Raw genomic sequence first — 270,499 nt, forward strand, 5'->3', positions numbered from 1 at the left:
TTACACTGATTGAAATGCCAGGAGAGTCCTATCCACCTTTTCCTGGTGTGCCCTGGAGCACGAGCTCTGACAAACTGCACTTTACTACTTAAAACAAATGCTCGTAAGATCAATATAGGAAATGAGCTTTGTGGTACCATAATTTCCATTTTAAAAATGAAAGGTATCTTTTTGGTGTTATACGTCCTTTTATAAACATAAGAAGAATTTGTTTCAAATTCAGACCATATAAAATGCAGTATTGTGGGGAAAAAAGTCAATACTTTAGGATTACAAATGACTGTATCATACCACCAAATTTAATTAGGCTTCTTTCTATTCACTTATATTCTTGGTATTCAAAAAAAAAAAAAAAAAAACTGTTCACTGAGAATTACCAAAAAGGAGCTGTTCTCCATTTGTAGTATTCAGTGTTGCATTAGAAGTTTCCACAGAATATGCACTGACCGCTGGTTCTTACAACTTTTAAAATCTCAAGAACAGATTGACTTGACTTCTGCTGGCCCCCCTGGGAGCTAATAGTGATGGTTTATTCATCCAATTGTTTCTAAACACACAGTATCTCCTAGGATTTATTTCAAGCAACTCTCTATCAGATGGAATCTTTTTGAAATAAAAACACCAATATCTCTTGCTTTTGAGTACTGTTTCTGCAGTGACATTCACCTCTTCTTGTTGTTTGCTTTTGGAGGGATAATTTATAACCACTAAAGTGACACATCCTAAGCATACATAGCTCAATGAATACCGTGTGTGTATTCATGGAACCATGAGTTGTGTCAAGATACAGAACTCTCCCAGCTCCCAGCAGGTCTCATGCCTCCTCCTACGCTGCATTCCCACATTGCTTTTGTTTGCTTGTTTTTATTTTTTTAAAAACATTTTTTGTGGGGGAAGTAGTTAGGTTTACTTATTTTATTTATTTTTAGAGGAGGTACATGGGAATTGAACCCAGGACCTTGTGTATGCTAAGCATGCGCTCTACCACTTGAGCTATACCGCCCCCCACCCCCGTTTGCTTGTTTTTAATTGAAGCATAGTTGATTTACAATATTGTGTTAGTTTCAGGTGTACAGCAAAGTGATTCGGTTGTATATATGTATGTATAGATCTATATAATTTTTCCAATTCTTTTCCATTATAGTTTATTATAAGATATTGAATACAGTTTCTTGTGCTATACAGTAAATCCTTGTTGTTTATCTATTTTATAAGCCACATTGATCTTTAAACTATACCATTCAGCTATGGCTGCTTAATTTTTTTCCTTTCATTGCATTTCCTGTGACATGACTATGTATTTCTCTTTTATCTCTTTTATAATTTATTTAGTGCCTTGCCCAGCCACTTGGGATTAGAAGGGATTACTATTCTTCAGTTTCTATCTTATTTTCTGGACCAAAGTACTAGAAGCTGACGTTTTATCTGGAAGTCTTTTTGTATACTATTTATCCTGTTCCTTTCTTTTGTTATCTAAATTTAGAATGTACATGCCATTCCAAATTTTTACAGCAATACAAGAACAAATTTCCAATACTGAATGTGGTATTTATAAAGAAAGATCTTTACCTACAGTGCTTTCTCCAAATCTACAAACCAGAAATAGTAAAAGTATTTTTAAAAATATGTTCAGGAGCAGGTGCAAATGTCCCTGTGGTAGTCTGTATTTGCCTTTTTATTCTCTTCCAGCTGCAGCAGCAGGAGGAGGAAGGGGGTAGGATCATTTACTCTTTTATTATTTCCTGAAACCTCTCCAAGAGAACCTTTGCAGAATAATTTTGTCCTTTGGGTAAAATAAAATTAATGTCCCAAGAGCCACTACAAAAATGCCTTGTCTCCAGCCTCTCCTTAGGGCTCTGTTCTCTGTCTTGCAGTGGTACCATATTTACTGTGTTCCAGAAAGGTTATTTTTTTATGCCTTTCATTTTTCTTATTTTTATGTTTAAGAAATCTGTTGTTAATTATTATTGACCCTGATATACGGAAGACATTAAAGGAAAATCCCTACGGTTATTAATGAAGCCACGTTTTCCTCCAAGATTGGCCTTGACTTGGCTGCATTTTATTTCTAATGTAAAGTAGGTCTTTTCTTACTAAAAGTCCAGATTGATCACCAGGTACCAATTTATTTTTCAGCGTTATACCGGGAACAAAAGGCGCTCCTCCAAACCTTGGGGGAGAATCTCAGGGCCTCGAGCTTGACGTTGTTCATCAAGCCCTCAAACACAAGAAGGCCCTCAAGGCACGCATACCTTTCCCAGAGTCAAAGTGCTTTTCTCTCTTAGATCTAAAGCCCAGATCATTTTGTCGTTAAAAATCTAGACATTATACCCTGTAGATAAAAGGTTACATTCTTTGTTAGTAGAAGAGCGGGGGAAATGGAACGTTACACAGCAAATCGCAAAGAGCGATGCAAACGCGAGCTGGTAACATTACTCATGAGGGTAACCAAAACATAAAAGGGATTTGAGCGTGAAGAAAGTAAGGACCAGTGATTACAGTAACAGCGAGAGGTGGTGTGAGAAGCAGAAAGAGCTTTGTAAACTGAAGCGCTTTAGTATTAACTATGGGGACGCATCAGAGAGGGGAAGAAGCGGGTGAGAATGATTAGGCTTCGACCTCCTCTTCTCATCCTTAGCTGTCTCGGGCCGGGACCATGGTATTCACCGATGCATGGTCTACTTCGCTGCCTTGGTCTTGTCAACTGAAACTAAGTTCCCAACTCACCTTTCCCCGGTGCCTGGAAGCCCTAGAACTCCCAACTTCAGGAACGACTTCCAGCGCGCAGGCGCGGAACTTAACGCTGCCGCCCTCACCAGAAGCGCTGCGTCCCGCGCAGGCGCAGCCCCTCGGATCCACCCCCAACGCCGCGCCACGCTCCCACTGCGAGAGCAGAGGGAGGCCGTCCTCTCGCGCCGCGTGTTTTGGCAGGCGACCGCGTCGCGCAGTCTGACGCGCCGATTGCGTCACTTCCGCCCCCTCCCGGGAGGCGGTGCTGGGCCGGTGGCAAACCCCCGGAGGGAGCCGCAGTAGTACGACGGAAGATGGCGACGAGCGGCGGCGAAGAGGCGGCGGCTGCGGCGCCGGCGCCCGGGGTCCCGGCAACGGGGTCAGACACGACCCCGGGCTGGGAGGTGGCTGTGCGGCCCCTGCTATCCGCGTCCTATTCCGCCTTCGAGATGAAGGAGTTGCCGCAGCTGGTGGCCTCAGTCATCGAGAGGTACCGGGCGGCGGCCCCGGCCGGGCGGGCGCCGGGAGGGGGAGGGGAGGTCGTGCCAGAGGGTCTGGACCCGCTTTCAGGCTGCCTTCTGCCGCTCTGGAACCCTGGTCCCAGCCACGGCTTCGGGGTTCCCCGGCCCTGGGAGACGAAGGCTTGTCTGGCGTTCCTTCCGCCAACCTGGGTAAATCCCCTGTGCCTCAATTTCCCTCCCGAGCAAAACTTTTGAGGACGCTCTCTCGGGAGGGCGTGGCTGGGCCGGTTTGGGAATGATTTTGAGGTGCATCGCGCTCTTAGAGGAATGTCGCTGGGGCTGCCCCTGTGTTAAGGTCAAAGCACCGATGAGTTTGCATTTCTCGCCCGCACTTACCCCTCTAGCTTGGGCCAGAGCGGAGCACGGGGTTTAAATTCTACCACATAATTTAATAACGGTCTCCGCGGTGCTGTAATCACTGGGGGCACGTGCTAGTCTGTGACTGAAGCCACTGGTTACCATTGATGACTTTTTCAGGTTGCACGTATGGTATATTGCTACTGTAACGGTCTCTGATTAAAAACATTTCAGTGTGTTAGTCTGGGAGATCATTTCCCCACTGAAACAGTGTACTTGGGCTGTCTCCCTCTCAATAAAGTATCTTCAGACTCTTATCAACGAGACTGTTTATTTTTTTGTTGCTACATGGTTTTATCTTTTTATACAGAGATTCTTAGATTGTGAGAATTGTGTTCTTAGAGGCCATGATACCAGAGCCCCTGCCTTTTCCTATCTTACCTTGCGCAGAGCAGTCTTTTATTAGTTTAGTGGTAGGCATGCCTTCGATCTCACTTTCATTTTTCTAGCCAAACCTTACTTCAGCAACTGTCTGAAATTGCTAACTGGGTTATTTTAGCTTCATGCCAACAAGAGTGCATCTTCATGTTATCCAGAAGGTTAGAAATTGCTGTTTATTACTCAAGGGAGACCCGTAGTTTGAAAAGTTTGTTTATTACGGTGTTTATTGTTAGGTTTGTGATGCTTTGGATGTGGTTTTAAAAAATAATTATAATAAAATAATTGTTGGGTTTGGTAACTTCACAGTTAACTTTACAGATGGATTTTTCTATCTAATCTTTTAGCCAAGAATTTTCTGGAGATGTAAACAAATATCAAAGATACTGCTCTCAAATTATGTAGCCTCTTTTTAACTGTTTTAAACATTTGGATTAGTGGCACTTTTCCTGAAATACACTCATCACACTACTTACAATGGATCGCATTCCACTCTTTTTAGAACGTTTGCTTTTATATTTCCATGGACATGAGCTGTGTAGGTTTTAAAGTCATTTGTTAACACTGTCCCAAACATCTGACATTATGGGCCTATGCCTTTTAATTAAAAAATTTTTTTAACTTATTTATTTATTTTATTTTAATGGAGATACTGGGGATTGAACCCAGGACCTCGTGCATGTTAAGTATGTGTTCTACCACTAAGCTAACCCTCCCCACTGGCCCATACCTTTTAAACTATAATACTTAACCAACTCCCTCCAACCTGTGGAAAGAGCCAAAACCAAGTACATCAAAGTATGTTTAAATTTTGCCAGTAAGTGATAGGGGCCTCTTTTACACCCTGTATAGCTAAGATAATCAAGGGTTGCCTTTGCTTGTAGACACTAGTAAGAACTCATTTCATGGTTTAGAAAAGAAGTACAAACTGATGGCTGTTTAGTAACATACTTTTTCTTTTTCTTTTATGTTATAAAATTGAGGTACAGTTGATTTACAATGTTGTGTTGGTTTCAGGTGATTCAGTTACATATATATTCAGTTTTTTTTTCCATTATAGGATATTTTAAGATATTGAATGTAGGTCCCTGTGCTATACAGTAGGTCCTTGTTGTTTATCAGTTTTATATGTAGTAGTGTGTATCTTTTAATCCTAAACTCCTAATTTATCTCTCCCTCTCTTTCCCCTTTGGTAACCATAAATTTGTTTTCTGTGTCAGTGAGTCTGTTTCTCACTGTTTTGTAAATAAGTGTATTTTTATCTTTTTTTTTTTTTTAAGGTTCTACATGTAAGTTATATTGTATAATGTTTGTCTTTCTCTGTCTGACTTACTTCACTTGGTATGATCATCTCTAGATCCATCCAGTGCACTTTTATTGGAAGACAAGATCCTTGAAGTCTGTGTTGTGGTTTTTGCGGCTTAGTCAGCTTTGGAATCCTGTTACATGTCCTCTTCAGGCTCTCTGATAGCAGTATGATCTTATTAAGGTTGCACTTATTGTCTGAGAGATCACTTTCCCCCAGAAACCATATTCCCTTCCTCTCTTTCTCTTCCCTCCGCTCTCCCTCCCTCAATAACATATCTTCACACTCTTACTCATGGGACTGTTTATGGTTTGCTGTGACATGGTTCTGTAATTTCCAGAAGACATTTCGAGAAGAAATACCTGGCTTACAAGATTTTTACAGTTAAAACAGCTAAACATGTCAAGTGTTCAGTTTGGTGTAGAGCAGAAGTTGGAACACTTTTTCTGTAAAGGGTGAGAGAGTAAGTATTTGCGGGCTGTACAGGGTCGTGTGCATGCATCAGCTCAGCCCTTGTAGGGGGAAGCAGCCACATACGCTACTAAATGAATGGGCGTGGCTGTGTTCCAGAATTCTTTTTACGGGCACTGAAATGTGAGTTTACATGTTACAAAATATACTTCTTTTTCTTTTTTTTTTAGCCATAAAAACAAATGTAACAACCATCCTTAAATATGGGCCGTACGAAGATAGATGACTGGCTAGATTTGACCTGCAGCCTGTAGTTTGCCAGCCCCTGGTTTGGAGTGCAGAAATCCATACCCTACTACCAGTATTCTGTTTCTCAGAAATTTTATTTGCCTTTCAAAAAAAAAATGAAATAAGGGTGGCAGAATTGTGGAATTATTTCTTGAACATTAAGTTATGGCCACTGAGTACAGGACCAGGTTAGAGCCAGCACTACGCAGATGCTATAGTTCACTTCGTTTTGTAGTTAATAAAGGTTTAGGTGCCTAGGCTGTTACTTTAACTCTGTGATGGCTGCTCCCATCTCCTGTGGTTCCTGTGTTTCTTTCTGTTGTTATGCTTCTAAGGTTTTTCTTCCTTGCCTCCAGGGACCTATTTTTCTGTTGCAGTCTGCTACCCTCTGCTTCCCTTTTTCATGCCCTGGCTTCATCATGCCAACTCTTACTCCCTATCCAGTGGCCTGCTCGTCCATTGAATTCCTCCCTTTTTGACTTTAGGAGACTATGCCACGTGCCCTCCTCTCTCAGTACTCCACCATTCTAGTCTACTTTCTGTCTGTTTTTTCATACTTTTACACTTGAAATTGACCTTTGGGTTTGAATAAAAAGTAGATAATTCCTAAATCCAGACCCTGTTTGTTAAGTTTGACTTTATAACCAAATTGAAACAAAGGAGGGATAGATTAACATGGGTAAACTGGGAAGCGTACTCTCAAAAGTGTCATTAGATTTTTAAGAGAAGAAGATATCTGAGTTTACTTAAAGGTAACTTCATTTCTACTACCTGTTGCTAGCATGTCTTTTAGTAGTAAAGACTGGAAATCTTTTAAACACCATTATTTTTCTAGACCAGAAATGAAGCTCGAATTAGCTTAATGGAGCACATGCCGTATGTGAGCTTAATTAGTATAATTGCTGAATGTAGCCTTATATACCATCCAATATAGAATTCCTTTTTTAACTGTGCAACATATGTTGGTGAATGTGGTTGTCACTGAACAATTTGACTGAGTCTTTGTAGATTTAAAAAAAAAAAAAAAGTGTGTTTCCCAAGCCAGTCCTTCCCAGTCTGTCCTGGCTTTCTTAATGATAAGCCTCCTTGAGTCTCTGCCTCCCAGCTGTTTGATAAAATTAGGCCTGAGAGACCTGCTTGGGAAGACAGAAGCTGTTGCAACTTCCCCATTAAAAATCGAGTCATTTCCTAAAAACCTTGAAAGGGAAAGAGGGATGTACCAATGCCATGACTGGTTGAGTTTTTTTGCTGTAGGACGTAAGTCTGTGATTGACCTACAGGGAAAAAAAAACAAAAACAAAAAAAAACCCAGCCACCAAATGATGAGTGTAGTTGTGAGATTGGGTAATGTTTCCATGTCTTAGTGTCACATTCCACACAGGTTTGTCAAGACTGTGAGGGATGTATGTGAAAACTCTCAGTTCTTTAGTTAACGTGTATTAAATACCCTGTGACACAGCAGATGTTCAATAAGTATGTATTTTTCAAATGAATATAATGTATTCATTATGCTTACAGGTTTCATGATTGCAAGTGTCTTGAAACAAGTAAGCATGATGGATTCTGTACTCGGGAGTTTATGATTCTGATAAGGGGAAAGGGCTTTGTGGAGTTTCCACAGTTTACAGAAAAGATATGAGTAGTATGTTATCTAAGAGGGAGAAGGGAAGTGAATCCTTCATCTTTTATTTTGCCCTCTCAGATTTCTGCCTCTTCCTAAAAAGCCTAGATATTTCTAGACCCTTGCCAGTTCTTTTTCAGTTACATGTCAAATTGGATTTCTCTGACCTGGCTGCTTAGCTGTTGTTTCCCTTTCTGCTCTGCCTTGCGTTTATTTTGTATGGACTATGAACGCTTCAGATTCCTTGTCTTTTCAGCAGTGTTTCAGGCTCTGTGATCCTTTTGTTGCAGAGTTTGTTAGGATAAGCAGTTATTTGAGGAAAATAGCTTGACTGCCTAGGGGTGAGATTTTTTTTTTTCCTTTAAGTCTCCTTATTTTTCTTCCTCTGTGTTGTATTTGCCGTCAGCTTCTTCATTCTTCCTCTTTTTACCTAACATCTTGCCCTTTGTTCCCTTGTTCCATTTCTTTGCATCCTCTGGTGTCTTGGTGTCTGTCATGTTCTTGGGGAACGAGGGTGGTGTAAGGAAGCAAGGTAGCACACCTTCATCAGGTTACTCATACACACACTTGTTTCTTTAGAATCAAGAGATAGGACATTGTCCTTTGAGCCACATGTCCACCTGTCTACTCTCTCCTACACATCTTTTTAAAACTAATTTCCCCAGGTTTATCCTTCGTTGCCCTAAGCAGATGGTAAGTGGAGCTCAAGACTGCTCCATTTTTTTCTATTACCAATCTCTATCTTTCCCCAAAAGGCGTTCTCCTTGTTTCTTGGTTGGAATAAGGTGGTTAATGTATTTCTAGGATAGGAAGTAGAGTTTGTTAAATCACAGTGTGGCAACATTGAACCAGGCAATTAAATGAGTTTAGTCCTATATTTTACAAATATTTTGTTATCTGGATGGGAATAAGTTCATCTTTTGGATGGGCAGTTTTTCTCTTAGTTTTGGTAAACCTGTTCAGCTGAAAAACATGGGAGTAAGCAGCTCTAAAGTTTTGAAGTAAAGCAGAGAAGGTGAATATGTAGTAAAAATCTATCAAATTACAGAGTAGGGAAACTTTAGAGCAATGAATACTAAAGTGTAAGGGTGGGAATGAAGGAACAACCATGCATACGAGATAGAAGCGGTGGGGCAGGGAGTTCTCTGCTGAATGGATGTGACCCTTACCAATGTGATGGCCCCCGGAAACTTTGAGTACTGCTTGCTCTGTAAGGGTTTTTATTTCCTTCTTCTTGTCCATTTGACAAATAGGGAGAAATGATGATTGGTGGGCAGGAATGTCCTTGCACATAAATAAATAAATACTAAGGTGCTGCCTAAATATTTTTTTTCTTGGTGAGGGAGTTATTCCAAGATAAGGAACTGATCTTTGATAAATACCTGTTTATCCTTGATAAATCCCCAAATAGCAAAGAGTTGGCAATGCCAGGCTTTTAAGTGCTGCTGTTTGAGGTGATTCAGCACTTAACATTGGCACCTTCCAAATGTTGAACTTGTGTTTTTTGGCTCCTGTGTTGATTTGGCAAGTGGACAGAGTCCTGACTGTTTACATTTCCCTTCCTTGGGTGATAGTTCTTGGTGGAGAATTAACTTACTGAGGAAACTATTTAGCTACATTGCTCTCCTCTTTCCATTTAATAAGGTACATTTTAGTGTTTTCTTTGCCTTCTCGTTTCTTGGATTGCTGACTAGCATCTGACTTAATAGAATAATATAAATGTATCCAGCTTTTAAACCTAGTTGGGCTCCAGATTTTCACTGAAGAGGGCATTTCCTTAGCTAAGGATAAGGGATGTGGTTAAAAATCATTTTGCTATGGTCTAGTTGTATCCTGTGGGAGTTGGGAAAGAAATGGAGAACTCTGGTACCTAAATTTTGGTTTCTAGACCCATCAGATGATCTATTCCCTTGAGTTGTTGATTTTTCTAATGTTGTTGCATTATGAACTGGCCTTCTTTGGTTTTCAGAATGGGTTGCTATAGTCTGTGTTCCGCTAACAGTGTTTTGAATGCTCTGCTCTACCTGCTTTTGGCCAGCACGTGGCATAATTAGCTTTTGGTCTTTGCCAATCTGTAATATAGGACAGAGTGGTATCCTGTTGTTTTTTTAACTTGACATTAATTCTAAGTGAGTTTGGTTCTCTTGTTTGTTAACCATTGCCACTTAACTAAGCCTGATACCTTGATCAAGGCACTTACTTTTCATTCTCTAAGCTTCACTTTCTCAGCTTGAATTTAGGGGTGATAGCAGTGCCTACCAAGCAGGATTGCTGCAGGGGTTAAGTAAGGTAATGCCTATTAAGAGGTAGGGTATCTGGCATATAGTAAGCACTAAGTGAATGTTGGCTGAATTATTTTCTTTGCAGTGAATCAGAAATCCTGCACCATGAGAAGCAGTACGAGCCATTCTACTCATCTTTCGTTGCACTTTCCACGCACTATATTACAACAGTTTGTAGCCTTAGTAAGTATTCCTCTCTTGTTACTCGCTTATAAGGGCTTGTGAATGGGGGGATTGTGTATCCTCTTGTTAGGGTGTCTGAACAAGTTGTTAATGAAGTCTGTTTCAGGTTCATCCAAGAGTGGAGACAACTGTCTATCTGATAAGGCGCTTGACGTTCCTTTACCTAGGCCAAGCAGAAAGGATTTAAAAACTGTTTGATTTGGACATCTATTTCATAACCCATTAAGTTAACCTTGCCTTTTAAATCGAAAGCATTTTATTGCCTTCACACACGTGACTACTAGTGTGCTAATTTCAGGGAGTGGGAGTTGGGGGATTAGGTGGATACTGACCTGGGGTTAGCAGCCACTACCCAAGGCTCTATTCTTGATTTGGTTTTGGTGAGAAATTAAATTTTTCTTTCGTGTTCTCTGCTATGTGAAGGAATTTCAACTTCAGTTCCCCATCTTTTAAACTTTTCTGTCCCCAAAGTGACCAAGCCCTTACTTTCCACTATTTCTGAAATTTTGCATTTTCACTTTTTAAAAAACATCCTAACTCATAGTTCTGAAGAATTCTAATTATTTGTTTACTTAAATAGTTTGCTAAGCAAGTGAAGTGAAAGGAAGTTACAGGGTTGCTGAGTAATCTTTCAGTGTCCAGTGCTGTTTGTCATAGTCATTGACTGCTTGTGTAGAATCACTTAGCTTGGGGAAACTTTGAGTAGGAAGCCTGTTGCAAAAAGGGAAAGGAGAGGTTGTATACTCTAGTGGTTAAGAAGAGCATGAACTTCAGAGTCAGGCTTCCTGGATTTGACTCTATAGATATGTGACTTTGGGCAAGTCATTTAAACCCCTCTGTGGTTTAATTTCCTTATCCTTTAAAAAAAGGGAGAGGAATGGGTAACAGTAATACTTACCTCATAGAATTGATTTAAGGGTTAAGGGGGTTAATATATTTGAAGTGCTTGGTACTCACTGTGATGTACTTCATATTATAATTATCTTTAAGTTGATCTATGAGCAATTGATGGCTATCAATGCCAAGATGCCTTTAGTTGCCTGTTGGGTTGTTGGTTCTGGATAATTATTATCATAGAATGCTATTGGGAATGTTGGACTTACGGGGCTCAGTACTGGTTTTTTTTTTTGACTTGTGGACTGTGAGGCTGAAGTGAGTTTAGCAGTGTGGGGTTAAGTAAAGCTTATTACTTTCTCAGTTCCCCGGAACCAACTTCAGTCGGTGGCAGCAGCCTGTAAAGTCCTGATTGAGTTTTCTCTCTTACGTCTGGAGAATCCAGATGAGGCTTGTGCTGTGTCCCAGGTAAGTGTGATGGGCCCCTTTCTGGCCCTTACTTTAAGGTCGGCCTTGTGACTGGCTAGTGGAATGATGGAGAAGGGATGCCATAGGGCAGGGGTTGGTAAACTTTTTCTGTAATAGGCCAGATAGTAAATGATTTGCTGACCGTCCAGCCCCTGTTGCAGCTAGTCTCTGCCTTTTAAACTCTGCTTTGTAGTGTGAAAGCAGCTGCAGACAATACATAAATGGACGAGCATAGCTGTGGTCTAGTCAACTTCATTTACAAAACCAGGCAGTGGGCTGAACTGGGGTGATGGTTTGCCAACCTCTGGTACAGAGGGCTGCAGAGGCCTTTTCAAGGATTGCAGTTATATGCCTGTGGGGGCCAGGCAAGTAACATAAAATGAGTCAATGGTAGCTGAGGCGGGTGCATGACTTAGCTATAAAGGGGCCAGTCACTACTTGGCTCTAGCTGATTGTTGCCACTCAGGAGACTCGAAGTGAGTCTACCTTGTGAATTACTGAGAGAGACAGGAAGTCTGGATTTGTGTGTTAAACCTTCTGTGTTTTAAAAGGTTGGCCATAACTTCAGATTAAGACAACAACAACAAAAAGAACACAGTGAGACCATTAGGACAAATTTGTAAGCAGTATGGTCTGAGGACCAACAGCTTGCAGTCTCTGCTTTAGTGTTTTTTTCCTGATTTGCAGTTCCTGAGTATCAGAAGAGTAGGCTCTTCTAAAAGACTTACTTGAATTTGTTTTCTTTTCAGAAACACTTGATTCTCCTCATCAAGGGCCTTTGCACTGGCTGTAGCCGACTGGACAGAACTGAAATTATCACGTTTACAGCAATGATGAAATCGGCCAAGCTGCCACAGACGGTGAAGACGCTCTCAGATGGTGAGAGTGCCCACTTCCCTGGCCAGCTTTTTCCTTTTTTGCCGTGTAGGGGCACTCCCCTCATCTCTTCTCTTGCTTTTGTTTTTTGTAGTGGAAGATCAGAAAGAGATGGCCTCACCAGTAAGCCCAGAGCTGAGGCAGAAGGAGGTCCAGATGAATTTTGTGAACCAGCTGACATCAGTTTTCAACCCTAGGACTGTAGCATCATCGCCCGTAGGTCCACAGGCTCCAGTGAGTTACTTCAGCCAAATGGCCTCATCCTGTGGAGTTTAAGATGATGATACTAGGAAAAAATAGCTAACATTTTATATTTAAAATATAAAATGATAAACATGCCTGTGGTAAGAAAAAAGTTGAATACAAACCCAAAGTCTGTAACACTCACCCAGTGTCTTCTGTCTAGTCATTAATATTTTGATGATCATTCTTCTATCATTTCTCAATTGCAAATAGGCAGATATACAGAGCATGTGCTCTTGCCTGTTAAAGACATCACTTTATACTAGTTACAGAATATACATATTTTAAAACTATGTATTTTCCCCTCCTCTTGGGAAAATAACTTGTCCTCCCCAACATTAGGGAGGAATTCCACCCTCATTAACTGGGGAGTCTGAAGAGTATCCATGGAGCTGCTGCTGAGTTTGGACCGTTGGTTTGGTTCTGAGCTTGAGGGCATCATTCAAGAGATGATAGTATCTTGGTTGGCCTTTCACATCCTTTGTTTCTCTTCAGGCGGAAGGAGAAAGTGATGAGCAGTCATCCACAGATCAGGCCTCTGCTATCAAAACCAAGAATGTGTTCATAGCTCAGAATGTGGCTAGTCTTCAGGAGCTTGGTGAGACTCTTAATTGTTGTCAGAAGGCTGGTTTCTCTGCTTTGAAAAACCACTTGAGTGGAAAAGAATCAAGCAGCAGACAGAAACCTGTTTGTAAGGTTGAGCCTTTTCATTAATTCAGGTGGCTCCGAGAAGCTACTGCGCGTGTGTTTGAACCTGCCGTATTTCCTCCGCTACATCAATCGGTTTCAAGATGCAGTGTTAGCCAATTCCTTCTTCATCATGCCTGCAACAGTAGCAGATGCCACTGCTGTTCGTAATGGGTAAGGTGCTCCAGGGTGCATATGATTTATATTTTGATGCTGCTCTCAAAAAGAGAGAAGCTAGTTCATTTCTCTGGCATGCTGACTTTCTTTAGCTGTTAGATTATAGAAGCAAGTCATTCAGCGAGACACTTTTGTTAATCTTCTCTTCTGTTGTGTTCCAGTTTTCATTCACTGGTGATCGATGTAACCATGGCATTGGATACCCTTTCTCTACCTGTGCTGGAACCTCTCAATCCTTCTCGTCTGCAGGATGTGACAGTCCTCAGCCTAAGCTGTTTGTATGCAGGTGCGAAATTATTCACATCTGATCTCACTTTCTCAGTCAAGCAGGATTATACTTTCCAGAAACCATGAGGTCCTTCTGAGTACTCTCTCCCCCTTTACTTAGTCCCTTCCCCCAAGGATCATCTTATATCTCGTAGAGGTGAAATGAGGTCTCAGTAGGAATCTTGTAAATTGCCTTATTGTTCAACTGCTGGCATATGTGCATATTTGAGTTTCATAGTATGTGCACGTAGTGTCTACTGTGTAAAAAGCAAAATGCCAAGTGCTCTTGGGATATTGAGATAAGCAGTATGTAATCCCTGCCCTCAAGGAGCCTGTATCTGAGCATTCTAGAATGAGAGGACTGTATTGTATAATGTAAGACAGAAGGTGATAAGGCAGTAAGGGAAGTGTAGAATATGATGGGCACACAAAGAAGGGAGAGGTTGAGTCTTGCTGTGGGAGTAGGTTTGAGGAGGGCTTCATGGAACAGGTGGTATCTGTTTATATTGATAAATACAAAGTCTTTTCTTCCTGCTCCCACAAAATCCCCTCTCTTCCTGTTAATTATGCTGCCATGGAAGTGGGGCCTGACAGCTGGTGTTTACTCTCTTTTAAGTTATTGTTACAATGACTTTTTAACCCAATTACTGATCCTTAGTTTTAAATGCTATAGTCCTGGTATGTCTTGGGAGGTATAACTATTTCCGCTGTTTACTGGGTTTTGTGAGTAGGGATTTGAACAGTCTTGGAAACCGGAACTTTGGAGCACAAAGAAATTGATGAAGTTAATCATTTCTTTGAATAGCTTTATTTTAAACATCTCTGTGCAAATAGGAATATAAAGATAAAGGCACTTTCAATCGGAGAAGGCAGTAGTCACTAAGGAGTTCTGTTGATGTGTCTTGGAGGGTAGATAGCATTTCAGCTTGGCTATCCCTAGGCAGAGGCAAAAGCAGGACCTAAAAAACTCTAGAATTAAAGAATGCTAGAGTTTGGGGGAACATACTGTGTGTGTGTGTGTGTGTGTGTGTGAGAGAGAGAGAGAGAGAGAGAGAGGTTAGTGGGTGTTGTATACCTGGAAAGGAAGGAGGACCCAGCTGCACAGGGCTTGGCAGTCTTAAGTCATTTGGACCATATCCTGTAGCCATAGAGACCATTAAAGACTCTGAAGTGTGATATGATCTGAGAGATACTTTAGGAAGCACATTCAAGCTGTAATATGCAGGGTATTGGTGTGGGGGAATTTGGGAGGCTGGACGACCTGTTAGGAGAAGTTTACAGCCACTCAGGCAAGACATGTGAGGGGCCAGAGCTAGAGCGGCTACAGTGGGAAGGGAGAGCCCAGGACACGTGTGGCAGTGCGTGCTCTCCAAGCCTATTTCTCACATTTATTTCCTAGCTCTCTGTCTTTGATTTTTGAAGTTTTAGATTTGGGATTTATTAATTTCAATTTTCACAGAATTTCTTGAATATCACAAGGCTCTCAGTGTACATAATTGACAAGGATTAAAGATTACTTAAAAATTCTTAGTTGTTCAAAGAGCCCATGCTTGGTTTGTTGTTAAAATCTGATCATTTGTGGGATTTGATTTAAAGAAAGGGATTTAGCTTTGATGTTGCTGAGAAATCCTAATTGGGGGATTTTTTTCCCATCATCTTAAAAATCTTAGTACATATTTTAAAATTAATAGATTCCATTTTTAAAGAAGTTTCAGGTTTACAGGAAAATTAAGCAGATGGTACAGAGTTCCCATATGTTCTCTTCCCTGCACATAGTTTTCCTTATTAACGTATTGCATTAATATGACACGTTTGTTGTAATTGATGAACCGATATTGATAGCATTATTACTAACTGATGTCCATAGTTTACATTAGGGCTCCTTATTTGTGTTGTACAGCTCTGTGGGTTTTGACAAACGCACAGTATCACGTAACCATCACTGTGTCAGACACAATATTTTCACTGCCCCTGAAATCCACAGTGTTCCACATGGTAATCCCTCTCTCCTACCCCCAACCCTAACCCCTGGAAACCACTGATCTTTTACTGTGTCCGTAGTTACCTTTCCCAGAATGTGACTAGTTAGAATCAACTATAAAGTTTGTAGCCTTTTCAGACTGGCTTCTTTTGCTTGGAGACGGGGTTTCAGGATGCCTTGCAGGTATCAAAATCCGTGAATGCTCGAGTCCGTTATGTAAAATGGTGTAGTACAGTCGGCCCTCAGCATCTGCAGGTTCTGCATCCACAGATTTCACCAGTTGGATCAAATCTCCAGATGTGGAGCATGCAGATGTGCAGGGCCAACTGTATACATTTAAGGTTCCTCTGTGTCCTTTTGTGGCTTAGAAGCTCATCTCTTTATTGTTGAATGATAGTCCTTGTATGGATATACTACAATTTGTTTACTGATTCACCTATCAAAGGACATCTTGATTGCTTCCATTTGTTGGCAATTACGAATAAAGCTACAATACTTGTGTGCAGATTTTTGTGTGGATGGAAGTTTTCAGCTCATTTGGGTAAATACCTAGGAGTGTGATGGCTGGATCATATGGTAACACTATATTTTGTCTTGCCCTTATGGAGTTTACTTTCAGTAATCAAATCCTCAAATTGCTTGTGGGTGGGTTGTGTTTTTGTGTTTCAGCTTCTTGGAATGTGTGCATCTTTTTTTTTTCAGGTGTGAGTGTGGCAACTTGCATGGCCATCCTTCATGTGGGTAGTGCCCAGCAAGTGCGGACAGGGTCCACGAGCTCCAAAGAAGAAGACTATGAGAGTGATGCAGCTACGATTGTCCAGAAATGTGTAAGCTACGGCTCTGGGGATGCGGGAGCCTTGGTTATTCGGATGAGGGAATGTGGCCAGTTCCATTTTCTTCCTTGTTAGAGGGAAGGACGTGGAGTGTTCCACATACCCCATACCCTTAGGCAGTAGGTCTCAGAGGTAGGCATTTAGTTTCTTTTTTGGCAGATTGGTTGGCTGCAGAAAGCGCTACAGTTTTGTGGTGGCAATAGACTTTGTGAAAAATGAATCATTAAATCAACAAATACATTTGAGGGCTTACTTTGTGTCAGTGTACTTTTAATGGAGGCATACGATAGTTTCAGTTGGTGATAAGTGGGTAGGATGAACGGATGTGATAGGAAGGGCTCTGATGCGGTCCTGGGTGTGCTGCTTTAGACTGGGTGGGGAGCATCTCTGACAAGGTGGCATGTGAGCTGAATGGAGAGAGAGCGTCATGTGAAGATGAAGGGAAGTCGTATCATTGGAAGTGGCTTCGAGGATACTTAACTCTTCAGGTTAAATTGATTTGGATAGGATTTAGCATTTGTAATGAACTATATCAGCTTGCTCAGATTTTTGTGTGTGTTTGATTTTGGACAGCTTGAAATCTATGACATGATTGGACAAGCAATTAGCAGTTCCCGCCGGGCTGGTGGTGAGGTAAGAAGCTGATCTCTGCTGTGTTCCCGTCTCACATACATATAGTCTCCCTTTGTTTGTTTTTAAATGAATGTACTGTGGATTGAATCGAGGACCTCATGCATGCTAGGCATGTGTGGTACCACTGTGCTCTACTCACACCCCTCCCCAGTTTTAATTAGTTATTTCTTTTAATGGAGGTACTGGGGATTGAACCTAGGACCTCATGCATGCTAGACATGCATTCTGCCAATGAGCTATACCTTCCCCTGATCAGTCTCTAAGATGTGTAGCCTTTAAAATCTGTTTATGTTTATTTCTTGTGCCTTTTTCAACAGCACTATCAGAACTTCCAATTGCTGGGTGCCTGGTGTTTGTTAAATAGCCTTTTCCTCATATTGAACCTCAGTCCTACTGCCTTGGCTGATAAGGGGAAAGAGAAAGATCCGCTGGCCGCACTTCGAGTGAGAGACATCCTTTCTCGTACAAAAGAGGGAGTGGGCTCTCCGAAACTGGGGCCTGGAAAAGGGTATGTGTCTGCTTGATTGCTGCTCATGTTGTGTTTTCCTGCCATTTTATATTGATGGGAGCTCCTTTCATCTCTATGTCAGTTGAAGAATTTGCCTCCAGCTAGTTGAATTTAACAACTAAGATGATGGTCATAGTTTACTATCTCTATGTCATAGCTGTGTGATGTGGGGTAAATCACTCATTGTCTGTGATCTTGTTTCCTTCTCTCTGAGAGGAAGAAAATATCTGTGTAATATGTATTTTAGGACTTCTGTGAGGTTCACATCAGAAAAAATGCTTCTATTTTGTGGAATAGGCTCATTTGACTTGGAGTTGGTTATTCACTTGGGTGTTTAACCTGTAAAGTGAGGATTCTGACAGGTCCTCCTGGCTTACTTCCTGAAACATTCACTACTGTTTCGATGAAGTATGGACAAAAAGCCTTGCTTGCCAGGAAGGAAGTGAGAAAGATGACTTCTGTGTTGTTCAAAGTTTTATTTTCTAGGCCCAGTCATTTCTGGATTTTATTTTACTTTTTTTAGTCCCTACCATGTGCTGCTAGGCTCTGTGCAGGCCTTGAGGGCACAGCACTAATCAAAGCAGTCCCCTCACCTTTATGGAGTTTATTTTCTAGCTAGAGCAATAGTGAACAAATACATTAGTAAATTCATAATAGATTATCGTTTATGAGTGTTGTGAAGGAAAATAAGCCAAACAGGGGTTAGAGAGTGGCGAGGGCTGTTATTTTAGTTAGCATGGTCAGGAAAGGGCTCTGAAGACGAGATACAGAGAACACACATGAAGTGACAGTGAGCTGTGCAGATATTTGGGGTAGATTTGTTTAGGTTTTGAGGTGGAAGTTTGATTGGCATTTTTAAGAATCAGCAAGGTCACTGTGGCTAGAGTAGAGAAATCAAGGAGGGAGAGGGGTCAAAAATTAGGTCAGAGAGGTGGCCAGGGCCCAGATCACCTAGAGCCAACTGTAATCAGTAGCTGTTACAGGGTTTTCAAGAGGCGAGTGATAATAATCTGATTTATTAGTGACGTAAGAACCCAGCTGCTGTGTGGAGAATGGACTGCAAGGTTGTAAGGCAAGAGGGAGAGAGAACAGTTAGGAAGCTAATGAATTACTAGAAATAGGAGATGAAGGGGACTTGGAATAGGGTTGGTGGTGGTAAAGGCAGGGAGAAGAGGTCAAATCAGAATATGTTTTGAAGGTATAGCTGACAGGATTTGCTGATGGCTTGGAGGTTGAGCGTGAAAAACGCGTCAGAATTTTTTGGTGTGAGCACCTGGGTTGTGTAATTTACTGGGATAGGAAACAGCAGTTTAGGAGTAGATTGGGTGGCAGGAAGGGGAAGAAATAAAGAATTTAATCTGGGCCATGCTGAGTTTGAGATGACTGTCAAATCTCTATATGTTGAGTACGCAGTTGGGTATGTGAGTCTGGAGTTCAAAGAGGAAGTCAAATTCTGGACCTTACTCAGCAGATTATTCAGTACCTTCTCTGTCCCAGACTCTGTGTTAGTTCTGGAATGCTTTAATGAATAATAAAGATAGATAACATTCCAGAGACATAAGACATTGATATTCATGCAAATATATGTCAAATTGTATCTAGAGAGTATTACAATAGGGGCGTTTGATCTGGTTAGAGTAATCAAGGCAGGCTTCCCTGAGGAAGTGTTAACTGAACTGAAATCTGAAATAGGCGTTGGGATGGTAGGCAGTAGACAGTAGGCAAAATAAGGAGGTAAGCACGTTCCAGAGAGAACAGTGGTTTGTGAATTTTGAGTGTCTGTCTTCACACTCTGGCATTGCAGAGGGAAATGGGAGAATGCCAAAGGCTATGTCCTTAGGAGTAGTAGTGACATTTTAAAAATGGCTGTAGTTTCTTGAGATTTAAAAGGAATAGATGTACAATTGTGTAGGTTACAAACCATAAGAAAGGCAAAAAATCATCTGAAATTCTACCACCCAAATTGGTAAACATTCTTCCAGACATTTTTCTGTGCACATATGTTAAACAAATATGTTTACAAAAATAGGACCACTGTTACAAAATATTGTAGGCATCTTTACAGTGGCACGATAGTAGATTTGATTTTTAATGTTAAAAATGTTTTTAATGACTGACAGTATTCCACCATGTAAATACACCATAGTTAACTAATTTATTGAACACTTATTTAGGTTACTCCAGATTTCTTGTTTTGATAAACTGTGCTTTGATGAACCTTCTAAAATATAAGTCCTTGTGAACTTGTTCAGTTATCCCCTTAGGGTAAATTTCTAGAAGTATAATTGTTAGGATAAAGGGCACACATTTAAAAACTTGAAATGTTTTGCTAAACTGCTCTGATGTGGATTCCTACCAGTAGTGTGTGCAGGTGCCCATTTCCCCAGGGCCTTTTTGACAGTGGGTATCACTAGTCTTCATGCTTGCTCATCTTGGAGGAGAAAGATGTTTCTGTATTGCTGTTTGTATTTTGTTGATTACTAGTGTGACTGGTCATTTCCACACTGTCTGTATCCTTTGCCTCAGTTTTCTCTTTGGTCTTTGTCCTTTTTTCTTATTGATTTACATGAGTTTGTTGTATGTTAGATTTACTAACCCTTTGTCATGTGGTCATTTGGAAAGAGAAAGTTTTACTCAGATTTAATGTAAACCTTTGTTTTTATTCTCTTTGGTTTGTGCCCAGATATTTTGTAGAAGTTGCTAATTTTTAACCTTTTTCATCTGAAAAGAATGACTTTTAAAAAGTTCAACAAACATTTGTTGGTTTCTTCACATAACCAATAGCTTTGAATTGACAGTTTAAATTCCAAAATTCCATGGATTTAGAAGAGTTCCTTCTAGTCCTGGAGTTCTTAACCTGAAGCCTGTGAATCCTTAAGCATTCTGTAGATGGGCTTCAGGGATATTGTGAGCTTCTGAAATTATATGCAGATTTTGTGTGTTTTTGTGATCGCCACCCCCCACCCCCTGGAAAGGTTCATAGATTCTGAAATGGGTCTAGGACCCTAAAATGGCAAGATCCATGGTTTCCGAGATTGTAATTTGTTGTGAGTTATCTTAAGGTTTATGTTTTCCTTTTCCTTTGTGTAGGCATCAGGGATTTGGGGTGCTCTCAGTAATACTGGCAAACCATGCTGTCAAGCTGTTAACATCTCTCTTTCAAGACCTGCAAGTGGAGGCTCTGCACAAGGTAAGGGATTGTACTCAGGGAGTCAGCACATTGACTGCTGGCTCCATTTCTGGGCAAGCCAGCTTGAGCCATCAGATCAGGTTGTTATTTCCTGCTGAGCTGTAACATTAATTCTCTTTTGATGTCATTACCTTCAGGGTTGGGAGGCAGATGGTCCGCCGGCAGTCCTGAGTATTATGGCTCAGAGCACCTCCATACAGAGGATTCAGCGGCTGATTGACTCTGTCCCACTGACGAACCTGCTGTTGACATTACTCTCAACTTCCTACAGAAAGGTGGGTGGGATCATGCCATTGATAATTTGGAAGATCTTTTTTCTTTTTTTCAAAATTGAAGTCTAGTTTCAGGTGTACAACAAAGTGGTTCAGTTAAATATATATGTGTATATAGGTAAATACATGTGGGAGATCTTATATAACTTTGTCAAAATGAGTAAGACTGTTCACTGTGATCTTTATAAACTCAATATTTGTGGTCAAGGATTTAAAAACGAGAAAAGCTCTGAAATGATTCCAGACATTTGAATTAGTTATTCATTATCAGCATTGTGATACATGCAGCTACTTGGTGATTTGTGACAGTTGGCATGCTGAGGTAGAAACATAGGGGACACTGGAAGCAATCCTTTTTCAGTTCTTGTCCATATTGCTGGTTTTGGAGTGCTTTTGTAAGATAAAACTATGAGAGTCCTGAAGCGAGCTGTTAGGAGAGGTACTTCTTGGATTTAGAAAAAAGAAGAGGACACAGAGAAAACTTTTTATGTGGTAAATGGGAGGAAATGGGATGGCTCCATTCTTGTGATCATCAGTTACAGAAACCTTGCTGTTTTCCCAGGCATGTGTCCTGCAGCGTCAGAGGAAGGGCTCCATGAGCAGCGATGCCAGTGCCTCTACTGACTCAAACACCTACTACGAGGATGATTTCAGCAGCACGGAGGAGGACAGCAGCCAAGGTAGACACCTCTCCTCTCTCTCCCAGAGGACAAGCTGCAGCATGTAGCAGGACGTTTCCCAGGAGATTCCTTTAGCTTTCTAGTCTCCGTGTTCTTTCGCCTGCCCAGCGTGCATCGTGACTTTACGTGCACTTAACGATGACAGGTTTTTCAAGAGTAAATGGAGCTGTTGAAGATTGCCCAGAAGCAAAGCTCAGATTGCTTTTCATTTCTTTCCCTCCCAAATCAAAATACATCTCAGTTGTTGCTGTTTCTTTTTGTGCTGACCCATTTTGAGAACGCTGCTCTGACTTCTCAGCGAAGGTTTGGCTGTTGTCTTAGATTTGTGGCTTGGGGAAGTGTAGAGAAAGAAACACCAGGTTCTGTTGTGGTGACACTAACATTCCTTCCTGCCTTGATTTGGAGAGAGATTGAGAGATTGAATAAGATAAATATCTCAGATTCTTTATAATCAGGTATGTGGGAGCAAGGTCTGATATTGCAAAAGGTACAGTTCTTACCTTGGGGCTTATAATTGGTAGGCAGGTAAAAATTTGCTCCTGAAAATGTTTGGCTTGTTGCCAGTAAAATACTGTGCAGTGGTTTCTCTTCCTTCATTGGGCTCTTTTTTTAAAAAAAATACCAGTTTTATTGAAGTATAATTTACATACAATAAAATACTTCCATTTTACGTATATATTTAGATGCATTTGACAGGTTTATGCAACTGTGTAACTACTAGTATAATCTAGATACCTGATGTTCTTTTTGACTCGGGCACTTTTACAAAGCAGATGTACTAAAAAAATTTTTTAAAGTGTAATTTTTGTTACTTTTCTCTTTCTCTGTTCAGATGATGACAGTGAGCCTATTCTGGGGCAATGGTTTGAAGAGACCATCTCCCCCAGTAAAGAGAAAGTGGCACCTCCGCCTCCTCCCCCACCCCCTCCGCTGGAAAGCTCACCTCGAGTTAAGAGCCCGAGTAAGCAGGCCCCTGGTGAGAAAGGCAACATTCTGGCTAGCCGCAAAGATCCTGAGTTGGTAAGAAGTGGATTTTGGATGTTAAGGAATGGGGAGAAGGGATGTGAGAAGCAGATCATTTGAACAAAAACATTTTGTACATTGGATAGCTAATGTTTAAAGGTATTTTTACTTAGGACTTAAGTGTATTGATTATGTTTGATAAAACACCTCTTGTACTCCTGGTGGTGGTTTTTCTGATTGAGCCTTTGGAGTTGGATGAAAGTGAGGCTGAGTCCTGCTTCTGTGACTCACTGGCTTTACGGCTTTGGGCGAGAATCTGAATTTCTCCAAGCCTCAGTTTTGTCTCCTGTTGGATGGGAGTGATTGTACCTCCTCTGAGAGTGTTGTGGAGAAGTGAAGAGCCCTTAGCTTAGGTCTGGTACGTCATAAATGATGGCGGACTCTTCATTCAGCCAGCACTTACTGACGTGCTGTGTGTCAGCCGCTCCTCAGGAGCTGTATCAGTAAGCAAGCCAGGCAGAGTCTTTGCTCTCATACAGCTTAGTCTAGTCACGTACGTGGATGTAAAACATTCACACAATAATTTAATTTTAATAGAGAAGTAAAGACCTGGAAATTCCAAATGTGTGTAATGATAATTTGGCTTCAGAATTGAATATATCAGTAATATCTGAGAGCTAGACAAATACAGGACCTTAGAGGAGTGAAAGAAATGAGTCTGTCTATTTGGAAGTCCTCTTGGAAGACTTCCTGTTTGGAAGTTTGTCCAGTATTTCTTGAAGTCTGTTGTATTATTAAATAGCATGCCATCTTCTGTAACTGGTAGAATCACATGGGAGAGACTATCATAATTAAACTTAGTTCCACTGTAGCTGATTTAAAATCTAATTCTTTAATTCATTGTGTTTATTACATGAGACCTATGGGTGTGTTTTGCTTTTCTATTTGTATTTAGGATTTGTGGGAGCTCTGGGCTTGTGACCCTGATACGAGCTTTTTTGTCTTCTGTTTAGTTCTTAGGTCTGGCTTCCAACATTTTGAACTTCATCACCTCTTCCATGCTGAACTCTCGAAACAATTTTATCCGAAACTATCTGAGTGTATCTCTTTCAGAGCACCATATGGCCACCCTGGCCAGTATCATTAAGGAGGTGGACAAAGATGGACTGAAGGGTCAGTAGACAGGAAACCCGCCTGGCGGATTTTTCCTGGTGGAGTTTGGCTGTTGCAGGGTGGTGCGACGTGTCAAGTAGATGCTCAATAATTGGTTCTCCCTCTTGTCTTCAAGGTTCATCAGATGAAGAGTTTGCTGCTGCTCTCTATCACTTCAACCACTCTCTGGTGACTTCTGACCTTCAGTCCCCTAACCTGCAGGTTTGTGTGCACTGTGACTGCTTCGGCCAGGAGCTCTCTCCGTCTGCACTCAGTAGGTTGCAGTCATTTCTGCTGCTGAGGAACAGTGTGTCATGGAATCCCCTCACTGGCAAGAGTGTTGAGAGATTTTCTTATAAATCCCTCTGCCTTACTTAGCACCATTTCAAGGAAAAGAAAATGTGTCCTTTATCCCTGAGTCACCTAGTAAGCTTTAAAGAAAAGGAAAAACTACAAGAACAACCACAGACGACTATCCTATTAGAAAAGTAAACAGATAAGAAGGCGTTTTATTAAAAAATATATATATATATATATACATTTATATATATAAATGGCCAACAAAGATAGGAAATGTTCAACGTCAGTAATCTAAGAAATATAAATTAAAATGCGTGGTTTAAAAGAATCAGTCAAATTACAGGAGAGAGGTGCTCTCACATACACTCTTACTTGCTAACCCACCACCATAATAAAGTCTACGATTTTGATTGTAGACTTCTAAACGTTGTGGCTTTCTTCCTCACTGAAGTAGCTGATGCTTTGAATCCTAAATCTTAAATTCCTCGTTTCATTAGTTTCATGTATGTATTTGTTTTTGCATTTAAGGAATACTTCAAATTTTAAAATTATTTGTTTTTAGTAATGACTTCATGCTCTATGCAATTTTTTCAGCTTTTTTTCACTTAATATTATTTAGTACTTTATTGCCATAATTCATCTACATTGTTACATATTTCTGTAGTTTCTGTTTCAATTTCTGTATGATATTCTGTTGTGTTTGTGACTCTATCAGTTTATTCGTCTGCCTTCTCCCAGTGATGGTCATTTGGGTGTCAAGTTTTATTGCTATTCCGGGTGTTGCTGTGATCTTTCTTATACATGTCCCCTGTTACAAGTGAGTCTCTTGGGAATATATATGTAGGCGTAGAATTGACAGGCTTTAGAGTATGTGACCTTAAGCAGATAATGCCAAACTGCTCTCCAAAGTAGTTGCACCAGGTTTTACTTCCACCAGTAGTGTGTCAGGGATATGTGGATCCACATTCTCTCTCAACATTTAGCAGTGTCATATTTTGATAATAACTTTTTTAACATGGTCAGAGTTAGTGGTTCTCATCTTTTGCGTACATAAAGATTCCTGGGGAATTTGTTAAAAATGAAGATTTCTAGTTACTGTGACCACCCCCTGCCCCAGCCCTCAGTAGAATTTAATTTGGTAGCTCTCCAGTAATTTGCCCTAAGAGTGTTTTGAAAATTTTCTTGTCACTCTTAAGATTGTTTCAGTGGATGCTCAGAATCAAAACACAGTTCAAGAGCTTACACTTGCCCCCAAAGGGACAAAAATTCAGCAAACTATTTTAAGAGGTTAAAATTGATTCACATAACCCCACGCTATTTGAGAAATTCTTAAGAATTTTTTTGTTGTTTAAAAGATAATTATAAAATTTATTATACTTACCTAAAGTAGAAAGTTGTTAACCAGTCTAAGGTGAAAAGAAGGAAGTGCTTCAGTAAGTATACTGCCTGCAGCACCTTCTCAGACTACAGGCTCACAGTGTCCTGCCAGTCATCAGCTCCTTGCCCAGATCTGAGTTTATCGAGGGAAGTTCCAAAGTTCATAGATTTGGCCCTTTCTTGTCTAAGCTTGTCCAAGTGATGGGGAAGAATATTTTCCTCTGGAGAATAGGATTCTTAAGAGTCCTGTAATGATGTTGCCCTCTTAGCATTTTCAAAATAAGTTACAGACCTTGTGTGGACATGCAACCTGGCTGTCCGTAACTACTGATTTTATTCAGAAGATATCCTCAAATCTCTTTTTTCATTCTGTTTCCAAACTTGGAATTTTAAATTCTTCCCCCATGTTTCACTGCTATGGTGGCAGAAAGTAAAAGGATGGTCTGTGTAACCTCTCTGCTATCAAGTTCCCCTACCTTGGGTATTGTTTCTTTGGAGTAATATACAGAGCTGCGCTACCCAAGGTGCCTGACTTACAGTGTCTTCTAAGGGAGGTTAATAAAATCTGTTTTTTAACAATTATTATTTAATATTGTGTATTTAACATTGCATATAAAACTATAATAACTTAATAATACTATTACTCTGGTGATCTAGGTTCATTCATAAGTATTCATTGATACTTACTATGTGCCAGGTACTGTTATAGGGACTGAAGAAATAAAGATGACTTAAATTAGTGAGGGATCATGAGAAAGGGGGGAGACGTGGTATGGGTAAAGGACCTATTGTACAGATCATGGGAAATTATTTGAATGGGGTGAAGGTCAAGGAGAGGAGGGAATCTAAGTTACTGCCTAGATTTAAAATCCTTAAAACTCAAATGAAACTAGAAGGCTCCTGTTGTCTTTAATAGAAATAGGGAAGTCAGGGAGGAGAGCTGGGTTGCAGGTAGAAGGAGTGATACTGAGTACTCAGTGGCTCATTCTTCTACCCTGAAGTCACTTCAGAGGTGGTGTTTACTCATGGGTCATCTATTTCACATTTACTCAGAATGATCCTTTGGGTTCTTTGGGTACCTGAGGCACAATTTGCCATTTTTCTCTGTTTTTAAAAACAAACAAGTCAGTGTGATGACTCAGTCCCTTTAGTAGGCCAGCCTTGGGGTCACTGTGTGGTCTAGAAAACTGTATAGCCGAGTGTGAGGCTCTCCTTGAAGGAAGGAGTGAGCTGAAGGCGATTAGCAGAGGCATCATCTATGTGATTGTTGTTTCCTTTGTCAGACTGTTGAATTTTACAGCCCTTTCAATCAAATGAGGAAAACAATTTGTATGTTACCAGTGTTTTTAGTTTAAATAAATAGTCACCATTACTACTACTGAAAAAAACCATTTTAAATATGAAGTTTTGAGGTTCTAGTTGGATGAAAATGTTTAGAAAATAGTTGGAAATGGGAGCCTGAAATTCAGGAGTTAAAAATTAAGATTGATAATATGCTTTGGGAGTTCTCCATTAAGAAGCAGTTGTTGAAGTGATGGGAAACAATTAGATGGATCAGGGATAGCGAGAGAGAGGAAGGCTGAGGCTGAAACCTCAGGAATGCCAGCGTGAAGGAGGAATAGAGAAAAGGTACTCGGAGGTTGGTGAGGAGTGGGCCAGGCCAGGATTTTGCTGTGCTGTGGCTCAGTTTTACTACTTAGAAAGTCAGTTTTTCTTAGAGCTAGTAAAAGTCTGAGTGGTAGCCATAACTAGGTTCCTGAGGAATGTTAGCTCGTTTCTTATGGCTCTGAGGCCTAAAAAACTGAGGCACATAAAACTGACACAAAGCAAAAGCTCACTTAAAAAGTGTTGTATAAATAACATGATAAGGAATATACATTAAGTATCATCTTTCCACCAAATTCATGATTTTAATTTTTCCATGTTTCCTTATAGTCCCTGTCCATATAGTGGCATAGTGTTATGGTTATCACCAGAACATTGATACATCCTTTTTCTGCTTTTTCAGATTTTACTATTGTGTGTATGTATATATAGAATGTGTTTTTATGTTTACCTTGCTGTTCATAGTTGCCAACATTATGGCTGCATGTCCTTTGATTTGATTTTTTCTGATTTTTTTTATTATTACAATAGTGCTACAGCTAGTACTTTTGATATAGCTCAGGCTTTTTTTTTTTTTTTTTTTAATTGTTTCCTTGGGTTTAGGGATTGGGAAGTCAGCTGTGTTGAACATAGTAGTTAAGAATGTAGGTTTTAGAGAGAAACCTGGCTTTCTCACTTGGTAATCTTGTGGCTTTGGTCCTCTTCTTAAACCACTCTGAGCTGTTTCCCTCCTCAGTGAAATGGACCACACCCCACGTGACGTGACAGCTCTGAGGTTTAGTGTGACAGTGAACGTACAGCACTTAGCCTATGGTAACTCCCCAGCACATGGAGCTATCCTTGATATCTGTGACATTTTGAATATTTTCAAGAAATAGGGTCCTCTGGGCTGTTTTATAAGGATATAATTTAATTTGGCAGACTTCAGAATTTATCCTATGTCCTGAGGTAACTGTGATTTGTGTTTTCTGAAGCCAAATGAGGAAGCTGGCTTTTGTCTGGTTTTCCACTGGCATCCTGCTCAGTGGGTGTGTGTGTGTTTGAGAAGGTAAGTTGCAGCTTAGATAATGGGGCTGAAAGGAAAGCTCCTTTGAAGGACAGGCCACAACTGGAGGCAGAGACAACCCTGATTGATTCTAGATGCCTTGACATCTTAGAGGCACAATTTCTCTGTTAATACTATTAATACAAGTTGTTAGACATGTAAGTTGTTGTATCTCCCCCTTTGGATTGTTATTTGTGGGATGTAACTGATTGTGAAAGAAAAATTGTTAGCTCTTATTGTTAGTGAAGAAGTTTATTTTGAAAGGCACAGTATCTGTTTGGAAATTTGTCCTGATTCTGCTGTCTCCATGCACGTCTCCTTTTTTTGGGACCCCATTTCTGACACTGATTAGCTGTAGCTGTTTATGGGGATAGATTAATAATTTTTCCTTTATGTTTTTCTCATGTGTTGAATGAAATGATCTTTTTCCAGACTGCTTCTAAATCAGAATTTCTGTCTCCTCCTTTCTTTGAAGTACTCCTCTGGGTGTTAAAAAGTAACGGAGAGCACTAGTAACTTTTTGGCCTCATTCCTTGCCTTTTTCCCTAATGGTCTCTTGTGTTATCTTTCACGTTAGAACACACTGTTGCAGCAGCTGGGAGTTGCTCCTTTTTCCGAGGGCCCTTGGCCCCTGTACATTCACCCTCAGAGCCTCTCTGTGCTTTCGCGCCTCTTGCTCATCTGGCAACACAAAGCTGGTGCTCAGGGTGACCCGGACGTCCCTGAATGCCTTAAAGTTTGGGACAGGTAAGATAACTTCAGTGGAAGCCCTGTGGAGAAGGTATTTACTTCTTAAAAATTGTTTGACTTATTTGTAGTTAATCTGTGGCTCTGAGATGGTGCTCTGATGATAGTGTTTAAAGTGGCAAGGATGGAGGAGTGTGTTTCTGATGGGATTTGCAGGGGAGTTGTGCTGTTTAGAAGAACAGAAGTACATCAACTATGGTCAGGAAACAGAATCTTTCTTTAGCACATGGGGGATTTGGTTGCAATTATGAGACAGAACCTGAATCCTGAATGTAACCAATTTTATCCTGACCTGTTTTTTTTTTTTTTTTTTTTTTTTCCTGAGAGGGAATAGGAAAGCCAACTCTGTCCTTCATTATTTTGCTTTCAACATGAAACCACTTAGAGTGACTTGCAGTCTTTTTTGGACAACTTTTAAAGAATTTTTTTACTTGGGGGAAGCTCAGATTAATCATCTAAATCCTCTTTAGATGGACCTATATTTGCCATTTTTGTTTACATGGTTAGGACTCTTCAAAGCAGTTTGTTTTCGTAAAAGGCTTTGTTTTTCTCTTCCTCACTCTGTGATCAAATAGCTCTAATACTGGATTTGAGATATTATAAACCCCCTTGAATGCTAAAGACTCACTCTGTTTTTCCTGGTGGAATCTTGCAAAAAGGCTGGGAGGTGGGAGGGGAGGTGGTGTGTGAAACCCTTATTAAAACACAAATCTCTTTCCTAATAGCCAAGGGCAGTGGAAATAGTTGGCTACATCCATTCCTTTCTTACATGAACACTTTTCTCACAAGTTCTCTGAATAGTATAATTTCTTTTTTATTGCTTTTTATTGCATTGAGATATTTTCGACTATTACCATGCAGTGATTTTTAACCTGTAGTATAAACTCTCAAAACGAGAATTAAACTGTAGAATCAAATTGTGGGGAAAAAGTAATTAAATTGTTTCTACCTGCCCAGATTTAATTTTAAAAAGCCACCTGTTGGGGAGCTTGCAGCTCTTTTCATTGTCAGAAATGGCAGGGTGGGGGTTAACACTGCTATGGCCACAGTCAACATTGCTGAAGGCTTCTTAAAAATGTTTTTACGGCTGCATCTGGCTTTTTGTAGCCAAGATTGAGTTTTTATCTTCTTGATATATGTGGCGTCTTGTCTTACTTAATTTGTTATCTTAATGTCTGGGTCTGAGAAGTTTAATTCTTCCAGCACCGTGCCTTGTAAGTCTTGGGGGATGTTCTGACTTTTCCCCACTTTTTCTCTGTGGTAGGTTTTTGTCGACAATGAAGCAGAATGCCCTGCAAGGGGTGGTGCCCAATGAGACAGAAGATTTGAATGTAGAACACCTGCAGCTGCTCCTTCTCATTTTCCACAACTTCAGTGAGAAAGGCCGGCGGGACATATTGACCCTTTTTGTGCAGATCATCCAGGAATTAAGCGCCAACACGGATGCCCAGATGCGCTCTGTGCCTCTCATCCTGGCTCGCCTCCTTTTGATCTTTGATTATCTGCTTCATCAGTACTCAAAAGCCCCTGTGTATCTGTTTGAGCAGGTACAGAACAACACATTCTTTTTTGCAAAAGTTGTTATTGAGAGCGTTATTGTTACTAGGTTTCCATGATCCAAACTAAAATGACCTGCTCACTTTAGGTTTTAGGTGTTCACTGTGGTACGTTTGAGTAGCCTTAGGAAGACCACTGGGACTTAGAGTGTCTGTGCACCCACACTTAATGTTTAGCCAGAAGCAATAAATGTAAATTACTTGATTTGATGCGCTTGTTAAAATTGGATCACAGACTCTGTTCACAGGTGTCCTTCTTTGAACTACCCCATTTTACCTGTGTCTAGCACAGTGCCCTGAGTGTTGGGCCTCAGTTAGTATTTGCTAGTGGTTGAATGATGGTCGAGCAGTAAATTTTATGGATTATTAAATTCCTTTGTGGCAGGAATCCGAAATGAGGATGGGAGGGCCGTTTAAAGATTATGACACTCAGTGTTTCTTAAAACGTTTCATTGAGCACTGTTCCCTTTATGTTCTAGCAAAAAGATGCTTCCCAAAAGGTCACAGAAAAATCTTAAATTTTATTTTGATTTGTAAGGTTCCCAAACTTTGATATCCCAATCTAGTATCATGCTTGTAGTGAGAAGCAGAATGATGACTGTGTATCTTTCTTAATTTGAGTATTTGTGTTTTAAAAGGTGCAGCATAACTTGCTTAGTCCTCCTTTTGGGTGGGCAAGCGGATCTCAGGACAGCGGCAGCCGCCGGGCGACCGCGCCTCTCTATCATGGGTTCAAAGAAGTGGAAGAGAACTGGTCTAAGCATTTTTCATCAGGTCAGAAAGAAGACTGTCAGTAAGAAACTGACTTACTGATTCTCATTGGAGAGGTTGAACTTGGAGCTTAGGGCCTCCTCAGGGATCTTTGATCACCGGTTTAGTCTCCTCCCTGTGGATGGCGGATACCTATGGACTCAAAACACTTGTGGAAACAGAGCTTCCCATATCCCACATTAATTTAAAAACAGAAAGCATTGAGACACGAGAATTAGGAATCCTGGTTTCTGGCCATAGAGAGCAGTGTGTGTGTTCCTGCCACTCCGAGTGATTGAATTTAATTTTCCCTAGGCACGTGGTTCTAACCCACGGGCTCATTTCTTTGGGTCACAGTGATGTACTCTTGAGAAAATAGTGGGAGCCATGACGTTCCCTCTAGCGTTTGTCACACAGCAGTTGTTCATACTTTTGACAAAGTGCTTCTTGTGTTTATTTTAGTGTGTGTTTGCTTTCATCCCGAGGATTATTAGATGTAAAGTGTTTGGTGAAAATTTTCATCAAGCCCTAGTACAAATTTATTATCTTTGGGATTTCTTTGTGGTTACTCCCTTTGATATAGGGGAAACAGAGTTTAAGTTTAAGGCAGTCTAGTGATACAATTTTGTTGATTAACTTGATGATTGTAGAGCGCCTTAGTTATCTCATAGAGCAGAGGTTTTTAACTGGGGATGATTGTGGTCTGCACCCCCAGAGGGGACGTGGAATCATGTCTGGAGACATACTTGGTTGTCACAACTTGGAGGGTACCACTGGCAGTGGTTGGACTGAAGTCAGGGCAGTGCTACACATCCTGTGCTGCATAGGACAGCTTCCCGCAGCAGAGTATTATCCAGCCCCAATTGTCAGTGTATAGTGCCAAGGTGGGAACCCCTGGTCCGGTGTGCTTTCTTAGTTTTTACATTTAATACTTGTTAAACAGAGTTGAGAATGAAACCATTCTTTTAATAAGCACATTGTTTTTCAGATGCTGTCCCACAACCCAGATTCTACTGTGTCCTGTCCCCAGAAGCCTCAGAGGATGATTTGAACCGACTCGATTCTGTGGTACCAGGAATTTAGAATTCCCATTTTACGTCTGTCAGGGGCAAACAGGGAAAGGGAATGACTTACTTTTTGTAATGAGGGAATTTGGTCTTTATTAGAATTTGAGCTTATTCTGAAAGGAATTAAAATTTTTTTTTTTTTTTAGTGGAGGTACTGGGGATTGAGCCCAGGACCTCATGCATGCTAAGCACACACTCTGCCACTGAGCTGTACCCTCCCTCCAGGAAAATATTATTTTGAGATACATTTGCTGGGCTCCACTTTGGCTGTAGGGGACATCCCTCCTGGTAGTTGACACGTCTGACACATATTCTTGAAGACCATGTCTGTTAGCATTTTCGCTTGCAACTTTTCTTGTTTGTATCTCATGCAACTATTTTAATGGACGAAATAGTTGCCTCATTCTAAAGCCTGCATTTGTCTGCTCACAAGAACCTGTAAACTAAGTGAGGTCCCTGAGTGGGTAGGAATCTTGCTGCAGTGAGAGATTAACAACTATAATGGGAACGAGCTGTTTTGTCAATCCTGAGGTGAAGTGGTAGTGTATAGATAGTCGGAAAAAATATTCAAAAAAAAATGATTATCTTTCTTTTTTGATATTAGGCATGTGATGTTCTTTTCTCCAAGCTTGTCAAGTATGATGAGCTCTACACAGCACTGACATCCCTGCTTGCAGCTGGGTCCCAGCTTGATACAGTCAGGAGAAAGGAAAACAAGAATGTAACAGCCCTGGTAAGACCATGGAAGCACGGGCTAATTATGGAGAGTTGAGATGTGTTTAATTACTGGGGAGCAGTCTGCCAGAAATTTCCTCCTGGGATCCAGTCAGTTTTGAGTATCTGTTTGCAAAACTGACGTGATACTTCATTATTTCCACCTAGTTTGGGTGGTTATGTTCACCTTGGAGATAATTTATTATTTTTGCAATTTTTGTTAACATTGAGAGAAATGTTTGTTAACATCTAGAGTTAATGGGCCACCTAAGTCCTATATCTCCGGTGAATACTGGCTGATGAGTGATACTGAAAGCCTCACACTTGAACTTTTTCTGTGGTCCCAGGAATGTGCCTTGTAGAAGCCATAGCAGCAATTAAGGCCACAGAAAGGTAATTGTGGGCCTGCCAAGGAGAATGTTGTACTCTCTTTTGGTTACTTGGTAAATTATTGGAAGCCAGAGTTGTCTGAGAATAGCTTTCTTGGCCTGTGAAATGTGCAGAATATGGAGCAGATTATTTATATGTGTGTTTTACCATTTTCTGCTTTAGGTATATTCTGTCGAAAGACCAGGCAAAACAGACTTGAGAGCCAAATCTCAGTTGAAAATCAGGACTCCACCCAGTTCTGTTAGGGAGACCTTGAGGCAATACCAAAGCTTCTACCTCTGTGACTGCTCTTTTTGCTTCTTCCAGGAGGCCTGTGCCCTTCAATATTACTTCTTGATACTGTGGAGGATCCTAGGGATTTTGCCACCATCAAAGACTTACATGAACCAGCTGGCCATGAACTCGCCAGAGATGAGTGAATGTGACATCCTACACACTCTGCGGTGGTCTTCCCGCCTCCGGATCAGCTCCTACGTCAACTGGATAAAGGTACTACAGTGTAACTAACACAAAGCTTGCTGCTGAGGGGTATTCAAAGCCAACATGCTCTAATTCTGGGAACTTTAAAATTTAAGGCTAATGAAAGCTTTGGATCCTGTCTGTATTGATCTCTTGAACATTTTTTTCTTGCTATAAATAGGACCACCTTATCAAACAGGGAATGAAGGCTGAACATGCTGGTTCTCTCCTAGAACTGGCATCCAGCAAGTGCAGCTCAGTGAAATATGATGTGGAAATTGTAGAGGAATACTTTGCTCGACAGGTATGTTAGTTTTGGATCCGTGGTAGAACTTGGCTTCTCCCATAGCTTTTTGCCACAACTAATTATTATCTTGGATATTTTTGAAGATCTCGTCATTCTGTAACATCGACTGTACCACCATCTTGCAACTCCATGAAATTCCTAGCCTGCAGTCCATCTACACACTTGATGCTGCGATCTCGAAGGTCCAGGTCTCTTTGGATGAGCATTTCTCCAAGATGGCTGCCGAGACTGATCCTCATAAGTCATCTGAGATCACCAAGAACCTGCTCCCAGCCACGCTGCAGCTCATTGACACCTACGCGTCGTTCACTAGGTGTGACGGGCTGCCTGCCCAGAGATGTCGGAAATCGGGAATTTTGGTGCTTAGGTGGTTTACTTTCTTTAGGCGCCTGAAAATTCCTTGGATTGAACTTGGTAGTTTGAGTACTGTTCACTCTGTAGATCCTCAGAATTTTACTTTTTTTCCTTTTTATCAGTTTAGAGGTTTTTAGGGTTTTTTTCTTTTCTTTCTTGGCATAATGTTTTCTTGTCTAATATGAAGGGGTGCCTGATAAAGGAATTTTCAAATAGTTAGGAAGAGTCAAGAGAAAGTTAATTTATATAAATATCTAAGTATCTTCTATCAATTTTTTTGTAGGATACAGAGAAAGATAATGTAATTTTTCCAAACACTGTCATTTCTGTTATTCACTAAGATGAAGCTCTTTAAATTTCACGGTATGTAGGTAGAGAAAAAAATTTCTTAATAAATTAGAGTCTTTGAAACTCAGCCCTTTCTACAATAAACATTGCAAATTTCACACTCTGTAGATGTGCTTAGCATAAGTACTTTAAAATTCATTTTCAGTGTATAAAAATTAGGAATTTATACACAAGTCAAGATTTTTGGCTTTTCTTACATTGGAAGAACTGGCAAAACTGGGCCTGTCTTCCTTCCTTCCCTAACAAACCACAGCTAAGGACTGGCTTCCTCTTGGTCGGTCTCACTGGGCCTTTTAAGCTCATTTACTTTATCTGGTCCCTGTAGAATTTCACTGTTCCGTTCCTGTTCTGTGGGGCGTTGATGCTGAAAGGGACTTGGATTGTTGTAAAACTTAACTAATGTCTTTGAGTGTGAATGCCTTGCAAGACAGGACTATTACTTAAGGCAAAATTTTGGAATAAATGTGAGCAGTAAACATGAATAGCAAATATGAGTGCTTGCTATGTGCCAGGTACTTTTTCTTTTTTCTTTTCTTTTTTTTTTTTTTTGCCACGTCCTCTTCTCTGTGCTACTGGTACAGCACTAGCAGAGCTGAGCACGTGACTGCCTGTGAGAGTGCTGGGCTCTAATCTGGCCTGTGAGGCTGACGCTTTCTAAACTGAGCTGTTAATACACGTTCCTGGGCAAATAAACTTGAAAAAATGCTTTTTGAAAAAAAAAAGTATATGTAATATTTCTCAGAGTCTTTAATAAATACGTTGTCTTTCTTTTGAGGCCTGGGGGAATCAGGCAGTTATAGTAGTCACTGTTCCCCAAGCTCATTTGCTCTGGAATTGCGCTTTATGAGCATTTCAGAGGATAGGATATTCTTTGGGAAACAGTTACCCATTGGATTTCTTAGGAGACCCAAAAGGGGCAGGCACTGTCAGCTACAGTTAAAAATCAGGAAACTGAGATACCCATTTTTCGATTGGTCTAGGGTTAGTTTTTCCTAACCAAAATAGGGGTAGATTCCTTCAGCTTGCACATAGCCGCCCTTTTTTTTTTTTTTTTTTTTTTTTTTTCAGAACCTATTTGCTACAAAACTTTAATGAAGAGGGATCCACTGAAAAACCTTCCCAGGAGAAATTACATGGCTTTGCTGCTGTTTTGGCTATTGGCTCTAGCAGGTGCAAGGCAAACACACTGGGTAAGTGAATGTGCTTTTGAATAAGACTGTTAACACTAATATGACTAGTAATACTGTTTCTCTCCCTTTCTGCCTGTCTACCAGCCCTACCATTTTATTGAAATCTTTCTGTGTGTCAAGCATTGACATAGGTTTATCTGTTTTGATCTTTACAATAACCCTGTGAAGTGAGTTTTATTATCCCCATTTTACTAAACTAAGGCTTAGAGAAGTTATTTGCCCAAAATCCTACATCTTGCAAGTGATGGAGCTGGGATCCAAACCAAAATCAGTTGGTTCTAGAGCGTTAGACTGTTCATCTGTTAGCACAGATCTTTGTTCTTCTTTTCATTTATAGAGATTAGGAAGACTAGCAAGCTACTGCTTCGTGCTTGGGAAAACCTCTTCCTTGTGTTAGGAATGATCTGGTAGAAAATTAGAATTAGGTTAGAATTTAGGTTGGGCAGGATTGGAGTTAAGAGTAATAACTACCCTTTAAAATTTACAGCCATTGATATATTCCTGAATTTCAAGCTTTAAGTACCCTTTTAATATTCAGATATTTTCACTTTTAAAAATTTAATTTCATTACTCCATTAAATAGTGTTCTTAATGTGCATTAATGAGCTCTGCCCTCCAGATTTGTGGTAAGGAGAAAAGATATCAAAGGGATACCTGCTCATAGACGGTCCAGCACATGTTGAATAGTGAGTGACTTATAGTGACCTGCCCTCACTTTGCATCTTTTTTTCAGTAGTCTTCTTTACTTGCAAGATTAGAAAGTGAATATGACGGGAAATGAAAACCTTACAATTGAGATTGTTAGCTGTTAAGCACTTAGCTAGTTCTTGGACGTAGTGCTGCTGTTGAAATAATCCATCTAAGCTGTTTTAGTGATTTTGACTGCCTGGGCTGTGGTGTTTCTCTTTGCATTTGAGCTTGGCTTTTAAATTGTAGTGTGTCATTCTTCCTCTCTTGTGATGATTCCTTGTCTTTTTTGTCACCTCCAGGTCCAACCCTGGTTCAGAATTTACCATCATCGGTACAGGCTGTGTGTGAGTCCTGGAACAACATCAACACCAATGAGTTTCCCAACATTGGATCCTGGGTAAGTGTCTGTTGCAGAAGCAGAAATTCGGAGCGCTCGCCCTTTTGTGTTCTGTTCCTATTCTTCAGGCTTAAACCAGCTGCCAAGAGATCTTAGTACACTGCAATGGTGTTTGTTGTGGCTGAATCCGTAATCAAGGACTTGAGCCACCCAAATGGTGCTCATATGGTTATTTCGTTAAGAATAAGAAATCTGCTACTGGGTTACAGGACAACCACGTTATCACATTGGACCCTTGAACAGTGCAGGTTTGAGCAGCGTGAGTCCACTTATACATGATTTTTTCACTCAGTGTGGACTGCAGTGCTAAATGATCTGTGGTTGTTTGAGCTGCACATACAGAGGGCCAGCTGTAAAGTACACACGGATTTTCAACTGTGTGGACAGTCAGCACCCCTAACCCACATAGTATTTGAGAGTCAACTATAGTTTGAGCCTCCGTTTCATTATCTGTTAAATAATGGGATGTGAAGATTAAGCATGTGAAATGTAAAGTGCCTTGCACATTGTCTGGCACATAAATTCTCAGTAAATATTAACTGTTTCCTTTTCCTTTTTAGGTTATATGTCAAGAACCTACTCTTTTTGTCATAATTTTATGGGGTAGCTTTTAAGTTCTCTAGGCTTTTAGAAGGCTGTTGAGTTGTCTTGTCAGTTTCCTTGATCTTTCTGTGTGCTCTACTCAGATTACCTCTATTAACAGATTATTCCATTATTACAGTTCTTTGGAACAGCCAAGTGTTATAATCTTGTTATCCCTGCTTTGTAATCGTGACCTCTGTTTACATTACCCAGAGCTACAGAGAGAGGATAATTAAGATATTTGTAATGGGGACCCAGATGCATTGTGAAATCCAGATCCTTCTCAATTATCAGAGGCAAACAAACATAGTTTTAATGCCAAGTATAATATATTCTAATTATTTGAAAAGTAGTATTGGATATCTTCGCACTTTGTACTAACTAAATTTTAGCTTAACTCTATCTTTTAAAATTTTAACGCAGCTTTGTTCCAATTAAAATTTGTTAACTGCTTTCTTTACTCCACCCCGCTTTCTATCCCAGGATGAATAAGAGTGTACACTGGGTAGAGCCATCGTCTGTAAACCTCAGTGGGGTCTTAGTTTGTGCCATCATGGTTTATTTTTTCCCATGTAAGAATTTTGTCCTGGGAGATAGATGATTTCTCCATTTATGTCTGTTTTGCCTTGTTTCAGCGTAATGCCTTTGCCAACGACACCATCCCTTCTGAGAGTTACATCAGTGCTGTGCAGGCCGCTCACCTGGGGACTCTTTGTGGCCAGAGCCTGCCCCTGGCGGCCTCCCTGAAGCACACACTCCTGTCGCTGGTCAGGCTGACTGGAGATCTGATTGTGTGAGTACCTGCTGTGTTGCCCTGAGTACTCTCCGTTCCTGTGCTCTGTTAGAGCTAAAGGAAGACAGTGAGGGATTTATAACTGCATAATAATGCTCTTCTTGCATGCCTCTATAGCAGAGAGCCTGTTGCTTTACAGTATGAGTGTTTACCTAGAAGGATTTTTAACTTAGATGTGAAAGGCAGCAGAGAGCCTCCCCCCTTTCTTGTGTAGTGTTTTCCAGAAAAAGCATGCTGGCTTCAAGTCATATTGTGATTTGGAGGTGCATTGGGTTTGAGTTCCAAGGTGATAAGGAGTATTTGAAGTCAGGCTTTTCCAGATTCATTGCAGAAGCTAGATGCTGCCATCGTGGGGACTAGGGCAGGGCCATGGAGGGACTGTTTTATCTTTCTGTGCATAGATCACAGGTGAAGTCCTGTATCTCGTTACCTTAAAAATGATCCAGATTCCTGGCAATTCTTCTAGAAAAGCTGTCTGGGAACTTGCTAGCTTCAGTTTCAGTTAATTTTTTTCTCTGAATACCACAGAATCCATTTTATATGACTAATTTAACATTTTATAAATGGGTTTTTCATATGGAAATAATTTTTGCGTCTGATAAAACAGTGAAAAAAGAAGACTTCATGAAGTTGTGAGATTATACCTATGTGAAAAACAACTATCAAATGAAAAAGACTGGAATAAAAGCCCTTCTCAATGAATGACTGGATTGCCTGATCCTCCCCTTGCAGCTTTTTGGGAGGAATGTATTAACTAACTTGGTTCCTTTTTTTTTTTTTTTTGGCTGAAGTTGGTCCGATGAGATGAACCCGCCACAGGTAATTCGGACCCTGCTCCCCCTTCTTCTGGAGTCGAGCACTGAAAGTGTCGCTGAGATCAGTAGCAACTCCCTGGAGCGCATCCTGGGCCCTGCAGAGTCTGATGAGTTCTTGGCCCGCGTTTACGAGAAGCTCATCACTGGTTGTTACAACATTCTGGCTAATCATGCAGATCCCAATAGGTGAGCCTGAGTGAAGAGAAGAATCGGGTTCCTGTGACCTCCTGCTACCACTGATGAAATGTGCCAACACTAGCTTCCTTATGTTGTTCATTAATACTTTATGATTGTGCCTTTTAACAGAAAGTTCTGTGCTTTTGCATTTTGTGTTCTTGTGGACACGCATGAAAGGTTATTTGGAATCCTCTTTTGTGATGAATTCTTAGGAATAAACACTGTACTAGATGCAACGACGTGTACAAAGGAGCTTAATAAAATTTCCAGTATTTTTGTAACCATGCTTCTGAGATGGGTGTTCTGTGGAGTTAGGTGGTCTCATAACATTGTTTGACTTTGATAGTGTAGGCCGTGTTGATGTAGGCGAGGCACAATGAACAGTTGATTTAAGTTTCATTTTATCCCACTGAGAGCTGTGCAAATAAAGGGTCCACGTATTGGAATTTCCTGCCTTTTTGTTGTGGAGGAATCCAGGTTTTCATCAGGGGCTCCTTTTCTTTCCCTCTTCCTTTCCCCACCGCGCTTCTCTTTTGACTCCCCTTCCCTTTCCAATCTGTCCCTCCCTCCCTTCCTCTTTCTAACAGTTTGAAATAACAGTAGTGCTCCTTTGGACTCTTAGCCATTGACTAATCAGTTATCTCAGATTTTAGGAATTTTTTTTTTGTTTTATTACAGTTTAATTCATCAAATATTTATTGAGCACCTACCGCATGCCAGGGTTTATGCTAAGCTTTGACAAAACAAAAGTGAATATTGCCCTCAAGGTGTAGCCGTAAATAGACTTTGGATTTTTGAAGATCAGTTTTAGGAGGACATTGAAATAGCTGTTGTTTCTGGTAGTTAATTTTTCTTTTGGATTTTCAGTGGACTGGATGAATCCATCTTAGAGGAATGTCTCCAGTATTTGGAAAAACAACTGGAAAGCAGCCAGGCTCGTAAAGCTATGGAGGAATTTTTCTCTGACAGGTGGGCTGTATTTTGTTTTTCTCTGTGAATATTTTTTGAATGCCTCCTGAAAGCGGGGACCTACCTTTGTTGGCTCCCTCTTTCTCAGGGAATCCTGAAAGCCTGCTCGGGTGTTTGTACCTTGGGGAGAACTGCGGTTAACTGCTGACCCCTTGAGGTGATCAGTGGAGGAGGCTGATTTCCTGAACACCTAGCATTGTTGACTCACAAATGACCAGTTCCCCTAGAGGAGAGGAGATTGTGAAGAAATAGAATGGATGCCTTTTATGTGAGACTTAATGTGATTCTTCCATTTGTCCCCCTCCTGCCTTTCAGTGGAGAACTTGTGCAGATCATGATGGCAACAGCCAATGAGAACCTCTCTGCTAAATTCTGTAACCGAGTTTTGAAATTCTTCACCAAACTCTTCCAGCTGAGTGAGTGACAGCTTTTAGTAATCTTCTTAAGGGAACTTTGATGTCCGGCTAATGACTGTGCCTATCTTCTGCCCGAGTATAACCACAGCATGAAAATGCTAACAAGTGGAGAGAATTCCTCAGAGAAAGTTTGGAAGGAAGTCGAAAACTTGCTTGAAGCCTTCCCCCCTTTCCTAGCTCACAATTTGCGCCTTCCTTTTCCCCCCGCTGCCCTCCTCCGCTGACGATCGCCTCTTGGTCTGTCCCTAGCTGAGAAGAGCCCTAACCCGAGCCTTCTGCATCTCTGTGGCTCTCTGGCTCAGCTGGCTTGTGTGGAGCCTGTGCGTCTCCAGGCCTGGCTCACCCGCATGACTGCATCGCCCCCCAAAGATTCTGACCAGCTAGACGTGATCCAGGAGAACAGGCAGCTGCTGCAGTTACTGACTACGTACATTGTCCGGGAAAACAGGTAGAGCAACTGCCTTTATTTCATGTGTTCTAACAACCTCAGAAATAAGGACAGAGCATTTGCAGCCATCTTTCCTTCAGGCATCAGCTGTTAACATTTTCAGTGATTCCATAGCTCCTTCTTGATAGACTCAAGGAATCTAGTCGATCTCCTTGATTTTTCCCCAGGAAAAACTTTTGTAGTGACTTGGCCTGTCAGTTGTAACATGGGTGAATGCTTTGTGCTCTGGTAGCCGAAGTCCACAACTGGGCTTAGTATGTATAGCCATGCGTTTAATGTTTAATTTTAAACTTCTCATAATTAGTCTTAAAATTTAGAAGTATACAGTCAGATTCCTGCTGATTACTTTCCAATTTGCTGTTTCTTCTCTACCAGCCAAGTTGGGGAAGGTGTGTGCGCTGTGCTTTTGGGTACCCTGATCCCCATGGCAACAGAGATGCTGGCCAACGGTGATGGGACTGGTTTCCCTGAACTCATGGTTGTGATGGCTACCCTGGCCAGCGCAGGTCAAGGTGCTGGCCATCTTCAGCTTCATAATGCTGCTGTGGACTGGCTGAGTAGATGGTAAGATGATGAAATTGGAGGAATCCATCTGTAGGTTGGTTCATTTTAACACTGCTCTTAGAAAAAAGAGGGATGATTAATTGTAGGCTATTTCCTTTGTAGTTCAAAGTGAGTATAAAAGGAACCTGAATCTCTGCCTTTTTATTGGGGATCGAGGGAGTAGCCAATACCTGTTCACTTTAGACTTAATCTTCATTATTTTATTAGTAGGGTTTCCTGTTCACTATTCCTAGGAGAAGTCTTGGGGAAAGTGTATCAACTAGTGTCACTGATAGGAACAGAGGCCCCCAAACCTCCGATTACTTATTTCCAAGAATGCCTTTGGTTCACAGGGGCTACAAATTGATGTAAGATATTTGAAGAAATTCCTTTCTTTGGTTCCTTAGATGATTTGTGTCCTCTACCCCCTCCTTTTTTTTTTCCTTTGGGACAGCAAGAAATACCTGTCACAGAAGAATGTGGTTGAAAAGCTGAATGCCAATGTAATGCATGGAAAGGTAAGAAAAGTGAGGAGTGACAGCAGTCAGGGAGTGATGATTTTTTTCTTCGTGGCCAGGTGGAATTCTCTTTCCTGTTGGTTTCTGTCCCTGGGAAGCCTACAGAGGATGAGGCCTATAATCTCAGAGACCTAGAAGTGTAATTGCTAACTGCATGCCCTTGGGCCTCTTCTCTGTGGCAAGAAGTGATAGGAAGGAAATATTCTGGTAAACAAGCATCCAACAGAATCCTTCTTAAAACAATGAATTACTGCTATTTTTAGATATTGGTATACTCTGGAAAATTGTCCCCTGCTCCTGCGTTGGAACTGCTCTGAGTGTTATTTGAGGTTACAGTCTACCTCCTCAGCTCTAGTCCAGATGCTAGAATTGTTACTTTACCTAAAGGTTCCGTCAGTGTGCTGAGAAAAAGAGTTAACAGTGGCAGAACTCTTGCATTCAGGCCTTTTCTCCCCTGACCCAACTCATGAACCTGACCTAGTGGCTAAGAGCAGGTAATAACTGGCCTCTGACTCCCCACAACTCCATTCATCTCTCCCTCCCTTCTTGCTAATCTTTATCCTTTGCACGCTGAGCTGTCAAGAGTGCATAGTGAAGGAACTTAGAAGTCTGAGGCTTTGATGCCAGACTTTTGAGTTTTTTTAGGAAAGCACAAACTATCTGCAATGATTTGCTGGAAAAATTTCCCCTTGCTCTCTGAAACTATTCCTGCTCAACTGTGTTAGTTAAAAAAACTCAGTAATTTAAATGTCTTTCACTAATGGTTTAAAAAAAAAACTATTGGCAGGGAAAAAAAAGCCAATGAGAGCTTGTTCATACTTTTAATATAGTCTTTTTTCCTTGCTTATTGAGGTATAATTGACACAGAACATTAGTTTCAGGTGTACAACATAAAGATTTGATATTTGTATATACTGCAGAATGACTACAGTAAGTCTAGTTAATACCGTCACCGTACCGTTAAAACTGTTTTTTCTTGTGATGAGGACTTTCAAGACTTGCTCTCTTAGCAACTCTCAAATATACAGTACAATATTATTAACTATAGTCAGCATGTTTGACATTACATCCCCATGACTTACTTATTTTATAACTGGAAATTTATACCTTTTGATCCCTTTACCCATTTTGCCCACTCCCCGCCCCCTGCCTCTGGCATCACCAGTTCTGTTTTCTCTATCAGTGTAGTTTTTTCTTGAATGATTTTTGTCTCCATTTTAACTTTACTGTCCTGATTTCAGTAGTAGATTTTTAAAGAGTTATCTTTGTGCTTAAGGAGAAATGAATCACATTAGATCAGTACAGTGTATCGACCAACTGCATGTATCTTAATGCTGAGAGCTGAGGAGGTAGATAATGAAAGCATGCTGTTTTTCTTCTCTGCTTTTATACCATTGCTTGATCTTAAACTTTATTGGAAAAAGCTTGAGAAAACACAGCTTCCGTAATAATCAAATATGGAAAACTGAAGTTTCCTTGGTGTGGTCTTCTCTTGTAGCATGTGGTAGTCCTCGAGTGCACATGCCATATTATGTCTTACTTGGCTGATGTCACCAATGCCCTGAGCCAGAGTAATGGTCAAGGCCCAAGTCACCTCTCGGTGGACGGGGAAGAGCGGGCCATCGAGGTGGACTCAGACTGGGTGGAGGAGTTGGCAGTGGAAGAGGAAGACTCCCAGGCGGAGGATTCAGTAAGTAAAGTAACCTCCAAGGTCATGGCTGACTGGCACTTGGAGAGCTCATGCTCACAAGCCTTTGGTCCTGTTTTCTAGCCCCTGTGAGCTCCCGAGCTTTTCCAGTCCTTGTTGCTTACTAACAGCTTGCATGACTGATGCCAGGCTGATTTTCCAGGCCTGCCGAGCAAGCTGCATGGATCTCATCTCTTAGGGGAAGGACCCTTTAGTAAGCACAGCCCTTCTTCCATGTAGAGTCACTTGTCCTGCAATTCGTCCGTTTTTACATCCAGAGTGGAGTGTCAGAGATGAGTTCTTCATGGGCATGGTGTAGATCTTGTAGAGAAAACTCAAGATTTATTTTTTTCTTGGCCACAAAACCTTAAAGTCTCACCTGAAATTGCAGCACATTTATAGCCTGCACGCTATTTTCAATTGGAGTAGGTTTCTGCTGGTCATTTATGAGTCAGTGATTTTCTTTCCGTAGTGTGTTTTTTTGTGGGTGCCTGTGTGGAAAGATATATTTCTGATTTAAAAGGTTTATTATCTTTGAAGGATGAAGATTCTCTTTGCAATAAGCTCTGCACTTTTACCATCACTCAGAAAGAATTCATGAACCAGCACTGGTAAGAGTAGTTTTTCATTTTAGGAGATGGTGTGCTGGGCCTTGATTGTTGGGACTTCTGGGCTCATTGTCTGGTTCTTACTCTTCCTAGGTACCACTGTCACACCTGCAAAATGGTTGATGGGGTGGGTGTGTGCACAGTATGTGCCAAGGTGTGCCACAAAGATCACGAGATTTCCTATGCCAAGTATGGGTCCTTCTTTTGTGACTGTGGAGCCAAGGAAGACGGCAGCTGTTTGGTGAGACATTGCAACATTCTCTCGGCTATAAAGGATTACTTGTTAGTGACACAGGAATGCTTAAGCCAGACTGAGAAATTCTCATGTCACCTTCATGGTGGCCTGGGTCCAGGAGTACATTTTGGTTCTATCACTGATCAGCTGTACAATCATGGCTTAAGCACTTTACTTAGAATATTAGAACTTGTAGCTTCCTTAGAGATCTTGCAGTTTTTTCTAAGACTCCCCAGAATTTCAGATGTTACAATTAAGACCTATTGCTGTGCGTGGGTGAAATATGAGATATTAGGTAAATACCATGAAGATCAGCATTCAGGCTTTTGGATATCCTTTAAGTGGTTAGCCAATTTCTCCTCCAGGATGCTAGGCAGTATTTCATCTGTTCTTGTGGCAAGAACTTCGAGCCTCTGACATTTTCTGTCCCTAGGCTCTGGTGAAGCGAACTCCCAGCAGTGGCATGAGCTCCACCATGAAGGAGTCGGCATTTCAGAGTGAACCCAGGGTCTCAGAGAGTCTCGTGCGCCACACCAGCGCCTCCCCGGCTGACAAGGCCAAAGTCACCATCAGCGACGGGAAGGTTGCCGATGAAGAGAAGCCCAAGAAGAGCAGCCTGTGCCGCACAGTAGAGGGCTGCCGGGAGGAGCTGCAGAACCAGGTGGGCTCTGGGGACGCCCAGCCCAGCAGGCAGGTGCAGAACCTGGCTGGTTGGTTCACAGGCAGACGGTGCACAAGGCTCTCCTTGCAACTCTGCTAGTGGGATGTGGGGTTGTTTTCTTGTCTCTCTGTGTGCTGATTGCCGCAGTGTGAATATGAATACTGTGTGTTGTCAGTCACTACCTATTTTGGGGAGTTTGTGGGAGGGTAAATTTTAGTTGTGTGGTACTCTAGGGCACCCTTTCTTAGTTCCTCATCTGAAGCACAAAATACAGAAAATGACTTGAGTGATTATTTTCTCAGTTTTCCCAAGAATGGCACATACCTGGAAGCATTCTAGATGAACTGGAGTGAAGTTAGCTAATGGCACGTGGTGGGAGTGTCTGAGCGGTAGGATAGCTGCTAGCTCCATGGGGGCCCTGGTTTAGAAAGGTTGCTCTAGAGTTGGTGGCACAGCAGAATGCTGACTGGAATCCAGTCCAGTGTTATGGGGAGAGTGAGGTGAGGGCTGCAATATGCAATTGAGGTGAGGAAAGTGGATTTTAGATTCTGAAGGTAGTTACTGGCAAGATTATGATGATGAGTATGACCCAGTATTTTCTTGTCTTTTTTTTTTTTTCACTTGTGTGTTTGGATTTTTCTCAGGCCAATTTCTCCTTCGCTCCTCTCGTGTTAGACATGCTCAATTTCCTCATGGATGCCATTCAGACCAACTTTCAGCAGGCTTCAGCTGTGGGGAGCAGCAGCCGGGCTCAGCAAGCCCTCCGTGAGCTGCATACAGTGGATAAGGTGGTTGAGATGACAGACCAGCTGATGGTGAGTGGGTCAGGGCCATGGAGTTAGGTGGGGATAGGAACCAGCGAATTTACTGAGATGCCGAAGTATGCTGAGGAATAGCCTTAGAACATTAACCCTTGGCCGTCCAGAACTAAGAACTTAAGATGCCATGACGTCCTGTATGAAAACCAGCATATGAGGTGTGTCTTTGAGAGAAGGGAATCGCAGAGGTCATTTCGACCAAGCCAGCGAGTAGGCCTCCCTTTCAGTTCATGTAAATATGCGAACCCCCTGGTTGTGAGGAACAACATTTGGGAGCAGTTATAATAGTTAGAAATTCCTCCTGTGTATAAAATAGAAAACTTCCTTATTATATCTTCTCTGAGGTTCATCTTGCTTGCAAAAATAATGCTTGTCCTTTCTGGCTTTTAGCCCTTTAGGTAGTTTTCCTTTAGTTCTTCCTATGGCATGGGTTGTAAGTTGTAAGCCGTTGTTCACTTTAACACCTGCTGCTCAGCACTTAGTACAGGACTCCAGTGTACTCTGCCTGGCCCCTTTAGCAGACAGTAAAGTGCCAGCACTTGCTGAAGGGAAGTGTAAGAATGAATGAGGTGCGTGAATAGATCTCACAAGGTGACGGCTTTAAAGATGAAGCTAAAAAAATATTGGAATGTTGTTGATGATACATAAAGTTGCTAACTTTAAATTTTCCCAGGTTAGATCAGTGGGGAAGAAAACCCCACTATCATCACTATCATTTTATTTTTAAAAAGGGCATTTTAACATTTTTTAAAAGTCAATCCTTTGTATTAATTAAATTTAGTTTTATAGAACCATTCGCTCCATTGTTCTTGGATTGACAATAACTCGATGCATTTACCTAACTGTCCATTGATTAGTGATTGGAATCCATTGCTTTTTCTTTTTTCAAACTGAAGTACAGTCAGTTACAATGTGTCAATTTCTGGTGTGCAGCACAGTGTCCCAGTCATGCATATACATATGTATGTTTGTTTTCATATTTTTTTCATTAAAGGTTATACAAGATATTGAACATAGTTCCCTGTGCTATACAGAAGAACCTTTATTTAAAAACCAGTTTTTATATATAGTGGCCAACACTTGTAAATCTCAAACTCCCAAATTTATCCCTTCCCAGCCCCTTCTCCTGGTAACCATACGATTGTTTACTAAGTCTGCAAGTCTGTTTTTGTTTTGTAGATGAGTTAATAGTTTCCTTGTTTTTTTTTTATTATTAATTTAAAAATTTGTTTTTAGATTCTGCATATGAGTGATATATGGTATTTTTCTCTCTCTTTCTGACCTGGCTTATTTCACTTAGAATGATGATCTCGAGATCCATCCATGTTGCAGCAAATGGCATTATTTTATTCTTTTTTATGGCAGAGTGGAATCCATTGCTTTTGAATGACAAAATTGTGCAGTATTTCAGTCACATGAATAGCGTGTGTATGAGTCCACTTGATCTTTTTTGCCGTATTACTGCCTATTCTCTCCGCTTCCCTCTTTGCCAGGTTCCCACCTTAGGCTCCCAGGAAGGTGCCTTTGAGAATGTTCGGATGAATTACAGCGGAGACCAGGGCCAGACTATTCGACAGCTAATCAGCGCCCACGTGCTCAGGAGGGTGGCTATGTGTGTGCTCTCCTCCCCTCATGGGCGCCGCCAGCATTTGGCTGTCAGCCATGAGAAAGGAAAGGTGGGTCCTTCAGTTCCTTCCCGCTCAGTTGAGGTCGTGTTTATTTTAGGTGCTGAGCAAAGCAGATAGTTGATTACATTCAGATTTGCCTGTTGGGTTCCAGGAAAAATTTAGGGACAGATTATACAAGCTTTTCTACTGGAACCCTGAGCTACTTTATGAGACTTAGAACCAGTATGACTAGAAAACAAAGACTGGTTTCTAATTAGTACATTCCCACTCTGTCCTTTGAGCCTCTAGGCTAAGGTGACAACAGGCACTTACCTAGGACAGTGTGGTTCTCAGTCCTCCTGATTCTGGTCACTCTGGAGGACACAGACTGGAAGGGAAACATCTTCACAGGAAGACTCCGTGGGTCTTGTTCAGTTCTCCCCTGCCCTCCCAGCCCTCCAGGGTCACAGGGCAGTGTATGGGGTTCTGTAGAACCGCTAGAAGTCAGAAGAGAGTATCTTAACTCACCCTTTTCTGTGTTCTGGCTTCTTCATCACCAAGAAAGTTGTTTTAACCTTAAGTGAAAAACAAATGAGAGGTGGAAGTAGCTCTAAAATACTTTAAAAAACCTTTTCATAGAAAATGAGAAAGGACAGTAGTGTATGAGAATTGTTTAAACATTTTATGAACTGATTATACGAAGAGAAGTTAGTTTCATTACTTACTTCTTTTGTCGTCTCTGGAAGGAAGAAATGAAAGGCATTCCATGGCTTTTAGCCTGGAAATACAGAGGCTGATACTGGCCTTGGATTTTCCTAAGAGACTTACCCACAGAAAAAGCCCGTGAATCAGTATCTCTAACGAAGGAGCTTTTGTTAATGCTCTGTGTTCTCTGAGAGGACTAGGGTTAAGAGTAAGCTGATAATTATTCCTTTTCAGATCACTGTTCTGCAGCTCTCGGCACTCCTGAAACAAGCAGATTCTAGCAAAAGAAAGTTGACTCTGACCCGCCTGGCTTCTGCCCCGGTCCCCTTCACTGTACTGAGCCTCACTGGGAATCCATGCAAGGAGGACTACCTTGCTGTTTGTGGGCTGAAGGTAACGATCCAGGTCCAGGTTTGGTTACCTTGAGCTGTAGACCCCCGTCACCTTCTCTCCCCTGTTCTCAGCATCCTTTTCTCTTGCTCATTGTTGAGATTAGAACTTAGAAGCCATTGGGAATGCAAAAGAAATCTTTCTCTGGATTTCTTTCAGATCTTCCAGATTCCTCTGGTATCGGTTATAATCTCTGTGTTCTTGAAACCTGAATATGTTACTAGACAGCCTGCATACTATCTGAAGGCAGGGAATATTAGGGAAAGAAGGGAAACATTAGAACTCTGAAATGAATTAGCCTACTTTCCAGATCACCTTTTAACCATTCTCTTCCTTAAACCGTGTCCAGGACTGCCACGTGCTGACCTTCAGTAGCTCAGGCTCTGTTTCGGATCACTTGGTTTTGCACCCCCAGTTGGCAACAGGGAACTTCATCATCAAAGCAGTGTGGTTACCTGGTTCACAGACCGAGTTAGCGATTGTCACTGCAGACTTTGTCAAGGTACAGTTAGAGTTCTCTGAGGATGTGGTCCCCGGAATGGTTTTGCTTTTAAATCCAGAATGTCTGATCTCCATTGTGTGCTAACTTTCTTTAGAAGTTATGAGTGAGAAATCCTGACATTTTGTTGCCTTTTGTTATGTTGCTGAGCAGGCGCTTTCCGTGTGTAAGTAATACAATAATATGAAATTGATTCTGGCTCAACCCCTGCTGTATCAAGTGCACAGCTGTTACTGCACAGCTGGTACTGGACTTGTTTTAAATTTGTTGATGTATGTCTCTCCCCTGTTCATTCCTTAAGGGAGAGCAGAGAGATGCTTTACGTATGCTCAGTGCCTAGCACTTACAGGTGCTTCCTGAGTGGAGAATGAGTGCTCATTCCTCACCGATTGCAGCTCTTTGGGTTCACCGGGATAATCTGGGCATGGGGCTGAAATAGATCTCCATGCTTAATCTTTCTTCTTTCCATCCTGCAGATTTATGACCTGTCTGTTGATGCCTTGAGTCCAACCTTCTACTTTCTCCTGCCTAGCTCAAAGATAAGAGATGTTACCTTCCTCTTCAATGAAGAGGGAAAGAACATCATTGTTATAATGTCTTCGGCTGGGTACATCTATACTCAGCTCATGGAAGAGGCCAGCAGTGCCCAGCAGGGACCCTTCTATGTCACTAATGTGCTGGAAATCAACCACGAGGACCTGAAGGTTAGAGCAGATGGTGCTGCTTCCTCTGAGTCCAGGTTTAATTAGCTTAGCGAATCCTCTCTCTCTCTTTTTTTTCTTTCTTCTAACTTTTTACTTAATAGCAAAAACTCTAAGCCTTTAGGACTAAACTTGAAGTTCCTTTATTCTCACTGTATTTTTAAGATTTATCACAGGGATCTTATTCTTAAGAGAATAAGAGCCCATAATCGTGGTTTAAAGTGAATGAGCAGCAGAAGCGCAAGGCAGTGCCCAAGGCAACATGAGAAGTTAATGCCGATGTTGTGTCTTTGTCGTGACAGGACAGCAACAGCCAGGTGGCGGGTGGTGGTGTGTCTGTCTACTACTCCCACGTGTTGCAGATGCTCTTCTTCAGCTACTGTCAAGGCAGATCGTTTGCAGCCACCATCAGTAGGACAACTCTGGAGGTGTTGCAGCTCTTCCCCATCAACATCAAAAGGTGGGAATGAGCACTTGATGTTGAACTTCCACAGTGCTCATGTTCAACGGGCAAGCTTCACCTCCTCCCAAGGACTCACCCTTCCCTGCTTGGTGTCTTTAAATCAAGCAGCGTCCAGTGTTGGCAGGTTGGGCAGTCTGCATGGTTTCTCCCCCACCATGGAGACCCCAAGCTGTAAGAGGTAGTTTGGAGGGTCACTGTCACTCAGAAGGAAAAGCTATAGTCAGGGTAGCAAACATGATTTTAATTTGATTACTGAGATTTGAGAAATGAATGTAATTTTCTCCTAGACACTCACCCTGCTGCCAAGGTCCCCTTTAAGTTTCCCTCCTGGGGGATTTATCAGTAAATAGAACATGGTGTCAGTGGAGGGGGCGTGGTTGGAGTTTGGGGAGGTGGAAGCTGCCATTAGTTCTCTAGATGATGGAGGTGTGTGAGGTAGTGTGTGTTTTATTTAAAGAGGAGGCAGAAAAGGTTTAGGGTCTCTTCCCCTCTTTCTTACCTGCCATTGGAAAAGCCATTACAATACTTTCTCTCTGCCTCTATTTTGTGAGTTACCTGGTTTGGAATGAGATAAAATGGATACCATTCATATATAACTTGATGTGCTTAGGGATTCTTTAATAGGACAGTGGGTCATCAGCCTTTGGCAACTCTGTGACCCTATACAGACGACAGCCTCTATGCACTTAGGGCCACCTGTTCCCCACCTGGTGCAAGTCAGTGGTGGAGATCCTAAACCAGGGCTCCTGCTGGGGGCACACACTGGGGTGTATGAGAATATATACGTGGCTCAAAATAAAACTGAGACTTGTGGATAATTGAGTCTCTCGGTAGGTACATTGTTCTGAGAGTACAGTAGTTACTGAGGATGGCCGTTAGATTAAGAAAAGAACTAGTAGGTGGTGATTGACACAAAACTGGGGCCACTCTTGTTGCCTGCAGTTCCAATGGCGGCAGTAAGACGTCTCCTGCCCTTTGCCAGTGGTCTGAGGTGATGAACCACCCTGGCCTGGTGTGTTGTGTCCAGCAGACTACAGGCGTGCCGCTGGTGGTTATGGTGAAACCGGACACTTTTCTCATCCAGGAGATTAAGACTCTTCCTGCTAAGGCGAAGGTCAGTGCCATATTCTCCCATCACTTGAAATGACTGAACCTGCTTTGTTTTATGTTTGTATGTCATGTCACTTTACCAGCTCTTTCATTGGAGGCCTATAGAGGAATTTTCTTCTCGATGCCTTTTCTTTGCCACCTTTCGGCACCCCCTCAATTGACCGTGAAACCAGGTTGCTTCTCTGCCTCTTCCTGTAGGTTCTGATCTATGTTGTGGGAACTAGCACTCTTCTTTGTCCTCTCCTCTCAGATCCAGGATATGGTCGCCATCAGGCACACGGCCTGCAACGAACAGCAGCGGACGACGATGATCTTGCTGTGCGAGGACGGCAGCCTGCGCATTTACATGGCCAACGTGGAGAACACCTCCTACTGGCTGCAGCCGGCCCTGCAGCCCAGCAGCGTCATCAGCATAATGAAGCCTGTTCGAAAGCGCAAAACGGCTACCATCAGTAAGGCCCCTCCTCCGCAGACTGGTAGGGGAAGGGGAACAGAAGGCTTCTTGACGGTGACTCAGCCTAGGCTGCAGTAGATATTCATGAAGAAACGTTTTGTAAAGGTAGAGATACATGCTAGCTAGTTTCTCAGAAGCAGAGTCAGCTTCCTGAGGCCACCAATGTTCTGTGTGACTTGTAGAGACACGTTGTACAAATGGCGAGCACCTGTTGGCTCTCCACTTTAGGTCAGTGGTTCCTAGGTGCCCAGGAATGGATTCTCTCTTCGGCCTGGTTTGAGATATTTTTTCCTAGGTTTAGGGAAAATGGCTTGCCTGATGTGAAGTGTAGGATGGAGATTACTGAGGAGTAGATGCTATCGGTTGGTTAACTTCTCAGTAGTGAAGAACCCATCATGGTGTCTGAGCTGGGAGTCTTGCTCCTGGCTCTTTAGGGTGTAAAAGCTTGAATTTAGGAGTAAGTGACTGGCTAAGCAAAGACCACTTCAGGGGTCATCACATTACCTGAAACTTGTTCTAGAGTCTACGTCTGAGAAAATTGTACAGCTCAGCCTCCTCAGTTTTGTTTTGTTTTGGGGGGAAGGTAATTAGGTTTATTTACTTATTTAATGGAGATGCTGGGGATTGAACCCAGGACCTTATGCTTGCTGAGCACTGCACTCTGTCATTGAGCTATGCCCTCCCTCCTCATCTTCCTTTAAAGAAGTAGTTTTTATTGTTTATTTTAAATAAACCAGCTATGATAGAGCCTATCATTATTAACTGTACCCAATACTGACACCGGATTTCTTTGCCCCGCTAGGTCGTGTTGTGGTTGGGGATGATGACTGTTGAACAGCTAACCGCATGTAGGCATCGTACTGATGCAAACACTATAATCGCGAGTTTGCTTAGAAAGGTCAGGGCGTGCGCATGTGAGCTCAGGCTGGGAGGGGTCTTCATCTGTGGAGTGGGCACAGAGGTGGTAGAGACCTCAGTGACCAATGCTCTCTGGCAATCTGGTGCTGTTCTTCACAGCAACCCGCACGTCTAGCCAGGTGACCTTCCCCATTGACTTCTTTGAACACAACCAGCAGCTGACAGATGTGGAGTTTGGTGGTAATGACCTCCTGCAAGTCTACAACGCACAGCAGATAAAGCACCGGCTGAATTCCACTGGCATGTATGTGGCCAACACCAAGGTGAGGACTGACTGCACTGGGCTACCTAGTCCCTGGGTAGAAGGACTCATGAACAGTATGGTTTGAGGACATACCTTCTCTTAGAAGGCAAGACTCATAGTCACTAACCCTTGATTCTAGTTTAATGGTCCCTAGAATAAATGAATATTCTCACTCCCATGCAGAAGGGCTCTTATTCCAATGTTACCAGCAGGGTTACTGTGGATAGGACAGTAGGAGGTGGTTAATGCTGGGGAGAAAGAAGCCTGCAGTTGAAGGGTCTACTCCCTGCCTCTGTTTTCCTATCCTGGGAAGAAAGGAAGTCATTGCTGGAGAGTTAAAAGGTTAAGGGTCCTGTGTAGGATCGCACGTCATGTCACTGTCATAGAAAGGATTGAAAGTTTGTCCTTAAGAATTTGTATTCATTTTCTGACGTATGTTTCTCCTCCCTCCAGCCTGGTGGCTTCACCATTGAGATTAGTAACAACAACAGTACTATGGTGATGACAGGCATGCGGATCCAGATTGGGACCCAGGCCATTGAACGGGCCCCATCGTACATTGAGATCTTCGGCAGAACTATGCAGCTTAACCTGAGTCGCTCACGCTGGTTTGACTTCCCCTTCACCAGAGAAGAAGCTCTGCAGGCTGACAAGAAGCTGAACCTCTTCAGTGAGTCCCCAGCCCCTGACACAGACCATATCCTTCTCATTAGACTGCTGACCCGGGGGCAGGGCAGGGGGCACTTCGCTGTGGCTCTCCAGTGTTCTGGGAGCCCTCTGCTGATCTCTCTGTGATCTCTGCCATCACGAAACTTGGAGCTTCATTTGCGATATAAAGGCGACAAGGTGACAGCAAAGGGATACTTGAGAATGGCGGGGAGTGAAGATAGGGTAAAACTCTGCTTCAGGGTTCACTTCTGTAGGGCGGGGTAGCCTTGCTGATGGAGCTGCCTGCAGGTTTGGGCAGAGGCAGCAAGATTAGCACGTGAAATCGCAAGGCTTTCTTAAGGCACAGATGAGGGTCTCACAGGGCACACATCGCCGAGAGATGTTAGCAGTGCCTTTAAACCTTCAGAGTCCAAAGCCCTGAGCCTTTCATAAGGCTGGCAACTTTCCTTACCCTTTACTGGCCACCTGTTGGATACTTTTTCTCCCAGAATGGTTGAAACAGCTGCTGTTAGTATGAATGATGATGGTCTGTACTTTGAACAAAGGGAGTGGTTAGAGATCCCGGGGTGGGGGGAGCTGCAGTACCCTGGTAGCACCAGAGGATCCCTACAGTGGCATCTGCGGACTCTTCTTCTGAGCAGGAGACTTCATAACCTTTTGGTTTCTGCATGTATTCAGCACCTATACACAGTTAAATTGCTGCTGAAGCCTCAGGAGACCAGGTTCCTCTGTGCCTGTAAAGTCAGTGTGACTTGGTACTTTGTCTAGGCTAGTGTGGTCTTTGCTTTGGAGGCGGTGGTGTTAGCCCTTCAGGGAATGTGCATCCTGAAGTCTTCTCTTGCTTACTGCAGTTGGGGCCTCGGTGGATCCAGCAGGTGTCACTATGATTGATGCTGTAAAAATTTATGGCAAGACTAAGGAGCAGTTTGGCTGGCCCGATGAGCCCCCGGAAGAATTCCCTTCTGCCTCCGTCAGCAACATCTGTCCTTCAAACCTGAACCAGAGCAATGGCACTGGAGACGGTGACTCAGCTGCCCCTGCCACCACGAGTGGAACTGTCCTGGAGAGGTACTGGCACCGGTGGGGCTGGCTTCAGTTCTCATCATTTCCCACTCTCCCTGCAGAACCAGTGTCTTGAGAAAGTGAACCTCTCATAAGTGTCTCATAGGTTTAGCCTATGATTTTCAAGTTTTCATACAACCCGCCAACACTCACTGTCTCCTTAATGCGCAGACAGAGCCTGGAGGCTTGCTCAGAGCTGTCTGACTGCCTAGTCTTTCCCTGGGGGCTTCCGTCCCTTCCCTTCTCTTAATGCTCAGGTACCCTTTGGAGTAGCCAGAGGCTGCTGACCAGAAGATGCTTAAGCCAGTGTTATAGGTTAGGATCCAGTCTTGCTGAAATTATAGGGGGAAAATCTTCCCTTCGTCCTGATTCCATCATCTTCTCATCTTTCTCTGTAACAGCTACCTAACGTGGTAATAACACTGCTGGCACAGAGTTCAGAGCCTCCTGAGGCTCCCCCCAGTGGCCTTCTTAAGCATTGCGCTTGGCTTCTTTGTGCAAGGGAGCTGCTGGTTTGCCATGGTAGATGCAGTAACTCATGATGTAAGATGTTCAGTTCTTACATTGTAAGTTGTAAGAATAGCCTGGCTTGGAATCACTGTCTCCCACCAGCAGCTTCCCCTCTTCCCTTTTCTCTCTTTCTTTTTCTTCCCCTACCCTATTCTTATGTTGTTTGCTTAAGATGTGTTTCCAGGTTTCTCTGAGCTTCACATTTTTTTCCTTTTTTTTTTCCTTTGCTTCTCCCCCAAGTTCTGAAACTGAGTCCCTAACCAAGCTGGACCGGTTAGTATGCCCTCTTTCTTTTCTCTGCACGAGCGAGTGTGTGTCAGGGAGCCGTGTAACCGATGGCGTGGCTTTGCGTTGATTCTGCGTCTGTGGAAATGTCCTCTGCTTCTTTCTGTTCTGGTCATTGCATGGCTGCAGAGCTGTCCCGTGTCAAAGTGGAGAATGTGAAGGGTTCTACGTGCGCGCTTGGTGTTGGCCGCTTCAGACTTTGGCTTCCTCTTCCTTACCCCGTCCCTCTTTGCTCCCTCCGTACTGTGGATGAGAAACGGGGGTGGGGGTGCCAGGACAATGGAGAAGTTCTACTGTCTGAAAAGCTACCTGAGAGCTTGTTCTGTCTGCCTTTGTTTTAGACCCCAGGTCCCCCTTCCCCAGCTCTTCAGTGCCTTCCTCTGCCCCTTGACCTTTTTCTCTCCAGCTACCTTCTCCATGCTTTTCCCTTTCTGTTCAGAGCTTTAGCCCCCAGGGTGTTGGTCTTTTTTCTGTGCCGCATTAAACCCACAGGAGTGAGCCCTGGGGAGCATGTCACTTGATACCCTTCACCAGTTGGGTTTCCTATCCTTCCCTTAGAGAAAATTGCCCGGTTTTCTAAAGGTGCTTTATAGTACCTTTGAATGTTGCCAATTGGCATGCACCTGAAAATACAGTTTGTCCTCTTCCCCGTTCTTAGGGCCTCATAGGAAGTGCCTTTGTGCATTTTCTTGGAAGTGTAAGTAAAATCTAACCTTAGCTTCCCCAGTATAAGAAGATGGCTTTAACCTTTCCCTTTGTGTATCCCCTTTGCCTACTGATCTCTGGGCACCTGAGATTTGGGTCCCATTGCATCGAGACTGTTAAACCCGTCTCAGTGATCCCTGCCACAGGCAGCAGGAGGAAGCACGTTTATCCTCTTTGAGGAAGACAAGCCCTGTCTTTGAGTTATGGATTATGAACATGGCCTCAGGTTGATCTCCAAGCAGGAGCCAGTTTTCTTCTGGCCTGTAACACAAGGAAACGATATGCATGGTGCCTGTGGCAGGTCTTATTGTGCTTTGATTTTGTATTTGGCATTCATTAGCTGTCCTCAAGGTCCTCACGACTATAGCTTGTGCAGGGCTAAAGCACCAGGCGGAGAGAAGCGTTGTTGATGTACTCAAGCCAGCTTTTCTGTCTCCCTAGGCTGGTTGTGAGTTCTTTAGAAGCCCTGGAAAGCTGCTTTGCTGTTGGGCCAATCATCGAGAAGGCAAGTTTCTTTTTTAAAGCACATGGGTGCTTTCTAAAGAGGCAGGAAGTCAGTGCAGTCATCAGAGGCCCTAAAGCCTTGCAGCTAAAGAATGTTTATAACATAATGGTGATTTGCAAAGATGACACAGAGAAGTCTTCAGCTTCTGTCCTACTTTTTGGGGACCTACCATGAGAGTGCTTCGTAGAACAGGATGAGTGCTGATAAAAGAACACTGTTCTGGGAGTCATGAGCTTAGACTCAATTTCTGTAGCTATGTTTTGGGAGGATTGTAATTCTGAAATTCCTTGTTTTGCTCCTTGCAGTCCATGGAGCATCACCTAATCCTGGTGGCTGAGAAAGGAGGAAGAGGGAGGGCAGAGTATAGATAGTTCATTCTGCATGGATTTGGTGGGGTTAGTGACAACCCTGCTGTCTTCTGCATCAGGAGAGAAACAAGAATGCAGCTCAGGAGCTGGCCACTTTGCTGCTGTCCCTGCCAGCCCCTGCCAGTGTCCAGCAGCAGTCCAAGAGCCTTCTGGCCAGCCTGCACACCAGCCGCTCAGCCTATCACAGTCACAAGGTAATCAGGGATGCCTTCTATGGAAATGGAAGTTGTGATACTGGCAGGGAATCAAGTAAGTTGGCTTTTTGGATGTAAAGCAAGGACATAGCAAAGTATGATTGGGAAAGGATACCATAGAGATTAGACCCACACAGTCTTAAGTTTCTCCTGAGAAATGAATGAATATCACTCAAACTGAGAACAAGCCAATAGTGCACCATTGGTTTGCGTTCATTTTTTTTCTGTCACTTTAATAGGATCAGCAAGAGTTAAGGAAGGGAGGGGAGGGACATTTGAGTGTGGGTGGTTTCTCACTGGAAGAGGGATTAGGGAAGTCACTCAGGAGATCAGATCTGCTGGTGTCTTCACTCCTCCAGCTGTGGACCACCCTAAACAAGGTGGACTTGCTTCTGAGGTATTTGTTGAGTGGTTGTTGGAGAGACTGAGGAAATCTGGGGAGAGAGGGTCTTAGCTATAAAAGTAAGTAGCAACTGAAGGCAGTAAGTTAGACCAGTTTCTATAAATGGAAAATATGACAGACTGTTCAGATCCATGAGGAAGAAGCCACTAGCCCAGATGCGTTGGTTAGCTTTTGTGCCTTCAACCCAGAGAGCTGAGAAATGTGAGTTTAACCTGCTGAACCTCTCAGAGAAAGGCAATTGTGGAAACATGTCTTTGGTGTGAACCTGCAAAGAAATGACTTCGGTAGGAAAGAGATCTGGGTTGTTGCAGTTCTGGAGAATTGGGTGGCTTCCAATTTTCCTATCATACTTTGATACTGATTTCATGGTTTTTGATTCTTTTCTTTTCTTTTTTTTTTTAGTACCTTTAATGTTTTATGTATTAAGGAGTTTAACTGCACTGGGCTGCTTTGAAGTTTTGTTGCAGGTAGTCGGTGGTACTTAACCTGCTTCCCTGAGAGGAGGCAGCCGTCCTGATGACTTGCCAGTGCTCCTCTCCACTTTACTTTAGTGCCCAGCCCTTGCTTTTGGTTCATCCTCTGTGATTCTTTTGTTGTAGGATCAGGCCTTGCTGAGCAAAGCTGTGCAGTGTCTCAACACATCCAGCAAAGAAGGCAAGGATTTGGACCCTGAGGTCTTCCAGAGGCTGGTGATCACAGCTCGCTCCATTGCCATCATGCGCCCTAACAACCTTGTCCATTTTACGGAGTCAAAGCTGCCCCAGATGGAAACAGGTGAACTTGGCCTATATGGCCGTGGTCCTGAAATCTGCTTAATGTACCTTCTTTACCCTCTCTTCTTCTTCTTGTTCACACTGGCCTCGGACTGACTTCAGACTCTTAAGACAGGGATTTTACTCTCTTGTCTTTGTACCTTGTAGGGATTTTGACATTAGGATTGTACTATTCTATGTAAATACTCTTTCCATGCTTACCCCTTGGATTATTCTTGATTTTATTTAGTGCTCTGGACGTCAGCTATAATCTGTCTCTGAAATTACTACCTCTTAAAATCCTCAGGGTAAAGTTAAGCTTGCGTCCTGGTTGCTTTAAAGTAATAGGGTCATATTTTTTGCTTTCAAGCTGTTCTTTCGCCAATATTTTATTAATATGTGTAGTGGCCTTTTGCAGTGCTCGGTTCTGTTTTCTTCTCTCTCCTCATGTTGGCTGGGTACCAAACTGGCTTTCATCAAATAGAGTTTATTGATGCCTTTTACATTTCTCTTGTTTACATGCTCCCACGTGCTGTCATCATCCTGTTCCTCCTCTGGTACTATGATCCAGGAATCATTTCAGGAAATCCCAGATGTTCCCCTAGCTTTTAGAAGTTGAACTGTTGGACCTGAGATCTCTGAATCTGCTGTAAAGATCCTGAATGCTCCCCACTTCTACTTAATTCTAACATACAATGTTTTCTGTGATATTCCTTTCCCAGACTGTTTTTTTCCTAGATGTGCCTGCTGGAGTCTAGGGATAGTTGGCATATTGATTGGGGCCCCACTTGAAACTCCCTCCCCAGGCAAGCTTCCTTGACCTGAGTTAACCTTAAAACAAATTAAATTCCATCTTAGATTTACCATCGTTAATAATTTTTTTTTCTCCTGCTTAGAAGGAGCGGATGAGGGGAGAGAACCTCAGAAGCAGCTGGAAGGAGATTGCTGTAGTTTCATTACCCAGCTGGTGAACCACTTCTGGAAACTCCATGCATCCAAACCCAAGAATGCCTTCTTGGCACCTGCCTGCCTGCCAGGTATCATGTTAAAAGGGTGCTCGAATCTTGATAGATAGTGAGGCCTGATGTGAATTCTTTCTTTGATCAGATTGAACTCTTGATCTTAGCCCTCATCATCCATCTCTTCCAGAACGAACAGCTAGGAAATAGAAGTCTGTGAGATGGATGCATTGTTCTTGATACAGGAACTTAGCAGTGCAGCAGAGAAGTGGGATTTTGTTCTCTCTCTTCATGTTGGGTTGAATATTTCACATAAAGGCATGTGTATATATGTGCATGTGCTTACTGGTGTTTATAATTATTTTTAAAAGTCTTTGAAAGCTTGATTCAAAACCAGTTGAAAAGGCAGAAGTTAGGCATCATCTATGAGAATTATTTTATTTCTCAGCCAGTACTTCCTTTGGTATTTAACTTCTCATGCTATCCAAGGTTTAGGTGGAAGAGTAAGGATCTGAATAGCTATCTAGGAAAATAGAAGGACCCCTGGTGCTCGTTTGTGTTTGGAGGTTGCTGGGGCGGTAAACCCGAAAGGCACGTGGAGGCCGTCTTCATCATCACCTGCCGTCTGGGGATAGTAGGGAACATTTAGAATCTGCTCCCTTCTTCACACTTCTCTGTCCTGTCTTGTGATGTCCATGAAGAGTAGACACTTTTTTCTGTGATGCAGGATATTTGGAAAGGCTTTTGAGGACAGTTTGGGAGATTCAGGAGACTATTAACAAATCACAAATAATGCTGACGACCTATATCTGCATGTGTGTTTTTGTGTGTGCTTGTCATTTTTGTGTTAGCTTGGCCTTTATGTGGGCATAAGGATTTTTGTTTTTATCTTGGACTCTCAAGTAGTTAGTAGTTTTTCATCATATTTTTTTCCCCTTTAGGCCTAACTCATATTGAAGCTACCGTCAATGCTCTGGTGGACATTATCCATGGCTACTGCACCTGTGAGCTGGACTGTATTAATACAGCATCCAAGATCTACATGCAGATGCTGTTGTGTCCTGTACGTACCGTTACAACCCCATATAACCCTGGGAATGTCTGGAAAATTTTTTTTTGTACGTTTGCCAACTACTGAAATAAAACAGTTTTAAAGGACGGTAATGGGAATTAAGGATTGTGGATATTAAAAAAAAGCTTTAAGATCTTACTTATTTCATGGAAAAGAAAGGTTTGGAAAGGGATGTACTTGGTCTGTCTTGTTCAGGTCAGGAAATGGGGTTAACTGCTGGCCTTGGTCAGCAGGGTTGCAGGTGAGAGTAGTGACTGTAAGTGACTGTTCAAGAAAGGAAAGTGTTTTCTAGACAGTTTCATGAGTAACATAAAACCTAAGAAGAAGAATGATGGTTTCCCTTTCAACCTCAGGATCCTGCTGTGAGCTTCTCGTGTAAACAAGCTCTAATTCGAGTCCTAAGGCCCAGGAATAAGCGGAGACACGTGACATTGCCCTCCTCCCCTCGAAGCAACACTCCAATGGGTAATGCGAGGTCTGGGTTTAGGCTTGTGTGTGTGGGGTGGTGTCGGGGGGAGGACGTTAGTGTTAGGGTTTGCTTCTCGTGTTGACCAAGGTCCTGGAGACTTGTTTTACTCTACTTTATTCCACACAGAATTTAAGGTGGTATATAAAAATGCATATAGTAACTAGGATACAAATAAAATCAAAACCAGGGAGAAATACAGCTACAATAGTAGAATCAAGCCAAGGATACAAAGAAATCTGCATCACAAAGTCCTACATGGTGGTTAAGGGAAGCTCTTATATTTGGCCGAAGGCTTCCTAAGAGCCATAGCAAAACTAAAATAAGAACAGTTCAAAAATCATAGTGACTATAAAGAAAAATAATACCACTTTTCAGGAAATGAAAAATTTCCTGGCCTGAAAGCCTTTACATTAAGGCTCCATTTTGTTGCCTGAGGGGTAGTATCCTCAGTGGACTTACCTACAGTAAGATCAACAGCGAATTTCGTAAGAGACTTCCCTCGTGATACACTTGGACACAAGTCAAGGACATAACATTTAACATTTTAGTCAAAGCAGTTCTATGAAGTGCCTAAATACTGCGTTAGTATATTATGTAACTCTGGTTACTTGGTTTGGCTCAGAAGTAAATTTCCAATGAAAGTCACGTGCATAGTTTTCAATTTTCTGTTAGCCATACTATAAGGAGTAAAAAGAAATATGTGAAATTAACTTACTAATAATTAACTTAATCCAGTATTTCAAAAAATATTTCAGAATGTAGTCAACATGAAAAATTATTTGTAAAATGTTTTGCATTCTTTAAAAATATTTTTTGTTCTGTCCTTAAAATCGAGTGGGTACTATATGCTAACATCACACATCTGTTTGGACCAGTGACATTGTAACTAGCAGCGGTGGCTACTGTATGGTACAGTGCAGGTCTAGAGGAGTGCATGTAACTTTGAGACCTTCAGACCTTCTTCCTCGAGTATCATTCATCTTATGTAAGCTTTTGATGAGTCAAGCAACAGTTTGTTTCTCTTTTCTCTGGGGAGAAGCCAGAGTCCAGACAGTTTGTTTTCAATTAAAGCCATATCCACATGCTTTTCTCAGCTCATCAAGTGGAAGGCGAGCCCTCCATCCTCTTCTGATGATTAGGGGTCTCACCTGGACTTGTCCCTTTTTAGAAGGCCTCTCCCCTTCACACACAAGCTGGTCTGGGCAGACCTGTAGTGCTGTCCTCAGCTTCCATTCGATGGTTTTACATTTCAATTCTGATTCTTCTCATAGTGATTGTGTAGTGTGAAAATCTCACTGCCCCAGTTGTTTTGGGAAAGAAACAGTAAAATAACACTTCAAGCTGCCAGTACAGATAACAGATAAACATCTCAATTGTATTGTTTACCCTGTCTTGCCCAAGGTCTCCTGAGGGTTGGTGGGAGCTCATAGGGCCTACTGGTCTTCAGTTTCTCTGCCTTATGGAAATCCCTTTGGAATCCACGTTTTTGTTTTTTGTTTGTTTTTTCCTGTATCAGCTGGAAAAGTCTTTTCCTAAGGGTGGTGGGGGCAGGCTGTCACTGCCAACACCACCTTCCCAGATCCAGTTAGGTCCAGGAAGCAAGAGAGCAGGGCCAGGCATAGCTCCTTGGAGCTCACCTCTGCAGTACAGGGTGCTAGCTGGTAGCTTGTCTTAGTTTTTGTTTGCCGTGTGGCTTATCTTATCCCATGCCAGGGGAGTAGAGAGCAAGCACCTTCAGGTGACTGGGGTTTCTTTGACTCAGGAGACAAGGATGATGATGACGATGATGATGCAGATGAGAAAATGCAGTCATCAGGGATCCCGAATGGTGGTCACATCCGTCAGGAAAGCCAGGAACAGAGTGAGGTGGACCATGGAGATTTTGAGATGGTGGTGAGTCTCTGGCAGCAGGAGAGGGGAGGAGGAGCCTTAGGACTCTTCTCCAACTCTTATTCAGTGGACTTCCAAAAGCTGCCATTTACCATGGGACACTGACAGAGCTTTCTCTCTGCAGTCTGAGTCGATGGTCCTGGAGACAGCTGAAAATGTCAACAATGGCAACCCCTCTCCCCTGGAGGCCCTGCTGGCAGGCGCAGAGGGCTTCCCCCCCATGCTGGACATCCCGCCTGATGCAGATGACGAGACCATGGTTGAACTAGCCATTGCCCTGAGCCTGCAGCAGGACCAGCAAGGTAGAAGGCAACGCCAGGAACACAGCGGCCCGTTGGCCGTGCACAGGAAAGAGGGTTTGGCAGTTACTGATACCCAGCTGACTTAGCTTGTCCCCAGATTTGGGGAGAGGTTGATCTGGGTGAGAGCTGTTCAGAGATACAGGTGGAGAGTGAGAGGGATTGTGTTGGGGTTTTTAGTGGGAGAGCCAACCGCATAGTTTCTGTGTTAGTTTGGTCTTTTGGATTATTTCCTCCCAAATCTGTTAGATTCCTCCAGCCTGTGTCCTGCCTGAGCTGAAGGAAGCCTTCCACCATCTCTGTAACTGAACTTGGTGGGTGGACAGCAATGGCTGTGGAATAACTTCCTCTAGGGCAGAGGGGATCACACGCTGGTGAGTTTAGACCCCGGAGGGCAGCAGGCGGCCAACGCAGCGTTGTGGACGGGGTCTGGAGGGGATGCTGTGCTCACTCTCCACTTGTTTCCCAGGCAGCAGCAGCAGTGCCCTGGGCCTGCAGAGCCTGGGGCTGTCCGGCCAGGCACCCAGCTCTTCCTCTCTGGACGCAGGAACCCTCTCTGACACCACAGCATCAGGTAACTGTCCACAGCAAGGAGCGCGGCTCAGGGCCCCAGGACCCTCAGGCCTCGTTTCCAATGCTGTGAGAGTGTAATGGGCAGCTGCTTTGACAGGCCATTCTGGACTTCCTGCTTCTGCCTTTGCTTTGGAGATTCGGGTGTGGAAGGCATAGCGATGCAGCTTGACAACGGCGCTCATGGCTCCGCTTCCCTACACTTTGCATGCTGCCTGGCTTCAGCTGATTCCCCAAGGAAAGGCCGAGAGAGTGGCTTGCAGGTTGATCAGCTTCAGGTCTTAAATCACAGCTTCTAGGGTTCTTCACCAGAGTTCTAACATTTCAGACAATATTAAAAAGGAGACAAGAAGTAGAGCTCACACCTTTTAACTTTTTTTCTTTCTTTCATCTGCAAATAAAAGTGAAGCTGCCGGAAGCTGAGTTACGCTTCATGTCAGTGTGGGTAACCATCAGGGATCTGAGCTTGGGAGGTAGGGTTTTTATGAACAATTCAAATGCATAGGAAATCTTTAGACCTCATTTTGTCTTTACTTTCCATCTCTTTCTTAATCTGATAAGAAAAAAAAGTTATCCCCTGAATAGTCCATTGGTCCAAATACAGGAGGGCAGAACACCTGAACAGTCTGCTGGAAAATCAACCCCTGAGTGACTTAAGGGTTGATTTAGAGTTTTCAGACTGATGCTTTTTCCCTATATTTGTTTTTCTTTTTTCTTTTTTTTTTTTTTTCTTTCTTTCTTGTTTTGGGCATTTTATCCTGGGTAGATAGAAAGGGAGAAATTGGCTGTCCCCTCTCACCTGCTGCCATGGCTTGTTGCTTTTCTTAGATCTGTTTAGTTGCTGTCATTTCAGGCTTGGAGGTCGCCCTTGTGCTGTGCCAGTTGTGTTCCTCCTGTGCTCTGTGGCTGTCTTGGCTTTCCTCCCCCGTGTATCTCATCCAGCATTTTCCTCCTGTCTCAGCTCAGCCCTGATCCTGGATGCTGTGGCTGTCTCTGGGGAATTTCCTTGCTTCATTATTAGCATCTGATGAGGATGATTAGGAAGTGTGAAATTTCCCAATGAGCTCCCGTCTAGACCACCTGATTAAAAAAAACCAAACAGGGTTGATTCAAGAGCTCATGCTAAGTGATTTCCTAGCATAAGCATAAATTGATTACAAAACACATCTCATTAAAATTCAGAGTTTATGCTTTTGAATGGTAATGGCTAGTTTCCGATCTCAGCAGGTGTCAGTAACACCTAGACTATGGTGACCGGGAAGCATTTTAGCTAGAAAACTGAGCGTCCATGTCACAGATTCTTCTTGAATCTCTGCACTATTTTACTTGCACTGTAATGTAACAGCGAAGGAAATGCCCAGTGAACTGGGTTTTCACTTCTGTCTAAGTACTGTTTGCAATGCACCGTGTATAGTGTTTGTTCCTGTTAGTGATTAACCAGCGAAGCGGATTTTTCCCTTTTTTCTTTGACGACAGGATACATAAACTGCATTGTGTCCTCTGCACTATGTGGTTTGATGCTTTCGCCCCAAGGAGGGGTTTTTACCTGTAACAGCTCTCGTTACTCTCCCAGCTCCAGCCTCGGACGATGAGGGCAGCACAGCAGCGACTGACGGCTCCACCCTTCGGACTTCTCCTGCTGACCACGGTGGGAGCGTGGGCTCGGAGAGCGGGGGAAGTGCAGTGGACTCAGTGGCTGGCGAGCACAGTGGTAATGTGGCTGGGGGTCCTGATCTCCTTGGGTGGAGGGTGGGGACAAAATAGGACTCCCTGTCTGGGTCCTGGGATTGGTTCCAGCTGAGGGAAGTTTAATTATCTGCTAGTAAAGGAAAGAAATGACATGCACAATCCCAGATCACGATTAATCTAAAACAGTTTTGGTATGACTTTTAAATGAGTCAACCTGTGGTTTTTGCTCCTTCTGTTGAGGGAGGAGATTTGGGGCAGTCCTTTTGTTAATGATCTGATGTGTTAATGAAGCAGGCCAGATATGTTAGCAGATGAAGGGTGGGGCTGTGGAATGAGGAAGGATGACAGCACCATTTGGGTTTGGTCTTATAAATCCATCTCTGCTTAGAAGTTGGATGTGAAAAGTGTTTTTGTAGCGGAGATAAAGAGTAGCTGATAATTCCTAACTTCCCAAGTCATTATATGTTTCCTCTGGAATATGAGATGGAAATTTATCAGCAGCTGAGATTAAGATTATTCTTGTGGATGGATCTTGTATTCTAGAGGATGAATGACCACCCAGAGAGTCATTTAGTGCTGTGGGGCCAGTATCACGAATTCAGTCCTTCTTGAGCTTCACATAGAAGAAAAGTTTCTAAAGCTACCAGTTATCATCTAACTATTGCTGACTTCAGAATGCATTGGATTGGACCATGCTTTGGGAGTTGATTTGCACTTTTTAAACTGTTTCTCTTTAGTATCTGGCCGGAGCAGTGCTTATGGTGATGCCACAGCGGAGGGGCATCCGGCTGGACCAGGAAGTGTCAGCTCAAGCACTGGCGCCATCAGCACCACCACCGGACATCAGGAAGGAGATGGCTCCGAGGGAGAAGGAGAAGGGGAAGGAGAAGGAGATGTCCACGCTAGCAACAGGTCAGGACCTGGCCATTTGCAGTCAAGAGGCTTTCCTGTGGGAGGTTTCAGGAATAGGATGGTGGATCAGTTGAGGAGGTAGAGTGTGTCATAACAGTATATTTCTTTTGAAATGCAAAGGTAATAAACTCAGGAAACAGTTTAAAAATCTTGGGAAGTGTTCTAGGTCTGTCTTCTTGGTCCTAATTAGAATTTCATCAGAACAATTGTAGAGATAATAGGAAGCGGTTTTTCTCTTAAGGCCCTTCTCTATATCCCTTAGTACCTGTAAAGTTATTGTCATAAGAACATGTATCCTCCTTACGCCCATCTTTCTGATGTTTCATCATCACCCATAAACTCATTTTGTAGCATTCTCTTTATAAATGGCACTGTTCTAGGCTCAACAGTGATAGTTACTAACTAAATACTGTAAGTAACTCCTTGTTCAGTATGTTGATCAGGTAACAGAGAAGTAAGACAGGAAATGCATGTTTATGTCTAGAAATATCAGTGGTGGGGCATTTGGCAGATGGAAAATAATTCATAAAATCCTAATCCATCCCCCTTAAGAAATTTTGGTGGTATTTGGTACTGGATTGGTGTGGTGAATGTATTCTTAACCAAGAGGTCACTGGAGAAATAGAAAAAACCCAAAGGATATACTTGTGATAGAATGTTTGTTAAATTCATTGAGGCCCACAGTTACCACATTAGTACAGAAATCAGTGTTTTGAACTGAATGATTTCTATCAGAAAAATAGTTCACTGAAGCAGTCGGGTATCAGTCATTTTGAGAGGGCGTCAGAGAGTGTCTCCTGTGTTCCTCGTATCCTGCTGCTTCTGCTCAAGCTTGTGCAGTATCTCTGGTGAAGATGACCTCTGGCTCAGTTAACTGATGATATTTTGATGGGGTTTGTTTTTCAACTGTTTAACTTATAAAGACATTTTCTACTTAATCTTTTTTTTCCCTCTTACTGTGATTTCTAGATTAATTCAGTGTGTTCAGATAATGTGATCTTTGTGATTTCTGGTTCTCTGAAATTTACTTTTAAAAATAATTTTAACCCAGTCTACATTTGCTTTGTTGTTGTTGTTGTTGTTGTTGAAGTACCATCAGTTACAATGTGTCAGTTTCTGATGTACAGCACAATGTCCCAGCCATGCACGTACGTACATGTATTCGTTTTCATATTCTTTTTCATTAAAGGTTATTACAAGATACTGAACATAGTTCCCTGTGCTATTACATTTGCTTTTTAATTGGAACAGTTAAGTTTATTTACAGTGAATGTTAACTACTGATATATTTGAATTTATACCTGCAGTTTATTCTGTGCTTCTTATTTGTTCTGCCTGTTTCTGTGTTTGTTATTATCTTCTTTGTAGCCGTCTTTTGGGTTGATTTGGTTTTTTTTCATTCCTTACCTCCCCCCCTCCCTGCAGCTTTGCAAGTTTGAAGGTTGTTCGCTCTGTTTCCAGTCTTTTAGTAGTTACACTAGTCATTTTAACATGCATATTTAACTTACCCAAAACTAAAGTTAACTAAGAGCTGTAGCTTCTTCCTGAAAACATGAGTACCTTAGACGGCTTTGTTCATTCTTATGAATTTAAACGATTATATTTGTGTGTCTTAATGAAAAAAAGCCTTTTTAAAGCTTTCAGGATACTATTGCTGTTTTATGGAGTTTATGTGGTCATTGTTTGTTTAGATTTGCTCACATGTTTACTACTTTCTATGCCCATCGTTTCTTTGGCATCTCAGACCTTCCATCTAGGGTCATTTTCTTCTTTAAGTCTGTCTGTTAGATTTTCCTTCAGGGGAGGTCCCCTGTGGAAATGTTTTTAGTTTGCTTACATTTTGTGGATTTATTTTATTTTTGATGGGCATACAATTTTGTGTTGACATTTTTTCCCTCCCCAAACTGAGAATGGTATCCACTGTTACTGCCAATGTGATGTCACCTGCTGTTACAGCTATTGCTTCTTTGAAAACAGTGTCTTTACTACTGCTTTTAAGATCTTTATTTTGTCATTGTGTTTTTTGTAGTTTTGCTTGGATAGGTTTAGTATTAAACCAAAAGGGGAAAAAAATGTATAAACTAATTGTATTTCAGCAGCTAATTCTTTTTTTCCTTCTTTTCTCTCAGTGTCAAGATTTGAACCAGCTGATTTTTCTTGTAGGCTCCCAATATGGGAGGAAGTGATATCCTTCTGTTTACTTCTAAACTCAAGGTGTAGCCTTCTGTGATTCTTTCATGAGGCTCTCATAGAAGGCTCTCCCCACTTGGGGCAGATTCTGGATGTTTTTGCCTATTCCAGATGCCTTGTGAGGTCCTAGCAACCAGTTGCTCAAGCTGCCTTCAGAGCATCATGGCCTCAAGTTTTCAGATGCCTTAAAAATCAGTCTCAGGGCTTTGCTTACCCCTCTGGATTTCTATCTTGACTCATTCTCTGAGTGACTTCTTGATAATTTCTCTAATAATTTCTTAATTGCTAGTGAGCTCATTATTGCTTTTATTTTCACCCCTGCATTCAATAATCTTTCTAAATTCACTCAAATTCTAATTAAAGATTTTGATAATTAGATTACTTCTAATTATGGGTTTGATAATTAGATTAATTCTGATTACAGGTTCTGCATGAGCAATCTTGTCTAGTGCAAAAAAAATATAATTTTTTTCTCTCCAGTCTTTAGGCCTTTTAATTGCCTTTTCTTGCCTTATTTCATTGGCTAGGACAGGAGTGGTGATGGTGGAAATCTTATCGCATTCTCAGATACCAGGGAAGAGGTTCAGTATTTTACCATTAAGTATGTTACCTAGAGGATTTTCTATAGATATTCTTTATCAAGTTAAGTTTTGTTCCTGGTTTGCTGGGAGATGGTTTATCTAGAATTGGTTTCTGAAGCTTTCTAGTTGCTTTTGTTACACTTAATTGTTAATGTCTTTATCTTTTGTTCTGTTCAAGGTTGTAAATTACATTAATTGGTTTTTCCATTATTAAACCAGCATTCTGGGGTCACTTGATCATGATGTCTTACCCTTTTTATCACTGGATTTGATTTGCTAATATTTTATTTAGACTTGTAATTTTTCTTCTTTGAAATGTCTTTATCATGTATCAGTATTCATGTTATTCTGGCATCAGAGTAAGCGAGGACATGTTTGTGGATGTATTTTTGATGTCTAGAAGAGTTTGGGTAAGATTGGTATTATTTCATCTATGAATTCTTGAAAAAGTGAAGTCATCTGGGTCTGGACTTTCTTTAAGGGAAGATATTGAATTATAGATTTATTCTTTAAATGACAGAATTATTTCTATTTCTTTGTGTGTCAATTTTGGTATGTTGTGATTTTCAAGGAATTTGATAATTTTATTTAAGTTGTCAACTTTATTGGCATAAAGTTGTTTATAATATATTTTATCATACTTTTAATGTTTTTAGGATCTGTAGTGATACACCTCTTTTCATTTCTAGTATTGGTAACTTAAATTTTTTTTTTTTTTCTAAAAATCAGTCTGGCCAGGAGTTATCAATATTACTTGCAAAGAAACAACTTTGGCTTTGCATTTTCTCTGTTGTATGCCTGCTCTCTGTTTCACTTCCCCTCTTTATTATTTCCTTCCTCTCCTTACCAGCTATTTTGTTTTAGTACTTTATTTTTTGGGAGCTTAATTTTCTGTGTTTTGGTTTTTTTTAGCTTCATAAGATAGAAGTTTAAATTACTGATTTTTAGGTATTTATTTTTAGGTACATATTTGAAGTTACGTGTTTTTCTCTAAAATTCTCTGTAAACTTTGCTTTGGCTGTAGCCCACATATTTTGATATGTTGTATTTTCATTGCTATCCAGTTCAAAATGTTTTCTAAATTCTGTTGTAATTTAGTTTTTGGCTCATGGGATATTTAGAAATATGTTGCTAAATTTCCAGACATTTGAGTATTTTCTAATTATTTTTCTGTTGTTGATTTATAGTGTAATTTACTGTAGTTGGGGAACATAGTATGTGAATTTCAACCCTTTGAAATTTCTTGAGACTCATTATTACTTCTAAAATAATGTTAATATCTTTTTAGAATTTTCAGTTGTTTTTCGGTGGAGGGTCAATTTAGGTAATGTGGTCTTGTTGGTAGTGGAATTCTCTAAAGTTGTGTAAGTTTGCTTTATTTTTCAGTAATTAAATAATTGTTAAGTGACTTATTGTTTTAAATAATATAATAATTGAATTGGTTTTAACTTTAAGCCACAAGAGGAGGGAATTGTGATTTTTGGTACACTGTTTTTTTTGTTGTTGTTGCTTTTCGTTTTTGTTGTTAAGTTTCAAGAGTACTACTATCTTAAAAGTTTGAAAAGTCAGTAATCTGGTATGATCTTGATCCCGGTCAAGACTCCTCGTTTTGTTGACTGTTTCCTTTGTGTGTATAGTCACACATACATTCTCCAAATCTGAGCAATTTTAGTCCATCTCAAAACTTGTTATGTTTTATCCTAAAAGTATTGAGCTGCTGCTGTCATCTCATCCTTCATCACTTGTACACCTCTGTTCTTGGGCATTTTTTATTCATTTGTAGTCCCTACACAGCTGTCCTAATTATTCAAAGATGCATGCGTGGGCTTTTATATGTTATTATATTCTGAAGGTTGTTTAGCTCATTCCTTTGAGTTCTTTTTAGAAAGATTATCATTAATTATTCAAGACTATTTTCATTCAAGATTTATTATTTTGAAAATATTCTGGATACCTGCTAGGGTACTTAATACATGAAAATTACACTTTAAAATATATGTATAACTTATCCCAGCCAAATGACATTCTAGAAAAGGCACAGCTACAGAAACAATAAAAAGATCATGATTTCCAGGGGCTTGGGGAGAGGGAGGGAGGGAGGGAGGAATGAATAGATGGAGCACAAGAAATTTTTAGGGCAATGAAATTATTCTGTGTGATACTATTAGTGGTGGCTACATGTCATTATGCATTTGTCAAAACCCATATTATGTACAACATCAAGAGTGAACCCTAATGTAAACTGTGGACTTTAGTTGATAATAATGTGCCCATGTTGGTTCATCGATTGTACCAAATATGCCACACTGATGAGGGATATTGAGGGTAGGGGAGTATATATGTGTGGGTGGGAAGAGCTTTGTGCAAACTCTCTGTATTTTCTACTCAATTCTGCTGTGAACTTGAAACTGCTCTAAAAAAATAAAGTCTATTAATTAAAAAAAAATATATATATGTATATAAAAATTGTGGTTTCTTATAGTCTGTAAAGTAAAATGAAGCAAAAACAGTTTATTAATTATGAGAGTGAATCCATTAATTGATTCAGCATATGTACTGTTAATCTGTGTAAGATTGTGTTAGGTGAGACTGCCAACCAACTTGTCGACAACACCCTAATTAATTTTCATATTCTTCTTCTTGAATTAGCATATGCACTAGAGATCCAGAGGGACACATTTACTTTGGGAACCCAGCTGTATATCTGCAGGTGAAGAAGGCTAGGTAGTGGCCAGCTGCATATATGGGAGAACTCACGGTTCTAGTATTGTTATTGAAGTTGAATTCTGCAGGTAAAGCAGTGACTGGCCTTCCTAAGGGCTTGGGAAGCAAGAAAAAGAAAGATCTGGGTCACTGTGCAACTGGATAATGTAAAATGTTTAGGTAGAAGTCCAGAAAACAATGCGTGGAGGCAGAATAGGACCATGTGTCAGAAAAAGTCATCAGGCTTACTGTTGACGGTTTGGTGTTAATGCTGAGAACCACTAGGACCGGATTGCTTGAGAGAGATTTTGACTTTCCTGTAGTAAGTTTCAGTACCATCTGTTGTATTTTGGAATAGTTTTGTTCTCCTTTAACAGAGGGAGATTTTTACTTCTTTGTTGCTGGTATACTGAAGATATTTCTTAACATTTTTTAATGCTAGGATTCTTCCTAAGCAGTAGGCTCCTTGTTTACCCTGGTGGCAGGAGGAAAGAACTATATTCAGCTGGCTAGTGTTTGTGTGCTGGCTCATGTTTCATGTATTTTTCTTCACCTTTTAGGCTGCACATGGTTCGTCTGATGCTGTTGGAGAGACTACTGCAAACCTTGCCCCAGTTACGAAATGTTGGAGGTGTCCGGGCCATCCCATACATGCAGGTATCCCTCAGTTCACTTGGGTCTGTCACATCATAGTTGGACCATCCTTAAGCATGCTCACAGTTCTCTCCAGAGGCTTGGTATTGTTTGGCATTAGGTCATAAAATAATGCAATGTAATTTTGAATTGCAAGTTATAGCCCTTCATTTTAGAGATGAGAAGGCTGAGGATCAGAGAATTAAATTAAAAATGTCTGTAGTTATCCAGCAGTTATTGACAGAGCCAGGAGCAAAAGTCTGCTCCAGAGATTCTTAGTATATAGTAGCTCTAGTATTAGTGATAAGGCATGGTCTGATAGCTATTCCTAGGCAAAATTGTTCTTTAATTCTTAGCACAGCACACTGCCACATCTTAAGCCACTTTGGTTGGATATACTGTTAGTCAGTTAGTTAGTTAGTTTTGCAGAACATTTTCTGTGATGCCAAGGGTGGCATATACCACAATTTGACTCTTCTGACTCTGGACACTTCAACTTTGGGTACCTCAAGACTTAGAACCTTTTCATGGGTTATAGTTATGATTGACAGGAAAGTCAGGAAAATTAGAATTTCTTCTGAAACACCTTGTGTTTAGAGTTGTTATTCTTTAGGGAATTGGCTTCCATGTTTTGTCTCTCTGTTGACTTCCAGGTAATTCTGATGCTTACTACAGATCTGGATGGAGAAGATGAAAAAGACAAGGGGGCCCTGGACAACCTGCTCTCCCAGCTAATTGCTGAACTGGGCATGGATAAAAAGGTGAAATTTGAGCATCATACTATGTGAGAAGCAGGGATTAGCTGAGATGAGTCTTCACTTTTTCATTCCTCTCTTAGAGGAACTCCATTCAGCTTCAGGAAGGGATCAGCCACTGAGGGCTCCAGTTCTGTCGATTCATCAGAAAGCCTTTTTAGGGCATACTTTGGCCCGGTCATGCTTTTGGATCTTTTTGGCTGTAAATGAGGAACAAAATCAAGTCCCTGCCCTCATTGACTTTTTGTAACTCCACAAGCTAAAAACAATGAATTGTTTGTGTCTTAGTATGGCCTTCTAGGTGTATCGGGCTCTAGATCATGGGGTACAGACCACAGGTCCATTGGAGCTTGTTTTGTCTCTGATTCCACATGAGGAACGTTTAGCATTGATAGGCGTAAGGGAATCTTGTTGAGAGGATGCCTCAAGGTTAAAGTAAGTGTGGCCTTCTGGGTTCCGCCCCTTCTGCAGGACGTCTCCAAGAAGAACGAGCGCAGTGCCCTGAATGAGGTCCACCTGGTAGTGATGAGGCTCCTGAGTGTCTTCATGTCCAGGACCAAATCCGGGTCCAAGTCTTCCATATGTGAGGTATTTTACTTTGGGCTAGTGGGTGTGGGGAAAGGAAAGAGAATTGTCTGGTTGGTGCTGGGGCAAAGGGCAGAGGCTGTTAGAGTAAGTCCATTGTTGCTCGGGAGGAGTAAGATTCTAAGCTGTCACCTCTTCAGGAGCCAGAGCCTCCACCTTTTTCAGAATCCCTTCCAAGCTCTGATCTTTTCCAACAAACCCGCCAATGGAGGGGTTAAAGGGTTTGGAAATTCCATTATTGAAAAGCAGGAGACTGTTCTGCAAGGTGCAGAGTGACTAAGAGGATTCTCCTGCTGTACGTTGCTATAAGGTATGGTAATAAAGCAGAGAGAAAGCAGCGTGTGCGTGGTGGAAAGGAGATTAACACAAAGCAGAGAAGGTAGAAATGGAGGCTGAACTGCATCTAATCTTAATGAGCTTATGCGCTGTGGGGTTTGCTGGGATTTGCAAGGCTCTTCTAATGGTTTTATTTACAGTAGCTTTTCTCCTACTTTTTTATTCATGTGATCACTTACCCCATCTCCTTTGGAGGCTGGTTCTATGGGAAGAGCCCCTACTAGGAGGGTGGGGTTGCTAAGAAGTGCCTATAGTGGAAAGTTTTCTCTCTTCTTGAAATAAATGGGCTGCTTTTCAAGTTGCCCAAGGAAAAAGAAAACCTGCCCCTCCAGGTGGAAAGGTTATCTAATCCTTGCCTTCTTGGCCTCTGGCCCATATGTGCAGGGAGATTAGAGTTGAGAACTGGCATTTCTTTGTTTTCTCTTAACCATGCTGTTGTTCAAAAGAGTTGGAGAAATTTTTGAGCTAGCCGGGAAACGTGTAACTCAAGAGACTGACTCACTTCATGATAGCTAACTCTAAGGCTGTTGTGAGCGTGTTTCCTATCCCCAGCACCCGGCTGGATTTCACAGTTTTGTAGGCCATTCTTAGCGTCTCCATTTTTTCCCCAGTCATCTTCCCTCATCTCCAGTGCCACGGCGGCAGCCCTGCTGAGCTCTGGGGCTGTGGACTACTGCCTGCACGTGCTCAAGTCCCTGCTGGAGTACTGGAAGAGCCAACAGAATGAGGAGGAGCCCATGGCGACCAGCCAGTTGCTAAAACCACATACTACTTCATCCCCACCCGACATGAGCCCGTTCTTCCTCCGCCAGTATGTGAAGGTGAGGGCCTTCCCCGGGCACAGTGACCACTCTGTCCCTCATCCAGAGCACTGTCCTCCTCACTCTCAGTAGCGCTGAAGGAGCCGAGTTATGTCACACACTCCCCTTGCTGTCACAAGAGGCCCTTAAACACGCTAGTTTAAAAGATGGTCTTTCTGGTCAGGTGAGTCTGGAAACAAGTCCTGGGAACAGGTGTTCCCCCTTAGCAGCCCTGAAGCTTGGGCAAGTTCTAGCTAACCTTGGTAAGCTTCAGTCTGTACACCTGGAAAGTGAGGATACACATCGTATCTGCTTTATAGAGTTGTGAGCATTAAATGACGTGATGTTTGTAACACACAGTGCCTAGAACGTACCCTTGCTCAGTAAATGTTACTATCGCCATTTCTGTCCCATTTGAGCCCATACAGTAGAACACGATGGGCTGGACTAGCTGTGCGTCTTGTTGCACACTCAACTGCTGTGAATAGTATGGGAATATAATGTGAATCTATTCACATTCTCTCTCTCTTTTTATACGCTTTTGGTGATTTTCTCTAACTTTTAGGCCAAAAAGTTCTTTGCGGATTCACCTATGTACTTAACTCTACTTGATCACCTACAGCACCCCTGCATGCAGCCCTGCTTACCTGTGCGTTTCCCCCACTGTGAATGTTGCCTTTGTGCATGCTGTCCTGAAATTCTGAAATTCTCTCCTCTCCTTCTGCATCCCTTCCTTCCCCCATCTAGTTAATTCCTAGTCCTTCCTCAACACCCAGCTCAAGCATTAGATCCTTCCCCAACACGTATTTCCTTGCCATCAAGTCTGATCAAGAGAGCCTTTCCCTGGGTCCCAGTGTGCACCCTGTGCACACTGGTGGAGTCTTCCCCTCCAAACTATCAGTCAAGACCTTATTTTAATCCTCTTAGCACCCCAGTGCTTGCTTGCATAGAACTGATAAGTAACTGGTGATTGAGTTATGAGACATATGCCCCCAAACTCTTGCAAACTCTCCCTGGGGACCACACAGCTTGCAGGATGGCTGTTGTTTGTTGTCTTCACATCTCTCCGTACCCCTGCCTCTCTGTGTGGGCCCAGGATCTCGACTGAGCTTGGTGATGCTGACCCCCTTATATATATAAATATTTGCTGTCTTGGAAAGCTTTGGTTCTAGGGTAATGAAATACATCTCTCATAGAAAGTCCTTCCCTACTACTGTTTTTTCAGTTTGTTCTTGTTCTAACTAATTTTTATGTAAGCAGAGTGAAATCAATCCAGTGTCAAAAACCAGAGTGAAATGCTGGAACTTTTAAGAGCAGTGAGATCTGTGTCCACTGTGACCTTGGCATGAAATTGCCCCCAGGAGCCTGGGGCCTTCCTGGGTTTGTAAACTAAGCTGTCAGTCAGTCATGGTTCCAGCTTTGAAAGGCGCCTTTTACCATCTCCAACAAAGGATATACCTTATGAACAGTAAAACAGCCTTTTTCCTAATTGTGGTCACGGAAAATTGTCAATCACAGATTCTTACACAAGTGTTCTTCTCCCAGGGCCATGCTGCTGATGTGTTTGAGGCCTACACTCAGCTTCTAACAGAGATGGTCCTGAGGCTGCCATACCAAATCAAAAAGATTGCTGACACTAATTCTCGAATCCCGCCTCCTGTCTTTGATCATTCGTGGTTTTACTTTCTCTCAGAGGTAAGTGAAGGTCCCAGGCAGTGTGCCAGTCGAGGAGAGGACACATGGCTGGGACTGCCTTTGTGGCCCCATTGTGTCCTCACCCTCATGCAGTATTTCCCCTTGCAGAGTCCCTCCCACTATTTAGGCCTTGCACCTCCAGAGTGTGCTAATGGTGAGACTGTGGGAGATGTGTATCAAAGCAAGCCATCCACTTTAGGTTCTAATTCTGTACATTTAACTTCCCCCACATGTGGTGATCATGGGCAGGTTTAATTGTTTGGATTCTGGAAAACAGAACATATACTAGTTAAATATAACTGAGAGATCTTAACATACAGAATTGGTTAAATAGTCATTGAAGAACCAAAAAGATAAAAAGGGAGCAACTGAGGTAACAGAGATAGTAACTGAAGAAGCAGCTGCCAGCAGCCCTTCGTATGGAGAGGAGAGGCCTGGTGGATCTGAGGAGGGCGTGCTGCTGCTGATCCCTGAGGAGCTCTGGAGGGATGTGATGTGGCTGATTCTGGAAGTACAGAAGGAAGCTGATGACTGGGACCACCTGAACTTGGTTTGCCCTTGACTACTAAAGGAACGCTGGAGGCTGCTGGGGTGAAGGGCTGGTGCTGGGACAGCAGGCGAACAGGAGGGAGCAAGTCCCTTCTTTGCCTCCTGCCTCTGGTGTCCCTCTAGGGCTCCCTATTGGCAGAACCTAAGAGGGGACCAGCTGGCAAAGAAGCAGTGCAGTTAGCACATAGCTGTGAAGTGGACATCACAGAGCCCGGGGTGGTGGGGTGGTGGGTTTGGAGCCGAGAGAAAACAGCTTAAGAACTTGCCCAGCAAGCGTGAGACTAACTCTAGGAAGAATGATGTTAGCAAACCCCAAGTGACCATTTCAGGTGGTGTGAAGTACAACAACCCAGCTTCTTCCCCACCGCTTTTACCCAGAAGAGAGGTTCTGAATGTTTTTTCCCTTACGGTTTCACTCTGGAGTGGAGACCAGCTTCCCTGTAGACTCCTAAGCACTCCATGAGGTGGAGCAGGAATAGTGCTCTTTTTCTCTTTTTGATGTTCTTATTTCTATGCTTTTTTTTCTCCTGGTCTCTGTAAGGAATATTGAAGTTCACCAGAGGTTGACTTGACTGCAAGGAAGTAGCTTGGTTTGTGTTTCTAACCGGTTTTTAGTAACAGTCTGTGAAAACCCAGGGAGCTGTGGCCAGTACCAGTGCAGTTCCAGAGTCACTGACTCTGTGTTGTTCCTCCCCTCCAGTACCTGATGATCCAGCAAACTCCGTTTGTGCGCCGCCAAGTCCGCAAACTTCTGCTTTTCATCTGTGGGTCAAAGGAGAAATACCGCCAGCTGCGGGATTTGCACACGCTGGACTCCCACGTGCGTGGGATCAAGAAGCTGCTGGAGGAGCAGGGGATATTCCTCCGGGCAAGCGTGGTCACAGCCAGCTCAGGCTCCGCCTTGCAGTATGACACGCTCATCAGCCTGGTACGGCCTGTGCGGGAGGGCGGGAGGGCCGGGAGAAGGCATGTGATGAGGCTCAGCCAAGTAGGTGATAGGATGGAGCAGCACACACAGGGCTTTTCAACAATATGTAGAGGACGTCATGGCCAGGGTGGTGGTCAGGGTAGATCCATGGCACACGTTTGGGTGCTGTACCGTGTGCAGTTGGCCTCAGGGTCTGCGATTCCCCCCACCATGCCCACCTCTACCTGGCAGGGCTTCCGCCATTGTGAGGAGGGGTGGCTTGGGCTTCTTACCAGTGTCATTTGCTCATGTCGTAGACAGGAGCAGCCTGAGATGTGTGCGCCTCTCATCCTTGTCCCTGAAAACTAAAGAAATGGTGTTATTTCCGATCGCCTAAGATAAATTGTTTGACTTTGGGGAGTAAATGGAATATATTGCACAGGAACATCCAGAAAGAACATCTTCAGTATTAAAGACTCCATATCTAATGCTCTTACTATTGTGCTTTTTGCAAGAAAAAAATAAGCTGGGTTGTAGTGTCTTAGGGCACAGCCTGCCTTTGCTGCTGCATTATCAGGTGGTCTGAAGGATCCTTTGCGTGGTGGGCTGTTGGACGTAAGAGGCTCAGTAAGAGCTGCAGTGTGTGGGCCTTCGTCCCATGTTCACGAGGGCACTGAGTCAACCTTGCACAGGGGGCAGGCATTTGCAATCCAGAGCTGAGGTGATGACCTCTCAAGGCAGCGGGCGTGGGCCGCTCGGCAGGGCGACTCATTTCTGGTGATCGGTTTCCATTTCAGATGGAGCACCTGAAAGCCTGTGCAGAGATCGCTGCCCAGCGAACCATCAACTGGCAGAAGTTCTGCATCAAGGACGACTGTAAGCAGTGCCTCTCCTTTTGGTTGCTGTTATTCCTTCATTCCTTCAAGAACCATTCGTCGAGGCCCACTATGCACCAAGCACTAAGCTGCGTGCTAGAGCTGTAGCTGTGAGCAAGGCAGACAGAACTCTGCCTAGCAAAGAAGACAAGTGAAAACGTAAAAGGCTGATAAGGGTCCATAGACAAAATTTGGGGTGCTAGGGGAGCACAGGTAGGAGTATCTGACTTCCAGACTGTGGTGGTAAACTGAAGAGGAGAATCATCTCCAGAGAACTGGGGGCTGAAAGCCAGTCTCTGTGTAGTTGTTGCAAAATGGCCAGGTATTTCCACAGAGGGTGTGAATTCTTCTCGGTAGCATCCAGCAGAGAACGTGGACAAGGATGGTGGTGGGAATAAGGCAGCCCTGGCCGTGTGGAGAAGCTGCGCCGTTCTTGTGTGTGAGTCTCGTAGTTGTCTTGGGGCTGACCCACTGTCTCCTCTGCCTGCAGCCGTCCTGTACTTCCTCCTCCAAGTCAGCTTCCTGGTGGACGAGGGGGTGTCTCCGGTGCTGCTGCAGCTGCTCTCCTGCGCTCTGTGTGGCAGCAAGGTGCTTGCTGCTCTGGCGGCTTCCGCGGGGTCCTCCAGTGCTTCGTCCTCCTCGGCCCCTGTGGCCACCAGTTCTGGACAAGCCACAACACAGTCGAAGTCATCCACAAAGAAGAGCAAGAAAGAAGAAAAGGAAAAGGAGAAAGAGGGTAAGAGTCACCCTTTTGTCTTGGTGTCCAGGGTGATGTGTGTTCTGAGCTCTCTGGGAACACATAGTTCATTCTCTTCTTCTGAAAGGTTTTTCATCCAGATTTACAGGGATCTAAAACTCAAATGCCCTCTAGTGTCTACTTTTGGTGTCATTTTCAGTGATGTTGAAGGTGACACCTTAAAACAGTGTGACTTCCCATACTAAGTGGCTGTAATGGTAAAGGTCAGAGTGCCCTGGACATTTTTTAGTAGGCCAGGTTTCCTTTTCTGTGAAATAACCCTTGCTTCCTGGAGAGGTTGTCAGTGTTAAATGAAACTTTGCTAATAAATATACTTTGTAAACTGGTGAATGCACTACATATGGAAGCTGTAGTCAGCTTTAGCTGACTCCTTGCCATCAGAAAGGCAAAAAAGCTTTTCTCCTTCCCTGCTTTTCATAGTCCTTGGAGGCCTGAGACAGGTGATCAGTGGTGGAGAGCAGTGGAGGGTGGTTCGCATTCTTGCAGTTAATTATTTAGATGCCTCTGTGCAGGTTTGTAGTAATGTTGCCATTTTTTAATAAAGAACTTTATTTTTTAAAACAGTTCTTTTTGTTTGTTTTGTTTTGTTTTGTTTTGTTTTGAGGTAATTAGGTTTATTTATTTACTTATTTTATTGGAAGTCCTGGGGATTGAAGCCAGGACCTCAAGCACTACACTCTACCACTGCGCTACACCCTCCTCTCTTGGGTAGCAGACTTTTGAAAGGAAGTTCTTTCTCCAATGTAACTATGTTTGCTCAGTGTAGACTTATATAGGCACTTTATCTTGTGCTTTTTTGGTAGCATTATTATATTTAGGGCTGACCTTCTGTCTCCTAGTCAACAACTGGAAGTTGTTTTCAGGTGACAGTCATTTCAGTGAAACTTAGACATGAACAGAATCCCCTCCCTCTCCACCCGAGCACTGGCTGTGGGACCCTAGGCCACTTCTGCCTACTCTTCAGCCCTCAGTCCTGCTCTGATCTTGCAGGTGAGAGCTCAGGCAGCCAGGAGGACCAACTGTGCACAGCTCTGGTGAACCAACTGAACAAGTTTGCAGATAAGGAAACCTTGGTCCAGTTTCTGCGTTGCTTCCTCTTAGAGTCCAATTCTTCCTCAGTGCGCTGGCAAGCCCACTGCCTGACACTGCATATCTACAGGTAGGGTCAGGGGCTTAGTTTTAGCAGACTGCCTGGGTCTGGGGCCAGAGTGGGTGATGTAGTTCTGTCCTGGTTTTATGTTACATACTCAGGGTCACAGTATCAATGTTTACAGCAATCTGAATCTTCTTGACTATTGCAGATTTCTTCATCGAGTTAACTTTTTTTTTAGCTATTAAACTGATATCATAAGCAAGAGATGATCTGTTTTCCGCTAAGAAGGCTGTGTTTAGAAGTTTGTAAAGTGACCAGGCTTGACCCTTCAGGCTAACAAAGCTCAGTTTCTGCCACTGAGTAATGTTGGATGGTGGGAATAGACCACCTCCTGAAGACAGGAAAGGATTGTGCTACATCTGTTAGGGTTGATTGTGAAAAGAGCAATAGCGCCCTTCAAACTTAACCCCTGGTAATGGGAAAATAGATACAGGTTCAAAACAGTATCTGGGCCTTGTTGATAAATGAAGGAACCTCAGGGTTTTCTGCTGCTTATAATGTGACCTGTCATTTATCTGCAGAAACTCTAGCAAATCTCAACAGGAGCTCCTGCTAGATCTGATGTGGTCCATATGGCCAGAACTCCCTGCCTACGGTCGTAAGGCTGCCCAGTTTGTGGACCTACTAGGATATTTCTCCTTGAAAACCCCACAAACAGAGAAGAAGGTAACAGATGATTGGTCAGAGAGGTTAACTTGCCGTGTTTAATCCTTCTCTTGAGTTAAGAACATTATGACCAACCCACATAGCGGGTACATGTATGAAATCTCTTTTAAATATGTATTAAGCATTCCTAGTATATATGTACCACCTAGATATTATACACCAGCAAATAAATACAGTCTGAATTTGGCTTAGCCAATAAACAGAAGTAGATAGAGTGGGGAAGAAAATGCAACTCAGTAAAGTTACTTGGGAAAGAATGTGCTCCTCTGGTTTTCCTGGCAGTCCTGACCACAAATCTAGAGGTGTTTCTGCAATTCGAGAACCATTTCATGGCTTCTCCACAATAATAAAGTATATCTTCCTCCACAAGAGTGTAAACAGATGGACTGTCCCTAAGATTATAGAAGCTTCTGAAGCAGATAGAATCCTTTATAAACAATTAGGCATTAGGCCCAGCTTTGTATGATTCTGAGTGAGAACTGGTACTTCTAGGGCCGTACCAGCTAGAAAGCAGAGGAGAAGAGTCTTTTCCAGGAAGACTTTCCCTTGGGCTTTAACTGTGGTCCTGTATTGACTTCTGTTTTCAGTTGAAAGAATATTCACAGAAGGCTGTTGAGATTCTGCGGACTCAAAACCATATTCTTACCAACCATCCCAACTCCAACATTTACAAGTGAGCTTTGTTCTGCTTTCTTCCTATTTGAAGCTCAGTCAACAGTCTGAGTTGCTATTTCCATGCTGATGGGCTCTTACATATGACTCAGTGCGCTCCTGTCTAGTCAGTCTTTGAATGCCTCCCTCGTAGCTGGGGCCTTGTGTGTAGAAGGTGCTCAGAATGCAATTGTTGAGTTAGGGTTTGTTAAGCAGTAATTTAAGAAAGTCTCTGGTTTCAAGGGTCCAAGTCTAAATCACACAAGCCAAGTTTACAGAAAATAACTGCATTAAAGAAAAACTCTGAGAATGTTTATTGAACTGTCAGTTTGTCATTTCTCTGGTTTATTAGTGACTGTTCTTCCCCTCCCCCCCCAAACTTTATTGAGGAGTAATTTATACACAACAGAATTTACCTATTTCAAATATGCAATTCAGTGATTTTTAGTAAGTTTAATTGTGACTATTCTCTGAGTCAAATTTTAACATAACTTTTTAGGATTCCCCTGACCTCACGACAGTCCAGAAATAGGAACATCTATCAGCTGACATTTTCTTCCTGTGACTTGTAAACCCTGCTGGGATTTCTCCCGTTTCCTTGTTCTAACTAGGGTGGGGCTTGCCTTGGGGAGTATTGAGCCCTGGTTTTCTATTTCGTGGCTTCTTTGTGAAGCTCTGTGCCTTCTGTAATGAAAATCTCCTTATGCTGAGACTGTTTTCCTCCTCAGCACCTTGTCTGGCTTAGTGGAATTTGATGGCTATTACCTGGAGAGTGACCCCTGCCTGGTGTGTAATAATCCAGAAGTGCCGTTTTGTGTAAGTGTCATCTTTAATGTGGACGATCTTGGGACTTACAGGGCCAGGGGGTTTCTTGTTTCCAGTTTGTTACTGCACAGGTGTTCCTCTTCTGATAGCTGGTCACCAGTGGTATGAAGCCATGCCTGCCATCCTACTGCAAACAGAAACTTCATCCATGGGTGAAGAGTGGGTTCTACTGATGAGTTTTGAAGAGAGCAGGATGAGCCACTGACCTTGAACTAACACAGTGTTTTCCGTGTACTTTTGTATCTAGTACATCAAGCTGTCTTCCATTAAAGTGGACACGCGGTACACCACCACCCAGCAGGTTGTGAAGCTCATTGGCAGCCACACCATCAGCAAAGTGACGGTGAAAATCGGGGACCTGAAACGGACCAAGATGGTGCGGACTGTCAACCTCTATTACAACAACCGAACTGTGCAGGCCATCGTGGAGCTGAAAAACAAGTACGGGCTTCGTGGGAGTGGGCTGGGCAGCAGGCTCAGGAGGGGCGTGGGCGGGGGCAGCAGGCTCGAGAGGCTTAACACGGCTGTCGGCTCTGGTGGCTGGGGTCCGGTGCTGCGCTGCTTTGGTCCTGGCTGAGGGTCTGAAGTAAATGCCAGTTCTTGAGGATGCTGATGAAGATCACCTTGAAGTTGTGTCCTGTAGCGCCCTTGGGGTCTCAGCTCTCACAGCCTGCCCGTGTTAACTGGAGCAGTCCTAGTTTCTATAAAACATTCCGTGTGGGAGGTAGGCGGTGTCGTCTTGGATTAAGACGCTGTTCTCTTGCTCGCAGAGCAGGTGATATTTCTCAAAAACCTTCTCTAGTGCAGAGTCCTCCCACTTCTGCATGGTGCCTTCCCTCTGTACATGTAGATGCTGGATCTTTCTCGCTCATGTGTTCCACTGTTTGAATGGAGGCCTGTCGTTTATGGGCCAGAGAGGAGACCAGCATGGGTTGTAGCGTTGACTCTTACAGAGACTGAGCTCTTGGTGTTGAAGACTCAGGCATTGCTGTTGGGCAGAGAACACAGACAGATGTTACTTGACCGTTAAGACCTCCAGTGAGAGCGCTGTTCTCTGCGTTTAATAGGAGTGTTGGTGGAATTCTGAGAGGAGGCACAAAGCCAGCATGTACGATGTGAGCAGACGGCCGCCTCAGGCTCTGCTTAAAGGAAGTTTTCTGTTTGTGCTTCGAAAAAGCAGAGTTAACACTGGTGACCTGCAAGCAGAAGCTGCTCATGGGGACGACCCGGTCCCTCTGGAGAAGGTGGATTTGTGTAGAGTCAGCACAGCTGCCGGGAAAGCCCTCAGACTCTGAAATGAGACTGTGGGTTCACATCCCAGTTCGACTCCCTGTCTCTCTGACCTTGGAGAATTTACGTAGCCTCAGTTTCCTTAACTATAAAATGGAGAGAAGTCCATTTTCAGGGTGTTATTTTGAGGATTAAATGTGTTAGTATGTGTGAAGTGCTGAGAACAGAGCCTGGCATATATTAAGTGCTCATCTAAAACTTTAGTTCTAATTGTATTAATGTAGTTACCTCTAAAGTATCACTACATGCCTTTTCTCTTCCTGACTCTACTTGGCACTTGGTCCGGATCCTGGTACGTCCCTCTGCCTCTAAAGCAACCTGAGCTTTATCCTTCTAAGGTAGTTGTCGTGTTGGGAGCTTAAGGCAGTCATTGTCATGGTACCTCTTTGGATTATAGGTTTTATTGTGGCATATTTTTGGAGTAATGTGTTCCCTTGATATGCATTCCCTTGCTATTTTTCTGGAATCTCAAAAAATTTTCGTATAACATCTTAAAGCACCTGTATATCCTTTTTTTTTTTTTAATAGAGAAAGGGTAGAGGAAAAAAAGAATTTTAATTAGGTTACTTTTGTTTGCCAGATTTCCATTTCTTAGAATAACTATTGCCTTAGAAGAATAGGTAGGTAGGGACAGTCCTCTCTTCGTCTCATCAGACCAGTGTTGCTGAGAGTAACACGAGAGGCTCTCAGGCCCTCAGCCCCTCTGTCTGACACTGTCTCTCCTAGGCCGGCTCGCTGGCACAAAGCCAAGAAGGTTCAGCTGACCCCTGGGCAGACGGAGGTGAAAATTGACCTGCCTTTGCCCATTGTGGCCTCCAACCTGATGATTGAGTTTGCAGACTTCTATGAAAACTACCAGGCCTCCACGGAGACCCTGCAGTGCCCACGCTGTAGTGCTTCTGTCCCTGCCAGCCCAGGGGTCTGCGGCAACTGTGGGGAGAACGTCTACCAGTGTCACAAGTGCAGGTGAGTGAGTGGTTGTCGCCCAGGCCACGTACATCCCTTACATTTGTCTGTGAGTCTCACTGTGGGCAATTTCAGTGTCTGGTGCCCTGTCAGTAATTAGAGGATTATGGGTATGTAGAATGTTAAGTTCAAGGGTGGAGAGAGTGGGGAGGGAGGAAGGGGAAGGATGGGAGGGGGGGGGTGTGTGTGCATGCATGCTGGTGCCCATCCTGTGGTGAGTGGTGGTGGGGGGGGTCCCTAAGTTTAGTTCTGGGTCCCCCGTTCTTGTTACCTAGTTGCCTCAGTCATCCTCACCTGTTTGCTGCTGTCCCTCCAGTTGTCCCTGCAGTAGTTTCCAGAGTACGGATGGGGCACAGTCAGTCCCCTCTCTCCACCAAACCTCTGCTGTCCCCCTGACCCAAACGCTGGTTTTTCAGATCCATCAACTATGATGAAAAGGATCCCTTCCTGTGCAACGCCTGCGGCTTCTGTAAATATGCTCGCTTCGACTTCATGCTCTATGCCAAGCCTTGCTGTGCAGTGGATCCCATTGAGAATGAGGAGGACCGGAAGAAGGTGAGGCCACGTCTGTCCTAGACTCAGGACGGTGGCTTTGATCTGAGCTGTGGGCTCAACTGGTATGGGGAGCGTGCTTTTCCTTCTAGCTCAAGCCTTCCTCAACTCAGCACTGTTTTCAAGGCTTGGCTTTTGTGTGGCAATGAACAAGGCATATAGGAACACAGGCTTTGTAGAGGATCTTGGAGACGTGTTGGTAATGAAGCTAGAATATCTATCTCATAGGGCAAATAACCTTAGATTTGGGAAGGCAGATAGAAGTTGGGTTGCTTGCCCTGCATTTATTCCACAGCCTGCTTCAAATTGCAGCTTCTAGCCTTCCCCAGTGTTAACTTGTCCAGGGGCTAGTTCTCAGCCAGCACGATGTGGTGGGTCTGGATGTCAGAGGTCACTGAAAAGGGGGAACTGTTGGGATGGTCACCAGAAGCAGCCTGGGAAAGAAAAAGAACATCTGGCTTTGGAGTCAGAAGGACAGAAGTTCCAGTTCCACCTGTGCTTTTTAATACTGTGCAACCTGGCAAAAGTGACTTCTCTTAGCGTTGCTTGTTTATATGTGTATTGTAGATATTGTATGTTATTACAAAAACAAACAAACAGACATACCCACCCACAGGATTTCTGTGAAGAATAGCAACAGTGTGAAACAGTACCTGACGTATAGGCAATGCTCAGTGATGGCTGGCTGTTCAGGTGACTCAGAGGAGAAGCCTTCATGCACTCCCTGTCTCTTCCCGGCTAGGCGGTTTCCAGCATCAACACGCTTCTGGACAAAGCCGATCGAGTGTATCATCAGCTGATGGGACATCGCCCACAGCTGGAGAGCCTGCTCTGCAAAGTGAACGAGGCAGCGCCTGAAAAGCCTCAGGTAACCCCCAGCTGGAGGGGCATCTGGAGACAGTTCTGGATCCCAATCAGAAGACCGGCCCCTAGGTGAGACTGGCTCGAGGTGGAAGGCTGACAGCTTGCCTCTTGGGTTGCAGGATGACTCGGGAACGGCTGGGGGCATCAGCTCCACCTCAGCGAATGTGAATCGTTACATCCTGCAGTTGGCGCAGGAGTACTGTGGAGACTGCAAGAACTCTTTCGATGAACTCTCCAAAATCATCCAGGTAGAGGAACGCGAGCAGCTGGAGAGAGGGTTTTGTCATGTGGTATCGATAGTGTTGTCAGAGCAGTTCTGTTGTTCTCATCCAGCAGTTCAGCTCTTGGGGTGCCCTCACCTAGTCCAGCCAAAAAGGCAGAGCCTGAGTGGCTCCACACACAGCTTCTCCCTGACTGCAGTTTCAGGTGCTTGGCAGAGAGCTGAGTTCATTCCAGAAAACCAAGAATAATGGAGATTATTCAAATTATTATAGATCTGTTTTTCTTGACCATTCACAACCAATCTTTTAGGAGAGGGGTTAACTGGTTTTAAAAAAAATTCGGTGCCAAGATTCTGTTCCCTCTTTCTCTGCTATACGTGTTTAGGCGAGGAAGGTAGGGCACAACTCCCGGCAGCCCATGTGGGTCATACCGTGGATGGGCTGTAACAAGCCTCATCCGCATGGGGTGGAAGGCTGGCCGTGGACAAGAGCAGCCAGCGTCCTTGCCCCGGCTTGCTGGAGTGCCATCTTTCCTACCTGTGCGTCATTTCGGACTTTGTTGTTTACGAGACAGTGTTACGTGGGAGTTTAAGGGCATGTGCCTGTGATCAGAGGCTGAGTTCTAACTCTGCCATTTACTCTGGTCCAGCGAACCCCTCTAGGCTTATTTCCAACTGTGTAAAACGGGGATGAGGTATCTAACTGGTAGGATTATCGAGAAGGTTAAATTAGATAATGCGTGTAAAGTGTTTGCTCAAACCAAAGCTAATTTCCAGTTAACGTCCTCTTTCTCCTTATTTTAATTGTTAATTTCTCTCCTCTTTGTCTTTTTATTCTGCTTAGAAAGTTTTTGCTTCACGCAAAGAGTTGTTGGAATATGACCTGCAGCAGAGGGAAGCGGCCACTAAATCATCCCGGACCTCCGTGCAGCCCACCTTTACCGCCAGCCAGTACCGCGCCTTATCCGTTCTCGGCTGTGGCCACACATCCTCCACCAAGTGCTACGGCTGCGCCTCGGCCGTCACCGAACACTGCATCACGCTGCTCCGGGCCCTGGCCACCAATCCCGCCCTCAGGCACATCCTTGTCTCCCAGGGCCTCATCCGGGAGCTTTTTGACTATAATCTTCGCAGAGGCTCTGCGGCCATGCGGGAGGAGGTCCGCCAGCTCATGTGCCTCCTGACTCGGTCAGAGCCCACACCCTGGTTACGGGGCTGGTCGTTGCTGCTCATGCTGGCGTTGGGAGCAGCGGCAGTGCTGGGAGCGCTGCAGGCTGCGAGGGGTTGTGCTCGCTGCCAAGTGGGTTGGCTCGCTCATAAGAGAGGGTAACGTGGGAGATATGCCGGTTATAGACGAGCGAACTTGGGGAACATTTGGAGCCCAGGTTTCCTTGTGGGTAGTATATTTGGCTTGCACTTTGTTGGTTCCGGTGAGGTTTCCTGAGGAAACAGTTTCTGAGTTCTGGTGGCGGGGGGGTGACTGGGCACTTGGACTCAAGACTCCCACAAAAGAAGAGACAGTTGGAGCAGGGGGCCTAGTGAGTAAGAGCTTGGACTGGATCTGAAAGACCCAGTATCTGATACCTTGTACTGTGTGCCTTGGACAAATTACGTAACTTCTCTGAGCCTAAGGTTTCCTTATCTGAAAAATACTGATAATAGCAAATGTCTTAAAGGCTTGTGGAGAGGATGGAGTAAAGTAAGTCCCATAAGTAATAACTCACATTTGTGGAGGACTTCTCATGTGCCGACACAGCACCCAGAGCTGGATGTGGGTTATTTACTGAGTATGTGGCATAAGTTCTGGAACATGTTAGGTGGTTGGTGAATATTACTTGCTGTATTATTCACTCACTTAACAAATATTTATTGAGCACCTGCTGAATGCCAGGCACTGTTCTAGACTCTGAGGATACAGTGGTAGATGAAACAAAGTCCCTGCACTCACGTAACCTATGTTCTAGAGAGGAGAATGGCAGGAAACAGATAATTACACAGTCCAGTGTCAGGAGATGAGATGAAGTGACCCTCATAGAGGTCAGGGTGGCTGTGTAGGATATTGTGGTCAAGGACGACCCCTGAGAGGATGATCCTTGAGCAGAGGCCTGCGTGAGGTCAGGGGTCAAGTGCAGATACTGAAGGTGTAAGCTGCATGCAGCGGAAATCGCAAGCAGCAGGCCCAGAGGCGAGGCTGTGCCAGACACATTGAGGGGCTGTGGCCAGATGGAGGCCTGTGTCGTCAGAGTGAAGGACACGAGTGCGAGAACAAAGGGGAGGGGAATTAGTGAAAGGTCACCAGGGGCCAGATCCTGTAGGGTCTTGTAGGCCACTGTAAGGACTTTGTATTTTATTCAAAACATGTCAGGAAGCAAGAAAGTGGTATGACACAATTTATGTTTTTTATTAGTATTAATATACATATTATTACAAAGTGGCATGGATGGACAATGTGGATTCCTTGTGGGAAATGAAGTGGGGGCAGTTGGGGAAAGTGAGGAAAGAGTTGTGACCAAGACTGAGCATAGACAGCTAGATTCTGGAGATGATGACCCATTGGACAGTGTCTGCAGCCTGGGACGTGGACCCGGGAGAAAAGCTCCCATATGTCGCTGCTGCTCTGCCCTCAGTCAGTCTCCTCCTGGGAAGGGCGGCAGTCACATCCCTTTTTATTACACAGCAGGGTTTTGTGGGCCTAATGTGTAGTCTTGTCCCTTGTCCCTGGGAAGGCCAGATAGCCCTCGACATTGATTTCCTTTTCTCTGGGCTCCTTCAAGCAAAGGAGGAACACAGCCAACAGTGAGTAACGGGACTCCTTTCTCTGCTTCTCCAGAGACAATCCAGAAGCCACCCAGCAAATGAATGACCTGATCATTGGCAAAGTCTCCACAGCCTTGAAGGGCCACTGGGCCAATCCTGATCTGGTGAGCAGGCCAGCCGTCCCCTCTGACTCCTTCCTCACTCCCCTTCTTCCCCCTCGGCTTCCTCCCCGCCAGTCTGCTCGTGACGACTGTGGAGGGGAGGGGCAGCACATTGGCAGAGCTTGCGTCCCCGAATGATTTTCCCAGGTCAGGGCCAACCTCAGAGAGAAAGGAGAGATGGGTGATCGGCCGTGTGGAGGGTCTCCATCTCTCCCTTCTCTCTGGTGGTCCACCTGCGACCAGACACTTTAGTTCTTAGTCCCTGGATCAGAGCTGGACATGAGCCCTAGTCCTGGGACTGGCCCTCCAGACCCTCCTCTACTCACATTTCTTCCCCTTGGCCTTCTAGGCAAGTAGCCTTCAGTATGAAATGCTGTTGCTCACGGACTCTATCTCGAAGGAGGACAGCTGCTGGGAACTTCGCTTACGCTGTGGTGAGTTTAGGGGAACATCTGGTTAGCAGCTTTTCAGAGAAAGAGAGGAGGCTCCTGGGTGCAGTCTTAAGCACAGAGTGGGAGAGGGCAGGGGAAGCTACACTTGGACAGGCTGGCTGTCTAGTGGTCGACTCTGCCTTTCTTTCCTGTCCCTAGCGCTCAGCCTCTTCCTTATGGCTGTGAACATCAAGACTCCCGTGGTTGTTGAGAACATTACCCTCATGTGCCTGCGGATCTTGCAGAAGCTGATTAAACCACCTGCTCCAACTAGCAAGAAGAACAAGGTACTGGGCCAAGCGGGACGGCAGGGCAGCAGCCCCCTCAGGCCCCGGCCAGCGCCTGTCCTGCCTCATCAAGGTCTCTGCCCACCCTGATCTCCCCTGATCTGGCGGGGGCGCCAGTGCTTCCCTTGTGACAGGTCAGCGGCGACTAGTTGAGGTTTTTGAGAAGGAAGTTTTCTTGGAGGAAAGTCAAGAGTAAAGACGAAAAAAATACATAGAGCAAAGTACCCCACACATCCACTGAAGGCGAGCGCAAAGCGCTTAGCCATCGAGGGCTGCCTCTTTCTTCAGTAGCGTCAGGTGACTGTCAGCTCCCAGGGGCTCGGTGCTCTTTCCTACCCCTGTGCCTTTGCACGTGGAATTTTGTGCAGTGGTGAAGGCCCTGGGCTCTGGGGCAGATTTCTTGGTTTCAAATCCCAGCTCTTGCATACACTGGCATTGTGACTTGGGCAAGGTACTTAGATTTCTCAGTTACCCCATCTATAAAATGGGAATACAGTTTTCCCCTTGTAGTGCTGGAAAGAATAGATGATTTAATGCAGATTGAGCGCTGAGAGCAGTGTCTGGCCCAGGTTAGTCCTCAATAAATGTTAGCTGTGGCTATGTGGCGTCGTCTCTGCTAGAATGCTCCCGTTCACTTTGTTAGCTGCTCTTCGGATGCCCCATTCCTCTGCTAGGCTGGCTGTGAGCTCTTGGAATCCAGGGACAGTTTCACTAATTGTTTTGTTTGTTTTTGTTTTTGTTTTTTGGACCAGTGCATATCATGGTATCTAGCATATAATAGCCACTCGGTAAATCATTGTTAAGTGAGTAAATAAAGCCATTGTTAATCCTAAAATAATGATAGTCCAGCCACAGATTGACTTGCTTGTACCAGTTTGTAGACTACGCGGGCCGTAGTCCCTTCCCTTGGCCGTGCCTGAGGCTGTCTGCCTCCTATCCACCTCTGTAGTCCTTGGGCCATTCTGATTCCTGCTTCTCCCTGATGGAATCCCTTGGTGAGAAACGGAGTCTTCACTGCAGGATTCTGTGTGGTAAGCATGAGGGAGGAAGCGGGAAGGTGAGCAGTGTACTCCCTTTCCTGGTCTGCCTGGACAGTCCTCAGAAAAAGACACGACTGAGGGATCCTCCTTCCTTCTCTTTGGTGAAAATTTATTTTCCCTCAGAGCTCATTCCCAGCAAATAAAAATTGGTTCTTGATTGCAAAGAGGAACCGCTTCCCCGCATAACTGTCATTTTTTAAACAGTGTGAGGTGAAAGATTTCCCCAGGGTTCTTACCCTCTAAGCACCGAAGCCCAGTGCCTGTATTCACATTTTGCTTAGTTTTAGCCTAGATTGAGCAGCGGTTCTCAAAGTTCAGCTCACAGATCCCTAGGTGTTCCCAAGACGATCAGGGAATCTGTGAGGTCAACGTTATTTTCATAATTTTCCCAAGATTTTTGGCACTCTTGTGGCCTTTGTGCTGAGTGCGGAATCAGTGCGGTAGGGCTGCTGGTGCTGAGCGTGAAGAGGTGGGGGCGCCCTGCTGGGCTCGGGGCCGTGCTCTTCACTGCCGGCAGTTTCATTCAGGAGCATCCTTGATGATGCATTACAAATTAATTTTAGTAAATCTTGGCGCTTGAGTACCAGTCTTCTTAACATTCAGTGTGACAGTGTGGGAGGTACACAGACAGTCTTCTGTGGCATGCTGAGGTGCAGTGGGCATCCTGGGGAAAAGCACTTGTGTGACTGGGGTGCAGGGTGGACCAGCTGCTTATTTCGTGGAACCTCATTTGTGCTCATAGAACGACTGATGGGTGAATTGTGGTTATTCAGAATTGGGTACTTGGCAGACATTTTCTTGAAAAGTGAATGAAGTGAACCTGTCACTTAAAGAGGAATTGACGTAACTCAGTGAACCAGTGTTATGCAAATGACCAGGGCAGGTTACCGAATCATGCATCAGTAGAGGATGAATTTTAGTGGAATGGAATATGAAAGATTTATTGATTGATTTCAGATTCCACATTCCCGCCAACCTTTAAGAACCTATACTTTGTTGAATTTTTGATTTACTATCAAAAATCAAAATTTATTAAAAAACCTATTAAAATACTCTCTTTTCCAACTGTGTATCTGTGTGAGGCTGGATATTTTTTGTATTCCGCAGCTAAAACAATGTATCACAGCAGTTTGAACTCAGAAGCAGGTATAAGGATCCAGCTGTCTTATTAAGGCAGTCATTAAGTGATTTAAAAAATATAAAACATTTTGTGCCACTCCTTTCTCTAGATTATTTTTGTTTTGGAAAATATAAAAAAAGTCATTTAGGTTGACAGGTATGGATTCGTTCTTAAATGAATTAGTAATATTCTAAGAATTACTGAACTTTAATTTTTAATATGATAAATATCAATGGAAAAAAACCACACATACAAGAGCTCTTTGGAAGCCTCAGTAATTTTTAAGAGTATAGTGATGTCCCGTGGCTGAAAAGTTTGAGAACCACTGGTTTGGAGTGCTGTCTGGGGCTCTGCTGTGAGGCTAATTCTGATTAGTAATAGCTCTTTAAATTCTGGAGACTGCTCAGTGACCCCTTGAAGATTTATTTTGGGGAACTACAAATCAGCCTTGGGATAGGAATTACTGTGTGTGGCTATAGGACTGTCTGTAGGAAGCCAGTTACATCTTATCCTGCACTGTCAAAATCAGTGACCGTGAGCTCAGCATGCAGGTGCTGCTGCTAAACTGGATCAAAATGCTTAAACAGGAACACATACGGGGCATGAAAGTTGTGCATGTTGATCCTTCTGACCTTCTGGCCTTTGTGTACGTACCCTTGGGGTACCAGTGCCATTGTGTTGGGGCTGGGGCTCCGGTGTGCCCTGGTGCTCTCTCACCTCGGTCCGCTTTCCTCCTGCAGGATGTTCCGGTCGAGGCCCTCACCACAGTGAAGCCGTACTGCAACGAGATCCATGCCCAGGCACAACTCTGGCTCAAGAGAGACCCCAAAGCCTCCTACGAAGCCTGGAAGAAGTGTCTTCCCATCAGAGGTGTGTCTCTCTCTTCAGGACTTGGAAATCAGCCATTCCTACCCCTGTCCTGACAGCCCCACCGCCCCCCTCTTCTCCCCCTTTCGCTTTTCCTTACCTTTCCCTGCACCCCTTTGCCTGCTAGGGATTGAGGGTAATGGGAAGTCCCCCAGCAAGTCAGAGCTCCGCCATCTCTATCTGACCGAGAAGTACGTGTGGAGGTGGAAGCAGTTTCTGAGTCGTCGGGGGAAGAGGACATCCCCCTTGGATCTCAAACTCGGCCATAACAACTGGCTGCGGCAAGTGAGTGGCCGTCTCCCGCACCCCTCGCCCTACTGTGCTGGCCCCAGATACTGAGCAGAGTGTTTCTGCTCCTCCCTGCCTGTCAGCTCCTCCTGCTCTTCTTTCTCTTTGCTGTTCTTGCTTCCTTTCAGATAGGAAGTAGGTAGAGGATCTTGGTTGCAGGCGCTGGCATAGTGGACTGGCCGAAACAGAGCTCTTCTCCACCCCTTCATCAGGCTCCTACTCTCTCCTCTCCTCCCGGAGCACTTAACTCAGTGCCTCAGTTCACCGTTCCACCTTTCATGTCTTCTGCTGTCCATTCCCTCTTTCCAACTAATGCTTTGAAAGATTAGAGTAACTATATTTTAGAGAATCCATTTGTCCATTAGCGTGTAACATAAATACTTGGTTTATATTAAATGTAAGTATTTAGCATGTAGGTGTCTCCAGAATAGAATTATAGACAATACCTGCTTGTCTTTTTTCCTAGTTTGGTCATCTTGGGTATGTTCTCCAAACTACTTGATGGAGAAAATCTCCATGAGGAAGGTGGCTCTTAAGCAGCCTCTTTCCCAGTCTGCAGTGGTCAGACCTTGTGTTAGCTGGTCATTCTTACCTTTAACCTTTTCCTGGAGAGGTGCTCCGAGGACTCCTTCTGGATGGGTGGCCCCCTGCTGGAGGCCTGGCAAGACAGGCCATCCCCTGAGCCAGGGCTTCTCTCTATACCCTGCAGGTGCTCTTCACTCCAGCAACGCAGGCTGCACGGCAGGCAGCCTGTACCATCGTGGAGGCTCTAGCCACCATTCCCAGCCGCAAGCAGCAGGTCCTCGACCTCCTCACCAGGTACCATTTGAGGGCGGGATGGGCAGCGTGGCTGGACTTCTTCTAGAGCCCCTCCTGCTTTCCCATAGATCCATAGATCAGAGCAGTGGGAGGCACACCTGTGCTCTACCATCTCATTCCTTGTAGAAGACCACAGGAGCAAAAAGTATCAAAAAGCTCAATTAAAAAAAAGTTTTAGAAGTGGTAGTGGTAGTAGTAGTAGTAACAGAGCAGCAGAACCAGCGGCTGGTGTGAGATCTTGTGAGCTGATAAATGAGTGGCATGCATTACTCTTTTAATCCTTACTTGGGCTTGAAGTGGTTAATTAATTTGTCCACTAGAAGATCAGAGTTGAATCCAGTCTAATTCCACAGCCCACGTTATTAGCCATTAAACGCTGTGGGAACTTGCCTTGTGAGTGGCTCAGTCAAAACTGCAGTCTCGCAGCCCAGATAGCCACCATTCGTATTTTGCTGTTTATTCCAAATGTGTGTAGTTTGTGGCATCACATTGCCTGTTGTGTGCTCTTGAGCTCTTCCCAAGTGTGGGGAGTTCCCGAGTGGGGAGTTGGGGTTTTCTCAGGTCCCTGAAGGACAGCAGAGACAGGAAAGGTGGCAGAGCACGGAGGATCTGTTAGGATTGTTGGAGGTATTTGAGCTCTCAGTGCCCTGTCTCTCCGTGGCAGTTACCTGGATGAGTTGAGCATCGCTGGCGAGTGTGCCGCCGAGTACCTGGCTCTCTACCAGAAGCTCATCACTTCAGCTCACTGGAAAGTCTACCTGGCAGCTCGAGGCGTCCTGCCCTATGTGGGCAACCTCATCACCAAGGTAGCCCAGCCCAGGAGAGCCCCTCTCCCTGGCTCTGTTTTCATTGTCCTCTTTCTCTCCGTAAACCTTGCAGTGGTCTTCTATGCTGAGAAGAAATATTTGTTGAAAATGCAGGCATACCTCACTTTATTGCATTTCGCCGATATTGCATAATTTTGGTAAATTGAAAGTCTGTGGCAACCCTGTGTCCAGTGAGACTATTGCTGCCATTTTTCTAACAACATTATTTTAAAATTAAGGTATATATGTTGGTTTTTTAGACATAATGCTGTTGCACACTTACCAGACTACAGTAGAGTGTAGATATAACTTTTATGTGTGCTGAGAAACCAAGAAATTGGTGTGACTCACTTTATTACAATAATTGCCTTAGTGCAGTGGTCTGGAACCAAACCTGCATTATCTCCGAGGTATGCCTGTAGTGTTTTTATGACTTTATTGTATTTATCATAAAGATGTAGCAATCTGTTTAGGGGCATTTAGGCTGTTCCCCCTTTTTAAGCAGTCCCTTAACATCATTGCCACTGTCCTTGGCTTCTTGAGAAGGAGTTCTGCAAAGGTGTAGCCTGAGGGATCATTAGAATAAAATGACAGTGACTATGGAGTGTCTTTGGTTTGTGCTACAAGCTGCCGGACCAGCGGTGGAGTTGACCAGTGTTGTGGGCAGTGCTGTCACACTCACTGTGCTTGTTATCATCCTGTGTAGGAAATAGCCCGCTTGCTGGCCCTGGAGGAGGCCACCCTGAGCACTGATCTGCAGCAGGGCTATGCCCTCAAGAGTCTCACAGGTAGAGAGAGCCCCTTCCTTTAGGGCACCCTGGGTATAATTTGGGAACCGACCCTTAGTTCCTGGGTGCTGAGGTTGACTGTCGTCCCTCCCTGTTGACCATAGTGCATTTTAAGTTCTGCATTTTTCTCCTCATTGATGGGTTTACATTTTTGAACGCCTCTCGGCTATTGCTTAGTTCACGGCGTTGAGCACCTGCTCCATGCTAAGCACCAAGGTAGCTTTTCCCTGCCTTTGAGTTGCTCATAATCTTTTGAAGACATGGACCTTCTTTGCTTATATTTTCAATTGAGCTCTTGCAGTAACTTCTTCCTGTCCCCACAGGCCTTCTTTCCTCCTTTGTCGAGGTGGAATCCATCAAAAGGCACTTTAAAAGTCGCTTGGTGGGTACCGTGCTGAATGGATACCTGTGCTTGCGGAAGCTGGTGGTGCAGAGGACCAAGCTGATCGATGAGACCCAGGACATGCTGCTGGAGATGCTGGAGGACATGACCACAGGTAGCAGCGCCCGGGCCTGCAGCCCAGGACCCCATTGTCCCCTCTGGCTCCACCTAAGTGCACTAGTCAGATTTCCCCAAGTTCCTCGGAGCCAGAGCAGGGGCCGCAAACATCTTTCCTTGAATGTGAGGAGGAGAAGAAATTTCTCTCAAGACTATTGGTTCTTGGGGTTGTGGAATTCCAGAGCTGGGCTCAGTCAGTTTGGGCTTTTCATTTTGAGCTCATAGTTAATGCAGGAAGAGGTCAAGAGTTCTCAAATTGGTGTCTTTTGTTGGTTCTGGAAGATTCTCAGCCGTGATCTCCCCAGTTGCTTTTGCTCCTGTCTCCCTTGTCTTTGTGGAGCTCCACTCTCACTCTGCCGTCTGGGTCTCTTCACCTCCTTTTCATAGTGTTCATCTCGTTGTATCTTTATGCTGATTTTAGGTAATTTCTTCTGTTCTGTGCCATGTCATTCAGTTCATTCATTTTTGCTTCACTCTGTGTTATCTGTTTAGTACACTGATTGAATCCTCACAGTTCTACATAGATTTTATAGTCTTTAGTTTTGTTTTTACTGACATTCACTGTCCCTTTTATACTCTTTTCAGCCTAGCAAACATGTTTCTGTGTCTGGTAACTCTAAAGTTTGAAATGTTTATTGTTCGAATTGTGTTTTGGTTATTCTGGCTCTTGCTTATGGTGCCTTAAAGCTTTTTGCATTTTGTGATTTTTTTTTTTTTTTGACTGCAGGCTTGTGTTTGGTGTGTTTATCTGTGGAAATTCTTCAGGACCTGAATCAAAGATGGGTTTTTCCAGAGAAAATTTGTAATTGCTTCTGTGAGGCATCTCAGGGCACTGCTATCCCAGAGCCACCTTCAACAAAGTTCTGAACTTAGATTTTTCAGACCTCCTAGGTAGTTTAAGCCTCAAACCCCTGTGAGGGCAGCTTGTTATGAGTTCTCAGGTGTTTTCCCTCTTTGCTCAGTGCCGCAGTTTAAGGGAAGACAATTTCCTTTCATTGACTTGCTTGTGGGGAAAGGGAGTTATTTTTAGTTGACCGCTACACCAAGGATGTAGCTCTTCGGGGTACCAGATTTACATCTGTATATGTGGGGTGTGGGGGCTTCTGCCAGACTCTCCACCTTGGTGGATTTGAGGCTTTGTATCCAGCTCTCAAATCTGGGTGTGTTAGGGAAACCAGAGTTCATGGCAAAAATCAGCCTCAGTGTTTTGCTAACCTTCCTGGGTTCCTGATTTTTCTTAGTTTTTGGCTTATAGTCTTTGTTCATGTGGCAGTTCAGTGATACCTTTTTATTTAGTATTTTAAATTATTTTGAAATGGAGAAGTGGAAAGTAGGTCAGGGAACACAGTCTACCGTGTTGCCTGCCACACATGGAGGTCCTCCTGGTGCCATTTTCAGCTCCCATGCTGAGCTGGTTTGTGACCTTGTCAACTGGGCCCTTTTCAAGAGTATATTACTTTTTTGTATGACTTTAAGTTATTTCTTTGGCTTATAGAGGGCAACCTACCTACAGGATGAAGCTGAAAACTATAACTTCCTTTTGACTTGAGTGCAGTGCAGTTAGGATCATTATTTGGCATTTTTGAGTTCCTATTTTGGGCGAGAGGATACAAGGTTATAACTCCAAGAGGGAGCAAGACATGTACACAGCTGCCCGATGCTCTTTGTTGACTTGGTTATTAAGGCTTTCAAATGGAATGTGATCTGAGTATAAAAACCAATCACTTTCAAGTTTCTGATTGAAATATTGATATTGCCACATAGGGCATTTAAAGACTTACTAGGCAGAGAGAATCTGTCAGTGACGGAACTTCACTTAAAGTCTCATCTTCATTTCTGTGTGAGAAGCTCTTTCCTAACTGACTTGGCCACATTGATTTCTGGCAGGTACAGAGTCGGAAACCAAGGCCTTCATGGCCGTGTGCATTGAGACAGCCAAGCGCTACAATCTGGATGACTACCGGACTCCTGTCTTCATCTTTGAGCGGCTCTGCAGCATCATTTATCCCGTAAGCAGTGGTGCTTCCCATGGTTCTAAGGGTGTCGGCGTGAGCCATTTTGCAGGAAGACTTTTGGTGACTCCTTATAGTCATGGGCAATCTTACCAGCTGTGGGGCCATTTAGTCAGTGTTTTAGGAAGCTCCACTGATGTAAAACAGACCAGCCTCACACTTTTCCTGTTCCTGATGATGGGAAATCTAAAGACCTTCCTTAGTCTTATTTCTTAGATTCAAGGTCAAGCCAGTCTTTTTTTTTTTTTTTTTTTTTTAATCCAATATGCTATGAAAGAAGCTGTGTTGAGTTAGAGCATAAGGAAATTTTGACTCCCTTCCTCCCTTCCCCGCCCACATTTTGTGCATACATGTGTATTTGTTTCCCTAGCCTGAACTGTATGTGGAAGCATGTTATCCAGAGATCCCGTTATTGAGGAAGGATGAAAAACACCAGTGTCCTCAGTTAATGATGAGACTGAGAGATCGTCAGGGTTGAGCTTGCCTGAATATTATGCAATATAGAGAAGACCCTTTTCCTGACTTGAGAGTCACCAGCGGCAGAGTCATCTGGCCCCAGATGGGTTAGCGTCGCATGAGACGAGCAGGAGGGGGAAAGCTCCCTCTGCCCTCACTTTAGCAATACAGCTTTCATGAGTTACTCCTTATCTGCTTAATTTGTTAGGCTTTCTCTTCTAACCACCTTGAGTTTCAGAGAAGATGCTTGATATGTAAGGCTGTGTGAATTATATTTGGACTTTTGAAACCACCTCTGGGCTTCCTGTCCTTTATATCTGTCAATGTGTAAGGGGCTGGATGAGTTTGGTGTGCTTCCCTCAGAGTGTCCATGGACAAGGTGGTGTGGCCTAAATCTAAGAGGCCTCTGCCATCCCTTCTGATGCTTCCTTCTCTCTGTCCTTTAGGAGGAGAATGAAGTCACTGAGTTCTTTGTGACCCTGGAGAAGGATCCCCAACAAGAAGACTTCTTACAGGGCAGGATGCCTGGGAACCCATATAGCAGCAATGAGCCAGGCATTGGGCCGCTCATGAGGGATATAAAGAACAAGATTTGCCAGGACTGTGACTTGGTGGCTCTCCTGGAGGACGATAGTGGGATGGAGGTAACAAGCATAGGACGCCGCTGTCGTGATTAAGCACATGGGCTGGAATCAAATCCAGGTTCCTCTCCCTTAGTAGCTGATTAACCTTGGACATCTGTAAATGGGGGCTGGTGATTCCCACCTACCCACCTCACCTGGCGTTCAGGGTAATTGCCTGTAGTAGGCTCTGCCAGTGTCAGGCATGTGGTAAGCGAATGGTTGGTGGCTGTTGCTTGTCATGGCATAGGCTTTTATTCTTGTTGCTCGGGCAGAAGCTTCCCTGTGATTCCAGGTTAATTAAGCTCCCTAAAGACTGGCACTTTAGCCCCTGTGCGGATTTCTGGCCCTGGGTCTGGGGTCTTCTGGCAGACAGCACTAGGTCTGGAGTTATCCTGTACATGGTGAAAAGCATGTTGGGTAAAATAGAGAAAAGTGCTTGTGCTGGTGCGCAGCCTGAAGTGGGCTCAGGCTAGGAGAAGGTTCTCTGCAGGGGTTTTTGACCTCGAGTCCATGGTTTGGGTTAAGGCTGTTGTAACCCCTGAAATTGTGCACAGAATCCTGTGTGTTGTGCACACACGTGCGCTTTTTAGAGAAGGAGAGATGGTAGGCCCCAGATGCACACACATTGCGCCATAAAGTGCCCTTTGATCTTAGAATGTACTTGCCTTACAGTTGTTTGGAATAACAGCCTCGTCTTCTTTTCTGTTCAGCTCCTAGTGAACAATAAAATCATCAGTTTGGACCTTCCTGTGGCCGAGGTTTACAAGAAGGTCTGGTGTACCACGAACGAGGTATGTGCTTATTTTCTTGGGTGTGGTTTTACTTTTTCTGACTTACACAGACTTGTGCTAGGAATGTTGTTAATCGTCCTTTGCCCAGCTTGTAGCAGCATTTAAGGAACTTTCCTTCCCTGTTGGTGTTTAGAGAAAACCAGTCCCCTGTCCTCCTTATGAGGCATCTGCCTGGTGCCAACAGAAGGGCTTTGGGGAGGCCAAGAGTCTCTGGCTGTGTGCATCCAGGCTGGGCAGAGTCTGAGGAAGCTGTGATGGGGATGGCTTGCTGTCTTGTACCCTTTACGTACGGCGTCTCTTAACTGAGGTTAATCCTCAGCTTTTCTGGGCTTGCTCACTTTTCAGAGCATTTTCTGGTGCTGTGTCAAGCAGCATAGTTTCTATTTTACTGGTTGGGCAGTTGAGACTCAAAGGGCAGTAGTTCTTGCGGAAGGAAAAGGGAAATGAAGGAAGTGAGGTACTCTGGTCCTTTTGGATACTTCAGCTGTTTGTCCACTCAGGGAAGTCTTAGATACTCCACTCTCCCCTCCCTACTCTTCTCTTAATCCCTCTCTTTTGTTCCTTCCTTTCCTGTCTTCCAGTCTCCCTTTGTTTCTTTTTCTCCTTCCCTTTCTTTCCATCTCTTTTCTCTACTAGGGGGATTTTTAGTAAATGAATCAACAAATGTTAAGTAATTGAATTATAGTGAACTAGTGTACCAGTGGAACACAGCAAACTTTTTTATATTTAGTCTCAAATATTTTTGTAGAGTTTAAGAAACTAAATTGGTAGTGTACTATTAGTACATTTTGGCCTTTAATTTGTTACATATTTTTGTTTCTCTCCTTTCTCTTCTACTGTGCTGGGAATCCTGGTCAGTGTTTACTGTTGGTCTGCTGCCAGTTGGGTGGATATAGCACCATTGGTAGTGGGACATGCAGAGGTCTGCTCCATCCACTGCATCTTAGTCACTGACATTCTGGCATCAAAACAAAACGATACAGATTTAATCCTCAATGCACATAAAAAATTAAGACCAAGCTTCTGTGGACAGCCTTGTAAATGGTGGCATGGAACCCAAAGAATACACATGGGTGTCTCCTCTTTTGAACATGAAACAGGGTAGAATTTGGGGATCGTTTGTTTTCACATGAATGTGCTTAATCCACCAAAGGGTTCTTCTGGCAAAGTCCAGAGTTTATGGCAGCTTTTTCCTTGGGCCTTCATCAACTTCCCTTCTTACTTTACTCCCTGTTTCCCTGATAAACAGTCCATCTCTTCAGCTACTGGTAAGAGCCTGTTTTCTCTGTCTCTGTCTCCTTCTGTCCATGGTCTATGGCTGTTCCCTCTCTTAGTTCCCTCTGGGCTTCCACAGCTGGAAACGCTCTGGAACTGGCCTGACAGGTTCCCTCCCTTCAGAGTCTCCTCTCCTAAAGCTGAGCGTGGCTTAGAGACAGGCAGGCGGAATTAGTGTGATGCCTGTTCTCTCACTTAATTTCATCTAATGCGACTTCAAGCCCCCGTTTCTTGCCTCCAGAATGAGGATAATGCTCTCTGTGCTAGAATGCCTAGCTCGGTATCCGGTATAGAATGAAGTCTCATTTCCAGTTTAGGAAAGTAGCTGTAATCTTCTAATTTACGAGACTTAATGCTGATCTTTCTATGAGGTTGTAGGTTTTAGCTTGAGGAAACGTGGATGAATCCTCTCCTTGCTATCTGATTATATGAAGAACTCAGGATCTCCATAGGCAAAGCTTGGTATATTCTGAGTTTTTTTTGCTTTTGATTCCTGAGACTGGAATCAGAGCTCTTTGATCAAATTGACTTCCCTCGTCCTAATTCTTTAAGGAGGGTCCCTATTGATTAGAGAGATTTTCTACTCCTGAAGGAGGCTTGGAAATGGAACTGGTCTTATATCTGGGTAACTTTGAAAAAGCTGCTTAGCCTCAAATAAAGGAATAATGTAAAGTGCTTAATTAGGGCTTAGCACAAACAGTAAATAATAGTTGTTACAGTTATTACATAGTTTTAAAGAAATTAAATGAGATAGTGTCTATAAAATGCTTCATACAATTCCTGGCCTGTAATAGACCCTAAATAAAATTAGCTTCCTTTCCCTGAAGTGAATTATAGTGCATTTGGATTCTAGATTTTGTGGTTAAGACCCTGTAGAGAAGTAGAAACTGTCCAGATTGCTGAAGCATTAAGCAAGACCAGGTGTTGAGTCCTTTTGCATTTTCTGGGCTTGTTCACATTTCTCCCCAACCTTCTCTGCTTAGGGAGAGCCCATGAGGATTGTTTATCGAATGCGGGGGCTGCTGGGTGATGCTACCGAGGAGTTTATTGAGTCCCTGGACTCCACCACAGGTATGGCCCTGTTCACAGACACTGCTGCACGTTGGATTTGAGGTTTGGGACCAGTGAGCAATTCACATCCTGGGACTTGGGGGTATTCTGGGCTAATACTCTCTGGTAACTCTGTTCAGAATTGAGGGGTGTTGGAGGGTGGGTATAGCTGAGTGGTAGAGCATATGCTTAGCATGCATGAGATCCTGAGCTCAATCCCCAGTACCTCCATTAAACAAATAAATAAGTAAAATAAGAAAGTTAAAAAAAAATTATAAAAAACAGGATTGAGGGGAGAGTGCTTCTCTGGGGAAAAACAGTTATCTAGGACCTCATTCAGATACCTCTGGGGTTGGAGGGAGACTGCAATTAGCCAACAAACTTGAGTTCAGATATGTTTATTTAGTTTTTTTTTCCCATTGGTAGTTATAATACTTATATTTTCACATTTGAGTGTGTGATTCTAATTGACTTGATTCTTTAAAAACTACAAAAGCTGGTAATTTAATATCTGTTACTGACCCCTTTTATTGACTGCCTTCTCTATTGGAGGTATGGAAAAGAGGAGTAGCTGTCAGCCTGGAAGAGGGCTGTGCTTTATTCCTGTCTTCACCTTCCCCTCCATTTCTGCTTGGCTTCCCTTTTCCCCTAGATGAAGAAGAGGATGAGGAAGAAGTGTATAAGATGGCTGGTGTGATGGCCCAGTGTGGGGGCCTGGAATGCATGCTCAACAGACTGGCAGGGATCAAAGATTTCAAGCAGGGACGCCACCTTCTAACAGTGAGTTGGAGGCTGCAAGGTGGGACCAGCCCTTCTGCTTTGGGAGAAGCCCCTCTGGAAGGCAGCTGGTGGCTACTGTGGCTGTTTAACCCTAGAGGGCAGCACGGCGCTGCGGACCAGGGCCAGCCAGTGAAGGAGCTGGCAGCTTCCTTGGCTCTTGACTCTCAGACTCCATCTCCAGCTGCCTTCTTCCCGGCCCCCTGCCTAACCTCCCAAAAAACAGTGTGATGGCAGCCTTCTGCTGTATTCCTTTAGTCATACTTGGAACCGAGGTTTAATTGTCTTTCCCCCCAAAATGTGCTTGTGTCAATTATTATTATTGCTTTTTAAATAGATTTTATAAGTAACTCATTTCTTATAGGATTTTATTTGAGTGTTCATCCAACTATCTCTCTAGGAAAGAGTAGAGGCTTCCAAAGGCACCACAAATATTACACTGTTATCTTCACCTTCAGGGTATGTGAGAGCATACACTGTGCCTATGTTTTAAATGATCTACATGGTCCTGAGCTCCCACAGGCCATGAGCTTTGGGTAGTTCTGTTTACTATTAACATTATGTTTACTGTTAGTTATATTAGAGTCCGAGTTAGTACTGGAATCTCCCCCAAGACAACAGAGCATCACCTGTTCCATTAGGATTTGGTGTCACTGCCATAGCTTTGGAGGTGGTAGCGATGTACCCAGACCGTGGCAGCTACCACTGGAGAACATTGCTGTTTACAATACCAGTCTACTAGGAGATCCCAGCCACCTTATCATGACCCTTAGGGAACCTTCTCCTGCTGTCCTCTGTATTTTAGGATAGTGTCTGCTTATTGTACATGACCTTCCCGGACATTTCTTTCCTGCTTGTCCCCACATCTTCACTCTCAGGTGGTCTCATGGGTTTTGACTGGCTTTTCTTGTCAGGTGCTGCTGAAATTGTTCAGTTACTGCGTGAAGGTGAAAGTCAACCGGCAGCAGCTGGTCAAGCTGGAAATGAACACTCTGAACGTCATGCTGGGGACTCTTAACTTGGTAAAGAGCATGGGCTGTCAAAGACAAAGAACGCGCCCTCAGATGAAATGGATTTGTGGCCTTTTCAGGCCCTTCATCTGTCTAACTGATGGGCTCAGAGGCTTGAATTATTCACGCTGTCCCTTATCCTCCTGCTGGCTCACCCCATGCTGCTGCCATGACACACACATCATGTTTCTTTCCTGAATTCAGATCAGAGGCAAAAGGACCTTAGTCCCTACAACAGTCCAGACCGCACACAAATGGACAGTTAGTGCCATTCGCCTCAGGGCAACCAGAAAGAAATCTGAAACATCACGTTTTCACTGTCCTCAAAAGCCCACACACTTCACCCCTACCCTTCCACCCCACCCTCCATGCACGTACGCTGTCTCTGGAAAGTAAGGCATGAAAAACATCTTTGAGGAGCAGATCCCATCAGCAATGAATGGTTGTGGTCATACCCCTGGAGTGACTGGGTCTCCCTCTCTGCAGGCCCTCGTTGCTGAGCAAGAAAGCAAGGACAGTGGTGGAGCAGCTGTGGCCGAGCAGGTGCTTAGCATCATGGAGATCATTCTGGATGAGTCCAACGCCGAGCCTCTGAGTGAGGACAAGGTGAGTGCATCTGCAGACTCTGCCTCACTGCCAGCCACTGGCGTGTTTGTGTCCAGCTGTGTCAACCGAGATCTGCTGAACCTGCTCAGCTCATAGGAATGGCAAGGCTCAACTAATGGTGACATCATTGCATTGAAGCCTGAGATCCGGATTCAGAGGCAACAAAGTTGCCAAGGAGATTGTTTCACTCAGAAGCTGCTCCTTAATGAAGTCCTGGCTGTCCCAGCTGATAGACAGAGGCTTAGTGTACAGCCCCTCATTTCACAGTGGAGGGAACTCCAAGTCTAGAGAAATGAACTGAGCCATTTGTTGTCATATATTTGGTTACTGCGTAGTTGGAGGCCTAGAACCCACACCGCCAACTCCCAGTTCAATTTCTCTCTGCTTAACACTGCTGTGCATTCCTTCATTCTTACTGATGTTAAGGCTAGAGATACCACCAAATGAATCTCAGGCAGCCAACATTCTCTTGGGGGAGCAGGAGATTGTGTTGGTATATTTTGACCACCTGGTATTATTAACAGAGCCACCATGGAGACTCAGAAAGTAGTTTACGAGATGGCCTTCACACTGTTGATTGTTCCCCAGGAAGTGCTGAGACACTTTTCCTAGGGATGACTCTGATGGAAGTGGATGACCTTTAGGGGTCTGGTATTGGCTATATATAGCTAAAGCCCCGACCTTATTAATGGGGCTTCCAACTCCCTCCTTATTGCAGGGCAACCTCCTCCTGACGGGTGACAAGGATCAACTCGTGATGCTCCTGGACCAGATCAATAGCACCTTTGTTCGCTCCAACCCTAGCGTGCTCCAGGGCTTGCTTCGCATCATCCCATACCTTTCCTTTGGAGAGGTGGAGAAAATGCAGATCTTGGTGGAGCGGTTCAAACCTTACTGCAGTTTTGATAAGTATGTTGCTTAGACTCCAGACAGCTGAATGAGAATCCCCAGAAAAACCCTGAACTAGTTCTGCGAGAATAAGGAGGAATCACCTGAGTTTCTACTAGATATTTGTCTGCCAGCCTGGCCTTTAAGGGACTCGGTCTAAACTGGGGAGTTAATAATTAAAATACACTGTGTTAAAGTAGCAGTTGGCAAGGCAGAGAAGGTGAAGTGGTTGGTGACATGGGAGGGGGTATGACAAGATGGAGGAGAATGCGAGAGAACGTTGGGAGCTTGGGGGATGTGGCAGGCAAGAGGGAGAGTGGCAGGAGCCAGGTCAGAAGGGTCTCTGTGTTATGCTCAGGAGCTTGGACTTGAACCTAGAGTTCAGGTCTAATCATTGAAGTCAAGTCACTGAGGATTGTTAACCAAGAGAATAACATGATCAGCTTTTATGGTCGTCTTTGCTCTTTCCTCCTAGGTACGATGAGGACCACAGTGGCGATGATAAAGTCTTCCTGGACTGCTTCTGTAAAATAGCAGCCGGCATCAAGAACAACAGCAATGGGCATCAGCTGAAGGATCTGATTCTCCAGAAGGGAATCACCCAGAGTGCACTTGACTACATGAAGAAGCACATTCCCAGTGCCAAGAAGTAAGGAGCCCCTCTGTCAGGCGCTGCTGCCTCCCCTCTTCCTGGTGCCTTTTCTCCTTCATCACCTTGGCATCCTTTTGCCTTCCTTGGGGTCTCCCTCCCCTCCTGGAAACTAGCGAGGTGACCACGCAGCTACTGCAGAGTCCTTTGGGGCTACGGGCAAGGATGGCAGCTTAGCTTGTTGGTTTCTGTTTAGAGTACTCGTTTCTATCTGGTTTCTCAGCTGAGGCGCGTGGTCCTTTGTGATTCTTTATGGTGTGCTTGAAGGGTCACGTCTAAACAAGCCAGAACCCACAGCCAGTTCCTAGGGGGCCTTTGCTTCTCTGGCCTGCTGATAACACCTTTGTTTTGCAGTTTGGATGCTGACATCTGGAAAAAGTTTTTGTCTCGTCCAGCCCTGCCATTTATCTTGAGGCTGCTTCGGGGGCTGGCCATCCAGCACCCTGCCACCCAGGTGAGTAACCGGCATGCACACAGACCTTCTTCCTGAGCAGGACACGTGCACACTCTTCTCATCTCCTGCGACAGCCGCCTTGATTAGCCTTGAAACGTGACTGCCCTAACATAGGACTCCTAGAGTAGAAGGGACTCTCGGAAGCATCTGGTTCATCTCTGTTTGTGGAGAGGATTGAGATCCACTTGTGATTTCCTCATTCATCTCATCCTTATGTGGGGCTTCATTATCTCATGGCTCAGCTGAGCAGCAGTTGCGAGGGTGTGGCTGGCCAGAGCATTAAAACAGTTTTGATTTTTTGGCCACAGTCCCTGGGACACTTGTAATGCCATCACTGCCATTTTCTGCTCTGCCTCCGGCAGCCGAAAACTTGGTGGGTTCTCAGGGAGGCCCACCTGTCCACTGCACCGCCTGTCCCTTATAGTCACTGGGCTGGGGTACTGGTCACCTTCACAAACCCTAACTGGCCCAGACAGGTGGCCAGACTGGATTTGTTTTTTTAACTAAACTTTTTATTTTGAGATAATTTTAGATTCACAAGCAGTCATTAAGAGGTAACACAGAGACATCCTTGGCACCCATTACTAAGTCTCTCTCCCTGGGAACATCTTGCAGAACTGTAGTAAATTATCACAGCCAGGGTACTGACGTCGATGCAGTCGAATTCAGGACAGTTTCATCACCACAGGGACCCCTCTTGTTGCCCTTTTATAGCCACGTCCACCTCCCCCAACCTGGCAACCACCTCTCCATCTCTGTAATTTTGTCATGTTAAGAATGTGATAGACTAAATGGAATCATACAGCACGTAACCTTTGGGGACTGGCTTTTTCACTTGGTGTAAGTTTTTGGTGGTGCGTCCTGGTTGGTGTGCATATCAGTAGTTTGTTCTGTCTTACTGCTGGGCTGTGTCCCCGTTGGGGTAGCACCACTGCCTGTTTAACCATCACCCATTAAAGGGCTTCTGGGTTGTTGCTAGTTTGAGGCTGTTACGAATAAAGCTGCTGTGAATGTGCGTGTACAGGTTTTTGTGTGAATAAGTTCTCACTTTTCTGGGACAAATGCCCAAGGCTGCAGTTGCTGACTTGTGTGGTAGTGCATTAGTTTGCTTTGCAAGGAACTGCCAGATTGTCCTCTGTCTGGAGTGGCTGCACCTCTCTGCCTTCCCACTAGCATGCGTGAGCAATCCGCGTAGTCTGCGTCCTCCGCAGCATTTGGCGGTGGCACTATGTTTTATTTTAGCCTTGCTGATAGATGTGGAGTGACATCTCGTGGTTTTCATTTGCATTTCTCTACAGGCTAACGACGCTGCACACCTTTTAATGTGCTTCATCTGTCTGTCTGCTGTGAAATCTGTCCATATTTTTTGCCCATTTTCTAATAGTATTTTTTTTTTTAAGGTTGAGTTTTCAGAGTCCTCAGGACTGCATTTTTTTTCTGTTTAGAGCAGCCTACCTTGAATATAGTTGCGCGTTCTCACTTGGTAATCTGTTCTGAGAACTCATTCCAACAACGTGGCTAACTGATTACAGTAAAGATTCTTTCATATGTCTTGCTCCGATAACTATTGTTCTCAACTTTTGTTCAATTCAGTGGAGACAGTCATAATTAATACCTCTTTGTGGAGATAATTCTTCCTACGTAAGAGTTTTTTCACTTATTTTTCCCCCAGCTTGGAACATCTTTATTTTGAATGTGGGTAAATCAAGGGACAGAACAGTGATTTGGCAACACAGAGCTGAGAATTCAGGTCAGGGGATTCCAGGCTTATTCTTAGCTACTAAATTGAATTACTTAAAAAATAAGGCTTAATCTCTGACCATTCGCTTCTCTTTCAACACGTATTTATGTAGTGCCTGGCGTGTGCCTGTGCTGGGTTAGGCTGAGGCAGTGTTGGTGAACAAGACAGTCACAGTCTGTGCCTTCTGGGAGCTTCCTGTCTGGTGGAGGATAGAGTTAAATACGTAGTGATAGCTGAGCAGGGGGTAAGTGCAGTGTGGAAGGGGTCAGAGGAAGGAGGATTTCTAATGAGGGAGTATGGCACCTGCAAAGGCTCAGAGGCAGGAGAGCTTAAAGCACTCCAGGAATCGGAAGGCAGTTGCATTGAAGGTGAGGCATGGCAAGAGCTGTCGCTGGAGACATGAGCTTCGGTCCAGATCACATTCTCCAAGGAGAGGAGTGTGGTTTTCTCCTGAGGATAGTGCCCCTGGCCATATTTTAGAAGATGAATCGGAAGGAGGTGAGATGAGAGGTCGAAAGAACAGTTGGCAGGCTTTTACAATAGTCTTGGTGAGAGGCCATGGCAGCGGGACTCTGGTTAGTGCAGTGGACAGTGAATGGATTCGACAGAGTTCTGGGAGGTGGAATAAATGGGATTTGGAGATGGGTTGCATGAGGGGGAGTGAAGAGCTGGATGAATGGAGAACTCTCCTCAGTGCCTGGATTAAGTGACAGGGGAGTGGTGGTGTCATCAGAAGAGATGGAGAGCCTAGGAGGGTTGGGATGAGGTGGAGGAGAGTCCGCTCTGTTAGACTGTTTTTGTAACTAGAATGTAAGCTTCAGGAGGGCAGGAGCTTTGTTTCCCCAACACCTGAAACACTGCTTCACACACACGTGTGTGCATACATGCACAGCAAACACCCGGAGTGTTGAGTGTAGGGTTCCTGTGGAACATTGAGTAAGCAGTTGAACTATGAGCGTTGAGGACCATGAGATGTCAGCTAACCTGAAGTTTTGCTGAGGTACAAATTTGAAGCATACCTGCTGTGAAAAGAGATTTACGAGCTAGTGAGTGACCTGGGTGCTGAGCTCTCACATTGCAAGTTGGCTTTGTTGTTTTGATTTATTGTCAAGTATGAATTGTCAACTCACTAGTGATGGGGTGGTGTGGATTTCTCAGTGAGCTTGCCTGGAGAGCTTTTTCAGACTCTACACTTGCCTTCAGTGTTGTGATGTTTTCCCATCCCCGTCAGTAGTGTGGTGCTGTAGTGTGGTACCAACATTTTTAAGCATAGGGGTTTTTTTGGTTTACTTTTTACTTTTTTTTTTTTTTTTCTCTCATCCCCACTTCCCCATGTAGTTGTACCTCTGGAATCCCTAAGTTGAGAAAACTCCTGTGCTCCTGGGTTTGGTGACCCCATATGAAGAACTTAGCACAGCCCTGGGAATGCCAAGGGCCTACTGTGCCCAGTGTGGTCATGAGTTCACCACTGAGGCCTCGTCAGCTGCTGCTTCTCCAGGGAATCTTACCTGAGCTCCTTGCACTTGGACTGTGCTGAGGGCTTTGCATATGTTATCTGAGTCAGTCATCACAGCAGCCTTGACACTGCCCCCCTCTTACAGAGAGGGATGTTGAGGCTGGAGAGCATGGTGACCAGTCTGGTCAGTGGCAGAGCCTCAACCTCTTCCATTTGTCCAAATCTCTTGAAATGTAAAATCAAAGGATCTGATTGAAACCAAGTAGATGACATGAGATTGTGCACATTCTGTTAATTTTTTTAAACCTTTAAGCCCCTGAGAACACTTGGCTACATAATTGGAGGCCTTCATCTCTCTGGTCCCTTCTTGGCAGGTTCTGATTGGAACTGACTCCATCACAAACCTGCATAAACTGGAGCAGGTGTCCAGCGATGAGGGCATTGGGACCCTGGCAGAGAACCTGCTGGAGGCGCTGCGGGAACACCCTGACGTGAACAAGAAGATTGACGCGGCCCGCAGGGAGACACGGGCTGAGAAGAAGCGCATGGCCATGGCCATGAGGCAGAAGGCTCTGGGCACGCTGGGCATGACGGTACGGCCGCGTGGTCGTGCCTGCCCTGGTGATGAGGTGTCAGTGGCACAGTGTGGACAGAGCCGGGTGGGGATTGGTGAAGGCGAAGGCTGGACGGTGGGGGAGGAGGACGGGGGGGTAGGGAAGGAGGTGTGCTGGGCACTGTGCTAGAGGCTGCACCTTATCTGACTTTCCCAGCAACCCTTAGAGATGGGACTGTCCTTGTTCTGCTCTACAGATGAGACTTGGAGGTTAAATGACTTAACAAGTTCACGAAAACGGGAAAAATGGTGATAACCGTTGTTTATCAAGGATTTACCATATGCCAGCCACTGTGCTTAGGCACCTTACTTGTAAGATTTTATTTAAGCCCTCAAGTGGTTCTGTGAGGTTGGTATTATACCCATTTTCTAGATGAACTAATTGAGGCCGAGAAGTGATGTAAACAGGCCAGGGCACGTAACTAACAGGTGGTTGACAGGCATTTGAACCGGGTCTGTTCAATGTGAAGGGCTCTGTGCTCTTTTCACTGGCCCACCGTGGAGGAAGCAGTAGCCTTTTCCAGACTAACACACTTTTGAGTGTCAGCAGTTTTAAAACTCCCATGGGAACAGTAAGTGACTCATACTGCAACAGCCCTTGGCAGCTGAGACTTGGTACTGCTGGCACAAAGAAAGGGGACTGTTTCGGTGGCAAGTGGCGGCGTGCCAGGGTTCCAGCTGGATGGTTTCCTCTGCTTCAGTGGTTCCTGTAGGAAGAGATGGCAGGAGAATCTGGGTCTTTACCCTCATTAGAAGCCAGCTGAAGAGCTTTCCTTTAAGTCCTTTAGTGTATGTGGACGGTCGGCCCTGTGTCTGCGAGTCCCCAAGCTGTGGTGGGAGGGTGGGTGGATCACCGCCTGACCTGCCGCCTGGTTCCCCCTACAGACGAATGAAAAGGGCCAGGTTGTGACCAAGACGGCGCTCCTGAAGCAGATGGAGGAGCTGATTGAGGAGCCGGGCCTCACGTGCTGCATCTGCAGGGAGGGGTACAAGTTCCAGGTACGGCTGCTGGCCCTGCAGGCAATCGTGAGGGCCTGGGCTTGTGGGCGCAGCCTGGCCCCCTGTCCCGGTGGCCTCCCTCTCCTGTTCTTAGGCTAGAGTCAAGGCTCATGTCTTAGGGCCAGCTGTCCTCTTTAAAGGCAGGAAGAGAAACTGATTTGAACATTAGTCAGATCATTGTCTTCATCAACACTGTCACCATCAACAACCACTCATTGGGTTCCTTCTGTACGCTGGGCCCTGTGCCCGGAGCCTTTGTGTAAACTGGCTAATTTTATCTTTAAAACTGTAAAAAGCCCTAATTTATGGATGAGAAAACAAAATTCACATAGCAGAGCCTGAGTTCTAGCCCAGGCTGTCTGACTCCCGACCTGAGACTTCAAAAGACACCACGCAGCTGCCATTGCAGATAGCTGGGGGAGATCAGGACCCCGGCTTTCTAGGCTTCACCAAACTAGATTTACATCTGAAAGGAGCAGAACAGCAAGGAACCAGTTTGCTCCACTAAAGGCCGTTTTAAAAGGCATCCTCTTCCTCTCCAGCTTAAATTTATGCTTAGCACCCAAGTCCCTTGAAGGGCAAGTACCCTGGGCCACAAGCCCTGCGAGTCCTGCTGCGACACAGGCTCCTTGGAGCCTTTTGGTAAGTTTTGAAAAGCAGGTGACTTACCAAGAAGGCACTTTATTCTTCGTTTTCAGATACATGAAGTAAAAACAAAAGGGCAGTTCAGGCTTACATTTCTGCCCTTCTATCTGCGCAGCATCCTTTATTTTGGTTGCTCCCCACCCGTATTTCCCTGGGGCTGTGCCCAGCCAAGTGCTTAACCAAGAGACTGAGGGGCTCACTGTCACCCCCTCTCCCGAACACATCCCCTCCTCAGAAGGCAGGCACTGGGGTCTCCTCTGCTCTCCTGCACCCCTTCCCGCACCCGCCTTTGAGTTTCTCACCTCTCCTCCTGCCCATGTTGTCTTTGCAGCCCACCAAGGTCCTGGGCATTTACACCTTCACCAAGCGGGTAGCGTTGGAGGAGATGGAGAACAAGCCCCGGAAGCAGCAGGGCTACAGCACCGTGTCCCACTTCAACATCGTGCACTACGACTGCCACCTGGCTGCTGTCAGGTAGGCCTGGCTCTTGCGGAGTGGCTCCTTCACCATGCCTCCCCTCAGTGTGCATAAGCTCTAGACCTGGGTCACTGCGGGGAGTGGGCAGCTTGCTCAGGGCCGGGACGGGGAGTGGGTGGGACCACAGCCCCGAGGCTTCAGTTCTCTTCCTTAGTCTCTGGGAAGTAGGCTGTCCTCCCTTCAACCATGGCAAGAGCCATTCCTGCCATTTGACCAGGAAAGTACACTTGGCTTTTTGCCCAGGGCTGCTAAGAGCAGTCTTGCTGACCTGAAGCAGTGAGGCCGGTGCTGACCATGTCGCAGTACAATGGCTGGTTCTCTCTGTGGTCGGGCACATGAGCTTACTTCCTTGATGTTAACAAGCCCTTCTCTACCTCACTCAGCCAGCTGCCTGGTTGCCGAATTAATTCCAGCAGTCACTTGTCCCTGCTCTCCTCCCAATCTAGGCTGGCTCGGGGCCGGGAAGAGTGGGAGAGTGCCGCCCTTCAGAACGCCAACACTAAGTGCAACGGGCTCCTTCCGGTCTGGGGGCCCCACGTCCCTGAGTCAGCTTTTGCCACCTGCCTGGCAAGGTGAGTGTGGAGCGTTTTGCGTGATGGAAAGAGGATTCTCAGGAGATGGGGGAAGATCAGCTGTCAGTCCAGCCGCCAGGGGCACCATGTCCTGTCAGCTTCAACAGGAACCCACGTGTTTCTCTGCTTGCTGACAGGGGAGCTGTCCAAACGGAGGGGCTCTGCTGGGAGAAACCAGCGGTCTCAGCCTCGCGTCTGGCGCAGCGCGTGCACTCTCCAGCGATCTGCCGCCTTTCCTCCGCTGCTGTTCTAGGACACGAAACACAGGGCCCCTGACTTGGTCCTCGAGGCCAAAGTTTCCCAGAGTTTACTTTTATTTCTCTGAGGTTTAAATAATGAAAATAGCCTAATGGCATGGGGTGTATCTTTCAGAGCCTCCCTGGACCTAAAATCCAGAGTAGAGTAGCTAAACCTTCTTTGAGGTCCTCATCTCTTGCAGATGCCTTGTGGAGTGGTGCCCTACCCCAAGTCCTATTTTAAAGCTCAGGGATGGAAAGGTACTTACCATAGACCAGGTACTTGGCAGTGATAATGATGAAAGTAATGTTGGGCAGTGTATTGAAATGCTTACCATGTGTTATTATTACACACGTTCTATAGATGAAGAAATTGAGGCACAGAATTAATCAGAGACAGAGCCCAGATAGATGATAACATATATTGACATAGAAAAAAAACTTCTATTTGGAGGTTGAGGCGATCAGGAAGATCACCCTGTCAGTCAGAATCAGTACGTCCTACATTGCTTCTTCCAAAATGTACTTCCAGATGTGGTCACAGTATGTCCTATGACATTGGTCCATCAAGAGATGGGCTCTGCAAAACCGCACTTTCTCATCAAAGCTTGGAGAGCATCGCCTTCCATCACAGTGGAAATGAAAGTGGCCCCTGCGCTTGTCTTCCAGCCCAGCTCTTGTCCTTCACTCTCTTTCGTTCTCCGTCCGTATCTGTGTAACCTTCACAGCCAGCGGCCCGATGAGGGGCTCTGCCTTCCCAACAGGGAACTTGATTCCATCTCACTGTCTGTTGTGCTTCTCCCTAGGCACAACACTTACCTCCAGGAGTGCACGGGCCAGCGGGAGCCCACGTACCAGCTCAACATCCACGACATCAAGCTGCTCTTCCTGCGCTTCGCCATGGAGCAGTCGTTCAGCGCGGACACCGGTGGGGGCGGCCGGGAGAGCAACATCCACCTGATCCCGTACATCGTTCACACTGTGCTTTACGTGCTGAACACGTCAGTATCCCGCGTCTCGGGGCCGCCCGGGCTGACCGACCCTGTGTTCCCCTGCCCAGCGAGCTCTCCCAGCTTTCCCACATCTGCTATAGTTAGTTCCAGAACTAACGTCTGGCCCAAGGCAGCCTATACTGAAGTCGGAATGTTCATCTGCGCCTTTTTAGAGTCACACGGGATAAAGCAGGAGGGTGGCTTTTCCAAAACTGTCTCAGCTCCTGCCAGAGGCATCCAAGGGCTGCATCCTTGGACTGACCTTCAGCCCAGAGTGGAACAGGAAGTGGAAGAGGCCAGATCATCAAAGCTTCTGCTTCAGTGTAGCCTCTACTTGCAAGACTCTGTTCCCTTGGATGGGGGAGGCTGTGGGTCCGGGCTGCACACAGTCACTGTCAAGGGCACACAGGTTGTTACAGCTCGTTTCATAGGTAGAGGATGTGGCAGAAGCAAACACCTATTATTTCAGAAATGGAAACTGGACTTGATCCCCCTGTTTCCTCTCCAGTGAGTAATGCTTCTGGCAACTGTCAGGGGAGAGGGGTTGTTGAAGATTATTTGGGAAAGTCAACTGAGAAGGAAGGTAGCCTGGGAAAAAACCCAGATTTATGTCTTTATCTGTATGTACGTGGTGAATCAGGTTGATACATGAAGGTGTTATTTTATTTTATTTTATTTTTTTGTTTGTTTGTTTTTTTGTTTTGAAGGTGTAATTTTAAAGAAATGCTAAGTGGGTAGAGAATAGTCTTTCATTCCACCCTAGATTTAATATACTTTAGCTCTTAGATTTAATTTAAACGGTCTCATCCTTTTCGGCCCCATCTTCCGCAGGAGTCTTACACACCTGTTGGGCAGAGTATTGACAGGTTGTTGAGAGGCTGCGTACAGTCCACCCAAGGCAGCTGCAGTTCAGTTTAGGCAACAGAACAATCTGTCTCTTGTCCTTTCTGGTCTTCCATCAAAGTTATTTTCTCCTTCCCTCCCATTTCCTTATGAGATAAAAGGCTGACCTGGAGACCACAGGCTTCATTGTTAAAAAGAGGCACTGGCGGGTCTCCATCAGTCATTACATCATCTGCTCAAATGTTCAGGCTGTCAGAAGAAGCACCTGCATCGTTGACAATACAAACATTCCCATTATCCAAACTGCTTCAGGCCTGAGCAGTGCTAATTGCCAGTGTCCGTGGGGTCTTTGACAGAGCCCTTGGCTCTTCTTGGCAGCAGTGAGGTAGAGTGGACTTTTCCGTTCTCTGGGGAGAAATGCAGACCCAGGGAGGCAGCATGATTTGCCCAGCAGAACAGAGCTGGTGGCTTCAGGTGTTACTGTGTTTCTCAAATGCCAGACACTTGTAACCCGTGCTCACGTCCCTTAGTTGGGGGGGGATGGTGGGGGGGCTGTGTCCTGGTCATCTTGGTCAGCTAGAGGCTGAGGCAGAAGCTGCCCAGAGAGGCACTGTTTCCCCGCCGCAGCCTGCTTCCCTCGTCCTTTCATGCTGGCGTGGGCTTGGTCACGGGGGGCAGGTTGAGCAGGGATTGCTGCCTTTGGTGGAACGTTTGTGTACGGAGGCAGGTGTGTCACATCATGAGCCAGAGCAGAGCTGAGCAGGTCCTGTGATGGTAAAAATCTTCCGATTCTGGACACTCCACTGGAGTACAGTCATCTGCTGCATCCATGTCCTCTCTTCATGGAGCAGAAGGGAGCGTGGTGTACTTGTGTCACCGCTCCGGCTCTCCCACAGGCCTCTGTCTGGCAGTGCCATCTGCAGACCTGGTAACTGTGCTGCAGGAGTGGCTGCTGCTGCTGTGTTTTTGTTTATTTTCCCCCACAGAATTAGGATAAGGCATCAAACACTCAGAGCCTGAGAGCACCAGCCAGGTCCTAAGGAAAGAGTGTTGTAGCCAGACATTTATGGTAAGGAAGTGACCTCTCAGTGCCGCTCCAGTGGCTGGTGAAGGCTTCGTTGTGCAGGGAAGGTGGGGAGCCCGTGTTGGGTAGGCTTTGGAGCCTGACTGCCTGGATCCAAGTCCAGTTCCTTCCTGCCGCGTGTGTGACTTTGGGCAAAATGTTCACTTTCTCTGTGCTGTGGTTTCCCTTTCTATAACATTGGGATAGTACGGGTCTCATCAGGTCCTTGTGAGGATTTAACGAGACAACGAGAAAGCGCTCAGAACGTGCCTGGAGTTCAAGTTGTTGGTCATGATTGTTACTGCAGTTCAGGCGGGAGCGGGAGCCAGCAGCGGTGCTCTCCTGGAAGGAAGGGTTCTGATGAGGGAGAGAGAGACACACATGAGAGAGCGAACCCAGAGAGAGTGCCCAGGGCAGCGCCGGGTGCGATGCCACGTGGACGGTTAGCCGCACTGAGACTGCGCAGAGTCGGGGAGGGTGCGGGCTGTGGGCTCAGGCAGACTCTGGGTCACTGACTAGCTTACTGACTTTGGGCACATCACTTCACTTCTCAGGCCTTTAGCTACTGTGGTAAAAAGGTGTCGCTGTCACCTTCCAGAGTTGTCAGGACACTTGGATGGTGGAGTGCTCGTGAATTTGCCCGACACACGCACAGTGCAGTTGGAATTGGGTCAGGGCTGGGCTGGGGAAGGGAGAAGACGGGGACGATGCCACCAAGGCCACCTTGGGAGGGAAGGAGCCTTGCTTGGAGAGGAGGTGGGAGGGGTAGTGGAGGATGGGTGGGGGTGTTCAGGGAGCCAGGCGGTCAAGAAACTTGAAAGAGGACAGGAAATTGAGCAAACCCTTTCCCTGCCGGGCTGCTGCCCTGGTTTCATGGTGCCCCTTTTGTTCCAGAACCCGAGCAACTTCCCGAGAGGAGAAGAACTTCCAGGCCTTTCTGGAGCAGCCCAAGGAGAAGTGGGTGGAGAGTGCCTTTGAAGTGGACGGGCCCCACTACTTCACAGTCCTGGCCCTCCACATCCTGCCCCCTGAGAAGTGGAGAGCCACACGCGTGGAAATCCTGCGGAGGCTGCTGGTGACCTCTCAGGCCCGGGCAGTGGCTCCAGGGGGAGCCACCAGGTCAGTTCCCGCTTCGGGAAGTACCTGCTTCAGGAAGCCGTCTCCTGAGCCGTCTGTCCAGACTCTGTGACCCACTGTGTGTGGAAGCCACCCCGCAGTGTGCGTATGCTGAGGGGGGCACGCTCGTTTGACTCAGTAATTGACCCTGGCCCTTCTCGGTCTGTCATGTCAAGAGTCTGGGCTGGATGGCTGGCGGGCACCTGCCACCTCTGGGCCTGGTGTTCGGCCACTGTAAGTGTGGAGCCAGGCTTGCCTCTGGAAAATTCCTCGGAGAGGAAGCCAGCCAGGCACAGGGGGGCTACCGAGGAGAAGAGTTGGGGCCCGCAGGAGGCTGAGGCAGGTGGCCAGGGCTTCCCATCATGCTGATCTGGGCCTGAACTAGCAAAGCTTCGTAAGGCTGCGGTTGGGGATTTTTTTTTTTTTTTTTTTTCTGATCATGAAAAGCTCATCCTGTCCCTTCTTGGTCACATTCCTATCCTGTCTGCCCCACATGCCGGGAGCCTTTTTTCTTCCTCTGCTTTTCGTGTAGACCCTCCCTAAGAAGGAAGGCATTTTGGGAGGAAAGTAGTCAGTGTTTTCATGACTCTGTGCTATGATTTGGGTCAGAAGGGAGGTGTCTGTGAGAGAAAAGAATGGCAAACAGGAAGCCCTCTGTGACGACTGCACAGTGGCCGCCTGCCGAGTGGACTCGGTGCCCCTACTCTAGCCTGTGGAGCCCCGCGCGGCCTTCCCTGGGCTGCAGAGTCGGGCGTGGTCTGTCCGCTTGCGTCTGCCTCTCGAGGGAAAGCTGCTTCACTTCAGGAAGGTCTGTCCTCCTGCTGTGCCTGCTGTCACCAGGATCCGAGGGGACATTTCCAGTGAGGGAGCAGAGGAGGAGCTTCGGGTCTCCTGAGAACGACAGAGCAGGTGGAGACAGCAGTGGGCCTGAATTTGCACACCTGCCGTCTACCTCCTCAGCTAGTCACTAGTCACAGTCACCTCATGCCCCAGGGGGACCAGGTTGGAGCTCTCCTGCTGAATCCGGCCCGTGCCGGCCTTTGTGTAGTCAGAGGGCGCCAGTCTTGTTAGAGTCCGACTTGATCTCTGCCCCTGTTCCCAGCATAGCACTTTCCACTGTTTCCCAAGAGTCTGAAGTGTTAATAGTTAACTAGCTGCTGGAAATCAAACGTTAGATCTGGGCGATGCTGAGTTTTTAAGCCAGGCTCGGCCTGCGTCCATAGCACAGAAAGTGGCTGTTTACTGGGCACAGGCTCTCGGTGACAGGTGTGAAATCTGAACCCACAGGAGCTTTCAATTAGGAAACTACAATTCATCATTGTCCCAGGCAGTTAAGGAAAAGCCGATTTGGTCGCAGCTTAATTAGGAGTCCAGGGTAAACTGCACTCATGAGTCGCCATTTTCTCTGTGGCAGTTTAGTCACCTTACTAATTGGCCTTAAATAATTAAGTTGGGCAGGGCCGCTCGAGATTCCTGCTCCCAAAGCAGAAGAGCCTCGAGAAGGACCCGACCTGGCGTGGTGTGGGCGGTGTAAACAGGGAGCTCCAGAAGCAGGCTGGCAGAGTGCTGGGGCACCTCCGAGGAGGGGCCGTGGCTTGAGGGACCTTTAGAGGGTGACGTCCTGGTGATTGGAGCCGTGTCACTGGCAGCAGGCTTCATTCTAAGCCCATTATAAGGTGGGAGGCAGCAGCAGCTACACAAAAATCTGGGAATTTATTTGCCCAAGAGAAATTGTTCTCTTGTGCAGGTTTTACAAAAAGATTCCTCTGCCAAGGACCATCAAGTATTTAAGCCTGGGACTTTCCTAGGTGCCTGTCAGAGCCCTTCTGTGCCCTTGTCTGCCAGAGCTGCACAGAAACAGATTATTGTCCTCGCCCCCAGGCCCACCTCGCGGCAGTGGTGGGAGGGGAGAGGGTGGGCGCTTTGGAGATACTGGGGTGGAAGGGGAGGGTACAGGATTTTAGCAAACAGAACTGTCAGATTTTTTTTATTATTTGACTCTACTTTTGTTGGTGACTTAAAAATGTAGGTGTGGGTGGCCTGCCCCGTGCTAGGTCGTGCCTTTACTTGAGGCCCAGAGAGTGTAGTTTTAGCTTCTAGATGAGTAACATCTGTCCTTGTTTTATGATTCTAACATACATGAACACATGTGCATGCGCACACACATGCATTTGAATACCAAGTTCTGGTCCCTTCAGTTATGGCTCTGTTTCAAGCCAAAGAATCTCCATGATAAGAGTTTATCTAGCCTTTACTTATTACAGATAGGAAGGCAGTTTGCAGACAAAGCCTTTCCTAGGTCTTGAGCTTTAGAAACCAAATCTGAGCACTGTGTGGCGGGACGTCTGGTCTTTCTCTGTATCTCGCAGTGGCTCTGCCTGGAGTAATCATTCCTCAGACCAGGAGCGTCTGCCGAGAAGCAGTGGACGTCGCACAGGCAGCCCCCCGTATTCCAGGGGCCTGGCTGGTCTCTGACTCTGAACTGAGTCATTGGTCTAAGTAGTGACGATACTGGTTAGAGACGAAGGGGTGTGGTGCGCAGCTCTGGGATTAGCTCGGGATTTAGGAGGTGTCGGGGTGGCTGCAGCTCCCATCCGAGACATCACTGTTGCTCAACACCAGCTTTCCACCAGCTTGCTGTTTTTTAACACAGCACGTGGTTGGCAAGTAACTGTGTGGCTGCTTTACGTCTGCTGGCTGTAAAAATTCTCCTGGTGGAAATGTAAAGAATGAAGTAGAACCTTGTTTTCTACTTCATGTATCAGATCCCATTGAGTCCAAGAGTGTGTGTGGGGGCTAAACACAGGGAGACGGGACTCCTCGGCATCTCTTTACGGTGGCGGCCTTTTGGTTGCCATGTTGCAACTTCTGTCTCCCTCTTTCGCATTTAGCCTGATTTGGCAGAGTCAGTGCTAAAGATGACTCTTCTGTGGGACTTTCTGTGGTAAATAAACCACTGGGTCCCAGGGCTTCTGAAGCTCTTGCCCGCGGTTGCTGTCTTCTGAGAAGAGAGACGAGTGGCTGGAGCGGAGTGATGCTTAGTTACTGTGACTCTTTTGCTGCTCCCAGAATGCTTTGCTCTGTCCTCGGGGGTCTCCCCCCGGGGTCTTCATGGACGTGGGCTCTCATCTTCTTTTCCAGGCTGACAGACAAGGCAGTGAAGGACTACTCTGCTTATCGCTCCTCCCTTCTCTTTTGGGCCCTCGTCGATCTCATTTATAACATGTTTAAGGTAAGGAAGCTGCGGGGAGCGTGGCCGGTTTCAGCAAGGGAGGAAACGCCTGTGCTGGTGGCTCTGACCCTGCCTGCGTGGCCTCCCGAGAAGCCAGCTGCTCCCACCGGGGGAGGGTTCCTCTCCAGCTCAGACCCCTGTGTCTGGGACCGCATTTGTAGCCGCGACTGCTTCTGTGACCTGGTCTCAGGCTGCCGCAGACCCTCTTCTGCAGGCGGATCTCCCCTCCAAGTCACCCTTTGTTTGCTCTCAGTCCCTCTGTTTGGATGAATTCTGTTGCCCTGGGTGAGTGTGACTTGTTCTAGCACAGCTTATGGGGACACTTCTCTCTACTTTGAGAGAATCAGAGGGTTTGGGGGTGGTTCCTTTCATAGTCTGAATGAAATAGCTCAATTAAAGTGACTTAGCAGTCCTTTTTCTTGGAGAAATCTAGATGTGGAAGATGTGGGGAGGGAAGAACACAGTCATCTGTCGAGGCTTGTAGGTTCACCTGACACGTGCTTAATACAGGGGCTGTGAGAGGACTGAGGTGAAATTTTGTTGTTCCTGGAAGCAGAACACATCCTTCAGGGAAAGCTTTGATGTGTATGGGAGGGCTCTCATCTTCCCTGACTGACTTGAGGCGCAGTGACCCAGCCCGGGCCTGTCTCCTGTTGGTTCTTGTAGAAGGTGCCTACCAGCAACACGGAGGGAGGCTGGTCCTGCTCTCTAGCGGAATACATCCGCCACAACGACATGCCCATCCACGAAGCAGCCGACAAGGCCCTGAAGGCCTTCCAGGAGGAGTTCATGCCAGTGGAGACCTTCTCGGAGTTCCTCGACGCTGCCGGTCAGTGTCAAGGCTTTACCTTCCCAGATCTTCTGCAGCAGAGCCCGTGCCTGCCCGAGTGGGGCTGGCGGTTGCTTTCATCTTCACATGCAGGAAAAAACAGGCGGGAGCCAGCCTGTGGGCTGCCACCGAGAGCTCTGGGAGAGAGGGGTACAGGCCAGGTGGCTGGTAACAGGACAGCAGCCACATGTGTGACGGGGCTCACATCCCCCAGGCCTGTGCTGCGCGTGGTGCACACGTCTTCCCAGTCTGCAGGGCAGCCCTGTATGAGGTGGAGCCATGGTTAACCCCATTTTACAGATGGGGTAAGTGTGGCTTTGAAGACTAAACAAGTTCCCAGCAGGACATAGCTGGAGGATCTCTGAGCCTCTTCTTAGATTCCTGGCTTTTTATGACAATGCAGAGAATTAACATGGAGCTTACCTGTCTTCCTCCTGCTTCCTGGGGACTGAGACGCCTTATGGCAAAGTTGCCCCCGGGGGAGATATGGGAGGATTTCAACTCTGATTCTTAAGATAAATAGTAAATACCAAAAGAGAGCAAAGAGCACCTCTGCTGGTGGGAATAGGGCAGCACTTTGAACTGCTGTCAGATGGGGCATCCTCATCCCCCAGCTAGTAAAAGGGAAGTTCATTGTTCTCTCCTGTGTACAGGTTCTTTATACAACAAATTTGTCATCCTAATTGCAGACACATTAAAATTTGTTTGGATTTTATCACCAAGTGTCAGGTGACAGCAGGGGGAGGTGACTTGGGCTGATGCTGGGAAAGCCCGCCCAGGATTAGAAACCCGGTGCCTCTCAGGTTGTGGGCACTGTTGCAGTCCAGCCCCCCATCACTCCCAGAGCCAAAGCAGAGGGAACCACAGCTGCCCGACTCTTTTGTGAACTTGTTTCCTTTTCCCTGATGTTCATTGTGGGAGTTTCGTGAAGTGCAAAGAGCAGGACAGAGTCTCCCCAGATCCCACTGTCAGGAGAAGACCTCCACTAACTGTGCCCTCAGACATCTGGAGTGATGCTCAGTGTGAATTCCTCTCCTTCCCGCTCGGCACCAGCGGGCGGAGTCTCCCCAGGAGCTCTAGGGCTGCCTTCCAGCCTGGCCGTTCATTGCCACGGCTGCAGCGGGAGCTGTGCCGGATGGGCTTTGCTGGTCTGTTGCATCCCCCGTTACCCGGTGGTCGGGTGTCAGTACACTCACCCCAGTTTCTTTGTCAGCTTCACTAGATGCTCCCATGGGCATCTCTCCAGCCTAGACATTGCACCGTGGCTGTACTCCTTGCTTCCTCTAGGAAGTGACCCTGACTGAGAGAGGTAGCCTGTGTGCTTGTGTCCTTAGTGCCCAGCTCCGGGCCTGTCACCCAGGGGTCTGGCGAATGTCTGCAGAGGCTGTCAATACGAGCGCCAAAGTCCGAGTAAGAGGAGGAGGAGGAACGAAAGTAAGAGGGACGAAAGGAGTTCAGCTCGGTTCTGTGCTTGGCTTCAGCCTCGGGGAAGGTGGCAGCACCCGCCTGGAGCGAGGGAGAGTGAGGAGTGAGGGCTGGCCAGGCAGGGAGGGGAGCCGCAGGTGTTTACAGCAGCATGGCTTTATTGCTTTGTCCCAACTGGTAGAGAATTTCAGAACATCAGACACACCCTGTTCCAAGGCAAGGGCGAAAACACCGTCCAAAACCAACAAGAGGTGATGGGAGCCACTCTGTCGCCACTAGCACAGGTGCTGGGAGACAGCTTCGGTCTGAGTGCTGCCGGGCCTTGGGCTGACAGCCCCACTCTGGTCGGATGTGAGCCCTGCTCGGTGAGGGGGCGGGGCCGTGGGCCCTGCTGCTAATGGATGCCTTCTGCACCCTGGGCACTTGGACGTGACGGGCCTCATTTAATCCCCAGGGTGACGTGACAGGCCTTCATCACTGTCCCCGTTTGATGGTGGAAGAAACGGAGCCCCTGAACTCTGGCAGCTTTCTCAAGGCCCTGGACTCAAAGGGCTGGCTAGAGGCTCCGATGAGCCAGGGTCCTGCTACCCCTCCCCGTTCTCCCAGCCCCTGAGGGCAGTGGGGTTCACCTTTCTTTGGCCCCAGGTCCCTCTAAGAGTACGCTGAAGGCAGTGGACACCTTGCAGGGCCGCCCTCCGTTTCATACGCAGTTCCAGTGGACTTGCAGGCCCCCTGCATGGTACACGGACCCGAGCTTAGCACCCCCACTGTAGGGAGGTGGTGAGGCCGCCTCTGCCACTTCAGTGCCTTTAAACAGAGCAGCGTCTCATTACCGCACAGGAGTGTTGCTGGGTGACTGGCTCCCCAGCCATCGCTCATCCCACTGAGCGGCTGCGTCGGAGCTTGTTGGAGCGCAGTGTGGACGCGGCAGCTGAGACTCAGTAGGGCTGGGGGCCGTGCGTGCCCACTGCTAACCGGCCTCTGCCTGTTTTCCAGGTCTCTTATCAGAAATCACTGACCCAGAGAGCTTCCTGAAAGACCTGTTGAACTCAGTCCCCTGACCACCACGTGGAAACTGCGGTCGCCGAAGATGAAAGCTAGCTTGCCTTCCGTCCCTCCGTGCTCCTCCCTCCTGTGCGCTGATTTCCCCGCGGGATGCTGCATCCTTACCCTCCCTCCTCCCCCCTCAGTTTCTCTTGGAATGGCTTGGGGGTTTTAGGCTTCCTGTTTTACCTCCTGTGTGTGGTGCACTAGCTGTGAAGTTGTCTGTGACCCAAGCCATCGAAGGACCTGTACATACCGAGGAGCCATGATTTGTCCTGGCCGAGTTAATACTTGAGTGTGCACATCTTGAGAAATAAAGGAATGACTTAATACACATTGAAAACGAAGGTGTTGCCTGTGCTTACACCCCACCTTAGTGACACTGGCCAAACTTTTCCTTCACTGCACAGCCCTTTCCGGCGTCGGCAGGTTAGGCTGTGTCAGAGTTGCTGTCTCTTGCTGGCACCAGATGGAGCCTGTCTGCTGTCTGCGAGCAAGTTGGGGCACCGTGTTTGATGGCTGTGATCTTTCCTAAAACAAACACTTTGGCTTCTCAATTTTTTGGCCTTAAGAGCTGGAGCCCAGAGACAGGTGGAACCAATGGTTTCTTGGTCCTCGGCTGAAGACAGGCCCAGCGCAGCCGAGCACTAGTCTCCGTGCAGCAAAGGCAGCCGGCCTTCCCCTGCCTGCTTCGAGTCGGCAGTGCTGTGAGGACTGCTTTCCAGGGTGGCCGTTAGGAGAAGGCCTGGGGCAGACTTCCTGAGCACATTCCCCGCCAGGCGCGCGCGCGTGTGTGTCTGTATGTGTATGTCTGTGTCTGTCTTCGTGTGTGTGTGTCTGTGTGTGTGTGTGATTATTTCTGGGCTTTCTAACAGCCCTGCAAGAAAGGGCCTATGAACCTGTGTCACTTGGTCATGGCCACCCAGCGAGTAGCTGTTAGAGCTGAGGTTCGTGCCTCCGAAGCCGTGTCCTGAACCTCTGGCAACTGCCTCTGGGGCCTTGAGACCTGCCTCCTCACATCCGTGGGCAGCAGCCCTCTCAGCGAGGCAGCAAGACTCCTAAGAGCCCCTGTGCAGATTTTAGGGCCAGGTGAGCCCGGCGTGGCCTCGTGGAAGGAGGAGCCTGCTGATGGCCGGCTCCTTTTGTTCCTCATGGACTTTCCTGAGTGACAGCTTCCTTATCTTGATGTCCAGTTCATGTCACTCAGGCCAGACCACTTGGAACAGAAACTGCCTCTGGGTCCCTTTTGAAGACTTCTAGAGCCAGGACTTCATGTCCCTTCCCCAGAGCCCCTGGCTGGGCAGCCACAAGCAGGCGTGAGTGTCGTGCTTGGGGCTTAGCCAGAGACACAGGTGATTTGCAGGAGCCCAGCTGGAGGCCTGGCGGACGAGAACGCGGTGTGCGCGCGGCCCGGCTGCATGGTGGTGTCGGCGGGCCGTGGGGGTCCCCGAGGGACTGAGTGGCTCTAAGGCGGGGAGGGAGCAGCATCGTCTAGGCGGCGTCAGGCACCCACTCCTTTGTTCAAACCCAGCTCCCCTGCCCTTTGTGTCCCCTGTAGAAAGGGAACATGGCTATCTACTGGGAAGGACGGTGGCGAGGCTTATGTGAGATGACCCGCCTGCCGTGTAAGAAGGAAATGGCTGCTCTGCTACCATGAGTTCATTTTCAGTCTGCAAGATTTTGCTTTTTTTTTTTCCCAACAAAGCTGCATGTCTCAGGAGGGTCCAAATATGTCTAGCTTTGACGTGTCCCTTAGTCTCGGGGACACTTGCTTCTCACACTGAGCACAGCAAGTCCATTCCCTCTCGCGTGTCCATCACCTCCCGCTCTCTGGACGTCTCCCCAGAGACATTCCAGGTCCACGGGAGTATGTGTCATTGCTATTATATAATGTCCTAGCAGGGAATAAATTGGAGCAGCTTCGTCTGGGACAGCAAAGCCAGAAGGGAGAGTGGGGGAGGTGCAGGGTGAACAGGCGGGGCCGTCGCTGCACACCAGGCGTCCGGCACCGCCGGAGCCTGAGCTGTGTTCACGGCAGCGCCTTGGGGCATCAGGAGCATTGACTTGGCACCTTCGGAAGGTTAACCTTGGCCTGGTTTCCTGGGCCTGCAGGGCTGGGGTCTCCAAAGCTCATTACAAGGTGTTCATTTTTTTCTCTGCTTTTCATTTTTTGATTTCTTACGAAGTCCTTAGAGAATTTTGGCTCCAGCCCAAATGCATCAAGCCTCTTGCTTTCACGGTCACAGCTTTTCCTGGTGTCTACACAGGGTGCTTCCCAGTGACTGCCACAGTCCCAGACAGATTGCTGACACGGTGGCCGCACGGGTCTGTGACATGCGTAGGCCCCTGGGTGGTGCCCTAGGTAGATCTTGGGCAGGACTGGAAACTGGTCTAGGGACAGAACTCAGCCTCCCCGGGCCCACGTCCCATGACGCACTAGAGGGCATCAGGCAGAAAACCAGGCGCTTCGCCCATCCTGAGCCAGTTTCTGGGCTAATTGCTTCTTGGGGACTTGTCTTTCCCAACAGGCAACCCCAGCTGGGGAATCCAGACAATTCCAGGCTGGTCACACCTAGTGATGGCTGCAGCTTGAGGCCCTGAAGTCTGCGGTCAGCAACAAAGCCAGGGAAGGGCTGTCACTGCCTTCCTTCTAGAACGAATGGCTGAGGCCTCAGGGTCCCTGAGGCAGGTTTGTGGCTTTTCTGGCCCCCAGCTTTCTGAGGTCAGTGCTCTGTTAGGGACTAAACAGGGGACAGGTGCTGACCCCGCCCCAATCATGTTTGCTGAGACACCAGGGGCTCTTTGCATTGAGTTCTCGCATCCCCTCTACGGGTCAGGCGCTGGTTCTCCCACCTTGCAGATGAGGAGGTGGCCCCAGAGGAAGTGGCCCGCCTGCTGGGAGTCAGGCACTGACAGGTGTGGGACCCCGAGGTCGTCTGCACCCCATTTGCACCTGTTCCAGTCTTGGGTGTCTACTTGGCACCAGGTGCCGTGCTGGGTGCTGGGGGCCCCGCGATGGGCCAGTGGACTGACCTGTGGAGCTTAGAGCCGGGGATGGGCGGTGGGCAGTACACCAGCATGGACGGGGCAGGAGAGACAATGGGGTGTGGGGCGCAGGGTGATGGGGTCGGGCACCTCCACCTCTGACCCACCCACTGAGATTCGCCCACTTAGTCGTAATGGACATCCTGCTGGTCACTCAGCAAACCCCAGCAGGCACCTCACCTGCGTTTGGCTCCTGGGTAGTTACTGCTGCTTTGGCCAGGGGGGCTCTGGGGGACCGGGGACCTGCCAGAAAGGGAGACTCGCTCTGCTTTCTGGCTTCAAGGTGGAGCCTGGCTCTGGCCTCTCCCATCACCTCTCACCCTCGTCCTGGGAGCTTCTAAGGCCTCCCTACCTCCTCTGGCCTTGCAGTCAGAGCTCACATTTAAAAATGCCCTTGGACAGTGCCGCCTCCTCACACTCCTTCCAGCCACACATTCACCTCTAGAATGGAGTCCAACCCGTCTCGGGGCTGCCAGCCTCCTCGCCCAGCCCTGGTCCTCCCCTCCGCTCTCCCTCAGCACCTCAGTCATTCCTGGCTACCATTCCATGCAGCAGGCAGCACCCCCTTTTCCAGACAAGTAAACTGAGTTTGAGGAGGTTGATAACCTGCCTAGTTTCATGAAGCTGAGAAGGGTGGGGTCGAGATTAGAACCCAGACCTGGTTGGCCCCCAACTCCCGGGTCAGGGAGAAGGTTGTGGCTTGGGGAGAGCTGGCTGCACTTCATGCTGGAGCGGGTGGCTGGGAGGAGGGTGCAGGTGTAAAGGGTGACTTCGGGGTGTGGCTCAGCTCGCTCCCTTCAGTCCTCTGGCCTGGACACCTCTACTGCGGCCTGTGCCCAAGGATGCAGCTCGGAAGGGCGCGTCTCCCAAAGTGAATGAGCCCATTGCGTGAGGGCTGAGCTTGCCGTGAGGTTCTCCACCAGAGGGTGTGCCGCGTGGACCAGCCAGGGCCCAGCTCTGCTCCAGGCCTCGGGCAAGTTTCCTCGCGGTCTGGAGCGTGAGGACTGAGTGAGCGAATGCAGGTAAAGGTCCCGGCCCGCACAGGCGCCATAGCCCGAGGTCACTGTCAGTGTATCACCGCTGGGAGGGTGGCAGGAAGTCGGGCGAGGAGCCCTGGAGTCACCTCCCAGCGGCAGGCGCACACGCGGCCGTGCACGCGCTGTCCGCACTTGCCGGGCCGTTTGCTTTGGTGATTCGTGCTTGCTCCCGTGGTTATTTCTGTCTCTGGGCTCCACGCTTCCTGCCCGGGGCTACTCCCTTTCCTGCTCATCCTTGTCTGCTGCCTGATCTAGGAGCCTGGCCCAGGCTCGTGTGCTGCCAGCTCGCCCCCTTTGGCTCCCTGACGAGCCTGGAGCAGCCGGGCAGGGCATGTGCTGGGGCAGATGAGTGGGTCCGCAGCCTCCAGAGCATGGGGGCCCAGCCAGGGCGAGGAGGCTGCCCCGAAGACCCCAGCCTCGTGTGTTAGGACTGGCATCCTCCCGCCTCCCCCCTGTGCATCTTTGCGGACTCCGGAGCGTGAAGGTGGTGCTCTGGCCCCCTCACTCTAGGGCTGGGACGGTGGGGCACAGGAGGAAGGACTTGCCTGAGGCCCCTGGCCCACGGGCCAACAGGGACACGCTTCTTCACACACTGGGGGTGACGAACGACTTCCACATCCCGGCTGACACTGATGAGGGCAAAAGGAGAGAAGTGGTGGCTCTGGCCAAGGGGGCACTCTCTTCTGGAAGAGAAGGTGGCAGGTGGAGTGTGGAGCAGCGAGCACACACCCAGCGTCCCCGCCAGCTCAGCCCCGCACGCTGGGCGCTCCCCCCGGACGCAGGTCTCGGCCACTGCCCACGTGCGCCCATGAGCTTCGGCGTCGAGAGCAGGCCCCGTCCTTCTGCCTGAGGGAGGGGTGGCCGGGCCTCTCGGGAGCAGGAGAGGTGGGTTGCTGGGACATCCTGGGCAGGAAAACAGGTGTTGGGGAGGTGACTAGGGCCACCACTGCTAGGGGATGTTGGATGGGGCCGGGGGCACCAGGACAGGACCAGAATTCGCCCCAGGTTTATAGGGGAATCAGTGAGTGGACCCAGAACTCCTGTCCAGGGGATGTGCCGCCCCCGGGGCAGGTGCTCTGGGTGTGGGCAAGGCTGAAGGACACGGGGGTCTCGGCTGCTTTCTCTCTGGGCTGTCTCTCAGGTCCCTTTGCCATCTTTGTCCCATGACCTTGTTAACCCATCTGCTCCAACTGTACCCCCTCTCCCACCACCTGCTCAGTCTCCACAGGGGCCCTGCTGGACCCCTGCCAGGCTGCTCACAGATTTAGATATTTGGGGACCCCACAACATTTACTGAGCACCTGCTCCGGGCCGAGCCCTGGGCCAGGCATGATCTCTAGTCCTTGGTTACTCTTGTTCTTCCTGTTTCACAGATGAGGGACCAGAGTCTCAGAGAGGCAAACTCACTTGCCCAAGGGCGCACAGCCTGTAAGTGGGATGTTGCCGCCATCCAGCTGGCCTGAGCCTCACTCATTCACCTGGTCCTGCTTGCAATATGAGCTGGGCACGGATTTGGTTGGATCAGCCGAGCTCCCAGCAGGGGGCTACAGCTTTGGGAGCCAGGGCGTGGCCAGGTGCCCGCAGGCGGGCAGAGCAAGCACCACCAAAGGTTCTCCAGCCACACTCTGGGAACCATGCGCAAGGTTGGGACAGATGAGATCTGAGGCCCTGGGAACCAGCCACAGGCTGGATGACAGGGCAGATCCGTGGGCCCCAGTGCCCTAATGCCAGGGCAGGTAGGAGGTGACTTTTGTTTAGTGGGGCCTGAGTGCTGGGCTTGGAACTGTAAGTGGCTGTTTGAGCCTCACAGCCACCCCCTGAAGCCGGCACTAGTATCACCCCCATTTCCCAGGTGAGGAGACTGAGGCCTCCCTGTCAGAAGTGGCAGAGCCTGGATTTGAGTCTAAGTCCACCAAAGGCCACAGTCCACAGCCATCATCTTTGCAACCACGTCTCTGCACCCATCCCAGCTGGACGCTCTCTGGAAAACATCTGGACGTGAGGGACCAAGACTGTGGAAGGCAAAGAGAAAAGCTCCTTAGTGTCCCAGAGGTTGACCAGGCTGCACGGGCAGATCAGCCCGAGGAGGGATTCCAGGCATGAGGCCAGTCTGCACAGCCTGAGAGTGAGGACAGTTTCTACGGTTTTAAAGCGTCAGAAGAAAAGCATAGAACATGCGACAGAGATTGTACGTGGCCCCTAAACCTAAAGTATTTCTACCGGATTTTTGTAGAAATTGTGTTGCCGAGTGAGTCCTGGTTCAGACATGGGATCTGCTGTGGGTTACAGAAGAGATGCAGACAGAGGGCCACCCCCATCAGCCACTCGAAGTCCCTAAAATTCTTGGAACCGCTGTTACGCCGCTGTGTGCAGCTTCATGGTGAAACCCTGCAGGCTGTCACCCCAGCTTGTCTGCAGTGCCAGCTGCAGAAGACAGTTCCCAGGGTCCCCAGGTTCCGGCCTGGGGCAGAGGTGAAAGAAATGCTGTGACCAGCGCTGAGGATGCTGGTGTCACCGTGGGACGTGGAGTAGCCAAGAAGCTGGTGGCTGTGAGTGTCAGAGAAAGCCAGCCTGAGCGGTTAAGGGGACCTACTGTCTACCCAACAGCAAACCCAGAGGGGCACCCAGGAGTGGCTGATCCAGGGTCTCAGAGCGAACACACCTGCAGGCTTGTCTGTTGGCTCTGCTCCCAGGATGCTGTCCTGCAAGTCCCACATGGCTGCTGTCCCCAGGGGTCCTGGCATCAATCCCACCGGGCCTGACCATGTCCAAGGGAAGATGGGGCCTGCTGATTCCTGCCTCCGCCTCTCAGGAAACCTCTCCCGGAAGCCCCAAGAGGTGTTCCCCCTCAGGTCTCATGGGCTGAAGCCGGGTCCTCACCCATCTCTGTGCCAGTCCCCGTCAGGAGACATGGGATGGCCCGGCGTGGCTCAGACAAAAGGCCCCCCCCCACCAGGGGCTGGACAGGACAAGCACATGAGTGCCCCTGGGGCTCCCCGAGCAAGGGGCAGGGGCAGAAGTGCTGTGCAGGGGGCAGCGACATTGCCCTAGTCCATCCCCGGGCTTCCCAGCCGCCCTCACTCCCTTTGTCTGGTCCACACGGGCCACTTCATCCAGACACTGGGCGTGTCTGTGCCCCGCGGCCACTGCCACCCCCACCAGCCCTCAAGTAGATCCCATGTTGATCCTGTTTCTTTGCATCCCTGGCTCTGGTTTCAAAGTCTGGGCAGGCTGAGAAAGCCAGGGTCTGGACGGCCTTCGGGGGCAGTGAAGGAGGGGCCCCAAGATGTGCAGGTGGGATTAGATGAATCAGAGGCCAAATGTGAGAACAGCGGTTCACCTCAGCAGACGCCCGTTTTACCCCAGGTGGCGGCCTGGGGGTCAGGGGTCAGGGGTCAGGGAGGGTGAGCTTCAGGGAAGCTTTGGCGGCTGTCCACCTGGCTTCTCGTCCCAACCCCGCCGCTCACCACCTCCTTGGGCAAATTGCTTGCTTGCTCTGGGCCTCAGTTTACTCATCCATAAAAAGGGGATAATCATCCCGATGCAGAATTAAACAAGGTGATGACCGCTAAGCCCTTGGCACAGTGCTGTCACTGACCACCGCACAACCGCTACCAGGAGCCGCCCAGAGCCTGGCACCGGGCAGCGTTAGCAGACGTCCACCAAGCCCTCCCTGCTCGCAAGCTCAGGGCTGAGCCTGGGACGAGGGGAGGGGACTGAGTCCCGGACACTCAGGTACAGGACAGCCGGGATCTTAAGGGAGGGCGAAACCACCTCCGGTTAGGGATGGTGTGCAGTCGTCAGGGGAGGACTTCTCAGAGGAGGTGGCATTTGAGATAGGGGTTCCCAAGTGGAGGGAGTAGACTCTCCAGAGGGGCCGGGACTGTGGGGGAGGGTGTCTGGAGGAAGGCCAGCTCCTGAGGGCCTGGGCATGTCTTGAAGCCAGCGTAGGCACTGCCCTGGGAAAGGCCTGTTGCCAGATGTGCGGGCGGTGGGGGCTGGGACAGGTGGTAGGTGCAGGGTGTGGCTGGCATGGCTGGGAGGTGGGGGAGGAGCAGGACAGGGGAAGGGTGGCCTGGCCGCAGTGGATGGGACCTCTGTGTGACCCAGGGCACATCCCAGGGTCCGTCTCTAACTTGAGAGGATCGCATGAGACTAGACTGTCTCCTGGTGCTCTTGGAAGCCCCCAGAGGCTTCGCCCTCCTTCTTCAAGGACCACCGGAGGAGCTGGACAATGCTGCAGATTCCTGGGCCCACCCCAGCCCTGCCCCCAACATGACAGGGGTGCACGTGAGAACTGTCTGAGGGGGCGTCCCGCTCCATCCGAGTGAGCCTGTCTCTGTCCGGTCCCCCAGTGCGCATGCACTTCTGTGCTACCCCCCAAACCGATCCCCCTTCCCGCCTGCCCCTCAACACTCTGGCTCCAGCTCCAGCTCCAGCCCCCCTCATCTGTCCACCCCCTCTGCCTGCTCTCCTGCAGCCTTATTCGGCCTGATCCCTGTTTCACAGGTGGGAAAACTGAGGCCCGGGTGGGGGATGACAGAGGAACCTTGCAGGGCAGGGCTCAGTGAGTGGTTTCCAGAGATTTCTGATGCCTTTTTCCTTCCTGGTCTTTTTATCCTAGAAGCTCTCTATGCCCACCCTTTCCCCATAGCAATGGCGTTTTGAAGAGCCCAGACCAGTGTCTGGTGGAATGTTCCACCGCGGGATTGGTCTGCTTCGCTGAAGTATCATTTGACTAGTTCCTCTACCTGCGCCTGTCCTGTAACTGGAAGTCAGGTCTAAGGGCTTGATTAGGGTCTCGTTCATTAAAACCTCCCAGTAAGGGCAGGTGAGGCTGGGGACTTGTCAACCCCTCACGTTTGAGCACCCCACTGCTTGTGACGCCGTCTGTCTGACTGATGGCCCCTCAAAACCTTCACTCCCTCGTTTGCCTGATGCCCTCTGACACCTTCTCTGTGCCAGGCCGGGGGGGAGGACAGAGACAGTTATTGGCCACGTCCCTCTTGGTGTCTGCCCTGAAGGAACGCGGGTCGGCCCCGAGCCAAGGAGCGGACGGGAGGATGGAGACCCCGAAGAAGGGGGCATGAGCCAGTAGGACGGGGCGGCTGAACCACAGGGAAGAGTGGGGCCAGGGCGGCTTCCTGGAGGGGATGCCTGGGCTGAGTGCTGAAAACCATAAGACAGACTACAGGGGTGGGGATGGCAGGGGTGGCAGGAGAGGGCTGTTCCCGGCAGGACAGCAGAGGGGAGGGTGTGAGGGCCAGGAGCAGCAAGGAGCCACTGGGGCATCTCAGGTGTGAGAGGGAGCCTCAGGTTCGCCTGCCCCTTGGGAGGGAGGTGCGGCCCAAAGCCGGTGGCCAGGCGCCCTGAGACTTGGGTGTCTGCGGACACTCCCGGCCATCCCTTGCCGAGGTGGGTGTGAGGGCTGCTGAGCTGAGCTGCCAGGTGAGCCACCTTCCGGGGTGGGAACCGCTCCTCCGCTGCCTCCCTCCGCCCCTCCATCCTGTCTCCACTGTGACATCTCTATCTGGAGCGCCTGCCAACCCTGCTGTCGTAAAACATGCTCAGAGAAGCCCTCCTCCTCCTGCCCCTCCTTCCACTCCCAGCTCAGCCCCTCCTCCACCTCGTCCTCCAGGCAGCCTCCCTGGCAAAACCTGAGTGTTTCCAGGCTCCCAGCCTTTTGGCAGATGCGGACTTGGGCCCAGAAATGGCCTCTTGGGTGTGCAGACAGGACTAGAAGTGCGGGCGGGCTGCGAGCTGTGACACGAGCATCTGACACCTCCCACCCTGCCTTCCTCCGGACTCAGGGGGCAGCCCTGCCCCGCCACCAGGACAGGCTGCCCCTTCACTCTCCGCAGAGCTGGTCCCCTGGCCAGAAGGTGGTGATACCATCTCTTCTTGGGCAAGCTCTGTCTGCCAGGGCAGGGCGCCCACCGGCTAGAGGCTGGCACGTGTCTGGGCACCTGAGCCCAGGTAGACCGGCGGGGGACAGGGAGGCCGCCACACAGCCAGGATCCTCAGGGCCCTGCCTCTTGGGATTTTCCCAGCCAGCCCTGGGGCCAGCCATGGGTCCTTCCCTGAGGGCCTGGGGCTTAGTCTCTATGAGGCAGGAATTCTCCTCATCTGTGACGCTGCATCCAACATAGAGTTAAGGGCAGCTGAGTTGCAGGAGATGGAGGAAGCAGAGAATTTGCTATGTGCTTTTTCCTAGGTACCAGGATGGGGCAGGGGAATGGGGCAGGTGTCCGCCGTAAAGGCAGTGCGTCTGCCTGGCCTGTGAGGAGACAGCTGCACCCACACTGGCCTCTGTTCCCTCAACAAGCCAAGCCCTTTCCAACCCCAGGGCTTTGCTCGTGAAAAACACTCTTTCCTCAGATTCTCATAGACTCCCTTCAGGGCACTTGGTTCCATGCCCCTCCTCCAAGGGGCCTTTCTGGGCGTCTGTCCAATATTGGCCCCATTGCTCTCTGTCCTGTTGCCCATTTAATTCGTATCACCTGTCATGCTCTGAGGTTGCTATACGTATCCACTTGGTTGTGTGTTAACAGCTGACCCCCCGACTGGTCATCTCTTGGTCACAGCCCTCTCTGGCGTGGATAAAACCATCTCTATACGCGTCAGACCCCTGGTGCCTGGGATCCCCAAGGGTAGGAGTGCGGTCCTGTTCTCCCTGCACCCCTGGCATTGAACTAGGGAGACCGGAGGGCACTGTCACCAGTCACCTTGCAGTTAGTTTGCCCCTTTAAGGACAAACACCTCAGGGAAACTGAGGCAGCTCTCAACTCACTTCTTTTGTTTTTCTCAGCACTCACAAGTTTATGTATAGGTTTGATAAAGATTCTTCTGTGTTTTCTAAATACACAGGCAAAATAGCTCTGGATGGTTACACTTATACTAGGTAGGTAAATTGCAGTAAAAAATTGGTCTTTGTATAAGACCCACTCCTGTCCCCAGGCCCACCGGCCGAGCCTGGGCATCCTCCTACCTGCTCACCGGTCGCAGGACCAGGTGTTTGCTGTGGCCGAGTTCGCCCCGGGCCTGGCTGGGGCCCTGTGCGCAGTGGGGCTACACAGGCCAGGCGCTGAGTGAGCCTCGCAGGAAAGAGGAGGGAAGGAAGCCAGCAGCGGCTGTGCTGGGGGAGCCGAGGCTCCCCTGGGCCAGCGGTTTTCACACCTTATTATTTTCCAGCCAAACCCTCAATGGGAGCCCGCATCCCCCAACCATCTGCCTCCACCCCATGGATGAAAAGAAGCCCAAGGTCCGGCTCTGGAGATGTTGTCTCAGTGGGGGCTGGAGTCCCACCTGCCTGGCATGCCTGCCCCTCCCCCCACGGAGGCCGCAGCTCCATCGAGAATAGACTGGGGACCGCTGACCAGAAACCATGGTCTCATCTTACAGACGGGGAAGCTGAGGCCTGACAGGGGAGTGACGGGCCCCAGGCAGCATCGTGAGCTGGGGCCAGCCGGCCAGGTCACCCAGAAACCCTTCCAGCTCCGGGGAGGCTCACCTTGCCTTGGTGACGTGTGCCCCCTGCCCGGCAGCAGAAGGCATTTGGCCCCTTCTGCTGGCCCCTCCCTTACCAGGACCACAGAGGGCTCCGATGGCCCCTTGGCTGGCTGTGACTTTCTCCTCCACCCTGGGGGAGCGGGTGAGCCCTCAGAATGCACTGGGGGGGTGAGGGGGTCCCATCAGTTTTCTGGGGTGGGCGGAGGCCTTGAAGCCCCCAGCAGCCCCACCCAGTGGGCATTCATACTTGCCTCAGCAGGGATCACGTAGCCGGGCCTCAGGTCCCCTTCTGTGGAACTGGGGGACGAAGGCTGTTCCCACCGTGGGGAGTGGAGTCCCTGGCAGGCCAGGGAAGAAGTTCTGTGCTGAGCTCAGCTTGGGACTGACGCACGCAGGTGCCTCTCCCAGAGCCCAGCGGAGTCACCGGGATGCAGGAGCCTGGCCTCCCTGGGGCTCCCATGAGGCAGCCCGGCGGCTCAGGGCCCCGGTCACGTGCGGGCTGATGAGTGTGCCGCCTGCCCGCTGGGCTGCCCCGCCTGCGACAGGCTGAGCGGAGCCACGAGTGCCAGTGGGGTTGCCGCCCTCACACGGCCTGGGCCCTGGGCCTGCTGACACCGGGTTTTTGTCCTGTGCCGGGGCTGGGCCCTCCCACGGGATGCACTGGGATAATGAGGTAGAAGGTCTAACCCCGCACAACACAGACCACCCCTTTGTTTGCTGGTCCCAGGGGCCAGGCTTCAGGGAAGAGAGGGTGTAAATCCAAACTGCACCGTTGTTGGCTCCGCCACCACCTGGGATGACTGCCTCAGCCTGGGAGCTCTGACGGGCCAGGGACAGAACTGCCCAGCTCTACCATTTGTGACTGGAGCCACACACCTAGGGGTCCTCAGGAAGGACTCAGGGGTGAGGTGAGCCCTCCTAAGCCAAGCCGTCCCTGGAAGAGAGAAGTAGGGGTGGGGGTACCGGAGGGGGAGGTGCAAAGGATCAGACCAGGTTAGCTGGTCCTGAGTGTGATTCCAGCTCTGACACCCGCTGGCTGTCAGATTCAGGCTTTGGTCAAGTCTCTTCCCCTGTCTGAGCCTCAGCTTCACTGCCTGTAACATGGGTTTAGTGATCCTTACCTTGTAGGGCTGTTATGAAGACTCAGCAAATTTGCTAAGGGCCTTGTAAACTGTAAGATGTTGAAAAAACAGTGAGCTGTTTTTATTATTGGCCACAGGCAAGCAGATCATTCCTAATTCCAGAGTTTACCTCTAGGGAGGACCGAGGGCCCTGCTGAAGCCACAAGCCCGCAGGAGCAAAGAGGCAGGTGTCCAGCCCCACAGAAGGGCTACAGGTGGGGTTGCTGCCTTCCCTCCCCGGGAGAACCAGTCCTGGCTGAGGCTGAGAACGTCCTCAATTCCCTTGGACCGGGAAAATTCACTTGGGACGTAAATTGTGCTCCCTCTCGGCACTGTTTAGAGAACACAGTGTTCAAGAGCTCAGGGTCGGACAGACCTGGTTTGAATCTGGGCTTTGCCACTTACTGACTGGTAAGGAGAGTGTCCACAGGGGTAACAGTGGCCCAGAGGACGGTCAGAGCCTGAGCAAGGGACAAGGCCACCCCACGGAAGGGTGACCTGGTGCGGGTATCAGAGCCCAAATGCCACAAAGCGCATCCCTGTGTGTGTGTAGGGGGGGTGGTGGCAGTAGTGAGTTACATATAAAGGTATTCATCAATTTGGTAAAAACGTATGGATAAAGGAAGTCCAGCTTTTCACATCAGAGAAGGGAGTTATAGATACGGTGCTGGACTGGAATTTGAGGTGTCAGTGTGGATGCATGGCTTCCAATATAATAGAGATACAGAAATAAATATAGATCTAAGTGCGTGTATTATGTGTTTACCATATAGTGTGTGTGTACATATATATATCTGTGTACGTGTGTGTGTGTAAATAAATACATTTCCTGCCCCTGCCCCCTACTCTGTCTACTGAGAGGGCCTGGGATAGCAGCTCCCTAAAAGCAATGAGCACATTCAGCACCCAGATGTTGGCTTCTACATACCACACTCAACCAGGGGAACCAGGGTTCCCTAGAGACCTGGCTGATTCTAGGGCCGAGGCAGGGAAAGTACAAGATGAAGCTGGAATGTCTTGTTGTGCCAGAAATTAAGGAAATACTCAAAGAATAGCGGAGACGTGCCAGAATGTCCCAGGAACCACCTGAAGGGGCAACCACTGGCCAATATGAGCATTAACGTAAACAATGGATTCCAAATTGTTGACGACAATAAGAAACCATGAGTCCATCCTGCTATAAATAAGTAAGTGAATAAACTGGCAGTTTGGTGACGAATGGGCTAGTTACCTAGTCTCAAAGTAGCTCCTCACAAAGTAACTTCTCGGTGACAAAGGGAGAAAGAGTCCTTGCCTGTGGAGACATCTGGCAGACACCACCTTCATCAGGTGACCCCAGATGACATAATGGAACAGATGCAAAGCCAAGTCAGTGCCGCCTGGGAGAGTCCTGCCACAAACGAAGCCAGCCAAACCCGAATTCTACAAGGTAACTGACCCGAAATCTTCAAAAGTGTCAAGGCTGTGAAAGGAAGGATGAGGAGCTGGCCCAGAATGAGAAGATCTGACAACTGAGGACTGTAAACTGTGTGCTTTTGCTGTAAAGGGCATTGCCCGGCCAGGCCAGTTGGCGCAGGAACACGGGGCCTGGGGAGCGGAAGGTAGCAGTGTTTCAGTGCTACCTTCCTGATTTGATGGTTTTGCTGTGGTTGTGTAGGGAAATGTCCTTGTTTGTAGAAAGTAAAGAATTTGAGGTGCTGGGACATCAGGTCAGCAGCTTAGTCTCCAAAGGAACCAGAAAAAAGTTCTCAGCGTACAATATTTTCTACAAGTTTGAAATTGTCTCAGAGCTTAAAAACTATTAGTATAAAAGTGAGTAAAACAAAAACAAGAAAAGAACTCTAAAAATGAGAACATCTGAGTAGAGCACTTAGACAAATCCTGACATAGCATGTGCTCATCTAACGTCCATAATTATGCTGATGACTGTCCAGCGTCTGGCATCTCCTGGTCTTGTCTTCTTTCTGCCCATCCCTGTCACTTCCCTCCTGGCTGAAAAGCCATCTCCTCCAGGAAGTCCACCATGCATATGTCACTTACAATTGCTGGTAGCACAGGAAGTATGGGAGAGGGTTGGACTGGATGACATCCCATCCCCAAGCTCCCCTCCTGTCCTGACTTGCAGCATCCTCTGATCTGAGTGTCTGCTCCTCTCTTCGGAACAGGTGTCTTCCCAGAAACCACTGGCCCAAGATCAGGGCTGTTGTCACTCCTGTCCCAGAATCACAGCGAATCTGGTTCATTGAGTCCATTCCCCTGCCTCTTGGCAGGGCAGCTCTTAAACTGGCTTGGTGAAAGGGGACCTTAACTTCCTTCACCATTTCCAGGGAACGGGGTTTCAAAAGCACACACATCACACAATCCTTGCAGGCTGGGCTGCCTTGCTTGCTCATGTACCCACTCTGTCACACGGTCGCTCATCAGCTGTGCATCCCTGGCCGGACGTGCAGAGCGCTTGCTTTGCGCCAGGCACTGAGCCAGGTGCTGTATCCAGCCTCATTCATCTCATGCTCGCGTGGTGTGAGGTCGCCGTTACAGTCCCACGTCCCTCTCCCAGATGAGGGCACTGAGGCGCTGAGAGGCTGAGCCCCTTCTCAGCTGTGCTTTCTCCCCGGAGAGTCAGCTGTCAGGCTGTGGGCCGGCAGCTCTACCCACATCTGCTCGTCTCATCCTCACGGCCCCCTGTGACGTCCAAATGACTCTATTTTTCAGGGAGCCTGAAGCTTACACAGTTTAGTGGGGATGCTAAGAAAAAGAAGATAAACATATCTTGCTTTTGCAAATCACACAACACACAGGAGCAAATGAACCCATCACTAGGGCCCCTCCCAGGGCCTTGGGGGAGTCTTGAGGCTTAAGCTCCCTCGGCTTCCGGGTCAACAGCCTGTGCTCAGAGAGGTGGGGTGACTTTTCCTGGGTCCCTCAGCTCATGAGGAAGGTTTGACCTGAGTTCCCAGGAAATCTTCCCTCTCTTTGTCCTCTCCCCCGGGTCACTTTCTGAATCTTGCCACATTCTCCAGGTGAGCTGGGCCAGGTGAGGCAGGGCTCCGTCTGGCTTTGGGGTGGGGCAGTTTGAAACCCCAGGCTGAGACTGGCCTTCAGAATCACCTTGGGAGCTTGTCAAGAATACATGTTCCTGGGCCCTCAGTCCCCCAGACACAGCTTTAATGGGCCTGGGGCGGGGACTGGGAAGCTGTATTTTCAATAGGTCCCCAGATGAGGCTGATTTAATCACCCCATTTGGGGACACACTGCTCCTGGGACCACCCACCCCCACCCCTGTCACCTCCGTGCCTGGCTCCCTGCCAGGCTGGGCCTGGCCCTGTGGCTGAGGTCTGTGTTAACACACCGTGGGCTGAGCGGGCCTCATTCCTCAGGTATGCAATTAGCAACCCCAAGAACAATACTCTGTTTTAATCATTACAGCTCCAAGCCCGCATGGTAATTTGCTGCTTCTTTCACTGCTGTAACAAGCTCTGGCTTGGGAACAGGGGGCGGAGCTCTGTCCTTTGGTCCCAGCCTTTCTAAACACCAGCACGGGAGCTGTGGGAGAGCAGGAAAGATACCTACACTGTCTGGGACAATCCAGGAAGCCTTCCTGGGAGAGGGGGCTGTGGGCTGTCCACCGGCAGGACCCAGAAAGGAGCTAGAATTTGGCTCAGTGCTGGGGATGTTGTGGTAGACACAGAGTGGACCCCATTGAAGCCCTTAATGGGGTTCACAGTCTGTTAGAGACAAGAAGGTAGGGAAGCAATTGGATTCAGAGGGGGGCAAATGCGGTTGTGGTCAAAAGGTGCCCCAGTTCAGCTGCGGTGGGGGCAGGGGGCAGAGCCGACTCCCTGGGAGGGGAGGATGTCTCCACTGAGCCGTGAAGGGTGAGTAGAGGTGGGACAGGTGAAGGGGGTGGGATGGGATGGGTGGACAAGTTTTCTGATCAGAAGGAACAGTATATGCAAAGACCAATGAGGCTGGAGATGCAAACGGGGCCCCCTCAGCCCAGCTGAGGGGTTGGACCCCATCTGAAGAGTGCCGTCTGGCAGGTTATTTTTTTTTTCCCAAAGGCGGCCGTAACACTATCTCCCAACTCGTTTACTTTCTTTCAACATGACCTTGACATTCCTCTCATCTAGTGCTGGGGTCTACATCCCCTTGCCTTGAACCCAGGCAGAATTTTCTGTGTATGACACTCTGTGACCTCCAAAGTTAGGTCATAAAAATGCTTTTCCATCTTACTCTCTCGGGATGTTCATTCTTTGAACCCAGCTGTCATGCTGTGAGGAAGCCCAAACTAGTCCATGCAGAGAGACCATGTGCAGGAGGCCAGCCAGCAGCCCTGCTGACATCTCGCTGACAGCCAGCTTCAGCAGCCAGGCCTCGGAGCAGACGTTCCCCAGACGACTCCAGCCCCGCCCACACAGCCACCCCAGCCTTCCAGTTTCTCCCATGAGGCCCCAAATATCACAGAGCAGAGTCAAGCCATCCCCAATGGGCCCTGTCTGCCCTTGACCCACCGACTCTGAGCATAATAAAGGGGTGGTTTTATGCCACCAAGTTTTGTTACCTGGCACTAGTAACTGGTGCAGATGGTGAGCTGCCAAAGGAGGCGACTTGGTGGAGGGAAGCTTTGGAAAGTTCACCGGGTCTGCAGTGTGGAGAGGGGGTTGGGAGGGCGGAGCCTGGAGACAGGTCTGTTAGTGAAATAAACGAAATTTGAAACCTCGGCACCGAGACCACGTTTGCACAACCTCCAGCAGTGTGAGAACCCCGGCCACACTGTGCTGAGTGATACTCAGCCTCTGCCTGCCCACTCAGGCCTCACCAGGCTGCCCTTTCCTTTATCCCTCAGCTCTGAGGGTCACCATGTTCTTTCTGGGGTCCAGTTGACATCTGCATCCCTGAAGCATCCTTGTGCTGGCACTGTTTGGTCCTCAGAACTCCCACGCAATCCTTCTCTCCCACGTGGTCCTTTGAGGATTGGGCAATGGTGACCCTACCATCTATTCTCCTGTTGAATCAGCAGCTCTGGTTGTGTCAATTGCTCCTCACATGGTTTTGAGCTGCAGACCTGGGTTCTAGTGGAGGATCTGCCAGGCCCAGCTGAGTGGCTTGGGCTCACCTCCCTGAGCCTCAGACTTCTCTTCGAGGACGGGAGTAACAATAGCACCCACCTCCTATCACTGCAGTGAGGGTGACAGGAGTTACTAAGGCATTTGGTGCAGGATAGGGGCTCAGTCAACGTCAGCTCATACGGTCCGGCTGTAACCCTCGTCTTGCTGCCTCTCGTGGCTGCTGTGAAAAGCAATTGAGCCAAAGGGCAGGAAAAAGCTTTACATACTGTGAATCGCCAGGATGGGGGTGGGGGGACATGGCTGTCACTCTTCCATTATTCTTTTGAAACAACTTAACATTGACCTAACCTGCTCCTGGGGAGCAAGCAGGGACTCAGGGGGTGAGGGCCATCTTTCAGGGGACACTGGGATGGCATGGTCCTCTGGAGTCAAAGGTGGCTCTGTTCATGGCTGTCATCCTCCCTCCCCCAGCCTGGCTCCCGGCGGAGTCCCCCCAAGTGGTGGAGGCTCTGACTGTGCCATCCCCACGCCCACCAGCTCCTCATCAGTGTGAGGTCACAGTCAGTGGCAAGGGTTTTCTGAAAGGGCTGAGGTGCCGAAGGGCTGAGGCAATGGGGTTCACAAATTCCTAGTCTTTCCTCGGTACACCAAGCCCCTGGGGCTGCCACCTCCCCTTGTCCAGGTCTCCCTGGACACTACCTGGACAGTTCAACCAGCCGGATCGTGTGCCAGGAGCTGTGCTGGGCTCATGTTGACTCAGGTGGCTTGGGCTGCCAGGGATGGAGAGAACAACGGAGCTCTTGGGGCCCCTGCGGGGAAAGGAAGGGACTGGAAGAGGCAGGTCCTGGTCCCTCCCTCTACCATTAACCACATCAGGTCCAATTGGATCTGATTTGTGTATTGGAGTTCCACTCAAGACTTTGAAAAAAAGTTTCTGTTGACACTAAATCAAGGTCTTAAAACATCTGCTTTAGCCCAGTAGAGCCTAGAGGGGGAACGGCTTGCCCAGGTCACATGACCAGGCAGTAGCAGAAATGGAACTAGAGCCTGATGGAGGAGAGGTTCACTCTCCGCCTCCCCAGGCATCCATCTCCCCTTCCCCACTTCCCATTCCAGGTGAGGACCCACGACTGGAACCTGTGATTCAAACTAAGCCAATCAGTGTGTTCCATTTCTCCGGCCACAGGGATTGGCTCGGGGGGAACATGCGACCAAAGCAGGGCCAATCAGAGTGCATCTCAGGACTTGGCGCTGGGAATGTTGGGACTAAGATGTTTTCTCCTTCCTACTGGGGGTGCTGAGGGGGAGCCCTTTTGGGTCAGGACTGAGCCAGCCATGAGAGGAGCCAGCTCTGCAGCAGGCAGGGGAAAGAAGAGACAAAAGTGGGCTCTTGGTGATTTTTAGAGCAGCTGGAGCCAGACTCACCTCCTGTCAGACTTCTGGACCTCTTCATTGTTTGGGCCAGTTTTGAATCAGATCTTTAAGTTCAGCTACACAACATTGTAACTGGAAGCATCTTCCTGTGCAGGTGTCTGTTCCCAGGCCTGGGAAACTGCCATGACCACCGGGAACTTGCAGGTTTATGGCCCTTTGACCTCTGAGCCCCTCCTCCAGGTTGCTTTCATTCCCTCACCCTCTGAAGATGCCAGACAGGCAGGCACTCACACCAGGCTCCCAGCTTGGCCATTGGAACCGGTGGGGCTGCCTTTCTCACCGAAGCCACTGCCTGCAGCCCACCCACCATCCACGAGCCGCAGGCGCTTCAGACCCTGAATCATCCACCTTCAGAGGCCTCCGCACCTGAGCTATGAGGAAGACACCTTCTCAGCTAAATTCCCCTTTAGCTTCTGGCTGGGGGCGGCACAAGGAAAGCTCAGAAGGGGCTGCCTCCTAGCTGGTTGTGACTCAGCTCTGCCCCAGGTGTTTGGAGGTCACCCAGGGGCTCTTCTCCAGTCGAAGGCAGCAACAACCATTTATTACATGCCTACTGTGTTCTGGGTGCTGTGCCAAGCACTTTCAGGGAAGTCCCTTGTTTAATGCTCAGGGCCTCCCCAGGAGGCCAGCAGTGTGGACCTGGGGTTCAGCACTGGGACTCTGGAGCCAGGTGGCCGGATTTGAATCCTAGCTGTATCACCTACTAGCTGTGTGACCTTAGGTAAGTTACTTAACCTCTCTGTGCCTCAGTTCTCCTATAATATTGGGATGCTGCATGATAGACTCTTGAATGAGAAGTTAATATACACAAAGGGCTTAGAACAACAATGCCTTGCCCATGGTAGGTGCTATATAATATTAGCTATTATTATTCCCATTTTATGGATGGCAAAAGTGAGACTCAGAGAGGAAGAATAACTTGCCCAGAGCACACAGCTGACTAAGTCAAGCCTGTGTCATTCCAGAACCAATGGCCTATTTTATTGCCATTTGAAATAAGTCTCTTAATGTGTCACGAGAATGGTTTCCCGCAGCTGGATGCCGGGTTTCAACAGGGGGCAAACGTATAAGGCATTTAGCCCGGCCTTTAATCCAGTCACGTAATTTTAGAGGATACCCTAGAGATTGTCTATATCTGTGCTGTCCAATATGGAAGCCACTAACCATGTGGCTATTGAGCCTGGAGTGTGTAGTTGTTCTAAATGGAGATGTGCTCCGAGTGTGAAATACACAAGGGTTTGTGATTCCTGTACAGGGAAAGAAGTTGTTCTAGAACACTGCTAAAACTTGGCTACCCAGCAGAATCTCTGGGGAATTTAAACACAAGGATGCCTGGATCGCACCCCCATAGATTCTGACTTGATTGGTCTGAAGTGCAGTCTGGGGACATTAATATTTGTAAAAGCTTTTCAGGGGATCCCATGTACAGCCATGCTTGAGAACTAGAACACCAAGTTTCCCTCTAACTCCAGGATGATAAGTACATGCTATAAGTCATTTACACTTTAGTATAAATTTCAGTCAAAGTTATCTTGTAAAAATGTGATACATAGTAAGTGGTTTAATAATGGTTTACATAATGTGATCTCAGAGTTCAGCTGGATTTTCTTTATAAGAAGCAGAAGGTGTTCAGGTGAGTCAGCTAAGCCTTAATGCTGAAGGAGAATGGTCCAGTGGCACCTGTGTAAGTGAGGCAAGAGGATTCACTAAGCACACCCTGGATGCAGAAACTTCTGGGACTACAGAATTAAAACAGGAACCTCAAGTTTGATGGGAGAGGCCTAGCCCCTGACTCAGGGAGTTCCAGGCTGATGGGGGAGGCACAGCCCTTGCCCTCAGGAGACTCCTCGTCTAGGGATAGCCATCCCTGCTCCCAGCTTCATCCAGTGCTTCCCAGTTCACAAAGTGTTTTTCTATTTACCATCCTCAGTAAGTGACTGGTCTAATGAGGGGGAGATGTGGCCCCAGTGCTCAAGGAACCAGCTTGAGGTGGCACTCCTGCCAGTCTCGAGGAACTTTCCATAGAACTCCTCTCCCCAGTATTCCCGGGCAGCTGGAAGACACAACTGCCGAGTGTCCTTAGGGAGTCTTTAGTCTGATGCTTTCCAGGGTCCCCACCTTCTGGTGTCTGGGCAGGGGACAGGGAGGCCTAACGCCTGTTCCCTGGGAACCCCTGCAGGCTCCTGTGGGAGTCGGCGGCTCCGCGGTGCCTTTAGCACGCCCAGTCGTAATCATCTCCTTGGTTGTTTGTCTCTTTGCCTAAGACAAGAGCTCTTAATCAGCAGAGACTTGTCATGAATTATCTCTGGCTCCCCAGATGTTTTGCTGACTGACTGATGGACCAAGTGCATGAATGAATGAATGAATGAATGAATGAGGCAGTGGGGGAGGGGGTGGCACTCAGACCCTCCTCGTGGCAGTGCCCCTTGCTCGTTTGCCGGGGACAGCCTAGAAGCCCTCCTGAGCCCCTCCTGGGAGTCGCTGGGTTTCCAAAGAGGATTGCACACACCTGTGCAGGTGTGGACTCTTCCATCTTATAAGGATATGCCCAGAGACCAGGCGGAGCCCTGAGGCCCGCAGGGGAGGGTCCCAGCTCTGTGGACACGGATGCCAAGCACTTCTCAATGGGATCCTGTGGGACCCAAGAACCCGGTGGGGTGGCCTCTTCCTTCATGGGGGGGCCCCATGCCTCTCTTCTCCCCTGTGCAGAAAACCACACCTAGAAAGACCTGGGAGGAAATGCATCCAAATAAAACAGCAACCGTCTTGGGAAGAGAAGGGGGTGGGGGCTACACGACTGCTTCTCTGCAGTTTCCAAACTTCCCAGGCACGGCCTTGCTAATGAAGCAAACCAGCATAATTTCATGGTCCTGTGCAAAATCTCTCCTGGTTGTGCCCGCACGGCTCTGCCTGTCCCCTTGGGCTTAGTTTAATTTCTTGAAATTCATCGGAAATTATTCCAGGCATTGCCAGCAAGCTGCCCCTGGCTGCCTCGTTCCCTGGTTGGTCTGAGCTCTCCGGGGTTGGGCATAGGGGGTCCAGCCCTCTTCCCGGTTGCTGGCACGGGGTCCAGGCCAGGTATTGGGACCCAAAGAGCCATACCTTCTCACGGATGTCGCTAACTGACTGCTGCTCCAGGGAAGGGCTACAGCCGTTCCAATTTGCTGAGATCTTGGTGAAAGAAAAAGAGGGCAGAAGTGTCCTGCCTGTTCTCACCCTTGCAAGTTCTCTCAGCACCAAAATGGGCTTGGGCTTGTGTCTCCACTGGGCCCCGAGATCTTTCTCTACTTCATCAGTCCATTCATCCTTTTATTGCCCCATACATTCAATGTCTGACCACGCTCCTCAGATCTATGGTGATGGCCTAGGAGGACCATGAGCATCTCTTGTCTGGCCCTCCTCACTGGTTTTTCTCTCTGGCCTCCTTAGACTGTTCTCTCCCAGAAAGGGTCAGCCTATACCTCCTCCTCTGCTCCAGGTCCCACACAAGGCCCAGAAAACAAATGTTAAATCAAAAACTTTGGCCTGAAGGAAAGCGTCATCCTGTCAGGAAGAGAGATGGGTAAATGGATAATCGGGGCAGCATGTGTTGAGTAAAGGAATGGAACAGGAGGGCAGAGGGGGCCTGGGCTGCCGGAGTGTTTACGGGGGCCCAGGAGGGTGGGCTGCGGGAGGGAGGGAAGAAAGACAGTGTGGGCAGGGAGACCCCAGGGCTGGCGGGCTGGCTGGTGGGCAACCACCACTCCCAGGGTCATTCTCCCCTCTTCCCTCTCCATCCTGTCCCTCACCTCCTCCTGGAACCACTGTCCCAGGTCAGCAGGTGGGAGCAAAGTGAGAAGGGGGAATTCTCACCAGCCTATGTGGGTGAAAGTTTGCTGTGTCCTAAAACTTGGAGCTGAAGTCAGATTTGGGAGATTATCTGTGAGCCTCAATTACTCTGGCTTTATTGTAATCTCGCTGTCTCGTCCTGGCTTTGTTGCAGGGGTTAATGTGATTATCCACGATACTGCTCTGGGCAGGGCCTCAGCATCCCAGGGAAACAGCATCCCAGAGAGACAGGCCTCTTTGCCCTTCTCCGTCCCCCTCTCCTCAGGCCACCAGGTGAAGGGAGCTGAGCCAGCTCCTCCCACACTGGGCCTGAGGGACGAAACGCATTAGCTCTCTGCACAAGCTGCTGCTGGAACAACTCCGCCGTGAAGTGACCTGCCTCCCAGGAGGATTTGTTTGTCTTTTAAAGAAGAAATAAATAGAAACTGACTCTTACACCCGATGGTGAGCTGCTGCTGGCAGGCACTGACTGAGCATTCTGTGCAGAATCGTGGTGCTGAGCTCTGGGGAGGGGTCTGGAAATACTGGCTGCTGTGACCTGAGTGAAGACAAAGTCAAAAGAGGTCAAGGTCACAATGCCTTAGGGAGGGGGCTGGGATGGTGGCCAAGTCTGTTGGCTCCTGCCCAGCAAAATCTAGCATTTAGCCTGGTTTGGCTCACAGTTGGAAGGGCTTGGGGTTGGCAAGAGACCCCAGAAGTCCTGATTTAAGGCCAGAATGGGAATATACCATCCTGAGCAGACCTCTGGGGAAACGAGTTGGCAGGGGGCCCAACAGGACCCTACCCTGGGACCCACATCATGCCAGGGCTGGGCTCCACCAAGTTCACAGCCTAGGACTGAGCTGGGCCCTGGCTGCTCGGGAGACACCTGGGCCTATGACGGGGTCTTGCCAGGGAGGTCTGAAAACCCGACCAGCTACATAATTATGGGGGCCCAGTGCAAAGCGGTGGGGGCTTTCAATAACAGACACGGATTGTCTCACAGGCCTGGAGGCTGCACCTGTCCACAGGGTTGGTTCCTTCCGAGGCTGCGAGGGAGACTCTGTTCCAGGCCTGCCCTGGCTTCTGGTGCTTTGCTGGCCACCTGTGGCTTTCCCTGGCTTGGAGAAGCTTCTTCCAGCCTCTGCCTTCACACAGCTGGCCGTCTTCTCCCTGTGTGTCTCCAGATCATCTTTCCTCTGAGTGTGCCAGTTTCTGGGTCCAAATTCCCCCTTTTTAGAAGGCCACCGGTTATGTGGGATTAGGGCCTACTCTCATGACCCCATTTTAACCGGGTTACCTCTGTTAAGACCCTATTTCCAAGGAAAGTCATACTCTGAGATGCTGGGGGTTAGGGCTGCAACACATCTTTTTGGGGGAGACATGGTTCAGCCCACAGCACGGCCCTGCCGGGGGCCCTGTGTGTTTCAGCTCAGCTGGTGGACATGAACCCACGTGTCTGTGCTGGGCTCCCTCCTGGGGCAGGGGAAACTGCCCTGGAGGACCTTCCTGTCCCCACCGAGCCCCCTGGCCAGAGACAGGGTGGACCTTATGACCTAGAGGCCAGCAGGCCTCTGCCCTGCTTTAGGGGACTGGGGTTCCCCAGGGTGACTCCCTTGGGGGCACAGACCCTGTCTACCTCCCAGCTCCGTCGTAACCCAGCCATCACCTGATGGCCGCCCACTCTGTCGCTTGGGTGCCTGCCCAGCCTCAGAGTCCTCACTGCGGGTCCTGGAAGGGGGCTCTGGGGAGCGGCTATGGCTGAGGAGTGACAACTGATGTGTCCCTTTGTTCAAAAGGACAGTGCCCTGCCCAGCCACTCACTAGCCACTAACCTGGAGTCCCCCTCCTCTTCCCCAGCCTGTTTCTTCACCTGAAAATCGGGTCACCAGGACCAGCCTCGTGGTTTTCATGAGTTTCAGAAGCCCCGACAGAGCCCGGGACACTGTGGAACCACAAGAGGCAGCGGCTTGAAGCCCCATCCTAAGGGATCTTGGCGGGAAAAGCCAAAATCTGCTTTGGAGGCTCAGAGGGCTTGCAGCCGCTCCCCACACCCACCTTGGGAAGGGGGCTGAGTGTCTGGGGCAGGACTGGTTGGGAGGGGCGGTGAGGGGATGAAGCTGAAGGTGGGGGCGGTGTCCTTGGCACAGGTGGAGCGGGCTGGGTTCAGGGCCATCTACCTGGCGCACACCTGGGGCTCTTGTTTTTGGCTCAAACCAGGGATGTTGTCATCCATTCTTTCCGAATGATCATTAATTACTTCTGAGAAAAAGTGCCAGCTACAGGCTTTGAGCCTTTTCCCTCCTATTTCTTGTTTCTCTTAATGAGTATGATGGGCAGGGACCTGTGAGAGGGAAGCTGTTCCCTTTTTAGGGCAAGGCATCTCCCCTTCGCTGACTCAACCGCCTAACTCTCTGGCCCCCAAGCGTGCACCTTGCCTCTTAAAACTGTCCCAGGCACCGCCCCTCCTGGTAGGGCGGCCCCCACCTTCATGTTTGCGAGGCTGAGTCAGCAGTGAAGTCACCCCCCTTGGCCTGGTTCTCAGACAAGCGCCTTCTTGCCTGGCCTCTTCTGTTTCCACTGGCACTCAGGCTCCACCCCAGCCGTCATGTGAGCCATGGGCTGGGTCCCTGGGCAGGTGGTCTGTGAGTGGAGCCGGGCCCCAGGCCCAGCTGTCTCCGCCCCTCGCTTTCATCTGGCCCTTAACCCAACCACTGCTGGCCAGGCCCTGATGTGGGCACTGGGGCTTGGGGGATGAAGAAGACCCCGTGCCTGGGGGGCCAGGAGAGGTGGGCACCCTGAGATTTCTACTCTTTGGACTATTTATGCAAGACTTTTTAGGTGCACTGAGGGAGGCAGCATTTGATTGCCCTGGAGATCAGAGAAGGTGTTGCTGGACATGAGTCTTGAAGGATGTACCAGAGGCTTCCAGAAAAGGGGAGAGGGAACATCCATCAGAGGGAATAGCATCAGTCAGTGGGACTAGCATGTGCAAAGGTCCTGAGACACATTTAGGAGCACAAAAGCAGTTTTCGTGATGAACTCAGGAAGAGATGATGGGGAAGGCGACAGGGGCTCGACTGTGGTGGGCTATTTATCAGATCAGTGAGCTCAAACCAGGACACTGGGGGCCATGGAAGGGTTTGAAGCAAGGGATTGACATGACCAGGGTCAGTTTTTGAGCAGTGATGCCAGTAGCAGGGTGGGAAGGATGGACAGAGGGTGGAGACAGGTGGCAAGAAGCCCATTTGAAAGCTGGCAGGATAGTTCAGAGGAGGTGGAAAGAGGCTCTGGACCAGGATGGGGCAGGAGGACAGAGAGGAGGGGATGTGTTCAGTGAGCTCAGGGCCCCTGTCCCTGGGAGCAGCAGGTGCCTTTTGCAGCTGGCATTGCCCTTCATTTCCAGCCTCGCGTCCCTTTCCCATGACATCCTCCCATAGGCAGCCTCAGTCGGCGTGTCACCCCTTACATCACGTGACCAAAAGTACGTTCATGTCCCCCCTCTGGTCTGCACTGAGAAGAGTGTGAGGCTCCCCCGGAGAGACGAGGGCTCCCAGCTCTCCTGCTCCTGAGAGGCGGTGAGCCATACAGCCAGTCTGCACGCTCCTGGACCCCGGCTCTCCCCTTTTGCAGCGGCAACCCCCTCCCCTGGGTACCTTCTGTCTGCACAGCGGGATATAGCCTTCCGAGTCAGACGACACAGGTGCAGGGTTTCTTACTTCCTGACTGTGTGACCTTGGGCCAGTAACTTGACTGCTCTGTGCTTTAGGTCCCTCACCTGTAAAGGGGGAAATCTCATCAGATGGATGGATGTGAGACTGAAATGAGGTCACTCACTTAGCCTGTGTGTGGTCGATACGCGCAATGATGTATTATAACTGTGAACAAAGCCCCTGGCCTCCCCTTGCTGGCTTACAATTATCCGAGCACCCTAGGATGTGCAGATGACTCCCCTCTCCTGACCTCCAGGGCCATGTCTGCCAGGGCATCCAACACCCACCTGGAAAGTGAGGAACCATGTCTCTGGGTATTTCTAAATAGCAGCTGCCCTTGTGCAGGGAAAATGTCTGGTGACTGGCAGAGTCAGTGTCACCTTTCTAAAGTCCCATTAAAATACTCCATGGCTGAGGGCTGCTGTATTGGCTGCACCCAGATCCCATCAAACGGGCTCCCTGATGTGTCTGCTCTTGAGATTAGCCTTGGGGTCGAAGTAGGTGACTGTCTGAGCTTCCGTTTTTCTGCTCCACCAGCCCTCGCTGCAAAGAAGTGGGATAAACAGAACTGCCAGCAAGAAGTGTTTCTTTGTGTCTTCTGTAGGAGGGGAGCCTTGTACCCAGGACATTAAGATTCACCCCTTCAGTAGCCTTTTTCATCTCTTTTAAGAAACTGAGTGAGGATTTGGAGGCAGTAACTCATCTGCCCTCAATAAATACACCAAAGAAATTGTTAGGCTCATATAATGCAGTCCTACATGGCCACAAAAGGGATGTCCTCCATCCATATTCAGCAGCGTGGAATGAGGGCCACACTATTTTCTTAAATGAAGAAGCCAGTTACTAAACTGTATATAGAGTGTAATCCTATTTGGGCAAAATATACCTACTTCACGTGCCCAGAAAGAGTCTAGAGAGAAAAACACACCAAAATGTTGACAGTGGTTATTTCTGGATGGAGGGTTTAAGGAGATTTCTACTTTCTTATCTATATCTTTAAAAAAAAATTACTATTGGAGTATAGTCAGTTACAATGGTCAATTTCTGGTGTACAGCACAATGTCCCAGTCATGCATGTGTATACATATATTCACTATCATATTCTTTTTCATTAAAGGTTATTACAAGATACTGAATATAGTTCCCTGTGCTGTACAGAAGAAATTTGTTTTTTTAATCTATCTTCATATATAGTGATTATCATTTACAAATCTCAAACTCCCAAATTTATCCCTTCCCACCCCGTTGCCCCTGGTAACCGTAAGATTGTTTACTATGTCTGTGAGTCTGTTTCTGTTTTGTAGATGGGTTCCTTGGTGTCCTCTTTTTTCTTTCTCTTTAGATTCCACGTATAAGTGATATCATATGGTATTTTTCTTTCTCTTTCTGGCTTACTTTGCTTAGAATGACGATTCTAGGTCCCTGTTGCTGCAAATGGCATTATTTAATTCTTTTTATTGCTGAGTAGTATTCCATTGTATAAATATACCACTGCTTCTTTATCCAGTCGTCTGTCGATGGACATTTAGGTTGCTTCTGTGTCTTGGCTATTGTAGATAGTGCTGCTATGAACTTTGGGGTGCATGTATCTTTTCAAATTAGAGTTCCCTCCAGACATACACCCAGGAGTGGGATTGCTGGATCATATGGTAGGTCCATTTTTAGTTTTTTGAGGAATCTCCATACTGTTTTCTGTAATGACTGCACCAAACTACACTCCCACTAGCAGTGTAGGAAGGTTCCCTTTTCTCGACACCCTCTCCAGCATTTATCGTTGGTGGACTTTTGAATGATGGCCATTCTGACTGGCGTGAGGTGATACCTCACTGTAGTTTTGATTTGCATTTCTCTGATAATTAGCAGTATTGAGCATTTTTTCATGTGCCTGTTGGCCATTTGTATGTCTTCAGTGGAGAACGGCTTGTTTAGGTCTTCTGCCCATTTTTGGATTGGGTTGCTTGTTTTCTTGTTATTAAGTTGAATGAGCTGTTTATACATTCTGAAAATTAAACCTTTGTCATTCGCATCATTTACAAATATTTTCTCCCATTGTTGTTTTGTTTTGCTTGTGGTCTCCTTTGCTGTGCAAAAGCTTGTGAGTTTAATTAGGTCCCATTTGTTTATTTTTGCTTTTATTTCTATTGCCTGGGTAGACTGCCCTAGGAGAACATGGCTAAGGTTTATGTCAGAGAACGTTTTGCCTATGTTTTCTTCTAGGAGGTTTATAGTGCCTTGTCTTATATTTAAGTCTTTAAGCCATTTTGAGTTTATTTTTGTGAGTGGTATGAAGGTCTTATCTATATCTTTGTGGTTTGTCAAGAACTGGGGTTGCCAAACTGTGACCCACAGACCAAATGCAGCCTGTGGCCTATTTTTCAGCAGCCAGTGAGCTAAGAATGACATCTACATCTGAGAGAGTTAAAAACAAACAAACACCAGAAGAATATGCTATAGAGAGCATATATGAGCCACAAAACCTAAATTATTTAGGGCCCTTTACAGAAAAAGTTAGCCAACCCTTGGTTAGGGGAAAAAAAAAAAAGATTCACTTTACGTGTATTACTGCTATAATAATAAAAGTAGCAAAGGTTTTCCTTTTTGAAAGGTGGTAAATTTTCCCTTAGCCAACATATTTCACCGAGAATCATTTCTTTCTACTTAATAACACATCAATGGGGTGGGCACCGTGCTGGACTCATCCCCCCGTCCTTCCCTCCCTCCATCCTTCCCTCTCTCAACTTTTCCTGAGCACCTTCTATGTGTCAAGAGCCTCACACTCTGGTGGGGAGACAGACCCAGGAACAAGTCACCACAACTGTGGCCTGATTCCACAGTGCACCTGTGGGCCTTCAGGGGCAAGGGGTCACGCGATCGGAGCACTCGCTTTGCCCACAAGCGGGAAGGATGCTCCAAGGAGGACTTAGCTTGGGGTCTCCTATGTTCACCCAGGAGCTGAGACAGGCCCTCAGGAAGGTGATTCAAAACACCAGCCTGCCTGGATCCAGGTGACCAGGGGTGGTTTGGGGACCAAGAAGGGGCTGGTTTGAGGATTTCAAGAGTCGAAGGCCAAGCCATGGAAAATAGAAATGGAATCCTGAAGCGTCACGAGACCCGCCTGGTTAAAGGCCAGATGAGATGGGGCTTAGGCATTTTGGGGGAGCAGAAGGTTGTGAAGTGGGGACCTGGGGGGAGAATCTGGGGAGTGGGGAGCAAATGCCAGGCTGAGAAGCTGGGCTTTGACCTAAGGTGACAGCAAGCTCCTCAGGGGTCTGAGGAGCAAGGACAGATGCTGGCAGCCTCACGTGGGTGGGATGGTAGGAGGCAGGGCAGGAGGCAGGGCAGGAGGCAGGGAGGCCCGGAGGCTGTCGCAATCATGACCACTCCTGCCCAGCCAGCTTCCCCCTGCTGTGTCCTGCAGGCACCTCCCCCCAGCCCTGCCCTCTCTCATCAGCTCCGTCAAACCAGAAAAGGGATTGGGAAACAACCGTGTGGGGCAGGGGTGGGAAGGCCAAGGGACACCCCTTCCTTCCTCTTAGTCACTGATCTAACTTTCAGCACATCGTTCTAGACTTAGTCGCACCCCGGACGACAGTGTCTGTCCTTAGTGCCAGGAGACCTGAGGCAGGGGCCAGGCAGGCTGGGGGCTCTCAACGCAGGTTGCTCACCTGCTGCCGCCTCTCCTGGTTCCGGGATTTAGGGAAGAAGTCGAACGAGCCGGGATTTCTCAACACCTCTTAGCTCTTGGTACAGGCCTAGATGTGGTGTTGGGCTCAGGCAAGGCAGACCGAATCCCAGCTCTGCCTCTCTGTGTGCCTCTGGGCAAATCACTTCTCCGCTCTGGACCTCAGCCTCCTTAGCCTTACACAGGGATGATGAGATTACCTACCATATAAGCGCCAAATGCTGTAATGCCCACAAATTACACAGGAGCCTTGCAATAAACATTCCTTCCCTCCTTCGTAGGCTTATATGGAAACTATGTGGAGCACAGGCTAAGCCCTCGGGGGTAACTACCGGAGCCTTATACACCAGACCTCGGCAGCTCTTCACGGCATTGCTCATGTAGGACTTCTGCTCAGTTCCTTGAACATACCAGGTCCTGCCGCAGGGCCTTTGCACAGGCAGTGCTTGCTACCTGCAATGCTCTTCTTGCTACCTACCCCGCCCCCTGCCCCCTGAGATCAAATCAGCATCCAGGAGGGTGGTCACTACCTCTGCCCTCAGTGTTTAGAACACAGAGGCCTAACCCAGTCTGGGTAACTCTCTAGGCAAGATTCAATTTTAATTCCCTTTAATTGAAAAAGAAATGACAGCCACCTGGCACTTGGGTGGGCAGGAAGGGGAGGGAGAGAGCCAGGAAGTGAAGCCAACAGCCTGGTGTCCCCACTGTCTCAGCTCCAAGGAGGCACCTTGCTACCCAGGGGATGAGGTGAGCTCCCCTGGAGGGGGCTCTCCCCACTCTCCCAGAAAGGGTTGATGGGCTCCCTCCTCTGTGTGCCCTCAGAGCTTGCACCTCTCATGAAAGCTCTCCACATTGCTTTGCAATGATTGGGTCACGTGCCTTTCTGTCCCATCAGACCAGGCGCCGTCTCCATGGCAGCCAATCTTGCCCACGAGGTTGGCGGTTTACAGCACATGGATGTCAAAGCAGACAAGAATATGGGTCAGAGCATTGCTCCTGGTTCCCACAGTTAATTCCACAGCACATTTCTTTTTTTTTTTTTCAAAACACATTTCTTATCCACCCCCTGATTTTTTTTACGGCTTTACTGAGGTATAATTCGCATTCCATAAAATTTATCCATTTTAAGCATACAGCGCCATGAATTTTGGTTAATATATACAGTTGCGCATCCACACACACAATCAAGGTTTAGCGTACTCCCTAGCACTGAAATTCCCTCATATCTCTTTCCAGTGTATCTCCAGCCCCTGATAACCAGTGACGTGGTGATTTCCCTCACTCTAGTTTCGCTTTTTGCAGAATTTCATAGAAATGAAATCAGACAGTCTGTGGTCTTTGGTGTCTGGCTTTCTTGGTTTAGTATAATTTTTTTGAGGTTCATCCACACTGCAGCATATATCAGTGGGTTTTTTTTCTCTTTTAATTATTGAATGGTATTCCATCATACGGTTGGATACATTTTTGTTCAACATCCTCTTGTTGGAGGACATTTGGGTTGGATCAATGTCTTTGGATATTATGAATGATGCTGCTGTGGTCATTGGCATACAAATCTTTGTGTGGACATGTGATTTCAATTTGCCTAGGTAGAATTTTGCATTCCCACCAGAAACGCGTAGAGTACCAATTTCTTTATAGCCTCGCCATCACCCCAGAAGTTCCCTGCATCCCTTTGTACATCCCATCATAGCGTTCATCTCTTGAAATTTGATTTGGGTCTCTTAAAATTGAGGTAAAATTGACATCTAACATTATAGTAGTTTCAGGTGTATAGCGCACCCTGGTATAGGGTTTGTTTTTCATCTTAGCCATTCTAACGGGTGTGTGGTGGTACAATGTTGACTAGAAACAGTGAGAGCAGACATCCTGGTTTTGCTCCTGGCTTTAGGTAGCAAGCACTGTCTTTCACCACTAAACGTGACGTTACCTGTGGCTTTTTCACAGATGCTCTGTGAAAAACTGAGAGTTTTTATTGTGAGTAAATGTTGAATTTTGTCAGATGCTTCCCCTGCATGTAAGGAGGTGATTCTATGATTTTTCTCCTTTTTCTGATAATAGAGTGTAACATATTTATTGATGTTTGGATGTTACCCTAACCTGACATTTCTGAGATGAGCCTCACACGGCTGTGATATATTATCCTTTGTGAATATTGCCAGATTTGATTTGTTAACACTTTAAAAATAGTTTTGTATCCCTGTTTCTGAGGAATATGTATCTATAGGGTTTTTTTTTTTTCCCTTGTGATTTCTTTGTTTGGCTTTGCTATCAGGATAATACTAGACTCATAAAATGAATTGGGAAATGCTTCTTTCTCTTGTATTTTCTGACTTTCTGTAGAGTTGGTAGTATTTCTCCCTTGAGTATTTGATAAGATTCACCAGTGAAGTCATCTGGCCCTGGCCTTTTCTTTGTGAGAAGGTTTTTAGTTACCGATTCATTTTCTTTGCTTGATATGGGTATATTTAGATCTTCTATTTCTTCTTGAGTCAGTTTTGGTCATTTTTATCTTTCAAGAAATTTGCCTATTTTCTTTACATTTTCAAACTTATTGGCGTAAAGTTGTTCATAATATTCTCTTGTCCTTTTTCTTAGTTATATTTATTTCATAACAGATTCACTGAGGCATAATTAACATATAATAAACTACACATTTTAGGGGGTATAATTTTGTGTATTTTGACATATATACACACCAGTGAAACCTTTACCACATCAAGATAAGAACAAATCCATCACCCCCAGAAGTTTCCATTGCCTCTTTGTATATTTCATTATAGTTTTCATCTTTTAAAATTTGACTTGAGTCTTTTGAAATTTTGAGGTATAATTGACATATAACGTTATATTAGTTTATAATGATTCAATATTTATATGTATATTACAAGTTGATCACCACCAGTCTAGTTAATATCTGTCACTATACATAGTTACAACTTTTTTTCTTGTGAAGAGGACTTTTAAAATCTACTCTCTTAACAGTTTTCAAATATCCAGTATGGTATTATTCACTAGAGTCACCCTGCTATACATACATTTTTTTTTTAGATTTTCTAGTTTATACTTACCATGTTCAATGTCTAGGTTTTGAACATATGGAATATAGTTATACCATATGTTTTAAAGCCATTATTTGCTAATTCTAACATCTGGGTCAATTCTGGGTCAGTTTCAATCGATTTTTTTTTCTCCTCATTATGAATGGTATTTTCTTGCTTCTTCGCCTGCCTGGTAATTTTTGATTAATGCCTAACTTGTGAATTTTACCTTGTTGGATGCTGAATATTTTGTATTCCTATAAATATTCTTCAGCTTTTTTTTCTGGGACACAGTTAAGTGACATGGAAACAGTTTGATCTTTTTGGGTCTTGCTTTTAAGGTTTGTAAGATGAGACCAGAGCAGACTTACTGCCAAGCCAAGACTCTTCTGAACACTCTACCCAGAGTCCCGAGAATTATGAGGTTTTCCAGTCTGGCTGATGGGCATGGGCATTGTTCTGAGTCCTGTATGACCTCTGGCTACTGTCCCCCCAAATTCATCAGGGTGGTTCTTTCATGGTCCTGGGTAGTTTTCTCACGTTCAGGCATTGATCAATATTCTGATGCATATTTTATGAGGACTGTCTGCAGAACTCTGGGGTTCTTTCTCTGGGCAGCTCTCTCCTTTTCAGTACTCTGCCCTGAACCGCTAGCCAGTTTAGTCTCCACAGGCTCTCAGTTCTGTTTCCACAACTCAGTGAGTCTGCTGGGCTCCACCTGGGTTCCCCCTCCCTGTGCTGCAGCCTGTAAACTGATTCAAGGCAGTGAGCTGGAGTATTTGCAGGGCTCACCTCATTTGTATCCTGTCTTTCAGGGATCATGATCCTTTGTTGCCTGATAGCCAATGTCTTGAAAACTGTGGTTTCATATCTTTTGTCTAGACGCTCAGTTGCTTCAAGTAGGGGAGTAAATCCAATCTCTGCTATTTCATTTTGGCTGGAAGTGGGAGTCTCCTCATTAACCTTTCAGTGTCTATAGGACCTGTCGTGGTGTCTCATTTAATTCTTGACACTGGCAATTTGTGATTTCTTTCTTGTTTTTCTTGATCAACCTAGCTAAATGTTTATATTGTTGTTGATCTTTACAAAGAATAAGCTATTAGTTTATTGATTTTCTTAATTGTTTCTACTTTGTTAGTTTCCACTCTTTATTATTTCCATTCCTGTACTTACTTTGGGTTTAATTTATTCTCCTTTTTCTAGCTTTTAAGGTGGAAACATAATTTTTTACACTATTTTCTTTTCTAATATAAGCATTTAAAGATAAATTTCCCTCTAAGCACTGCTTTAACTAAACCCTGCATACTTTTGATATATATTTTAAAAAATTTTCCTCCAGGTCCAGATACTTTTCTAATTTCCTTGTGATTTCTTCTTTTGACCATGAGTTATTTAGAAGTATGTTGTTTAATTTCTACATATTTGGTGCATTTCTCATATTTCTTTCTGTATTAATTTCTACCTTAATTTTTCTGTGTTTAAGGAACATACTCTGTATGATTTCAGTCCTTTCAAATGTACTGAGACTTATCTTTGGCCCAGTACTTTGTATATTCTGGTGAAGGCTCCATGAACACTTCAGGGAATGTATATTCTGCTTTTGTTAGGTGGAGTTTTATAAATGTCAATTAGGTAAATTTTCTTGATAGTGTTATTCAAATGTTCTATATCCTTCCTGGTTTTCTGACTACTTTTTCTATTAACTACTGAGAGAAGGGTATTAAAATCTTCATGCATTTTGGAGCATCTTTATCATATGCATATACATTTATAAAAATTGTTATATCTTTATGCCATATTGACCTTTTAATCATTATGTAATGTTCTCTTTGTCTACAGTAATAATCCTTAAAGCCTTTTGTTTTTTATAATTTTGTTTATTATTAATATGGCCAGCCCAGCTCTCTCATGGTTTTGATTGCATGGTTATCCTTTTTTACTTTCTTGTACACAGCATATAGTTGGATCTTGCTTTTTAATCCAGTCTAAGGTATCTCTGCTTTTTGATGAAAGGTTTAATCCATTCACATTTAATGCATTATGGACAAGGTTAGAGTTGGTCTGCAGTTTTGCTATTCCTTATATGCCGCCTTTTTTTGTGCTAAACAATTCTTTTAAAATGATTTAAATTCTTTTTCTGATATTTTTGTAGGTTCTTAGTGATTGCTCTAGGCATTGCAATATGCAATTTTACCTTATCACAATTTAATTCAAATTAATAATGACTTTCATCAAATTTGCACCACCATAGTTCAATTACCCACCTTCCTTTGTGCTGTATTTATCATATGTATTACATCCATATGTGTTATAAACCTAGCTGTATAGTGTTACAATTTTGCTTTACCAGTTTCAGTGTTTTTAAATACAAAGTGCATATTTGCATTACCACAGATATCATCTCCCTTTAGTTAAAAGTTTTTGTTTAGTTTTCCATTAATTTTTATTGTAAAACAGATATTCCAACAACAGATTTGCTCAGTGTTTATTTATTTGTAAATGTCTCTATTTTATTCTTATTTTGAAGGACAGTTTTACTGTATAGCGAATTCTTCATTGACAAGATTTTTCTTTCAGCACTTTGAATATGTCATTCCAATGTTTTCTGGCCTCCATTATTTCTGGTAAGAACTCAGCTGTTTATCATATCATTGTTACTCAATATATGATGTGTCTAATTTTTTCTCTTGCTGCTTTCAAGATTTTGTCTGTCTTTGAGCAGTTTGACCGTGACCTATCTAGGTGTGATTTTCTTTGTGTTTAACCTTCTTGTTGAGTTTCTCGGATCTTTTAGTCAATGTTTTTCACCAAATTTGGGAAGATTTTGGCCATTATAATTCAAATATTTTTTCCCAAACGTATCTCTTTTTTCTCTGGGGACTATATTGAAACATATGTGGAATGCTTGGTATTGTCCTGCAGATTCCTAACACTCTTTTGATATTTCTTCAATCTTTTCCCTCAAACTGTGTTTTTCAGTTTGGAGGATTTCTACTGACTTATCTTCAACTTCATTATTTCTTTCTTCTATTATCTCACATCTGATATTGAGCCCATCTGTTGGATTAAAAATATTTTCAGTTATTGCACTTTTTAGCTCTAGAATTAATATTTGATTTTAAACTAGTTTTTAGTTCTCTTTTGAGAGTCTCTATGTATTCACTCTCTCCTAGTATATTTTTCTTTAATTCTTTGAATACATAGTCCTTCAATTCTTTGAACATATTTATAATAACATTTCTGTGAATTAAAAAAAAATCTATATTCAACATCTGGGCCCACTTAGAGTCAGTTTCTAGTGACTGCTTCCCCCACCCCCTGCTTGATATGAGTCACAGTTTCCTGTTTATTTGCATGTATAGTAATTTTTGGTTGAACACTTATCATTGTACATAACACATTGTGGCAACTCTAGATTATTTTGTTTTTCTCAAGTTGTTGATTTTTCTGTTTTAGTAGGCAATTAACTTGCCTGGACTCAGCCTGCAAACTCTGTCTCTCCCATGGTGTGAAGCTGCTGGTCTTTCTGCTCGTTAAAATTTTTTTTTTTTCCTATTTTAGCTTGGGTCCCTAGGGCTCTCCTTTGTGTCTGAATAGTTCAGATTCAGCCAATGAGTAGGCATAGGTTAAGCACAGACATCTCAAGCCAATAAGGGTTTAATCCTTTGCAACCTGAACTCTAGGTAGGTTGAGGAGTTTCCCATTTTTTAAATCGGGTTGTTTATTTTTTTGATATTGAGTTGTATGAGCTGTTTATATATGTTGGATATTAATCCCTTATCAGTCATGTCATTTGCAAATATTTTCTCCCATTCAGTAAGTTGCCTTTTCATTTGTTGGTAACTCCCTTTGAGAGACTTTTATTTTGATGTAGTCCTGCTTGTTTAATTTTGCTTTTATTGCTTTTGCTTTTGGTGTCAGGTTAAAAAAATCATCACTAAGACCTATGTCAAGGACCTTCCTGGAGAGTTCTTTGTATATTCTGGATATTAATTCCTTATTAGATATATAATTTGCAAATATTACCTCTCATTCTATGTATTGCCTTTTCACTCTGTTAATAGTGTCCTTTGAGGCACAAAAGGTTTTAATTTTGATGAAATCCAGTTTATCTGTTTTTCCTTTCATGGTCTGTGTTTTTGGTGTCATATCCAAGAACTCATTGCCAAATCCAATGTCATGAAGGTTTTTCCCTATATTTTCTTCTAAGAGTCTTACAGTTTTAGTTTACATTTAAGTCTTTGAGCCATTTTTCAGTTGACTTTTGTATATAGTGTAAGGTAAGGGTTCAACTTAATTAATTAGTTAATTAATTAATTTTGCATGTGGATATCCAGTTTTCCCAATGCCATTTGCTGGAAAGACCATAATTTCCCTGTTGGATGGTCTTGGCACCCTTGTTGAAAATTATTTTCCTACATACGCAAGGATTTACTTCTCGTCTCTCTCTTCTATTCCATTGGTCTGTATGTCTCTTTATGCCAGTATCATACTATTTTGATTATTATTAGTAGTTTTGTAGTAAGTTTTGAAATCAGGAAGTGTGAGGCTTCCAACGTTGTACTTCTTTTTCAAGACTGGCTATTCAGAATCCCTTAAGATTTCACGTGAATTTTAAGACAGATTTTTCTGTTTCTGCAAAAAATGTTGTTTAGATTTTGATAGGATTGCATTGAATCTGTAGATTATATACACTGTTTTTAAAGTGTTTTCAGTGAAATATCACAAATATATGAACCCTATATCATGAATATCTTTTATGTTCATAATATACTTCAAGATCATCAATTGTAATGGCTGGATAGTATTCCACTGTGTGGATCTATTGTAATTTATTTAATCGCATCCTATTTTTTCATATTTAGGTTATTTCCCATTTTTGATTTTATGAAAAATACATGATGGCTATCCTTGTATGATTATTTTTTCACACATGGCCTTCTTTTGGCGGGATGGTCATCACTGAGTGTTAACTATAGAGAGAACATTGGCATAAGAAAGAACTTTGAAAACTATTTTCTTCAATCTCTTCCATTTTACAAATGAAAAATCAAAGGCTCCCAAAGCATAAGTAATTTTTGAATGGTCATGCACTGGACTTGAATCCTAGCTCCACCACTAATGAGCTAGATGGGTTTAGGCAATGATCTTAACCTTAACCTCCCTCCGTGGATAATGGGAGTCATAGGGAGGTGGGTATAGCTCAGAGGTAAAGCACATGCCTAGCATGCACAAGGTCCTGGGTTCAATCCCCAGTACCTCCATTAAATAAATAAACAAACTTAATTACCTCCCACCCAAAAATATAATGGGAGTAATAATACTCAGCTTACAGGAAAAATGAGTTAGCTCAGAGCCTAGCACAATTAGACCCTCAATAAATACTTCTCCTTCTCTTTCTTCTTAGCATGCTGGAAATTGGAACCCAGGGTCTTTCTTAATCTAGTCTTTCTACGATTGCAACAGAGGCCTGAGACACTTTCTAATTCCATAGTCTCACTTGAAATGAAGGGAAAAATCCTTTCTCCTCCTATCTAACCACAATTCTTATTACTTTAATTAACTAATGAATATTTATATTAAGTCTGTAACATACTTTATATGCTGTATTTATTTGTGTTAATTTATATCTTACATAGTATAAAATTATAGTTTATATTCATTATTTGCCAGGTACTCTTCTAAGCACTTTATGAATGTTAATTCATTTAACACTTTATAGCTGAGAAAGTCGAAATCAGCTTGGACGTAGAAAGTACAAATCTGGCTGGCCATTTGTCAGTCTGGGATGACAGACATGGATAAAGCCAGGTACACAGTAACCAGGAAACTATTCTTCAGCAGTAGACGCTGCAGTTGTAAAATGTCATAACTCACTTCTGTAAGTGACCTCTGCTGCCTTTCTAGGATGCGGCTCTCTAAATTTTGCTATTTGAGTTTATCAGTACGACTTCTAGAGAAGGATGGAATCTAAGCAGGAAACATCCCATTCCTGCCCTGAGGATCTACGTCACTTTGACACAGAGAGGCAGCCTTGATTTCCAAGCCTAATGCAGGGCTTCAGATAAGGGACTACCTAACACAACATTCCACAGCTATCTTAATTTTGTGGTTTTCAAGGAAACAAACTCTGGGTCAACTGTGCAACCCAGACTTGATGTCAATCCCTTTAAACACAGCCCTGCTTTGCTGGAAGGCTAACAAAACACTGCTTCACTTAAATTCCACCTGAACACCACCCTTCTCCAAAGTTCTATAGTACCTATCTTTTTCTTCGTTTAGTTGCTTTGCTGTGTGTTCTCCCTCACTGCAGTGGGATGGTAAATCTGACCTCATCAGATTACAAGCCTGTTCTTGGTCTTAGCTTGATTGGGCTGGGACCCAACTTTGAAGCTTCAACTCCAAGGCTGCCCTCGAGAAACCTGGGCTGCATATCATCTTGGTCCAGGGCTTCTCAAACTTGAGCTTGCATCAGAATCACCCAGAGAACTTGGTGAAGCCTGGGTTGCTGACCCCTACCTCCCAGGGTCTCTGATTCGGTAGGTCCAGGTGGGAACCCTAGAAGTTGCATTTCTAGCAAATTCCCAGGTGATCCTAATGCTGCTGATTCCAAGGGGTCACACTTTGGCAACAGTGCCCTAACTCACCTGCATCATCCTTACATTATAGCATTTGTAAGAATGAAATGACAAGTGTGTGAAGAACTTGATTCAGGACTCAGCATGTAATACATATAAACTATTACTTTTTTTTTTTTTAATGAACTACTCAGATTCTCAGTCCACTCACCCATCCGTTCTTCTTCTGAGAGCCCACAGTCCAGGGGGCAGATAGACAACCAATTAATTACAACACAAGGCAGAATGAAATAAACTCTTTGCACAGATGTTGAAAGCACAGAGTCCTACTATAAATGTCATTTTGTATATTTCCCCCCACTGAATGTATTTATCATGAGCATTTCACCATGTCATCATTAGAAAATCTCCCGAACTAGAAATATTAACTTCTTCTGTCTCTGCTGAATTTCTGTTTAACCATTCTATTGTTGGACATTTAATGTCTTCCAAGTGTTGCTAATGTAAATAACTCTCCTGTGACGATCTTTGTGGCTAACCTATTTGTCAGAATCACAGATGACTTCTGGAAAGAGGCCTAAAGGCATGAACTTTTGAAAGTCTCCCACTGGCTACTGTCAAATTTCTTTCCATCTTGGATCAGAAAGGTTGCTGGTAAGAGCTTCCAGATGTCAACACCTGGGCTTCTTTCATACGATTTCCATGATTTTAAGACCGGGGGGGTGGGGTGGGGTGGATGGTCCCAGCAACATATTCAGTAAGTGTTCACTGTCAGCCTCTGCCTTTCACTGCTTCTTGCTGAAACTAATGAGCATGTTGGTCCAGATTCTCCAGGAATCATCTACACTTTTCTTCCTTGCTTAGGGGACAGACTTGGGCCAGTGTTTGCAGTGTGTGAGAGCCTGATTTCAACTTCCTTCACTCCATCCCTAATGGTGCATGAATTGTTTTATGGGTTTCCAGTGAAGTGTGAAGGGTTGGGAGGGAAACCATTTCCTGGTGGCCTTTATTTAACCCCATGCTTGGCTGAAATTGGAATAAATTGAGGCAGGCGATAATGGAGCTTGAAGTGGCTAAGTCTATGGTCAGCCCTCATTTAAAGTAAATCGCTCTTCAAAGGGAGAAGCTCCTGCACCCCCCACCAAGGATGGACCAACCTTACCTGTGACTAGAGCATCCCCTGTGGGCGCTGGCTTCACTTGTTCCGTCCTGCCCTTTGCATCTGAGGACTCATGCCAACCCCATGGGAGAAACGTCCCCAGACACCCCCAGCCCACATCTGCTCTCTCCACCCCTAAGAGCTGCCCCAGGAGCTCAGTTCTTTGTAAAACGCATTTCACTCAAGACTCACGCCTATTAGCGGCCCATTTTACAGCCAAGAAGGCTGAAGCACAGAGGGAGCTGGCCCAAATGAGAAAGTAGGAGAGCTGGAGGTGAACGTCAGTCCATGTCTGCCCCATGTCAGTCTCGGAGGGCTGTCTGTGGACCATGTGCCCTGCCCAGAGTCTTTTCCCATTGCCAGTTGTTTGTTTGTTTTTATTGAAGGATCGTTGATTTCCAATGTTGTGTTAGTTTCAGGTGTACACACAGTGATTCAGTTACACACACACACACACACACACACACACACACACAAATATTTATATATATACATGTATTGTTTTTCAGGTTCTTTTCCATGGTAGGTTATTACAAGGTATTGAATATAGTTCCCTGTGCTATACAGTAGGACCTTGTTGTTTATCTATTTTATCGATAGTAGTGTGTATCTGCTAATCCCAAACTCCTAATTTATCCCCCTCTGGTAACCATAAGTTTGTTTTCTATGTCTGTGAGTCTATTTCTGTTTTGTAAATAAGTTCATTTGTGCCATTTTTTTAGATTCTGCATATAAGTGATATCATATGATGTTTCTCTTTGTCTGACTTACTTCACTTCGTATGATCATCTCTATGTCCATCCATGTTGCTGCACATGGCAATATTTCATTCTTTTATGGCTTAGTAATGTTCCATTGTATATATATCACATCTTCTTTATCCATTTATCTGTTGACGGACATTTAGGTTGCTTCCATGTCTTGGCTATTGTAAATAGTGCAATATTTACAATATATTGTAAATATATACATTGGGGTGTATGTATCTTTTTGAATTAGAGTTTTCTCCGGATATACACCCAAGAGTGGGGTTGCTGGATTACATGGTAAATCTATTTTTAGTTTTTTAAGGAACCTCCATATTGTTCTCCATAGTTTCCACTGTTCACATCATGTTTGGAGCCCTGGTCTGAGCATCCATCTTGTTTTATTATTATTATCTCATATCCTGGACTCCTGATGTACTGTTCTCTGGGTAACCCTACCTTAGCACAGGGTGGGCACAGTGTGGGTGCTTGGAAATGCTTGAAAATACCCTCTTTGAACTTCCTTTCCCTTCTTTCCTCCATCCCTCTCTTCCCAGAAGGAATGATTTTGGATGACTACACTTGTTTCAAAAAAATATATCCAGGAGGGGGAGATTTCTTCCTTTGCATCCTTGTAGTTCAATTTTTTTTAAGAGAGAGACCCAAGTTACCTAAATCATCATTCCCCTAAACCAACTTTATGATCTTAAAGAAAGCAATACAAATTCTCACTAGTTCAATATTTAATACTCATGAACACTGACTGAGCAATTTCAGCTCCAATGGGAGACACCAGGAGTTCCATGTAACAAGCCCCATCCCCTCCCTGCCCTCCTTTTTCCCTTCCTTAGATATTTACTGAGTGGCCTCCCTGTGCCCAACGCTGGCTGGGGACACAACATTGAGGTAGACGGCCTTGGCTTTCTTGGCAATCCCCGTGGGTCAGGATGACAGGCGCTAACCTCAAGGACGGCTCAATAGGAGGTCACTGTTTGTCATTTCCTCTTTCCCCAGCTTTATGCAGTTACACTTGACAACTAAAGTTGTGAGATATTTGAAGGGTATATTATGATGACTTAATACATACATACATTGTGAAAGGGTCCTCCATCTAGTTAATTAACACATCTATCACTGTATGTATGTGTGTGTGTGTGTGTGTGTGTGTGTGTATAGCTATATACATATACAGCTTTTTGGTGAGAACACTTTTTTACTCTCTTAGCAAATTTCAGTTATATGATGGTGTTATCAACTACCGTCACCCTGTTTACACATTAGATCCTCAGACCTTATTCATCTTAGAGCTGAAAGTCTGTACCCTTTTACCAACCTCTATTTCCCTCACCTTCCAGCCCCTGACAAACACTTTTCTGTTCTCTGTTTCTATGAGTCTAAGTTCTTTCTTTTTTTTTTTTTTTTTTAAAGATTCCACATATAAGTGATACCGTGTGGTATCTTTCTTTCTCTGGCTTATTTCACTTAGCATAACCCCCTCAGGATCCATCCACGTTGTCACACGTGGCGGGATTTCCTTCTTTCTTATGACCAAATAATATTCCATTGTGTACAAATGCCACATTTTTATCCATTCATGTGTTGATGGACACTTGGGTTGCTTCTGTATCTTGGCTATTGTGAATAATGCTGCTGTGAACATGGGAGTGCAGCTCTCTCTCTGAGATCCTGTTTTCAGTTCCTTTGAATACATACGAATATATACCCAGAAGTGGGATTGCTGGATCATAGGGTAGTTCTGTTTTGAATGTTTTGAGAAACCTCCACACCGTGCTCCACAGTGGCTGCACCAATTTACATTCCCACCAGCAGGGCACGAGGGTTCTCTTTTCTCCACATCCTGGCCAACGCTTGTTATCTCTTGTCTTTTTGATAATAGCCATTCTAACAGGTGTGAGGTGATACCTCACTGTGGTTTTGATTCGCATGTCCCTGATGGTGTCATGCTGAGCACCTTTTTCGGTAAATTTTAGCCATTTGTATGCCTTCTTTGGAAAAATGTCTATTCAGTTCCTCTGCCCATTTTAAAATCAGATTGGCTTTTTTGTCTTTGGCTACTGAGTTGCATGAGTTCTTTATATATTTTAAGTATTAACCCCTTATCAGATATCTGATTTGCAAACATTTCCTTCCATCCCATAGGTGGCCTTTTCATTTTGTTGATGGTTTCCTTTGCTGTGCAGAAACTTTTTGTTTTGATATAGTCCCACTTGCTAATTTTTGCCTTTATGGCCTTTGTTTTTTGGTGTCAAATCCAAAAAAATTATTCCCGAGACCGATGTCAAGGAGCTTACCCCCGCCCCGCCCCCCGTGTGTTCTTTTAAGTGGGATATCCTTTAGATGACAAATATTACCGAAATCTGGGCTCCCATTTTCTTCTACTCTCAGAATGGAACGATGGAAACTATTGCCAGGGTGTGATTTGTCCTTTGGCAGTCACCCAAGGGTCCCATTGCCCCTCCTCAGCTAGCACCTGCTGGCCCTGTGCACACTGTGTCCTGTGGGAGGCTGACGCTGAGTTTAGCTGGGCTCACGCTGGCCTCCTGTGGAAAACCGCTGCTCTGTGCACTGGGTTGTCGTTTTTTATTACTAAAATCAAACCATGGCAGTGCTTCTTCAAATCACAGAAAAATAAAACTAAGGGTAGAATACCTTCATATACCTACTGCCTTTTGTCCATATCATAACTGAGTGAATGGTGGTGTCTGATTTTGCTCCAAATTAAGTTTTTTTTTTAATTTAATTTTGGGGGTAATTGGGTTTATTTATTTACTCTATCTATTTATTTTAATGGAGGTACTGGGGATTGAACTCAGGACCTCATTCATGCTAAGCACACACTCTACCACTGAGCTAAACCCTCCAACCCCCAAATTAAGTTTAATCCATTGATACTTCATAACATCTCTGCAAAGCCACTCAGACACTTTGGGGAACTGGTGGCCTGGCCTATCCGAGCCGGAAGATGCCCTCAGGGGCTGCAGACTCTGTACTGACTCGCATCCTTCCTGAGTTTGTGGCCCCCATCATGTCCCCACTCCCCCTACCCCTTCCCCTATTCTCCAGGCATGCTGACCTTCTGTGCCTGGACAAACCACGGTTCTCTATCTCTGCTGAGGCTCTGCTCCCAGCTTCTCTCTCTGCCTGGGCCAAACCTGGTCACATTTTCCATCATCACTCCTGCTGGAGGTCTCCCCTGTCCTGCTTTGCACATGGAGAAACCGAGGTCCAGAGATGTGACTTGCGTTGGCCAAGTTCCCGCAGCTAGAAAGGATCAGAGCTGGGATTTGAGGCCAGGCCTCTGACTCAGCCCAGTGCCCTCTGCACTACTTTAGCTGCTAGTTTCCCTCGAGGTTTGGTGAGTTAAACAGAAGCAAAAAGTTCAGAGGAAATTGACGGCAAGGCAGAGTGTTTACTAGCGATGACCTCACCTCCATGACAGTGAAAGGCAGAAAAGAGCTGAAAAGAAAATACCTTCCCAGTGACTGAGCTGGCCGGCCAGGCCCTGGCTGACTCACCAAGGAGGTTTCACTTTATAAGGACTTCACGAAGGTCCTCCTGGGCGTGACTTCCGCCCTAAGTCCAGGTCTGGGAAGGGGCAGGTGGAGCAGGAGCAGGTTGCAGGGCTCCCAGCTTGAAGCCCTGGCTCCACCAGCTGTGTTCCCAGGGGCCCTTCCCTCTCCGGCTGGAACCTGTCTCTCCAGCCTGGTGTATCAGCAGGCTCATGTTAACAGCACCCACCCCAATTTCGATGAGTCTGGTTGCCAGCTGCTCCTCGGACATCTGGCCCCTGCAAAATCTTACCTGGTTGGATCTGGGAGTCCGAGGGTACCTCCCGGGTCCCCAGTGCTCACGAAACCTGGCTACATTCACCCCCAGTTTGTTTGTCCTTTCTTTTTTTACCACCCCTCACCCCCTCTATGCCTTTTGTCCTTGAAGTCACTGAAAGGGCCTGGCCACAGTGGCCAGTGCCGTCTGTAGGAATGCGGACATGCATGCCAAGAGCTCTTTTCCAAAGCTCTCACACCTCTGCTTGGTCCACGGTGCTGTGGTTTTTTAGAAAGTGAGTAAAAGCTGCTCTTACCACTCTGCTCACAGCTTGGTCCTGGGAGACAGCACTGCCTGCCCACTGCCCGCCCACTGCCAGGGCACCTCCTCACAGGGGCACACTCCCATTTATCCTCCTCTTCTTCCAAATGATATTTCTCCCTGCGAGTTGCCTATACACATCAATGCCTGTGCACTGCCCACTCTCACCAGCCAACCCAAGAGGCAGTCCTGAGCTGTGTGTTTTTTGTTTTTTGAGTTGAAGTCTAGTCAGTTTCCAATGTTGTGTCAATTTCTGGTATAGTAGTTCATTTGTACATCTAAATACATATATTCGTTTTCGTACTCTTTCTCGTTATAAGTTACTATAAGATATTGAATATAGTTCTCTGTGCTATACGGAAGACACTTATTGTTTATCTGTTTTATACATAGTAGTTAGTATCTGCAAGTCTCAGACTCTGAGCTGTGCTTTGATTCCTGGCAGTGAGGGCTGTGGAGACCCCCAGCCACTTCCACGCACCCTTAATACAGCTCATCATTACCTGGGAGGTTGGACTATCACCCACCCTTTTTAGAGATGGAGAAGCTGAGGCTCAGAACGGTGAGCAATCTGCCAAAATCTCATGATGGGGACGGCTCGGGAATGGGCCTCTAGGGGTCCACCCTCCTGTGTTCAGCAAAAGGGCACGAGGCCATCCCTCTGACCTCAGCCTGCTGCAGAGGCTCTCATCCAGGATCCGTCAGGGAAGGACCTGCAGCCAGAGCCTTAGGGACGCAGGAGAGCAATCTCAGGAATTCCCGGCACCTGCCAGAAATTGATGGAAATAGTTGACGGATGACATCACACATCGGCAGCCGACTGATTGTCAGGATAGGCAGTTGTTTGCACTCCGCTCAGAACCGGCTAAATGATTAAGCCGAAGGCTGAGGGCTAGACAGGGGAAGGAAGTGTGGATTTTGACCCAAGGCAACAAGCTCTCTCAAGTGCAACTGAGGCAGTGAACCAGCAAACCCCCAATAGTCGGTGACCACCGCCTGGCTTCACTGGGCCAGAAACAGGCTGCATGTTGGCGTCAGGTAAACAGAGCCAGGGCCCAGACTGTTTCTGCCATTTCCTAGCTGTGGGCCTCGGGCAAAGTCCCCTCCCCTGCCTGAGTCTTGCCTTCTCATCTGTAAAATGAGACTGTCAACCCTCTACTTCACAAGGGAGTCGGGAAGATCACATGAGATAAACCAAACCAGGTAAAGGGCTTTGCCTGTGGTGGATGCTTGATAAATGTAGATTTCCTGTCTCTTTCCACCACATGGACTATCAGTGCTAATTTCAGCTTTGGGGAGAGATAAACCCTAGGTTTGAATCCTACCTCTACCATTTCCTAGCTGTTCAACCCGGAGAAGGTCATTTTCACTCCCTGCACCTCAGCTTCCTCTGTAGTCATGGGGGTGATGAGAGATACAGAGTAGGGTTTGCAGCAAGGTTCCAGGACTACAGTGTATAATGATATCTAATGTTCAGCAAGCTCTTAGCTGAGTGCCAGGGGTCTGGATTGGGGTCTGAGGTTCTGCATTTCCAACAAGCTCTTGGCGGTACTGATTTTGCTGACCCAGGGACCACACTTTGAGTAGTCAGGTGGCAGATGGAAGCCTGTGGGACTGTGGGGTAGGGGGCAGTGGGTGGAGCAGAGGCACCTGCTGGAAGACTTTTAAGTGGGCTGTTGCCTTCAGGGCGGCCCTGTTTTGAGAACAGCTAAAGATTATCGAGCAATTAAATATATCGTTGCTGGGAGTGGGAGAGCAGTTCTTGCTCCCTGGGAGCCTGAGTGCAGGGAGGAGACCCACAAGTCCCTGTTACAACCCAAACCGTGAGAACAGGGGTTGCCGGAGCACAGGCCCCCAGGGGTTCCGGGACAGGGCCCTCGCCCAGGCTAGGGGTCAGGCAGGCTGACTGCAGGTGAGGGCCCTCAAGCTGGGTGTCCAAGGAGGAGGAGGAGGAGGAGTCAGCCAGGTGGAGGAGGGGGAGGGCAGTGTCCAGGCAGCTATGGTGTGGGAAACAGATGGGCACCCAGGGCATAGCCTATCTCTGTGTCATCATTTTTACAGCCTCGTGCAGAGGAAAGCGCCCAGGCTTGGGAGGCAGGGAGAGCTGGGGTCACGCTGTGACACTGTCATGCTGTGTGACCTCATCAAGGGACGTTCCCTCTCTGGGCCTCAGCTTCCTCTTCTGTAAGGTGGAGGTGACGCTTCCTCTCCAGTGCTTTGGGGAGGGCGAAGGCACACAGAGGCAGCGCCAGGCGGTGTCTGGATTCCAGCAGCTGGTCAGTCAACCAGCGCGAATTCCTTTTCCTGGCAACAGGGAAATCCGGTGTCGGAGCATAGGGGTCCAGGTCTTCCAGGGGACTCCATGGGCGGGGAACCCTTGTCCTTGGGTGCTTGACACAGCTCCCTCGCTCCCCTCCCCCAGCCAGGCTTTCGAGTGAGGACTGGGAGTGTGCCAGGGTCCCAGGGAGCTGGGTCTTGTCAGAGCCTGAGGTCTTACACCCCTCATCACTGCCTGGCAAGAAACCAGAGACCTGGCTGAGATAACAGGGCTGTTATCGTAGTAAACAGACGCCTCCTGGGATAAAGAGGGAAGAATAGAACAGCCTCTGTTTGTCCTCCCCTGGTGTGACACCCGGCAGCACCCGACCTCCCAGCCGGCTTGACTCAGCCCTCAGGGGCCCAGCGCTGACCTGACTTCACGGCAGCCCCTCCAGGCCCACCCCCCTCCCAACTGGCTTGTCTATGTGTTTATTTCTCCCTCTCAGGCTGATCCATTTACCCAGGGGGTAGCGCAGTGTGGTTGACAAGGGCGTGGGAATGGGCGACGGATCTGGGCTTGGATGTCTAGGATCCAGTTCTTTGGATGGGTTGCTTACCCCAGAGGCTACCAGCCGTCCTCGTTTGCCTGGGACTGAGGGGTTCCTGAGACTTGGGGATTTCAGTAAAACAGGGATGGTTCCAGGAAAATTGGGACATTTGGTTGCTCTCTTTACCTCTCTGAGCCTCCATTTGCTCAAACAGCTTGTAAAACGGGGATAATTATCTCTGTTGGGGTGATTAAACGGAATAATGCGAGGAAGTGTCTACAATGATGGTTTCAGTTACTTCTCTACCTGGAGGAAATTGCAGGGCTTGGACCTTGACTTTCTCACCTCCCTTATTCCCATAACCTTTTCAAATAGACACAGGAGCAGATTTAGGATAGTGTCTGCATTTGAGAAATCATTAAACCCATCTTTTGCACTTTTATCCAAAATGCCTTTTGATTGACGAGACTAAAGCAATGAACAGAGTTGGGTTCGTAAAGAGAGACGGGAAACCAAAAGGCTAGGCCCACTTTTGATTCTGCGACTAACTGGCTGTGTGACCTTTCACAAGTCGCTTTGCCTCTCTGGGCCTCAGTTGTCCCATCTACAAAATGGAGGGTTGGACTATGTGGTCTTTAAATGTAGCCTCCAGCTCTAACACTCCATGGTTAGATGCTCATTACCCTGCAGGCCGTAATGGAGGGGATACTGAGGATGAGACAGTTTGAGTGGTGCCAGTAAAAGGGTGGGAAAGAAGGAACCAAGGTTTTGGCACCTTCTTAGGCACCAGCTAAAATTTGGAAAATAATGCAAAACGGAAAGTGACTAAGGCATTGTATAGATAGAGCTGATGTCTGCAAAGAAGGCTGGGCATGGTCTCATGATGCCAGGCTCCTGGTCATTCATTTACTCACTCCTCTATTTAACTGTTCATTCATTTCTTCCTTCATTCCTCCCCTTGTTCATTCATTCTTTCACTGAGTGATTCACGTCGTGATTAACACCACAGATGCTGAAGCTGATTTACCAGGGTCACATCCCAGCTCTGCCAATTCTCATGTGACCTCAGCCGGTCACTTGACTTCTCTGTGCCTGTTTCCTCACCTGTAAAATGGAGACAACAGAAGTACCCGCCTCGCGGGGGGTGGTTTTCATGTTAAACATGTAAATGTATGTGAAGTTCTCAAATCAGTGCCTGGCCTTTTCAAAGTGTGGTACCCATGTTTGCTATTCCTGTTTAATCTTTCACCATTTACTAAGAGATGACGATGAGGCAGGCACTGGACTGGGCAGCCACCAGGGATTCAGAGCTTCAGGGCAATCCCCAACCTTGAGGAGGTCACCAAGGGATGAACTGGCAATTACAGAGTCACCTGATGTGTGTTGTAGTGTTGTGCAGGTAAGCACAGGGTGCTATGGGAACAAAGAGGAGAGGCACCCAGCCTGGGTTGGATGGGCTCCAGAAGGGGTGTGTACCCAGGAAGGCTTCCTGGCAGAGGTGTCACTTGATCTGGGTCTTGAGATACAGGTACATATTAGCTAGGAGGTGAAGGGGTGGGGTGATGGGAACCTCTGGCAGAGGAAACAGCTTGTGCAAAGGCTCAGAGGGGAGAATATGGATGCTTAGGGGACAGATGTGGTTTGCTGGAGCATGCTGGCATATGGGTAGGTGGTAGATGAAACCAGAGAAGCAAAGCCTTAACTATGCTGGACATTCCAGGACTGTTACAAAAATTAATATTTTACCAACTAAGCCAGTATGTCCAACTTTTTGAATCATGCTCCACATAAACAAAAAAGTCTCCATTATCTGGAGGTTTATTTATGAATAAATTATACACATGTAGAGCCACACAAATCTATCATGTACATTATAAGACACACAAAAACAGAAAAAATTTAATTGTTTGGGGTTCTTTTTTGCTATTGAATGAGTTCTTTATGTATTTTGGATATTAGCCCCTTATCAGATAGATGATTTGCAAATATTTTCTCCACTTGTTTGGTTGCCTTTTCATTTTGCGGGTGGTCTCGTTTGCTGTGCAAAAGCTTTTTTGTTTGATGCAGTCCCACTTGTTTATTTTTTTTTGCTGTTTGTGGCCTCTGCTTTTGGTGCCAAATCATCACCAAGACCGATCGATGTCAAGAAGCTTACCACCTATGTTTTCCTCTAGGAGTTGTGTGGTTTCAGGTCTCACGTTCAAGTCTTGGATCTGCTTTGAATCAGTTTTTGTGCAAGACAGTGTCCCTGTTTTATATGTTCGCATGTGGTTGTCCAGTTTCCCCAACAGAAATAAAAAGGATACATACAAAGAGAAATTCTGATACTTTCTCTCCCTCACACCAGTGGCTTTTCTCACGCAGCTCCTACTGTGCACCTCCCTTTCCCCACTCTGAAGCTACTTTATACCCTGGGGTGCATCAAAGGATGGGAAGTGGGAGAGAGTGAATTTTTACTTTTAAAAGACTGTTCTGACATTGATACATCCTGGAATCCTCGCAGTCATTAAAATGAGGGTATAGTTGTATATTACTAACACTGAAAGATGCCACTGTATTAAGCTACTGTCCTGCAGGGTGACAACTGCGGTTTGCCCAGGACTGAGTCCTTTCCCGGGGTGCAGAGTCTTCAGTGCTAAAACCGGAACTGTCTGAGTGAACCGGGTTATCCTCATAGTATTATCTAGAACAATCCAATTTTGTAAAAAATGTAAATGAATGTTTAAAAAAAGAGCTGGAAGGCTGTTCATCCTGAATACTAACAGTGGTTAACACTGGGTGGTGGTGGTGGGCTAATGGGAAGTTACAATTTGCCTCTACTGCTTTTTATTGAATAATGTGTTTTGGGTTTTGCTTACCTGCATTAGATATTTTCTGATGAGAAATATGTATTATTGTGTGATTTGAAAAACATGAAAAACAAGAACGTTGGGACTCCATTAGCAAGCAGGACACAGCACAGAGGGAGGCTGAATGAGACAGTAGGCATGGGGCAAGTTAGAGGCAGTTAGAGAATAAGGTGAGGAGGGAGAAGGGGCTTAGACTGGGCAGTGGTGGTGAGAAAAGATGGGCTCAGGAGATTAGTGACAGAAAAGACTCAAGAGGAGTTTGACTAATCAACCTTGAAAAAGGTTGCAGGTTTCTGAGTGGTGCCATTAACTAAGATGGATAATTCAGGAGAAATAGAAGCTTTCAGAAGGAGGGATAAAGATGGGAGCTCTGGGGGGCTGGGAGCACACTGTTGGGTTGGATTTGGATGTACTGATGTGCCTGTGGGATACCCAGAAGGAGGTGTAGGAATGGAAGCTCAGGGAACTGGCTATTTACAGACCAGTTTCATGACTCAAGTCATTATCACCAGCGCCCTCCCTTTATTTTGTTTTTTTTAAAAACACTTTTATTGTGGTATGATTCCTGTACAGCAAACTGCACATATTTCAGATGTACAATTTGATGAATTTTGATAGATGTATACACCCATGAAACCACCACCACAATCAAGATAGCTAACATTTCCATCACTCCCCAAAGGGTGCAATTTTTGAACTCCCAATTTACCCTTTCCCATCCCCTTTACCCCTGGTAACCATAAGTTTGTTCCCTATGTCTGTGAATCTGTTCCTGTTTTGTAAATAAGTTTATTTGTGTCCTATTTTTTAGATTCCACATACAAGCGATATCATATGATATTTTTCTTTCTCTTTCTGGCTTATTTCACTTAGTATGATAATCTCTAGGTCCATCCATGTTGCTGCAAACGGCATTATTTCATTCTTTTCTATGGCTGAGTAGTATTCAGCCTTCTTTATCCAGTCATCTGTCTATGGACATTTGAGTTGTTTCCATGTCTTGGCTATTGTAAATAGTGCTGCTATGAACATTGGGGTGCATGTGTCTTTTTGAATTATATTTTTCTCCATATATATGTCCAGGACTGGGATTGCTGGATCATGTGGTAAGTCTATTTTTAGTTTTTTAAGGAACCTCCACACTGTCCTCCATTGTGGCCGCTCCAATTTACATTCCCACCAACAGTGTAGGAAGGCCAGCACCTGCCTTTGAAAAGTCATCCAGACCTTCAAAGACATGCTCTCCTGGCCTGAAAGTCCCTTCTGACTCATGGCCTGGTTTGAAAGGAGTTCGGTTTTAAGACACACTGCAGTAATCCACTGCTATCACTCGTAAGCAGCAAAAAAAATGACTCATTTGCATTGTATGAACAGTTTCTCTTTTCTACCTTTGGCTAAAAAAAACCTTGTGTAACCTTTCATCTTTTTTTTTTCACCCTCCAGAATCAGTGTAGTGATTTCATTCCTCTTAAATGTGTTGAGACTTATTTTATGGCTCAGCATTTGGGTATCTCAGTGGGCCCTTGAAAACAGTGTGTACTCCGTTGTTGGGTGGAGTGCTGTTTAAATGTCAATTAGGTCGAGCTGGTTAGCACTGTTGTTTAAGTCTACTATATCCTTGCTGACTTTCTGTCTTCTTGTTTTATCAATTACAGAAGTGTTGAAATTTCCAACTCTAGTGGAGGATTTGTCTATTTCTCCTTCTAGGTGTGTCAGTTTTGTTTCAGGTATTTTGAAGCTCTGTTATTAGGCACATATATATTTCAGAGTGTTATATCTTCTTGATTAATGGATCTATTTCTCATTAATAAATATTCTTCTTAATTTCAGGTAAAATCCCTTGTTCTGAAGGCTTACTGTGAGTTTAGACATTTTACATTTAATGTAATTATCAATATAGTCAAGTTTAAATCTGCTGCCTGCTACTTGCTTTCTATTTGTCCCATCTCTTCTTTGTCCCTTAATTTCCCCCTGCCTGGCTTCTTCTGGATTATATATTTTTAATCGCCCATTTTATTTTCACTCTTTGGTTTATTTTTTAGTGTTTGCATTAGGGTTAATTATGTACATCTTTAACTTTTCACAAAATATTTGCACACTTCACGTATTTATTAGTCAAGGTTTAACCAGAGAAACAGAACCACTGGGAGTGATACATAACAAGGGATTTATTGTAGGAGTTTGACCTTATGCAATTCTATAGAGCTGGCTAAACAGTCTCTAGTAGGCTACGCTCTTTGTGCCTTGTGCTGGCATACTACTAGCAGTGGAGGGAAGGAAATTGGGAAGGGGAGACGGATTTAAAGTGGGGGAAGAGTGGGGTGAGTAGGAACAAACCAGCACCCACACATCATCTCTCACTCCTTCCAAGATGCCAGCCTCAGTGATGTGAACGACCTATGGGAGAAAGTGGGACTTTTCATCCTGAAGCTAAAACACACGTGGGCCAGGGATCAGGAAAACTGCAGGATGATCCAGCAGGGGCTGGAGGGACTGTGGGCCCAGCTGCTGGCTCATGATGACAAGGTGACCCAACAGTTAAGTGCCAGTGTAGGCAAGCTGCACCTGGCGTCGCTGCACCTGGTGTCCCTGCACCAACTTTTTGAGGGACCAAAAAAAAAAAAAAAAAGCAAGTGACCACTGCTTTATTTCACCTTCCAGATGTTGTAATAAAATGTCTCTGTGACCCATGCTAACTTGGAACTATACAAGGAGAGAAATTCTGAGAAAGATGGTTCCAGCTGAGCTGACTTGACACAATGCAAATCCACGACAGAACAGATAGTGTAAGAAGCTTTGTAACAGTAGATTTCCATTGTCCATTTTGTCCTTTTTGTGCTATTATCATACATTTTGCTTTTACATATATGGTAAACCCCCCATACATTGTTATTATTTTTGCTTATTTTTGCAAGAAGTCAACCAATGAGGGGAAAAAGACCTTCATATTACTCACATGTTTATCATCTTTGGCATTCTTTATTCCTCTATTTAGATTCAAGTTTCCATCCAGTATAATTTCCCTTCACCTGAAGGACCTCCTTTACTATTTCTTGTAGTGCAGGTCTGCTGGTGACAAATTCTCTCAGCTTTTGTTTTTCTTTTCTGAAAAAGTTTTTATTTCTTTTTCATTGTTTAAAAGGTATTGTTGCTAGATATAGAATTTTAGGTTGGCATTTTTTTCTTTCAGCGCTTTGGAGAGGTTCCATTGTCTCCTGCTTGCGTAGTTTCCAACGAGAATTCTTTTAATTCTTATCATTGTTCCTCTGTATGTGACATGTCTTTTTTTTCTCTGTTTACTTTTAAGATTATTTTGTTATCACTGTTTTTGTTTTTTGTTTTTTTTTGTTTTAGCAATTTGATTATGCACCTTGGTGTGGGGTTTATATGTTAATCCTGATTGGGGTTTCTTGTGATTCTTGAATCTGTGGGTTTATAGTTTTCATCAAATTTAGTAAATTTCCAGCCATTATTTCTTCAGATATATTTTCTGTTTCCTCCTTTCTTTCTCTCTCCTCTCCTTCTTGGACTTCAATTACACATATGTTAGACCATTTGATGTCATATCACAGATCACTAAGCTCTTTTCATTTTCCCCCCATCCTTTTTTCTCCCTGTGCTTCAATTTAGGTAGATAATATTACTGTATTGACCTTTAGGTTAAGCTATCTTTTCTTCTGCAGTATCTAATCTGCTGTTAATCTCATCCAATAAAATTTTCATTTTAGATAGTATATTTTCATCTCTAGAAATTATATTTGATTCTTTTTTATATCATCATTTCTCTACTCATTATGATTATATTTTTTCTTTAAACATGTGTAGTTATAATAACTATTTAACATCTTTTTATGCTAGTTCCATCATCTCTGTCACTTCTGGGTCCATTTCTATCGATTGATTTCTCCTCTGGTTACGGATCACAGTTTCCTGCTTCTGGGCTTATCTAGTAGTTTCTGACTGGATGCTGGACATTATAGATGTTATGCAGTTGAGCATCTCAGTTGTATTGTCTTCTTTTAAAGAATATTGGGCTTTGTTCTAACATGCAGCTAGGTTCCTTGCAAATCAACTTGATCCCTTTGAAGCTGGTTTTCAAGCTTTGCTATGGCTGGTCTGGACTAGCCTCCCCTCTAGGGATAGCACAGTCTATGGAAAGACATGACTTCTACAGTTTCCACTGGATGTTTGAGGTTTTCACTGAGTTCTCACCACTCGGGCTGGTTGCAGCTCAAACATCTCATGTCCTATGTGTGCTCTGGGAATTGTTCACCTTGCAACTTTCAGTTGTTCCTTGCCCAGCCTCAGGGAACTTCACCCTAGTACTCAGCAACAACTCCAGAAAGTCCATGCAGATTTCTGGAGTTCATTTTCCGCACAGCTTCCTCCTTTCTGGCACTTTGCCACACAACTTCTAGCTGTGCCCCTAAACACCAATCTCCAAATGCTCAGTTCAGCAAGATGACTATATTCTGTGTGGGACTGCTCTCCCTGAACCATGGTCTGGCCTATGACTGCAGGTAGAAACCCAGGACAATCAGGCCACCCCGCCACATTTGCTTCTCTTCTCTTAGGGATCATACACTTGTTTTTCATTGATTGAAAACAGTTGTTTCACATATTTTGTTCAGTTTTCTAGTTGTTTAGGGTGGGAAGGTTATTACTGTTACTTCATCACAGAAGCAGAAGTCAGGAACTGATATAAAGAGAAGCTCTCCAATGGCTCAGTTTAAATGTTACCCCTCTCCCATTAAGCATTTCTTAATTTCTGTCTCTTTTGCGTTTAGCACCATCACACTCTGCCTTGACTTATCATCACATACACATATGACTGTCTCAGTGGACTATAAGGGCCTCAAAGATGGGCACAGTCTTTCTTATCTCAGTACCTTGTCTGAGCCTAGCCTGCGATGTACCCTTGGGAGCTGAGGCAGGATTTCCTTGTGTGGCTTGGCAGTGAACTGAAGTGACCCTGATGAGGCAATGGGCATCCCAGGCTGAAACCCAGGAGGACCGGCTCTCTCTTGAGTGTGATCACCAGTAGGCATACTCCCAGGTAAAATCATGAGCGTGCACAATTCTCCCTTATTAGGCAGGGCACTGAGGGAATGGTTAAAAGAATCTAAGCCTGCCCAGACTTGCCAAACACATCATCCTGACATTAGAGCTCACAAAGCCTCAGATCTTGACACAATGGAAGTGTTTGACCACAGGTGCCCTTACAGCATCAGATGATCCCTCAGAGTGAGGCCAGGCCAGTCCCCAAGGGGAAGGTACCTGGGCTGAGTGTCCAGGAGCTCAAGCTGCTACTGCTCTTGCCCACCTTCCCTGGAAGTGGAGGAGGATGGGGAGTGGCGAGGTCTGGGTCCCAGCCCTAGCTCTGTGACCGTGATCAGCTGACTCAGTTTCCCTACCCTACAAAATGAAGCCTCAGACAGGATGAGCTTTTCCTGCTCTAAAGAGCTGGGTTCTGGCAACTGATGGGTTGATGGTTCCTAGAAGTCTCTGGTTCCCCAAGCTAGTGATTCTAGGCTTCCAATAATTGATGATTCTGGAACATTGGCTTTCTGTGGCTCTGTGATTAGAACAATTTGTGACTCCTGAACCATCCATGATGCTGTGACCCTAGGCTTCTATGGTGATGATTCTATGACACTCTGTTGGGTGGCTGTGTGACCCTGGAGTGTCCACGGCATTGATCTTCACCTGCAGCAATGGCCCCGGTGTGCTAGGATCCTGCTTCCTGTTCCATGTTCATTGTTCCCAGAGTCATTAATTCTGAGTGATTCACTTATGGGAGCCAGAGAGAAGCAGAGGTACAGGGAAAGCCAGCCCAGCTGTCCTCGCCTTAAAGCGCTGAATTGTCTGGCTGCCTGAGAGAGCCTTTGTGCTTGGCTGTCTGGTGAGGGACTAGCTGGGCCGGGCCGGGCAACTCCGCATTGCACCCATACCAGAGAGAGGTTCTGCCCTCCCAGCCCGTCATCTGGCATCCGGCTTCCCCGATGGTGATCCTGTGTTCCAGCAGGAGGGGTGAGCAGGAGAGCAGGCGGGGCCCCTTGCTGATTCTACTCCTGGATTTTACTCTGCCTCATGCTCTGGTGTGACAACTCACACCCCTTCTCTTGGCTGCAGCCTCTTCCACCTGTAAATGGGGGAGTGGTGCCTCCCTCTCGGTGGCTGCGGAGGGGAATCCATGAGAACACGTGTGCTAAGTGATCTGGGGACTAAGGGTTGGTTCTTGTTGTGCAAACAACAGGGTTAATTCTCCAGGATCTCACGTGAGCCCTCTCCTGCACCCCCCACAGAAGGTTCTCCAGGTTCCGGGGAGAATGCTGGGCACCGGGGAGGTGGACGGAGGACCAGTCGATGGCCAGGAGATCACCCCTCCTGCTGTGCTGGCTCCCCGGCCTAGGTCACCCCAGGAGACTCTGGCTCTGAGGAGAAGGCTGCCACTGCGTCCCACGTGGTGCTGGTCACCCCCACCGACAAGGAGAAGGTCACGCTCCCCTCCTCACAGGTTCGCCCTCCCCCGACCCCAACCCCCCGTGGCCACTGCTGTCACAGGAGCCGCTCCAGCTCCAACTCCTCGTGATAAGCAGGGCCACAGGAGCTCTGCCCCTGTCACTTATATCCATCTCAGTTTGTCACTTTTCTAACCAAAGGAGGATCCATAGGAAAGAAATCCCTCACTCAGGGGCCGGTTTCGAAGGTTAGGGCTGCAACTGAGGCGTTTCTTCTGCTGGCAGAGTTCCGGCTGTGGGGATGCTGCTGGTGGGGGCGGGGGGGCGGGGGGAACAGGGTTACCTATAAAGATGCCCTTGTTTTCTGGATGGAAAGTCCCCACGTTTCCGGTTCCTGAGAGTCAGATCATGGCAAAGCCGGCAGGGATAAGCAGGGCCCCATGTGGCAGTGAGGCCCGAGTCTGGGAGCACGTTTTTTTTTTTCCATTCCACAGGTGACTTCAGGCCACCCTGGTGGCCTGGTCATGCCTTCCCTTGTTGGCCCGCAGGGTCCCTCAGGAAAGGGCGTGCGTTTGTGCAGCTACCGTTCCTGCTTGAGTCCACTTTTGACCTTTAGGGTCAAATACCCTCTGTTACTCACCGAAAATGGTTCTCTTTTTACACATATTCACGGGTGTGTGCGCGCACACCCACCCACCCACACACTCACCCAACGTTCTCCTTTCCTTCTCTCTCTGAAATTGACGAGCAGGTTGAAAGCCAGCACTGCAGGGTCATCACAGACCCCGCTACCGCGCTGGAGGGTGGGCTTGCAGGTTACCTTGGCAACCAGGACATTGCTGTTTTGGCTTTTATTGTCTGGTCAGGACTATACATTTTCTGGTTTGAGTTTTGTAACTTTGTGGCATTTTAGACAATGTTGTGTTTGTACTTTGCTGTGTAGAGTAAAAGGATTGTGTTGAATAAACTGAGAATATTTATGAGTGCAAAAATAATAAAATAAAATAAAATAAAACAAAATAGGGAGAAAAAAAATATATATCTAACTGAATGGCTTTGCTGTACACCTGACACTAACATTGTAAATCAACTACACTTAATTAAAGAACAAAATTAATAAAATAAATAATAAAATGGGAAAAGTAGTGGTAATTCCCCTGCCAGAGTTGCCATGAGGCCTGAATGTAATCGGGTGACAGTGACCACCTATGGCCTCTGTCAACTGTGGCTCTGAGGTTGAGGTTAAGGTCACAGGAATCAGATGACCTGTTTAAATCTCAGCTCAGCCACTTGTTGGCTGAGGGGCCTTGGGCAAACCATTTGGCCTTTCTGCCTCAGTTTCCTCTTCTTTCAAATGGGGCTGATAGGGACAGTGTGAGGATTAAATTTTCTAAAAATGTAGATCGTATAGCACAAGGCCAGGTATATGGCTGATAGTCAGTGGAGCCAATAGGACTATTATATACTCCCCGTGATGTCCGAGGACCCAGCCTGCCTGGACTTCATCCATGAACTCAGGGAAACGCAGGTACCTGGGGGGTGTGCAACATGGCCTTGGAGACACACTCTGGCCAAACGGCAAATAGGGCTTTATGTTGGGGCTTGGGGTTTCTTTATATGGAAGGAAGCCGAGTGTCCTGCACCCCTCGCCCTGTTGGTCCCACTGGAATTTCTAGATTCCTAAGTCATTGGTGGAGGAAGCACCTTTCCTCTCCCCTTGAGTCTTCTGGGAAGGGTTTGGTCTCTGTTTTGGTGGCTTGTTGTGGGGTTTCCATGGGGCTGCCTGAGCTTGGCGACTGCATTGATCTTGGCTACAACACCCCTGCTACCAAAGCTGGCTCACCTTCCGGGGGATGAGGAGGAGAGTGACGGAGGATGAAACCAACACTGGGCCAAAGATGGAAAAACCTGTAATGGATCAGCATCGCTGGGCTCAGGCTTCGGAAGACTTTCCCCTCCTGCCTCCGAGGCCAGCTTTCTATTCCCTCTCTGTTCCAGTCTGTTCCAGTTTCGACGTCTAGGGCTCCCAAAGGGTCTGAGAGTAAATATGGGCCTGGTACTCAGGCTCCAAAAGCATGCATTCATTCTCCTACTCATTCATTGAAGATTTTATGGAAATTCACTTATTACATGCCAGGCTCTGCACTGGCATTTGGGGAAACAGCGGTGGACTTGCCCTCAAGCAACCCACAGTCTGGAGGACCAGGTCAAATTATAACATAACTGAAACAGCAGTGTCATTAAAACTTTTTTATGTGTTTGTGACACAGACCCATTTAAGAATAAGATGGCAAAGAGAAGCCTCCTCCCCAGAAAATGTAATAAGCACGTGCACATGAAATTTTGCTTCCAGTTTGAGGATGTTTATGGAGTCCTTGACACCCATTTGAGAACCCAGATCAAGAGTTCCTGAATCGTAATGGGAAAATTGCTGAGGGCCAAGCAGGAGGCTGTAGAAATACAGAGTTAAGGGATGTCTCTTAGTCTAGGAATACAGGAATGACTTCCTGAAGAAAGTCACATTTATTCATCAGCAAGCATTTATTGAATGCCTATAATATGCCATCCATTGGTGATATACCATTGAACAAGAAAAGCAAGGTTCCTACTCTCCTGGAGATTATGGGCTAGTGGAGAGAGATAAAGATGTAAACAAATAAATGGATGAACACGGAATGTCTGGAGGTGATGGGGAGGCTGTTTCAGGGGAAGTGCCAAGGGGAGGGCACAGTTCATGGGAAGGCTCTGGCTTGATGGTGGACATGAAAATGCAGACCTTGAGGAAGACTTTAAAAAAGCCCAATGTGGCTGGAGCTTAGTGAGCAGTGTGAGCTAGAATTAGAGAGATGAGTAAGAGCCAGATGGACCTTGTGGTCCAAGGTAAGAATTAGGATTTTAGTGGTAATAGGAAATCATTTTTCTCATTAAGTTTAAAATTTTAAGTTTGCATAAATGAAAGCAGCATGCACATGTCTTTTTAAAATGAAAGTATAGTTGATTTCCAATGTTCTGTTAATTTCTGGTGTACAGCATAGTGATTCATATATATATATATATATTCCTTTTCCTATTCTTTTTCATTATAGGCTATTACAAAGTATCAAATATAATTCCCTGTGCTATACAGTAAGCCTTTGTTGTTTATCTATTTTATACATAGTATTTGGTATCTACAAATCCCAAACTCCCAGTTTACCCCTCCCACCCCCTTTTCCCCCTGGTAGCCATAAGTTTGTTTTCTAAGTCTATGCGTCTGCCTCTGTTTTGTAAATAAGTTCATTTCTGTCTTTTTTTTTTTTTTTTAGATTCCACATATAAGTGATATCATATGGTATTTTTATTTCTCTTTCTAGCTTACTTCACTTAGTGCACATGTTGTTTTATGGCTGCCTTTTTTCATCCAACAATGCTTGATAAATGTTGAATTAACTCAGTTAATTTGTTTTCAGCACTACACAGAATTATATGGACGCAGGTATATCATACTTTATTTATCCATTTTCATATCGATAGACATTTAGGTTGCATTATGCTTTTTACTATTACAACTGATTTTGAAATAGGGGATTAATGGGTTGATGGGTATGCTCATTTTCAACATTATAAGAAGTTGCCAGATGGCTCTCTAAAGCTGGCACACTAATTTATATTCCCACTAGCGTCTGAGAGTTCCCATTTCTTTTTATCCTTGCCAACAGTTGATATTGTCAGCCTTTTAAAGTTCTGACAATGTTTTGGGTGTAAAATGGTAACTCTCTTTAATTTGAGTTTCTATGATTACTAGTGAGGTGCAACATGTAATTTTGTATTTATTGGCTGTTAGAGTTTCTTGTAAATCGTCTGTTTATATCCCTTGCCCATTTTTCTACAAGGCTGTCTTTTTCTAATTCATTTGTGGGAGTTGTTTATATATTCGAATTACTAATCCATTGTCTTTCGTAAATGTTGCAAATGTCTTCTCCCACGCTGCTTACAGGAGGGTTTTAAGGAGACGAGTGACATGATCTGATTTACATTTTTAAAAGATCACTCTGGCTCTGGTGTGAGGAATAGATGGGGGTGATAAGTACCCCTGGACTCAGGGAAACCAATTAAGAGATCATTATAATAGTGGTCCAGGGATGGATGATGGTGGCTTGGACCAGGGTGGTAGAAGAGGAAATGGAGAAAAGTGGACTGTTTCAGAGTAGGTTTTGGAGGTAGAGCTGACAGAACTTGCTAATAGATTGGATGTGGGGCAAGAAGAAAAGATAGGAATCAGGATGACTCCTAGGTTTTTGGCTGGGCAACTGGGTGGATGATGGTGCCACTGACTGAGATGGAGAATGGCAGGTGGAGAAACAGGTTTAGGCTGAGAGTGGGGGGAATAAATATTTCTGTGTTCAACATGGTAATCCTGAGACAGCCTGTAGCTATACAAGGGGTTTAATCAAGTAGGTAGTGGATCTATGAGTCTGGAGTTCAGGAGAAACAGCCAAGGTTAGGGATAGACATTTGGGAGTCAGCAACACATGGATGGAATCCAACGCCAGGAGACTGGATAAGATAGAAATGATAAAGGGTCTCCAGATGAGCCTCTGCACAGCCAACATTTGGAGATTGAGCAGGAGTGGAGAATCAATAAAGAAGACTTGCCCTAGAATGTAAACTCCATGGGGAAGGGCTTTACTCTGTTGGCTGCCTACCACCTAGCATAGGGCTTAGCAAGTACGCTCTTAGGAAATATCGGTTGAAAGAAAACACGAGAGAATAAAAGAATGAATAAATACATTGAGAATGAGTGGTCAAGGAGGTAGGAGGAAGAGAATAAATTATCATGAAAACCTAGAGAAAGAAGAACGTTCCGGAAAAATGTGTTATAGCTCAGTTGTGACAGCAACCTGGATCCAGGCGAGACCAAGCAGCACACGGAGAGTTGGAGAACTCAGGCTTACTATGCCAGCAGGCCCCCAGAAGTTAAAAATCCAAGCTCTGGACCCCATCTGTAGGTTTACACAGACCTTTATAGGCTGCCTGGTTACACTTTGCAACATCATATGCAAATAAAGTATAACAAAAGTTGACCAACTAGGAACAAGCTTTGTGGAAATAGACCAATCTGGAGTGAGAGAAATAACCAATCAGAAGTGAGCTCCATGCAAATGAAGTACTACAACTGGACCAATCAGAAGTTAGGGAAATGGACCAATCAGGAGTAAGGGAAATAACCAATCAGGAGTGAGCTCAGGGAACCAATAGAATTTTAGGGGTAAGTAAGCAGTTTCAGAGGCAAAAAATGAGATAGAGCTTCCAGGTCAGGGAACCAGATGGTGTTGGCAGGAGAGTAGTCGCCCTGCCTGGGGGTCCTGCTGGTCTTTTTATGGGGCTTCCCGCCTCAGTTTCAAGAAGGAGGGAATGGTCAGTTGTGTGGAATGTTGTAAAGAAGTTATATGAGAGGTAGATGGAGAAGTGACCATTGGATTTGGCAGCACAGAGGTCACTGGTGACCTTGATAAGAGTAGCTGAGGCTTGAAAGATGAGAAGTTAGCCAGGTCCTATGAGGCAGGGGGCAGAGAAGGTGTGGGGAGGGAGAGGGCGGAGCTTTTCCAAGCAGTGGGAAATGCCTGAATGTGAAAATACAGGAAGACAACTGGGGCTTGGTCATGCCACTACGGGTCATCCCAGCTGATGGGAGGGTGAGAGTGGTCACGAGAGGAGGCTGGGAGCATGGGAAGGTAGAGCTCATGAGAGGGTTGGGAGCAGCCCAGCGATTTAGAACATGATCACTTGAGCTGGGGTTACGGGAAATAACCAAGTGTCCATGTGTTATTCAAGATGCTTGGGACAGAATTCTGATCCAAACTGACTTAAGCAAGAAGGAATTATTTTCTTCCCCTCATGTAACTGAAAAGTCCAGGGATAGATCCTGGCTTCAGATACAAGACTTTGTCTTCACTCCTGGTTCTCCCTCTCTCTGTGGCAGCCTCCTTGTCAGGCAAGCTGTTCTCTCGTGGGGACAACATGGCCGCCTGCAGCTCTAGGCATTCATTTTCATCTGAAAAGTTGAGGTGCCAACATAAGAGTGGGGTGAGGAGTATGATGCCAGACAAGCAAACAAATAGAATTCAATAATTATCGAGCATTGAGAGACTATAGATTTGTGGAATATCAGATTATTAAAAAAAAAAAAAAAAAGGAAGCACTTTGGGACATTTCCTAATCCAGTGCTGTCCAATAGAAGGAGAGCAGAAACCACAGATGTAACTAAATTTTCTAGTACCCACATTAAAAACAAAAAAAGGAAGCAGGTGAAATTAATTTTAGTACTATATTTCATTTAACTTATTAAATCCAAAATATTATCACTTCAATATGTAATCATTATAAAAAGTGTTGATGAGATATTTTGCATTCTTTTTTCATAGTAAGTCTATATTTTATACTTATAAAATCTGTCTTTTACACTTATAGCACGTCTTAATCCAAATGTTAAATTTTCTTCAGAAACATTTCATCTGTCTTTAGATCTGATCAAATTTACAATGGAAAAAAGTAGGTTCTGTTTGTTCCAACTGTACCTAAAAATTCTCCAGGGACTGACTGTGTATCAGTTTTAAAATTTATATTAATTAAAACGAAATAAAATTTCACATTCACGTCCTCAGTCTCACTAGCCGCATTTCAAGCAAGTGGCTACCATATTGGATAGCACAGCCCTAATCCAGTAAGTTCACCTGATGGAGGGGGAAGTGAGGTCCAGAGAGGGGAGTGGCCTTGGCCAAGGCCACTGAGCTGAGTGGGACAGAGCCAAGGTCTCCTGACTCTGTCAGGGCCGTTCCACTCTGCTTCACCAAGTACCCTGTTGTGAGCAGGTCGTTGAACACTGACCCAGGAAGCAGCAATCTTGGAAGTGGAATAGGGGAGCAAAGCCTTTCCTTGCTTCCCACTTCTCAGCAGGGAGAGTCCCAGCCTGCAGAAGGCACCGCTTGAGATGGTAAGACTTCAGATCTTGCTGAGGCTCAATTTCTTGCTGTAAACTGTAAACATCTTAGTGTTCCTTTATTTTATGTTAATCTTGTCTGGGTGATCAGTGCCTGTGGAATGAGTGTATAAATGGCATTAGCGTGCATTTGTTGAGCACCTACTGTGTTCTAAGCACTGCAACCAGTCTTCGGGACACTGAGATGATGATGGCCCAGCTCCTGCCCTCAAGGAGCTCACCTTCTGGCCCAGAGAGGACAGAGTGGCAAACACATCATTTAGGCTGCCTGCAGGGTAGTGTGGGCTTGCTTGTGGGAGCGAGCACATGGCATATCTGGAAACACCAGCACACAGCCTGTGGGGCTGGTTGAGTCCTTGGGAAAATTTGGAGGGAGCCCACACCTGGCACCACTGGGTGTTGGGCCTTGGCCTGGGGGTGCGGGGGTGTTTGGGTAACAGCCCAAAGTCTAGGAGGGGTTGTTTGGTTGCTGATGTTTGGCACTGAGAGGGGCTATTGTTAGGTGATGTCTCAGCTTGTCGGTGCGCAGTATTGGCTCGGGACCACAGGGCGGGTATTGCCATCAATTAACATCGCTTCATTAATGAGAACATCTCTCCATCTCTTCATTGGTCACCCATAACAGCATCCTTATCTCTCTCTCTCTCTTTCGCCCCTCCTCTCTCTCTCCCTCTCTCACACACACAACCCAGCTCCATAATTTAATTTGTGGAGCCCAAAGCACACTGAAAATATAGGGTCCCTTGTTCAAAAATTACGAATTTCAAGATGGTGACATTAAAGCAGAGCATTAACCAAGCACAGGGCCCCGTGTGACTGCACAGGCCACAAGGCCAGGAAGCCGACCCTCCCCTCACAAGGTCCCTGCGGTTGTCATTGGACTTGTGCCTTCCCTGCTCCTCACCTGCTGTGAACGAGGTGAAAAGCGTTTCAACCAGTGCCAAGATTTGAGATCTGTTATCTCATGTACTCTGTCGACATCCGGATGTGGACGGTGACTGTCGTGCCCACTTTACATATGAGGAAATGGAGGTGCAGAGGAGGGCCAGGCACTCAGGCTCATTTCCTTGCACCCCCACATCTCCTCCTAAGAGGAATTGGCCATCTCATTCTTAGTGTCCTTTGTCATTTTTTTCTAATATTCTTTTCCGCTGAAGAAAATGGGGAACCTAGTAAAAAAAATGGAATCACCAAAATCCTCTAGTCTTGTGCAGTCACTCTTCCCTCTAAGGTGTCCCCACCTGGCCCGAATCACCAAGGATTCCCAGGGGCGCGTGTTTCTTGGAGTACCCCCTACAGTTGTTCTTGTCTCTCCATCCCCACGTGGACTCAGAACCTGCCCATCTTCCTTTTACTCCTCCAGGGGTCACTCTCCTGAGCAGCACAGGCTTTTACTGACATCACAGAGAGAACTGCATCACAGAACAGCAAACAGTTGGAAGGTGCCATTAGATGCTCATCCTCTTAGCCATGTCCTGGCCTCCCTTGCCTCCTAGGACTCCTTCTTGACCCAGGTTTCCCTTGAGTACCTCCTTACTTCTCTCCCTTTTCTCCCTGGTTCCTAGGCTGCCTCTTTCTTGGCTGTGCATCCATTCACTCATTCATGCACGCGTTCATTCCTCACTGAGCATCTGCTGTGTATCAGGCACTGTGTTTGGTGCTGGAGATACAGGGAAGAAAAGATGGGCAAGTCTCTGTCCTCATGGGCTCCCAGTCTGGTGGTGCTGGACCCAAAATATCTGAAATAGATACATAGGTTAGCTTCTGCATTTCAGTGTTGACGGGTGCCATGAAGGCAAAGGATGGAAGATTAGAACAAGATGGGGAAGACGTGTTTTATTTTTATTTATTTTTTAATTGAAATATAGTTGATTTACAATGTTGTGTTACTTTCAGATGTATAGCAAAGTGGTTTGGTTTTACATATATATATATTCTTTTTCAGATTCTTTTCCATTGTAGGTTATTACAAGGTATTGAATATAGTTTTCTGTGCTATACAGTAGGTCCTTGTGTTTATCTATTTTACAAATAGTAGTATATATCCGTTCATCCCAAACTCCTAATTTAACCCTCACCCTCTTTCCCCTTTGGTATCCATAGGTTTGTTTTCTATGCGAGTCTGTTTCTGTTTGTAAATAAGTTCATTTGTATTATTTTTTTAGATTCCACATATGTGATATCATATATTTGTCTTTCTCTGTCTGACTTAACTTCACTTAGTATGATCATCTCTAGGTCCATCCATGTTGCTGCAAATGGCACTATTTCATTCTTTTTATGGCTGAGTAACATTCATATATATATGCATATATATATACCCCACATCTTCTTTATCCAGTCATCTATCGATGGACATTTAGGTTGCTTCCATGTCTTGGCTATTGTAAATAGTGCTGCTATGAACATTGGAGTGCATGTATCTTCAAATTAGAGTTTTCGGGGAAGACCCATTTTAGATTGCATGGCATTAAGCTAAGACTTGAAAGATAAGCAGAGGCCAGTTTAGGGAAGAGTGTCCCTAACAGAGGGAGGGACCCTGAGCATGGAGGAGCTGGGGGATTTTTGGGGAGTAGAAAGGAACCCAGGGTGTCTGGACAGTAGTGAGCAAGAGAGTGGAGGGGATGAAGTCAGAGGTGGGGGAGATGGTGCAGCCTTGGAAAGGGGCTGGGATGTAATTCTCAGTCCAGCAGAAGCTACAGCAGTCTTTTGAGCACGGGAGTGACGTGATCTGAATTACACTTCAAGGAAGATTTCTCTGGTTGTTGGGTGGAGAATGCATGGGAAAGTGGGGGGCAATTGCAGAGAATTTCGGGGTTTGTGTGATGGATGAGGACAGCTGAGTCTGGAATGGTGGTGATTGAGGCAGAAGATGAGGACAGATTTGACATTTATTTTGGAGGTAGATCCAGTAGTGTGTGCACTGTGTTTGGTGGTGGAAGGTAGTAAGGAAGAAAATAGGGTTATCAAAGGTCATCCTATTTAACCTCCTTATAATTAAAGTAATACACAAAAAATTAAAAAGATTGATGAGGATGTCATGTGTTGGCAAGGAGCAGGTAACTTAAATACCATTTGTGGGAAAATCAACAGGGAAATCTTATTTTTGGAGCATACTTCGGGGTTGTCTACTTAAATGTGAAATGTATATGACCACAGACTTGGTTTCTTAGAATCTTCCCTAGATAAGTGGGTAGGCACCTGCATGCATAGAAACATGGACGAGAATTTTCATTGCATCTGTGTTTGTGCATCAGAAACTGTAAACAACCTTAATATCTATCAGTTATGGATGGGTAGACCAGATCCATGCAGCAGTTAAAATAATTGAGGTAGATCTCCTTATACCAACATGAAAAGATCTCCTAGGTCTATGGGTAATGGAGAAAACCAAGTTACACATCAGTACAGTACATACATTAGAATATCAGATATGTAAAAAAAAAGAAAAAACCGCTAAAGAATGCTGCGTATTTATAAATAGGCACATCTAGGCAAGATGCGTAGGAAAGGGACTCAAAGGCGTGACATTAAACTCATAGCGGTGGTCACCGATGAGAGGGTGGGTACTGGGGTGGGGTGGGGGGCCTTATGTGTTTTGTTTGATAATTTCACCACGAATCTATTTTTGTGCATTCCTGGTGTAATTAAGAAGTGAAAGCTAAACCTAATATATATTTGTTGTAAAGTCTCTGGAAATACAGCTATGCAAAGGAGGGGGAAAGTACCCATATTACATCCCACAGGTAAGTATTCTTAAGACCTTACTACATAAGCTTCTAAATCTGTTCTATATTTTATTACATTTCAAAAATAAAAATATTAACTGTTAAACATACTATTTTATGACTTGCTTTTAAAAAATACTATATTGTGAGTATCTCTCCATGTCATTAAATGTTCTCTCAAGCCAAGTTTTTTTTCTGTTTATTTATTTATTATTTATTTATTTCATTGACGTACAATTGTTTTTTTTTTTAATGGATGCATGTAATGTTCTATGCTGCTTGCATTTACCATCATGCATTTAAATCCCCTGTGGCTGACACACAGCTCTTTTATAGTTTCTCTATATTATCTACGACCTTGTAAGTACATCTTTATATGGCTGTCCAGTTGTTTATTTAGGATAATTTTATTCGGAATCTATCTGGGGTGAAGCTGTTTTAAAGCTTGTGATGCACAGTGCCCCGTCGCCTTCCATAAATGAGAATCCATTGCAGATAGCACAGGGCGGTATGTTCCCGACAGGCCACCTCTGCCTTAAAGCCTTTCGAGAGCAGCTTCTTGTCCAAAGGGAGAAGGGTTTCTAAGAGAATCACTGATGTCTCCCTCATAGGAGACGTTCAGAGACAGAAGAGATGTGTCTAATCTGGGTTGCTCTGCAGAGGCAGAGCTGCCCAGATAACCTGTTGAAGTCCCTTCCAGAACTGATCTGAGGCTCCAATGACAAGAAGACTAACCATGTAGACTGCATCAAGGTTCACGCTGACCTCTGGCTGTGAGCGCTAAGGCCCCTGGGAGGATCTTCAAAGATGCTGTCTTCTGAGAGCCCAGGTCAGGAGTCAGGTAACCTCGAGGCCCATGAAGACAGAGTTCCAGTACGGATTTGCTATACCTTCCAAGGCTAGCCACCTCAGAATGTGTTTATACCTCCCCAAATAAGATCCTGGGTGTTTGTAAGCAGCAAGGAGGAAGTCATGTGATGGGAGGGTTCCATGGTGAGCCCCAAAGGTGACCAGTAAACTCTGAGTTTTCCTAAGGGCTGGAGAAGCTTTGATCTATGAGCTGTGGCGTGTGCTGCTGGCTCCCAGGGCAGGCTCAGGGAAGGATCCTCCAGCAAATCCTTGATTCCCCATCCTTTATAGGACCTCTCCACCTACCTTTCTTCAGGCCAGTGCCCACATCATAGATAGAAATAACCATCCATGTGACCCAAACATCCATGAGGAATAACCATCACCCCTGCAACCCTCAACTGCCTCTCCTCCACCGGTCCCTGCTTGGTTTTCTGCAAATACTAAGTGTCTGAAGACATACAATGAAATCATAGTATCATTATTAACTCTCTTAATGCCTTCCCCCCATTTAATTGCTCTAAGCTACAAAGATCTCTCAAATAGATTCCTTTTCCCTATACCATTTCCCCTACAACCATTGCCCCCTGCCCAACCCTCATCCCTGCAATAAGAGCAAACACTTATGTAGACCTTGTCATGGGCTAGGCATCGTTTTAAGCATTTTAACACTCGTGATTTCATTTAATACTCAGAAGACTCCAGGGAGGCAAAGCCTCGTGGCAGGTCTCCCCTCTCCAGTCTCTCTTTGGTGTCCACACCACCCTCATGGTTGCAAGAGTGTGGATGCTTACATGTGGCAGTTGCATTTCCTTTTTAAAATTAAGAACATCTCATCCATGTAAGACATATAAGCGAAATACCAATACTGCTACTACTAAATTCAAACCCTCACCATCCAACTTAGGAGAGTGGACGTTATAAATTCCTGAAGCCTCCCCTAGTCCCTCCTTGAGCTACTCTGAATTTTGTATTTATCATTTCTTTGCCCTTTTCTTTCCGGTTTTCTCACAGGTGGATGCAGTCCTGAGCAATACATTGTCTAGTTTTGCATGCCTTTGAACTTTGGAGAGAGTTAGACTGTCTGCATTTTCCTACAGCACGTGTGTTTTTGATCGACACTTTGTTTATGCAACTCGCCCATGTTGTTGAGTAGAGTAATACATGCATTTTTGCTGCCACAGTGCAATGCATGAGGAAACCACAGGTCACCAATCCATCCTCCTCTTGATGGACAGAGGGCATCGATATTTATTGCCTCCCCCGATGCACATGTGTAAGAGTTTCCAGGCACACTTAGGATAGAAATGCTGGGTAGGAAGGTATACGCATCTGAACTTGACCAGACAATGCCAAGTTGCTTTCCAAAATGGTTGTATGAATTTACACTCCCACAAGCAGTGTAATAGAGCTCACATTGTTCCACAGCCCCGGCAACTCTCGGTGTTGTCAGACATTCACAATGGTGCCAACCTGGTGGGTGTAAATTGGCACATTATGGAAGTTTTCGGTTTGCATTGCCCTGATTCCTAATGAGACTGAATGTCTTTTCCTATTTATTGGTAATACTTGTTTCCTTGTCTGTGTAATGCTTGGTTATGTTTTTAGTCTTTTTTTTTTTTTTTTTTTTTTTTGCTGTGTTGTCTTTTTTCTTATTGATTCTGTAGAAGATTTAATTTTTTCCAATCCTAATCTTTTGTAAATTATATGCATTTCAAGTATCACTTCCCAATCTGTGGCTTGTCTTTTCACTTTCTAAATGCTGTGTTTTTGTGAGCAGAAATTCTTATTCTTGACATGGTAGAATTTATTGATGTTTTCCCGTGTGGTGTGTGCTTTTTGTGTCTTTTAAAGTAAGTTCTTCCCTCCCCGAGGCCAATAGGGATAGTTTCCTCTGTTTTCTTCTAAAAGTTTTGCCTTGCACATTTAGGTCTTTAGCCACCTGGAATTGATTTTATGTAAATAAGGATCCGGTGTCAGGGTTTTTTTCCATGTGGATAAGCAACTGTCCAACTCCATTTATTGAATAGTTCATCTTCTGCAGTACTTTAAAAAAAACACCTCTTCTCTTGATCACGTTTCCATTATTCTTGAGTCTGTTTCTGGATTCTCCAGTCTGATGCACTGGTCTCTGTGTCTGTCTCTGAGCCAAAACCACACTACTCCGATTAAAATGCTTTAAAACAAGTCTTAATGATCACTTTATATTGTGTGTGTTGATACCCGGTAGGCCAAGCCCTACTTGTAATTCTTCAGGAATGTCTTGGCTCCTTTTGGCCCTTTGCCCTTCCTTAGCACTTACAGAGATGTCATATGCCGTGAACACCTTATTGAGGTTTTATTTGGAACTGTGTTGAACGATGAATTAATTTGTACAGATGTTATACTTTATATAGTTAATATTTGTTTATATTTGCCTGCATGGTTGTCTCTTTTAAAAAATTATTGTTCTATCTTGCACTTTTGACCTACATCTGGGCTCATTTTCTTTCTTCCTGAGGTACATTTTAAAACATTCCCTTGTGGGGAGGGTATAGCTCAGTGGTAGAGTGAATGCTTAGCATGCACGAGGTCCTGGGTTCAATCCCCAGTGCCTCCATTGAAGATAAATAAATAAATAAGCCTAACTGCATCCCCTCAATCAGTCAATCAATCAATCAATCAATTGCCACTTAGACATTCTCTTGACAAAAGTTTATTGGTGGTCAAGACACCCAGTATTGGTTTATTTGAAAATTTTGTCCTTGTTCTTGAAAGATAGTTTTGCTGGGTACATGATTCTAGTGACAATTATTTTCACTACAGGACAATTATTTGGCCCTTTGAAAAAATATTGTTCCCCTGTCTTCTGGCAATAGTTGTTAGGATTGAAAGTTAGCTGTCCATGAATCCTGTTTCTTTGTTGATAATCTGGTGTTTCCCTCTCTGACTGTATTTTCTCTTTGACTTTGCTCTTTTGCAGGTGCATTATGTTATACATAGATGTAGATTTAAACTTTTGCCTTACTTGAGATTTACTGTGCTTCTTGAGTGTGATGATTCTTGTCTTCCATCAATTCTAAACAATTCTTGTCATTATCTTTTCAATTATTGCTTCTCTACCATTGTATTAGTTTCCTAGAGCTGTTGTAACAAATTACCACAAACTTTGAGGCTTGAAACAACAGAAATTTATTCTTTCACAGTTCTGGAGGCCAAAAGTCCTAAGTAAGTATGACTGGGTTGAAATCAAGGTGTCAGCAGGGCCGTGCTGCCTCCGGGGGCCGTACTGCCTCCAGGGGCTGTAGGAGAGAATCTACTCTTTGTCTCTTCCAGGTTTTGGTGGCTGCCAACCCTCCTTGGCTTGCAGCAGCATTGCTCTAGTCTTCACGGGCAGTATCTTCAAATCTATCTCTGTTTTGTCTTCATGTAGAGTCTCCTCTGTGTGGTGTCAGATCTCCCTCTGCCTCCCTCTTATAAGGATACAAATGAATGCACTTAGGGACCCTAGATAATATAGGCTAATCTCCCTTTCTCCTGACTCTTAACTTAATTCACATCTGCAAAGACCCTTTTTGGCCATGTATGAAAGTAGCATTCATGGGTTCCAGGCATTGGGACATGGATATCTTTTGGGGAGCCACTTTTCAGCCTACTTCACTGAACTCCGATGAGATTCATGTTACAGCTTCCCACTCTGTTCTCGATGTCTCTAGTTTCTTTTTCATAATTTATAATTTTATCTTTCTCTGCTACATTCTAGATGGTTTCTTCAAATATATCTTCAATTTCCCAATTATCTATTCAGCCCTATTTAATCCAGCTGTCAATTTTTAAATTTCATGTAATATGTTTTTCATTCCTACTTGGTTCTGTTTGGTTCTTTTTCAAATCTCCACGGTCATTTTTATAATCTCTTGTTCCATATTCAGTTTGATTCTCTTTTTAATTAATTGAGTTCTTTCAATTGAATGTGGCTAGAGAAAAATTCATAACTATTTTGTGAATGGTGCTGTGAAAATGATCAGAGAAATGGGCCAGTTGCTGGAGGTGAGAGAGGGTCCAAAAAAAAAAAATGAAGGTTGAGGAATTACTTTAAGATAAGGTAGAGATCTGTATGGTGATGAGAATGACCCAGCAGACAGGGGCCAGCTGATGGGGCAATGCCCTTGTGTAGGGAAGACAGACAGTTTCAATGCACAGAGGCAGTGATGGGGCTCAGGTACTGACAGCCACAGTGGAAATGCAGAGCAGAGTTGTATAGGTTGGAACGAAGTGATGGATGGGTGTGGGCCATCTCTTCTGGGTGCTTCTTCTCCCTTAATAAATAGGAAGGGAGGTCATTAGCTGAGAAGGAGGATGGGGAAGAGGTGTCTGAGCTGCAAGAGGCAGAAGCTGCGAAATGCTCGTCTAGGAAAGTGAGTGAATGGACTGGGAAGTGGAATGTGATTGTCTGGTGGCCACAGATACCCAGTGGGCTGAATTTGATAAGAAATTGATCACTATGGCTGCATTTTTCTGAAGCACAAATTTGACCATGTCCATCCCCTGCCTAAAACCCTTATTTGCTCCCCTGGCTCTAAACTCCTTTGTATGACAAGGTCCTCCATGACCCCAGCTCTACTAGATCCCAGTTAGGCCCTTTGCACCCCATATCCCAGAGCTGCTTACAGCCCCCAAACAGATTTTGTACCTCTCTGTCATGGCTTTTGCTGTTCCCACTACCTGGAATGCCCTTCCTGTCTCTGCCCTCCAACGATGAGTCTGTCCATGAAGTCTGCTTCCCTCTGCCTCCAGCCCCTCGCCCTACAGTTCCCTGCGCAGGCTTTTCTCATCTATTACAGCTCCTATAAAACTTTACTGGCTGTCAGTTATTTATGGTTCTGCCTCATCTTCCCTATTGAGGGCACAGACTATGACCTCTTCTTTCTGTATCCCTGGTGTCCTGCACTGAGCAGGCACTAAGACAGAGTCTGCTGAGAGGACTGACCGAGGGCTTTTAGAGGAGAGCTGGGTCAGGCCAGCAGGGGTGTTACTCAGAGTGTCACAGTGGAATCACTGGGCTGTAGAGAAAAAACCAGAACAGTAGCCAGGAAGCTGAGCCAAGGCCTGAGGTCAGGAGAAAGCAGGCCATGCTCCCCAATGAAGGGCGGAGAGAGGGATGGATGGAGAGGCTGTGGGAACTGGATGGGTGGGGGAGCTACATGGTCTGTGACACATGTCTTTGAACGCTGAGCACCTGGCAGCGTGATTCTGGGCTGTCACGCGGTCCTTGTGCTCGGGAGGGGCACAGGCTGCTGTGAAGTGCTTTTCTTTCTAGGGATCATAGACTTCTAAAGGTAGGAGAGATGGAGGAGTCTCTAAGCCCCTCACTTCCAAAGAATCAAACATTCGACTCTGGCTGATCTCCAAAAATGCCCATAGGGAATCAGGTCAAAGGATGATATACAGATGGCCTGGAGTCGTGCCAAGGGTGGTGCTTCGGTATCAGGCTCCCTGTCCCCCCACAAGCTGTGGTGCTGTGGGCAAGCTACTCTGCCTCTCTGAGCCTCAGTCCTGTCATCTGTACAAGGAAGGTGATGAAGAAGACACATAACCCCATTAAAAAATGGGCAAAGAATTTGAACAGCTATATATCCAAAGAAGATGGCCAGTAAGCACACGCAAATTTGCTCAACATCCTTAGTCACTAGGGGAATGCAGATCACAACCACAGTGAGATACAACTTACACCCACTGGACAATAACAAGTGTAGACAAGGGTGTGCAGAGTTGAAACCTGCATGCGTTGCTGGTAGGAATGGCAAATGATGCAGTTGCTTTAGAAAAACATCTTCTCAAAATGGTACTCAGAGAATTAGCACATGACCCAGCAGTTCCACCCCTAGGTAGCTACTTAAGAAAAATGAAAATATATATCCACACAAAAACTTGCTCATGAATGTTCATAGCACCGTTATTCATAATAACAACAAAATGGAAACAATTCAAAATGCCCATGAGCTGGTGGATGGAGAAACAAAATGTGGTATTTCCATTCAATAGAATGCTATTGGACAATAAAAAGAGATAGAAATACTGAAACATCTACAGCAGGGGTGAACCTCGAAAACATTATGCTAAATGAAAGAAGCTTGACTCAAACGACCACATGTTATATGATTCTGTTTATATGAAATGTGCGGAAAAGACAAGTCTATAAAGACATAGAATAGATTCGTGAATGTCTACGGCTGGTGGGGGCAGGGTGTTGGTTTGGGGGAATTAAGGAGGGGCTGTGGATGGGCGATGTCCTAACATTAGATTGTGGTGATGGTGGTCCGACTCTGTACATATAATAAAATACACTGAATTGCATGCTTAAAATGGGCGAATTTTGTGGTATGTAAATTATGTCTCAATAAGACATAATTTAAAAAAGAGAAGAGAAATAATGGTGTCTCTTCTGCAAGGTTGTTGGGGGATTGAGTGAGAAATTGTGTGTACGGGACCCAAGAGCATGGAACAGAGTAGGTTCTCATAGCAGATGAAGGGGATGTCCTCATTGGCCCTCCCCCTCATGACTCCACAGCGCACAGGCCCCACTTCAGCTGCTGCCCCTCCAGGATTTACCTGGGGGCTTTCTCAAGCCCAATCTGCATTCATATCCGCATCTGTACCTGCATCCGTAGCAGGTCTGAAGTGTGGGACGTTCACACCCCTCCCCAGCAGGACACACTTAATGATAGATGGGAGTTGGGACACTGGCTCCCAGAATTTCCCCACTGGGACTGAGCCCCAGCTGCTCGCTGCTACCTCCCCTTTTCGAGCTTGCTTCCCCACTCCCCTACTGGCATTTCCTGGGATCACCTCCCCAATAAACTACGAGTTCAGGTATATGAATCTTTGTAATGGATCGGCTTTTAGGGACAACTCACGCAAGGCAGTGCTCCCAAGCACAGGCTGTGCTCATGGTCCCAGTAGGGCTGATCCAGTCTCCTGACACAGCGGGCCCATCTCCATGTGCTCCCTTGCACTGTACAGCCCGGGGCTCTCTACATTGAGGAGGGAGGACTTGCCCTGGAAGGAGCTGAGGCCCAGGGAAGGAAAGAGGGGGACCCGAGGATCCCCCAGGTGATGATAAGAGCTAGGTGGGCTGAAGAGTACTTGGTGCCTGGCACTGCGTGCAGAACACTGCCAGGGTATCACTTCATCCTCACAGCAGCTCCGTGCTTCATTTGACTGAGTTGAAAACTGAGCTCAGAGAGGTGAAGGGACTTTCCCAAGGTCACACAGCAATTAAGTTGTGATGTCTGAATTTGTACCAGGGCCTGAGCTCTTGGACCCTGCACTACCCTGGCTGTCTCAGAGCCCTGCTAAGCAACTGACCCAACTCCTTTTCATGTAGACTTATGAGGAATCTGTCTGGGGGAGGCTTTTATTTGCTCTGCCTGCTACCACACTGGCCCCAAGCCCAGCTATAAGGACAGCATTCAGGTGTGTCTTTGGTTGGGCGGTTTTTACACATCTCTTAGGAGAGAGCTGGGGGGCTGGATGGGGAACAAGGATGCTGGTGTGGCCTTCTTTGAGGTTCCACTGACTCATGGACAAGGCAAGCCTCTTAATCTGTTTCCTGGCCCATAAACCAAGTTTATGTGGTACACTTTTGGATTTGCAAGGGGCTGAAGGGGCTGCTGTGGGGGCAGCTCCTGGTGTGGCCCTGGGGAGCCTGGGCTCCTGGGCCCTGGATTTGGGGTCAGGGACCCCCATGAGAAAGCAGACTTGTACTTGGTCAGGCTGAGTCCCACCGCTGGGGCCAGTTTGCTTTGATCAGCTAGGAGTGGAAGGGGTGGGGTGGAGCTGAGGAGGAGAAAGGCGGAGGGAACTCATTTTTCCTGAGTACCTAACCCAGACCTGCTGCTCCCTCGGGCACTGGGGAGTCACGTAGGCAAGAGCCAGTTCCCTCTCTCGTGGAACCCCCATCACTTGGCGCACAAGGAGACAAAGAAACTGACAATTACAATCACAGTGCTGTACTAACAGCGGACATTTATGGAGCCCTCCTGCTATGTAGGGACCTCACGGGTGTTATCTCATCCAGTCCTCACCCGGACACCAGGTGCAACCGGCTGCCCCCATTTTACAGGTGAAGCAGCTGAGGCAGGGCAAGCCTCTGTCACCTGTTCAGTGACACAGGGCTAGAGCTGAAAAGAGCAAGATTTGAACGCGGGCTGTCTGGCTCCAGAGCTGCTGGCCAAGCCTCCCCTTCTACTGCCTCACCAGGGGCTGGGGGCATGGAGGAGCCCAGGGCAGGGAAGGATCTGCTCTGTTGGGATTAGGGTATACAGCGGTCTCCATACCAATGCCTGGTTGACGCTTTGAAGGATGGGTAGGAGTTGGGTGCAGAAGGTGCAGGGACGGTGTTCTGTTAGAAGGAACAGCCTATGCATGGTAGAGAGGCCTGAGTGAGCTTGATGGGTTTGGGGAGTTACGAGTGGTTCAGTATTGCTGGAGCATAAAACATAGGTAGGGGAGAGGTGAGGTGAGGGCAGAGACCAGGCTCAAGGCACTAAAGGCCTGTCTTGTCCTGCTAAGTCTATAGAATTTTCTATATGATACAGTCCCTACCCTCCAGAGCCTTTTCTGAGCCTGGGAAGATGAGCCACGTTGTCAGGAAATGAAGATGAATTATCTACCACCATGCAGGTACCGCTGTGGGGAGGGCAGAGGAGGGAGGCCTGCCCTGGGTCCAGGAGGGAGGGGCCATGGGGGAGGCTTCCTAGAGGTGGGGCCATCTTGCTGGGGTTAATAATGGGAAGAAGAGGTGTGTGAACAAATGTGCAGAGGTTGGGAAGAAAGTGCCAGGTGTCTTTGGGGGCCATGAGGAGGATGAAGGGATGGGAGTTGTGGGAAGAAAGATGAGCAAAGCATATATGGTGTTTATCCCTGCCCACCAAATGCCCCTTTGGAATCTGACCTGGGTTCAAATTCCGACTTGCTGCTGATGAGCTTTGTGACCTCGGGCTAGTCACTAAACCTCTCTGAGCCCCAGTTTTCTTTTCACCTGGAAAATGACCGGAAACAAATGATGATAACCTCCCACGGTTCTAATTAGGGATTCACTCACTCTGGGACTATCCCCAAGATCTTTGCCACGTCAGCCAAGCACCTCCACCAGCCGTCAGAAATATTTTAGACATTGTGGGCCATTTGGTCTCTGTTGCAACTACTTACCTTTGCCATTGTAGCAGGAGAGTAGCCATAGACAAAAATGTAAATCAATGAGCATTGATGTATACTAATTAAACTTTGTGGACACTGAAATTTGATAATGGATGAAGATGTGAGATCACACACACACACACACACACACACACACACACACACACACACACACGGAATACTACTCAGCCATAAAAAAGAATGAAAAATTTTGCCATTTGCAGCAGCATGAATGGACTTGGAGAGAATTATACTAAGTGAAATAGGTCAGACAGAGAAAGATAAAGACTAGATGATATCACTTATTTATTTTTTAAATTGAAGTATAGTTGATTTACAATGTTGTTAGTTTCTGGTGTATAGCATAGTGATTCAGTTTTACATACATATATTTGTCATATAATTTTTCATTATAGATTATTACAGTATATTGAATGTAGTTCCCTGTGCTATACAGTAGGTCCTTGTTGTTTATCTATTTTATGTATAATAGTTTGTATCTGCTAATCCCAAACTGGTAATTTATCCCTCCCCCCACTTTCTCCTTCAGTAACCAAAAGTTTGTTTTCTGTGTCTGTGAGTCTCTGTAAATAATTACATTTGTGTCATTTTTTTTAGATTCTACATATAAGTGATACATTATGATATTTGTCTTTCTCTGTCTGACTTACTTCACTTAGTATGATGATCTCTAGGTCCATCCATGTTGCTGCAAATGGCATAATTTCATTCTTTTTTATGGCTGAGAATATACCACATCTTTTTTTTTTATGGGAACATACATGTATTTGTTTTCATATTCTTTTTCATCATAAGTTACTACAAGATATTGAATATAGTTCCCTGTGCTATACAGTATAAACTTGTTGTTTATCTATTATATATATATTAGTTAGTATGTGCAAATCTCAAGCTTCCAATTTATCCCTTCCCACACCCTTTCCACCTTGGTAACCATAAGTTTGTTTTCTATGTCTGTGAGTCTATTTCTGTTTTGTAAATAAGTTCATTTGTCTTTTTAAACATTTTTAGATTCCACATATAAGTGACATTTTTCTTTCTCTTTCTGGCTTACTTCACTTAGAATGATGATCTCCAGGTCCATTCATGTTGCTGCAAATGGCATTATTCTTGTTTATGGCTGAGTAGTATTCCATTGTATAAATATACCACAGCTTCTTTCTCCAGTCATCTGTTGATGGACACTGAGGTGGTTTCCATGACTTAGCTATTGTAAATAGTGCTGCTATGAACATTTGGGTGCATGTATCTTTTTGAATTAGAGTTCCCTCTGGATATATGCCCAGGAGTGGGATTGCTGGATCACATAGTAAGTCTGTTTTCAGTTTTTTGAGGAATCTCTATACTGTTTTCCATAATGGCTGCATCAAACTACGTTCCCACCAGCAGTGTAGGAGGGTTCCCTCTCCTCCACACCTTCTCCAGCGTTTATCATTTGTGGACTTTTTAATGATGGCCATTCTGAGTAGTGTAGAGTAATAGTTCATTGTAGTTTTGATTTGCATTTCACTGATAATTAGCGATATTGAGCATCTTTTCATGTACCTATTGGCCACTGTATGATATCACTTACATGTGGAATCTAAAAATTACAAGAAACTATTGACTATAACAAAAAAGGAGACTCACAGGTATAGAGAATAAACTAGTGGTTACCAGGGGGGGAGAAGAACGGGAGGAGGGGGTAATAGCAGTAGGGGAGTAAGAGGTAAAAACTATTAGGCATAAAATAAGCTACAGGGATATCTTGAACAACATGGGGAATACAGCCAATATTTTATAATAACTATAAATGGAGTATAATCTTTAAAAATTGTGAATCACTATTTGTACACCTGTAACATAATATTGTACAGCTTTACTTAAATTTAAAAAATGAAATTTGAATTTCATATGTTTGTCACATAACACAAAATCTTATTATTATTCTTTTGGTCCCCCCCTGCTATTTAAAAATGAAAAAGACAATTTTTAGTTCATGAACGGTACAAAAACAGGCAGTGAGACAGATTTGGTACGTGGGCCACAGCTTGCTGACCCCTGACTCAGACTATCATTTCTTTAATACTTTCTTTAGATCCCACCTTTTACTACTCGAAAAAATTCATTTGAAAAGGGAAACTTTACATCCCATCAGCACCACTTAACATGAATGAGAGGTGACCATAAAAATAGCACGAAAAAGCAAACTGGTATCATTACATTTTCAGCAGGTCCAGCTCAAGGGTTCAAGCCTGGGGCCTGTTCTGGTTAAAAAGACACAAAGAGGTGTCGGGGACAAATAGAACAAGACAGACCTTCTCCTGGTCAAATTAAAAAAATATATATATGGAAAAGGAGTGAATAAGAGGGTATCTCATTATACAGGTCAGTGTTTGATGCTGTATCTTGTATGGCTTCACATCCTCTTGTGGGAGGTGTTACTGATGTAACCTCAAAAGTGCCATCACCCTGCCTGACTGTGGGGCTGGGGACTGCTCGTGGTAGCACGCGGTCCTGAATTCGAATTGAGATCTCTGACTATCGACTATCGGGGGAGGAAAAACGCTGCCTCTGACCTGCCTGCGGGGCATGAGCCAACCTCTGTAAGTGTTTTGAAATCACTTAATGCCAAGTTGATGGCCAGTGCAGGGAATTATTATTGTTAATAAAATACTAATCACAGTAATGGTGGTGAATTCAGGCTGATGAAACATTGGTACCCAAAGGTCTCAGAGCATCTTTTAAAAAGCATTGCTAAAGTAATAATTAAAATTGTAATAAGGGTGAGTCAAGGACACGAAAATAACGTAGGCCTGGTGGAAAAAGGCAACTGAGATAGCCTTGGGACCCTACCTGCCCGCTCCGAGCGGAGGCCTGCAGGAAGATAACAGAGTCAGGCTGTTGGGGATTTTGAGGCCCCAAGTGAGATGATGGCTTTTGAAGTGGGGCCTCGTATTGGAGGTTCCTGGGCCTCGGTAGCCTGATCTGAGAAATGTGGATACAATACTTTATGTGCAGGAAGAAGGGGGCTGGACCAGATGAGCCCCTTAGGTCCTGTTCCAGTGCCGCCAGCTCTTACCTGATGTGAATCTCAAATCCTGGTGCCCTGGTCATCTCAGTAGCCAGGTGCTCCTCAACTGGGAGAAAATATTTAACTCAGGGGTTGCAGACTTGCTATGTGGGGACCAAATCTGGCCCTTCGATAGGTTTTCTCCAACTGGTAAAGTTAAAGTTTAAAAACCAACCTTTGGGATTCATTACATATTATAAAGTAATAGAAATAGAAACACGCACAGGACACAATTAAATAGCTCAGTGAACTGTCACTTAGCAAACAGCTGTGTAACCACCACCCAGGCCAAGAGACAGAGCACAGCTTGGCAGGCCCTCCGGGCCCCCTCGTGTCTCCTCCAACCACCTGACATCATTGAAAACAAATTTTTAGTTTGATCATGTGAGACCATTTTTTTTTTTCCTGACACTATTACCGACCCCAGATTGTGGGTTTTTTTTTTCCCACACCAATTCTGTAATTCTCTGACACCAAATAATGGTCCAAAAGTTCTGACACTATTTGGAGTTAGCACAGATCCCGCAGGTTAAGGGCTCAGTCCCATAAGACTGCCCTCCCACACCCACTTCAGAAGCCAGTGACAAGTCCTGGGGGCCACCTGTACTTCTGTCCAACCGGCAATAAATCCAAATCCCGTGGTCCCCTCCTTAGGTTTGGTAATTCACCAGAACAGCTCACAGAGCTCAGGATAACACTTGACTTACTTTTACTGGTTTGTTTTAAAGGGCACAACACAGGAACAGCCAAATGGGAGAGAAAGATGCTCAGGGAAGGGTATGAACATGGGGTGGTGGGCATGAAACTTCGTTGGCCCCTCAGCGGCACCACCCTCCAGCACCTCAATGTGTTCACCAACTCAGAAGTTCTCTGAACATGCCATTTAGGGGTTTTTACGGAGTTTCATTATTGAGGCATGTTGGATTACGTCACTGGCCATCGGGGACTGAACTCATCCTCCTGCTCCGCTCTCTTCTGAAATCCCAACCCTCTAATCTTTCTGGCCACCAGCCCCCATCCTAAAACTGTCTAGGGCTCCCCCCACCGTGAATCATCTCATTACCGTACAAAAGACAGTAAACTAGAAACAGTTTCAGAAGCTCTGTATCAGAAACCAGGAACTGTGGACAAAGACCAAGTATTTATTTTTTATTATACCACAGAGCATCTTCAAGCAGGGGCAGGAATACTCCACTTTGCCGCAGACCCTCCCACCCCCTGTTGTCTTGCACTGCCCCAGATTTGTGTTGCCTACTCAGTCTCTGTAGGTATTGGAAGTGGTGATTGCTGCTTAATAGATGCTCTTTGTCTTAATAATAATAGAAATAGTAGTTTTCATCCTCATCATAATATAATTATAATAATAATAAATTAGCTGTCAATTGTTGGGTTTTTAGAACATGCTGGAGACTGTACTGAGCACATCAGACACAGTATCTGGTTTAATCTTTACAGAAATCTTTCCAAGTAAACTCTTATACTCTCCATTTTTCCGATACGGCAACCAAGGATCAGAGACTTTGAGTGCATTTCCCAAGGCAGCACAGCAAATATCGTGGAAAGCTGATTGAGCCCAGGCCTTGAAGTGGGATGGGGTGATGTGGGGAGTGGGACCAGCTCTAATCCTCGGGGAGCAGTTTTATGTTGTGGGAGGGGTACAGGTTTGGGGATCCAATAGGCCGGGGTGTTAACCTTCCCGCCACCACCCTGGACAAGTTGCTCAGTCTTCCGGGCCTCAAGTTCCCTCTCTAGAACTTGAGCACAATGAGAGCCACCTCACAGGCTCACTGTCAGGACTGAAAGAGCTCGGTGCTGAATGGAAGCTCCACAAATGATTACTTGCTGCATTCAGCCTAAGCAGAGGGGTTGCTGGAAACCTGGGATCCCCATGGAGTGTCCTGTCTCTGCCTCCTGCAAGACCAAGTTCAAGGTCACCTCCTCCAGGAGGCCTCCCCAGGTTCCCAGCAGCCCCACTGCCCTCGTCTTTACCTTCACATTCCCCAGGACTTTGGTTTATGGGACAAGATCCCGTCCTGTACCTGCTGCCCCTCCCAGCCTGGTGTACACACTTTCTCCTCTGAATGGCTTTGACCTCCCAGAGCAATTTAGACCTTGTCATTCATCACATTTGACCCTCTGTGGGTGTCACTGGTGAGCCTGCTCGTCTCTTTCCTGAGCAGCAGAGGCTCCTGGAGGGCAGGGGTCTGGGGGAGAGAGGACGGTGAGGCCTGGCAGACCCTCTCCCACCCCTTGCCTGCTCCGGGGCTCAGCCGAAGGCACTCCTCTTAGTGAGGGACTTCTGTGGGCCTCCTGTCCTTTCTTGGCAAGGAAATGTGTGGGGATGACATTCCTTTTGCCAGAGAATATACTGGGAGTTACACGCCTCTCACTTAACCACCCCATGAGTTTTTTTCAGATGGTATATTAATTTTTTTATTTCAGTAAAATAGACAAAACATAAAATTTACCATTTTAACCACTTAAAGTGTACAGGTCAAAGTGGCATTTAAGTGCATGCACGATATTGTGCAACCATCACCACTATCCATTTCCAGAACTTTTTCATCATCCCAAGCTGAAACCCCGTGCCCATTAGACGACTCCCCACTCCCCCGTCTCTCCAGCCCCTGGTAACCTCTTTTCCCCTTTCTGACTTTATGACTTTGCCTGCTCTCGACACCTCACATAGGGGAATCGTACCGTGGTTATCTTTTGGGTCTGGCTAATTTCACTTGGGATAACGTCTTCTAGGTTCATCCCTGTCATAGCACGTGTCAGAATTTTTTTTTCTTCTTATGGCTGAATAATCCCCCATTGGACGTCTACACCACATTTTGTTTAGTCATTCACCTGTAGATGGACACTAGGGTTGTTTTCACCTTTTGGCTCTTGTGAATAACGCTGCTCTGAGCATTGGTGCACAGTATGTGTTTTAGTCCCTGCTTTCAATTCTTGGGTATATACCTGGGAGTGGAATTGCCGGTTGTTCTGTGTTTAACTTGAAAGACTGCTGAACTGTTTTCCACTGTGTCTGCACCATTTTATATTCCAGCCGGTAGTGCACGAGGGTACCTGTTTCTCTACATCCTGGTCAACACTTGTTATTTTCTTTTTCTTTTTTCTTTTTTAATGATAGCCATCCTCATAGGTGTGAGGTGGTGTCTATCTCATGTGACTACACTCCCTATTAATTTAAGGGTAGCTCTTATGGCCCCATTTTACAGTGGGGGAAAACCTGAGGCTTACAGAAGTTAAATAACTTGAGGTCACATACTCGGAGCTGGGATTTGAACCCAGATCCCAGGGGCTACAAAGCTCACTGTCTTCCCACGACCCCAGCCTCCCCACTTGATTTCCTTGAGGGTGGGGACTGTGTCTTCCTGTTCCTTTGTGGACACCAAGCAGGAAGTGAACACTATCATAGAATCACCGCATTTGGGGGGACTGAAAGGTCCTGAGTGGCTGTCTAGCCCAACATCTCATTTTTCAGCTGGGAAGGCTGAGGCCCGGAGAGAGGCAATTCACACCTGAGTGAATAGCAGGACAGAAGCAGGTGTCATGAGCTGCGGGTCTCGTCCCCAGGTCCTGCCGGCTCTCCCAGAGGCATCTAGCTTTCCCACTCTGGAGTGCTGCCTCTCTGGCTGCTGGCCACCCTCCAACCTCACCCATGGCGTGGATGGGTACAGGGAGGCGGGTCTGGACTCCAGGTCAGGTGACCAGTGTCTAGGTCACAGGGGATGAGGTGTGTCTCCCCAAAGGCTTCTCCAAAACAGATGTCAATCCTGCCTGTGGGCTGGGTGGCTTAAACTTCCTGTGACAAGTAGGGATGGTGGGCAACCTTGAATGGGACCACCAGAGGGGAGGGCTGAGACCAGAGAATCCTGACATCTGGCCAGACTAGCTTGTTCCTCTAGACAATGCCAGTGGTTGTCTCCAAAGGAGGCCAGAAGGTTCCATGGTTGGATTCCAGCCGAAAGGTAGAGGCTTGCTTGTCTTGGCTACATGGGAGGGGAAGCCATCTGATATGGGGGACCCAGGAGGTAAAGGGGTGGGTCTGTCCATCCACTGTATCAGGGGACGGCAAGTCATGGGGACAGAGTGTGGGGTTAGAGAAAGAATGTGGGCTTTGGGTTTGTACAGCCTGAGTTGCAGTCCTGGCCAGACCACAGATTAGCTGTGTGACGTTTGCAAGTTATTTGAGCTTCCCGGGCCTCAGTTTCCTCATCTGTAAAATGGGGGTCTAAGCATGTGTTCATAGCATTGCATGAGGATTGAATGATTGCCTGCGTGAATAAAGTCAAGGGAATTGCCTCATCCAAACAACTGCTCAACAAGGTGAGCTGTAATTAATTACCATTTTCTGCCTCATCTTGAACTGCTAGGACTGGGCTGGGTGAGGAGCTAAATGTTAGAGTTCTGTCAGAAGTGACCTTTCCTCCCAGTTAAGGCTCTCCTGGGAGAGGCTCTTCCCCTTCCGTTCAAGGCCCCTTTCACATCTGTATCTGCATCTCCATCTGTCATTGTCATTTGTGACACCATCTCCTTCCTCTTTAACAGGGGTCAGCAGATGGAAACTGGTGGTGTTACTACCCCTCCCAGGGATGTTCTCGTTTCAAGGTGTCCTTTAATACCCCTAATAGCAAGGAGCAGGCGCTGATGACTTCAGAAGTCATCACAATACAAAAGGATGTCAATAACAATAATGACCTTTTTATAGCCATCTACCACGTGCCAGGTGTTGCTCTGAATCCTATATGCATTCCCTTATTTGATTGTCCTAACAAAAGTATGAGGTTGGGACTTCTATCGTCAACCAAATTTTGTGGTGAAGAAAGTAAGGCACAGAGAGCTTAAGTAACTTGTCCCTTGTCACATAGTAAGTGGCAGAGAATGGATGCAAACCCAGGCAGCCTGACTGCAGAATGTCTATTTTACCGAGCGTTCAACGTGCACCAGGCATGTCTTCAAGATGCTTGAATCTCATGATTATCTCTGCCCGGTGATGTGTTGGATTTCTCTTTCAACCCTCACACCAGCCCTATGAAGTAGATATTATTACCCTCAATTTAAAGATGAGAAAACGGAGGCCCGGAGAGAGAATTGCCTTTTCTTGCCTCTCCTGCTGTTGCAATATTGCCTAGGAAGCAAGTTTAGGCTCAGGAGCTGCTTTATCCTGAACACCCCCCAGGGATGGTGGGAGTGCCAGGAGTGGGAGAGAAAGCATTGGCTTTGGAGACAGAAATTCAAGTACCATTTCCACTACTGCTAGCTTCACTGCTCTGAGAAAACTCCAGAGCCTTGTTGAGCCTGGATATTCTCATGAGTACAATGGCAGAAGTTATGCCTACATCAAGGGCTATTATGAGCCTGAAATGAGATAAGATGCTCAGAGCAGAAGGCACATAGTGGGTGTTCAGTAAATTGTTTCATTGCCCTTAAAGCTACATCTTTTGCTCCGTGTTCTCATAACACTTGGCCTGGTGCCTCTCTTGGTCCACATACTAGAGGTGAACTAGTGTCTAGTTATTCAGGACTTGGGGCTGGCACCTTCTCGAAGTCAAAGGCCACATCTCATGCATCTTTAGATCTCCCACTTGGCCCAGAGCTTTTTATGGTGTGCAGTAACATTTTTTTTTTCCGAAGTGAAAATAGCTTTTCTATTTTTCTCCTTATAAAGGTAGTAAGTGCTCATTTTTAAATGAGGAAAGATAGCACAGGGAACTATATTCTATATTTTGTAGTAACCTATAATGAAAAATAATATGAAAATGAATATATGTATGTATAAAAATGACTGAACTATTACAGTGTACACCACAAATTGACACAACATTGTAAACTGCCTATACTGCAATAAAAAAAAAATGGGGAAAGAATTTGACTGGCCTTTTCATCTTGATGTGAGGCTTAAATGAGATAATGCTGGTGACATTTTTACCATTGTGTCTGGCGTGGATAATAATAATAATAATTATTATTATTAAATGATAATAATTAACTAATTAATTAAATTATTATTATTATTATTAATAAAACATATAAAGGTATGTAAAAGAGTAAAAACCATCAGCTGACTTTTTGGATGTCCTTACAGACTTTTTTCTATGCGTAGACACATAGACAACCCTACAAACATAAGGTGAATAATTTTTTAATTTTTTAAATTTTTATTGAGGAATGGTTGATTTACAATGTTGTGTTACTTTCTGATGTACAGCAGAGCGATTCAGTTGTATATATTCTCTGTCTGATTCTTTTCCATTACAGGTTATTACAAGACACTGAATATAGTTCCCTGTATTATACAGTGGGACCTTGTTGTTTATCTATTTTATGTACAGTAGTGTGTATATGTTAATCCCAAACTCCTGATTGATCCCTCTCTCCCCAACCCTTCCCCTTTGGTAACCATATTTTGTTTTCTATGTCTGTGAGTCTATTTCTGGTTTGTAAATAAGTTCATTTGTATCATCTTTTTTTTCAGATTCCACATGTAAGTGATGTCATATGGTATTTTTCTTTCTCTGACTTACTTCACTTAGCTGATAGAGTCCACCCATGTTGCTGCAAATGGCATTATTTCATTCTTTTTTTTGGCTGAATAATGTTCCATTACATATATCATATACATATACCACAACTTCTTTATCCAGTCACCTGTCGATGGACATTCAGGTTGCTTCCATGTCTTGGCTATTGTAGATAGTGCTGCTATGAACATTAGGGTGCATGTATCTTTTTGAGTTAGAGTTTTCTCCAGGTATATGCCCAAGAATGGAATTGCTGGATCATATGGTAGTTCTATTTTTAGTTTTTTAAGGGCCCTCCATACTGTTCTCCATAGTGGCTGCACCAATTTATATTCCCATCAACAGTGTAGGAGGGTTCCTTTTTCTCCACACCCTCTCCAGCATTTATTATTTGTAGACATTTTAATAGTGGTCTTTCTGCCCGGTGTGAGGTGATACCTCATTGTAGTTTTGATTTGCATTTCTCTGATAATTAGTGATATTGAGCATCTTTTCACGTGCCTGTTGGCCATCTGGATGTCTTCTTCGGAGAAATGTCTATATAGATCTTCTGCTCGTTTTTCCATTGGGTTGTTTGTTCTTTGATATAAACTGTATAAGCTGATTATATATTTTGGCAATTAATCCTTTGTTGGTCTCCTTGTTTACAAATATTTTCTTCATTCCATAGGTTGTCTTTTTGTTTCATTTTTGGTTTCCTTTGCTGTGCAAAAGCTTTCAAGTTTAATTAGGTCCCATTTGCTTAGTTTTGCTTTTATGTCCATTACTCTCGAGACAGATCGAAAAACACTTTGCTGCGATTTATTTCACAAAGTGTTCTGCCTATGTTTTCCTCTAGGAGGAGTTTTAGAGTGTAAGATGAATACTTTTTAAATGAGTGATTCTTATTTTATTTTGTAATTGAAATATAGCTGATGTACAAAGTTACATAAGCCACAGGTGTACAACGTAGTGACTGACAATTTCTAAAGGTTATAGTTACCACAAAATATTGACTCTATTTCCTGTGCTGTATAATACACCCTTGTAGCTTATTTATTTTAAACACAATTGCTTGTACCTCTTAACCCTCTACCCATATCTTGCCCCTCCCGTATTTCCTCTTCCTACTGGTAACCACTGGTTTGTTCTCTATGAGTCTGTTTCTTTTTTGTTGACTTCCATAATTTGCTTTATTTTTCAGATCCTCCCTACAAGGGATATGGTTTTACAGTGTCTTACAGTGTGCGTTTTCGCTTCAGTGGCAACTGGAGGTGTGCCGATAAAGAGAAGTGTGTATTATCCTCAGGATCGCTTGGGTATGACTTCTTATGGATGCTCTGTCACTTAGTCAGTCCCCAGTTGCTGGACACCTAGGTGACGCTTGTCATCTGATTAAGTTGGGCTGGGAGAGGCAGGGCAGGTGTAGACCAAGGGAGCCTCTGGCTGGCTGTGGCCTTTGCAGTTACGAAACAGCCATCGGGGAAGTCACCAAGGCTGACGTGGTGACTTCTGTGGAAAGTAATTTCAAGCTTGCGTTAAGGACAATTAGGGAGATGGTCCTGTCATCGGGGTCTGGGATGAGCTCAGACGTGCTCCTCCTTCTCAAAGTGCTGGAAGGGGCAGTCCTCCGGGAAGAAGGGCTTTGACTCATTCCTCTTCTCACAGTCACCTCCCGGGAGGCGTCCCCACGGCTGGCCTGTCTGTTTCAGGAGAAATAGGACCACGGGCCACAGAGGACCTGCCTGCCTTCCTCTGAGGGCTTTTCCTGACATGTGACAAGCTGTCTGCAAACCAGAAAGCAGAGGTGAGATAAGCGAGGATTGACCCAGCTCACCTTCCAATGCGAGCAAAGCCAGCCAGTGGGGAAGACAGGAGGGTCCCCACGGGGTACGGACTCCCTGCCCTGCCTTGTGGTTGCTGGAGCTCCCAGGGCTTCCCTGGCACCAATTCATGCCTCCCTGTCCCCCACACAGCTGCAGGGCTCTCTCTCCCCCTGAAGTTGGTGCGAACTCTGCAGTGTTCACGCAGGATCCGGCTTAAGGTTTTGGACCTGTGATCTCTAGGCTCTGGAATGAGGGAAAGACTAGAACTAGCTTCTTCTCTCCAAGCCTCAGTTTCCTCATCTGTAAAAGGGGAGTGAAATCCTTCCCTCAAATTGACGAGGTTAGGATAGAATGAGCTGATGCCCATGAAGAACTTAGAGGATGCCTGGCACGTGAACTATTTCTACTGGAACTGATCCGAGCAGGATAACGTGAGGGATGAGTGAGATGCCACGTGTGGAGCAGAGAGAAGGCTCTCAGTACCTGATGGTTCTCCCCCCACAGCCTGCTTTTTTTGTTTGTTTTGTGTGTTTTTTGCCCTTTTTCTGTACCTGTTGGTTCTTGAGGTCCGGGCCCATCTCTTGCGGCAGAGCTGGGCATGTGGGTTCACGCAGCTGCGCACTTTGTACTGCTTTCCAAGGACAACGAGAATCAGTTCCAAGAGGTCATCTCCTGAGAGTGGGCTGCGGGCTTTCAGAGAGCCATCCCCCTCTGTCAGGCTCCCTTCCAGGAACTTAATAGACAGCATTTTATTTAACCCTCACCACAATCCGATGGGGCAGAAGTATCTTTTCTATTTTTATAGGTGGGGAATCGGAGGCTCAGAGAGGTCCTGTGTCACATAGCCAGTAAGGAGCCATTTTGTCAAGCACTGGGCTTAAAATTAACTAGGGCACGTGAAAGGGAAGGGCCCTGCATCCTCCATCCTTGGGGCTGGACCTCTGGCTGCACTGGAAGAGGGGGAGTGGCCTGGGACTGGGGTCCAGGGTTTGGCTTCTCCTTCCCAAGGAGCTGTTGGTCAGATTGATGGTGTGCTTCCCTCCTTCAAGGAGCTCTCCCTTCTTGAGATGAAGGAGACATGGAACTGCAGACAAATGAATCTGCGACGGGAGGCCCCCTACCTACCCTGGTTTTGGGGGTGCAGAGTGGCTTCTCGAAATACAAAGGAGTGACTACACAAAATATTTTTAATATTGAAGTGTAGTTGATTTACGATATTGTGCATGTTTCAGGTGTACAGCAAAGTGGTTTTTATATAATTTTTTTTCAGATTATTTTCCATTCTAGGTTATTACAAGATATTGAATATAGTTCCCTGTGTTCTGCAGTAAATCCTTGTTGCTTATCTCTGACTATACTAAATATTAGCTAGGATTTGGAGCAATCAGAACTCTCATACACTACATTTATATGGCCAACTTGGAAAACCGTTCGGCAGTATCTACTAACTCTAAACATACATGTACCCTGCCACACAGCAATCCTATTCCTCGACTTCTGCCCAAGAAGAACAAGTGCTTACGCTCACCTAAAGACAGAGATGAGAAAGCTCCTAGCAGCTTTACTCTGAATAGCACCCCATCCAGAAACTGCCCAAATGTCTATTCACATTAGAATGGATAAATGCATTGTGACATGTTCATACCATAGAATACTACTTAGCAAAGAAAAAGAACAAAATGCTGCCACATTCAACTACAGGGATGGATCTCCCACAGATAAGATTAAGCAAAAGAAGCTGAAAACTTACCCTATGATTCCATTTACATGAGACTAGAAAGGAATCCATGATGAGAAAAGTCAGAACCTGACTACCTTTGTGAGGTGTTGCTGAAAAGGGGCACAGGGGAGCCTTCTGTGTGCAGGAAATGAGCTGGGTGGGGAGGACACTGGAGTGCACATACGTAGAAATTCGTTGATCCATATGCATAATATTTATGCTCTTTACTGAAGGTATGCTATCTCTCAATGAAAAGTCAGAACAAGTCAGCAAACAAAGAAGGAGAAGTGGTGACAAAGCTGAGATCAGGAGAATCAGTAAGAGCTAGCCAGCAAGAAGGGGAAGAATGTCTCTGGAGGTGGAATCAGCATGTGCAAAGGCCCAGAGGCAGGAATGCATGGTGTTGCTTCTCATCATGGCTCTAGGCTCATCTGATGATGCTGCTACCCCTCGCTTCTCTGTGCCTCTTCCCACTTGCTTAAAGGCCTCCACCTTGGAACAGGGTGGCAGAAATCACTCCTCAGATCAGTGTTTGAATGTTCCACCTTTGGGTTGATGAGGAAGAGGCTAGAACCAGAGCAGGATGGACAGGACTTGGAGTTCAAAGTTGGGTTCAAAGCCCCACTCTGCCATGAATTGTGTGTTCTCAGGAAGGCCCCTTCACCCCTTGAGCCTCGGGCTCCCCATCTGTAAGAAGGGTCTTTAACAAGTAGAATTTTAGTGACAGAGTCAGGGTAAAGGAGATGTTTAACAGATGCCTGTTATATGGGAGTCAGGGAATAAAGCCTGCGAGCAAGGGCCTCCCCAAACTCGTGGCTCCCTGTAGAATGATCCAGCATGGCCCTGGTTAGGCCTCTCCAAACCCCCGCCTTGATTTCCTGTCACATGGAGCTCAAACCACTCCCTAGAATGGTGAGTGGGTAGGGGTTTGAGGAAGGTGGACTCATGAGAGGTGGTGCTTAATACGCACTGGGTGCTGCTCTCAGCTCTTTACACCTGTGGACTTGGTTAATCCTCACAGTAACCCCATAAGCTACTACCACCCCATTTTACAAAAGGAGAAACTGAGTCCCAGAGTAGATGACTCACTTGCTCACAGTCACACAGTTAATTGATGGAGCCTGGCTCTGCATCCCCTGCTCATAACCACACTGCCACACAGCAAGACTATATGGTGCTGCCCGGCTGGCCTTCAGGAGAATAGCCCGAGGAGGCCTGGAGAAGGTGCCGGAAGCAACCAGGGCTCCCCCAAGGCTGCTGACCAAGATCAGTGCTGTCTGGGGACACTCTGGTGCTCTGATGACAGTGATACCCACGCCCTTTTCGAGGAAGGCAAACTCACCCAGAATAATTGTTGAGGCAACAGGCAGCTTAAGCTGCCTGGAAGCCTGGAGGTGCCCAGGAGGGATGAGGCCGGGCAACGTGCCGCAGCTCCCGGGACAGGCAAGAGTTGCCCTTTCTGCCAGCTTTTTTTTTTTTTTTTTGTGAGATGGGACAGCTCAAGCATTTGCCTGTGCCGTTTAAAGGATTAATTTTCACCTGTAGCATCATGTGAGGCTAGCAGCCGCTCCCTCTCCTCTGTGCCGTCATGTTTTACTGCTCTCTTTTATTTCACCATGAAGACACCTGATGGGAATGTTCTAGAAACTGCCGCCTGGGGGTGGGGGTGGGGGATGCAGGGAGGAGAGCACTCCTGGCAGCAGGACTGGACTCAGATGCCAAGGCAGCCCCTGGATGTGGGATCATTGGAGAGGCTTATTTTTACCCCCTACTTCTTTAGACATTGGTGGGCTTTTTGCACAGGCATAAGCAAAAAGAACAAAAAAATTATGGTGATAAAAGCTAATACTCATTGCGCACTTACTGCACACTGACTTTACATGCATTAGCTCATTTAACCCTTACAAAATCACCCTTTGGTGTCAATATTCTTATTAGTCCTATTTCCAGATGAGGAACTAAAGTGCAGAAAAGTAAATAAGGTAATGAAAAATTCAAGTATTAAAACTGAAAAAGAGACTGTCAATAGAAAGGAATGACTTACCGATGCTGCAATGTGGATGAACCTCAAACACGTGATGCTGAATGAGAGAGGCCAGGCATGAGAGATCACATGCTGTGTCATTCCATTTATATGAAATGTCCAGAAAAGGCAAATCTATAGAGACAGAAAGTAATTAGTGGTTGCCTGGGGCAAGAGGTGGAAACAGGGAGAAACAGTAAATGGCATGAGAGATGAAATATTCTAAAACTAATTTATAGCGATAGTTGTGCAACTTGGTTAACGTCCTAAAAACCGTTGAAATGAGTGGATTATATGATATGTAAAACATGTCTCCATAAAGCTATAAAGCAAAGAAATACAGTTAAAATGTGAAAATCTGACATTTACTGAACATCCATTATGTATTTTACAGGAATTATTTCCAGTGCCAAAAACTCATTCACTTGTTTATCTGGATGCATCTTTGTTAAGCACCTACTATGTGCCAGGCATCATGCCGGGATATGGGGGTATAGTGGTGAACTCAAACGGGTTCTGGTTCAACATCCCTGCCCTGATGGGAACTGTGGTCCAGCGTGTGTTGGGGAGGTAGGATGGGGCAAGGGTGGAGATGCAGATGAAAACGCCAGCAATGACGAGTGCACCTGCGTCTGTCATGGGGTAGCCGTGGTGTTGGCATAGCCTAGAGGAAGCACCCCCACCCAGACCCGGTCATGCTGGGAACGCAGAGAAGCTTTTGTGCATGAGGCTGGGGGTAGTTACTAGGTGAAAGGGCACGGGGGTAGGGTGGGGAAAATGAAAGTTGTTTGTCCATTCGTTCATTCTTCCTTCATCCTCTGTTCATTCATTCAGCAACTGTTTATTGAGAGCCTGTCATGAGCCCAGCACTTTGACGGGACAGGCAGGGTGGCTGTGACAGAGGCAGAGGGTATGAGAAGGGCCTCGTGGGTGAAGTCATGCCCATTTCATGGATGAGGAAATGGAGCCCCAGGGAGATGAAGTGACTTGCCAGGTTACACTGCTGGAGCAGAGATACAAACTTACGCCAACTTTGATTCAAAAGCCCATCTCTGGAAACATTTTCCCTTCTTGCCTCCAAGAAGAGGCCAGGCAGCTCAGACATACCACTGTGATTTTGAAGGTCATGAGTAGGTATCCTGCTAAGAAAATCCATCCTCGATCAGTGGGTGGGGGCTGGCATCCCTTCTGGGGACATTCCCAAGTCTGTTGGGATGACCCTTCCCTGCCACCCAGTGAGGATCCACCTGTAGTCCCTTTGGATGATGGGTGGCGGAGGTGATAGTAACCAGGACTGAGGGAAAGGGACTTTTGACTTCACTGTCTGTTCAGCTTGGTAGGACTGATCATTGGACAGGGAGTGGGGCCAGAATTCTAGACCAGGCTTTGCCACTAATTATCTGGGCACCCTGGGACCAGTCCCTACCCGTCCCTGGGCCTCCATTCTTTTGTTTCTAGGATGCAAGCACTGAGCTTGCTGCTCTCTGAGCGCTCTCTGTCTGACATTGATGACCAGGACTTCTGGCCACAGAAATTTCAGGAGCTGTATAGGCCGGAAGTGGGGTGATCAACACATCCTGGTTTGCCTGGAACTTTCTGGGTTTCAGCACTGAAAGTCCCACATCAAGGGAAGCCCCTCAGTCCTGGGCACATGAAGACAGTTGGTTACCCTAGCTGCAAGGACTTTAGATCAGCTTCCCTTCTCATTTTGCCCACAAAGAGCAAGACACAAAGCATCTAGCTTTTGCTCCTCTGTGACCACAGAACTATTTTCTAGCCATTTTGTTTGTATAAATCATGTTTCTGTGACTCAGTTGAAAAGCTCTTCAAGTCCAAGTCCCACTTCCTTGGTCTCCTTTAGCTCTCCTGGTCCTGCTTAGCCATCTCCTCCAGGTCAGACTTCTGTCCTCTGAACCCCCTCCCATGTCCCAGGATGGTCTGTTTCATTGTCTGTCTGCATTAGCTCCCTGGGCCTCCCTGCGATCTTGCATTGCTCATGGCTGTTTCCCTGCCATTAGGGCAGGGTCTGTGCTGAAGCAGGTGCTCAGTTAATGATCTTGGAATGTCTGGATCTCTCCAGGCCCAGGACGAGGCTAGGCGCCAACCCCTGCCCCTCCAAGAGGCCTTCACACCCCAATTCCAGGGCAATGCTGTTGGCAGGACAGATCCTGCCGAGAAAAGGCTGCAGGGAACCACTCCCCAGGTGTGGCTTCTTAACCCTTTCTGTGGGTTAAGGTCCCTTGGGCATCTGGAGAAGCCTGTGGACACATTTCATAACAATTTCTTAAAAATTACATTCGGATAACAATGGAAACAATTTTACTAAAATATTATCAAAATATTGAAAAAACTTGTGATATAGTAACATGTGCTTCTTTATTAATACATTAAATAAGATTGAGTGGTGAGTCTAACATGATCTTAATTTCAGAGTTGGGGCAGCTTAAATGATACTTTGAGGTATCTATAGAAACTGAAGGTGATGTGAAAATACCTGTGATTTCTATTAGTGACCAAATCACAGGGACTTCTACTTGTTGCCTGCATTCATGATCAAGGGAAAGGCTAAATACCATTTATAGACTTTAATAAAAATAAAGATGTAACTTTTGTCCATCCCAGTGTCATGGACTTCTCAGAAGTCTATCCTCAGCCCCCTTGGGGATCCATGAACTCCTGCTTTAAGGCAAAGGGTTTTGATTTCTTAGGTAAGATTAAGCAAGAAAATCACCAAGAGGAGAACAAAGAGTACAGTGCAGTGACCCCATCGGGTTGGGTTAAGCAGAGAAAGGTTTCAAGACAGGTGAGTTTCCGTGCTGAGTGTTGCTAAGGTGAGCCCAGGAGCTGGGGCTGAGGGAAGGAAACACGGGGAGGATTTGCTCTTGTGATTGAATCAAAACAGCCGACTAACATCAGAACTACGACCTCACCCCAGAGCATCCCCATGTTTCCTTTGTGTCTCTTCTGTCACTGAGAACACCAAGCCATTGTCCCTGTAAGACAGGGTACTGGCCCTCAAACTTCCACACAAAGAGACAGAATAAACACAAAAATTAATAACAAGGCAAAAATTAAATTGCAATTCAAAAAATGCAGCCGGAAGAAACTGGAACATGCCACATATTTGGTTAAGCACACACAGTGCAAGCCGCAGGCGTTCAAAGGTTGGGGGTCACCTCTCCTCTGAGAGTTGTGGTGAGGATCAAAAGGGGAAATGAACAAGAGGCCGGGGGTGTCAGAAGGCCAGTTAGAGCATGTGCTTTGGGATGGCTTGCTGCTCCTCTGGGCTCAGTGACCTCCATAAAAATGGAGATAACAATGACAGTACCCGATATATACTCAGTAATGGGGGCTATGATTACCATTCAAAAAATAACGATCCATGTTTGCAAACTGGTTTAAGAGACATAAGGAGACTGGAGAACTTCGTTTTTAGGATAGTAGATCCGAAAACAGAATTGCATGAATGAAGGAATGAGTGAATGAATGAATGCGTCCTCGGGCTGGCTCCGCCTTCGAGACCTGTTCTGCCCTCATGCTGCCCCCTCAGCTGTTCGAAGAAATGGACCTCTAGCAGCATCTCAGCATATGAGTGTGCGCTGGTGGGGAGGTGGTCATTCGGGGCCGGGGAGCCGCAGCAGCCCAGTCTGAGCTTGCGGGTGTCACATTCCGGGAGGGTCTTCGCTCAGCCTCCCCACTAGCATCCCCACCATCCGCGCTGCGCATCCTTGGGCCCGAGGACCAGCGAGCTTGGCATTGCCCAGGCTGATTTGGGGACGACAAGACCCGCAGTTAGAGGCGGGGGCAAGCGGTCGAGGAGCCCTCCAGGGTCCACCGCGTGGGGGACGTGCCGGCGGAAGCGCTGCCTTATCCTGGGAAGGTCGATCTAGGCCGCCCCAGGCTGGAGTGGGGGTGGGGTGCGGATGCACCTTCGGATGCTCTGATCCCCCCAGCCTTTCCAGGACGAGGTCTCCCTCACCCCGTGGGAATTTGGGGTCAGGGGACTTGGAGTGGGCTGGGAGAGAAGCGGAGCCTCCTTGTCAGAGGACGTGGGGGAGGGGGCTCCCTAAAGGGGGAAACAAGCGCTGCCGAGGCTGCCGGTCCCTTTAAGAGGCCGGGCTGGCTCTGCGGCGGTTCCACCTAACCGCGTGTCTGGTGCAGCTCTGCAGTCCTCATCCCGGGGCAAAGAATCGGAGCCGGACTGGGCGGCAGGACCTGGCGCAGGAGAGGGAGTGGCTCAAGCGGGAGCTGGGAGGAGCCAGAGCTGCAGACAGCAGGTCCACCGAGCAGAGAAAGCGGGGAGCCAGGGTGTGGGAGGAGCCAAGGGGCCGTGGGCTGGGCCGGGCGCTGCGGGCCTCGAGGGCGGGGCCTAGAGCTGCTGGAGCGCCGCAGAGGAAGGCGCGGTGGGCGGGGCGAGGATGGGGGCGGGGCCTGTGTCTGCAGTGGGCGGGGCCCGCCGCAGAGGGGCAGTGCCGGCGGAGAGTCCTCTACGCGCGGCTGCCGCGGCGCCTCCACAGCGTCTCTGACAGCCCCGGCGCCGGGACCCGCGACCCTCGCTACCTCGCGCCAGCCTCCGCGGCCTCCACCGCGGCCCGAGTCCATCCCTCGCCTCGGCGACCACATCCGGGGGCGGTCCGACTCGCCGTCGCCGCGGAGGCTGCATCTGGCGCGCATCTGGAACCACCCGGCCGGCCGCGCTGGAGCCCGCGCCCGCCCTGGCCCGGCCGCGCCGGGAGCCCTGCCCGGAGCTGGAGCCGCACCTGGAGCCGCGGGCCCGGGGCCCTGAGCCGCGCAGCCGGCGCATGGTGAATTCGCTGCTATTCGGGGAGATGGCCTTGGCCTTCGGCTGCCCGCCGAGTGGCGGCGGCGGCGGGAGCTGCCCCGGCGGGGGCGGCGGCGGCGGGGCCGGGCCAGGGCCATCTCCGGTGACGGCGGCGCTGCGGGATGACCTGGGCTCCAACATCCACCTCCTGAAGGGGCTCAACGTGCGTTTCCGCTGCTTCCTGGCCAAGGTGCACGAGCTGGAGCGGCGCAACCGGCTGCTGGAGAAGCAGCTGGAGCAGCAGCAGAGTGAGCGCGATCGGCGACTGCGCTACAAGACCTTCTCCCGCGAGCAGGCCGTGCAGACCGGGCCGGATCTGCTGCGGCCACCCGCGCCCGGCGGCGGGCACGGCATCGGCGCGGCGGCCGGCGCCAACGCCAACGCCGTGGCCCTGGGCGGCCTGCCTCCCGGCGGCGGCTCGCACCCGCAGCACTACGGCCGCCTGCCCGGGACCATCTGGAGCTACACGCAGGTGCGGCGCACGGGTGGTGGCGGCGTGGAGACCGTGCAGGGCCCCGGCGTGTCTTGGGTGCACCCCGACGGCGTGGGCGTGCAGATCGACACCATCACGCCCGAGATCCGCGCGCTCTACAACGTGCTGGCCAAGGTGAAACGCGAGCGCGACGAGTACAAGCGAAGGTGAGTGGGGGGCCGCCCCTCCCCCCCGCACTCCTGGGGAGAGGGCGTCCAGGTCCTGGCGACCGTGGAATGTATGCGTTCGGGAGAGGCCGGGGGAGGCCAGCTGATCCTAGCAGGTGGGCTAGAAGCTGTGTGTGCAGAGCGCCCTACACACGCTTGGAGAACTCAGTTATCCAGTTCCAAGAATGGGGGCGGGCGATGACTACGGTGGGGGACACCTCCATCCGTCATTGGACCAGGCACATTGTTTTCTAGGTGACATAATGACCATCGGTGTAAGTCTTTTATGTGATCTCATCCATCCTCAGGGCAACACAGAGCGTGCAGCATTCTTAACCTCTTTTGTGTATAAGAAAACCTAGGCACAGAGATGCAAGTGACTTGCCTGAGGCCGCTTGGCTAATAGGTGGTGAAGTCAGGATCTGAACTGGTGACTTTAACTACTCCTGGCCAGTCTGTCTTCCAGCTTCGGTATTTTCCTAAGGATGTAGTAGGTGGGCTCCCCTCCCTCAGTGCGTAAAAAGAAATAACTCTTAACTAACCCACTGGCTCTTTGTTCTTTGAGTTAAATGAGACGGTATGTTTGAAAATGAATGGGTATGTCCGCCGGGAACAAAGTCTGCTGTGTTGCTCCAGCTCTCTAAGGTCCAGTTGGCTGGGATGGATAACCAGCCCTACAACAGACTGGCCACAAGCTTTTAAAAACACCCTCCGTCACCCCTCTTCTTCCCACTCTCCAATTCTCATGGTTTTTTGGGTCCCAACAATCTGAGCCCTAAAGGCCGACAGGAGGAGATAACCTTGGGCTGGTAGCTGGGCACTGAATGGACCAGGACCACCATCTCTGGCTGGAGTGCGGCGCGGACTCCCTGCTAAACTGGCTAGCACATTCCTGCCTAGCCCAGATTCCCCAGCTGGGAAACTGACATTGCTTCCTGCCTGCAGTCTGGCTGACGGTATTGTCTGCTCGACTTTCCGATAAAGAGGAGAGGGGTCTGTTTCTAGTATCTCAAGCTTGGATGGGGGCAGGGCCCTCTGCTGTGACCAAGCATAAGCAACTCTGCACTGGATGCTGTGGCTCTGAACTCCTGGGCTTAGAGGATGCCCTGAGAAGGCTCTTTCCTTCTACTCCTTGAGTCCTGGTGCTCACATAAGCACAGAGAGCTGGGCATGCGTCTCCTTCCTTTTCTGCTCCTGGGCAGGCTGGCCACTGGGCAGGACTCAAGTGCCAGCTCTGGCACCTGCCAGTGAGAACCACCGGCTGAACCACTTGGAAGCCTGTTTGCTTATCAGAGAAATGGGAATAATAAAGGCCACCCACAGTTGGATAAGGGGAGAGTAGACCCGTGATACTTTTTGGAGGGTGTAAAGTAATCAAAAGTGATGTTATTAAAGATGATAGGCTCTTTGTCAGGCTGTCAGGGAGCAGATGCCTGGAGTCTTAGGCCTTTCATGCAGGGCCTGGCTTCCTAGGGGTAGGTCTTAGACCCCGCTGGGAGACTACTCTTCTCTGTTGATTCTCTCTTGAGGACTTGAGAATGGCCTGATGCCTGGTCATGGGGAGGCCACCTCTCTGCCCCTCGTGGGCAGCTTCCTTGAGGTGGGGCAGAGAAAGAGGCACTTGCTCTCGATGGTGAAACTCGGAGGGATGGGCCCTCCTGTCTGCCACTGTTGACTGTGTCGTCATGCCCCAAGCTCGCGCTGTGTTTGTTTTATTGTGTGTGTGCTTTTTGGACCTGGCTGCTAAGGAGATGGAAAAACCGTGCCCAGTCTTTAGAGGGAGATGGGTTGGCATTGAGCAATGCCCGGTTCCAGTTGCACCCAGGGTGTGGGGTGTGATGTCAGCTCTGGCGCTGGCCTGGAATGAGATGGGTGCTGCTGAGACAGGTGGAGTGTGGGTGTCTCTCTTCCCGCCCTTCTGAGGTGTCTGTGCCCCTTGTCTTCTCCCACTTTTTGTGTGAACTGGGGAGACGCATCTTTTCTGCAGTTGATTCAGGACTCAAGTTAGAGTTTTCCAAAGCAAATATACTACCCTTTTTAAGCCTCAGTTTCCCTATCTGTCAAGTGAGAGGAGGGTGGACTAGAACGCCCTGAAGGCAGAACCAAATGTGGAACTGTCATCTGTAATCCCAGTTCTAAGTGTCAGTGGATCAGAATAGCCCCATCAGCCACATTGATTGGATTTAGAATAGGTGACTGTTCTATATTTGAGCCTATAATCTAAATGTATACAAGTAACGTTCTGTTTTTACTTGTTTCTCTATTTGGGCTTCTCATAAGAATTTTCTTCTGGGAGGAGGGAAGGCATATGGTCAACTTTTTGAAAAGTTTAAAAGCCACTGGGCTAGATAACCTCAAAGGCTCTATCAGCCTTGACAATATATAAATCTGAGCTCCCAGACGGCTCCTGATCTGTTCATAGGAGAGTGAGACCAAGGTGGTTGCCTGGGCTCTTGGCCCCTGAAGGCTTCAGACCCTTCCAGGATGTCTAGCATGGAGCCCTAAGCAGCAACCAACAGAAGGAGCATGTGCTAGCAAAGGAAACTTCCAGGGTTTCCTCTGGTCTACCTGGAGGAACTTGCAGCCTTGGAGATCCTCACTTTGCTTCCCCAAAGGGCAACCCGGGATGTGTAGCTCAGTGGTCTCCAACTGGGGACTTTTTGGTTTTCATCTCCCTGAACTGTGGCTATATTCATGTACCACCATCTACATTATTACTTACATAGAATATATTAAACAGCTTTATTGAGGTATAATTTGCATATCATAAAATTCTCCCATTCTACGTGTCCAATTCAATAAATTTTAGTCAATCCACAGTGTTGTGCAACTATCACCACAATCCAGTTTTAGAACGCTTGCATCATCTCGAAAACATCCTTCATGCCCATTTGCAGTTAATCCCCATTCCCACCCCAGACCAGGCAAACACTGATCTGCTTTCTCTTTCTATAAATTTGCCTTTTCTGGACATTTCATATAGATGGAATCAGACAATATGTTGTCTTTTGTGTCTGGCTTTTTTCACTTAGATAATGTTGGTAAGGTTTGTCCACGCTTGTATCAGCAGTATGTTCCTTTATAATGCTGAGTAATATTCCACTATATGAATAGACCACATTTTGTTTTTCTGTTTACATACGCAGTCAATAAAACATCAATTTAAAAAGTCACCCACGTACCACCTCACATCATCTCATGTGCTGTCAGTGGTACAGGAGCCCCGATTTGGAAACACCAGCCCAAGCCAAAGCCCCTGGCCCTGCACACTCCTGCTTTGATTTCCCCTTGGTCCAATCAGCTCTGAGCTCTTTCCCATGAGGGAAATGTGGTCACTGAAACTGTAGCCGACGAGGTTGTCAAGTGTTGATTTGGAAACCAAAACAAACATCTCTACCCTGTCACCACCCAGTGTCACTGAAATATCCTGTTCTGAGTTTGCAAGTTTGGGGGCCTTTCCCTGGGAGATTCCTGCTGAATCTATCTGAACTTTAGATAAACAGCGAGTTTTTTGAATTTGCATCCTAGAGACCCAGACTCAGGTCTGGCTCTGCCATTAGGCACTGTGTGACCTCGGGCTAACTGCTGCCCTCTCTGAGCCTTAGGTCCTCCACCTATACACAACGGGCTTCCTTTAGATGATCCCTCTCAGCTCACTACGAATCGGTCTGTGACTTGGAGAGGCCCTGGTCAGGGCTGTGCTTTCTGCCTCCTGGGATGACAGTGTGGCCTTTCTTTGTTCTGGGCCTCCCCCTCTCCTGCCTCAGGCCGAGTGTGGTTTGGAATCAGCTGGTTTTGTCCCCACCCCTTGCAAGTTGCTGGGTGTCTGTGCCCCTGACTCAAGTCAACCTGAAAGTCTTGGTTTGTTTTCCCTGGAACTTCGTTTAAGAGCCAGGAGGGCCCACAGTGATCGTTTAGCTTGGCGGTTTTCAAGTAGGCTCTTTGAGGCCCAGAGCAGTGTGCTTTGGGGCGATTCTGGGGACGGGGGAGGGCGGAGCATGACGGATTTGGCCCACACCAAACAGCAGCTCCATTTTCATGACTCTCAGATTGATATTCTGAGGGAGATTCAATTAGAAAACAGGGTTCTACAGTTTAGAAGAAAAGAAAGAAAGAAATTGCTGATTCAGCTGAATACTTTCACTTTAGAGATGGGGAAACCGAGGCCCAGAGGGAGCTGATCTACAAAGCTGAGCTGGGTAGGACTTCTGCCTGCCATTGAGAGCTTTTCTCACTGCTCCAAGGTGTTGCCTGCATCATCTGCCTTCCTTTGGGGACTCGGCAGAATTCTTTCCACCTTTGTGTGTGTCTGCCTTTAAGCATTTTTTAAAAAGCTACTTTCAGGGATGGGAGGGACTTTTGTCACAGCTATTTCTGATCATGAGCCGGAAGGGGCTGAGCCGTTGGCCCGAATGGAGGACTCCAAAAAGGGTTGGTGGGGGAGCCAGCTGGAGTGTCCCCTGCCTTTTCCCATCACGCCCTGGGAGGCCCTTAAGCAGGTGGGTGCTGGCCCCTGAGTGCCCCAAAGCCACAAGACTGCTCCGGAAAGCTGCTTTGTTCCCTGCCACTTCCATTCTTTCTGAAGCTAGTGTTGATATGGATTCTTTATTTCTGATTTTCTTGGGAGGCTGCCTGGGTTGGTGGAAAAAGGGTTTGAATCCCAGCTCTGCCGCTCTCTGTGTGACTCTGGGCAATTGCTTGGCCTCTCTGAGCTGCCTGAGCCACTGCTTTCTGTAAAAGAGGGAGAATAACATTGCTCTTCTAGGGATGGGGAAGAAGTAAATGAGCTCATGTGTTAAGGCACCTAGGGCTTGTAGGCTCCCCGAAGAACCCCCACCCCAGCACAATGCCCCCCCCCCCACCCACGATGTCTGCTCCTTTCATTTACAAGGATTTCTCAGCACAGCGCTGGACTGCCCAACACATCCATTTCAGGACACGTTGCCGCTTTCTGTCCCGTGGATGGCGCCAGAGATGGTGCTGGGGGCGGAGGGAGAAAGGGCTGCTTCTTTGTGCAGCATCTAAGGAGGCTGTTCTTCCTAGTCTTAGTGGTTGATTTGTGCCTCCGGAAATCTCTGGCCACCCCCTGCCCTTTCCCCTAACCTCCTTTAAAAGAAACACACAACCGCCCCCCTCCATCTAGCTCCTCAGTATTCCAAAGTCTCTTGGCTAGACTGGCAGGCTCTTTGGGGACGCATTGGGGAGGGATTTTCCGAGCCTCAAGCTAGAGGGAGGGGAATGAGGTCCCAGAAAAGAAAAGGAAGCAGGAAACAGGGAGACAGCTGACGCTGAAGATTCCTTCTCCCAGGAATGTGAGGCGGGGCTTTTGCCTTGGCCACCGGATGCGAGGCCCCTGGGCCCCCACTAGCGTGTGCGCGCGCGCGCGCACGCGCAAGCACACACACACACACACACACACACACACACACACACACACACACACACACACACACACACAATCGCATGCACATGCGCACTCAGGCTCTCTCGCCAAGCCCATGCCCACATCCCCACACGTGTCACTGTTTGAAGGACATAGAAGGGTAGACCCAGAACATGAACACATCCTTTGCTGCTAGGAGGTGTGGGGCCTTCCAGGGAATTGATTTAAACTGTGCCATGTATCAGTGATACCGGCGCCTGTGGACTTTGCATGCGGAGTCCTGGCTTTTGATCCCGTTGATGAGATGCAGCCGGGCTGGCCCTCTATTTAGTTCCCATGTCATTAGAGGCTGGAGGCCCGGGACAGGGAAGAAGGCAGCCCTGTTGTCCCCTGTGCTCAGGAGCAGGATGTGTTGCTATTCCCTGACGGTCTTCCGTTGGGCATTCCTGAGCATCCACTACCTCGCCCATCACAGCCCCCTACACCCTGAATCATAATTGACTAGTATGTGTCTGCTCCCTCCACTGACCGTAAGCCCTGCGGGGGGCCGCCTCCGGTCTGTCTTCTTTGTCATGTACTCGCAGAGGCCAGCCAGGGCCTGGCCGGAGTCCATGCTGAGCCAGTACTTGTGCAGTGAGGAGGGCTCTGTGGCTGGCTGCTGCGTGCTGGTAGGCCCCAGTGGGGCAGGGTTGACACTGATGACCCCCACACATGGGCTCTACACCTGGAGACTTGCAGCTGGTGGAGGGAGCAGTCTGGACTTGGAGTCAGGAGATACATGCTCCCATCCCGACACATCAGTTCAACAAGTCTGAATGAATACCGGTCTCCTGGTGCCAGATGCTGGATCCCTAGCTCAGAAGTTAAAAGCTGAGCAAGCTTAGGCTAGTCGCTTTGCCTCTCTGGGTCTCAGTTTCCTCATCTGGAAAAGGGGGATGCTGAGATCTGTGTCCCGACATTGTGGGAGCAGTTAATGGGCTCACAGAGCTACAGCATTTTGTAGATGGTGAAGTTACAAGAGTTACACGGCCAGATTTCACAGGGCAAAAGGGTGAGTGCTCTAAGAGGTAAGCAATGCTGGCCGGCTTTGTGAGGTGGACAGAAGTCAAGAATCAGTCTAGGAGCTGGAGGGAGGGTGGTCCATGACCTGGCTGGCAGCAGCTGGGGGTTGTGCAGCCTCTGTTCATGGCTGGCCGTGAAGTGCTTAGAAGACCCCAGGCCAGGTGAGAGGCTGGTGAAGATTTCTGGTGCTACTGCCTGCCTGCCAAACAGGGCAGTGCCCTCCCACTCTCAGCCCCTCCGTGGGCACCTGTGCTTGGCTTCCTGGGCAGGATGTGGTTTCCTTATCTAGTTCGTGGTACAGGAGTAGTTGTCACCCAGTTTAAGCTGGCACATGCTTCTGGTTCCCTTGAGGGCCTGTGGCCTGGCCGAGCCCCCTGGGGTGTGGCAGGGGGGCAGCTAGAGCCCTGTGGAGTCTGGGTTGTGGTCCTGGCTTGCCTGTGGTGTGATCTGAGCTTCCTGCTGCCCACCTGGGAATGGGGAAGGTGGGAAGACGGACTTACTCAGTGCCCTAGGAAGTTGCTTGTCCCTGTAACTTTATGTGTGATTTGGATTCTGTGTAAGCTGCTTAATCTCTTGCACCTTAATGTGTTGCCCTGTAAAATGGGGGTAAGATTTCTCATGAGTTCTGCTTCACAGGGTTGATGTAAAAATCGTTTGAGATAGTGGAGTGTGAAAACATTTGAAAAAAGGTTTAAAAATAGTCATAGTGACTTAATAGCCACTGTTAATTGAGTACCTACTATGTACTAAGCTCTGTGATGACTTCTTTAAATAAATGAGATTTAATTATTAGAGCAATCCTGAGAGGTGGGAAATCGATTCTGCTCATTTTACAGATGAGAGGTTCAGAAAGGTGAAGAAATCTGCCCCAGATCTTGCAATGAGTCCATCAAATTGGCTAAAGAAATAAAATAAGAAATTAAAAATCATGGAGGGAAATACTGTTATCAACAAAACAAACAGAAAGACTTGAAAACCAGTGAAATGAAAGTTTCAGAAATAAAAAATATATAGCTTTTGAAATGACCAACTCAATAGATATGTTACACAACACACTACACATAGCTGGAGAGAAATACTGAGCTAGAAAAATGGTCTCCTGGGTCTCCAGACTCCGAGTCCAGTGCTCTTCCCAGGGGAGGTGCAGGCTGGCCTTGCCTCATGCCGCCTGAGGGCTGGTGAAGGCTGGCACAGGGTGGAGGAGGCGGGCGGGAGGAAGGCTGAGGTGTGGGTCTCCCCCGGTGCCTGTCACAATATTGCTGCGGTGGTGGCAGAACAGGAGGTGGCTGCTGTGCAGGGAAGACTTCCTGCTGTGACTTTACGGTGATTGTTTCTTGGGAAGCCAGTGAATCACTGGCAGCGGGAGGCAAATGAGCCTCCTGAGCCACCACAGAGGGTGGTCCAGCCCCCCTGCTCTTTGAAGACTGGACTCTGGGTGAGGGGAGTTGCTAGGTTGGCACCCCTGGGCTGGTGGGCCTGGCAGGGGAAGGGATGGCAAGCAGGGAACACGAATTATTACTGAGGCTCAGAGAGGAAAATTAACGCTCTGAGTCACACAGCAAAAGCTAGGGCTGGATGTGGGTCTCAGACTCGAAGTTTTAATGCTTCTTCTGTCCCACCCAGCACCTACGTGCTCCCAGGGCAGTGTCAGGGGTTCTCACCACCTGATGACAAGCTGGAGAGAGCAGAGGGCATTCTGATGGCTGGAGGGAAGCTGGCCTCCACCCTGGGCCCATGCCTTCCTAACTTTTGCTTTCAGTTGGTGGCGTGAACTTTGCCAACAGTACAGGGAACTTATTACAGTCACGCCGTGCCTCTCATTGGGGAAGAGGAGACTCCTGGGTGTGGGTGTCTGAGAAGCCAAGGTGCCCTTCTCTGGACAGTGGCTGGACACCACCTTGTGCCAGGCCCCACGCTGGACACTGGGGTGAAGCAGACACAGCCCCTGCCCTCAGGAGCCCAGAGTCTGGGGACGGAGGCAAATGTGACAATGCCATGTGACAAGTACCTGCCCAAGTAATGCCTGTGCAGACTACGGGCACAATAAGTATTAATTAGTTAATTAAAAAATCTTTATATACCATTTACTGTTTGCCAGGCTCCATTCAAAGCAGTTTACCAACATTTAATTCATGCCATCTCGTAATAACCTTATGAGTTGGGTACTATCATTAGCCCATTTTAGAGATGCTGAAACTGAGCCTTTGAGACATTGAAGGAAGCCTGGTCAAGACAGGAAGCAGCAAGCCAGGATTCAAACCCAGGAAGTCAGGCTCCAGATCCAACCTTGCATTCTATGTGGTTGGTCCCCAGGAAGGGGCATGTCCGTTGCAAGCAGCTTTCCTGCTCTGAGCCTCAGTTTTCCCTTTTGTGAAATGGGGGTAATAAATCTGACTCCCATGGAGCCATTTGGAAGATTAAATGAAGTGCACGGAAGTGTTTTATAAACTGTTGAGTGCAGTGCCCGGAGTGACTAAGTGATGGGAAGCTCTAGGCCCCACTCACACTGCTGTTTCTTCTGCCCATGCGACCTGGGGCTACTCAAAGTTCCATGAGATGTCTTGTCCTCCCCTTGCCTTTATAGTCACGTCTCCCCGGGATCCCAGGACAAGCGGGGATGGGGTTGCTGGACAGAAACCTGTGAAACTAGCTAGTCAGCTCAGAGCAGAGTGTTTGTGTGGAACTTGGAAAGTGGGAAGAGAGGAATCCAAGAGTGTGCCTACAACCTATCAGCTCTGTGACCTTGAGAAAGTCCTCTCTTCCTTATCTGCAAAATGGAGATGGGTAGACATAGTACACGGGTAGCCCTGGACCCTGGCCCGGCAGAGCTGGGCGGGGCCTGTCTCCGAGCTGTCTCCGAGATGCTTGCTCAGCGTGCTCTGGCCTGTGTGCGCTGACTTCGGGATGTGCAGTTGAACCCAGCTCCCCCCACCCTACCCCGCTCATCTGCCACCCGATGGAGAGACACCCCCGCAGTAGAGACACTGCCTCCCACCCTCTTAATTGGCCATTTTTATTACTTGGGTTATTTAAGAAGGTTCTTGGCTCGCTGCCCCCTGTTTGCCGTCTAGGGGGAGGGAAAGAGCTGCTGGTCTAAGTGGACCTTGGGAAATTCCCTGGCGGACAGGCTCCTCTTTGGGCAGGGTTGGGACATCTTCCCAGGGCCCATCGGCACCCCCTTTTTACCCTGGCCTGCCTTGGTAATGGGCAGAAGGCCATCTAGGGGCAGGGGAGGGGGCAGGTAATAAAGAGAGACTGTAATAAATTGGGGAAAGCTTGTTGCGAAGTCAGAAAACAGGACCAGAGAGGGCGCCTTGGAGCACTGGGTGCAACCCTGGAGGGAACCCTGTAGTGCTCTGAATCCAGGGATTCTGGAAGGTACCTGAGCCAGCTTAGGGCCAGTCAAGGAAGGCTTCCTGGAGGAGGCATCACTTGAGTTGTATTTTGAAGGTCCAGTAAGAGTGGAAGAGAAGAGGAAGGGGTGCTCCAGGTAGAGAGAATAGCTTGTGCAAAGGCCTGGAGGTGACACTGCCCTGCTGGTGCACAGCCTGCTCCCAGGCCCAGGCTGGAGTCTGGACACAGCCAGTGCCTGACCCACCTGCCCTTTCTTCTCCCTCTCGGCCCTTCCCTTTCCCCTCCCTTCCTCCCTCCTCGGGGCCTTCTTGGCTCTCTGTTCTGATTTGCTGCCTCTTATCCTATCTCCTCACTTTTTCCCTTCTTTCTTGTTTTGGTCTCTGTTCCCTGTGGCTGGCTCTCTCACCCCTGCCCTGTCCCCCATCAGAAGCAGGGGATGGTGGTGAAAGGGTGCTGTCTCCCATCCCTCTGCCCAGTGCCAGGCTTCAGTAGGGGATTCTTTGCCGCTGGGGCTTTGTGGGCCCGTGTGTGAGCATTTGTCTGGGAGCCTCTGTCTAGCCCTGTAGACTTGGAGCTCCCGCGGGTCAGGACCCTACCTCTGTCACCCCAGACCCCTTGTACTGCAGGGGGCTGGGGTCTTGACGTCATCGTGGTGGGCAGGGGAAGTTGCCTGGTAAGAGAGAGAGCTTCCAGGTTAGAGGTCAATGCCAGGGCTTCCCTGGCCCCATCAAGATCTGGGGTTAGGATTCGGCATGCACAGGGGACTGGGGCTGGGGAGGGTAGGCTGCTCATCTCGCCTCTCCCATTGGACCATCCTGCCTGCCCCTTCTCCCTCACAGCTGTGACGTCCTCTTCACTCCCAGTGCGCCCAGAGGGTTTGAGGCTCTCTCTGAGGTCAGTTAATCCATCCCCTGCTTCCAGGTGACATCATTCTCTGTCATTCCAGATGAGTAGATGTGCCTGGTGTCCTTTGAAGAAGACCTTCTAAGAGTTTCTCCATCAGTGTTTTGTATTTTTCTCTCTACCTGCATTTGCATACCCATGACCATTTTACAGATGAGAAAACTGAGGCCCAGAGAAGGAGAGTTAACTCCCTTGATGTCACACAGCAGAGGAGGGGAGGGAACCCAGATCCCCTAAATAGGGTTCCTTTGAAACCCTTGGCCTAAGAGATTATTCTGGAGGCTGTAGTCCTTTAAGAAGGGGTTTGGAAAACTCCCAGAGGCCAGGGGACTTAGATTGAAGAGGCCTTGGAGCCTGTCAAGGGGAGCCCACGGAGACTGAGCACTGGCCCTTGACCAGACATCCGGGTCCTCGGTGCCACAGAGGAGGCTCTCTGGGCCTACAAAAGAGACATCTGAGGTCGCCTTGGGTCACTTCCCTGGCCTCAGCCTGGCACTGGGGCCTTGGGGTGTTGACTGACTAACTGACCTACCGTCTTCTTCTGCCAGCCCTGGGTCAGCTGGGTCTTTTTTCTGTGCCCAGGTTCCCTCTTGCATAAAATGGGATAATGAGACCCACAGAGTTGCTGATAGGCCTCGCCCAGTGAGGGCCATTCCCATCCCCTTTCCTCTGGGGTGAGCCCTGGAGTTGGAGGTCTGAGAACTTTGCCCACAGGGAGGAGTTGGGTGAACTGTAAAGGCTGATCCCCCGGTTCCCACAAAGACCTTGTTTCCTGAGTCCCCATTCCAGGGCTGTGGCCTGACAAATAATATGTTGGGATTTATCTAGTTTTATATGGAAAGTCTTAATATGACATCGCAACTGGTTTGACATTTGCCTTTAAAGAAAATACTGACACTGAAAAAATCAGGACTTTTCCAAGCTGGGAAAACGAGGCCGGAGCTCACCAAGCTACTGACGGAGCCAGGATTAACCTACTGTCACGTTCAGGGGAGCCTCAACTCCTAGGTTGTCCCTTAAGGCATAATCTATCCACAGGGAGTTTAAAAAGAAATTGTTCACTCTTCTTTGGTTGCATTGATGGCTTGATCAGGGCCTTCACTTGGGTGGGAGCTCTGACCCTGGAGTGAGACTCCCTGGTTTGCATCACCACCCTGAGCCTCAGTTCTCTCATCTGTAAAATGGGAATGACAACCTTCGCTCACAGGTTGCAGCAAGGATGCAGTGAGAGAGTGCACGCTGAGTGCTCAGTGTGGTGCTAGCCCCAGAGCTATTATCACTCTGTCCCTTCTGTCCCAGCCTGGCCCTCCTCAGCCGCCGGGCCTCCATACAGTGAGAACTGCCTATTCCTTCCCCCTTCCGGCTGCAGAGTGGCCATGGTGTTTGGAGCACTTCCTTTCCCCAGCAAAGCCGCCTGCTTGGCCAGCGAGGAGGAGGTTACATCCCTTCTTGTCCCTAGCAGACTGTCAGCGCAGGGTCACCGGTAGGGCAAGACCTAGCATTCGAGGCTGTGGCCAGCACAGTGTGTCGCCTGGAGCCTGTGGCTTCCAGTGGCCTGGTTGGAGAGTGGTCCTGAATGGAGAGTTTCTCTTTATCCCTGCCTCCCTGGGGTTGGGGGGACCTCTAAGTCCCAGCATCCTTGTGTGGATACGGAGGCAGCCACAGGAGGTCACATCCCTGGCCTGAGGTCTCACCGTGAGACAGGGGCAGAACTGAGATTCGAACCTAAGTCTGGTGGACTCTTCCAGGTGTCTCTTGCCACACTTGGCAGGCTCAGTATCCCAGGCTAAGGAATGGGCTGCACGTTCCAGGCCCTGGTCCTTGGGCTGAGATACAGGGGTTCAAGTCCTGTCGTGCCCCCTGGCAGTCAGCAGGGCAGCTGTTTTTCCTTCTGGGTCTCTGTCGGGCCATGGGAGAACGGCTTCCAGGGTCCTGTCCAGCCCACAGACTGTCTGTGCAAGGCCTTGTGGGTGAAGCGCTTGCTCCCAGACCTTGGCAGAGGGGTGATGTCGAAGGCCGTCTTGGCATTGTTTTTCAGGGTTGACGTCAGGGCAGCTGGTTTAGGGTTTCGTCTCTGAGACAAAGGCTGCTTTGTACCTTCTGCTCGGTTTAACTACAGACACATCACCCCCACCCAAGGTGGGAAACAAGGTGAAAGGGATTGCAGGACCCAAGCAGAGAAGCCTCCGAGGCTTGGCGCCCCCTCAGCTCCTCCAGGAATGAAGTCAGGATCTCATAACCCCATAATACTCATCTCCCTGCTTCTCAAGGGAGCACATCCCATGTGCCCAATGCAGCGCAGAACATCACAGACCTGTTCTCTTGAACCTCACGATACTCTTGAAGGGTAGCTGTGGTTATCCCCACTGTAGAGATGAGGAAACTGAGTCTTGGCAGGTGAAATGACTTGTTACTTGTCATAGCTGGAAAGTGGTAGAGCTGGTATGTGAACTTGGGTCTTAAAAGATCCTCCCTGGGTTCCACTGCTGCTGAGTCTCATTTCAAACCCAGCCTTGGGAGGATGCTTCAGGAAGGGGAGGCGCCCTGGGGGAAGGCTGGAGCAGAAAAGTTTTGTGGCTTTGGGAATGTTGCATATATAAGTATTGTATGTAGGTGTGTACACATCTGTGTACAAGTTAGAGAAGGGGGTTGGATGCTGGAGGGTCACAGGAAGGTGATTCCAGGAGGCCTTGTGGGTAAGTGGAAGGAATCATTCCAGGGGACACCTCGGATGCTGTGCTTTTCTTTTTCAGGACTTACCCCACTTGATCATTCATTCATCATCCATTCATCTATCCATCCATCTATCTCCCCCCATCCATCCATCCATCCACCCATCTATCCATCCATCCATCCATTCATCCATCCATCTATCCATCCATCCATCCATCCATCCTTCCATCCATCCATCCATCCATTTTCAAGGCCCCTCTGCTTGGCCCTATGATTGGGCCTGGGGAATGGTGCTGCATGAACTTGAAAGGCAGACGCCTGTCCCTAGCGAGCTCGCCTAATGACTATTAAATCAAAGCTGCAAGAGTCCTTAGAGATACTCAGTTTCTACCCCAACACACACTTTTCAGAGAGATAGTGACTTGCTGAAGTCCCAACAAGTTGGCAGCAGACCTAGGACTCAGAACCAGGTCCGCGGACCCCAGCCCATGTCCTCCCACCTCTCCTGTGCTGCCAGCTGCCTCCGGTCCTGGCTGACAGCCTTCCCACCCAGCCCTTCCCTCCTTGGCTCTTTTGGTGTGTTTTGGGGCTTTTCTGGAGCCCTCTGCAGCCTCTGTCCCAGGGGATTTCCAGAGATACTGGTTGGACCAGCGTGCAGGCCCCAGACCGGAGTCGAGCCTGGCTGTGCTCCACCCTGAGGTGACACCATTGTCCATTTGGAAAGTCAGTTTGGCTGGGCACCTGAGAGCAGAGAATCTGAGGCCTTCTTTGCTTGTGGACACCAGCTTGCTGTCCCCAGAGGGGCTCCAGAGGTCATCAGTTCCTCCCTTGCCTTGAGGGTGGGACCTTTGCAAATCCCACATAAAGATTTTACTGTCTTCAAGGGCATTCCAGAGCCTTGTAGATGTGCCTTCTAGTGTCCTTGTCACCTTTTCTGTTGGGAGATGCGTACTAGTCTCTAGCCATGATCCCATATGCTGCATTTCCCCTTGTTTAGCCTCCCACAGGGTAGGGGAATGGGTGGAGCTCAACTGCCGGGTGAAGACTCTTTCCAAGTTCTCAAGGCAGCACCAGTCCTCCTCTGAACCCCAGAAGCTTACCTTCTTCCTGCCCGGGGTCCCTCTTGACTCATGCACGCTCCTTGAGACGTGTAGAAAGGATCTGCCCAGGCGGTCTAGGATTCCACAAGTTCCCGGGGACAGGGGCACATTCCTTCTCCCAGAGCCATGGAGCCCTCTGAGTGGGAAGTGGCCCTGGGGCCCAGGGATCACCCAGGCCCCACCTTTCCTGATGGGGAAACTGAGGCCCAGAGAGATTGAGCACCCTGCCTGCAGCCATTCAGCCAGCCTGGTGGAGTTGGGTCTCCTCCTTCACAGGGCAGTGCTGATGCTGGCGTTCGGGCAGGGGAGTGGCTTTTCTAGCCTGATAGAAGTAGCCGGTGGCCTTCGGACCTGGCAGTCCCTGCCCCAGATGGGTGTCCTGGAAATAAGGCAGCTGGCCCCACGTGGCTCCACAGGGTTCCCGGGCCAGGAACCAGCACCCTCCCTGCTCACCCTCTGGGTTGGCAGATTCCAGGCCTGCCCTCGGAGCTGAGTGCTGACACCTCCTCCACACCCACCTGTCCCATGGTCCCTCTCAATCCACCTCCTCCCTGGCTCCCTTTTGGCCCCTGGGAGGCCCCTCACCTCCAAGGGTGGAGGGCAGGAGACCTGAGTGTATAACAGTGATTAAGTGGCCAGGGGGACCCTGACTTCTGTGGCTGGGGCAGGAAGAGGTTAAGCAGCTCTGCCTGCTGGGGCAGGACTCCCAGCCAGTGTTCTGGCCCCTCAGGCCAACCAGGCCATCTGGCTTGGCAGACGTCACACTAAGTTCCATCTGTCCCAAGGCAAAGTCACCAGGAGGAGGCCGCCTGCTGCCTTTGTGGGCCTGCTGGGGTGGGCGTGGACTGGCCGTCTGTCCCTAGGAGGCCAGGCTAGTTGGGAAGGGGCCCTCCGCTGGCAGGCTGCCCAGGGGGTGGCTGGCTGAGGGAGAGCCTGAGCTCCCAGGGCTGGGCAGAGCTTCCCTGTGCAGATGGGGCCCGAGACATCCTGGGACGCGGGCAAAACAAGCCTCGCACCCAGGCCCTGTGAGCTGCTCTGCCCTGTGGCTCCACTCACAAGCTCATTCAGTCATTCATCCAGTGTATAAATACCAGTTCAGGGCCTGCATGTGCTGGGTACTTGTAGATTCGGATGCTAGACAGTGCCTCAGTCTCAGTATGGGGGAGAGGGACCCAGGGAATGAAGCATCCAAGGGCAGAATGGCACATCTTGACCAAGCCCAGGACCCTGGACCCTAGAACAACCCCCGCACCCCCAGCAGCTGGGACTGGGTCCTGCTTGCTAAGATGAGCAAAATAACATTAGATGCTTGGTGATCGTGATCTTGTATAATCTTCACAACCCAAGGAGGTAGGTACTATTGTCGCCCCCATTTTACAGATGAGGTAAATGAGGCTCAGAGAGGTCAAGTCACTTACCGGGCCACCAGCTGGGGCATGGCTGAGTCTGTCTCTCTGATGCCAAAGTGTTTTGAGATAAGAGGCAGCAGGACTGCGTGTGTGGCCTCACCCCTTCCTGCAGGCCACTCCTCGTTCCTCTTCTTGGACCATCTCCTTTTGGCTTCTGGCTGAGTCCAGGGATTGTGTGGCTGAAGGACCAAGTCTCAGTGGGGAGAGAAGCCTTAATTGGGTTTGAGTTAGAAGGGAATCTCTGCTGGCTCCTTGTCAGGGCTGGGGTTGGTGACCCTCTGCCTCACCCTGGGCTGGGCACCTCGCAGGATGCGGGCAGCTTGGAGGACTGGAGGATCTCCAGTGTCTGCAGGACAACCTGCCCATCTGAGAGCCCTGGGGGCTGGGCCAGGCCTTGGAGACCCTCACTTCCAAAGCTATACTGGCAGCCCGGGGTGAGGCCTCTGCACATCACTCTTATAGTTTGGAGGTGATTCACTTGGAGTCCATCCTGACCCCTGGGAGACTGAGGTCCACACTCCCTGACCTTCTCCCTCCCTGACCTTCTCCCTCCCTCTAAGAGGCCACCTGGCACAGAGAAGGGAGCATCAGCTTTTGGATCAGAGAGACCCGTGTTCTATTCCAGTATCTGCTGCTTTATTAAGGTGAGCAGAGGCAGGCAAGTCTGGTGATTATGAGTTTGAACTCTGGAGCCAGACTGCCTAGATTTAAGTCCTGGTTCCACTACTTCTGAGCCCTGGGACCTTGTACAAATTGCTTCACTTCCCTGGACCTCAATTTCCTCACCTGTAAAATGGGCATAATAATAGTACCTACCTCGCTCATAAGGCTGTGGTGAGGATTAAATGAGTTAGTAACACTGTCACCTAACACTTCTTGTTAACTGTTATGATCATGTGACCTGGACAAGTCACCTTACCTCTGTGAGTTTCCCCACCAGCAGAATTGGGGTGAGGTAACCAGTAAGGTGCTCTGCCAGGGGCATTACTGTCACAGAAGGTTCTCTGGGAGTCTGCTGTTTTTGACTTCTCTCTCCTTGGAGAGGTGTGCCCAAACCCCTTCAATGGAGGGAGGAATGCTGTGCGTGTATGTGTGTGTATTGGGGGTGTCCTGGTGCCCTCCCCACTGGTTCACATCAAGTTGAACGTCGGGATTGCAATACGATGAGAGGCTGGTGTTAAGTAATGTGTCTGTCCCCTGGAGCTGCGTGCAGTCACTAATCCCTCTGGGCGCGGGCGATCGCAGTCTCATTACCTGTCCCTGCTGTGCCTGCAGCCTTCCCGGCTGGTTATGACAATTACAGCGCTGCACCTGCCCGCAGTGCCTGCCACAACCCATCCCCTGTGGCACGAGCCCCACATGTAATTGGTTCCCTGGGTCCTGGTCACTCTTCCCTCCTTCCTTCCTGGTGGTGGCTTGGGTCGGTCTTCTCCCCTTACCAGGAAGCACACAGGCTCTGGGTTCCAGTCCTTGCTCTGCCCCTGCCTGCCTGTGTGACCTTGGGCCCGTCACTTCACCCCCCTGAGCTTTGGGCCCATTGCAAATGGCCTGGACTTCTGAGCATACCCTTCTAAGGTTTCGGGTCCATGTTCTGTTTTGTTTTTGTTTTCTTTTTTTTAATTAAAATTTTTTTTTTATTATACCTGGAGCCTGTTTGTGCTTGCCAATCCTCATTTAATCCAGGACTGGGATGGGGGATGGTCACCCCCATTTCACAGATGAAGAGACTGAGGCCTGGAGAGGTGACTCAAGGCTACAGGGCCTGGGTTTAAACCCAGAATGGGGTGTGTACCAACTCCTGCCTGGTGTGCACCAACTCCTGCCTGGTGTGCTCTGCTTGGCTGCCGACCCCTCGTGGGTCCAGGCACGCTCGGCTCGGAGTGAGTGACGTGGCTTTGCTGGGAAGGCTACGTTGAGGGCAGGCCCACACTGCCTTGCATTCACCTGTGGGGCGGCACGGTCGCTTGAAATAAACAACAGAGAGACCCAAAGTGCACATTAGGTTTCCAAAATAGCCTTGCGAGTCGCTGTTTTTCCCTCAAAGCTGTAAACATTTCCTTGGGCGGGGCTCCCCCAGCTTCCTGGGCACAGACCCCCCTGGGCCTCCTGCTTCTTGGCCTGGGTCCCCAGACCCCCTCCTGGCCTCTGGACTTGAACAAGAGATGGAGCCCTGGAGGCTGAGAGCTGCTGACTCAGCAACCCCAGGGATGGGGGTTGGGTGGAGGGTCTCTTGGGGCTCAGCCAGGCCTGGGGAGAGAGGCTAAGTCCTGGGGATGGAGAGCTGTGACCACTGACCTGCCCATCATCTGCCCTGTGAGAGGTAGGCCCAGGTATCAAGGTGACAGAAGAGGATTGTTGGAGGAGAGTGGAAGATCTGGAAGGAACTGTGGAGGTTGTCTGGGGAAACCGAGGCTGACAGGGAGGAGGGGGCAGGGAGGCGGAGGTCATGTCTAAGTTCAAGGACACAGAGTGAGCTGGTGCTGCGCTCACTCCAGACTGAGTCTCCTAAGGAAGTCTTGTAGGTGATACTCGATGGGCCCTTTAGCCAGCAAACATTGATTTGGTGCCTGCTGTGTACCCGGCTCCATGATGGGCTCTGGGGTTGCAGCTGGGAGCCAGAGATGGGCCTCCTTTTTTGCAAGGGCTGAGTTAAGTGGGGGAGGCCAACAGGTGAACAGATAAACTCAGTAGCAAGTAACCAGCATTTGGAGTACAGAAGAGGGGCACTTGACCCTGACCAAGGAGCCAGGGAAGGCTTCCTGGGGGAGGGGGTATAAAAGCTGAGTCCTGAAGTTGGCATAAGATTAGGAGAGAGAAATGACCAAGAAGGCGTGTAGAGGGAGCCTTCCAGGCAGAGTGTAGAGCACGTGCAAAGGCCTGGGGGTGTGGTGCCGCTTGGCACACCTGGGGCTGGAGGTGACGTGGGTGATGCTGTCTTGCCTTGCTACGCCCTAGCACGTGGTCACTTGCTCCAGGGCTCATCACACACCAGGTGGGAACTTCTACCCTTTTGGAAGAGAGATGACAGGGCCCATTTCTCAAATGAGCTGAGCTCCCAGCCCTTGCTCCTTGGGGAAGGCAGAGTGCCACCCCACTGAGGGTGAGGAAGGACAGTATTTATGGTGGGGTCTTCCTCCACCCAAGGGAGAGGCAGCTCTTGGACTAATGGGGAAACCAAGGCACTCGCTGCTGAGCTGGGGTGAGGACCCAGGGACCCTGCTTTTCCTTGGCTGGGCATCTGCCGAGTCCCGAGAGAGTGCGGGCTCGTCACAAATGACACTTTCGAGGGACACAGAAGCTTTTCTACATCCATAATCTTGACCCAGCAACCCACTCCATGGAGATAACAGGACAAATATGCAAATATGTGTGTACCAAGATGCTCTTTGCTGTGTTGATTAGATTGCAAGGATGCGGGAATGGCAGCGCAGGACCCATCATATTAGTGATGCCGCAGCCCCCTGCTGTATCACCTGCTCGGAAGGATGCTCGCCGTATGTTGTTCAGTGGGAAGAGCACACTTGAAGACCACACGTGGTCTGATCCCGTTTTTACTATTAAAAGATCTCATAAGAGGAAAAAAAATCTCATAAAAAAGCATTGGGAAGGTTTGTGTAGCCAATTTTAGCAGAAATTCTCTTGTATGCAGGATTGTGGGTTTTTAATTTTTTTATTTGTTTGGCTTACCTGATTTTTGTCTATTTTTTGTGTGATCACTGTAAAATATTCATGCCACTTAAAACAAGAGGAAAACGAGCAGGTATTTTTGTCTTTTTAAAAATGTAAGTGGCTTTGATTTTTTTTGATTAGATGATACATTACATGATTCAAAATTAGAAAGCCGGAGAAGAAGAAATTCTGACCCGTGCTACAGCACGGATGAACCTTGAGGACATTATGCTAAGTGCACTAAGCCAGTCACAAAGGGAGAAACACTGTATGATTTCACTTGTATGAGGGACCTAGAGCAGTCAGTCATAGAGACACAAAGTAGAATGGTGGTTGCCAGGGGCTGGGGGGAGGGGGAGGGAAGACTTGTTTAATGGGGACAGAGTTTCGGTTTTGCCGGACGAAGAGTTCTGGAGATGGATGGTGGTGATGGTTGCACAACAATTTGAACGCACTTAATGCCACTGAACTGTACACTTAAAAATGGTTAAAATTGTAAATTTTATATTATGAGTATTTTACTACAATTTTTAAAAAAGGTACAGAAGGGGACTGAGTGACAAGTCTCCTTCCCACCCCTGTCCCCAGCCATGAGGCTCTCCCTCTGGAGGTAACCACTGTTTTCAGTGTGGTGGTAGACCCTTGCTTTCTTTCCCTTCTCCTACCCCGGGTACCGATGGGCAGGGGCAATTCAGACGGGGCCCCGTCACTCATGGGCAGAGCAAAAATGTCTCCCAGCCCCGAGAGCCCGGAATGAGCACCCCCTCCCATTCCCACTCCCAGGGCACGAGGCAGCGGTGCCTAGTTCTCCCAGCCCCGATGGGTCGGAAGGACTGAGCACCTAAGGCTGGGGTGTAGGGCAGAGCTCCCTCCTGGAGGGAGCTCCGGAACTCGCTGCCCCTCTTGCAGTGGGAGGAGAATACTCTCAGTTCAGTCCTGTGCCCCTGAGTGAGCACTTGGGAAATGTTTGCTGACTCTGTCGTGGGGGAGAGAAGATGGAATCTAAGCCCACAGCCAGAGGGGCTGGGCTGCGGCAGACTCTGAGTCTGCTGGGCCGGGCATCCCAGAAACACCCGACGTTCACTCACCAGAGCGTCCTCGGGGCCGGGTCTTGTACCTGTGCTGGGGCGTGGTGATGAGATGGCCTTCTGTGTGTCTTTGTTTGACGGCTCCATGTGTCATCAGATGTTGACAGCAGGGAGATTGGTTTGGTACCCGGGGATCCTGCCAGGTGCCCGGGGCTCTGATCATCTACAAAGCAGAGCTGCCTCCCCAGGCTGAGCCGCCCATTCTCCGTGGCAGGAGAGACAACAGGAAGACCACATTCTGTGGTGAATCGGTGCTTATCTACAGAGCATTTACGAGGAGCTGGGCTCTTGGCTAAGCGTGTAACACATGCAGATTCATTTCATATACCAGCCCCACGAGGCAGGTGCCTCTGTTAGCCCCCACCTTAAAGATGGGGAGCCAGGAGCACAGGAGGTTCAGTGCTTTGCCCCAGCCGGTTGTGGGGGTGGGACAGGTGGCAGGGCTGTGGGCAGATCGGTCTCGGCCAGTGCAGGTAGAACGCTAGGATAGGGCCTTTCTGCCCCAAGAAGTGAGTCAACAGGCAAAGCCAATACCCTGGCTAAGCAGCCTTTTCCAGGTCAGTGCCGGTGACCTGGGGGGTACACATCTGTGCTGACCCAGGGCTGGTAATTTGGGGGTGTTTTCTGAACAGTGTGCTGGGCGGCATGGCAGGGAGTGTGGTTTATGAAGTCGATGAGACAGTCTTACTACTGAGAGGCTGCCCAGATTTGAAGTCAGATGGACCTGGACCTGGCCTGGGGCAAGTCATTTCACCTGGGCCTTGGTTTTCTTGCCTATAAAGTGGGAGTGATAACGCCTGGCTCACAGAGCTATGGTGGGAGTACAGTGACTTTCACTAAGTGCACAAAATAAGCATTCTACAGTAAAAACAAGTCCTCCCTTCCTCCAGGAGAGCAGAGTCTTATGAGAGAGGCAGAGAAGGGAAAATGTACAGCACCCTGGAAGCCATGAAGAAGGCATGCGCCGAGGCTGGAAGCACTGTGCCCCTAAGTGAGCACAGTGACTCATTCTGGGGGGAATCAGGAAGGGCTTCCTGGAGGAGGTGATGAAGGTGTCACAAGCCTGGAAGAGGTTGGAAATGGTGCTCCAGAAACTTCACAGAGGCCTGTGATTTGGGCCAAGATTCCTCTTCACTGCAAGATGCTCACTGAGCCACTTCTTGGAGTGGCTTACTTGGTTGGGGGGTTGTGCCCACTGGGTTTGGTTTCTAGACAGAGGCGCTGGAAGGAGGGCACTACCCTGCACACAGCTCTGGGTGACGGGTGTCCACAGAGCTGCAGGTCGCCAAATAAATGATACCGAAGTGGGAATGGGAGTGATACTGGGCCCCCGGACAGCTGTGGACACCAGGTGACTGGAACAGAAGACTCGTAAGCAGCTAGAATCTTGGATTGGCACTGGGGCAGGTGACCAGGGGCATTTCCGGGCCCGTGAGAATGCCCTTCAGTGTCTTGTGCCTGCCAGAGTGGCACCATGAAACCAGCAGGGCTCTGGCTGGTGGGACCCCCCTCCTGCCTTGGTCTCAGCTTCTGTCATGGTGGCCCTCGTCAGGGCAGACCTCAAAGGCTGAGCACGTGCCTGTTCATTCTTAGGGCATGTCTGGGAGCACCAAGGGCAGAAGCAGGACACTTGCTGGGTTTTGTTGGCAGTGGAATCAGCGGTGTCAGCATCTGGTTCCTTTCCCTCGGCCACCCCAACCCCCATGTGCCCCTGGTCCCCCAGCTGAGTGACAGTGGCATTTCACTCATTCTCATTATCTCCCTGCGGAGAGCCCCAGAGGCCAGCCAGCTGCCCTGGAAAGTCACTGCGAGAGTGGGGATGACTCCATGCAGCTCAGCCCCACAGCCCGTTGGTAGGGCTTGCTTTTACCTCCCTGCTAGGAAAATTCACTAATTCACTAGCCACTCTCTCAGTGGCTTCCAGATCCCCAGAAGATCAGGGCAGGATGCAGAACGGTCCCTGCTGAGGTGGTCCAGGCCTTACACACCCTCCTGTGCCTGTCCCCGACCCCCAGACCAGTGCAGGCAGGGTTAACACCAGAGATGAGAACGGCTGTTGTCCAGCAAGGGGGCCTGTGTACCTTCACTTAAGCTCATTTAATGTTGGTGAACCCTGCAAGGCAGGATATCTACCCTCATTTCACAGAGAAGGAAACTGAGGTTTCTAGCTAGTGGGAGGCGGGCCCTCCACGAACCGCACAGTGGCAGACGGCTTTCTCTGTTTGCCTGCTCTTCTTAGTGGGGCCGGTGGAGAATCTTATCCCTGATTCTACAAGGCTGGCGCAGCTCATGGAAAGCCCTCCAGCACTGATTAGGGAGTGAATGAGTGCATGCGGCCACCCCACCCCCAGCTCGTCGGTGACTGGTGGTGAGGACAGGGGTCAGTGGCCCAATCCTGTTACCCAGGATAACTCTGGATGGCGGTGACGTCCCTGAGGTTGTCACCTCTTCCGGGCTCCAAGGAAGGGCCACATCCAGTGTCTGCTGCAAGTGTCATATCCAGAGGGACTCTCAGAGATCATATTAGAGACATATTAGAGACTGAGGCCCAGACTGAGGAAAACGGACCTGCTGCGGTCATGCAGTAAATTAGTGACAGAGTCAGGACTTGAACCAGGATCTCCTGCCTTCTAGTCCAGAACCCCCTCCTCCTCAGGGTGCTTCTCTGTGGACCTTGGTCGCCCGCCTGCCCCCGAGCAGCCCAGTCCTCTCCGCTGGGATCCCTGGAGGCAGCTCCTGTTTCAGGGTGTGTGTGTGTGTATGTGTATGTGTGTGAGTGTGCTAGGGAGAGGTGCACACTTAAGAGGGTGGCTCAGCCCGGCCCATCCCCTGCTCGCAGCCTGTGCCCCGGCCTGCCCGGGCCATTACCGCCCGCCTATAATGGAATCGGCTGCCCTGGTTAAGTGTTCACATTAAATTAATGCCTCCTCCACGGAGACAATCAGTTGGCATTTAATTTGTGTTTCCTTTGGAGCAGCAGAGTACAGCTGGGCAGCCGGGCCTCTGATGGGCACGTCTGTGAGGCATCTCTTCCCCAGATCAGGGGCTCAGTGCCGATAGGTGCACCAGAGTCCAGGGAGGAGGATGGTGAGCGCGGGTGAGGCAGTGCGGGAGGTACGCGGAGAGTGGGGCGTGGGGGGAGGGGAGGCCTCTCCGCTCACAGGCTGGGGGACCCGGCCCTCCTTTTACTGGGGAGAGAAGATACAGTAAACCAGATGAGAGGAGGAAGTCAGGAGATGGAGAGACTCCATGCGTTTCAGTGTTGGGCTTCCTGGGAGGGGGACCTCCCTCAGAGAAAAATGGGTTCACACCACGGATTCCCGGCCCCACCCCCACTCCCACTCCCCATATTGCTCATCTGTATTTTTTTTTCCTGCCACAAACATGAATTTTTTAAAATTTTATATTTTATTGAAGTGGAGTTGATTTAAATGTTAGTTTCAGGTGTACGGTAAAGCGAATTTAGTTATACACATGCGTACAGACATAGGTAGATACATATATTTTCAGATTCTTTTCCGTTAAAGCTTGTTACAAGAAACTGAATATAGTTCCCTGTGCTATACAGTAGGTTCTTGTTGTTTATCTATTTTAAATATAGTCGTGTGTCACAAACGTGAATTGTTTGTGATCTTAGACAAGGAGGGTGGTGTGGAGTGAGGAAGTTGACTTACTTGTGACTTGTCAGCTCTCTGGGGGGTGCTCAGAAGAAACTAAGGGGTGAAGGCCCACCGAGCGCCCACTCTGATCTGTTACCCATTGGCTTCTGGGAAACTGCATTTGAAGAAGGGTCCCCCTGGTCTTTGCCCCCTAGTCTGTCCCCCGGATCTGCCTCCCTGCCTGCACAGCCTTGTCCTCCAGCTCGGATATTAGTCTAGAGAAAAGCCTGCCAGTGAGGGCACCGGCTGGGTTGCAGCTCTGCAGCAGAGCCCTGGGGACAGGGGGCAGAGTGGCTCCAGCACGTCCCCGCCTGTCTCCTGGCAGCCCTCACCCAGCCGTGCTGCAGTGGGGTGAGCTCCCCGTGGCCCGGGTGGAAATTGCCCTCCGCCCATCTGCCCTGCGCCAGAGGCAGGGCCCACGCTTGGCCCAGAATGAAGTTTTCCACTGGCGGCTCCAGCCCAGTCTCACCTGAGCTTGCTTCCCATCACCTGAGTGAGTCGGCCTGGGCGTGCCGGCGGCTCACCTTCCCTGGAAAGGTGTGGACCGTTCCCATGGCGCCCTCCCAGCTCTCTGAGGTCTGGCTGCTGGAGCCAGCCGTGGGACTCTGCAGTTCACCCTGAGCCACGGAGCATCAACTGTCTGCTCTGTGCGAGGGCTGGGACTGAGCGTTTTCACCCGTATGTCATTCTCACAGCCACCCTCCAAAGGGGCGCTGTGCTCCCCATCTCACAGATGAGGCAGCTGGGGCCCAGAGAGGGTAACTGCCTTGCCCAAAGTCACACAGCTGGGAAGTGGCGGGGGCAGGATTCGAACCCAGCCTCTTGGTGCTCAGGAGTCTCCAGGACTTTCTCCCAAGAAGCCCCAGGGCTGTCCCAGGAACCTAAATTGTCCTGCTGGGGCTGCACCCACTTTCTTCTGGAGCTGGAGCCCAGGAGCACCTTTCTGTGCCTGCACAGGAAGTGAAAAGTCTGTGAGTCAGTCCCTCTGCGGTGACTTCAGCTTGGCTTTCCGCCCCTCAGTAGACCAGGCTTTGTGGCCCCTTTCCTGTGGGTCTGTGTGTCATCATGAGCCGACGGGGGAGGGGAGACCCTGGCCCTCAGTGTGGTGTCGAAGCTGCCCTTCCCCTCCCCCCAGTGCTCTGTGGCGACTTCTCGTCCATCACGTGGTCCAGCCGTGGCTCCTCCGGAATGCGGGGAGACCACATCTGGCTGAGGCGGTGCGGCCACCTCCCCCTCCTGGCCACCTCCTCACACGTGGGCTCCTTGTGTTGTGATGGTGGCTGAGAGCTCAGCTGGGGAGTCACTTCCTCTCCCTGAGCTCATTGTCCTGAGCTCCCTGCTTCCCCTGCCCAGCCTGGAGGGCGGTGGGAAGTGGGAGAGGCAAGGCTTCTTCTCCCTGCCTGCTTCCTGCCCTGGCTGGCCCTCCCCCTGGCCTGGCCTCTCCCCAGGGGGCTCTGGAGCCAAGTGGATGGAGAGGAGCCCCGGCTGGGGCCGTGCAGACTGAGGATGTTCCAGGCCGAGGGGCTCTGGCTGGAGAGGGGGTGAGCAGGAGGTCCCACAGCTTGGGTCATTCATTCATTCATTCAACAAATCTGTTCAACAACTGACTCCCTACCAAGTGCGGGTGGGTTTAGGTGCAGGAAGTACAGCCGTGAGCGTAGTTACAGCCAGTTCTTTGTCCAGCACGGCTGTGTTGCGGATCATGCCCAGTGGGTTTGGACACCAGTCAGCAGAGGAATTGGAATGGCTGAGTCGCAGGGGGCAGTAGGCTGGGCTGGGGAGATGACCCCTGAAATCCAGTCCAGCCAGAACTGGCCCGTGGCTGGGGGCCAGTCACATGACCATCAGAGGATGTGGGAACTGAGTGGCTTTTCTTGAGTGTCCCTGGGATGTGTTGGGTTCATACTGTGTCTCAGCTACAGATGGAGAGACTGAGGCTCTGAGCGATGGAGGCAGATGCCAGGGGAGGCAGAGCTGGGGTTCAGTCTCATGTCTTTCCCCCTCGCTCCTCATGAGCTCTGTCTTGGGCCGGGGGAGGGGAAGGCGCTCTTCTGTCCACTCCCCGGGTGACCCTGCACCTCACTTTCCTTATCTGAACGCTCAGAGGTGTGGTCCACATGAACTCTGGTCCCTTTCAGCCTTCACTTCTAGAGAGTCTCTGAGTCTCTTGTCTCCGCAAAATAGAAAACCCCTGTTGCTGGCTGTGTGATGCTGGGGGAGGGGCTTCAAGCTTTTGGACTCCAGCTTCTTCATCGATAACGTGGAGATAATAATAACCCGACCTGAAGGTTACTGTGAACCTGAAATGTGAAGCCTCTGGGGACGGTGCCTGGAGCATTGTAAGCACTCGGTCTGTGTTAGCCACCCTGTCCCATCATCATCAACACCATCATCATCGTCATTGTCATCCTCGTCACTGCCACCATCGTCCATCCTGCCTGCTTTAGAGGCTGGCGTGAGCATCATAGACTGAGCACTTTGAGGAGCTGGCACTCACATGAAGTTGCTGTTGAAGGATGCCTGCAGGTCGCGGGAGACTGAGAAGATGCTGGGGGCGACAGAAGGTCTCCTTGGTGTGATTGGGGCCCGGCCAGTGCCAGCTGGGGCCTCAGTGCTGTTTGGGGGTGGTGAAGATGGAGGGCTGTCCATCGCTGTCCCTGGTGTCATGGGCTGGCTCTTTGGGTGGGAGCCATGCTTGATGAGATGCCACAGCCAAGCCACCCCAGAAGACGGCACCCTGAGGCCTGCTGCCTCAAGCTTGAGCTCAAGGAGGGAAAACAATGGATGTGGCTGCTTGGGCTTAGGTAGGAGATGACATTTGAGACAAGCCTGGGAGAGCGGATAGATTTCTCGAGGCTGAAGAGGGGGGAGGGAGAGGGAATCCAGTTACCTCTGAGTTTGTTTCCTCATCTGCAAAATAGGGACCACTGTTAGGGGAAGGTGAAATGATATTTTATATTTTGTATGTATATGAAGGGCCGATATAGTGGACGTCACCCAGAACGTGACCAATAAATGCCCCACCCTCCTGTCCCTTCAAGAGATAAGAATTTGGAAGTTTTATGAGCTGATGGGTCAGGGCAGGCAGGGGTGGATCTAAATGATTCAGGCCATCTTGACATTGGCTAGAGTTGTTTGTGTGCGGTGGGCCTTCATTTTCCCACCTGTAAAATGGGGAGGTTTCTCTGCAGCCTCACAGCCCACTGTGTGAGCTCGGAGAGGCAGGGCGGCAAAGACTTAAAGGACATGACATTCACCAGCCCCTGACCAGAATGGGTGTGTCCCCTCACGGTGGCAGCTGGCTACTCCCTGGCCTTCCTGCTGGCCCATCTTTGCTTATGTTGGTACCTCTGCCTGAAACACCCGTCCTGCTGAAACCTTACTCCTGTGGGAGGATCCAGGTCAGGGGAGGGGACCGTTCCTGGGAAGCAGGTTTTGGAATGTCAGAGCTCACAACTTGGTGGACCAGTTTTCAGTTAAGCTGCATGTTTCCTCCCCCAGGCTCAGCTGCAGTGAATGCAGGGCATCTGGGGCGCCTTAAGGAACATCACCCGTCCATCCTTTCACACCAGTCAGCCAGAGTAGCTGAAGGGCAAGGCTATTCTGCACTGTCAACATCGGAGCCGGCACAGCCAGGCTTTCCTGCCGCGGCTGGGAGGGGACATCAGCGTGGGCAGCGGATTCTGTTTGTCAAGCCAGCTGCTGTCAATACACAGGCATCCTTCCTTGGTCTCCTGCGGGCAGGTGCACCGGCTGCCCACCCAGTCCAGCTCTGGAAAGAAAAGGCCCATGAAATCATTTGTGCAAATGTATCAGGGGTGCAGTGTAGCGAGGTGAAGGGGACACCAAAGTGCCTTCTGCAGGGGAGCTCGTTAGAAATGAGCCCTATCACAGACCTGCTGCATCTGGGTCTGCCTGTGTGCAAGATGCCCTGGTGTGATTCCCATGCACAGCATAGTTGGACACTGGATGCTTTAGGGCATAGGCTAGGCTTGAATCCCATCCCTGCTTACTAGCTGTGTGACCTTAGACAAGTTACCCCGCCTCTCTGAACCTCAGCTCTCTCATCCACAGAATGGATTTGGGGAGCAATACTTTCCCCAAGAGGGTTAATAATTCATATGAAAGCTGATAAGATGCGTACGAGGCACTGAGCCCAGTGCATGGGACTCAGACCTGCTCACCAGTCAGCGGCTGCTACACCTGCAGCTAATGTGTATGGAGATCCAAAGACATGGCTTGTGTTCTGACTCTGGGTTGACCTGGGGCGGATTGCTTTCCTTTGCTGGGCCTCAATTTCCCCATCTGTTCATTGGGTCTGTTGACCCCTGCCCCGCCTTCCTCACAAGAAGGTTGCTTAAAGGAACACTGGGGGTTGGGGGCTGGGCTTCGTCCCCAAAAGCCTGTCTGGGAAATGGGTGTGTGTGTCGGGGGTGAGATGTCCCTGGGTGTCTGCATCTTCACCCCTCGCTGCCGCCTCCCCTGCTGTTGTTGCAAGACTCAATGGTGAGGCCAGCCTCAGGAGTCAGGCTGTAGCCAAAGCCACCCAGGCCCTCCCTTGTCCCTGCTCTGCTCAGCGGCTTTGGAATCAAGTCCCCTGCCCCCCTCAGGGCAACGTGGCCAGGAGGGATGATTCAGCTCGGGACCTGTGTTTTGGGCCTTGGCCTCCCTTGAGGGAAGCCCCAGATGCCCCATGCTACTGGGTGAGGGGAAGGTGGCCTGAGAACTTCTGCCCACCTGGGATTCCTGTTCCGCATGGAGGGCCTGGGGCCGGACTCCTGCCCTGTCCCTGACATACGGGGTGACTTTAGGCGAATTCCTTGTACACGCTGGGCCTCAGTTTCCCTTTTTTACAATGAGGGTGTTCAGTGAGACCATCCCGCCTCGGTTAGACCCTTAGATTCTCTTGCTGCTTCTCCTTAGCCTCCTCCGTGCCCCTCATCCTGGGCAGGACCCCTGCCCCAGCCCCACTGCCTACTAGGTTCTGGACCCTGCAGCCCAGGGCAGATCTAGACCTCGCCGCCAATACTGGGGGCTGGTAAAGACCAAAAGGAGCGGGGCAGGGGGAGCCAGTTTGTCCTCTGGGAGCCCTGGCCAGGGCCATCGTGTCTCATGTGGGAAAGAGGAGGAATTTTCCTCTGTGTGTGCAAACAGTATCCGTTTTCTCTTGTTTCCAAAAGCCGGTGACGTAACCCACTCTCCATCCATTCCCTCCCCTCTGGCCTATTTTTAGCTGGCCCCGACAGCATCCTAAAATGCTTCCAGACCTGCCTGCTCTGAGGCCATGTAGGGAGGCAGCCGTAGGGTGAGGAAAGAGAGACGCTCCCGGTCTTGTCTGTCCCGGGATGGAGGGAGGGAAGGAGCCTGCCACTCTGGGGAGTGAGGGGATGTGGGTGGGGAGTGAATTAGGTCTCTGATGGGTCCTGGGTCTACAGGGAGCCTGGCTGGGTCACCAGCACTCAATCCGGAGCCTGGTTTGAGTCCTGGCCCCACCTGTCCTCACCCTGACCTTGGGCACCTGATTGCCTTGCTTTCTTCACCTGTAATGGGGATCATGGTGGCATCTCCATTAGAGGTTTGTTTTGAGGATTGAAGTATATCACGAGAACAGTGCCTGGGACAAAGTGAGCATGCAGTTAAGGTGAGCTGGTATTGTGGTGGCTCTAATGCTTACCACCCCACCCTACCTCCAGTTAGTGCTGGGCGTCCACTGTGAGCCCCCGTGCCTTCTCTCCTCTATCCTTTCCTGTCCCACTATCAGCCAATGTGTACACAAACAAGATGACACACGGAAAGCCCCTGGAACTGAGCCTACCTAATAAGCATTAAATAAATGAGAGTCGTAATTTTGTTTGTTTGTTTTAGTGTAATCAAACAGACCTGGGTTCGAAGTCCAGCCCTACCTGCTAACTAGCTGTGTATCTTTGGGCAAGACATTTAACCTCTCTGAGCCTCAGTTTCCTCACCTGTAAGATAGGGATACTAACACCTAGGTAGGAGATGTCTCTGTTGGTTACGGTAGGTTACAGGACAAGTAGACTCCGAGATTGCAATGGTTAGCATGGTAAGTTTATTTCTTGTGGGTGCAAAGAAGAGCCTGAGTGTGTGCTGGCTGCAGCCTGGCTCCCGAATCTAGCCCCAGTACCACACTTTGCAGCAACAGAAGGAGCAGCAACACAGTACTTTACAGTTTGTGTGAAGTGGGGTGGCGGTCCCTCCTGCCGTCATTGCCCTGGGATGCTGTGCTCATGGCTTGCGCATGGCGCTGGTCACCACCACCTGGTATTATGGTTATGTGTCAGCCTGGCCGTCCTCCCCAACCACTTCTAGACTGGGAGCTCAGAGGGGCAGGCAGGGATGGAGTCATTGCTGCACCTTCCTTGCCCAGCCAGGGGATGGGCCCAGGGTGGGTGCTGGCATTCTGTTTGAGGCTGGACTGTCCTCCAGGGGAGGCCACCCTCTGACCACTGTCCTTCTTGGCTCTTGCAGATGGGAGGAGGAGCTCGCCAAGCGCATGAACCTGCAGACCATGGTGGACACGCTGCAGGAGGTAAGAGCCGTCGGGGGTCTGACCTGGAGAGGCTCGTGGGAGAACCATGTGGCCACAGGGCAAAGCTGGGGGCAGTTTCCAGCACAGCCTCTCGTCTGTGCTGCCTCCTGCTGCCTCAGGCTCTTCTCAGTGGAGCCGGAGGGCCTCTCCAGCTTGCCCTGCTTCGGGGCTGGGAAGGCACCAGCACAGTTTTGCAGAAAAGCTCGGGTCCAGGAAGCTGGGGCTGAGTCCCGGTGCGGCCCCCCGGCTTGCCGGAACTGACTTGGAGCTGAGTGCCTGGGAGGGAACCGGTGGGCGTCTCACAGGTGGGCTCCCGGCCCCAGGGCGGTTGTGAGGACACTGTCTCGCTCTCCTGGCTCGGTGGCTCTGCATTCTGGGCCCTGCTTCTCACTCGCCTGCTGGGTACCTTGGGCAGCAAACTTTACCCTCTTGGTCTCTGTTCTCTCAGCCAAATGGGCACAAGAGTGGCGAACCCATGAGAAGGCTTGGAAAGCTCTTTCAAACATTTTTTTTAAATGCAAATATTTAAAGCATTGATCTTCTAAGGAAGTTAGAGATGGGTTAAAATAATGTCAATATGTGGAAGGAAAAGGATGACCGTCCCTCCCCTTCTTTTATAACGAAGTACTTTTTACTTTACAAACGTATGACATGCTCATGGTCAAATATTTGAAAAATTCAGAAAAGCACAGAGAGGAAAACAAACTTACTTCCGGTTCTCCCCCCTCCACTGTTGAGAAGTTGCGAGCGACCTTCTGGTCTTTTCTGTGCAAACAGGCACATGCCCTAGATATGTATATTCAGTTACGCTGACACATGTGCTGTTGCCATTCTGGAGATCAGAGATGGTTAAATATCAGTGGTTCTACATGAATCAACCTACTATTTTAACCGATTGGAATCACTTTTACATTCAGCTGCTCTTTTTCTCTTAATGTCTGCCATGGATTTTTCCACACGATAACTATTCCTTTGAGAAGTGTTTCAAGCTGAGCTGTGCCCTGCAGTGAGCGAGGGCTGAGTGGGGATCCAGGCTGGGACCAGATCCTTGGTGCCCCTTCCTTCCCTGGTACATGAGCGCCCAGCTTGGTGGGACATCAGGCGTCCGGGGCTCTGGACCTGTGTTCCAGCCCCTCCTCCCCTTGGGGAGCCCGGCTCCCCTAAGCCCTCCCCCATCTCCATCCCCCGTAGGCAGCGCAGGAGGCCGAAGCCATCCAGGAGGAGATGAACGAGAAGATTGAACGTCTCAAGGCTGAGCTGGTGGTGTTTAAGGGGCTCATGAGTGATGTAAGTGCCACCAGCTGCCACCCCTGGCGTCATGCCCTCCTCCAACACCCATCATGCAAAATGCTTCATTCACTCCTAGGCTCCAGAGCTCGGCTTCTAGTTAGAGTCCTGGCTGGCTGCGTTTGACCCGTGAGGATGACGGATGCATCGGAGACCAGGCCCCTTTCCCCGCCCCCTACCCACTTCTGCTTCCCTTGGTCTGAGTAGAGATGCATTAATCCGCTGCTTAACCCATCCCACCCTCCCCGGGGCTCCTCTGATAGTCTGTGTGTGTTTGCTCGACTCCTGCCAGCTCCCCACGATGAGGGCAGGTTGTGGCCGTGGGCCTCGGCATCTGGGCGCAGTGCAGGCCGACGGCAGGTGGCAGGAGACCCCTGAGTCTGGTCTGCTCCCGCCTAAGATGCTCTCCCAGCCAGTGGTCTTCAGCGGGGTTGCTTTGTAAAGTTGGGAGAGGCCAGCGTGTGCTTCCTTGGGATGATTGGAGCCTCTCTGAGTAACGGGTGGAGGCAGCTGTTGGCAGCAAGGGTCTCCTTCCTGCCGGGGACCTGGTTTCCTGCCACCTTCAAGCAGTGGGCAGTACGTGGAGATCGTCTCCAGAAAGGGGAAGGAGCCCCGGTACAGGTGGCTCAGCCTGGCGTGGCTCCTGGTCCCGGGGGGTGCGAGGCTGGGGTGGCAGCAAGAGGCCACCTGGCTTCCCCTCACTGGGGTCCAGGGGACCCCCCTCGTCCTAGGCAGCCCCCATGGTCAGCCATGGGAGGAATCTCTGCGTCAGGGACAGGTGGGGCACGCCAGGTGGGAAAGCAGGGAGGTCCTTCAGCAGTGGGACTTGTCTTTCTTTTTTCTCTGCTCTGACAAAATAAAACACTGACGCTGCGTCTGCCGAGAGCTTGCCTTCCAGCCCTTAGGGAGACCAGCAAACACGGTCTCACATGGTCCACTCGGAATTGAAGTCCTTAGCTCCCACAATCCCTCCACCCCTGCCCTGACCCCGAGTAGCTGGCCCAACCCTTCCCGCTCAGAGAAAGTTCAAGGACACCCTGGACCCTGGGGCCTCCCAGCTGACCCCAAGGGGTCTCCCAAACCCCCTGCCCAGCAGGAGCCTGGGCTCGCCTCCCCCACCCCCCATGCTTGCTCCGTCCCTCGCTCACGTAACCCCCTGCTGTCCTCCCTGCAGCCCATGACAGACCTGGACACAAAGATCCAAGAAAAGGCCATGAAGGTGGACATGGACATCTGTCGCCGAATCGATATCACGGCCAAGCTGTGCGATGTAGCACAGCAGCGGAACTCGGAAGACGTGTCCAAGATCTTCCAGGTGACTAGGGCCGCCCTGCTCACCAGCCGCCACTCTCACCTGCCCCCGTCACCCTTCCAGAGCAGCTGGCCTCCACCCCTGCTTGGCCACCCCGTCCCCCTCACACCCGCCCATGCCCCTTCCTCCAGAGGTAGCGTTCACCCAACCCTCTGGCCTCCTCAGGGAAACAGAGAATCAGGGCTGCGTAGACTCGTACGTAGGCAGCTCCGACTCCATCGTTAAGGCTGACCGCTTCATCCTAAGGCTGAGGACACCACCCACCCAGGGTGGGGGTGTGACGGGCTCCGGGAAATGGTAGAGCTGGGACTAGAACGCAGGTCTCCTGGCCCTCCAGGGCTCGGTCGACCCGTCCACCCTGGGTCCGCTGCCCTGCTTCCTGCCTCTTCCTTTGGGAGCCAGACCTAGGTCCTGATGCCACAGTTGGGGAGCCCTGGCCAGGCTGTGGGGGCACTGGGCGAACTGGCCTGAGCCCTGGCCGATATGAGCCTCAGAACTCAGAAGAGGAGCTTTGACTATTTTTCATTTCCATGGAAGACTCTCTCAATACCCGCTCCCTCACCTCCAGTGAGCAAGTGTGTGTGTCCCGAGTGGAGGCGATGGGTTAGCACTGGCGAGTGTCCTCCAGGGAGGGCTTGGGGACTATCCAGCTGCCTGAAGGGTGTGCGTCATTGTCCGAAGGCTGCTTCTTGAGTTTTGGGTTGTGGTTTGGCTTTTGCTCGAGCCTAGGGCAATACGGTGTGTTGTCGCTTTAAGTGTGTGACTTTGGATGCAGTGGGGTGAGGTCCGGGCTTCCCTGGGGCCCTTTGTCCACCTCCTGCCTTCTCGCCGCCCGTCTGCGGGGAAGCAGGGGAGACCATTTCAGCCTTGTCATGTCTTGTCTGCTTGGAGTGAAGGAAGCTTGTTGAACCTGGGGCTGCCTGCCTGTTCATCACCTTTGCATGTGAGCAGGTGGGCTCTGGGAAGCATGGAGCCACCTGTGCCTCTGTGAGAGGTTCTCCTCTCTCTGGCTGGCTCTGAGACATCCCAGGTGCCTTGGTATCCCAGTCTGGTCTGCTCCTCTTCCCAAATCATGGGGCTGCCTCTCTGGTGAAGGGGTGAGCTGAGCCGGCCCAACTACCAGGCCTCCCAGAGCAGGGGAGGGTCCGGGCCATCTGTTCCTCCATCCTGCATGTCTCCCCTCCTCACGCTTTCTGCTAATGCTGCCTGCTTCTTAGAGGACCTGTGCATCTTTCCCAGCAGTGGCTGGCCCCAGCCACACTCCATCCATCCCGTGGGACACCATCTCCCTTCCCAGTCCACCCCACCCTCCACCCCAGCAGAGCCTCCACCCCAGCCAGTTACCTTTATCTCTTCCTTTCCGGGTCAGGTGGTCCCCAAAAAGAAAGAGCGTAAGGTGGCTTCAGATGATGACATCTCAGAGCAGGACGGGGAGGTGAACCGGTTTTCAGATGACGACGTCGGCTCCATGAACATCACGGACGAGATGAAACGCGTGTTTAACCAGCTGTGAGTACCCCTGCTGCCCCGGCGAAGGGGGCTCCTCTCCATTTCCCCAGATTGCTAGGGTAGGGGTGGCAAGCTGGTGGCCTGGGCTGAAAGTAGCCTGCACATACTTTGGCCCAGCATGGTGTTCTGAAAGAATTTGGAATCATTTTCAACATTTATGATTTGGGGAGTTTCACATTTTTAGAAAGGGCCAAATTGGTAATGATGGTCACATTTGTGGGTAGTTTTTTTCCTTAACTGAAATATAACTGACATATAACACTGTATTAATTTCAGGTACACAACGTAATGATTCACAATGTTTATATGTATATACAGGGAAGTGCTCACCACAAAAAGGCTAGTTAACATCCTTCACCATACAAAGTTACAATTTTTTTTTTTTTTTAAATTCTTGCAAGGAGCTGCTGCCTGGGTTAGTGGCAGAGTCTGGGCTGGGTATGGTCAGTGGTGGGCTGGAGCCAGCTTGTTCCAGCTCGTGACAACTGACTGTATGCATGCCTGCCCACTCCAGGTTTAGTGATGGTGCATTAGTAGCTTAAAATTTGCCACTGTGGGAAATTGACATGCCACCAATCTGGGCGGCCCTCTCCCACCCCTGCGGACAGCTGGTTTACTAGAACTTCGCTGGGTATAGTCCTCTGGGGCAGGGATGCATTGTAGCCTTGGTCCATCCAGTGCCTTACCTGCAGTCTTGATCCACCTTTAGCTGTAATCCATGTAGTATCCTGAAGTGGAGTCGGGGAGGGGTGGGGAGAGGTGCAGCTGCGGGCGTTGACTGACTCACCTAAGGGCCTTGAGTCAGAGGGGCAGGCTGGGACTGGGTCTCCAGTGTCCTCCTTTCCCTCTGCCCCACTAGCCTGCTCTTGCCTGCTTTCCCCCAGATTCCTCGCAGTTGGGCCCCGATGCCCTGAGAACTCAGCTTCAGCCTAGGACTCCATCCCTCCTCTCCACCCCCAACCTCACCCCACCCCTTTGCATCTGAGGACCGAGCACGCTTCCTGGCCTGATGTCCCCTCCCCGGAGTCCTGGGTTTCCAACAGCAGGGCTGGATTTGAGCTCTTGGCTCTGATGAGCCATCACAAACCTCCCAGAGCCTCATCCAGGAGGGCGCCTCCTATCAGAAGGTGCTCCTGATCATACTCGTTTCAAAAGCCGGGGGCACGGGCCTCTCCTCGTGCTTCCTACAGTGCTCGGGTCTGGCCTAGCACAGGAGAGGCCAGAGATCACTCTGCGCAGCCCCTCTATCACACAGATGAGGAAACAGGCTCAGAGAGGGCTAGCGAGGAGTTGGGACAGAGCGGGGCCCCGACTCTCGGTCCAGTGCTTTGCCCCCGCCCAGCTGTCTTTGTGCTCAGAAGCAATCTCCTTCTTCTGCCCCCCTGCCACACCGTCAGGAAGACAGGAGTTGGAACTGGGCAGGAGGGATTTCCCTGACACTTCCCTGTACTTGCTGTTCCCTTGAAACTGAACTGGATGGGTGTGCTTGGGGAGGGGAGGGGTGCTATCTTGAGGGTGACGAAGAGACTCCTAGACCTTGATTCATCTTTTGACACCCCACCCCCTAATCCATATATTCTCACCTTTTGCGGATGAGAGGGGCTCTGGAAGAGAACATTTGCCTGGGGCTAGCTTTTCGGAACGTTGCTCTGGGCATTCCTGAGTGCAAAGCAGGACTGTACACCCCCTCAAGCCCCGGCTGGGTTCATCTGGTTGAATTAAAGGGCTTCTCTGAAGAAATTGTCCCCAGTTTTCCTAAAGTCACCAGGAATCCATAGGCTGCCCAGGGATGGGGTGAGCTGAAAAGCTGTCCTCCCGTGTATATGAAAGAGCTTTCTTTCTGATGCTACAAAAATGGGCACCTGAGTGTAGACACGTTTGAATTGGGTTCAGTATCCAATTAGATTTATCTGGTTGTAAAATCGCTTAAGTTAAAAAAAATATTCCTCTGATCACCCCCTCCACCCTTGTAGTTCTAGCCAAGGCCATGCAGACCGCACCCTAGGCAGGGCCCGACGCCCCCCCCCCCCAACCCCCAACAGCTCTGCTAGCTGTGGGCTGAGACCCAAGCCAGAAGCTGCAGCCAGTTCCTCTGAAGTCTTTGAATAACGCACCCGTGTCAGGGTTGTTTTGTTCTGATCAAAACCGGTTGCTTGGGCTTCAGACCAGGGAGAAGGGGAGGAATTTGCTACTTTCTCTGCACCATGGCCAGCCCTCCTCCTCAGTCCTACACCTCCCCCACTCTCCTTTCTCTTGTCCAGCTTCCTGTCCTTTCTAGTTCCCCATGACTCGGCTGGGGTGTCCTTCGGGTCCCGCCGGGAAGGAAGTGAAGTCAGCAGTCTAGTATGTGATGCTGCGATTCGTCGACCCCAGGGGCTTGCCTGGAGCTGCCCGGCAGGCAGCGCCTTCCCCTGCAGCCCTGTCCCTGGATGCAGGGAGCCACCTGCAGGCTCCCCCAGGAACCACCTTTTGGTGGGGAACCTGGCTCCAGGGGGCGCTCTGGACAGCTCTTTTCCTGAAATTCTTGGGCCCTGCCCGGTGGCCCCAGCCTGGTTCACTGTCAGCAGGTTGGGAGCAATGCCCCAGAGGATTCAGAAAGTAGTTGAAGGAGTGAGTAGAGGGAGTGGGGAGAACCCTGATATGGGAATCTGAGGACTTGGACCCATATCTTCCTCTGCAGCTGACTCACTGGGTCAAGTGATTTAACTCCTATAGATGTCAGCCTTCCCATCTTCTCATCTTAAGCTGAATGATCCTATGATCCCCTCCATTTGGGGTAACCAGTGCATCTCCAGAAACCCCAGTCCCAGGCAAACCTGTATGGTTCCTCCTTCCAATTCTAGTGAATAGGGAAGCCCTGAAATCATGCTTTGCATTCAGATCTGATTTCCAGCATATATTATTCCAGAAGTCCACCTAATCCCTCATCACCTCAGTTTCCTCACCTATAAAATGGGACTAATGATCATGCTCACCTCGTAAGATTGTTGTGGGGATGGAATGAATTGCATTTTAATAGATGCTTAGTGGCCAGTCCTGTGCCCAGCACATATTAGGTGCTTGGTGATGTTTTGATGGGGTGGAAAAAACTGTAGGAAACAGAAAAATCTGGTTTCTGGTACAGGCTAGCTGAGTGACTTTGGATAAGTGAATTATTCTTTCTGAGCTCCAGTTTCCTTATCTGTAAAATGGAAATAATGATACCAACCTTTCTAAGTTGAAGAGAAGATCATATGAATCACCTTGTGCGTAGTAGGGGCTCCAGGAATGAGTTTTGAAATGAATGGAAAACAGTCATGAGATTGGACTCAGGAGGAAAATATCTTTAGTCTACCTTAATGAAAACCTGGCACTTTTAGGAATATACATTTTAAATTGTATAAATAATACATAAATTCATTCTACATTTGCAAAGAGCTGAACTCCACAGAGAAAGTGCATGTCCCCTTTGGCCACTGCCCCGTCTTTCTGGATGGCCACCTGGCAGGAGCACAGTGTCCCTTGCTTCCCCCACCTCCATCCAGGCTTCTGTTCAGTCATGCCCTCCTGTGTCACCTCATAGGCGGGAGACCTTTGATTTTGACGATGACTGTGACAGCCTGACATGGGAAGAGAATGAAGACACGTTGCTGCTGTGGGAGGACTTCACCAACTGCAATCCAACCATCGACCTGCAGGGCGAGGTGATTTGGGGCCCGGCTTCCTAGAGGCTGGGAGGTGGGCGCCTGGGGGCACCTCCTTTCCATGACTCCCTCATCCCCTGTTCTTTCCCTGCAGCCCCCACCGCCCAGCTAAATTGTCCCCTCTGTTCTGTTTCCCCAGCAAGAGGAAAACCTGGGCAACTTGATCCATGAGACTGAATCCTTTTTCAAGACACGAGACAAGGAATACCAGGAAACCATAGGCCAGATTGAGGTGAGGCCTTTTCTAGTGAAACTCGTTCATGTTATTGGGTCAAGACCCCCTGGTGATTAAATGCCTGTGCAGACGGGCTGGTAGAGAGGCAGACCCAGCATTGGGAGTCGCGAGGCCCACCGATTCCCTGCCTGATGCTGGGCAAGTCACACCCCTCTTAGGGCCTCAGTTTCCTAATCTGTAAAATGGGAGTGGTGATCCCTGTCTGCCGCAGAAAGTTTTTTTAAGTTATTGAACTGAGATGGTGATCTCAAAATGGTGAAAGGTGACATTTGAGTGACATTGAGTGATGCTGGGCACTCAGTCATCCCTTTAGAAATACACCCTCCCTAGTATCTGCATACCCCAAGTCTGTATCTGGAGGTACCTGGTTGCCTCCACCCTATGCGGTAGGTACTGTGTGCCCCGTTTTCCAGAGAAGGATGTGAAGTTTAAAGAGACCAAGTGACTTGCCCAAGGCCCCACAGCCAGGAAGCAGCCTTCAGGCCCAGTTCTCTCTGCTCCAGAGCCTTGCACTTGGCCACATCTATCAGTGAGAGTCATTGCTGTTGTCATGCTGGAGAAAGAGAAGGGCGGCTCCTTCCCTGGGGGATGTATCACTTGGAAGAGGAAAAGGAACAGAAACATGAGAGACTTCAGGGCTTTTCTAATCCAGCCCACCTGAAGGAGTTCAGGGATGCTGGGTAGGGCGGAGTTGCTGGGGCTGCCCGTGTTGCTAAGCTACCATTCCTCTTCCACCAGCAGCAGTTCTAGGGTCCTTGGACCAGTATGCAGAGAGCAGAGGGCAGAGGGAGCGCCCTGGGGGTGTGGTGTCCTTGGGTGGCCCTGATGGGAGGTTGCTGAGAGGTCTGCTACAAGGATGACTTGGACTCCCCTTTATCCCGTGTTGATTCCTTTCAGCTGGAGCTGGCCACGGCCAAGAGCGACATGAACCGACACTTGCACGAGTACATGGAGATGTGCAGCATGAAGCGGGGCCTGGACGTGCAGATGGAGACCTGCCGCCGGCTCATCAAAGGCTCAGCAGACAGGTACCCGGCCCTGTCCTCCACGGCGATTCAGTGGCGGTGTCCTCCGAGGGGGATTTGTGGGGCTGCAACTGACATCCTGGCTGTTTCATCTGCCCAGCCCGTCCGTCCATATGTCCATCTACCTGTCCATGCATCCAATGAATATTAGCCACCTACTGTGTGCTGGATGCCCTACACATCTAATCTCACGTAACTCCCGCCACAGTCCTGCCCGCATTGATTCAACAGCTATTGTCAAAGGCTTGCTCTGAGCAAGGCCACAGCCCCTGCTCTCCTGGAGCCCATGCCCCACTTCCTGCTGAATTGGTGGGTGGGGGAGTGGGTGGGGCTCACGTGTGTCCTTAGGAAGCAAATTTCCTTCCTTTCCCATCTTCTACCCCAAGGCCATGTGGGTCTGTCCCCAGGAGACTGACATGCATTGGGCCTCTTTTATTTATTGGGGGACCCCAGGACAAAGACAGAACCCCTGCCTTCGAGGAACATGCAGCCTTTTGGGGGAAGATAGACATGCTGATAATAAAATGAGGCGATGCACATAAAATGCTTGGCACGAAGCACAAATCCATTTATTGAAATGGTTTCTCTTATGACTATTCCTGCAGGCTGTGGTTCAGGCTGCAGGAGAGGGAGAGGCAGCTCCGTGGGAAGCTGTGTGGGCCCTGGGCTTCGCGTGTCATACCTGCAGCTCATTGGTTCCCAGAACCCGCTGTTGTTATCTCCATCTTTCAGATGGAGGAGGGCACACTTAGGTGGGGCAAATAGCTTGCCCAAGACCCCCCCAGCTCATTGGCAAAAGAGGCAGAATTCAAACCCAGGGCTATGAGCCTCTCTCCTGTATGGCCTCCTTTTGAGCTCTGAGTTAATTGCCCAGACCTGTGTTAGGTGATGGGCGAGTAGGAACTGAACTTGATCCATGGTTCCTGGATCAGCACCCAGAGCCATCAGACAGGCTGGTGCAGGGAGGGCGGGGGTGGGGTCCCAAGAGGTCTCGAGAGCCACGTTCAACTCGTGAGCTTCAAAGATGCTAAGGAAAGCTGAGTGAGGGTGGCTCTCGGGAAAAGATCTCCCTCTGAGTCTAGATTTTCCAGGAATGGCTGCTCAATCTGTCTTGCTCTTTAAATCCTTTCAGGGGTCCCCAGGCTGCCCTCTGACATCCCCCTTCCATTCTCTTGTGCCTTCCAGGAATTCACCGTCCCCCAGCTCTGTGGCCAGCAGCGACTCAGGAAGTACAGACGAGATCCAGGACGACTTTGAGCGGGAGGCGGATGTGGAGCCCATGGTCAGCTGATGACCGAGGCTGCCTGCCTGTGCCTGGTGGTTTTGGTGATGGGGGCCTCTGCCCTTCCCTCCCCACGGGGCCAGGAAGGCTCCTCGGAGTGGGGCTCCAGGCCTCACCACGCAGACTTCCTATGCCCTCCCTTCTCTGGAGGCCCTGAGGGACTGCTGCTTCCTTCCGCCCTTCCTTCCGCCCACCACCAACCAGTGCCCCTTCTCCATCCACCCACCCAAGGAATGGTGCTGTCAATTTCTATTGTTCTCCACATTACAAATGCAGACTTCTGTCCAGACGATGCAGTGTTAACTGTGCCTTTTCCCTTAAGCTGAGCCACTTTGAGCTCCAAAGAATTCTTCCTAGCAGGTGTTTTTATACAAAACTCTAAGGTGAGGGCGGGGGCCCCTGGCATGGTACAATGCCGTTTTCTACCCTCCCACCTGCTCCTCTGATTGGCCATAAGCTCTGCCCTTCCTCCTCTGCCAGAGCTGGGCTGGAGATGGTCTCCCTCCCCCCGCAGGAAGGAGCTGTTTGCCTTTGTGACCTTTCCAGGCCTGGGTGGGGACTTCCCAAGGGTTTTGCACTTACTGAAGGGGAGAAAAGGTGGAAGGAGGGAGGGAAGACAAATTTTTATTTTTATTTTTTTGGACCAAGTGGCAAAGCAGAGGGACAAGGCACTGTGGGGGAAGGTGGAACCTCACTGTGTTTAAACTACTATGCAAAAAACAAAACAAACAAAAAAAAGCAGCTTGCCTTATTACCATTGTGGAAGGTAGGCCCTCTCCCAGATTCCCGGTTTTCCCCTGGAGCTGAGAGGGAGGCCGAAGCTAGGGCCATCTCTCTCACAGCCTCTAAGAGTGAGCACTGACTTGAGAGGGGGCTGGGGCAAGGTCGGTAGCGAGGCCTGGGTCCTGCAAGGCCCTTGGCCACCCGACTGATTGCTTTATTGGGACCTCTGTGGGTTGGGGAGGTCTATTATTACCCTGATGACTTGATTTTTTTTTTTTCCAGCCAACAATAAGGGGATATAGACCTGTAATTTCTCTGTGAGAAAGTCTGAAGTGGGCCAGGCCTGGTATCCACCCCCTTCACCATGGAGCTGGGTTGGTACCACCTGGCGCCATCTTGGTTCTCCACTGTGCCCCAGTTGCCCACTATTTGGCCACTGGCAGGCGTTGGAAAGGGAAGGGGAGGGAGACAGTGAGAGCTGCTGGCAGAGAAGAGATGGTGGGAGCAGGAGCTTGAGTGATAACCATCCTTGTTCTGCTCATGGACATAAGCTCATCTCTTTCCATAATTAACTGATTAACCATTTGGGGAGTTAATCTGAGCCAGTATCTCCCCAGACTTGAGTGGAGCTGAGTCAGAGGGCACTGTGTTGAGGCTACCCCCAAATCTCAGCTTGGAGCCAGCAGAACAGGCTTTGCTTTTTATTTTATTTTTTTAATTAAAAAAAAAATTCTTTTTGGACCCACTACTGTGGGTATGTTGGCCAACTTTTGGTTTTGTTGGCCCAGGGGCTCCCCCTGGAGGTCAAAGGAGCAAAATGTGCCCAAGGCCCAGAACTTGGGTACTCTTGCTTGTGTCTGCAGGCACAGGAGGGGCTCTGGCCTTGAGTGGATCAGGTCTCCTGTCTTTCCTCCCCAGGGTACCAGGGAACTGTAAGGGCCTCCTCTCTCTTCTGTTTCTCCCACCTGTTTTGCAGTCTTAAAAACATTGTACATAATATTCATATTATATAAATATATATATATACATATATATATATATACACACACATATATATATATATATGGAGAGAGAGAAGGAGAGTGTTAGTGACTGCGTGTAATTTTTATTTATCAGAACTTGGTGGCCTTTATTGTGAGTTTACTCCTTTTTTTTTTGGTTAGGGGAAACCTCCTTGCTGGTTCCCTATGAAAGTCTGGCTGAAGGACTTCCATTCCCAGTATCTCTTGTTAGCCAAACAGCCCCTCGTTAGGTACATGGAGGGACGATGGTTTCGGAGCAGAGACCGCCCCTTCCCCTCTTCCTCACTGACCCTTGTTCTAAAGGTTACAGGGTTCAAACATACCTGATTATTATTGTTACTGTTATTGTTATGTTAGTTTTATTTTTATTTTAACCAAAGGTTATCAGAGCCAGGTGGCTTGGACCTCAGCTGCTGAAAAGATTTTCCGTTTCTGGGAGGGTGAGAAACTGGCTGCACCAACCCCCCACCCGACTCCAGGGTTCCTCTGTCCAGGATGAGGGGGGCATTGAATGCCGTGGGCAGGCAGGCAGAGTGGAAGCCAGCCCCAGGTTGTTCTTCAAGGTGGTGGGAGGGTGACAGACCTATCTTTAGAGTTAAGACAGTAAGGCAACAATATAAGTATTTGGGGGTAACTAAGGTGACCATGGTGATTGGTGGCCAGTGGTATTAATTTTACTTTCCCCTTTGTACACATAGTACATTTGTCTTTGGGGACTTGGGTACTCTGAATTTGTCTAGGGAGTCTGGAGATGGCAGGAGCAAGAGACAGATGCTGGCCAGAAAGATCCATCCTTTCCCCTGGGGGAGCAAGGACTTGGGACAGGTGGATGGGGGGACAGCAAAGAGTGTTAGTGACCTGCCTCCTGGGCTCGGTCCTGGGTCTTGGCCTCCCTCCCCACCAAGTTCTTTTTTGAGTTAGTTGCCAGTGGGCCCTGCTTGTCCCCTCGCCACGAGCCCACAGCTTGCCAAGAAAGACCCCAACGCTCGCTGGGGCAGCACCAGGTCCAGTTGGGACTAACTGGTCCGTCCTTTGTAAAGCTGTAAATACTTAATTTTGATTTTCTATTTCTAAGCCCAGTGTCATATTGACATTGGTATTTTAGAATTGTTCTCAGATGGGCTCTCCTGTGCTGCCCTCTCTCACTCTCCTGTTTTGGGGGGCATTTATAAAAAGAGAGGATTGGGGAGGGGCAGAGAGAGACGCTTCCTTTGGCTCCCTGGTTGTGGAACACACACACATACATACTTCTCTGAGACTCAGAACAGGGGAAAAAATGATTGGCAAGTTAACACACTTTGTTTTCTTGTGGCAATATGTCTAGAAGTCTCTGCTGGGCCTGTCCGTTATGGACTTGGCTCTGTGGATGTAGCTCAGATGACCTGTGGAGAATCAAACCATGTTGAGATGGGGGAGAGGGTGTGGGGCAAGGGATAATATAAGGTGTAACTTAAGCTAAATGTACTCTATTTATAAAGCAAGAGACTCTCATCTATTTTTATGAAAGGAAAGGTTTTTTATTTTAATCTAGGGTAGGCAGTTGTGGTAGCCCAGCATTTTCCTGTGGACAAGATGCATGTTGCTGCTGGATTTAATATAATCAGTACCCCTCACCCCATCTCCCCAGCCTCACCGCCTACTCATCCACACCCATGAGCAGCTTCAGCAGAGCATAGGTCCCCCTTCACCCTGTTTCCCTGTTTCTCGATCCCCCAGCTCCTTGGGCCTTGGAAGTCTAGGGAGGCAGACACTTGTGGGAGTGGGTGGCAGTGGGGAATTCGGAACTGAAGTGGGTGGTGGGAGGGAAAAATGGCACTAGGTAGGGAGGAGCTCTGCTTCCGAGGGTGGGCTCCGATTAGTTACTCGAACTCTGATCCACCAAGATCCACTTCTAGGTCAGCGATGCTTGGGAGAGAGTTGAGAAGCAGCAGAGTGTGGGTGACAATGGTCTGTCGATTCAGGGAGCACGCAGCTTCCTTGGGGCCTGGGCTCCAGTGGGTTCCAGGTTGTCAAGCAGCTGGAGCGGGAGTGGAAATGCCATGAGATAACCTATAGCCCAGCCCTGGCTGCTCCTACCCCAGGCCAAGGCCTGGGATGCAGCCCTTGACGTGCTCCTCCAGGGTCCTGGATGAGGAAATAGGGTGCTGGGGGCCTCCTCGGACCTGGGTCCTCCATCTTGAGATACCGAACTCTGGTTCTAGAAGGGCACTCTCGAGTGGGGAGTCTGGAGGTGGCCGAGTGGGTATGAGTAACAGCAGATTCTCTCTGGAAGGAAATTTTCCATGGGTGGAAGATTTCCAGGCTCAAGGTGGGCTGTGTGTTAGTCTCGGGCAAATCCCTCACCATTCACCGGTGCCAAGCCCTCAAAGAAATGAGGCAAAGGCACCCCACCCCACCTCCACTCTGTCATGGACATTTTAGCATCTACCTGATTTTTAGCCCCATCCAGGGAGATTTCCTAGCCTGAAGTCTCAGCCCACCCCCACTGTTGCTGTTTGTCTGCCAGCTGGGTCTAGTGTCAAGGGGAAGGGGGTGGGGGGTTTATACTCATTGAAAGACTACTGATCCTACCGGAAACCAACCTGTTTACTGTACTGTTGTAAATATCATGCCCTTTATATCCTGTATATTGGCTTCTTTTAAATAAAGTGAAATGTCTTAGAATTGATGGTGCTTTTTGTTTTTAATGGAGAAAGTGGTGATAGGGGAGGGGCAAGAGGACAGAGGGTCACATAAACACTAAAACAAAAGAATTAGCCTATTAGTGATCAAGTAGGGCCATCTCACATCACCTGTTATATTTGCATCTCACAATAAAATCTTTGGAAGTAGTTAAAGCAGGAATTATTATACACATTATACAGAAGGGGAAGAGAGAGCCAGAGGGATCACAGACTGAACAACCAGCACAGCCTGGTTTGGAACTGAAGTCCTGTTAATCACAATGACCCCATTTC

At 47.5% G+C, this 270,499-nt stretch overlaps 2 protein-coding genes across 11 annotated transcripts; both read left to right on the forward strand.

Moving 5' to 3' along the window:
* The first annotated feature begins 3,021 nt into the window (after window positions 1-3,021).
* Window positions 3,022-125,444, forward strand: UBR4 (ubiquitin protein ligase E3 component n-recognin 4). 9 transcript variants are annotated; one of them, XM_031464203.2, is made up of 108 exons: window positions 3,022-3,220; window positions 9,980-10,077; window positions 11,276-11,379; window positions 12,129-12,258; window positions 12,350-12,489; window positions 12,994-13,096; window positions 13,218-13,359; window positions 13,524-13,648; window positions 16,313-16,437; window positions 17,017-17,076; window positions 17,394-17,584; window positions 20,675-20,774; window positions 20,912-21,049; window positions 21,609-21,726; window positions 22,559-22,746; window positions 23,703-23,862; window positions 23,978-24,063; window positions 28,746-28,915; window positions 30,180-30,462; window positions 31,110-31,245; window positions 32,210-32,289; window positions 32,893-33,021; window positions 33,699-33,881; window positions 34,033-34,155; window positions 34,242-34,471; window positions 35,929-36,050; window positions 37,040-37,137; window positions 38,355-38,512; window positions 39,304-39,513; window positions 40,372-40,473; window positions 40,789-40,889; window positions 41,139-41,337; window positions 41,713-41,901; window positions 42,335-42,398; window positions 43,897-44,088; window positions 44,626-44,696; window positions 44,787-44,934; window positions 45,362-45,589; window positions 46,234-46,404; window positions 47,901-48,083; window positions 48,954-49,112; window positions 49,459-49,611; window positions 50,085-50,312; window positions 50,612-50,769; window positions 51,715-51,886; window positions 52,133-52,334; window positions 53,354-53,517; window positions 53,952-54,168; window positions 55,019-55,235; window positions 55,980-56,012; window positions 57,171-57,234; window positions 57,662-57,796; window positions 58,799-58,973; window positions 59,674-59,757; window positions 59,848-59,988; window positions 60,852-60,973; window positions 61,336-61,447; window positions 63,217-63,344; window positions 63,466-63,643; window positions 64,110-64,214; window positions 65,784-65,921; window positions 66,637-66,811; window positions 72,846-72,942; window positions 73,572-73,679; window positions 74,145-74,261; window positions 75,206-75,415; window positions 76,940-77,089; window positions 78,339-78,566; window positions 79,343-79,421; window positions 79,911-80,156; window positions 81,168-81,336; window positions 81,852-81,996; window positions 82,584-82,669; window positions 83,376-83,463; window positions 83,720-83,913; window positions 85,489-85,728; window positions 86,145-86,283; window positions 87,023-87,148; window positions 87,264-87,392; window positions 88,209-88,552; window positions 90,195-90,285; window positions 90,632-90,716; window positions 90,873-91,000; window positions 93,901-94,030; window positions 94,155-94,312; window positions 95,025-95,134; window positions 95,799-95,940; window positions 96,647-96,728; window positions 97,052-97,225; window positions 99,115-99,236; window positions 100,142-100,339; window positions 101,029-101,109; window positions 103,368-103,455; window positions 104,087-104,214; window positions 105,126-105,233; window positions 105,708-105,827; window positions 106,546-106,736; window positions 107,191-107,364; window positions 107,719-107,818; window positions 111,390-111,608; window positions 112,514-112,627; window positions 113,604-113,746; window positions 114,196-114,321; window positions 115,364-115,558; window positions 118,350-118,574; window positions 121,713-121,803; window positions 122,470-122,632; window positions 125,054-125,444. In XM_031464203.2, the coding sequence occupies exons 1-108, from the start codon at window positions 3,045-3,047 to the stop codon at window positions 125,116-125,118; spliced, it is 15,660 nt and encodes a 5,219-aa protein (XP_031320063.2). In that variant the 5' UTR covers window positions 3,022-3,044; the 3' UTR covers window positions 125,119-125,444. The 9 variants fall into 9 exon arrangements, with proteins under 9 accessions (XP_031320063.2, XP_031320062.2, XP_031320064.2 ...); XM_031464202.2 differs by having other exon boundaries at window positions 3,023-3,220; window positions 63,214-63,344; XM_031464204.2 differs by having other exon boundaries at window positions 3,023-3,220; window positions 63,214-63,344; window positions 65,790-65,921.
* Window positions 125,445-223,612: 98,168 nt separating this feature from the next.
* Window positions 223,613-270,206, forward strand: IFFO2 (intermediate filament family orphan 2). 2 transcript variants are annotated; one of them, XM_010997662.3, is made up of 9 exons: window positions 223,613-224,614; window positions 255,404-255,464; window positions 256,656-256,751; window positions 257,926-258,066; window positions 259,433-259,572; window positions 263,135-263,255; window positions 263,395-263,487; window positions 264,388-264,518; window positions 265,701-270,206. In XM_010997662.3, the coding sequence occupies exons 1-9, from the start codon at window positions 223,956-223,958 to the stop codon at window positions 265,804-265,806; spliced, it is 1,548 nt and encodes a 515-aa protein (XP_010995964.3). In that variant the 5' UTR covers window positions 223,613-223,955; the 3' UTR covers window positions 265,807-270,206. The 2 variants fall into 2 exon arrangements, with proteins under 2 accessions (XP_010995964.3, XP_064350064.1); XM_064493994.1 differs by lacking the exon at window positions 257,926-258,066.
* The last annotated feature ends 293 nt before the right edge of the window (window positions 270,207-270,499 follow it).

This window comes from Camelus dromedarius, chromosome 14, assembly GCF_036321535.1.
Source record: "Camelus dromedarius isolate mCamDro1 chromosome 14, mCamDro1.pat, whole genome shotgun sequence".
Lineage (NCBI taxonomy): Eukaryota > Metazoa > Chordata > Mammalia > Artiodactyla > Camelidae > Camelus > Camelus dromedarius.

Bases quoted from the DNA above. Each gene is read 5' to 3' on its own strand.
- UBR4 (XM_031464202.2), top strand. From the start codon at position 3,045: ATGGCGACGAGCGGCGGCGAAGAGGCGGCGGCTGCGGCGCCGGCGCCC. The intron at 32,290-32,892 runs GTACCAGGAATT...TTTTGATATTAG, and splicing joins TGAACCGACTCGATTCTGTG to GCATGTGATGTTCTTTTCTC. The intron at 74,262-75,205 runs GTATTTTACTTT...TTTTTTCCCCAG, and splicing joins CCAAGTCTTCCATATGTGAG to TCATCTTCCCTCATCTCCAG.
- IFFO2 (XM_010997662.3), top strand. From the start codon at position 223,956: ATGGTGAATTCGCTGCTATTCGGGGAGATGGCCTTGGCCTTCGGCTGC. The intron at 263,488-264,387 runs GTGAGGCCTTTT...GATTCCTTTCAG, and splicing joins AAACCATAGGCCAGATTGAG to CTGGAGCTGGCCACGGCCAA. The intron at 264,519-265,700 runs GTACCCGGCCCT...TGTGCCTTCCAG, and splicing joins ATCAAAGGCTCAGCAGACAG to GAATTCACCGTCCCCCAGCT.